We start from the raw sequence: 288,358 nt of genomic DNA, 5'->3' as shown, positions 1-288,358 counted from the left end.
AATGTATCACACTATCTGGGCTGTTATTAAGGAACTGTTTCTAGCTGATGGCAGTTACTAGGTGCTCTAAGTTGGAAGTCCCTGAGCATGAACTGATACTAGTCTTCTTAACTACAGTGGTGCAAAGAAAACCAGTATCTGCTCGACTGTCAGAGAGGATTTAATGCTGAACACAGTGCTAACTGATGAGCAGAAGGTGTATTTAATCTAATTCACTGTTACAGTCAGATCAAGTTTGGGATTCTGGGGAAGCCTACACAGGTCTTTCCTTTTCAGCGCCAGGCAAGGATCCAAGTGTCTTCCTAAGTGAACTATGTCTTCTGATGTTGCTTTCTGAACTGCTATACTGGATTAGCACTAGGGACTGCCAAAGTGTCCCGTGCTGCCCAAGCCCAGTCGAGCAGGCCATGGCAGGACTACTGCAGTCAGGTCCCGCTGGCCTTGCAGGGGAGGGCACCTCAACAGGGCTGCGCTGTAGCCAGCCTCTCAGTCAGACAGCAGATCATCCCGCTGATGTCTCACGGTTTCTTATATCCCACCCTAAAGTTCTTGCTTCACTTCCCTGACCTACCATATCTTCTTTCTGTTCCCTTCATCCCTAGCTATGCTTGGTATTTATAGAAGTTTTACTTCTCTGTTTTTCAGCTTTCTTTATTCTGTTTTCTTCTTGTTCTCAGTATTTCCACCTGAAGGTACATGCCTTGTTCTCTCCTTTCAACACGCACATTTGGAACAAGCAGCACAACTGTGTGAGCTCTGTACTTGTCCCTGTGCAACCAGCGAGGAGGGGGGCATGGCTCTGAGCATGGCTAGTCCTCCCACGTGAGCCTAGAACCACCAACCCACTTCATACTAAAAGCAACAACTTTAGCAGCCCGAATGTCTCCTTCCTGACATTCAGATAGTGGAGGACATGTACGAAAGAACTCACCTATTAAAATAACACCTTCAGTGGATCTCTCCTGGCCCTGCTGAAATGCCAAGCAGCTGCAGCATCTCCAAGAGTTCAGCGCAGAAAAATATGTGGCTCCCTTGGATAAAACCGCCTTTGTTCCCAGCTCTTCTTTTTCTGAAGTGTCATGAGTCCCGGTGGCCTTCACATTGCATCTGTTCCAGAGGGCAATTCCAGCTGGCTCTCTCCTGCTGTGCTGCTGCACTGGGACCTGCAGGGAAGGCTCCCGCATAAGGTCCCAGTTCCTCCACCATGCTGGTGTGGGAAATGGGTTACTGTCTTTGGCCAGTGGCCTCCAAGTGCTTCTCAAAAACCCCAAGGAGATGAATGGGCCTTGTGAGTTCTTGCATGCACCTACCTTCATATGATTATGGGGCTGCAGACTTCAGGGGAAGAAACAGACCAATTCCTCCCTTCTACCCTTTCCATCAAAGTAGTCTTAGAAATTCCTTTTAATAATAGCAAGCAATTTTTAAGTAGCTGGCACCTTTCAAATACTAAGCAGCATCATGTATTCAGGGAGTCACAGCTTGGTTTTTGTCTTGAAAAAGCTTAATTTCCTGAAGCACATATCAAAATCCCACCCTAAGAATCCCTTCTGTGCAACTGAGCTCTCCTCGTTATAATTCTGCACAAACATATTTCCTTCCTGCTCCCTCAGGTACCATTCTCTCTATGTACACTACCATAACAACTGTGCCTTTACTAAGACTGAACACAATAACCAGCTCTTTGTAGAGGATAATTAACAGTCAACAGTGAATCTTAGCATTTATTCAATGGAGTATGAATGAGTTATGAAAATTCTTTTTTACTGAAGAGGTAATGGGATATTGTTACCTTTGCATATGCTTTGCGTCTTGCATGATAGTGTATTTATGGTCTTCATAGTTTAAAGTCAGAAATATGTACACAGATATTATGTGTTTGTATTCAGGCAGTTATGCCTCAACATGTTTGCCTCTCTTTCTGTCATTAACAAAATCCCTACTCCATCTGTATCTAATCCAAATTCCTCGTGTCCATTCTGTGCAGGATGAGTAGACCTGAACCTCTCCAGCTGTTCCTAAAGATGTGAAGGCTCATTTCAGGAAATGAATTTCCACAGTCTTATGTAAACTATCTAGATTAGTGCCCTCACACAGGATACTTCACAGAGTACTTGGAGGTAAACACAATGGTATTACACTGTTCTGAAGTATAAGGAGCCCCAAATTTGTGTGTGCTTTTCATTTCATGACAGAAAATGGTCATGTTTTTCTTTACTATAGAATAGCTAAGTATGTGTGAAAAGCAACAACTCCCACTTGCAGCAGTGTATATATAGAGTATATGTGTGTGCCTACATACATAATATATAAAATACAGAAATATGTCTCAATTCTATACTAAAAAACAGTTGTAGCATAATTTAAATGAGAACATCTTTTTAAAGTAGAAATACTAATCACTATTGGTAAAAAAGCAAAAGGAAGAAAAAAATGTCCAGGTGCCTTAAAAGTAATAAATAAAGCAAACTTTTACTAGGACTATTCCCAAAGCCACCATTTTCAGTTCTTGTTCAAGCTACCAGAGATGACGAAGAGAAGAGGGGACTTGGGCTGAAGGAACACATACTTTTGCTGCTATCTCACAGCACGCCTTTTCCCCACTTTTTTGCAACCCAATAAATGTTGGTGTTCCAGAAACTACTGCAGAAAGTGCCCAACTCTTACCTGGCTGCGCATCGCAGGTGCGCCCCTGCATCTTCAGGGCAGATCAAGAAGCGACTGCTTGGATGCAACAGCCGGACCGGGATGCGTCAGGATTTGTCGCTGCTGCTACTTGGTTTTGCATTGCTAAGCACACACGAAAACTTGGGAATGCTGCCAGAAAAGGAGCATTTTGATCTGACCTTGGGCCTGTGAAACATCTGGAAAAGCAGTAACGTGATTGCTGGCATGGCAAGGAGTGTGCCAGCAGTGCGGGCTGGTGTGGGAGTCCTGGAAACACGGCTGGATGTGGGCACTTCACACCAGGGCTCCTGACAATGGACTTCACACTATTTCTGCAATTGTTACTAAACAGGTGGTTTTTTTCTTCTCCCCTGCAACCTAAAAATCTCCTTTCAGTCCCTGGCTTGGTTCACACTGAAGGTGTGTTTCCAAAGCAGCAATCTTGAGAGAGGACAGGGAATCAAAACATTGCAGCCCTTGGCTGCAGCGCAGCAGCCCTCAAAGGTGACCTCCAAAGGCAGCCATGAGCCCCTGACCTCCCCTGCCCTTTCATCAGATTTTAAAGGCGTCTTGAATTTTTCTTTTTCAACCAGCAGGGGCAGATGAGAGGTTCTGCACACTGGTTTATTTGTTTGTTTTCCTTTCAAAATGTAGGTCTCTCCTGGAAGGAGCTCTAGATAGCTGGACAACTCATGAAAAAATAATATTGCCTGAGATGAGGGAGTGAGAGTCTAGAGGCGAAAATGCTTTTTTTTTTTTTAATTTAATTTCTGTTTTTAATCTGACTGATCAGCATTCCTTCTTCCTAGTTAATGCCCACTGGAGTTCAGTCATCAACTGACATTTTATAAAACACCTAAGAGCTCCACTCCTCCTCCTAGCAAAGCCTCTGTACTAAACACACAGCTGCCAGCCCACGCAACAGCCTTCCAGGCAAGACCAACACTTAGTACTGTGCACATTTTAGGGGTTAAAGAAAACTCAAAAGGGGATTTGTCTTTTAAGTGCCTGTCCACTGCCTTTTTAACCATCATGTAAAGAAAACAAAAAAAAAGAAAATAAGGAATGCTCTGTAAATCACCTGTGGACAGCAGACGTGATGAGTTGGAGACATTTATTCCGTTTGAAGGAATTTCTTCTATGCATCATAAAAAGTGCTCTGTAGTCCTTAGCTAACATATCCCACCCTGTGCTATAAATGAATGTGTAACATTTTGAATTGCTGGCCAGAGGGCCACTCAACAAGTACTGCACTTGAAGTTATTCATTGCAAAGATAAGTTAAAAATGAGTCCACTTCTGCACAGGTGCAAAAAAGCCAGTCTTTGTACAGGAGGGTTTTTCTGACATTAACTTCAGTTCAGGAGATGATGCTGCAGAGGCATGTAATGAATTTGTAAATGGGGAAGCAAAGCATCGTTTCTGACCCAGAAAAAACTCGAAGTTGCTGTGCTGGCCGGAGGGCAGGAACAGCGCTGCCCACCTGCAGCCCCCAGCCCCTCCCTGCCCGGGGCCGGCAGCGCTCTGGCACCTGCCCCAGCGCCCACAGCCGCATCACGGCCGCAAACACAAGCACCGATTGCTACACTAAACACGTCAAGCTAAGTCAATAGTTTAATAACCACTATTAAGGCTTTTCCAAATCCATTTAACAACTGTAAATTATTCTAAAATAAAATAGCCTCAGCCAATCAGCTGTGTAGTCACTGACCCACAACTATGTGCTTATTTCTCAATTAAGCAAATCTCTGCACCCCGGTTGGCTTTAGCTGTTTTTGTGGTTTTGTACATTGCAAGATCCATTATATAAATGCCTGTCCAAGAGCCCCAGCTGGCTGTTCCTGACACCAGGTAGTGCAGGTTCGCCCTCACTGGTGGCAATGCTGGTACTGGGATAAATCTCACCCCTCTGCTCGCCCCCTGCCAACTCCTCCTGTCACATCCCCCAGCTACAGCCACGCTGCTCAGCCATCCCCACCCTGCCAGGGTGAGGGATCACCCTGGAGACCTGTGCTTGTGTCTGCAAGGAGAAGGGTCACTCACCAGCTGCTGCCATCCCTGAGCTCCCCTGACCAAGCCAGGGCGGCCACTCTTGCCTCTTGGAGCAGCATCTGAGATCACATCGGGCTCCAGGGCTCGCTGGGTCCCAGGCGCTTCGGACACCAGGGACACAGACCAGCCACAGCACTGCTGGCACCAACAGGGAGGTGCCGGGGTGTGGAGCGCAGCGAGGCAGCACATTAATGAGCCCGTGGCACCGCTCAGTCGTTTAGAGCCAGAGAGTCTATAGTCGCCAATCAGCCCGTCAGGGGGAGCGGGGAGAGCCTGTCAGGCACAGCAGGAATAATTGGAGGGAGCTCCTAATTAATTTGATAATAACCCTATCCTGTACTAACACACTCCACATGCAAAAATGGCTAAAAAGTGCCAATTAGCAGTGGAAGTGAAAGGAAATGTGTGATGGGGTTTCAAGGAACTTCGCCGCCTTGGCCTGGTGGCATACTGGTGTGCTGGGTCTCAGTGGCACTGTCCCCTCTCAGGCACTGGGGTGACCTGCTCCGATCTTCTGTAGCCTTGTGTCTGCCACAGCCCGTGTCACCCATGGAACGAGTTAGCTTTCTGCTCAGTACTAGCATCCATCAACCAGCTGTAGATGGGCTCATGATACATTTCAGGGATGCTCTAAATTGTTTTCCTGGTAATTTTTGCAGGACCTGAGATCCTATCCTCCTCTAACATGTGGGAGTCCGTGGGACCTGCCTGCAAGCCGTCGAAGGGTGGTGGACCCAGTGGAGCAGGACCTTGACTCTTTCAGAAGCAGGGCTGTAGCTGCACGGCCAAGGTGGCATCAAACAGCATCTTAATCCTCCCAGAGCAGTGTTGAGAGTTTTCTTATTTTTCTTGCCAATCCACGGGGAGGTTTGGGGGGAAGGGGTCAGAGCAACCCTCCTCGAGCCCTGCCTGGCTCGCACCGCACAGGGCTGGTGCCAGCCCAGTCAGCAGGAGGGTGGCACCTGCAAAACTCACGCAGAGCTGGGACCCCGCAGGGACCCCGGAGCTGCCCTTCACCCCCCACAGGACTCATCACAAGCTGCTGCTAGTCCACAAATCAGATTTACGACGTAATTTGTAAGCACTGAAGCTGGACTGCCACCAGCGTTAAGACAGCCTTTTTTTTTTTCCCCCTGTTAGTCAAGCTGGTTTGTATTTTCACTTCAGAATTCTCTCAAAATTCTCAGTATTCTGTATTACAACGTAATCCCAGGGCCAAAACTGGTGAATCATTCAATATATTTTTCAGAAAATAGGCAACTCAGATCTAATTATATGTTGTTAGAGTTTTACCAGGTATCTCATACCCATCACTTTTAAAGCTCCCATAGAGCATGGAGCTATAATGAGCTCCAGCTTGCTTTCTGGGCAAATATGAAAGAGGGGGTTTTTTTATTAATATTTGTGAACATGGACAAAAGTCCAAGCTCTGTGGACACTATTGTGATTGTTGGAACAGGCAGGTGGTGATTTACTTACCTCCTAATTTGTGCCTTGCAAAGCAGAGGGCACGTGCAGGAGCTTGTGTATCCCAGAATTCGTGTAGCCGAGCAGTTTGGAAAGCCGGCAAGGAAGGAGCTTCAGAGAACAGCCAGGCAGCAGCTGCCAGCTCCTCTCAGGGGCAGGAGCAGAGGAAGGGGACGCAGGGAACCCGAGTCCCAGGGCCTGTCCTCACAGCAGCTCCACACTCACAGAGCAAGGAGCGACTTCCAGTCACTTGCTGTCCAGCTCGTGCCTTAAGGCATGGGATAAAGAGTGTTGGGAAGAAGTGGGTGCCCCAAACACAGTGGCACCCCGAACCCCAGAGCCACCAACCCTTGGAGAACTCAGACAGGGGATAAATGGTGGGAGGGTAATTGCAGGTGACTCCCACCTGGGTGGGCGGCCTGTGCTTGGCGTGTCGGCAGGGTGAGCTGCCCCCCAGGACCTTGGAACCGCTATGTGTCCTCAGCTGGGCTGAAATCAGGTTGAGCAAAGCCTCATCTGCAGTCCCAGAGGAACCCCTGCCCCTGATGAACCCCTCCGGCTGCCATGAGCCGAGGGCTAGCGGGGGGACCCCGAAGCCACAGCATGGGGCAGTGGTGGAAGATGGGGTGTGCAACCCTGCAGCAAAGCCAGGCAAGATTTCCCTCCTCATGGGGCAACACCTTTATTATTGGGGCCAAATCCTGGGTTTAAAACAAAGCCAAAAAAAGAAAACCTTCCCCCAACATTCATGAACCTCTTTAAAAAGCTTCATTTTAAAAAGAAACACAAACCTGGCACCTTGCCATGGGACTGCACAGCTTTTAACTGACCCCATATGTAAAGTCAACCTGAGTGAGCTGTTAAATACTTTAATCCAGCCCTCCGGCCCCCTAGAGGCACCTTCCTCCTGGGAACTCTGGAGCCAGATCTCTGCAACAGCAAGCCTTAAATCTGGAAACATTAACCGCTCTCCCATCTCATTAGAGAATGAAAGTATTTGCCAGGACATAAGGAACAGTAAACCCAAGTTAGGAATAAAGCCAACTCAGTCCTCCTGCAAGGAACAGCTGTGCGACATGATCTCAAACCCACTCAGCTTTTCTGCGTGATTGTACATCTCTCCATCTCAGGTAAAACAGGACCCACCTCAGGCTGCCCACAAGCAACCTATTCCCTTCTCCCTAAAGCACTCACGTTTGGAAAGTGTTGTTAACTGTTCGTGGTAGCACTTGGTCACAGCAGAGCCTGCCTTTTAATTAGATGATGATAGGAACTGTCTCTCCTTCATACCACATACAACAGAGGTGGCTTTGGTTGCAGAAGACATCCCTGCCACTGCTGCCAGTGCCCATCCATGCGCTGTGCCCTGGAATACATTGATTTTGAACTGCATTGCAGTAGGGCAGACTCACCCCCCAGCAGAAATAAAACACATTCATTCTCACACTCTTTCCTTAGACCAAAGAGATCAAAACAGAAGCGTAGGACATACTTGGTTAAAAAAACCCAACACACACAACTTTGATGTATTTGATGCAGGAAATGACACGGTTTCTCTAGCTACATTGCTATGAAATCTTAAGTGAAAGATTGCTTCCAGCAGAACATTCTGATTAAATCTGGAGAGATTTAAGGAAAAATAAGATTCCAAGGCCCAATTAATTTTCTGATTAAGAAGTCAAGATGGGTAAGGAACTGGGAGCGTCAGCTGAGATGCAAGTCTTCCTGCTTGATTATGCTTCTGTTTATTAATGAAGTTTTAAAAACCAAGGGACAGTAGAATAAAAGGCAGACTTTTGATGTATGTGATATGCCATAAACTAGAACCACTCCTCTAGACTTTTGCCTGTCAGCTTTGCATTTACTAAACAGAAGTTGCCTTTAAAGATAATTTAACTTGATTACAGGTCTCTCTCTAAGACTGAAGTTGTCTCTTAAAAGTGGCCTATGTACATTGCCCCTTCTCCCTTTACTGTATTAGAAAAAAAAAAAAGCAGGCCCCAAAGGTTTGAGAACCAATGCTTCCTGACTGTCTCTTTTTCTTGGTATCCCAAAGTCATGCAAAATATTGCCCGTCCTTTTTTTTGCTAGAGAAATTTGCAGATGATCTTGGGCTTCCCCACAAGTGGAGAGGGGCTTCCTTGCTCCTATGAAAAAGTAGTGAAAGGCAGTTCCTCAGAGAAAAAAGCTTTTCTTATAAATGCATTAGTAATGGTTACAAAAATGAAAACAATCTAAATAGGAAACATTTCTGTGTGCTGAAGGAGGATATCACACACTCGGCAGAAAGGAGCCTGTACCAGCCGCGGCCCAGCCAGCCTCGGAGCCTCGCGGAGCAGAGATGCCCTGTCAGGGTTGAAAAACATACAATGGGAAACCAAAACCCCTTCCAAGGTCTTCTTTACACACTTATAATCAAACAGCACATTCTTTTCAAGGAATAATGACAAGATATAATTTCTGCAGAACCACATTCCTAACAAAATGTAAACCTCCGACTTAAAAATTTGGCTAAAAAGAAGGAAAACAGCCAAACTTTCCCCTGTGTCAGGGAATTTGAGAGACTTCCCTGTGCCCAAATCAGCCACATACAAATACTAAAACAAAGGGTTACCTGAAAAAGTGAGGAGGGGAGAAATCAGCCAGAAGTAAAGTCAACTATACTGAGATTGCAAGGTACTGCAGGCAGTGAAAACTGTCTAACCCCCTGAAGTTTGCAATCCTTGTCTAAAGTACTGTATACTCCGTAAGTAAAACCTCCTGCCCCAGAAATCCAAGGGAGGGTGAAAGAACTCACTTGAAGGCTTGCCTCTTTGAAAAAGACCTGAGGAAAGGAAAAAAAGGTCCATTTCAGGGTTCACAGAATAAGTGTATTTAGATACTCCTCCTTAAGAAAGGACCTAGATGCAAGCGAGATTTGTGCCATAGTTTAAATCCAGGTTCCCAGGAAAACTTGCTTACAGAAAGATCAGAAGATCTGAGGATCATTACTGCAGAGGATTCAGAGAAATTATCTCCTAATACACAGTTGAAGACAGAACTAGTCTTGGTCTCTCTTTGGCTTGAACCTCTACTGAAATTTAATGCTGACAAATCAAAAAGGGATATATCCAGAATCCGTAACCCTGATAAAAATGGGAAATCTGTATCATCTTAATCAAAGGATATGCCACCCTGAGCTGGATCTGTGTCTTGTCCCTTGGCCTCATATGACTCCTGTGTGCCAGGGGTTAAGGGTTTGTTAAAGAATATCGGTTTTGATTAAGTGTCACATACGGTGTAAAACATCCTCTTTATCATTGGAAGTGAAGGTTGGGGGCCAGACAGTGCCTTTTAGTGAGCTTCTAATATAAATTAGGTGTCTTAGGTAATGGGTGGTTTTCAGACAGGATTGATCTTTCTATGGTCCAGTGAAAGTAGGTGTGCTTGGCGAGATGTCACAAAAGCGAGCTTCCTGGCACCTATACTAATGGGCTGGTTACCCCTTTTGGAGTAGGACTTGAAAAATGTAGCACAGGAATTCCCCCTCCCCTTTCCTAACTTTTTCATTTTCTTGATGTAATGGGCAAAGGTCTATATATCCTTTACTCCTTTGGTATTTCAGTCCTTGTATTTGCAGTATCACTTAGTGAATCTTAAGCCACTCATCCTTTTAGTCACTTACAGCTACCTAAACTTGCATGAACTTAAAGATGAAGCGGTTGTGAGTAGACTAGGTTACTTACTATTTTTATCAGTGTACAACCTTTAAAGAAAAATGTATCAAGCACAGCATCACCACCACAACCAAATGATTTCTCTTTCCCATTAAGTCCTCCTTGGAAACTTTGATTGCACAGAGACCTAGGAAGAACTGTAGAGATGTTAAACCTTAAGTTCCCCTGCCTCAAAAATAAGAGCAAACATGCATTTCTATAGACATCAAAACGTGTCTGTATTTTCCTCTTTATGAAGCAGAAATTCTCTCAGCTTTGTGCAAAGAGTGGCATGATCAAAAGCACAAGCTGAGCACATGAGAGCCAGAAGCTCTAATGCAGACTCTAACCATGGACCTCAGGTAAAGAGGGTATATACAAAATAAACCTTTCTTTTAGAGTTCATTGACATGTTGTAGTTAAAACTTTCCTGAAAACTTTCCATGGATTTATGAGCAAGTGAAAGCACAAATGCACAGCTGGTATTGCAGGCTCATAAATCCAGCCAATGAGCAAAATCCTTGAGTCTTCATATATGCAAGAAGATGTCACAAACATTTCAATATTCTACTGTTTCCCACATACCCATTCATCATTTGAGCACTGGTAAATATCAATTTAAAAAAAAAAAATTAGATAATTAAGATACATATGTCCATTCTGATTCTCACCCAGAAAAGCTTCCCTGGTGCCCAACTTAACAAAACAGGATAACCAAGACCTAGAGCATGAATACCCTTAATTTACTTATTAAAATGTATTTATCTTTAGGCAAAACCTTAGGTGCATCTCTGCCTTTTAATGCCCCAAAGCCCCTGCGCGGGATCATGACGAGCACAAGACTGGACTCAGCAACTGGCAGTTCGTTTTCTCTGTGCCACAGCAAAATTACTGCAATGACAGAAACCGGAGATATATCACTGCTGCAAAGAAACATTATAGAACTTGTAGTGACTCTCTGCCTTATTCCACATACAGAGATTTTAGGCCTTCCTTGTATTGTTCCATTTGGCAGAGATATGAAGTGCTAGAGGGTAACAATGAACAGAAGCTACCTGAAGGATCAGTTCTATAGTTACTACTCTCTTTTTTGTGCCAATCGGAATACAAATTAACAAAAGTTGTGACAAAAACGTGAATGGATTCTGGAATTTTCCCCTTTTATCCTGTGGCCATCAAACGGGTGGGCGCTTGCTGCCCTGCCTGAGGTGCGAGGAAGGGACGACTGTTCTGTTTGGGGATGGAGCAGAGGGGAGGATTTAAGGCCCATTGCCACAAGGAGTTCATGAGGCCTGGCTGTGGGTCCTAATTAAATGTACAATGGCACCTCCTACTTGAAAGGCAGGTGATGGATGTGAGCAAACATTGCTGCAGGACATGTAAGAGGCAAACAAAGGCCTTTGGAAATGCAGGTCTACTATCAGAGCAATCTACTTAAAGGGGTTACATTGAAATCAAGATAGAATTGTTTCTCTTCTTCCTTACTCTTTAATGCCAACACAGCCCAGAAAATAACATGTATTAAATGCAGTTTGATACCCCATCTCTTCTATGTACCCCTCTGAAGGAGCTCTCCTGCAGACCTTCCCAGTGCAAAATTTCTCTCTACAGAAGTGAGCTCTCAAGGGTTTGACAGTTTTCCATGTATGAGTGGAGAAGGGGAAAAATAAGACCAAAAACCTTGACCTTTAGAGAACAGGCTTGTCAAATTCAAGGGACAATTTTCATGAAATTGAGTATTACATTGTTCAGCACTCTCCCTAAGTGCAAGGTCCCCAATTGCTATCCTGGACCCGCTTTGGTTCTGTTAATTTCTAATTCATATTAGTCTTTCTTCATTAGCTGGGGGAAGACCGGGTTTCACGTGCCGCTGTGCAGAACTGTCTCTGCCATGGAGACAAACCGGAGGCCCCGGCTGCCCAGGGACGGATCCCACAGCATCACTGCAGCCCCGGCTCTCTCCGAGCTGCCTTCTCAGCATCTCTGCTCCCTCGGCACTGCGGTGCTCTGTGCCAGCCCAGGGTGCGGGGCTGTGCCCCAGGCTCCTGTGGCGGCGGGTGACAGACGAGTTTGACAGCCTGTGCCACAACCAGGTGACTGAGCATCAGCTCTCCCGCGAGTGCAGCCGCTAAGTAAATCTCATTCCTAATCCATGCGCTTTTGATAAGAACAAAAGCTGTGTGCAAATGAATATTTCCATCTTATTTCAAATTCTAGGTTTCAACTGCAATATTAATGCTATTTTACAGTGTAATTTACTTGTAATAATATGTCATTATTGCCATTTTACAGTTTTCTCTTAAAGTAGTAAAGAAAATGTTTTAAAAAGCATAAATAGCTGCAGCACAAATCTCCATTCAGCCTAAGAATCTGTGCTCTCCCATCAGAATGGCGCGTAATTGAAAACAATGACATCCCCAATGCATTAAACACTCCAGTCATTAATGCATTTTTATTTTGGAATAGAAGAGCACTCTTACAGCTTTTTTCCCAAATAGTAAACATAAATTAAACATTTCTCTTCCATTCCCAGAATGGCATCTGCCAGTGAAGCCAGGGCTGACCTCAAACACTTTCCAGAAGTGAATCTCAAACCAACATGCTGGTTTTATCCACAAACCTCCCCAAAGGGAAGGGTTTTCCTGCAACACAGCATGCAAAAGGCAGTGTCCTTACCTGGTGACAAGTTCCTGCACGACAGGTGACCATACCACTGGGTTGGCAGGAACTGCAGAAAACTCAGGCAAGCCTTCAAGAGCCAGGCTGTGTGTGCAGGGAGGGAGATGTCGCCGGGAGGAAAGCGTCACTCAGTGGAGAAGACATACTTCATACACCATATATGTAATTTGACACCAGTTGCGTATCCATCGCTCCTACATACCTTTGGATGAAAGTTGATGCAACATTAGTCCTCCTGATGAGTGCGGGAACCCACCCTGGTGAAGGGCTGACAGTCAATGTCTTTGCTCTGTGGAAGGCTCCACTAACTCTAAGGGCAGGATCCCACTGTTATCTATGAAAAATATAAAAATGTCAGGAGTTGGACTTAAACAGCAGCCACCCCTAGATAGGAACTTGAAAAACCTGTTTATATCTTGCACAGACTTCCAGCACCTTTCCATGTAAGAAATGTCCTTGCAGCTCTGTCCCGTCCTTCTCCAAAAGGATTTCCATCCCTCTTCCTCCATCACAACACTCCACAGACAGATGGGTGAAGGCTATTTGAGATCCAAGGGGCCAGGAGGGTTGCAGGTTACACATCAAGTTGTCTCCTGAAGGCTGGGAGTTTATGCCAGCAATGACTGTGAGATTTACACCACATTTCCAAAAAGTGTGATTTCTCAGTGTGATCTCTATCTGAACTTGGCAGAAAAAATATTTAATGGCTGGCAAAACATTAGTAAATAAAAGCAGATCAAGATGATGTTGCTACAATAACAGATTACATTACTATTCTCTGTCCTTAGGAAAACCCTGATTAGACTGAGATGCTCACGAGGTCTTATGAATAAGTCAGGAAGGGGCTCTAATGACCCCGCGTGAGAGCGCAGGAGCGGCAGCGCAGCCAGCGAGGCTCACAGAGCCGCTCGGGAACAGGCACCAGCCTGGATGATAACAGCAATTATCACAGGGGGCTTGTTGATTTTCTTTAATAATTTGGGCCGGATTTTCTGCTAGTATAAACCAGTACTGTCCTACTGAAGCCGAGAGAGTGCCGCCAATTTATATTAACAAAAACTGACCCTCACTTTATTTTTAATTCTTTTTTTAGGCAAGTTTTCATTATCTTATTGAAGAATTGTACCTCAGTCAGTATATCCCTCACTACAGGGACAAGCCATGGACTTTTCCTGTTAATTGAGGTATGGGAAACTCCGATAGCTGAAGTACTCTTCCACCTTTGCAAGCACACCTAGCATTGATTGCTGATCTTAGATCTTGAATTGCATAATTTCTAAACTAAGAGAAAATTACTTTTTGCTTGCAAGTGTCAGGACAGCTCTGAATCCATGAATGACTCAACCTCAGGCACTGGTGTTTAATTTATGAGCTATTTATCTCCTTGTGCACACCCCAGCACAAACAATTATACTTAGTAATTTGTTGATGTTATCAAGGCTGTTTGATGTTACTCCTGCTACCTCCAATAATGCTGTGCTTTGAAACTTAAACAGGATTTATAACCAAATTTGGATACTTCACACAATATTCAGATTCCAGGGAAGTTTAACTCTTTGGTAACTAAAAGGTTTTGTGTGCAATTTTCCAAGGGGACTAAATGTTGTATCTTTTGCTGACAAATTTGGCAAGGTGGCCCTTCGGCAGCATCAGAGCCCCTGGTGAGAGCCAGTGCTGCCCTCGCACAGCACGGGTGAGGTTTCCTAGCAGAGGACAAGAGAGGGGAGCAGGTCCCCGTCCTGGGCCAGGGCACCCACATCTGCTCCATCCTGGCTGCACTTTGGGCAGGCTGCAGCGGCTCGTGCGGTTAAACCGTGTGCCGAGCTGCCGTGTCCTCCCTCCGAGCCCGCCCTGCTGCTCTGCTCGCTCCTTGGGAACACTTTCATGTGGGCAGCAGCCTTCCTCATTACAGAGCAAGGACTATATTAACCTTTAAATTATTACATGTTTACCATAAATCTAACTTTATGAACCCCTTTGCACGATCTAACTTTTTTTGTTGTCAGGGGTAGGTACCAAACTGGAGCCACACGCACTTACCTCAGGCTGTGCTTGGGGTGCAGGCAGCTCCTCTGTGTGTCTGTGGCTGTGAGGTGGTGCAGGTCCTCACAAACGGGTTTCCCAGATCCCCCTCCAAACCTTTCCACCTCCTTGCATGCTGCCACAATTATCAAGCTCATTGAAATATGGCAGATGAGGTCGGTGTAAGAGGTACAAGCAGTGCAGGGCTTTAACTCTGCACTTTCAAGTCCAGGCTTAAATTAGCTGTACTGTCAGACCTGGAGGTGCTGCTGTGGGCAAGGCAGGGGATCGCTGCACGGGGTCTGTGGGCAGCGAGGGGCCCATGGGCAGTGCAGAGCACAGCACAGCACAGCCTGCACCTGGCTCTGCCAGAGCTGCAGGGTCAGGATCACTGGGGATAAACATCATCACCTCCTCTTCCATACCTACCCTCACTGAAACAGCCCTTGCTGCATTATTTATCTGCGTATGATCTCAGCTGGTTGTGCAGAGGTCCTGCCCGCAGTGCCCAGCAGCGCTGCAGCCAGAGACCTTCCCCTCCCACAGCAGCCCCAGAGCCACCAAAGGCAGGAAAACCCCGTGTCCCTGCTCAACCAGCCCAGATCTGCCAGCCCGCTTACTTTGAGAGACTCAGGTGAATGTATTTTGTTAACTTACACATCACATGTACTCTTGTAACAGCCGCAAATTTTAGTTTCTGTATGGTTTATAAAGCTTTTCTGTGCTGAGCACATACATTTTGCATGTAGAAAATAACACGCTACAGGCACTCTGTAACTGCTCAGAGCCGTAACGAGCTCTGATGAGCAGGCACCTACCAAATCATCGGTTTATGACGGCAGGCACACACATGTAACTTATTTCCCAATATGCAACACGCTGCCATATGTGTCTATTCCCATGGATCAGGAATGGGCACTACCTGTAGACAGAAGCCAAGAAATAACTGCTTCAAAGACAGCCTTGAAATGCAGAATTCACTTTAAAGCTTTCAAAGCCCAATCAGCACAATGCTGGGATACTGTGATGAATACCACTACTTTGGTTATTATTATTATTTTTTCAAAGCCTCTGATGGTTTTCCTGGCTTAATTGAAGTGAAATGGTGGATTAGCATAGTCAAACATATGGAATTAGTATGGGGGAAGTAAAAATTATAAGAAATTATTATTAGTTTTCAACAGTTACTAACTTCTGTGATTTCCCTCTCTTCATCTTCTGTGACCTGAGTTCATGAGTGGAGAGAAATGTTAAAACTTATCTAAATGTTTTTAAACTGAAAACCTTACCACACACATTACTCTTTCAAAATGCAATTTTATAGTCCTACCCTGCACCCGGCAGAAGAAACTCTCAGTGTTTAAACCACCAGTGCTCAGTGTTTAAACAGGGCATGCAGCTTCTCTGCTGACCACCACAGTAAGGACAGACATCTTAATCAAAATGCGGTACTGGGAAGGACATTAAAGCGATCACGCTCTTCACGGGTGTTTGGGGAAAGCCTTTGAAGAAAAGTTGCTTTGGAGAGAAGGCAAGAACAGTGGTACTGGGTCACATCAGAGGCCCATCCAGTCCGGCACCCTGGTTTTTGACAGTGGTTGACAGTTGCCTGGCAGAGACAAGGTAAACATACCAGTTTTTCTTCCAGCATCCAGCAACTTGTGACTTCAGGACACCACAAGTGCAGAACAGGGTTTGGGTTTTTTTCCTACTAATCAACTCCTTTTTTCTTCTTCCCTGCCGTTATCCAAGCATTTTTGAACCCTCGCCAAGCTTCAGCATCCACATCGTCTTGTGGCAAGAAGCGCACAGCTGAAACCATGTAAAAGAAATATTTGTGTTAGCCTGTGACCCACACTCACCTGAGCACTGAGTTTATGAAGACATGGAAATCCTTCAGTTCCTCCGTGGAATATTCTGAGCCCAAAGATGCTCAGATGGCAGCCAAGAGATGGCCAGTGACATCTTGGTGGCTCTTATCCTACTAAAATGTTTACTTCCACTTTCAAATAGCTGGACAAACACACCTGAGTTTCAGGCAGTTAAGTGGCTACTTGTAGTTCATCACTGAGCACACCCACTGTTTAGGTAACATATTATGGAAACAGAGCCAGCACTGTGCACTTGTGGCCGGGAAGGCCAATGGCATCCTGGGGTGTGTTAGAAGGGGGGTGGTCAGTACGTTGAGAGAGGTCCTCCTTCCCCTCTACTCTGCCCTGGTGAGACCACACCTGGAATATTGTGTCCAGTTCTGGGCCCCTCAGTTCCAGAAGGACAGGGAACTGCTGGAGAGAGTCCAGTGCAGGGCAACAAAGATGATGGAGTGGAGCATCTCCCTTATGAGGAAAGGCTGAGGGAGCTGGGGCTCTTTAGCTTGGAGAAGACTGAGGGGTGACCTCATTAACGTTTATAAATATGTAAAGGGTGAGTTTCACGAGGATGGAGCCAGGCTCTTCTCAGTGAGAACCAATGGTAAGACAAGGGGTAACAGGTGCAAACTGGAACACAAGAGGTTCCACTTAAATATGAAAAGAAACTTCTTCTCAGTGAGGGTGACAGACACTGGAACAGGCTGCCCAGGGGGGCTGTGGAGTCTCCTACTCCGGAGACATTCAAAACCCGCCCAGACACATTCCTGTGTAACCTCATCTGGGTGTTCCTGCTCCAGCAGGGGGATTGGACTAGATGATCTTTGATGTCCCTTCCAACCCCTAACATTCTGTGATTCTGTGAAACAGTACTGTGTCTAATCTGATAGATTAATCCACATAGAAAGCCCAACCCTGCTTCCCTTGTGCTGTTCTGGGAAACACTGATTAGGAGAGAAAACCACATCCTACATGACAGGTATCAGTATCCACGGGTACAAATAGTCTTCAAATTTCCATACCTTTTTGAGCTTCTTAATGGTCTGAAATGTCACATATTGGGGTGTTCAAGCACATCACACAGATATTGCTACTGATGCTGCCAATAAAAGAGACCAGTAAGCCCTATCTTGTCTACTGCAATTTGACCAGGACCGTGCTTTTAAAAGAGAACGTCCTGATCACACCTCTGCACACACACACCCTCCCCCCGGCTTCGCTCTGCACGGCACACAAGCCTCGCAGCAGGCAAACTGGTTGTCCCGTGGGTATCCCATGGCAAACTGGTTCTCTCTTGAGACCTATGTGAAAACCGCACCCTAACTCTTCACGGGACCAGCCTGCAACTAGTCCGAGGTTGCGCCTCGAACACGTGCTGTGGGAACAGCAGGTCCTTGTGCCAACTGCTTCGCTCTCCAGAACCCTCCTGGAGTGACCCCACGTGCCAGTGCAGGTGCCGCTGCTGTCACCGACATCTCCACATCACTTTCAGACGCTCTCTTTTGGTCTGTTTGGAGGCAGGTGACAGTGATTTCCCTGTTCTATGACATCTGTTTAATCCCAGACACATGCCAGCAACACCATGGCTATTAGACCATGAGAAGTGCAAGGTGAGAGGAAGGCTCAGCATTCCTCCTCCTTTGCAGAACTCCCTGCTTTCTGTATTTTGGAACAGCGGTGCCTACAACGTTTTCTTACCCTTCTCCAGCTAAAGAAACAAAGTGTCGCCTTCTGCTCAGCCCCATCATCTCCAGCAAGTACGGATCATCCTTAGTGAAGAGAATGCAAGCAGATTTCACCTTTTTCCTTAAACAGCAAATGTGTGTAGCATGCATATATTGCTCCTGGAGTCACCTGTGCAGGTTGAAATGCATAAATAATGTGTGCTTGGCTTAAATTATATCACAATTCTGTTTAAAACAGAGTGCTTGAAACTTGCCACATTTATCCTCAAGTTTTTAGGAGCTGCATATCCTAAATGCATAGACCCACTGAGGAGAAACACAGTCTGCACATATTTAATGTGGCAGTTGCCACAAGTCACCAGTGATAAGAGTAACAGAGCTTATCAGATTATTCTTTCTTTTACTAAAACTTGTTTTTATTCTGGAATAACTGATTAGCTTCAGTACTTAAAAGAATATTAGTTAGAACGGCTGAAGAGAGAAACTATTCAGGCAAGTGAATAAGCTGAAACATAAAATGTTATAGAATACGTATTTTTAAAGAAAACATGCCAAATATTTTGTTTTCTATTTTCAGAATGATGTAATAACTTCAAAATCCCCTGTCTATCAAGAACAACTTAGTTCAATTTGTAATTATATTTTTAGAACAGGGAGGTATCGAGAAGTACACACATTCAAATCTAAGCAAATACGGCTTATTATATGTAAATAAGAGATGGAAAAATACAAAACAATCCATTAATTGTGCCGTCCTTGCTAATAGCTTCACTGATGTGTAATAATTGGGGAACATGGTGATATTTTTGAAATCAGAATGCATTTCAGACAGGACAAGAGAACATGTTTCAGCGGGTATTGGTGCAGTGAAGAGGTCACCAACACAGACTCCACTTCTCATGCACCTTTGATTGTGTGTAAAACCCAGCACGAGCCCTTCTCTGCCAGCAGCACCCCAACAACTTTCCAGAGAAACAGGTACGCTCCCTTTTCTTTTGGATTTGGCTTTTAACACAAGATTTCATGGTTTTAATCTTTTCTCAATTCTGTAGCATCAAAATAACACCAAGAACAAACATGAGCTGCAGCAGGGAGATGATACAATAGGGAATTTCAGGGGTTCCAAAACATCTGAAGTCTTAATTTCCCTGCTTTGCAACACTCTCCCCCCGCTCCTGCCACCACAAAAAAAAAGGAGATGCTCTTTAAAGCAAAATCAACAACTACGTATTGGAGTCATCTGCCCTCCCTCTTTCTCCTTGGTGCAATTGGAGGCATGATGCCAAATTTCCAACAATGAGCCTCGTGGCTCTGCCTGACCCGTGTCTCACTCTTTCAGAAATGAGCCATCAGGCTCAAAGGTGGCATCTCACGGGCAGTCCCCAAGCAGGACTTGTCCAGTGCTCCCAGTATCTCAAACACAGCGGGGAGGCTGGCCGGTGGGGAGCTGTCTTTTCCAAGCTGATAGCAAGCAGAGCGGCCTGGCACCCCAACACGTCACAGGGAACACCAGCGCCTCTCCCAGCCCTGACCCGGCTGAATCTGCAGAGGAAGCCACAGGCACTTCAGGAGAAGTCAGGCTGTTTTAAATACATTAAACACACCGCAAGTAAGGATAATGCTACAGTTTGCATTAAAAGTGCAAACTTGGGTTGGTTTATTTTTGCCAACAACTTATTTTTCTGTATTACCCAAAGAGACCAGCTCTCCCTTACAGTTAAAGGGGTAAAAAAAGCACTCACGCTGCAGCCTCACTTGAGCAGAACGACTTACCCACCCAGCACAGCGTGACCTCTTCCTTCACAGCACTATCGGTGTCACCCTCCGCTGGCCTGGAAACCAGACCTGAGATGTCAACACACGACAGGCACTGCTGCCCCAGCCTCCACAATTTAATAATTTCAAGGCCAGAAATAAATACTTTTTCAAAATGATTTGAACAAAAAAGCTTCAGTCTCAACATGATTTTTCTACATATGTTTCCTCTCCCCAGTTAAAATCATTTATGCTGCATTGTTCTTATTATCCTCACTATCATCTTTCAGTGAATGTCCATCTACAAATTCATTAACTTTTTTGAGGCAAATCATTGGCATCCTAATCTTCTGATTCCCATGAAAGACTCACTTTTGAGATACAATTGCAGCTGCCCCACACTGCCAGTTACTGTATCATACACGTCTTAAAATTCTGTAATCAGCATCCACCAGGTGCCGTATCGCATTCAGCACACCACAGTCAGTCAATACAGACATCCCCAAACACACCAAGGCTGGTTTTGTCAAATGTTTTATTGAGTGTAGACATCTGGAGTACTGTAAAACATGCATTATCTGTAGATTCAAAAAGGAGCAAGCCACATTGTCCTCACTGTCAAACGTGTCAGGCTTGGCATACATGATGGAGATTAATGAAGTATCATGAGAGTAATATGGTTCCTGAAAAGCTTCTACAATTTGGAGTAGGGTCTTAATCGTTTGAAATGCAAAGCTGTTCACATTTAGTGAACTTGCATGTTCACTGGAGGTGCCATATTTTAATTCAAAACAAACAAGAATCATTTCACTGGGGGGAGGGGAAGTTCCCTAGGTAAAAACTGTATGCTTTTTGTTTCCAGATATCCCATCCTAAATAAAAATTCATTTGCCTTTTGGAGCAGCACAGTTTGTTTCTGAGCAACGAACAACATCTGATATTCATTTCTTCTTGGGCTGTTGAGGTGTATTAAATTTAAAGAAGATAATATCTCCATCCTCCACTATGTAATTTCTGCCTTGCTGTCTGTATTTGCCAGCAGCCTGCAAATCAAAAACAAAGGCAAAAGGAAAATGGGTTATTTCATTAGACATCTTATTGCATTTTCAAATTGTAATCATTTAAATACATTTTGGTGAAAAAATGGTACTACTTCAGCTTTAGAGTTTGACAGTCACAATACTTCTCAGTTTGACATAATTTGGTTTTACATACACAGAAAACATATACAAAAATAATTTAACCTCCACTGAATCGGTGGTGCTTAAATGCCATCTGTATTATATAGTGGAAAATCTGTAAACCCTGGCAAGTCTTAAGATAAAGGACACTAAAACAGCTCAATTTTTTTTTTCTGGCTTTCAGGCTTTCTTTTTCTTCATCTAAAAAACCTGCAGATGGCAAACACTGGCGGCCGGAATCTAAACCAGTACTGCTGGAAAGGGCGATCGGCAACAGTTTGCACCACGGCAGCACCGCTGTTAAACCGGGGTATGAGCGACTTCTGGGCGGCTCCAGCAAAGGACACGCGAGTGCCGTCACAACGCAAGATGGGAACACTATGCCAGAGTCACAGCCGCACACGCCTCGTGCTTCAAGCGGAGCTCTCTTGTCTGCTTGTGCCCAGATAATGAAGGACTGAGCAGCACAAAATACAGGCTCGGTTTTTCTATCAGAAATTTCCTTTAGAAGAAATTTGCTTCAGAAGGACAGATATAAGAGGAGATAGGCTGTGAAACCAGGATACAGGAGAAAGCATACAGACCAAAGACATGAAAATGAAATTCGTTACGAAAATGCTGTACTTGAGGAGAGAGGAAAATAGGCAAGGAATCCATTAAATATCTGTACTCTCCGCATCAGAATTTATTATTATATTTTTCTGTCTTTATCTAGTCGTAATTAAACCTGGTATTGTAGAGCCTACAGAGAAGCTGTGGCATTAGGACTGACAGACTGGGCGGGAGGTGGTCTGCTGAAGCATTTATCTTGAAAAGTGATCTACAATATGGAAAAGTTGAGAGCTTCTGCTTTAGATCAATAACCATTCCTGTTTTGAAGTTTTCTCTTGCAGGAGAAAGTGCTTCCATGCAAGACCTCACTGTGCCATTATTCTCAATGACACTGTCACAGTGGTGGCATGCTAAGATCCCGTTACAGGAAAGCTGTTAACTAATGACCTTAGTTGCGGCAGAACAGATCAGATTAATGGTACACAGTTAACTTAGACACCTTTCTTTCACAAAACCTGTTCTGTGAAGCAACGCATTTCCCCCTATTGCTGTCTAGGAATTCAGAGGCTGGATAACCTTGTTGCTCTCGTTCCTTATTTAAATGTTGTCACCAGTGATGCAAGCCTACGGAAAGTCGCAAGTAAAATAGCCTTGACAATAAATATATACTACAGCAGTAATTGACCTTATCCCATATGACTCTATCAATAAATAATAAATAGGACTTTGCAAATGTTTTTATATTTCCCTCCCCTGGAAATTTGTTTAGACTATAAAAGGTTTACTTTCAAGTAGACTCAGTAGTTCTTTCCTTTGAAGATCCTAATAATGCTCAAAGTCAAGAGTAATTAGACTAATTGATGGCATAAACACTAATAAAACAGCGTTGTAAAAATCAGCAGCAAGCGTAAGCTGCAGAAACAGGTACAGAGACATTTTCCAGTTGAATACATTTATTACTCACAAATATTTGTAGAATAAACTGACCTCCACAAAGTAACAATGAGGATTTTTTTGCACGCTATTGCACAGTGTTCAAGTGGCATAGACTTCTTTAATTAAATACATTTTGACAAACTAATTCAAGTTTATGTATTTTTGTTACCAGTTTACAGTTAATTAAAAGTGACAGTGTTCCTTTAAATTCCCTAGAGACCATTTAATCCATTTCCATTGCTATCAGAAACACTGGTTGAAAAAATCAATACCCATTTGTGAATCTTGAGTATGTATTAAACAAGACACGTCTAACCAGTTCATTTGCACTTGAAAGCAGCCATCTGTAGAAGCCAGCTTTGCCTAAGCAGATATGATTGCTAATAATGTGATATCCCTGTAGACTACAAAGCCCACACAGAGCTATTCAGTGTATAGTTCACAGCACTGGCATTAAATTAGTTATGCTGTACTGGTGTTAGACACACACAAAATCAAACTTAAAAATCGATCAACTTGATAACATACAAAGCAAGCAACTCCCATTATCACTGTTATTTCAGTTGACTCCTGAAAGCTCACAAATTTGATTTTGAAATTTACCAGCAATATAAAAGTAATTAGTACTGTGTGTGGCAAGAAGCATTGTATTAAATGCAAATTAGCAGAGACTAGAGTAACAGAACACATTTTTCTAAAAGCAAGTGGGTTTTTCTAACCTTGATTTAAAAATGGAGTAACCAATGCAAATATGCTTGCTTTACAGACACTTCATAACAATAAAAAATTAATCATTAAATATAATTTGAACATGGAAGCTTGATGTCTAGAATCTTACCTTGTGAAATGAAAAAATATATAAGCAAAATACTTATAGATTAATATTTATTATTATTATTATTAAAAACTGATGCAGCTTCTCAGGGAAAACACTTAGATTTGAGGTTCAAAAACTGTTGCTGGCAAAATTTGGATCTTGGTTAAATAAAGTGGTTTCTGACTGCAGAATATTAGATTTATTTATAGCCGAGGTTTCACTTTACAACTACAACTCTACTTCCCTTTTCATAAGGTAGTTCACATGCTGCAACGAACCAATTATACCGGGATATTTTTCCCTCACTTCCTGGGGTTCAAACAAACCTATTAAAGTCCCGCTGCTCAGTATGATCTTCCTTAGTGATACCACTGAGAATAAGCTGAATCTGAAATCATAGTTTTGCATACCTTTCATGCTATCAAATAGCAAACAATAAAGCTCAACCTTTTAAATTCTTTAACACGTTAGAGTGTGTAGGAACCTTCAAGTACTGAGGCTGATTAAATCCAACTAATATTCTTTGTAATTGCAATTTTTTAAAATACAAATCTTAATAAAACAAAAAATGCCAAACGAGAAATCAGACCTGTATAAAATAAAAGGAAGTTTCTCTGCTTAAAGAAGGTGCAAATAATGCAATGGCAACCCAGGGAAGAACAGCTTTTCTTATATGACATTTATTTGCCATGGACAAGTTCAATTCATATTTAGTAACTTCAAATCAGATATAATTTGTCAGCTATAAGAAGGGCACAACTTTGGGCAGCCAATCAGTCTCTGCCCTCTAGTGTTGAGAAAGTGGATGAAACTCTTCTTAATAGAAGTGTCACTACAAAGAAACGTGAGCTCAAGAGAAAAAGTTTTTTATTAAATATCTTCACTGTCTATTCAGTAGACAGTAGCTAGGAGGCTTCACCTATTATATTTTCATGGACTACATACAACTGTTACTGGCACCCCGAACAATCCAAGTAAGGCACGGCATTTCTGACTAAGACATCAAAGGGTGATTGAATTAAATACTGAAATGGTACACGTTAAGATTCTAATTATGTTTATCGGAGTCTAGGAGTGGAATCCACTAATCCTAAAAAAAAGGTATCTTTTTATAATACAATATTTTCTTAACCATCTGCATCCAACATTTGTAATACCTTCACTGCAACCTCAAAACAAGATGACACATTATTAGAAGAAACAGATTTTCTGTATTTCTTGCATTTCATTTTAGAGGCAATTCAAAAGCCTGCTATCTCATCTTAAAAATTTCATTATTCAAAACCAAGTTCATTTTAAAGCTTATTAAATTCCAAACACTAACATGTAAATAGAGAAAAAAAATAATTATCATAGCATTTGGTCTTAGTGTTTACGTTTAGTCCATAAACTGTCCTATCTTGGATACTGAAATAGATGCATTCCAGTAAGTTGGTGCATCTGAATTCTTTCCTAAGTAAAAGATGAAAATAGATCTTGGTCTACTGGTAGAGGTAGCTGTTAAGATTTGCTTAGCACCAGGAACTTCTTCCCAGTGAAAAACAGACTTGGATAAATGGCACGTATAGAGAAAGGGATGAGCAAAAGATGGGGAGCTCACCTTGACTGCAGCTTCTGAACCCTCTTCTTTAAAATCTTCATATTTCATTACTTCAGCCATAATGAATCCCTTTTCAAAATCTGTGTGAATCTTCCCTGCTGCCTGAGGAGCTTTCGTCCCTTTCTGTCAAAGGAAAGACCGGAAGAAAATTAATTGCACTTAAGAAGATTGATTGCAGGAAAGAGGGTTTCTCCTTTTGGTTCGCTTTCAAGATCTGCTGAAACTTTGCTTCCTATCGGTTAAAATGCCACGCATTCAGCTGGGCAATTCTCAGTATTGGGACATATAGATAGATGCCTTCACCACAGATAAACCACCTGATATTAAAGAAGGGCAGCTTTGTTTTTCCTAATGGGTCTCAAAAGCAGTATTGATTTCAGAAGCTACGATTGTGTTTTGTTGTGGGATTCACTTCGATCCTTAGTTTTCCATACAGAAAGTGAGGAAAATAAAGATTTTTAAATAACTTTAAAATCTGAATTACTCATCAAGACTTTTACTTGCGTCCAAATAATTTCAATTAAATGATAACATTCATTGGCAAACCACATCGAAAATGATTTATGGATCTCAAGCCCTACATAGTAGTTTATTTTTATTTCACAATAAATTTAATAAGTCTAATACAGAATAAAATGAGTATTCTTACCAAAATGTCAACAACTGAATCGCTAAAAAATAAAAAATCACAGGCAACTATTATAAGATAATTTAAGTTTGTGCAATAGAGGAGAATGCATTATAACTGTGTGCCTTAAATTACAAGGGCATACATTCTGTGCACATACAACCATGGAGAGAAATTTGAGAAATAATGGTGACCTAAAGGCTGCTTAATAAAGCATGTTAAAGTGCTAAGGAGTCTGACAGTGTAAAGCACAGTTTTTACAATAAAAGATGTATTGGGTTAATATGGCTACTCACTGATGCTTACCTGACTAAATATCTTTGCACATTAAATCAAAGATACTTACAATCAGTCTTAAGATAAACCAGCTTTCAAATTTCCTAATAAAAAGCAAGCATTTCTCCTACTGAAAACAGTGGACTTTCAGCATGTGCTTTTAAAAACTATTGCAAAAATCACAACAATAAAACTCCTGCTTTTATATTATTTTGATAGCTATTTCAGGGACATTAGCTAGCAGTTATCATTTAAAAGGAGAGGAGATGAAAAGGCTAAAAAAATAAACGTGCTTTTAGGAAAATAAGTTTAATGTGCTAAAACATATGCACAAACATCCGTAGCAGTATTAATAAAAATATACATTTACTGGAAATTATGTTGATTAATGAAAACAAATTAATTCCATTGAATGAAATTAAATATAGCACTGATATTCACTGCACAGCACTATAAACACTGATGCAAAAAATAAAAGCTCGGTGACAGACTTACACCTCCAAAAGTTGACATTTTTGTAATTTTTAAGATAAAGTTTGTAACTACATGCATTTCAAAATATTTTTAAATACTAATCGTTATATTTTAAGATATTTACATTCAAAGGCAAACCACTACAGCTCAGCTCTTACTGTCCTCTGGGAATAAATTAGTCAATCTCTATGGCTATAATCATTCTACATCAATCTTTCAAATACGTAATACAATTTTAGGCATTACATAAGCTCCCGGATAAACACACAAACTACCAAATTAAACTAGGTCTAAATATTAAAGTCAGTAAAAGACCTGAATTACTGCACACTGATTTTAGGTTTTGGAGCCTAACTGTGTATCCATGAGGAATATAATGACGTTATATTGCTTTTATTGCTGAAAATGTAATCCGAGCAAAGCAAAGGAGGAATGAACCACCCGCAACCCAAACAAACTTAGTGAATACAAAATGAAAAGCAACATCAATTTCACTGCAGACAAACCCAGTCACACAGATTAAGCAAGCACAATACTGGTACGTCTTATCTCTGACCACAGGAGGAGGGTAGACAGATTCTACAGGATGAAGAAATTCAGACTATGTAATAGGCAGAATCAATTGTTACCTGCCTCAATCAATGCAGCTCCACTTTCACTGTTCAGCAGCTCACAAATAATTAAAGTTATCCTGGACAAAAACCTCATCTGTAATGACTAGCTAACCGCCACCATGACAAACTTCAAAGTCAGTGATATCAATCTGAATTCAATAGTGTGGAACTGGATATAGCTGATGAATAAGTATGAATCTTACCCTGATGGTCCATGCACGCACTTCATCTGGGCCTGCAGTGAAAAAGTATTCTAGTTGGAGTGCTGCATATCCAGCCTTAATGATCTTTGCTAAAGCACTGAAAAAAAAAATGAATCCAACTCATTCAACATATACACATGAAATAGCTAAGTGCCCCAAGTAATCAATTTACATGGAAAGCCATCGTGTATTTGGAAGACAGTGGGTCTACTTTTAAACACAGCAATAATCGCAGAAGCCTTTTTCTTTGAACTCTCTGCAGAAGAATTACTCTTTTACTGCTGCATCACAAAGACAGTATTTTGAGTTGTTTATTTGGCAGGCTACAGAAATATGGGATAAATTTAAATCACCCTACCAGGCAGCACTTTTGGTTTCATGCAATTTTCAGGACTCCAGGTCATGAAAGCATAACTGTTTGACTGAAATCCAATATTGAAACAATTTATTATAGTTCCTCAGAAAAATTATGGCAAAATTTTCTTCACTGTCCTTATTCCCCATGGATGACGAAACAGTTTTGGTGATCATTCCTTCTCAAAAATATACATAACTAATACCTATGTTATAATTAAAACACTGTACAGAGATGACAGATGACAGTTAAAAACTTAATTTAAAATAAATCTTTTCACTCTGTCTCATGGTAAAGAAAGGAGAAGATTCTCTCTTTATAATGGTAATTACTCTGTCATTTATTATTCTATCAGCGCAAGCAATTAAATTACTGCAAGGAAATAGTTGATAATAAAGTGTAGGGAAAATGAATGCTAATTAACCTTTGTGTCATGTTCTCTTCCAGATACTTCTGTTTCTCCTCAGCACTCATATCTTGCAACTTGAGTTCCAAGGCCCCACTAAAAGGAATGACCAAAGCACCCGGGTCGTGCTTGTCCACCCACTCTTTAATTTTTATCAACCTGTAGACAACAAAGGGCACAACATTATCTTGTAGTGCATGCATGGCTGTACCACATTCATTATTATCAAGTAGCACATACATATTCATAAGAATTGCACGGTTTTATGATGCCATCTTTTTGTGTATTGCTTTCCAAGGTCAAGGCATTAACAGGCAGCAATTGCTTCAGGTGTACTCCATTAACATTTCACTGTTTCTTGGTTTCTGTTTGGCATTTCATCTATCAGAAACAGGCATAATTTGAGGCAACAACTAGGTTTTTGGTAGAGCTTAAATACTTGCAATCTAAAATGCTAACTGAATAAAACTTTGTAGGTCTGTGGATGAACATTTTTCTGAGACTTCCAAGGGTGATATTTATCAAACGCAGTGAAACTGGGGGTCTTCAGTTTTTCCTCTGACTTTTTTTTTTTTTTAGAAGCACTGCAGTGGGTAGGGCAGCTGATAATAGCAGACAGAAAATAACACTACACTCCAACTCCTGGATAGCACGCAGCACCCTGCTTTTCCTGGCTACTGATCTCTGAGTTTGCCATAGATAATGAATACAAGGCTGTCTTTCTACTGGTTTCTCCCACCTTCTTAATATCTCCCCAGAACAAGGCTTCTAGATACTGTACGACTATTCTTTTTAAATAAAGAATCCAATTTCCTATTTATAATCTTCTTCAATAACTGGCAGCATCAGTAACAGTTTGCTGTACATCTAATATATTTTTTTCAGTTGAACCAAACTTCAAATATAGAACTACAGATTTACGGTGCTAGTTTTTGAATGTTCAATATCTTATTAAAATTAAGAAAATGTTTGCAGCAATAGCTCATGCTTAAACAACCTTTAAACGCAGGCATCACATTCATGACCGCAAATACTATTCATTTAAATTTAAGGGAGACATTCAGAAATTCCCTGAGAGGAGTTCCGTGTTATTTACAAGGTGCTACTTCTGAACAGGTGTGAACGGTAAGAATGACAACTCCGTATGCTCAGCAAGACAACTCCAGCGGCACAGGACATCAGGAACATTTCCAGTGCACTAAGACATGAAGCACGAAACACACTATTTTGGGTGCCATAGATGTTTCAGACCTGAAGCACCTAGCATCCAGCACAGGGTTATATGCTTGCTGAGTTCTTTTTCTCAGTCCTGCTAATCTCCAAGATTTAGACTAAAGTTTTAACTGCTATTGTACTAAAGTGCTTTGAAACTGTGGCCTGCAAACCTTTAAATAATCAATGCAAATGTCACTTCAGAAAAAAATGAACTGAACCACAAGTTCATCAACACACATTTGTCAAAGAAAATAGCAGGGGATCAGAGCTATTATAAGATTAAGTGCATGGCCCACTGAGTAGGGTTTTAGATGGGACAAAGAATATAAAAGTTTGCTCAACAGTTTTCACACGTTTGTTACATAAGGCTGGTCTTCTATCATTTACTTATGTAAATACCCCATCGGTGGTTTTCAATCCTCATTATACTAATCTTTTTTTCCTCCAGTTATCCAATGAAAATGCAGTCTGCTATCCAGGACTGATACTGCAACACTATTGCCTTCAGAAACATCTGAACTGAAAATCACAATTAAGGTGCTTTTCTGAATGTGGCATGTGACATTTAACAGCACTTCTAAAACTGACATTTGTAGTTAACCAATTCATTTTGGCTAACAAACTGGATATCAAAGTTCAGAACTTAAAAATGCCAAGCTTTTACAGAAAATGTATCTAGAAATGGATCTGCTCTTCAGTGTACTTCAACCTCTGTGCATACGTTACTTTTTTTCTTTAAGAAAGTCCCTAGCACTGGTCTATAGACAAATTAAATAACGTAGCAAGTGAAAGAATAAAACATGCAAACTTGAAAAAGTGAAGTAAGCATAAAGTAATGTCAAAAATTGGATTCAAATTCTGTTTGGTAAATATGGTCATCATAACTAATAAACTAAGAACTATTGTGGAACAACAAGATAAGAAATAATTACTTTGGCTAAAACATCAATTCAGAATAATCATAGTCCTAGACTGTCATTTTAACAGCTTTTCTATTGAGTCCTTAGAGGGATTATTTGCATTCCTCAGGTATTCTATTGTACAATTCAGATGAATAAAGACTTACAAATCATTCGTCTACCGCCAGTGTAAGACTTTGATCCAGTGAATACACCATTGTACCTTAACTATAATTGGCAAAAAACCTGACAGTGTAGAGCATCACAAGCTTAATAACAAAGGAGAATATCTCAAAGTGTTGACAGATGATCTTCATAATGCAGGAGCAGAGCTGGTACATTTTAGCAATAAATGAGCACTGAGGTCTAAAGGTCTCTGAAGTGACTGACATCAGACCTGCTACAGCCTCACTAGAAGAATAAGGTTCCGCGTCCCACTCCGTACAGACAGTCGGGTTCTCTGCCCGAGTCTTTCACTTTTATGACTTTCAATGTCACAGGAATTACTAAAAACTACCAAGGAATTCCCTCAATGGTGATTAAAACAAAGAAAACAACAAAAAAGTAGATCCTCAAATATAAATACTGGTATATTTCTAAATGAAATTTCCCCAAAGCAAAAATGCTTGACTAACAATCAATGAAGTAATAGCGCAAGTTTGCTTCCCTCTTAGGGATAACCAAGTGTGCTAAACAGAATAAAATGCTCTTAACAAACGGTAACAATTAATGTCACAGTCTGTTTTATGTGAGCACGTATTTTTTCCGTGGACGTGCTGTATGTCTGTAAAAGGACAGCATTAGTACACTAATTTGGGCCTTTGTTAAAATAAGCAAATCCTGAAGCATGTCTCCATTATTTCATGTTACACTTCATAATAAATGATGACGGGTATGGGATTTTAGGCTGACATAAAAGACTATCAACACTTAGGAAAATCTCAATTAAAAAAAAAAAAAAAAAAGAAAAGAAACCCAAACCAAACCCACAAGCAACACAACAATGTGGCAAAATGAAAGTAAAAAAAAAAAAAAAAAAAGGAAAACAGTAAAATGGCAGAACCAATGACCATAAATGACCATAATCAACTGCTGAAACTACTTTAAGAAACAAGAAAGCGCTCAAGATGAAAATCCTTCTTGACAAAGTAAACTGAAAACTATGTGAAAACAGTGGACATACTGAAAGAAATTTAAAATATCCTATTTCCTAATTAGGTTTCTAAAAATGCCATTATTAGTAGAGTTGAAACTAATTTCAGATTCCAAAACGTAGCGTAGAAAGAAGAAGGGCTGATCCTGGTGCTGCTCAGTAATACCAGCAAAGGGTCTTGGAGCATCTCTGGCCACCCAAGAGCCGTCCCCGTCCCCTGGCTTGGTGCTTCCCTCCCAGCGGTTCTGAGTAGAGGAGGGGGAGCCAACAGCACCTACAGAGTGCTCCTGAACTGAGATTTGATTCTAGCCACCACAAATGAACAAAATATCCTTTCTGAAAAAAACACACTCAAGAGACAGTAAGACAACCATTCATTCTGGGACAGCAAAAAGAAAATCTTAAAATGAATTTTCAATTCAGCTTTTAAAAGACAGCTGTGTAAAAACCTGACTCAAGAACAAAACCAGATCTGAATAACTTGTAAGGGAACGCAACACTTAAAATTCTGACCAGGGCATGTCAGCATATCTACTACCTGTGAGGACCAAGGTGTTTTCTTGCCACTTCTAGATTCCAAAATTTGATAAAGGCATCAATTAAGGGCATTCTAGTTTTTAACTTCACATCTGCCTGAAAAGGAAAAAGTAAATGAAAGAAGCCAGTGACTTCAAGGGCAGAAGGATCAGGACAAGTACCAGAGTTAACTCCTAATATTAAATCGGGATGCAGAGCAGACCTTGGAGCAAGGTTTGAAAATGAGGCCACTCACTGGGAACGCCGGTAAGCAAAGAGCACTGGAAAGGGGAGCGTGCAGAAGGGAATGCCTTGGCTTTAAAATGGTGATGGATGCTGAGACAGGAGAAACCAAAACCTGCAGACAACCAAAATAAAGAGGTATAAAAGTTACAGAATGTACATTAACTACAAATCGATATTTGACAGAGTTTCACATGAGAGATCCAGCTGGGAAGAGAGACAGAGTTCAGATGGAAATCACAAGTAGCAACGGAAGAGAGAAGCTGCAGAGAGAACTTAAGCTTAGTGGACACCTTCAAGACAAGATGATCTGAAAAACTGACCCCTGAGAAGAAAGGTGATTTGTGAAAGTATGCTTTTGTACAAGCAAGACCAAAAAAAAACCAACCCAACTAACCCATGGAAGAGAAACAATTGTTTTTCTGTTCTACACCTGAACTACAAGTAGAAATCGGCAGAAAGAAAACAGCATGGCAGGGAAGAAGAAAATACCAGGCAGCACCACAAGAAGAAAAGAAACAAATGTGGATAACATCCAACTAAGTGGTCAAAACTTACAAAAGACTGAAAAATAAATATCTACAGATAGGAGGGAGAACAAGAGAACGCAGCAATTACAACAGGCTCTTCTTGGCAGTTCTAGCAACTCCAAATTTTTAAAACCTTCCAACCTCAATCTGTTTGGTGCTTTGTTCCCCATTGTTGAGAAGTTTTCCCTATGTGTAGCCTAAGCCACCTTTATTTCAATTTAAATACAACAGTATAACTGAGCCTATAGACTATGGGCTGGCAATAGACTCTCTACTTCTTTACAGCAGTGTTCTACATACTTAAAAACAGAGGTCCTTCTTTTTTGAGTTTTCCTTGTAAGCCACCTATTGCTTCTAATTTCAAACCTTTTTCTTGACTCTTTCCAATTCGTCTAAAGTTGGAAGCACACAGTACCTAATGCACTCCTCAAAGCTCTCAATAATAATGCCTAATAAGCACTAAAAATAGCTAGAGGATTAATTCACACATTTTTCAGGTGATTCTCCTGTTTATAAAACCCAGTGTGACATTTGCTTTTTGTGACAGCACTGCAACATTATCTCATGCTCAGCTTATAACTTATTGTATGACCCTGCTTGACTAGCTATTCTTAATATTATATTTGCATGGTTGATTATTTCTGCATAAAATCATTCTCAGAAGTTGCACCCTAGACTCTTTTTTTTTATAATGATATCTTCCATTTCTTGAAATGCTCCTAAATTCTAATTTTGTTCTATATATACTTGGACATCTCCTAGTTTGGGGTCACCTACAGATTTAACAAGAATGCTCATCATCCAGCTCATTAATGGGAATACATAACAGTATTCAACTAGCAGCTGCTTCTGCAGATCTCATAATGAGATATTCTTCCATTTGGAAAGTGAACCACTGATAACTATGCTCTGTTTATTATCTTCCAACCAGCCTTGCACACTCAACTTCCCGTAGTTTCCATCTAGTTTCACACCTTGCTTATGAGACTGTTGTAAGGCATTGAAACCTTTAAAGGTTTAATAAAAATCCCAACATGTAGTAAAACATATTTTTCACTACATGCAAGACCATTAAATTTATCACAAACAAAGTATTACGAGTCATCTGACAATTTAGAAAAGTAATAGCCAACATGAATTGTGAAGACAATTGGGTTGCTTCTACGTGATTAAAACCAGTTTAATTGTTCCAACATTTTTCTTGACATTAAAGGAAAATTCATTGACTTTAAAATGTCTTGTTTCTTTTTTCCTCTTTGTAGCTTTTTTTTGTCTTTTGAAACCTCACCCATTATCCACAAATTATCTAAAATGATGATAAATTAGGCAATTATTAATTTTTTTGCTAGGTCCCAAAATGTTCTACTACAAGTACCACTAGGTTTAGTTGATTTGGTGGGATGGGAGAGGAAGACCTAATTTACCCAAGCACTAGTACTGTGTGACACAGCTGATAAGTGACGTCCTTCCCCCCTGTTCTGTCAGCATGCACACACACAAAGATCAGGTCCCACTGTTCTCGGTGCTGTAGGTATGTATAGATTTATATGTATTCTTATGTAAATAAACATTCACAGCCTCAGTAATCTTTCATTGCAAATTTATATAATCAACAATGGTGAAAATAATGAAACTAATATAATATAATATAATATAATATAATATAATATAATATAATATAATATAATATAATATAATATAATATAATATAATATAATATAATATAATATAATATAATATAATATAATATAATAATTTTGTATCACAGAATAGGTCAGTGGCAGAAGTTCAGAACAGGAAGCAGAAAGCACAGGCTGTGACAGGTGACCATGCTGTAACTCTCACTCCTACCTGCCTTTGTCAGGGCATCCCTCATTCTTGCACTACATGAAGATAAAGGAAGACTAAACAGGGAAAACATTAAAGAGTAAAAAGGTACTTTCTTCTCCAACAGGATAGCTTGTTTTTTATGAAGACAACAAATCTACAGAAGGTTTGGGAGTACCTGCTACTGACCTAGGCAGTTTCAAATAATCAGTGACGCTTACAAATTTATTTTTTTATTCCCCGTTCCCTGATGGGCAGGAGGAACACAGCAATCCTTAGTTTGCAAAAGGCCCTTTCCCACCCCCACCTCTTCCCTGCAAATACTTTATAGTAACACCTGAGAACAAAATCACAGCCTTCACACACTGGGCTGCTCCTTCAGCCCCTCAGGGCAAGAGCTTCAGGAACTCAGAACATCATGTGCATCCTGAATGCTTTAAGTTTCTCGATACCTTCCGAGAGTTCGATACCCGTATCCCCTCCAGTATTAGTCATTGCATCCAGATTAACCTTACAAGAGACCAACATGGAGAACATATCTCATGTTAGATGTCACTCATCCCCAACACAGATTGACTTGAGCCTTGAAACATGCAGTATAATGGTCCTTGAAATTCTTTACCACAACACTTCCAGGGACTTGCAACACATCCCATGATCTCAGGAATCTCATGACAGAATACAAATATAAAGTATTTCATTCTACCAGATCCGGATTTCATACTTTCTACCTTCATTGTAATTTCAACTGATACTGTATCACGAAAAGAAAAACAGAAGTTCCTGATCAACACTGTCATTTGCCATTTATTATAGATTGGTTTATAACTTTCCTTAACGTTCTCTTTTGAAATGTAAGTAATCCCAGGCTCTCTGCCTCATGTATGTCAAAGTAAGCTTTTCCACGGCCTTGATCTCTATCACAGCCATTATCTTAAATCCCCTATAACTCTGCAAAATCATTTGCTGGATGGGGTGACCAGTATTGCACCTACTATTTTAATTCATGTTTCATCCCAGATTCTGAAGAAACATTTTCATAAACTGGACATGAGCTTCCCATCCCATTCCTTACCCATCCAGATGTTCCCCTTTCTTTTCTGCTACCAGTTGCACATGGAGCAAGGACCCCACCAGCAGTCCCTGCAGGTATATTCAAGCTGTCAACATCACAAATTATCTGTAAAAATCAGTTTTGGGTGGAAGGGAGAATTTCTTTCTTTCATACCTCTCTTCCCCATCCCTTTTCTTTTAAACTGGACCGATTCACTTCCCCACATATCCTTCAACTGATTGGGCCAATATAAGTGAAGGGTGTTGCAGGAACAGGTGAAGACTGTCAAGGATGGGAGTGCCCCAAGCCTACCAACCAAAAAAGAGCAATGCCATGAAACCAAGTTCGATCCAGCATTTTGGTGTTCATTATTGGAGAATGCTTGTATATGGCATGACACCTGAATAAAAATTATCTCATATAAGATCACTTAAAATAGATTATTCAAGGCAGAAAACAATAATGGTCGACAAGGGGGAAAAAAAAAAAAAATCAAGATACTCTGGAAATGCTCTGGAAATTCACATGAAAGCCCTTTATGCCCTCAAGATATAATTCTGTTAACAAATTGTCTACCATAATCTGGTAGTAGTATACAGTTCTCAGTTCATCTGGTCCAGAAAGCTGCCCAGAGATATTAGCTGTTTGTATGTTAAAAACACATAAAGACATAACACTTCACTTACAACTTTATACTACTGACCACATATTAAGCATATTTCATATAAACATTTGGCTTAACTGAAATGAAATTTGTTTAGCTGGTTTTGCGTTTGAAAGATGTTGGAACTGTGAAAGAAATAATACCAGAGAACATGAGATTACCCATAAATCAAGTACAGACAGTAGTTAATGGACAAAATACTTTCATAACGAGGAGAAACTAAGCATGCATAATTAAAAAAAAAAAAAAAAAAATCATCAAACTGATGACCTACAGCCAAGTTTGAATTAGAAAATATCAAGACAGTAGAAAGACAGAAAGAATAAAATAATTCAGAATTACTTTTTTTTCTGCTAATCTATACAGAGCTCCCGGTAAGAAAAGATTTTTCAATGCCTTATATAGAAAATACCATCTAACAAAACATCCGTCAAGGTAAGCCTATATTAAGCATTTGTAAGAAGCATCATTCATGAAGAATGAAGATCTTGAAATTCATTTTTAAAGCATTCATTTCTGATCTAATTTTCAAGACTTCAGTAACATCTCTTCATCCATATTATGGTCCCCATTAACGATTAAAGTGTTCAAAACCAATTATGTTTTAAACAATACTGAGAATGGTACTACACTGCTTACAGTCTCTAGTTCTCCTTGGTCTGCCAATTCCAAAACTGAATTTTGCTTTAACCCAAAAAAACCCAAACAAATGCAGAAAAAACCCCACAAAAAACCAAGGAAAACGTATGGCTGTTGCTGCCAGCAAGGATCAAGTACAGTCAGGACTGAACTACTGATGCAGCTGCATAACAATGCAAACTGTGACAAATGATGCACGTTATGTTTCACAGTTATAGGTGTAACAGGCTCCACTTGCAGCACACATAATTTAGACAGAAAATATGCCTTTGGAGAGTCACATCTTCTTGTTCTTTGTGCCATCATTTATAAAATGCAGAGCTTTGAAAAGTTATATTGAAAACTATAACAAAGTAATTTAACAAATGCTCATCCACAAATTATAGCAGAAGGAGCAAATCTCAATGACAAGACTTATGTGCAAAATGATGATGACTGAGATCCTACTACAGGTCAGTAGAAAGAATCCTTATTCCATAGCCAGGTTTACATTATGGCACGATAATTTTGTCTCTTGATGGGGCTTCTTATGTCACATGGAAAACTGTATTCTTAAGGGTCCTGCACAAAAATGTAGGACATTTCATATCAACACTACTATAACAAAGTCTCAAATATGTAATCCCATAAAAAATTATAAGCCATGCATAAACAGAATATTGAATTTAAAAATGCCTTAACAAGAGAAACTTCACATGAAATGCACAATGGACAACACCATTTAAAATTTCCATTCTTCCATTCTTTCACGCAAAGTGTGCACACAAGCAAATACAAAACCATACTCCCAAATGGAAAATACAATCTACATTAAACTCCTGTGTAATGAAATAAATACATACTAAAAACACTTGAAATAATAACACTATAAAGAGTAATTGGGAATATATTTCACTAGTGCTACTTAAAAATCCCTGCAACGAGTAACACAAATGCAGACTACAAAATGTGTTAGTGTTGGCTTTCGCTAATGTCACACAACAATTTAATGAAACCTAAACAAACTGGGTCAGAATATTCCTCCCTAGATCTCTTAATGAAATATCCTCTCCTGCTCACACACGATAGAGGGAGACGCCTTCCCCGCTTCTCCAGAATTAGCCTGTGTGATCTTAATTGCAGAGCCTCTCCAGACCACAGTGTTCACACGAATGCTCTCTTCCTCCCTCCATCAGTTGTTAAAAACTATGTAAGTATTAAAATTGCAAGAGTCCAATATTAACACAATAAGAGCATTAGATCTAAAATAATAAACCCTGCTTATTCCTCTTGTCCCCTCGGACAATTACCAAGTACAACCATTTTGTGGTAACATGACACTATGAATGACATTTTAAGAAACAATTTTAACAAGACCAGTAATAAGAATCATAGAAGCTGGTGACACTGGACTAAGTTGGGGCTAGGGGACTGACAGAGAAAGGAGCAAACTTTCTATTAGGCTGGAATATGCTACTCAATAAATCAGAAATTAACTTTGGTATTTATCCAGAGAAAGGACATTATCTAAGCTCTCAGTATAGCAACAAAAGTTATTTAGTTGAATGGTTAGTACTCAAACTACAGCAACTCAAAGAATACAAGGCTTAATTTCAGACACCTGATTTTGATACCTAATCTCGCTCCACAGTTAATGAAGCAGGAGGCTCTTCTGAGGGCAAGTCAGAGCACTGAAATTAGGGCTCCTGTTCTCACTTTCTTCTTGAAGCACCTTCCCTCTCCCTTTTCAGAGGCTGCTTTAGAAACCAACCTTGACCTTAGGGGCCTAAGATGCTTACGAAAAATTATGTGGTGTCCCCAGTCTTACCTTCTGCTGATACATTTCCTCAAAATACTGTCTAATAAATACAACAGCATATATGGGACTGTCATACGAACATGTCCATGTCCAAGTAAAACACTAAATTAATTAGGCATTTTCACAGTGTGCAGAGATGCCTTGTAAGAAATGCACCTCACTAATTTGAAAAACTGTCATAAAAATGTTCAATTCTGCAGACACAGTCTGTTTACCTGTTTAAAATACAGTGAAATGAAAAAAAATTAACCATATCCGAATGATCTAACTAAAACATACTTGTCCTAGGGGAACACTAACTTGGATTTTTTTCAGAAGCAGGAATAAGTCTCTGGATTGGTGTCTGAAATTATGCTCCATTTATCTGATGGACTGTAAAGGATCTGTTAGACATAAAGATTTTTATGGCTAAAAACGGAATGACAAAGTAAATTTCTGTCAGAAATAAATACTCTTATTCTGTGGGTGGCTGTGTACAAATATTTTTATTGGCAAACACAAAACTAAAATTTGATTCATTATAATACTACTAGTTTACCCATCTTCATTTTCTTATCCATTATGGAATTAGGATGCATTAAACGCTCCCCGTAATTTTAAGAACAAAAAATTATTTGACTGAAAAGAAGTTCCATCTTGAAGTTACGGTGCTCTGTGGTATGTTTTACCATTACAAACACTGGCACTCACAACAATAGGATCAGAAAGCCAAAGCTAAAATGCGAGAGACTTTAATCTTTATGACTTGGCCCAGAAAACATTTTTCAACAGAAAGTCAGTACATAAGCCCCAAAACATACAAATTTGCGTTCAGTCTCTTCTAAGCAATGACTCCATGTGCGGCAGCATACATGATAGTTGTCAACATAAATGAAAATGTTCATGAATAAAAAACAGGCTGTATAAAGAGCTAATTATAATATTACTATCAATTGCTAGCTCGCGCTTGCAAATCTTTCCTATCATATAAATGCATTGTTTTTGACATTTCTCTGTAGCTAAACATCACATCATTTCACTTTTTCAAAGTAGTTCAAATAAGCACAGGATAGACTCTAAGGAATCTGGTCTGATCTACAATTACTTCAAAAAAGAAAAAACCTATGACATAAATGTGCACTGTCATGACAAATTACTTTAAAACATTAATCAGCTCCCAAGTAAAAAAAATCTGAACTTATAACAACCTTTGTAAAATTATTTCTACCTTCCATATATTCATCCTTTCTATCCAAAACAGCAGTTGAGAACACCTCACCAAAATCATGCACTTGATGACTAAAACAAGACATACACCCAAAGCAATAGTGAAGCTGTGAATAATTCAACTTGCATCCAGATGTTTTCTTAACATTAGAAATAGTGTTTATCAGCCTAAGGCAATCACACTCTTTTAGCACATGAGTTGTAAAAAAAGTTTCAGTAACCAATGAAAAGCGCCATTCCTATTCTAATGCTCACATGGATTCTTCCCTCTATTTTAGCTGTGCCACAGAATTTAAGTTTGGAAAAGACCCGCTCAACGGGCAAGAGCCCTAATAAGTAATATATGTGTAAAAGAAGACCTGGCCCAAAGGAAAAATACTAAAAAAAATCACAGTGGTAGTTATTCTGGAACATGATAGCCTATCAGTTTTTCCACCAAAGAGGCATTTAATCAACAGACACAACGCTATTTTAGACTTAGTTTGGTTGAGCAATGACACCATCAAAGAAGAAATGATCACAGAAAATAAGCTTGGTAAACACAAGTAATTTGGTTTAAAGGAAAAAATAAAGCATGTCCTGATAAATGTATTTTCTCATTGACATGACATATGATTTTCTATGCAGGAGAAATAGTGTGCTGAGTGTGAAACTACTCATTCAGTGGAGAAGATGGGTAGGTAATGAGTAATGCACTAGATCTGTGAACAGGCAAACACACTGGTGTTCAAGGATATCGTTAATCCAGTTTCACAAGGATCAAACTTAGGACCAATATTGTTTAAATACATTAACAACCCTGACACAAATATTAGCTGTGTGTAAAGTTTACATTCGATACAAGAGCAGAAGACATTTTCCTCAAGGAAAGTCATCGTGGTCATCATCAACTGGAAGTAAGGAAAAAGCAAATGCAATCTACAGATCCTCCTGGAAATACTTCCATTCGTTTAGCAGGATGCATTACATCTGTGTATAAGTTATTCATGAAAGCAAATACTACATGCAGCTATGGTCAGCTAAACTCAGAACAGGTCTAAGATTATCAGAGCAATGGCAACCTCATGTAAGTGACAGGGAGAAAATTGATAATGGCTGCTTTAAACAAGTATTGGAGGTAAATACCAATTAGATAAGACACTGTTTAATCTACAGGACAAAGCTGCAAGAACCACCAATGAAATAAGGCAGCCATGGAAAATGTAGGCTGGAAATAAGCTGAACATTTTCAACCCGAGGCAGCAGCAAGGTTCTGTGAACAGCCTCCCAATACTAAGTGCACAATCATCAGCTACCGTTAAAAAACACCTTAATTAATTTATGAAAGTCATTATAGTGTGTAGCTACCAACAATAACTGGTTCTGTACTGAATGCAGAGGAGGGATTACAGTAATTTAGGGATTACCATATAGTTACAAGGAAGCCCTACACTTTGTGCATTCAGAAATACATAAAGGCAATGCAGAAATGCAAAAGGCGGACAAAGAGGTCTCAATCTCACACAAATCAAGTTCCTACGTGTTTTGTAAAAACCAATGCCTCCACTGGGGAACAGGTACTAAGAACTCAACCATCACATATTTGATTTGGCTGGAGCCAGCCAGCTGACCAGCAGGCTGGCAGGCTGATCACCAAGCAAAAAGTCCTCCTGAGCCACAGAATATGACGCTTCCTGCTGTTCAGAGCACCGTGTCACAGCTTTTTAAAGAATTAGTATAAATTAGGAATCACTGTTGTATAGAAACAAGACTCAAACTCCTAGAAAACTAGACTTCAGAAATCAAACTCTTGGAAAACCAGACTTAAGTCTGCTCTTCCAAAATAAAGTGTAATAAATGTCAGAAATTGTCCATAATACTATGTATAATTACCAGTACCACTCATGAGGAGAGCATGGGCAAGGCAGAGGAGGTGGCTGCAGTACTCGTATCACGGCTTGGTAGTATGTCCTTTCAACATTTGGGCAAGGTACATGATTTTAAAACAGCGCTAATGAGAACACTGGATTTCATTATCCTATCTCTTGTTCTCCAGTTCCACATCAGTATAAAGTTTTGCTCCAGAGGAAGGGAATCCTATTACCAGAAATCTCCTATCAGACCCAACCCTACTGCATCCTCTAGAGTAAGCTTGTCCTTTGCACATTGAAAGACATGGTTGGCTGCAAAGGAACAGAGCCGTTTGGTACCCCCATGAGCAGACAGCCCTTTGGGGCAGGACACGGATTCTGAAATGCATCCCAACCTTCATTGTGACATTTTCTGACTTCAAAGTGTTTCCCATTACAACATTAAGACACTTAACATAGCAGTAGGTAATTTCCAATTTCTAAAAAAGCAACCAATAACCATATTAAGTTCTAAAATGAAGGTACTCATTACATACCCCTTACACAAACCCACATTTGAGCTAATGGAGCTACAGTGAGTATTTACCCCTCAATGGACTAGAGGCTAGGAAGAGGTAGGGCGTTCTGCTATAACATGTTACAGGTACTTGCTAAGAGCAGAAAAACAAAACTACACGATACCTCTGAATTTCATGCTGTGTTTTGTAAGGAGAAAAATCTAGTGAGTACAGCCCCAGCCAACCCTTCTTCCTAAAATACAGCCACTTTCCCATCCCATCCAACAGTTCTTCACATTGGGTTGCTCACTCTGGTTTCTTTTCCCAGGGTCATTCTCCAATCTTCAAAGCTTTCCATCCTGGTCCAACAGTGTTTTAGCAAGATGCTTCCAAATACAACCCCCAAAACTTACACCTCTCCATTCAACTTGCACCTCCCTACAGCCCTGAAGCTTTCAGTGGCTCCTACACTCCTACTGTCTTTTACCTCCTTTGTGGGGTTTACAAGTCTGGTCCTGGCCAGGGACCCACCTCCTCCACAGTTTCCTTCATTCCTCAACAGACAGAGGTGCAGTTGGATCAGAGGTGCTTCCAAACTCCTGTTAGGTTTGCTCAATTCTTAAGTTTAGCAACAGCTGCTTCAAATAAAAATTCCTTAGCCACTGTGTATCTCACAGCATTCAGCACTACATTAAATATTTACCACTGCACTTTCTTATATTTTGTTTAAAAATAAAACATACAAATACTGAAATTTTAAATTCTGTGTTCTGTACAAATCCTATGCATTGTAATTATTTTTACCACCATAAAGAGGAAAAAATAATTATGTAATAGGCTGAAATGAACTAGGCTCAGGAACAAAATACCAATTAAAAAAAAACTAACAAAAAAAAAATCACAGTACCAGAGACACAAAAACAATTCAGTGGAAATATTATATCATACACATACAGTAACACTTGTTTCTAAAAAAATGTTCAATACGAGTCCTGTGGTGGAGTCTAGAAAAGCACAGAATGTACAGTTGTACTCCTACTATCTGCACTTAGCAGATTAAATCTTCTCTTTACACAGGGAAAGGAGAAAAAACAGGAACTCAGCTAGAGCAGACTGAAACATGGTAAAGCTAACAAACATTGCATTGTTCCTAGAAAGAGAAATTTCTCTCAGAAAAAGATGCAGTTGATAGCTTCTGCAGCCCGTTCATACAGTTACTGGGCTCTGTACTTTGGTACATACTTGTGGAGCACCCAACAGGAAACGCCAGGAGTACAGGAGACTTGATAGGACTTGATATTCTAGTTGTAGCTGCACGTGTCCTTGTTTTGCTATTTGCCACATAGGAACCACAACTATACATTCCACATCAATCAGAAAAATTATACTACATTTGCAATTGTTTTAATGAAAATAGGGCAAAGTATGGAACTTTGCAGTGATGAGATGCCTAAAACAAAAGTATTTCCCTGGCTCTAGAGCAGTTATAAAATACAATGTAATAATCCTTTATGGAGAAAGCACTTACTGAATTTATGCAAAACTTCTATGCAATTTTCAGAAAAGCAGCACACTACAAATGCATTCCATTCATTCAGAAGCAACCCAGATTCAGTACTACAGAAGCTGAAGGTTCTGCTCAATGCAATGATTCATAGTTTCCCTAATAGAAAGATTCAGCAGTTCTCAGTCGAGACCTTTATTCTCTCTCTGAATAAATGATGCCTGAAATTTTTATTCTTGTTCTAATGGAATTTCAATGGCCTTCACTGCAAATCTACTGGAAATTTTCGCATATTAAGTGGAAAAAATTAAATGATGTTAACCACATTTTAATGTGATTAAGACTGACAGGGTCATTATTTCTGCTAATCACTCAGTCTAAAAAGCTCAAACAAAACTTTTTAACAGCCAACGTTTTTTCTATTTTTCCGTATGTCTACTGCAGTTGAGAGTTAAAGCCACAACAGAATATGAAACACAGCATATATAATAAAAAGGATATATCAAGTGTTTTCTTGCAATTTGCACATAGATTTCATTACAGTTCATGTTAAGATTTAAAAAATAAGGAGGTGGAAATCAATCTTACAATATGCATATCCCTTTACTTCTTTTGTCTTCCTCACTCAAAAGACAAAATAGGACAAAAGATTATATGTATTTTTTTCCCTGTAGCTCCTATTTCACACAGTATCACAGTATGTTTGGGATTGGAAGGGACATCAGAAGATCATCTAGCCCAATTCCCCTGCTGGAGCAGGAACGCGTAGGTGAGGTCACACAGGCCAGTGAAAAAGAGAAAATACACCTGCATGTCTTTACCGTCAACCAAAAAGTATGTGTAATCACTGAAAATAATTTCTTAGAAAGTGTTTGTTTGGCTCTGCAATATAGACTTCTGCTTGTTACCATTTAGGTCGGCTTAAACTGGAAAATGGACATTAAACAAGTGGAACAGAGGCAAGTGGCAACAATGAAGAGCAAACAGTGCGTAGTTTTCACAATGTCTCGTAGCTTCCTCTCATGGAGGAAAATTAAGGAGACGGCTGCTATGGTCCTGGGCTCAGCTTGAGAGCCCCAGCCTTAGAGCCAGCCCGGAGCCCTGCGCCCTGCCTGCTCCTGCTCCTGCCCCGGCACGGGCAGCAGCGCTGACCCCACGGAGCTCCCAACAGCAGCAACGGGACACCCGACAGTGCTCCACGAGGCTGGAAGGATAGAAATCAAAAACCAGCCATAAGTCTGTCTCATTAGCTCTACTAGAGGAGCAGGGGGATGTGGTTTGTGGGATTTAGTTTTTGTGTCTGGGTGGGAGGGGGATGTTCTGAGTTTTTGTGTGACTTGGGTTTAAGGCTTTTTGCAGGATTAACATTTTCTGTGAAGACAAGCACTGTAAAGCTTGTTTCCTTAATAATTAATGCCACCCTCTGTGGATCCTCATTTTTGGAGGCCATGTTGTCTTTCTCCTTACAAAGCCAAAACTTACAGATTATTAAAAAAGTGGGGAAAAAAGGCATTTCAGCATCCAAATTCATTTTTCTACATAAGTAACTCTGTTTATACTTAAGTTACTTCAGAAAAGAATGAAAGTGCAGACAGACAGATTCACATTGATCATTCCCATCTGGTTTAATAGATCCATTTCAGCCTTACTGAATCATTAAAAATAAAAACTGTATTACAGCAGCTTCTTCAATTACAAAAACCACTTAAAAACAGTAAACAAGATCATTAGCTTCTTAACCTTAAGGTATGTGAAATGAAAAATATTTTATTTCCTTCCCATTCCTTGGAAAAGTATCCAACCACGCACACAGATTTTTTTTAGATCTACTTCATGACTACAGAAAAAAATGCTGATAAAAAAATAAGGTAATTAATCACACACAAATCTTTTTTTGTAAGACTTTACTTCTACCTCCATATCTAGCAGGCACTGCTAACTTTGCATTCCAACAGCCAGCAGCTTTCTTTCCTAAACAGTATTTCCTTCCTGCCTGAATATTTTCCATAAGAAAAAAAAAGACCAACAACATTAGATCATTTGCAATCAAGGAACAAACGACAACAACATCAATATCATATTGCAACTGTAGTTTGTGATGTTCCCAAAAGGAAACATTACTGGTATTGCTGGACTTTCTAGTTTTAGTGTGAAGCCATGCACTAGCGCATCCACTAACAACCTGACTGAATTCTTGTGCTCATCTAAGAAGAGACCCTGCTGAATGTCCTAATGCATCTTATTGTGAATCTTCAGCAAATAAAACTTCATGTATGAGCTCATGATGTGCTTTGCTGCTGGAAAGTCACAGGCTCTGTGGGAAGCTTTTTATCTTCCCAGCAGTCAGTTCTCTGAGAACATCAGTGCAGCTACTGTAGTTACCTGTAGATTACTTGTATTTTCTCACATCTGTGTCCAGCAATCTAAACCATGATGATAAAGGGTCATTAGGTTTAGAGTGAGGAAGGGGATGGACTAGACAATTTGCTCTGATAAGCTCCTTGTTGTGAGTGCCGGTTTAGAATGTGAAATGTGGGGTTATGCACATTCTCAACTCAAAAACCAGCGCTCTCAGAGCACCAATTAAAAATCATAACTCAGCCCACATTAAGCTACATGAACACATCTTACCTGAAATTTTTACAATTAATAATATCGCAATAAAATAATTCCATCATGGTAAGAAGAACATCAACTGTCTATTAGCCACAAAAGAATTCAGGTACGATTACTAAGATAACTGCTGTTTGGAGCACAGCAAAGCAATTTCCCACAGTGGGACTTACAGTTCAATTTACCAGTTGGGCAAATATTTTGTGCTCTGTAGTGGTCTACAGAGTTAACAGTTACCTGTAACATTTAAGCAGTGTTATACTTGGAGAAAACTTTCTTCAATCCAAACAGGTGTTTCAGCTTTAACTGTTCCCACAAATACACATTTTTTTCCAACCCTGTTCTAAGAACTATTTTAAAGCTTTTCAATTAACATTAAATGCAAATTTATGAAAGAGCCAATGGCCCTACTTTCACATTCTAAACTACTCACAACGAGGTCTTGTAAATTATAGGCCACTTGGAAGAGGAATGAGACTAAGCACAATGTCACCTATAAAATTATGTTAGTCCTCAAGTAACTTGATGAGGTGATTACAGTCTATTTTTACTTACAGGGTATTCTTAATTCACTAAAATAATATAAAAAGATCACCTGAGTCAGACAATACTGTCACAAATGGAGAGACGCACCCACCAGTGGAAGAAGGCTGCGTTTTCTTATGCAGAAACCAAGACTATACCATGAATACGGTGAGAATGTTCCACTGACATGGTCAGTGACAGAGCTGTAAGAATCCTTTAAAATATTTGTAGTGAAATTTTGTGTCAGACTCCATAGAGTATCAAGGTATTACGTTATGCAACAGACAAATACATGAAAAGATGAAGGAGCCATTGAAAATTTCTTGGTCAACATATACCTTGTCACAAGAAATTCAGAGACTTAAGAGTATGAAGAATGTAACTACTGCACTTCCATCTTCTCAAAATTAAATAAAACAATTAGCATTCAAAGAGTAACTCATCAGCTTACATTGTTAAAAAAAGGTTTTCTCCATTGCCCTTGCAGAGATGACGATATCCGCTATGATGCTTTTGATTCTTAATTTCAAGTTAGTGAAGAAAAATAGAAGACTGACATTTTACACAAAACGTAGTAATAATGTATGCTCATAATGGATCTTCCAACAAGATTCTAAGACAGCATTTGGAAAAGAGCTTTTCAATTTTATCAGTTACTTTTATTTTCTACATATACATCTGCTGGTTCTGACATCGCAAGAGGACTGGCTGCATACACAACACTTGTATTCTTTCTTTTTTTATTACTACATGACCTTTAATGGAACTGCAACATTTTGAGAACTAACATTAAGTCTGCATCATCAGAGAAAATGAATCCCAAATAATTATTCATACACCAAGTAACTGTAAACCCAAATCATTTCAGAAGACCTGAATGTGTCAAGAACTTTGACAATTATGACTGGAGCCAGGAAACTGTAGCACTGTAGAATTTCTTATGAATTTTTCTAGTTACTTTTTATAAATGCTGTCCTAGATGACAGCTTAATGTGTACCACATGCAATATTTATTCTTCTTCAGTGTCAGACTGTCTAGCCATCCAAGGGAATACAAAGAATGTCACTTATTAGGATAAAAGCACAAGGAAGGTAATCAAGGACATATGTAACATCAGCCAATCATGCCCTATTTCAACATCCTATTCCATTCATAACAGTTCAACAATTATTTGCTTACTGATAACTTGCTTTCAGGCTGTTTGTGTTCCCCATAATGGTGGTTTGCATTTATTTTGCTCTTTAGAATTGGACACTTGCTGTGCCATGCATGTTTGTCAAAACTTTATATCTTCTGTCAGAAATAGCTTTAGCATATCAAATCATTTCTGTTTGTCAGAAATCACTAATAGAACAATCTAGTTACCTTCTGTGTCAATAGGGCACTAACATAACTAGAAGTCGGAAACAAAAGGCTGTAACACAACCACACACTGCTGCAAGACAGGCAACTAAAACCATGTTTCTGCTTAATATACTTTGACCCTATAGCTGTATCTTTATGGAAAACCTAATACAAAAATTAGACTTTAACCAAAATAGAAAAATATTTCAGAAATATACTGTCTAAGCACAAAGTCATGAACCTTGTTAAGCTTGAATAATTAAATTCCTTACTAGTTCTCCATGTCTCTTTACCATACATTTTTATTTATTTTACCGAACACCTATACAGAATACTTGCAGACGTCTTTTCTGCTGATTCTAATCTATCTGATGGATGGAGTTATGAAAAAGCATTAATTCACAAAGACAAGTAGTGACAGGCAGATAGAGGGAGCCAAAGACAAACATTTACCCTCCTTAAAGGTATTTTTTAGTATTAATAATAATTATTATTATTATTATTTTTAAAATCATATAGGAAACAATACACACATGCCTATGCACACAGACTTCATTAATCTGAGTATCCTGGGACATAAAGATTTTATTAAATAAAAACAGATATGGATTTAATAAGTCTCTGAAATAAAACAAACTGGAAGAATCATCACATGTTTTAGATTGACAACATTGTGTATATTTCAATTTTTTAAGTGTAAGATGATTTTTTTTTTAAAGAAAAGCGGTTTGTTTGGATTTGAATACATTTGAACTTCAGAAGTGTAACATTGTGCCAGTGCATAAGAACAAGAGTGAGATTTGATAGACAGTGAATACGATTAATGCGTTTTCGTTGTTCAACTCAATGAAGTACAAAACCAGCGTATGCATTTACTCTCTTTCAAATATTTTTCTTTTAAACATCTCTTCAGGTTTTAGAAACTATTGCCAGAGCACAGTAAATCCTAAACATTTTGTTATTTAACTTCTCTCCAAATTAACAATAATTAAGGTCAAGCACTGGTAATAAAGTATTGTAAGATACCCATACCAAATATCTCATTTGGCAGTTCTTCCATTAAACCTACTTAACTTAAAAAACTTTCCTCTCCAATTTAAACAAGAAGAAGCACCTATTCCTGGATTCAAACCAAGGATGCATAGTTCTATTCATTGTAAAACTAGTGACTAATCAACATTTGAACGTTAGTCATTAGAAGAAACTCAAGCTTTGAAACTAAAGTACTCTGCCAAAACTTCAGAAGGTAAGTATTCTTTCTTGGGAAAAACAAGCAGTTAAATGAAAACATATTTCCATATACCTAATACCTAAAATTGAGCTGTAAATAAACCTAAGATTAAAAGGAAAACTATTCTTTAAAATTTAAAAAAACCCCACACAAATAAAATGCATCAGATTTTCAAAATAATAAATGAAAAATGTGTCTGTGAAACAAAGAATTTACTTTAGAGCAAAAGTAAACTCGAAAATGGGTGTCAAAGCCACAGCAGCCTATAGTTCCATTGCATAAGAGAACTTTCCTTCTCAAACATTATTTTTCTGTTGTAACAAGTGATTTTTGATTGACTGGTGTTCCCATTTAGCCCCTAGTTGTATGAAAACTGAACAATAAGCCATAAAGTATTCCCCCAGAGAATGGAGATGTTGCAGAACGTTCATGAAGAACAATTTCAAGATGAGTATTATCGCCAGATTCCATAAATGTCTCAAATTTCAATAGCAGTGACATAAAGAATGGTATGTGAAATAAAATTAACTTCAACTATAAGAACTTAAAGAGATTAACAGAACTCTGTAGCATGTGATGGCAAAAAATGTTTCAAGACATGATCCAGACAGGCATATTCAATAAGCAGAATTTTAGAGGTACATACATGTACTTGTTTGCAAACCAGATACAACAATACTGAGTGACAGATTATGAAAGGGAAGTTACTTACCGATTTGGACATTGTTTAAGAGATATTATTGTAGTGATAGTGATTGCAATGTCCAAATTCCTCTATAAAAATGTTTTTGCAAAAGCAATACAAGTAAGTCTGTTATTTCAGAATAAGTGACAATATTATCAGAGGGTTCTTTGCTTAAAAAAGCTCTAAAATGAAAGCTCAGCTACCAGTCGTTACAACTGTTGATGCGCCTACCATGAGCATGAAAGACCATCTTCCCTCTCGAAACACAGGGGTTACAAGCAGCGCGGAGGTGGCAGACCCCAGGGCAGGAGCCACTGGCGCTGCTCCCAGCGCAGCCCCTCGCCGTGCTGCAGGCACCAGCAGCCGCCTCTCCACCTGCAGCATTCGCAGGGGGACACGCACAAAAATAACTGGAGGGTTTTAAATGCCATGTCAGATACAATGGTAAAGACTCGACAGATGTTAAAAGCTAGGGACACATGCCCATAGTATCCTTCTCTGGATTTGAAATAGTAATGTATTTCCTTTGTGGACTATGTGCAATTTTCTATGTTGTCAGTTGACAAAGGCCAATAATTCTCATTCATTCTGAAAGGCACAGGGCTCAATAAATTAATAATAGTAAGTAATAATAAATAACTTCATGCACAATAACTTAAGAATAAACAACTACTGTCAAGAATAATAAGCTCTCCCTGCTATTTTTAAAGTGATCTCGCACAATTCTCTATTAACTGATTTGTATAGTAAAAAAGGGAAAACCAAAAACCTTTATTTTTTTAAAAAAATACAACTTTCTAGGATAAGACCTGTTCATTAATACAACAAATTCAAGCTATTCTTTCAGCTCATAAACCAAACCAGGGCATAGAGAGATCAGTTCCCCTCCTCTTTCCCTATCAAAATTCTTCTGAGGTTCAGATATCCAGAAAAATGTAACTTGGTTCAGCTACAGCATATTAGCAGCTGGCATTTTAACTGCAATGACAGAAGTGTGACTGGACCTTTGCAACTTGTGTCACAAAGGAGATATAAAATATTTCTAGAAATCAACAATAAATGGAAAAATGCAGCAGAACAGAACTTCTCCAAGTAGATTTAGACACTAATTTTCAATCAAAGAATAATCTTTATCCCTGGGAAATACAATTGAGTAGACTATTTCACCTTACTTCCTTCTCTTTCTCTCATCAATACTATTTCATCCAAAAATCACTGCAGCAAAGGTGGCTGCGCATGTAATATGCACAACACAAAAGAGTAAGGAAACAAAAAGTGCTCTGCTTCTTTATTAGTAATCATGCTTCTCATCAGGAACCTGAAATGGGGAAGGGATTTTCACACAAACATCAACAGGTTTACATTCAGTTTCAAACTGCTCTACTCTAAAACGAGTAAGAGTGAAATCACTACTGAACTCTTGGAAGGAGGATTTGAAATCTGCATCTGAGGTAATGGTATTGTAGAGAGACGACGGCACTGATATGATGGTTAGTGCCCCAGTCTCCTCCAAAATCCCTGAGGACCTGTTGAGTTGATGGAGTTGCACTGATGATGCTCAGGACTAACGACCCTGGAGTGGAACATCATGGAAATTACAGAATCTGGTCCTCAACATAAAAGTTGGGTTCTTAAGTTGCTTACCCTTTCCCTTTCTTCCATTCTGTAACAAAGACAAGCAAGAAAAACATTGTTTCTCCTTCACTTTTTCCATTTCAGTGTTTAAGACTTCACTGGCTCAGAGTACTATGGAAGAGAGATGCATGCTCTCCTAAATAGTGGAAGCTAGTCTGAACGTAAAAACATAAGCCATAAAAAGCAAAATGAGACAGGCTGAAGCTAAAAATCTCAATTTAGAGTATCAAAAAAGATATCAAGCAACTGAAAATTCCCAAATGCATTTAGTTGCCAGTAAAACTAACATAGGCTGCTTGACTATACATTGTCAAAAGCTATGTTCTAACCTACAATAAACAAGAGGGAGGCATTCTAAAGAATTGATTCAAAGAGCTAGAAATCTGCATTCAGGCGAGCAAGCAGCACATTGCTTAGCCAGCTAAGTCTGCCACAGCAGTGTGCAGTGCCGGACCACAGCTACCTACAACATACGCTGCCATCCCTCCAAGCACATTTGGAAAGCCTTTGAGAAACAGTAGTGACAGGACACAGTTTATTTGCAGACATCATTCAGGAGACAAATAATTGATATAAGTCCAGAAAAAAATATGCAATTACTAGACAGTATCAATACTTTCATTGAGTAACTTGATTTTAAAGCCCACGCTATACTGAGAGGAAAGAAGAGCAGAGATTTATCAGTCTGTGCTTTTTCCATATCCACTACACAGTAACATAATCTCTACTCAGACACATCTCCGCATCTCAGGTTTGTTTCTGAGCAGGTTAAGCACTCTTCCACTTTAAACAGGCTGAAGTTTGAAAAGAATGTTATACCTTGTGATGCATCCAGATTCAGGAATGTGTCAAGTTTCAATGATTTTGCAATAAAGTTTGTCATTGTCTTTGACAATGTCATCACACCCCATTTTTCTGTGGAAGTCCCTTTCTTCACTGCTCATGTTATCTATACACCGAAGGATGCCAAGTTGTGTAACTGATATGGAATGTAGTGATACATTATTCTCTCCCCTACTACTTCATATCTTAAGTAGCATGTGTTTATATAAGTGTCAAAAATATTTATTGAAAAGCCCCAATTCCAGTGAAGATCAGGAAGAAACAGTTTCTAAAGGGTTCAGACATTATATACAAATAAAGATGCTGCTTCTGATCCTGCACAGGTTTGGATAACTTTATAAGTAGTTAGGGGTTTGCATGTTGAAAGCTAGTATCTATTGCTTTAGATTTTGCCTATGAAAATCCAAGCGTTTAAATAAAATGTAACACAAATTACCTGATTCTCTGAACTGCCATGGCAGATTAAAAAAGTATCGTTAGAAGGTAGCAATTTATAGGACTACAGGAGCAGACCATAAAAGTGGTGGAGCATCCAAACTCAAAACTGTGTATAATCATTATGGTGATGACAGACAAAAAAAACCCCACAACAACACAGCAAAGAGCCTCTGGAGAGAGAAGGAGAAAAGGAGGAAAAGATGGGAGGCCAAGCTGAGTTGTTCAAAAGGATGTTAGGTATAACATGCAGCTGGTAAGACAGGGATCATACAGGCAGTAACAAAGTTGAAAAATTACTTTTACTCAGCACAGCCTTACTGATATGGAGTGCTAATACACAGCTCTTTTGCGTTACTCTGATAGTACAATCAGCCTGACGCACAGGATGCCCTGTGGAGAAGAAGAGGAGCGGCTGGCTGGGGCACGGCTGTGCTGGGCTGGCAGGGATCACTCACAACATCGCACAAACTGTTCCTCGTTACTCTGGTCATCCTGCTTTTCACAGTCTGCAGCCTTTGATGAGTTGTAACAGGCTGAAGCTAACTTTATCTGCCTAGGACAGGCCGTCCCAAAAACCAGGAGGTTTCCCCCTCCACCACTAGAACCCTTTTTACCAGCTTCAAGACTCAATACATCCTAAATAAATTACTGAGGCTTTATTTCCTGACTTCACAACCTACGCTTTAGCTATTTATAACTGCCATGTTGTGACCAGGTGAACTGAAATTTTTGAAAACAGCTTCACCATACAGCATAGCCCATTTTTAAAACGTCCCAGAAACCTTACATTTGAAAAAAATTTACTGTCCTAACGCTTAGGAGCCAAGAATTTACATTTGGTATAGAGCAAACTCAGTATCAGCGATAAACCATTGCATTTGTGCGGAAGTCCATCCAAATCAGAAATTCATGTCCTCAAGTAGCAAAACCGCTCGAGTTTAACACTGAAGAGCCTCAGCGATTTAATCTCTTTCTATAATGCACAGCACCTGCATGCAAGTGGAGCACTGGATTTAAGCTAGACTGCTCCTGGAAGGTGTTTTTGTGTCTGGAGTGAGGCTACACACCAGAGCTGGGAGCAGGGACCCATCTTCCCCATACTTAGAGACATGTCCCCAACACCTGCTGTCACCCAAACAATGTGCATTCACATTCAAATGGATGGGGGGATTCCAGAGGGGCAAAGGAAAGCAAAGCAAAGCAGGAAGTCTGGTGAAAGAAATCATCCAGACCAAAGGACTAGACTGGAACTAAGCCAGCAAGAATGGGATGAAACCAGAGAACAGGGAGACACAATCTGGCAAAAAGACCCATGAAGAATACTTCAGCTAGGAAAAGAATGTGAGATAGACAGAACATCGGAATGAAAAGTCACTGGAACTGGTAAGACAGAGGACTACAAGAAGTCAACTGGCAATGTCAGGCAAAGGTGCTGGAAAGAAAAGAGACTGCCATTAGTCTGACAGATGATAAATTAATTTATATTAATTAATTAATTTGTATAAGACATTATAAAGAATAACAGTTTATTAAGCAAACAGCACACCCTATTCCCTACTAAAGTAGGTAAGTCTCTATGGAAAGTATATGCCATCTTCTAGTTAAAACGACGTGAACTGTACGGTACACACTCTCCACCAGGCAGCAAAGGTGCAACAAGAAGCCTCAATTCTGGATCTTGCTAACTTTGAGTACCTGACTTCACAGCCTGTATGTGCAAAACACCATTTATACACAGACAACATAAATCACCTTTTAATATTTTTTAAAGACATTTCAGTTGTAAGGTAGGGACAAGAAGTACAACATATTTAAAAATCATAATTTTCCAAATCTTTCAGCATAGAGGACAGCCTTAAAATTATTAAGCAGCTATGTCAAGAAGACAAGTCAATACCATGATAGCATTACAGCTTATAATTATGATTTAAAGAATTCTACAAATACATTCTCAAATATATAAGAATAAAATTTATCTGCCTAAATATCCATGACTCTACGACCTATAGCATATTTAAATATACACTTAATATAATTCAGAAAATAAATGTAACTCAGAAGCTGAAAGTAGTGAAAACTGCATTCTGCCCTCATGGGTATCTCGTGACATGACACCAGTATTTGCAAATAGCTGTTTGCTCTAAGTGAAGTAATTCTGTTTGCCTCTGCACTGCAGAGCTTCATTAACAGTAGCATCCTTCTTTTTAGAAGAGGAACAACTTTTAGGTATTTGGTCTAAATGGGACATTTTTTTTTGGCTTCTTTTTGTTGTTGCTGTTGTTGTTGTTGTTTTTCCAAATTTGCAAGGTTCATCTATTTCAGAAAGCATTTGAAATGGGTTAAAACCTGGACAGTGAAAGGAGACCGTGTTTCAGTGGGACTAAGATGGAGATGTTTCACACTTTTATTAAGTCATCATATTTCTATAGCTGTAAAAGAGATGGAGCTGGCCTGTAGTTGTTCTTTCCTTTAATTCTATTCCCCCTGAATTTATTTACCAAGATTCTTAAATATACATATCCTTATACTGCTTGTTAAATCATGTTTTGTTTCAAGGTATGTCATGTTACTATTACCCTTACCCATTAATTTTTGTTTCTTTTGTTTTTTAAAATGTCTTTTTTGAAAGGTCTCAAATGAAAATGCAGGTTAAACGCTAAGGAAGAACTTTCACTATATTTTTTTACATAGAAATCGAATATTTATTGCTAACCAATTTAAGAAGAGCCTGCACAAAAATAGTATCTCCAGGACTTCTCTAAAATCAGACATTATTCAAGGGTGGAAGGGGAGGTTCGCACAGGGGCTATTTGTTGCTGAGTTTGGTGGGGTTTGTTTTCCTTTCTTGTTTTTAACAGGCACACTGGCACCATGAAAACCTTTGGGATAGTATTTCTTCTCCTGCCACCATCCTCTGGCTGTACCAGCACATGACATTGCCCGGCTCTTTGGCTAAGACAGTGAACACACAACTATTAGGTCTATTCTACCACTGGGCATGTACCTACAGAAATACAACCAAGAACATCAAGTCTCCATTTACCAACAGATTATCACTTTCCTAACTAGTTTAAAAGCGAATGACTAACTGAAGCAGATTAATTCATACTCAAACCTACTGAGTCTTCCTTGGTCTTTACCCTTAATATTTCTTTCTTCATGTCAGATTTCCCTCCCCACACCCCCCTTTTTTAATATTTGGAACATCTGAAGCAATATGGAATAGATGAATAGAAAAGAATTACTCACTCTCATACTACAAGATCTAAGGAGCATCAAATGAAATTACGATGTGGCAGATCCAAAACAAGCATAAGGAAGTACTTCTCCATATAGCACATAGTTAAAACTATGGAAAGTCCCTGCTCCAGGATATTGGGATGCCAAAAGTATACTTGGGTTCAAAAGGTCAATAGCTAAATTCATGGAATAAAAAAAGTCAAAAATTATTAACCACAAGTATATCATATCTGTCTTAGTCAGTTCTACAATAATAGATTGCATGAAGCTGGGCACATACATTCTGTTTGCGTAATCTGCTCCTAAACTCTTCCCTGGACATCTGTTAGTGGCCTGTCAGAAACATGATACCAGAAAAGACAGACCTTTTAATCTGACCTAATTATGCTTCTTCCAGCTTAAGAACATAAAAAATGCTGTAAAAATTTACAGGGAAAAGGTCATTTATTATGACATATACACCACCCTTCTAAATACACAGGAGTAAGATACTTCAAGAGAGGTACCCTATCCCATCAACACTCAACTTACTGTTGTGAACAGAACATCCACCATAACATTGTGAGAAACATCTCCTTGAAAATAATGTTAACACACATTTGCATACGCAACATGTCTGAATTATATTAAACAATGCTCCAAAATCTGTATCAAGTCTCGGATGACTTAATTATGATGCTACAGATATTAGAAAACCTTTAACAGCATAATCAGCTCTTTAAGTTACAGTCTATGCATAGAATGAAAAAATTCACTTGTTTAGACCTGAGAAGTGGAGTCAAAAGATCAGCCTACGCGCTTGGACACATACAGTATTCCAGGTGTACACTGCGAAGAATCAGTCCAAAACACTGAACCAAACAGTATGCTAAGCATGGTCCCACACTGACCTGCTGAAAGCACCCTCTTCAGCAAGACTAAAATGTAAACCTTTAATTACGTGAAGGGCTGATCAATTTCATGTCCTGGATTTATGTGACATCCTGTGACTCAAAAAGCAGTTTTAACTAAAAATTAAGAGGCTTATTTAGAATACTTCCATAGTAAAACTCAAACACATGTATACCATGTTAAGGTACTAGATCCATATAAAAACTATTAGGAACTCTTAAAAAGAAGGGCTTAAGTATTTATTTAGAGCACAGCAATATGTAGTAAGAACGGTTTCAGTGGATTCCCCTGTACAACATCATGATTACTGTCATCTGATCATAACACAAGTGCGACTAACACAGCTGCCATATCAGCTTCTCTTCAGGGGCTTGGTCTTAATCATAAATCAACTGAATGACTAATTCAACATTGTTAAAACCAGCAAGTAGCTGCCTGGAGCCATTCCAGTTTTTACATCTTTCAAAAGGTCAATACACCTACTCAGACACACAATTGTCCTATCTTTCACAGTGTTTTCTTCTTTTCTCGGGTTGAAAAATAACATGTTAGTACTTAAATGTAAGTGTGTTTTTAACTAACAATTAAACCGTTCATTAATTCTGAAAGAGTGACCCAGTAAAACAAAGAATTTCAGTTTTCCTCTCTACCCACAGTCAAAAAGCATCTCCTTTCCTTTGCGCTTTTGAAACACTTCTATAGTTGTAGAATTTTACTGCTGAGTGTTTCCTGGACTAACCTTACTTTTGTTATAGTAAGATGATGAATTAAGCCCAGAAATAAACTTTTTTGAGTTGAACAACTGGTCTAAATGTGGCTTGCATTTCAAATATGAACCTCTATCCCTCAAAATATTAATAAAAATAACAAATTAAGTGGCATCTAACAGTAAAATATATGCTAATAATTTACATCTGCTTGCACCACACAAATGACAAAAGCCTACCCTTAGCGTCCTTCATAGAAAACATTCATTCTGCTCTTAAATATAACAGCTATGTTGCATAAACAGAGGATTTAAAGCTGTGGCAGAGTGGCTGAATGAAAGAAAATGGCAATCTTTCTGGTTCTAGTAGATGCCTTTCCCTATCACACAATGTTTCCCACTCATAAATACATGACAAATACTTCCTCAATCATTTTTTACGAGCAGGGATGCACAGGGGGTAGTCAATGGCTAGCTTGAGGGAAAATAGGAACAGCAGGAGGCAGAAACTGTACTGAAAATGGCTATGTGGTAAATTCTCTTCTGGAACATCACTCAGCTACCCAGGCTTTGATCTTTCAGCTACAATTACACTCACATCCATGAGATCTGGGTATACTTTTTAAAAACTAAATCATTAATTGTAATAGAAACAGTCAAACCGTTTCATTATATGACTTCTCAACTCAAACATCTGATTTCTTACAAATTAAAAATTGCAATTTATACCAAGATTTGCTTTCAATTGGGTTTAACTATGTCATCATCACAACTAGTCTCACAAAAAACATGGGGTGACTGGCGACAGCTAAATCACAGACTGGCGTCTCCTAAGTAGGCTGTCTACCATTAGGGTCTGGGAAATGGTATTTACTGTACAATTAGAGCCAGTGAGCTCTACCTGTAATCATCCAAATACAGGTGCGAGGATCCTTTTTCGGACAGGGAAACCTACTCATCCATTTTCACATAAACTTCCGTGTCTGTACTGCTATAGAGAACCTTAGGAAACCTCAACATTTGTACTTAGAAAAAAATATCGCCTGACAGCAACAAAGTAAATACTACAATCCTGATTTTAAAGACTTCCTTGGGTAGAACCATTTTGACGTTTAAATCATCACATCTAAAAAAACTTTCAAAGAAAGAACAAATTAATATAGAATTATAACATTTGTCCAAACATGAAAAGCTTGAATTATTACACTGCTTATCAAGTTTATTCCAAAGTCTGTGTTTTGGGCTGAGAGGGTATTGCTATAAAATAGGTTAAATTTTGTTCTTTAATACTAACACAAAATGTCTTGGAGTATCAAAAGGACAGTTTCAGTTGCAGTAATTTCACAGAATTTATTCTAATGATTTATTGCAGTTAACCATCTGACATTAATTATTGTTTTGGCTTCCAGTCTATGAATGTTTATTTTTCAGTTTAAAGCCTTCTCACTCTTTGATATCATATGGAAATGAGAATTTTTAATGGAAAATTGAAACCATGTGCATCTAAGTACTTAATGAAGTACAGGGAGAAACAGAGGGTGTACTTTAGGGGAATTCAGATATTCCGCTTTAGATACTTTTGATTTGTTTGGATGAGTTACACGCATAAATCTGTTCACAAACATACATTTATACATCTTCAAAATACACTCAAAGTACATCTCACAAGTACACTGTTTAAAGATCCAGATAATAAAAAAAGGTTTGTTGTTCCATTGGGGTTTTTTTTAAACTAAATATACTGCTGTAGATTTTTCTTCATCATATACTACTTAATCTGTTCTCTTCTCCACAAAGCAAACATTTACCCATCTAGAGCTTCAGTGCCATGCTAAATGCTGTGCTTCTCAACAGCAGGTTCCCACCACACCTACCATGTTAGGACTGGATCTTCATCCAGTTCACTGAATGTCTGATAGATTGATTTCATAACCAGCATATACTTAAGTCACAATATTGATGTCAGGAATACTTGGCTAAAACCTGTGCTGTTCAAGGCACTGAAGCCCATCAAAACAGGCCTGCAAACCACAAGAGAAGTGCAAGCAGTGGCAAGGAAGCCAGGCACCCAACTGCACACACAAGAGTCCTGTTGAAATGGGCAATTTTGACACAGTTTAAAAGATTTCTCTGCAACTCCTGTAACGTTAGCCCTCTGGCATTCAGTTCCACTCCTTTGGAATGAAAAGGATGTTGTTCAGACAATCAGCATTATATAACATGATAAAAGCATATGTTTATTTAAATCAGTACTTCTAAATCAAATCTATTTTCTTCACAGTTAATGGATTCATGTAAAAACCTAAGTAAGGAATGCATATTCTTTTCTATTATGCACTTTCATTCAGGGTTTTGCCATATGCATTGTAGTCAAGCAGCACGTCAATAGGAGCATAACAAGTAACAAAAGTGCAATATTAGGTTTTTTTCCTATTTTAATTAATATTTTTGGTGATCTAAATGCACAAGGAATTATTCACCATTGAAAACTGTGAAATAGAAATGGAAATTTAGATATTTAACCTGAACACACTCACCACTTGTTTTTCTTTCTAATGTAGTCTTTTTCTGAGAGGTTAACCAAGTAGATCATTGGTTTTGAAGTAAAAAACAAGTATTTGTTCAAAACATCAATCTAGAAGTGAAAACATAGGAGGAGAATTTTAAAAATAAGTTATACCAACTTGAGTTAATTTTATTACCATTTTCCTCAAGGCATGTCTGAGAAGGCAACAGAATTAAAGCAGAACATATAGATCAGTGACTAAAACAGAATCAGATGATAATTTTAACATTCAATACACTAAGAAAATGAAATCTAAAAAAAAACCTTTTAAAAAAAAGACAGTAACAGGTAGCAAAATCACAAGTCAATTCACGGGATGATATTTATAGCCTACCTCTTTGTCATTCCAATCATGACAGAAGCGGACAGCTTTCTTTTCATCTATTACCCAGGTCCTGATTTTGCACATTACATCCTATGCAAGATCATGAAAAAAAAAAGTCAAAAACTCAGCTGGATATCAGACCATTCTCTTCCATAAACAAGACGTGTATATATTAAGATTCAAAATGTACATACACATTAAAAATTGGATAATACCTTTTGAAACCAAATTTTTACCCTACCAGAAAAAAACAGAAGTTGCTGCCCCAAAAGTCACTACAGAGCAATATCGATTATTAAGTGACATAAATTCCATAATTAGGAAGTTAAATCCACAATACTCAAGTATCATCTCTCACCACCATGAAAATTAGCAGAGCTCACAAAATATATGTAAAAATCAGTACATTTTAGACTGCTTTGCAAACTCAGTAAGACGTGACATTTCAGAATCCAGCGGGAGAGACCACGTACAATATAAACATGCCATTAAGAAAAGAGAATGGGTGGGGAAAAACACAGCAAATATCTTCTTTTTTTTTTTTTTTTTTAAATGTGAGCAAAAGAAATTGAGCCTATTATTGATGATCCACCCTTCAAGAAATTAATTCAAATGGCCAAAGCCCTTTTTATTCTGCATTAATTTTTTGCCAACACCTTCTCCCTCCCCCCCAAAATGAAACCTGCCAAAGCCTCCATTACACAATGGCAAGAGCTTTGCACTGGTGACCTCCAACCAGCTGCATTCACTTTCAGAACATCTCTCTCGGCAGGAAATCTAAAGGCCTTTTAGTTAGCAAGCTAGTGTGCATTCAGAAGGAGTAACTGCAGGAAGAGCCCAATGTGCTTTGTTTCTCTGGCCTTTCTTCACAGAAAGATTAATCATCTGTGAAATGGAAACGGCAAACAGCAAGTGACACAAACTGAACCCTTCAAGCCTTTCCTCATCAGTTTTGTGGTCGTGAATCCGAAAGCTGCGTGTGGCACGGTTCTCCTTACAGGCAGGTGTTAATAAAAGGCTCTTGGGTCTGAAAGGTCAAACTCGGCTCTTCGAGGAGTAGTACATTTTAGAGTCGCCTATTTTTTGTTGTAGATAATTTATGATCATGCTTTAAATAATGTATTTTCTAGGTTATAATCGACGCAACCGAGAATTAAGATCTTTAAAATACAAGGAAACATTCCCTAAACTGTTGAGTGTGTGACATTTTTTGCGCTTAGTGCTATGCAGCTGAAGTGCATTTATAAACAACCACAAATAACATCGGTATTTACTACAGTCTTTTCTAGTTGTGCAGTTGCTTTAGTAAAAAAAAACAAAGAAAAAGCTCCTCTAAATCTTCAGATCCTGATTTGAAACCCTCCAGGAACAGGACTCCCCACAGATTTTAACAAGGAAGGGGCAAGCTAAAACTTTTAATGAAATCTAACACGTTCTGCCTAAGAATAATCACTTTTACTCTCCTATAACTGAATTTCACTCATAAATGTTTAAAAGTGGCTAATATAACACCATTTCCTACAAGGAGAAGATCAAAGTGCTATATTACAAATGCATTATGATTAAAAAAGCACTGTGCAGCTTTGCTATTAACTGTTCTTTAAACCCTAAAAGGCTTCCCATAGATCTCACTTGGCACTGCATATACAACCTTTGACAAGTAATGTAGACCATTTTTATTCATTGCCTAAAATTGTAGGCAATTATGTGCGTCACACTGGCCACCTGCAAATTCTGAATGCCTGCTCCAGTTGTCAGAGCAAAAAACTAATGTCGGAGGGGATTAATCTAGGGGGAGAGAGTCCTCTTTAATGGCTCCAGCAGGTGAAATGGCCCAGCTGGTTACTACGATGAGTGGCCAGAACAGCTTATGTAGAGACATGCAACAAGATTACACGGAAAGAAGAAAACAGTGGTGCCATCTTATCTTTAACCCTATGTGCTTTTATTTTTTAATTAATCAGTATAAATAAGGGAAGCAATTCTACCAATAGGTACTTTTCATTTAAGATCTTTATCCTCAGCTTTTGTTTAAATAGATACATAAAAATCACGCAATCTCCAAGATTCCTGTTCAGCAGTGAAGGAATTCTAATGACACACTATTTCAGGTTTTAAACTAATTCTGTAGGCACCTACCATGTAGCTTTCAGCACTACAGTTCCCCTCTAAAAGCAACATATAATTGTGTATAAATTGGAATTGATAAAAAATTGTCAGAAAAACATTATAGCACAAGTTATCAAAACCCAACCTTTTAGGCTTAAGCAGCAATGAAGTGTTTTAATCACACTGTAACGGTGGCTATGTAACGTGCGAGCTCCAGAAAATGTCAAGCATCAGCACAGCAAATAAAGTTTGCCCTTTCTAAAGCCTATCTAAGCATATAGTTGCTGAACAGAACTTCTCTTCCACATTCACCTGCTACCTACAGTGACACATTTCAACCCATTTTGGCACAGACCTCATTTTTCAGAGTTCTCTCTTAGGTACTTGACTTGATGCTGTTTGGAACTGTTGTTCTAAAGGAGGAACTCCATGGCTAACTCCCACAGGGTAGGGCTGACCAACAGCTCAATATGCTGAGGAGAACCCACAGATCTATACTTGCAGTTTTATTTTGGTTTTACAGAGAAGGTGGCAAAGTACCGGAAAACTTTCTTTAGATAAAGGATGGAAACTTGTAAGCAAAAACAGCATTTATGTCTGAAACTGGTGAGACAGTAAGGCATAAAAAAAAAAATGGAAATAATTATTCAGTCATAGCCAAATTTACTCTGATGATCTGGGCAGTCACAACACACAAAATATAAGGCAGACAATCCAGAAACAAACAAAAAATAAAGGGACAGATGAACTCAGATTCCCCTGCATCAACGGTGGCATCCCATTTAAATAAGTTTTAATATGATGCCTTAACAAGAAAACATTAAATACTAATGACATTATGAAGAAAGGCAACCACTTCCACACAGTTCTTTTTCACTCAGCTGCCCCGATACACTAAACAAACACACAAAAAGCACATTTTCAGGTAACATCTCATGTAGTACAATTTTTAGTTTTATTAATTGCTTCTGTTTAGGCCTGGTGAAAGAGTATGAACTGACCTTTTTATCTTCACTATCATTGTAACAGTCATTTAAGCACATTTAATCATTACTCTAGTTAACTCCGAGATGCTTAATAACAGAATACAGAGCAATGATCCACTTTGTTTCATTAGAACTGGCCTCCCCGGTTGCACACTTTGAGGTCAATCTGTCACCAGCAGAATGATCCACTTCTCCTTGGTTGACGAGAGGCACATTCTTGTTCTGTTTTTCAGCTAGAAATGTTGCAGCAAGCACCATTCAAAAAGCCACTAAAACCCTCTCCAAAATCCAATTTACTTACAGTGGTCAAGGCATATGAAACACAGCAAACTTCATGAATATAAAATACCACTGTTCTAAGTATCAGTTAATTTCTGACTATATCCTTGGCAATATAATTAGCACATGTGAATACTTAGTATATTTAGCCATATGCAATTCAGTGATTTTAATTTATGTCCTGCTCTAATTTTCAAAGGTCGCAAGTAGTCAACCCACAAATGCTAGGCAGGACCTTAACAATAAGTCCCAGCAGTAAAAAATACTATAAAGAAATACATTTTAATTGCATTTAGAAGATTTATCGAGACATGCTCATGAGACACTACTGTGTAGAAAAATGTGCATACATTAATAAACTCTCTGGATGGATGATAGTAATAATGTGTGCCAATGCCAAATTCTTCTTACAGCATGAGGGACTAAACTGAACCTTGGAAAACTCACTTGCCTACTTGGCATCAGAGAATTGTGAGGTTTTTGTTGTAAATTAGCAGGGCATGTAATTAACTTCCGCAAATTTAATAAAGAAGTAAGCAGTTGTGAGGATTATCACTTCACACTTCAAAGTGCCAGTGAATTCCCCATGATCCTGCAGGCAGTGCAAAAGTCTCTGCTACTACAGAGAGTAACTGTGAGTACAGTAGGTGTCTTTCCCCAAAGATGTTTCTGGGAAGTATGGAGTGTTTCTCAGCACCTTATTCATTCCCTTCAAAACTTCCAAGACATAATAACTGACCAGCTCCCTTCAAATACTTCAACAGCGGTTAAATACATTTATTAAAATGTTTCAGTTGTCAAAAATTCTATCATTTTCACTGCTCTGCTCCTCAGAAAAGCTATAAGGAGTACCTGAAACGTTACCTGCAGCTCTTAGTTCCTCTAATTTCATACAGGAGTCCAACGGCATAGTATATCAATAATGAAGGTAGTAGTGTATAATTAATATTTGCAGACTTCCCTAAGGAATCTGCCTCAGTGATGTAAGGTATTTAATTCAAAAAACACTGCATACACTAAACTGAGTCAACACCACCTAACCAGTAGGTCTCAGAATTTAACTGTAAATAGAAAATCCAATCACTGTGTTTCTGGTGGCACACCAAACAAATTATTTGCATTTCACTAGTTATTGTCTTTCATCAGCAGCCTATACAAGACCACAGTAATGACACAGATTCTGTGAACAGTAAATTACTAAAAACACAAATCACGGGTAGTGACCAGAACTGCTGGACAGATTTAGTGAAAGCAAACAGTGGTTTTCAGTACAATAAATTCAAGCTCATACACTTGCTGGGTGGGGGGACAGGGGAGGGTGGATACAGCATTTACCAGGCAGAGGACTAAGCCTTAGACAGAGTGACTGAGAAGACTGAGGGTCACAAGCAAATGAACTGTACTGTAACTGAAAGACTAACACAATCTTTGAGTATTTAAATAGGCTAATGTCCAATGTGAATAATTCTACACTTATCTCTGTTGAAATACTGAAAACCTGGAGAAAAAGAAGCTTTGAAAAAGTGCATATACATGAAGACTCACAGTGTGCTTGAATCTTACGCTTTTATTCGTATTGCATTTCATATATATATATATAATTAACAAAAAACTCACATAGTACAGGCTTTTTCCCACTAGCATACAGAAATGAAATGGCTGAAAGTTGAAGCTTGACAAATACAGACTAAAGCTGTGTCTTATTTCTAAAGAGTAAAAATAATTAATCACTGCCACAGTTTATGGAAGTTACAGTAATTTTTCTCTAGCTAGAAAACATTTAAATAAAGGTTGATTTTTCCCCTATTTTAACCATAATTGTGAGAATTCATCTGGGATATGCAAGATATCAAACTAGATAATAATTAGTATTCTATCTGGCCTTCAAAATAGCTATGGTGGTTTTTCAGATACAGATAGAGAACTATGCTACTTGAGGTAAAGAATATTCATAACTAGTTAAACTGTGCTGCCCCCAAACCAGTTTATCGGGCACACACCAATCTCCTTGTTAACACAAGGTGTTCAGTATGCACTGTGCCCACAGTCCTTCCTTTCATGTCTTTCCTTGGAAATCTTATTCAGTTGTATTTAGCATAGCACAGTTCTCTACTTTTCCTGGAGGTTTTTTTCTGGTGTTTTAAAAGAGTGAGGCTGAAATTACAAAGTAATAATTTATTGTAAAAACAATGTTTAGAAACAGTGGTATTTTTAAGGGACAATTAAAACAAATTTTGCAGTTAAAAAAAAAAAAAAGGCTAGATCTTGTTTTTGAATTAAGTGCTTAAATAAGCTGTAGCAGCTGGGTGCAAGAAAGAGAACAAGTCAGGTACCGCATCAACTGGAGTAACAATGAGCTCCTCTGTACTACAAAACAATGTCTAATCTCTTATAGTTCCCTTGCTCACTGACTTTAATAAAAATACAATGGGGGAAGTAATGGATTTAGGACAAGTGTATTATCCTTTCTTCTATTCAACACCTTCTAACAGAGCCAGTACGAGCTCTATGTGATTTAAGATTTGCTCAGTGCTAGATGCCAACAAAATGTTTATGAACCACAACAAGTCCTTTTACCCAAAACATCCTACAAGCATTCAAGGCAATGTAATTCATGTCAATAATCCCCAAATTCTCCTGTGTCAGTCATCCTTGTGGGTTCTAAGACATTATACATAAAATTATATAGTTACTTGTAATTTCTCAAAGAAAAAAAAAAACAACACAAAAACAAAACCAAAAAAAACACACACACACAAAAAAAAAAACAAACCCACAAAAAAAAAAAAAAAAAAAAAACACCAAACAGACAAGAATATGGAAAGCAGTTTATATGTAAGCGATTATTTCTAGTACTTCAGAAATTCAGAACAGGGAAATTGCACTGAAAAGTATGAAACATCTTCCATAGAGTTCCACTAATTTTTTTTTACTGCACTAGTCTTCAACCACTTATTTCCAAATAAAGCCACATGTGAATGCATTTGCTCTAGGTGAGAATTAAGCCAACTGAAAAAGGTCTTTCTCAGAATACGATTATTCATATATGGAGTTATTTTGGCATATGTATACAATATTTTAAAATTACATCATGGCTTGGATCTAGACATGCCCAGACACACATTATTTACAATAGTAATTACTTTAAGCCACTGTTCAAATCTACACGGGAAAGATCAGCCTTGACAGAAAGTATTTAAGCACTGACTTCTCTTTGTCTACTGATAACACCAAAAGAAATCCAAACGTGTATTTACACATTATGTACTTTTAAGTCAGGCTTTACTACCGATTAATTCACAAACATCTGCCATGAATATTTTCCTGTTACATTCAAAATGTACTCTAGAATGAACTTTAATTTTCTCTAAATACCACATTAAGCACAGTAAATGGTCCACTAAAGATTTTAAGCATAATTATATGCATTAAGAATATAAATATTTTCTCGATTCCCTATGATTTAACATTTAAGTTACTAATTGAAACAGCCATCAGCAGAAAGTATGTCAACATTGTATGCATACACTGCTCCTTTCTTTCCATCTCCAGTGGAACAAACTGGCCTCTCAAACTCTCCTTACAGAAGGAGATCAAGGAAACTGGCAAAAAAGAAAAAATACAATTCATCGCTGTATTTATCTTCAACTTGGAATGAAAGAAAGGTGAAAATTCCCAACTGACATCATCAGTCAGAGGAAATAAGAGTTCATCCATCCGTGAGAACTCTGACAAGCGCTTGCAGCACGAGGTCAGTGAATTCCGTTTGGCGCCATCCCATTCATCAGAACATTACAGGAAGGAAAGATTTTCACCCTGTTTTCACCTAGTATATATTGATAATGAGAAGAACTGAATCTACCAGCTCTCTGCTGTTTGTGAACTATCTTGCATACGGTATCAGTAATTTTAAATGAATAAAAAAAAATCCTTCAAACTGACACTATTATGAGGACAGGACCAAGATGTTAAAGTGGAAGGGAGGAGGAAGGAAGGGATTAAAGCTACTAAAAACATCATTAGGAAGATTTTGCTTTACTCCTTGCAGTACATATATGCCAACAGATACTTACACTCTATGCCTGTAGTCATTGTATGAATTATTAGTTCATCGCTCATCACAGTAAAAAAACAAAGCTTGACGCCTTTCTTGTAAGTTAAATATGCACTAGATGGTCCTGGTACCATTACATTAAAAAGGAGTCTCTAACTTTTTTTCAGAACTGCAATTACTTTTGCTCTTACAAAATGTGCTTGATTTGAAAAACTAATCAGTTAAAAAAATTGACACAGACTTTAACAATGGAATTTAGATACCTTGCAGGACTTGTAAAAGGACCCCTTTCAGCTGAAAACTGGAAGTTCAAATGGAGTAAACATCAATCCTGACCTATTGTAAAAGTCATCTTTCAACTGAAAGTTGGAAGCTCAAACACTGTGGACACTGATACTGACCTAAAGATTTTGCCGTCTTAACTCCAACATCAATACATTCTTGTGGTCAAATATATAAATTGCAAGGCCATTACCATTCAGAATTATTCTGTGGTGGAATTCAAGATTCAGTGCACTAAGGACTGAAGGAATCTACTGCAGAGGGTCAACCTCTGAGGTCTATAATTGAATCACATAAGAAGGGTAATGGAAGAGAATCTTCCAATAATGTTCACTTAACTATATTATATTGTATAAACCTGAAGACTTCTGTCTCCAGGACTGAAAATCCCATAAATTAAAAAAAATATATATATTTTTAAAACAAGTTTTAAAATGTGTGTATTCTGATATATTTGTACATATTTTAATTTTACTTTGAAATCTCCTGCTACCCAAAATGACAGAGGAATAATAAACTAATAAGAAACTAATAAGAACTGATAAGAAAGCGTTACTTATCCATGTCTCGGCAGATAACAGCACCAGACAAATTTATAGTATAAATCAAAATTACTCTGATTACTTTCTGAAATTATATCTGCACTGTTTTAATACATGCAAATAACAGGAGTATTTTTGTTCTATAATATATATTTAGAAGGTTATAGCCAAAATAATATTTAAAGGTACACTGAGTCTGAAAGAATAGTACTCTTAGTAAAAGCAGATGGTCATTTCTAAGGCAGCAGTGAGAACATTTGCAAAACAGACAAAAGTGTAAAGGAAGCTATTCCAAGCCTACGTCAACATTACATGTTACTGGTCTTGAACCATATTGTGTCATTGATTTTTAAGTAGAACTTGAAAATTATTTCATTGATGGCTCCTTAACAGCAGTTGACTATTTTATTTCTGGTGACAGGGGATTGAAAAATCAATTCTCTGAAAGACAGCACGAACCGTTAACACTGCACTCAACTGCCAAGTCAGGTCACTGCACAAAGGTGAACTTACCAACTATATGCAATGTGGGCTTACAGGAAGGAAAAATTATAATTAACAAGTTAGAACACAGGTACAAAACGGTGGGCAAATACAAATCTTAGATTTAAGAACTAATGACTGATACAAACTGACAATTTTCTTTTTTTTCTTCTCCTAAACCTTTTGGGGCTTTCAGACTATGAAGTTACAGTTGTGGAGGCTTCTGATAAAGAAAATCCACTAAAGCCGACAATTCATATTTATGAAGTAAGAACGACTTCTACTTTCAACTAGGTTCCATGAAACACACAGTGAAATCCCCTTTGATACCAATAATAAGAAGTTTACACAGGTCACACAGAGATTATAGCCTGTCTGTAATCAGTAACTTTTCTTTAGCTTTCATATTAATGTTATTTGTTATATTCAGCAAACTACCAAAGGAAAAATGTACTTGACCAAGATCAGTATTATTTCTTTTCTTTCCTCATCTTCTTCTTTCCCTAACTTTATACAGCATTCTTCCTCAATAGATCTCAAAGTGCTCTCCAAAAAGTGGAAAGAAATGAAAAATGCAATTTAAGGGCTAGATGTTTTTGTTCAGCAGGGGAAAGCGAGTCAGTGAGAGGTCTGAAAGCGATACAGGTAAGAAAGCTCGCAATATCTTCATCTGAATGATCCACAGATCTTTCACAACTCTCGACCAGTTAAAACTCTTAAGAAACTCTCAAGTGTCTTTACCTTAAATTACTCCCAAAATGATGGGAAAAGGAAAACAATGAAAGACAAAGACTAAAATGTTAACATTGTGCCTTAAAAACAAAACAACAAAACAAAAACAAGCTACAAATATCACGTTTTTCCCCTTGTAAACTCCTAGTTTTCCTGAAAGAGAAAATGACGGAGAACACTCGGGAAAAAGTGCCACTTCTTGCGCACCTCTGCTATGGCAAGAACACAGTATTAGCAATGGCCATGTATTATACTGGTAAATAACTTTTAAAAGCATATCCTGAGAAGTTCTCTACCAGACAATCCCTTCCCACCCCCCTTTTTGAGGACAACCTGTTTGGAAAAAAAGTATAAATTCCAGTCTGTACTGTCTCTTAATGAATTTACTACAAATTGTGCTGGATGGGGAACTCCATGCCCAACAAGCTCACTGCAAAATGCTGCAGATTTGGGAAGTGCAGAATCAAGCAGCCAAAATACACTCCCAACATTTGGCTACTGTGTTAGGGAGGCATAATGTTTGTGGTGTTTGTGGTTGTTTGGTTTGTTTTTGTTTTTTTTTTTACAAATCCCATATGGTTTCTCTCCTAGACCCATAAGTTTTGCCAGATAGCTAATCACACAGTATGCTATATAAATGCAACCATAGGCCTTCTCTGCAACACAAAATGTTAAATGTTAAAGCAAACTGTACAGGAGCGCCTCACAACCCAGTGGCTGGACATCTAAATAAACCCATGGTGGCTGGAAAAACCACTGTTATTGCTGTTACAATCATACAACCACACAAATCTATCTGTAGAAGCTGTGTAACTAGGGTAGATTTACCAGGAAAAGAAAAGTAACCAGGCAGAGCTTCCATAGGCCTTTTCCATTAAAAAAGTCCGTTTTGCTAAGGTCTACTGTCTACCTTACAATTGAAGCATACAAGTCACAAAAGAAAACAAGAAGGTCCAAGATCAGCAGGAATCACAGATGTGATGCCCCACAGCATCTCCCTGAAGAGATTTCCTAGCGACTGTAGTTCCTACATGCAGCCTTTGTCTCAAGGGGAGCATTAATTTGTGCCCCTCCACTCTGTTCAGCCACCCTTTTCCATGAAACAAAGGAATTTAATACCTTTGAAACCCCTATTGTTGTTGACAAACTCAGCTGAGACTGGTCAAGCGTAACAGCTGTTACTGAGAACAGAACCAGCGGAGCAACGCAACTTCAAGAACCTGGTGTTTTCTGTGCATGTGTTCATAAAGAAAGGGTGAAAAAACCCAACGAATGATGAGAAGCCTAAGTTGCAACAACAAGATGACAAAGTAATTTTGACAGGTGAGCTACAAATGAAGTAATAATTAAAAGACTGAAGGAAGAGGCAAAGAGAAGTATGAGAAACTGAAGTTGGGTAAAGACAGATCAATACTGCAGATTTTAAAGTTTTCTTTAATGAATTTAAGTTGCATTTCTATATTTGAGGTTTTTATTTACTGTCTCCCTCGATTTGAGAATAATCTGACATTTTCTGTTTTCAAACACATACCAACTTCCTGTAGTTAAGAAATGAGTAATAGCAGCTCTGTCATACAACAGTAACTGTACCTACCACCCATTACACTTAAATGATGACTATCAGAATTTTATTCAAAACACACTTCAGTTATGTCTCTTTGCAATCACAAAAAAGTGCTGATTTCTTCCTTAGCACAGAACGAACATACAGTATGATATGAAACGTCGAAGAAATCCAGAGAGGTACACTCTGGTGTACTGGTCAAGAGCATCTCCATCAGGAGGAGCCAAGCAAAGCTGCTTCCAAAGACGGCCACACAAAAAGTGAGAAGAGCTCGAGATTGGTGCAGAACAGCATCACAGTACTCTGCATTTTCATCATCTCATACCAAGGCAAAGTTTAGCCGTAGGCCGAACTTTGAATTTTCTACAGACAGGATTTTTGCTTGCCCATTTCTTTAAGATTAATTAAAAGGTGAAAGACTGTATGGACGCTATTTGAAGCTGCAGGCACAGGCTGCACCGTTCCTCCAAGCACGTGCAACCTTCTGTAAAAGATAAAAATCACTGCCCACATGTACTTGAGGCTGGGTTGATACATGTCAGGTAAGACCTTAAATGAAGCATACCTGCTTCTCTCTCTTTGGACTTACGTGAAAGCCTAAATCATCAACAGTAGCTGTTTTTTCTGGCTTAGACCAATCAAGGAATAAAAGACTTTTAAATCCATATGAAGACTAGTTCTTCACCAACAGAAGCTACCAAAGAAGTGCTTTTTAACTCTGCATCAGAAAGATTAACATTTTGGAGAGAGATGCTCAGTTTCAGCTCAGCTTCCAAACGCTAGGTAGGGCCAACAAATTTCATTACACTTCAATGCTGATAAACTAAAACACCAGCACTGATGTGACAATGTTTTTCTTATTACTTGCTATCTAAAAAGCGATGGAAGAAAACAGTATTTTTTACTACTTAACTGTTAAGCATAAATAGTCTGCTTCCACACCAATACACTGCTGTAATAATTAGAGAATATGCTTTATATATCACCTGAAATATTTACAGAAGATTAATGAAATAAAGAAAAATTAATAACTAGACTACTGGCAAAGTATAGCAGACTCAAAAGTCAACTGGTAGTGTGGCAGTTGCACTTCCGCCCTTCCCCTGAGAACTGATGTGGCAGTTGCACCCACATCCCCCTCTCCTTCAATGGGGCAGTTAATGGCTTCTTTTGTGAGACCCCCAAGTCAGTTAGCCAGGGTCGTTAGGACAGGAAGGGGGGTGCAGAGAAGCCAAGAAGCTTCTGGGGCGCCCACAGCCAGAGTAGGGGGGTGCAGAGAAGCCGAGAAGCTTCTGGAATGCCCACAGCCAGATCTGATCAGACTATAAAACGGGGTGCCCACTGAGGATCCCCTTTGTGTGGTCTTCTTGGAGCCGCAGGTCTGCTGACACCAAAGAGCCCTCCCCTTAGACGAGAACAACATCTAAGGTAACTTCCTGGGACTGGACACTCACCTCCTCATTTGGGTGAGTGATAACTTTACTAGATATATCCTTGAATAATTCCTTGCCAGAGAGGCAAATGTATTCCTTGCTGAATAAGCAAGTGTAAGTCCTTGCTGCTCAAGTGAGTGTAATTCCTTGCCTAATTCAGGCGAGTGTAGTAACCTGAAGTCAGAGAGCTCTGACTTTGTTTCTCGTGAGCACGTGCATGCACATTGTGGATCATCATTCTCATTTGCTGCAGCCCAATAATTTCCTCAACTGATATCCGAACCTGTATCTTATGTTATCAGAGTGCTAATTAATTGTATAAGCCCTGTTTTTAGTCGGTTGTTTTGCCGGACTCTTCTGGCCAAAATAAAGTCTGTTTTGCCTCCCTAAAACTGACTTTGGCGTCCCTCTGTGACAGGCAGTAAAATAATCATTTACAAAAATACACTTTAAAGTTGATAATTATTATACGTTTCTAACTTACAAAGAAACATCACTGCTACCCTGTGACAACTGAGCTCATTTAAGCAGTCTTTATTTAACATGCATTAAAAGATACAAAGTGCAACCACACCAAGAAAATATATTCACTTGGTGGCTACAGGAATACTAGTATCAACATCACACTAGAATTTAGCAGCAAGAATAATTGAGAAGCGACTGCCAGACTTTGAATTACAGGTACACACTGATGGAAGTCTGATGAAGCATTGGCAATTCTGTGTCAGCAAGAAAATAAAATTTAAATTTAAAAAATTACAATTAGCTTTATCAGTGAAATCTTACACTGTCAACACGGCAAATAATCCATTCTAATATATTTTTCAACTCAGAATAATAATTACTTTAAAATACACAAAAATAGCAGTAGTGTTTCAGATTATACATGTGGCAGATCAATAACAAAAATTTCAATCCAATACAGAGAGTACTTAACAACCTACTTTTATAGGTCATACACTTATACTTACATATTCAGGTTTTAATTTCTTGTCTCCTCCTCTTACAGCTACTTTTTCAAGCTTCTCTATACTCTGCATGATCAGCTCCTCATCTTTAAGTCTAAGTTCCTCATGTATTATTTCAATGTCACGAACAGGATCTACACTTCCTTCAACATGAGTGATATCATCGTCTTCGAATGCTCCTAGAACAAAATAACACTTAAATTACATATTAAGCTATAAAGACAAGAAATATATATTTGCAACATACTATTAAGAGTCACAAGCATTTGAGATGAAAACGTCAGTAGGTCTGCCATACTGCCTGTATACAAGTGTCACCCGCAGTATTTTATATCATACTTGTTTAGTCTGTTAATTTACATATCAACTCGGAATCCAAAGCTTTATACAGATTCACACAAAGAGCAGCACTTGGACATTTCAGAAGAGCACTTAACACATCTTCAAGAGTTTCTTCTAAACAGGAGCAGGCTATAGCACTTGTCTGAAAATAGGTACCACTGTATTTAACAGTATCTAACCTAGCAGTAGCAAACAGTAGCTAAATTGAGCATTGTAGAACATTTTAATACATGCAGTAACAACTAAAAGACTCATGGAAAGAAAACCTTACGAATCACCCTGGCAGCCCTCGCTGGCTGACCAATTTTATGCATTAAGAATAAAACAAGTTCTAGACAAAGAATTCTGAAGTTCTGAACAACTCTTAGTGTTTCCAAGGGAAACGGGGCTTAGAAAAAAAGGCCTGAAATCATCTGGCAGACCTCGTCCCTGTTTCAATCTACTTTATCACTGTGGTTCTGACGGTGATTAGATAATGAACCACTCAGACACACAATTTACACAGCAGCTAATTTCATCGGCCTGATTTGAGGGTATGGTTTTTAGGGGGCCATCAAAGAAGCAGATGAAGGTGCATTTGTCATCTATGAGTGACAACCATTCACACTATCCGAACAAAATGGTGCTGGCCCTTATTAGAAACACATGCTATTATCACATATTTAAAGTGCAGTTGAAGCCATAATTTCAAATTGCCAACTGGAAACATAAGGGTAAAACAACCAGATATTACTGAAGCATGTGTGCTGACTTCATGCCCTTCTGAAGACAATCTGGCAACATAATTCAACTAGGATTTAAATTATCAGATACCAGCATCACAAAAAAAAAAACCCCACAACACACAACCAGCCCCCCCCCCCCTAATACTTATTTTTAAAATAAAAATATTAACAAGTTATTAACAAGTTTATTACTTTTTCCTGGATCAATTTTCAGAGTATTTGCATGCTTATAATTTAACATTAAGGATATGCCTAAGAAATGAACCACAAAAATAATTTTATTTTCATATTACCGAATTAAAATCAACTGGCTTTTGTTTTGTGTTTTTGTTTTGTTTTAACACAGGAAAAAAAAAACAAAAAACAAAAAACAAGGCATGTCTTGTACTAAATATAAGACAGGAAACAGGGTAAACTACAAACAATTGCTTAACTGATAGAAAGCTGGGGTTCTTGTCATGCACATCTTAAACTTCACCTTGTCTTTTAACTTACTGAAAGCCGTGGTTTTAGCAGTAAGGATTTTACATCAAAACACAGGGTACATAGATTTAAAGTGTTGTTGACAGTCAAATGTCAAAATCATTTTCACATAAACTTAGGAAAAGTCTTCAGTACAGTGGTTACCAGAAGCTCCCTCCTCTCCCATCAACTGTCTTTCTCCAAAGATCAGTGAGATCTCTTGGCACAAGGAAAATCACCTCAGCAACAGATCAAGCTCTGGCCATGCCGGGAGAACCGGCTGCTCTGCCAGACGGAATCGCACTCCACTAACCCACAGCAATGTCAGTGGATGAAGGAAGAGATAGTGGCCTTTGCCTCCCATCAACCTGTATCTGCTCACCCAACTCAATGGGACATGGACTGTCTGAATAATAGAAAACATAATTCAACAGCTCTGTTCTGATTTACAGGGAAAATACTGAAAAGGAATGGGAAAAAGTAGGAGGTAAGATGTCACCATACCAGTCAAAGAAAAGTCTACCTGCCCAGCCCTCTCAACAGATGAGCAATATTTATGCAGCTAAACACATAAGAAGTTTATCTTTCTTCCTTGTATTAAGAAAAAAGTGTCCATTACCATCTAAATAAAACAATCTCAAGCTATTTACACCTTCCTTCTGCTTTTGGTGTCCACAGATTTAAAAAACAACAAAACTTCCCACACTGTTAAGCCAGGAGAAAAGCTCCATGACTACAAAGTTCTTGAAGTTACAAGATAAAAAGTGAAATGCACAGCTTGTTTTTGTATTAAGGAAGAATTTATTTTTTTTTCCTCAAAAAGCAAGTGGAAGGTTAATTAGTCCGTAGTAACAAAACACAGCTTATATATCAGGTATAGTTTTCCATTTTTTTGAACAGCAAAATACGTTAGCAATTTTCTTCATTTTCTTCACATCTTCCCATTCCTTTTCCCCCCAGAAAAATTTAAAAAAAAAAAAAAAAAAAGAGTTCTTTGTTCAACCAAAACTAATTAATTCAGTGCAATTCCACCCCTATAAAAACTGAATCTATATATTTAACCTTTGCTCCCCCTTCTCAGTCTACAAAATGCTTTCATCCAGGGACACTTCAATGTTCTGCCAGAGTTTTCCTCCATCCTGGTCATCCTGTCCGGCAGCCTCCTGCCCATGTCAGGCAACATTGATGACAAGAGACCCATGTCTGGCAACAGGCAGCTGCTTCATCCCATAAGGAGCCCCTCTACTAAGCTGATGATTTCCCACTCAAGGCAACAAATTAAGCCTTCTCTCTTCTTCACTGGGTTGCTTGATTATTCTGATGGAGGAAATGAACACTAGTGACATATTCCATTAAAATGCTGGATTTTGAGCTTAAATTTTCAATTCTACATTTAGAAGAAAAGTACATTTTCCTAACCTGGGAAGGCGAAAACCTATCAACAGGTGTGCTGACAAAGGTCACACAATCCCCTTCTAAATAGACAAGAAATCAATTACATTCATTGTGGCTCTTTTTTTTTTTTTTCCCCAAAGTTATCAGGAACGCTTAGGAGAGAAATTTGAATCTCTTCCCACTGTGACAGATACAGTCCATAAGGAAGTGGTAGATACAAGATTTTGTATACTCAAAATGCCAAACTGGCATTAATGGCCAGATTTTGGAATAAACTGAAAGACCCTTCTTGATAAGCAACGGGAATTCAGTTTTATTTGTGAATCTCTTGGTCAGGGTTTGTCAATGCCAACTTCAGTCATCAACCCAAACCAGATCAGCCTCTGACTGACAGTCCAGCCAGAAGTGAGACACTGGGATACAGGAGGAACAAGGACAGGAAAAGGGAGAGAGAAACTGCTATGATGGAAGAGCTTTAATTATAACTTGGTCTCAATATCTGCCTGGGATGTATTTGGGGCAATCTGTTCTGCCAGCCTCACACCCGCTTTGTAACAACAGTCCAGCACAAATCACAGCGGGCATTGTAGGGAATTCAGTTCTGGTCTGCAGAGCTTAACGCGGACATAGCAAGCAAGACATGATATTCTGGAATTTCATCAAGCAATAAACTGATCAAACTATGCCACTTTATTTGAATGCTTACTACAACCAGGAAAAAGAACATAATAATATTAATTTCTTCAAAACTAGCCATACTACTGCATTCTCAAGACAGTGTGACTTGTGGACAATTACCTTCTCCAATGAATATAATGAAATATCTGTTGTTCTTCCCATGTCTTCATCAACTGCATTTGCTTTTAAAACAGAGAGACTCAGCATTTCTCAAACATTATCCCAAACCACAGCACCTTCCTTTTGCCTACTTCCTGAAGTTTTACTGTCTGTCCTCCAAAACTCACCCCTCTACTACCAGAAACTGTAACATACTACTATACGAGAAAAAAATTAATCAGTTTACCAAATGTGGAAGAAAAAAAATATATACATAAAATACATTTACTCAAGAAACTCCCCAAAGAAGCATCTGTTTGTCAACAACCAAGCTAAGCATACAGCAATACAGGAGGTCAGCTGAGGAACCCCAACCAGTCATTTCATTATTTAAAGAACTGATTACAGCTTCACCGGCGTCTGGCATGTCCCACCAGAGGTGAAGTATATTTTTATAAGAAGTTAGTCAACCTTTCACAAGGAAGTTGGATGGAGTCTACCTCTTTCTTTGGTATTTTAAGTATCCTAGTTATAAGCCTTTTTTCAAACAATCTCCCAGGAAATGCCGATGGCTTTGGGCTCTAGCTGGAAAGACACAGCCCAGCCACTTCCTTTGGTGTACAAGAACAAAGGCTACAGAGTTAGAAACATACGTCTTGCTGTAATGAAACAAATCTGCTGTGGTAAATTCCCATTATGTTTTAGTGCCATGCAGATATTGCTACTTAAATAAGGCAAGTATTTAGATGGGAAAATAGTAAAGGATAACACAGCAGCGGAATTCGTTTTACCCTTTAACAGCCCTGAAAGTAGTGACTTAATCTGAAGCTACTAGAAATTAGAAGCTTGGAAACTGTCACTGCCACGTCCCTCTTCTGTTGCCTGAGGGCCCAAACCTAAAGGATTCTTCAGTTTTGGGGAAGGTTTTATCTTCAGCTGAGCACTTCATCTGGACTACTGCAGTCCAAGTGTGGTGAGCCTGGTCAGATCTTTTCTCTACAGCCACCAGCATCACAGGAGCTCTGCACTGGGTCCTACTCTTCATTGCTGCCACCTGGCAATGACACTTTTTTAAAAGATGTTCATATATAATACCAGGGCAAAAAAATATTTTTAAAGCAGCATTAAAGAAGTAATGCAGTGATAGCTGGTTCTCTTCCACTTGGCTTTCAAGTGATACTAGACAAAGAAGATCCAGAAAACCAACAACTGGCTGGAGAAGATGCAAAACCTGACTCAGGTTTTTCCCTGAAGAAAGGCAGGAACTGTCTATTTGGCAGGTCTTGATGGCAGCCAGGACACACATACTACACCACCTCTTCTTCACATGCAAAAGTAATAGCAGATAAATATGTATACAAATGCCACATTTTAAACAGTATCATCTAATGGCATGCATGTTTCTTTCCATTTCTTTCAAGAATCAGCTTCAAAATTCTTTGACAAAATTTACCTCTCAGCCTCCAGAGATTTTTGCATTGCTTATGTTATACCTGTCAAGATCTGATGACTGTATGTTATGTATTCATCTGAACAGAACCACTACACTTAGTTACAGGCTATCATCAACCAATTCATTCTCTTGCTAAAATCAAGTCATCCAATTACTCCTTGACTAATCAAGGCTGTTTTGGCTTTTTCTTTTTTCAAAAGGTACTCAACAGCATAAACAGTTCACTTACAAGAAATGGAAAGGGGCTAATCAGCAGAATTATTGTTTTGCTGCCACAATTTGCAGTATTTAAATGTAGTTGCTGATTGGACTGAAAGTTTTATGATATAGCATATAAAACTAGTTTGACACAAAAATGAAGCTGCCTATAGCCCAAACTTCATTGTTTCTGGCTGCTCCAAGCTGCCACCAAGATGCTAAAAAACAAATCAAAATAATAATACTAGACTTATCTTATTCTGCTCCTAATTGCAATTATGGAAATTAATATCTTCAAGATTCATTTATATTTGATATACCAGTCGGTTCATTTCTTTAATTATCCTTATCCTTAAAGTAAAACGGAACAAAATATTTGGCTAACATTAAGCTGCACATAACAGCATTTTGGCATCTTGTATTCTTTTCACAAAAGGTAAGCAACCACGCTGGTACACTTAGGCTATAATTAAGAGGGATATTTACAACTTTATCAGAATCTGAACTGCATCACAAGCTGAAACTTCCATCGGTATTTAGGGTAATGACCAGCCTTTTTTGTCAATAAGCCATAAGAGAATGTTTAATAACACCACCAAAATCCAGACCTAGAGAATAATTGATACTCGCAGTTCCTCTCCAGCATACATTCAATGACTATTATAAAAAAGAGCTGCTCATCACAGACTGATAGGGCACATCACAATACAAATACCTACCCTGTTATAAGCCCTGAAATTAATGAGCAATAATATCTAGCTGGCCACTTACTGGGGTGGGAATGGGGGAAGAGAACAAAAAGAAATAAAACACGCTAACCTGGGTGGGGGGCTAGAAGCAGGGTATTTCTTTGAGCTATCAAAAGAAACAAGACTACAAGTGTCAAAAAACATTACATTATAAATAATATCTGTACTTAGACTGGCTTGACATGCTGTCATCAGCATTACAAAGATTTAAACGGTAAAAGATACCGCTATTTCTGACTGAGGTACGTTTAACATTACAGAGAATGTATTAAACCTTGATCATTGTACATTTTGCTATACATACTCATGATTAGAAGGGCAAAAGAATACTGTCAGAGTCAACATTTTACAGCTTCTTAAACATAGCACACATTAACAAAGAAACAACAAATAAGGTAGGTTTAGCGTGTTTTCCCTTGCAAGCTAATTTCAAGTGAAATTAATCACCTGTAACACAAACCTAATATTCTTTAAGCAGAGTAATTTTCAGTTGAAAAAGGTGCACCTGCCTACATCTTCAACATAAGCAAAATCAAGTACAAAAAACATTAAATAAAATGCTGTAGTAAACCTTGACTTCTGAAGAAAGAATTTTTTCAGACATCTTTTGTGGCTTTGTTTTGTGCTACAGCCCTTTAAGTTTTGTCTTGATAAAGCCCTAACTAGTTGTAATCACTCGCAGTCTAATTGTGGACATTTATCTGCTTTTCTTATGCATAGAACATAGCTATTAAAGCTGAATGGTGATGGTGTGAAGTATAGGTTAAATTGGGTGAAATTAAAGCAAATTACTCTGGGATGTGGAACTCTGAAAATAGAAACCGCCAATGATTTGCAACCCTCTTGATGATCAGCTTCACAGAACCCTAAATGACAAGAAAACTTACATATTTTAAAGTTAACTAGATTTTTTTTAAATAATATGTATAAATTTATTTAAAATGCGAGCAGTCACTGTGGCAATAATTATTTTATTTTACCTGCACTGTAGAAATATAAGAAAAGGTTTTAATTCCCATTAAAAACACTTGTTTTTATTCTCAAGTTTAGCTGATTTTTAGCAACAGAAAAAGAGTTCCAAATATTAGTTGCAGCATTAATTACTTTGAACACAACATTACAGTTTACATGGACCATACGGCTACGCAGACACAGGATGGTAAAAGCAGCTGCTTTAGGCTCTCTTGACGGGTGTGGTATTAGGACTCAAATTCATTACTTCCCTATATAAAAGACAAGCAGCTACACTTAACCTGCTGAGCCCTAACACCGCACCCGTCAAGAAAGCGCAAATCAAACACCCTCCCCAAAAGTCTGAACCAGCGGCTGAATGGCAATCCTTTCAATATCAAAGCTGTTGGGAGTATTTGACAAAAAAAGGGCAAGTATTTCTGCACTGGCAAACACACAATGAGAGCATGTAGCAGCAATACAGGATTTTAAATGACTGTAGTATCAACTTCTTGAGCATACAAAGAATTTACATTTGCATAAAAGTACTTGTCAAGCGAGTACTGCACAAGGTCAGAGATGAGAATTCTAACCTCCGCGGGAAACGCCGAGGCAAAGCAATTCGCTTCAGGACACGTAAGTCAGCAGGAGCAACCGTGATTCTGTTCCTGGCTGAAGCAGTTTTTCAGAGAAAAGTTGTTACCAAGACAGTCACTCCAATGAGCTTATCTGTAAAATCCTGTTCCAGAGCCCTTACCATTGAGTCTGCCTGACAAATATTAGCGATTTATTTCAGATGTAAAATGTGTTTACTTGCCATTGCTCTTTCATCCTTGCACCACCGGGATGTAGTCAACACTCTGCAGGCAAAACCTCCTGCCTGCTGAGATTTGCTATCAAGTTGGTCACACTGGGTAAAGGACATTATTTGACAGCTGAAGGAATAAATCTTTGAGCCCTTCATGCCTCCGTTTGCAGAGGGCTCACTCTGACCACCCTTGATCATAGATTTGAAACACTATCACTGTACTGCCCACGAACTCCTTGGTTACTCTTCTTGCAACGCATCTTACCCAGGATCACAGCACATGGTAATTCACATGGTCTATCAGAAGACACTAAGAAGGGCAGCACTCGATGGAAAACTTTTTGAGATGGCTGACATACCACATACATTGTTTAAAATAAGAATTCCCAAGGAAAAAATAGCCTCTCTGTTCAGATTTTCCAAAATACAAGTGTGCTAATTGGAACAAGAAGGGGTATTTGGAACTTAGCCTGAAGCACTACAAAAACGTCCAGAAGCCAAAAAGGCTGAAGAATGCGAACACTTGCTTCAGAGACAAGTGCTGTCAACCTGAGCTCAGCCATGCTGCTCTGCTTTCCATTCTAAAGACCGAAAATCTTCCTTTGGGAGCTTATGTCATGACAAGCGAAGTAAGCAGGAACAAGGGAGAGTCTCCACAGTGTCACCCTCCGGGGTGAGCGCTCCCATGGCAGCACCACCTGCATGGAGCACAGCGCACTCTGGAAGGCCTGGCCACAACCATCAGTGGACAACTTCTAACACCTCTGCGTGCCACATAGCCAGACTGTTCACACATGACAATGTTCCTACTTGAAAGTAGACTGGAGCTCATGTACTTGCAACCTGATGGTGTCTACACTGTACAAAGCATGGTTCCTAAGCAGAAACTGATATGCCCATATGCATAACTGTGTATTCACGTTATTTCCACCATCACCAACTCCATGGTGCATTTCATCCTTCTGTCTCAAGACCAGTCACCAAGGTCTTCTCTTCATGAATATGCAGTACCAAGCTCTATGGTGTTAATCTTAACCAGAACCTCTGAGAGTCACCAAACAAAGCACAATTGCTAATAACACCATGTTCTTAAGACACCATGTTTACACAGATCATGAATAGCGACTAGCAATCATCAGCAGAAACCCACAGGACAGTTCTATCCAGCCCTGAATGACCAGATATACAGGAAACATTTTAATTATTCACAGGCAATTTATCAGTGTCACAGCCTGACTACACCAAAGATGCAGAAACATCAAATACCCCCACTTGAGCCCTGAAGTTTTTATTGGGTCTGGCACAACCCTGCATAGTGGTTACCACAACTGTACTCCTACGGAACTGCTTTGGATCCTTAATGTTGCAACAAAGTCCAAGCCGTTAAATTTTGCAGAGCCCACCTGGGCTCCTGTGCAGAGCCAGCTCAACTCTCTGTCCCGCATTCGTCAACACCATGGAGAGCTATTAGTGTTTGTAAAATAATGAACAGAGAACAAACACTTTGGTTCAGCACAGACTGCAAAATTACAGGACATCCCCCCCCGAGACCCTGCAACAAACAATGTAGAGTAGTTTCAAAGAGGAAACTTCTCTTTAAAAACATTTAAAGCAATGTCTTAAGCTATATAAATACCTAGACAAAACTCAGCAATTACAAGTTTTCAGCTTCAAGAGGTTAGTTATCTAAGCAGTTCCAAAATAATCTGAAACTTAAAATTATATCATTGTTACGATAAAACAAGAGCACTACAAAATGCCAAACTTCCTGCAGTGCCTTACAAAAATGCTATAAAAATGGATTATGGACTTTGGCAGAGTGGGGAAAAAAATAAGTTAGGTTTACAAATCAACCATCATTTACAAAAAGAGAAAGTTTTTTAGAAGAAGGGTATTTATAGGAGTTGAAAACTCAGCTTCTTAGGTATTAACAAAGAACCTTGTTCTCCACATTGATATGTTTCTCCTTTAAGAACGTATTCTGTTGCACAATGGAAGTGAGATGGAGTGAACATACTTGAGAGAAGACCAGCAAATGTATAAAATAAATGAGAGTTGATGAAGACTTAAGCAAAAATTGTTCCATCAGTGTCACCACGTATGTATATGGCTTACATAAGTTTGTAATGAAATGTGGTGTTGGTAAGTGAATAAAACACCTTCTAAAACAAAAGAAAAAATCCTCTCAAGTAAATTTACCTTATAAAAATGTGCCTCATCATACAACCTTCCCTAGGGACACACTGATCCACATTCATAACAAAATATATAACGCAAAAGTAGCAATGAAGTTCCTCCAGATATAGCCTTTGCAAATCAACTCAAATTTTACGAGAGTGTTGCCTACTTGGTTTCTATGCATAAAAATCCTCTTAATAATAATAATAATAAGAAAAATTAAATCAGTTTATTATTCATACATGACTTTTCATATGCAATGATCACTTTTTAACAAATTAAAGATGATGTCACAGTTCTTGGGACATCACATAACAGTACAGGCTTGGAATCACAAGAAATATCAAATTATCTTTTTAGAACAGCACCTGAAATACTGAAAACAAAAGGTAATAGATAATTTGCATCTTATTAGAGATGCTACACCTGATAAAGAGTGTTTGCAACATTTCCTGTTCAATGTTCAAATCTTAATGGAACAGTTGAACAGATAAAACTCAATATTTTACTTTCAATGCTAGTCCCTTCCTCTCCCTTATAAAACTCAAACCAGCATCCCAAGAGAAAAGTAAGTATATTTCCTGCTATAGATTGGCTGAACAGCTATTGGGGAGGCAAAGAAGTCACTAATCTGTACATTATTTCAGTGAAGGAATGCCTAACACTCAGCAACTTGCTTTTCTTTCCAGTAACATTTTACTTCAATGACAACTACACTGTGAAACACCAGTTGTGTTCTGTAACTATCTGGCACCATCTAGTAGCCAGTGGCATCTTCTTTACTAAAACCCATTAACAAAGGCGATACTGAACAGACATGCAAGAAATAATAACACGAACTTCTTTCTCTATAATTCATATGGTCAAACAAACGTTTTATGTTGAATTAGGTATGGACAGCTGTAGTCAGTAGCTACTTGCATGCTAAGCAAATACCTGCCTTCCTTGAAAAGCACATTCAATACTTCTGCATACATTGATGTTTTCAAGTAATTTAAGAATCTGCTGGCAGATTTTAGCAATAGTTGAAAAAATGCATTGCTTAATGCATGTATGCAAACAGCTTCCATTTATTCCCTTTCACTATTCTGAAAACACACAAGTAAGTTAGCAACTATGAAAACATATGCTTTGATTAACTTGAATTCTGGACATACAGGGTGTTTTTTTTCAATCATTGCTAAAGCACAGTGTTTGACAGGCCCTACAATTGAGAAGGGGAGTGGGGGTGCAGCAATAAGAGCATATCGAGGCTACTTCATTATGTTCCCGAGGTGTGAATGCTTAGAAATTGTCTTTTCCAACAGTTCTACTCCTTCAGTCTGCGAGCAAACACAAATACCCACCATTCTGGTCCTTGCAAAATAAATATATAAATGTGACACTTTTGCAACATCTAACCACAGCTTTTTAAGCTGAAACAGTTCTTCTCCTTTTACTTTAGATGTCAAATCCATCACAGAAAAGAATTTTGTTTTTAAAAGACTTCCTCAATGAAGCAGTTCATTTCTCTGCCATTTAGCTCACTGTATTTTTACAAGCACCAGGCTGAGCAAACTATGATTGAGAGAAGCCATCTTATGCACATTGCTGTTGTCCCACATCATTCAGAACAAACCTTTTTAGATCGTTAACTACCACAGGAGTGCTGATTACACAGGCACCAGCAATTTCCTAACCAATGACCACCTGAACAATGATGTGTTCAGCTTCTCAGACCCTGAAGCCTTTCAGAGGTGAATCATTTCACAGTTTGGAACTAGATCTCCATAGCAACTTCCCTTTGAGGGTTTTAGAATCACCATCCCGTAATTCTATGATCATCAAGCTCAACCATTCCCAATGGTTCTTTTCACAGCAGATGGAAAAGGAAGCCTTGAAATTTTACAGTCTATTTCAAGCAATTCATCTGGCAGCCTATTAGAATTCAAAATATTTCGACCTTCAATCACAAAGCATGTTATCTGAAGCTGTGGTGATCTCAAGTCAAGACAAGCAGACGTTTTAGTCTAATCATCCATGATGAGAAGAGACTGACAAAAACTCTTAATTCAACCACCATCAAAATGCTTATTTTAACTGCATGAAAGTCTTTCAACAGGCAATGAAAACACACCATGTACCATTTTATCACAACCTTCCATTCAAGGGAGATATGAATTCTGAATATTGGCATGGATCTTTGCACTCCCAGACTGCTTTTGAACAAATATCTGCTTCCTAAAAGTCAGTATAAATCAAACTCTACCACATTATTTTCAACAGCTGTCAAGAAAAATGAGGGAAGCAAACTGCAATTAAACTTCTCACAAGTGAGCACAATAATGCTGTAAATGAGTTATTTATTGATGGACCGAGTTTGTTATGGGCATCTTCTAAGAAACCCAAATCAGTTATGTCTGAGAAAATAAATACCAATTAAATTATGAAAACATAGGATTGGTTAAAAACTTGAAGCAAAGCTCAGTTTTATGATAATTGTACTCAGAGGGGGGTTTGAAGTTTTTTTTTTCCCCTCTGCTCCCAATTCCCAACTAAATTCCTTCTGTTTAGAGTTAAAGAAACACTTTCCGTCTCTTAAATGTTTCAGTCAACCATCGAAAAAACCTCTTCAGGGCAAAAAAGCTTCAAATCTGAAAACCTTCTCACCTAAAGACCAGGTTGATTCATTCAAATCTTTATCAACCTTAAATACAAGTTAAATTGCAATGTTTTAAAAATCTCAGTTATATACGGTCTGCTATATCAATAATACTGGTTAATCAAATTCCCACCAAAAAAACAAGATACTCTTCCCCACCTGACACAACTCTGTAAGGTTAACTCTAGAAATCTGTTTTTCATGTTACAACATTTTCATCAAAACACAGCAGTGAATAATCACTAACTACATAAACTGACGTTTATCTGGTGACTAAAGAATCCAGAAACTCACAACTTTCCACACAAAAATGCCCCAAATAGTATTTAACAGGATCAGCAGTAACTTTAAGTGACTTGACAGTGAGACTTTGATACTTAAAACAACTGCTGTAAAATGTATCAAACTTAAAAGAAACAACAGAAGGACCCACCTGTACCAAAGCCCCAGTGTCCACTAGGAAGAGTGAAATAAGGGAAATTCACAGGTATGTTACATTTTATAACATTTGTAGATGCAGGAACACTTAATTGTTTTATTTTTTTTAATGAAAAAATGCATCTTAGTGTCCCTATGCAGTTACTTAACTGTGAGAGCAGCCACAATTGAGATCCTCTCTACAGCACTTAAAATGCCACATGTTATTAGGCCACAGGGACAAAACAACCAGCCAGTCCCACAGCTGACCTTATCCTCAGCATCGACACTGTTTTTACTCAACTTCAAAGAAAAACTCTTTAAAAAGAGAAACTTGTTTTAAAACACCACAAAAGATCTTGAATACAATTATCTACTGACTGGTGGTTTACTGAGAGTTAATATTTTTTTGTGATGTCATTTTGAATACATTTCTATAAAAGAAATGACAACAAAAATCGCTGGGGGAATAAACTGGCACAACACAGGATTTACCTTCATATATTTTGCATCATTTGCAAAGTTAGCTCATGATCAGGGCTACACAGCTGCTTACAATGAACTTCTTGAAGATCTGAGGGGAGGTATGTGAGCATAACCACAAAATTTAACCAGGGATGAAGCTAGAATTTAAGATACAGTAAAGCAAATAAATCAACTGAAAATGTAAACTGCTTATTTCTATGTACAATCAACAGAAATAAATACAGACTTTATTCTAGCAATCTGAGAAAGAAACACCCTGGAAAAAACCTCTTGAGTATTGAAAGCACCACCTCCTGCAAAGACCAGAGATGAAGACAATTATACATGAAGAATATTAAAATTCTTAGTGGTTTCCAGTGTTAGATCAGTTATGTCAATAGCTCATATAAAAACTACCACAAATATCTTCCTAAAGGAGACAAAGAAGTTCCAGGATACATTTTACAATACTCAAAAATTGTGCTCAAAAAAAATATTTTCAACCTTTTTATTTTAATATGGAAGGCGATCAAATATATTTGTTATCAGAAGTTTTAACTCAACTATAAAGCTTAGCTTACTTTTGTCTGTTGACCAAACATACAAATTTAGTGCGACCTTTCATTTAGCATTGTTCTGAAATTGAATATAAAACTACCCATGAGCACCAAGTTATTTAAACATTTGGCTAATTAAAAAGTACAACTGTCACTGCAACAATAGTTACAGGCACAGTCAGAATTACATACATGTAATTTATCTACTAGTAATGTAGCTATTACTAAATGTAAGTTGAACAGAAGCATTTTAAAAAAATTCTTAAGTGATAGTAAATGATAAGTACCTTGCATTGTACAATTAGACTGTCAGCAAAGGATGCCTATTAGTAACACATACACAAATCATCCGAGAGTTACTTCTTTACAATCTATTCTACGATTATTCATAGTTACGATTCAAAGTATTTTCATGCTACTTTACCACATATTTTTTGTAAATAGTAATTTTAAAATCTAGGAGGCAATTCTTAAAACCGTCTTCATACACTAAGAATGAGACTGCATTTTTAGCTTTTCCTCCTCCTAATATGCCCACCACTCTATCTGAAAAACCGCATCTTAAGCACAGTAGTTATATATTAGCTCACCGTAACAATCTAGAATAACCTTAAGTTTATTTCATAACATATAATCAAGCAACATACGGTAATTAAAGCACACTGAAAACAGCAGTTACTAGCTAATTAACATTACAGAAACACTTTTCTTAATGATAGAAAAAGACAAAGATGTTATAAAGTACAGTAGCATAAGGAACAGTTTGTTATAAACCTTTTGTTTAAAACATTAAAACCTTCAACTTAGGAATTTGAAATTACAGTACTATATTAATTTAAAACGTCAATGTAAATTACGCAGGATTAGGCAAGTGGTTTAGGGACCACCCTGTCACCACACAGTTCATGTAGGGCAAACACTATTAATATAAATTGTTGCACTCCTTCGGACAGCTCAGCATCTGCAAACACACCCAGACTGCTGGAACCCTAATTCATGCAGAGTTAAGGAACTAATACAGTCTCACTCTTTTCATGGCAGGAAGATGTATTTTGCCATCACCACAGCACCCAAACTGTAGCGAGGGACAAGCAGCAAAGAACAAGTCGAGCTGTGACAATGGCACCTGGGGCTGGAGTTGGGGGATGGCTGCCAGGACAGTGCTGTGTTCTTTTAAATGCACTGGTTTGCAACGTCAGTTCAGCAGCGTACTTCGTTAGATAATTGTTTTATGTTTTGCAATTAAATTACCACTTTAAAACAATACTTTACCTTCGCATGCCATTTTTAAACTCGCCTATTTATTACATCATATTTTATATTTCATATTTGTCTGTATTAACAATAACACCTAAGAATGCTTGCTACATAAAACTGTGCACGCACAGCCCGAGCAAGTAGTCTCTTTGGAGACCAACCCTTTCCTATGAAAATATCTTCTGATTTTTTTTTTTTCCCACCAGTATTCAACAGCTTCTATATATGCTTATCTCTTTATTATTATTATTATTTAATAATTTTTCAACATCAGGAATTACTTTGTCTCATTCACGTTCTTGCTAAGTTTTCCAAACACGGTGCATATAAAGGTGTATTAACTTTCCCTAAAGTTTCAGTATTGCTAGATGGGCAAACAAGGATTACAGCTGCAAATTAGTTGTTGGTTAGTAATAAACAAGATCAGACTTTCCATAAAGTTCAGCACACAACCACAATTATTTTTTTGCTTACATATAGGCACAGGACTGTGCACACACAAAAACATGTGGCCACCACCAAATGGACAGCAGACTGCCCAGCCCAGCAGTATTACTTTGGTTTTCTAGTCACTATAAGCTGGCAATAGCATGTACCATGCACCAGAAATTGTCTCTTTGCATAAGGAAATGTGTAGCTCAAAAAATTCCCTCTCTTATTAAAAATATTTTTTTTAAAATATGTATTTGAAATTCAAACTTTTCAGAATGAAATATAATTAATACTAATGTTGTCATCCTTCATTTGACCACTGCCTTTTAAAATATCACCACTATCACAACTTTTTTAATAGGTTGTGATATCAACTGTCAAACTCACAGGCAGTCAAAAAGCACTATGGAAATAACTATCGTGGTTGCTAAAGCTAGCGTGCAGCATTGTCTGTTCAAGGTCTAGTTTGACATTGGTCTTATTTTCCTGATGAACAAGCCTAAAAATCATTCTTAGACAGAATGAAGATCCTCTCCATCTCACTGGCTTTCAAATAAACTCTCCAGAAGAAAAGGCTCATACTGGCCATCATGCTTCTGGCAATTCTGGAAGTCCCTGAAAAAAGTCTTTGTTCATCAGCACTTAAATCTATAAAAAAAAAATCTTCATCCAATTATTGTCACAAGATTCCTTGCATAGCCATCATATAGCATTTGTATTGGACTTTGTCTATCCTGTAGAGGCTGCCATTTTTATAAAAATATAAGGAATTATTTTAGGGTTTCTAAAGCTAGTAGACTCTGAGTAGATGCTGAACCACACTACTTATACTTTTTCACGTTAGATGAAAGATAGATGACCAAGGAAAAAAAAAAACAAAAACAAAAAACAACCACAAATGACATGAGAGAGGCACATTTAATCATTTAGGTAGAGACCTCTAACACTGCTGCTATGGATGGCTGCCCAGAACAGCAGGTCAAGCACCAATCACTTCAGGAAGTTTCACTCAACTTGCAGCCAGTGCTCACTGTCTGCACACAGGTCAGGGGCAGGAGAACTGTCCTACCAGACCTCACATCACCTGCTAGTCCAAAGGGGAGAATCTGACAGAAGAGATGATGTCTTAAGACTCGCATCCTATTTTTCAGTAACCTTGCAATTTCAAACCAGTTTAACTTTCTAATGAAGACACAGTTCACTGTCCAAATTTTCCCTTTTTGCAACAACCCTGATGTGCCTTTTTACATAATGAAATGTTCTGACCTAAATTGGATCAGGGATGAAAAAAAATTCATATCACGTAACACAGAAAGATAATGTTACTCATCTAAGATTCTTTCCCTTTCATTTGGCAGGAAAACCCTGATGTTCAGAGCCTACGAAAATATCAGGCAGAAACTTCAAAAAGGTTAGAAACGCACCACAAATCAACAAGAGAATTTTCTGCTACAAAAAAAAAAATTGAAGAAACCATAGCTGCTGCAATAGCACGAACATGGGCCACATATTACTATCTAGTGTTTACTCCGTGCTGATTTTTCAAACAATTTGTTTCTATGAAATAATTTTCTGAAGTTTTATGAGATGTTATTGCAGAAGAGAGGGACTTCCAAAAAGCTAAAAAGCTGTTAAGTTTTTGTTCCACCATTTATTTAATAGTACATACATATAAATAAATTGGTAGGTAGTATAGCTAAGAAAAAACGTTAAGTGAACAGAAGATGTATTACCTTTGACTAGACTCTTGGTCTTGGTGAAAAATCAGAACTCTGATCACAAGATAATTTTCTTTGTGGTTTGCTGATTACTAACCTTAAAAATGTTCTAAAATTATCTGTTTCTTTACAATGTGCTTTCAGTTACTGGTTTTCAATTTTCAACACAACATTGCTGATAATATTACAATACCCCCTCCTCCTGAGAGAGGCCTTTAGAGCCCGTTTGTACCCCCAGGAAGACGCTGCCTTGCCCTGGGATGTGGCTCCAGCTGCCTTCCCCCCACACACCGCCAGCCGCAGGCCCAGCTTACCCATCCAGTCACTCCATCAAGACATTAAAACTAGTGGCATACTGTACATATGAGACTGATTTATGCATTCAAACTGCATCACACAAGTAATCTGTTCCCTTACCCAGGATTTCTCAAAGGCTCTTCTTCAACATGCTGAATATTTCATTCTAGTTATGTGGAAATATTTCTATGCAGCGTTTGCATAATACAAAAACAATGCACTTGCCCATAATTATGCTTGGTCTGAAACAAAGAACAGCTATTTGTCCTCCAAGGCAAGGTTTAAAACACAAGAAAAACAATGTAACCTCACACTGGTTTTATGGGTGAGATTTGAAGTTTCTTTGTTGTTAAACTGGGGCTTAACCTATCAAATTCCACCAAATTTAGCATTTCAATTTAAAACAAATTTGTCGCAAAGATATCTTTCTAGTCAAGAAGTTTTCAGCTCTCTGAGACTGGAAACAAATTACTGTTTCTCATATTTTCCCTGTTCCAGTACAATAAATTAACTACATTCTAGTAAACGGCACTACTGACGTGCTGTTTACAATTCTGTTAACCAACATCACCCTGCATGGCAAGAAAACAAAAAGCAGGAAGGCAAAAAACCCCAAACCAGCAACTACTACCACATGCAAAGGAATTCTGGAGCAAAAAGGAGAAAAACAAAAACAAACCACAAAACACCAAACAACAACAACAAAAAACCACCTTAAACAGAATGAGATGAGAGAAAAGCGTAACTTGAGGTTTTTAGCTGACAAAGGCAGCGTTTCTCTCCAGCCGGGAGGGGTTCTGGATGTTGCTAATGAGAACCAGATGAAGGGCCATGAAGAAGTAAGCAGCCCTTATGTGACGGTGACACACAAGCTGGCAAGGATGGCAATCTGCAACAAACCGCTGGTGTGCAGACGGCGTGGGCAGCCCGATGGCAGTGCCCAGGCAGGCAGCGCCTGCTGCCCCAGCTGGCTCCCGGCATCACCCTTCCTGGGAATCCCACACTCCCTCTCCCAAACACGGCCTGGTGTGCCCCTGACACACCACAACAGAGCAGAAACTGAGTAAGCCGTCCAGCCTGCAACAGCGAGGACCAAGAGCAGGGCAGATAAGAAGAGGCTTGTACGCCATCAGCTAATCATCCTTATAGGGGCTGCAGAGACATCTGTGTTGCACAAGAACGAGAACCACAGCTTACCTATCCAGACCCTACTGGTTCACACTGTGCCTCTGGACTTTATTGGTTCCCTCAGTTCATCAAACAGCAAGCTGTACATTCCCACATATAGCAAGACTAGAAAAGCTGTGAAATATTTGTCTGAAATGGCAGCTGATTAGGAAGAAAAGAATTAGGATATATTTACCTTTTGAAGCATCTAGTCCCTCATATTATTCAACAACAATGTTCAAATGAGGTAGTCACAATACCTTAGTATGATAATACCACACTGACCACACAGGAGGAAAACAAAAACTTAATAAAATCTAAGACATTAAAAAAAAAAAAGTATAGGGCTTCATTAAAAACAAATTATTAAATAATTCCAAATGTTCTGTTAATAACTGAAACTCTGTTGAGGTTAGTGAGCAAGACACTTGACGAGTTGAGTAGCCAGTTCAGCTGGCAGGTACCTTTGCTCTGCTGGGTGCACTTACGCTGCTCTCTAACAACAGCTACAGCAAGTCCCACAGTGACACTGTAACACTTCTGCATGAAGGAAAATACACACATGGCAAAACTCCTCAATTACCTACTCAAAGAGTGCAACTGCATCCATGAATACTCAAAACAACTTACAGTGAAAACATACAGAGGGAAAATATTACTTAAACAAGCATACAAACATCATTATTTTATTTCAGTATGAGACAAATCAACTACAAGGAAACACTCCCTCTCTTTCCATAGAACAAGAATGCGTATTTGTAAATGACCAATTAAATCATACACTAAATTATTCATTCTATGTAGCACAGACACATTAATGTCAGTCTGCAAATGTAATCAATACAGGAGAAGGGAGGGAAATTATTATTGTTTTTTATAAATATATACTGATTAGTTTAGGTTCAGCCCAAGCCATCTTTATTCACACTGAGCAGAACTTGACTGCACTTCATGGAATTGAAATCACAAACACAGTATGACCAATTTAAGAATTGTGCCCTTGGAAGGGATATATGAGTACTTTTAAAAGTCTTTTTTTTTTTTCCTCTCTCTCTTCTTACTTGCTTTCATACACAATCCAAGAAAAAAGAACAGAAAAACATGTGAAATGGTAAGTGCAAGAGCCAGTAATTTACCAGTTAGCAGCTTAGAATGATGTTGGAATTAAAAAAAAAAAAAATAATAAAAAATCTTGGTAAAGTGATTGTTCTTAATGGTTTAGTGGTTTAAACATAAATGTGAAATGTGAACATTAAAATAATCATATTCTTATCAAAGCCACTGCATGGGAAAAGAGACTGTATGGGTGCAGCTACATTCTATAATACTGTTCTCCATGGCTTTTAGCTTGCAATTTTATCCTTTCCATATCCAAACACTACAGGATTATTGTTGGACCAGTACTGTAATTAATTATTCAACCGTAAGCTACTTTTATTTATGGATTGGAAGATTACCTTGAAATTGCATATTTGCATATTTTTCCCCACCCTTGTAAAAGGGAAGTGGTAAACAAGAAAAACTTGTAAACTTGTTCTACTAAAAGCTAGTAAAACAAGAAACCTGGCAAAATCATGGTATCTGGTTTTAAGAAATTCAGTATCAAGCTTCAGTAATATTTGTCCCAGCTGTAACCAGTACGAACAGACTCCTCGCTCCACTGGGGCCATACAAGTGGTTGGAACACATCAGCAAATGGAGTTGGATTTATTTCACTTCACCATCAGCACAAGGCGGAGGAGGCTCGAGAAGAAGTGGAGTTGCTAGGACAAGTAGTCCCTAATTTGCAGTATTCCTCAGATGGGTGAGTTACTAGACTAACGTCATGTGAAAGAATAAAGAATAGCAAAGCTGAGCTTGTATGCTCCTGTCTGGCTCTCCTGGCCCGAGGAGGAGGGGTGACCACCCAAGGCAGCCTCTAATGCTCAGGACTTATTTGCAGCCACAGAGATTTTATCAGAGATTCAGCAGAGCCTGCATGCAAATTACTGTAAAATTATACAGTTGTCATGCACTCCCTACAAAAATAAAGCAATTTAATATAAAAATCAGTAATTATGTACCTTCATTATAGCCTAATGGGAACAATGCCTCAGATAATTTGAAGTATATGGGAAGTCTGAAGAGATGTTACGTATTTACAAAGGTTGTGTGGAACACAACAGGCCTATTGCATACTTAACACAACCAACACGCAAAAAAACTGTACTAGTTTTACCTACTTTATTGAACTTTCCACAAAAAATCATCCTTTACTCAAGGCTACAAAAATCTGAGGAGGACACGTCAGTATTTTCCACTAATTTCTATAGCACTGAATATCTGTTTTAACACAAGGAAAACAACTTAATATTGAAAAAAATCAGAACCCAGTCATACACAAATTCTTCCCATTCACTTTGAAGTGAAAAGACATATAAATAGAAGAAAAATACAGCAATAACAGAGGAACAGAACACCATAGATGAGGTATTTCCAACAGAGATAGCCATTCCGGAGGTATCTGTGCAGCCATTAGTACAGCAGGGTCAGAATTAGAAAACCTTGTGTGTGTGTTATCAAAACCAGGGTTTGCTTTTGGGTTTTATTTTAAACTGGGCAAACTAAAACTATTCCTTTTATGTTAAAATGTGTTCATATGGAACAAAACATCTCCTGCAGTCCAGACCACTCTACTGCAAGGCTTTTTTCTCTGTTGCAATATCATCATGTGCCATTAATTTGCTAGTTAAAGAAAAAAACTGAAGCCTAACATGTATTTATATCTACTTGTTAAAAAAAGTATGAGAAAAGCCTTCCATAATGGAGAAGGGAGGAGGAATAGAGGGGGTGGCAGACAAGAACAGGACACAAAAAATACCTTTTCCACAGATTGTTCAAGGCAAAAGGGACATGTCATGTTAAACAGTAGTCACTAGCTGTATACAACCAGTAAACAAATTCAGCTGTATGAAAAAAGAACTACATCACATTTAGTGGTTGCAATTTAGATTATTCTAGCGTGTAATACTTTAATTGTATAAAACAAAGCTGATGTCACAAACACAAAAGAACTTCTTGCAAAGCAAGCACCACAAGTAATTTTTATGCTGCCACTGATGGCTGACAAGTGATGAGCACTTTGTTCAAATTTATATACTTACACATCGAAGGCAACAGGTGGCTTATAAAAAGAAACCACTGAGCGCTTTTTAACTCTTCATTATCAAAAATTTTATACTATGTTTTATCATAACGACTAAACAACCTCTACAAACAAAAGTTCACGATACTAGCTACAAAGAAGAACTATGGCTCAGGGAAAATTATCCATTATTTTGATAAAGGCAGAAACTGAGGTTCTGGATGTCGTTGACTTGAGCTCTGCCTACACTCAGCGTTCTGTAATATGTGCACAAAGCACTCAATATTTTTAACAGTACCTTGTGTTATACAAATTAAATCTATTTAAGAAAAGGAATTTATATTTTCTTGCTGAATGTCTTTTCTATATCCATCTCAAACAATACCTAATTATTGTAGCACAGTAGAAAGGAAATTTTTACTTTCAAGTCTGAATCAGCTGAGTAATATGTTTAAGCTGTTGCTTGATGTAATTTTGGGCCAAGAGTGGCACGACATATGTGTTGGGTTTTGTTTTTTTTTCTAAATACTGCACAGTCCAATGAACAGTTTTGGTTTTAGTCACACAGAGTTATAAAAAAGAAAACTGAAACGTCTACAATACACAAAATGCAGGATAATATTTCACACTTACATTTAAGTGCAAAGGACTTCCAGGCAAAATAAAATACACCATAAACACACAGATTAAAAACAAACAAACAAATAAACAAAACTCCAAACCTTAGAGTGGTATTGACGGATTTAGTTACATTAAAAAAAAAAAAAAAGGAAGATAACTTGAAGGCAAAAATGCAATAAGCATAACAAAACAATCTTTATATTCTGCCTTGTAATTAAACTATGGAATAACCATCAGCTTATGATTAAAACATGTTAGTGTTTCCTGTTTTGGACAGATTAAATACACATACCAAGATATTAGACTTTTTCCTCTGCATGGCAATTTTGCCGTATCATCCCTAACAATTAAAAAATATGACACACAAATAGTTTTGGTCTTGTACACTATATTTATACACACACACACACACACACAATTTCTATGGTGATGTTCACTGCATTAATCTTTCTGCTTTATGGCACTTCAGAGCAGTGCAGAGCAGCTCACTCCAGAGTCTCAGATTGCCTGTCTTTCAAAGTCCCTCTGCTTCTTTCCGTATTTTCTCTGAAAGCAAGCAATCCCTCTCAGGTAGCCTGCATTCTTGTAGCTACACATTCCCCCCCTTTGCAACTCTTTCACACACTTGACTTCCCATTCCTACTGCTATTTAGGTTTGAGACATCAATTTTCACATCAAATTACCAAAGCTTGGTGCATAAAAATATTCAATAAGCCTCAAGGAACTGTTATCTCAGTAACAGCTACTTTCAGTACTGAAATGCAAACCTATGCTCAGCCATATTTTAAAAGTTTAACTAGTAAAGTGGGCTTGAGGTACGGAAGCTTATCTGCCATCACTGTTATTGGAAGAAAAACCTGTATGATGGGTGGAGGTGGGGGAGAGAAGGAAGAAGGTAGAGAGAAGGAAGGAAGAGGGGTGTTGTTTGATTTTAAAAGAAAGCCCTCTAAATTAACTTTAACATAAAAGAAATTAGCCATGTAATGGCTAAGGTTCTGAAGAATCTTGTTGCTCTTTTATCCAACAACAGATGAAGGCCCACTTCAGCTGCAAAGCTCAAAATAAGAACTGAAAATAGCATTTCTGAGCTACTCCACAAGAAAAAATGATTGGGTTGAAAATTAACGCATTTTGTTTATTGCCTCAGGATGTCATTTGAGGCTCGAGACCCTTGGCATCAATATTAAAACAACAGTTTTCAAAGCATCTCTAGCAACTACTGTGTCATAAGCATCCAGTACTTAAATCCAGCCTAATGCTAATTTTGTTCTTTCATGTAAGGATAAAAATGCACACTGGAATACACTAAAAAATAGCTGGGAGAAAGCTAGGAGTAGCATATGCAAGAGTGACAATGTCCAAAAAGGGGAAAGAAAAAAAAAGAGAAAGAGGAAAAAAAAGACCATCAGAATTTCTGCTGAGATGACATCGATAACTGATTAATAAAAGATCACCTGTAAACCCAAGAAGAAAAGTAAAACTTCACCCTTAGCCAATGTGAACCTGGGCTTCATCAGGATGGAAGAGAAGTTTTGGAAAGCACACTGAAAAAATACCAACTATCTTTGAAGGCTCACCAAAAGAAGTCAGCAGATTCCCACATCAATACTTCATCATTACAATAACAGCATAAAGGCACATCTGCAACCAAACACTGCATCTCACTAACATCTCCAGCATACATAACACTCAGTTTTCCTCAGACTGCAGTGGACAACATGCAAGGTTTGAAAGAAAACATCTCTAAGCCTTGCAGGCTTGGAAGGGGGGAAAAAAAAAAAAGGCAAAGGAAAGGATACCATTTGGATCACATATTTGCAATGGCTGACTTTTTACAAACATTTTTTAACTTACCTATCAGCTTAATAGTCCCTCAGCTAGAGCAGCACAAATGTTTGCTGGATTATATGTTAAATCTGATTAATGACCTATTTTTTAAATAAGGCAGCAAGAAGAATATGGTTATTTTTAAAACCCAAAAGCCCTTTTACTACATGGTTCTACAATCAGTTCCAAAAGCAGAGAAAGTAGCAGCATATAGATGAGAAGAAGTGTTGGAGTACAGAGATGCTTCAGGTACCAGAAGACATACTTATCCAGCATACAAGTTAGGCACAAAGTATGACCTGGGAAGGGGCAGACACCTCTTTTTCTTTAAGTGACATTTTGAACATTGGGGAAAGCAGGACTGCTCCAATAAACAGTAATTCTGGAAAAAAAAAAATAGAATCAAAGGCTTTTTCTGTCAATTTATTAAACAGTCTCATGGACTGAAAAAGGTTGCATCTGAACACTGAACAGAGCTTTTGCGTGGATGTGACTCCTACAGCAGTTCCTCTGGTACAGGCTGACACACTCTCTGGCTTTCTAATGTGCAGTAAACTGTCACCAGCAACTTTGAAGCACTTGTGGGACTACAGGCAAAGAAAAAGGGAGCACTTTAAACTGACACCCCAAGGATCTTGGACAGATTTGCTTGACACACACACAAAAAAAATTCTATTTTAATTAAGTCTTAAAATTACATATTATAACTAAGCTAGGAACCTTGTTTAGTTTGTCTAGGATAAGTAACTTATAGCCAGAATAAGATATCAAGAACCAGCTTCCTCCTGGCCTTCATTTGCAGTATTTACTCCATTGTTCAGTACACAGCAGAATCACATACATCAGGGAAATGCCAATACAAGAAATCCAGATGATTAGGAACTCATACATTTTGAGAGCCAGAAGACCCAACAGAGCATGACGCATATTCAAAATAACTTTCAAGTATTAAGCTAACTATAAATGTAAATACAATGAACACATGTCCAACGGTATGCGCACATTTGTTTTAGGAATATGAATTGAACACAAGCTCATGAGATGGCAAGGTTCTTTTTTTATAAAATAAAATAAGCCAGCACAAAAGAGCACTCAGTGCTCACTGCTGCTCTTCTTCACAAGCACTTCAAATATATTTTATCCCTTCTTCAACTAGATTACTGTCATTCCAGATTTTTCGCTTAAAATTCTTAGACTTTAGTTCCTATTTAAAGAGAGGAAGAGAAAAATCTTCAGAGTAACTTGTTCTCTTGCCTCAAGGCACTAAAAGAAATCCTACTTGCCACTCTAGCAGGAGCTGAAGAGCTGGTTCCTCTCAGCAGAGGACCAGCACCCCCACAGATGATGCACCACAATCACTTGTGCAAGTGTTCCTTGTCTATTTCAATACAAAGTCACTTCATTTCACATCAGCCTCAGCAATAGTTAAATCAGCTCATTTGATACTGATACAGTCACATACTCATTTGCCATACCCAGCCCTGAAGCAATGAGGGGCAGGGACACCAGCAGTCAACTCCTGCTGCTGTTTGCAAACCCAGCCCAGGCCTGTGCCCTCAGCTGTATCAGGCAGTGTGGCCATCTGTGTATACCTTAGGAAACAGAGAAGTGCTTCTAAGAGCCTATCTCAAAGTTTTCATTAAAACCAAACCCAACCCAACAAAAATCCTAACAACTCCCTGCCTCTTTTGAGGAATGTACTTTTGAGAAAGAAACTTTCTGAAAGAGAAGCTACAATATTCTCAGTCGCCAGACCACTCACCTTTCTTATGCAATCACTGCAGCTAATAAAAGTGATGATGAGAAACATCCTGCCACTTATGCTTTTCTGGTCCCAAATTTTTCTTTTTGATTTTACATTTTCTGAGGTGGCCTTCCTCCAACCAAAGCAAAATAGGCTTTCACATTTTTTATTACAACCAGAAAAAAAAAAAGAGGGGCAGTATTTTTCCCTTCAAGCTTTCCAGAAATCTTATAAATAAATTCTTCTTTGTTGTGCCATAAAGTATTGAACTATCACCATCTTAAATCCAGGATACCCTGCACCATCACTAAAGACACCCACTCAAGCAGGTAAACATGTTTCAAAAACAGTCACCTGAACACCCTCTAACACTATCACATATTGATAATTTCTTTAAAGCATTACAGAGAAAAACTTAAGCGTAATCTGTATTGCCTAAATAGCAATTATACACTCCCACATGACACACAGAACTATAATAAAAGTACTTGTAGGTCAAATAATAGCAATGACTCAGTAAAGATAACCTGCTCGGTCTTTATTCTCAGGGGAAGGGGGGTTTACTGGTCAAGTACTTTATGACTCACAGTACAGTATATTAGAAATTTTCTATGTATTCTTTAGAAATGAGAGATTGCCCTTGTAGCTCAGTAGGTAGCTCTCCTGTTTCTGGCCTACGAGGTCATAGCTTTAAGTCCCTGCTGAGGAAACTTAACAAGTTCCATCTATAAATAGAATGGCATCAGATGCTGCTACTCTAGCAAGGGTGGTGGCCTTTAGATAAGAAATTTTTATGTTTTCATCTGTTTGGATAAGAAAAAGAAATTCAACATAGTAAGGCATGGGATATTAGGCTAAAGATGAATGACAGTAGGCTCCAAAATCCATGGAAACTTCAGTTAGCATGAGACTTGCAATTCTACCATTATCAAACTGCAATAAAGGTTAGAGAAAAATGCAAGAGCATTTTCCTTCCCAATGAGCATAAGTAATTAACTAAAATTACAAACTTTATAATATTTCAGACTGAAAAGAAACCTCCTAGGTACTGTACAATCAAAATTCAACTTGTGACATCAAAAGGCAACCTCCATGTTGGGCAAACTCTGGAGTTTTTTATTAGTAACAAAAACATTTGGATATTCACAACTCACATCTTACTCTTTCTGAAGAAGTATATCCTTGAGAGACATTTATTTAATTATCAGGGATTAAAATGATACCACTCTGCAATGTATAAATTTTTGTTCCTCATACCCATATATTTGGTAGCTCTCAGAGCAACAATTACTTGTGACAAATCTAAGAATAAAGCCTATTTAAACCCTTACCTGAGTTTATTTGTGCTTTAAACTGTAGTTACCTGGCCATAGAGGAATATGGATTAAAGCTCAGGTATCCCTTTCACTCAGCCTGGCGATGTAATTTACTGTTCAATAAAGACAAAGGCTAACTCACTAGAGTGCTGACAATTTTCCAGCACCTCTTCCACAACCTGCACCCACGTGCCCAGGAAAACAAATTCACTCCTCTGTGGGAGACAAAGCTGCAAACAGCATACTGATCACAGTTCTGAGGTACAAACCCATGTTTTGTTCATATACACACATTAAAAGGAAAGAAACACCAGCAATAAAACAAGAGATGAGGGTGATTTTATAGTGTGACTACATCTAGAAGAAACCAATATTATGTGAGAACGACAGGTCTCTCAAAATTCTGCAATAGTTTAGCTTAAGAGGTTGTCCTTGCTATATTAATCATATCTGCCTAAGTGAAAATTCTGATTAGTTAAAAGTTTTCCACACCTGCCCAAATTAAGCTATAGTTGATCCTGCACGGGCACTGCTCTACTGAACAGGATGTGGGTGTAGAAAGTGTCTCCCTATTGCATGTTTAGGTTTAGTGGTAACACTAGTTGAAGTTGCACATCAGAAGATTCACGAGAATCCCATCCAGGTCCTTTAATGCCAGTACCAACACTTTGGTCAATAACGTATTACCATGCAAAACATATATGAGGTTCTTTTCCACTCTTCCGATGCTATTGGTTTACAGAATCAGCCTTCTCCTAGGGCTGCTTTCCACATCGTTGTATTGAAGAGCAGGCACGTGAGAAAGAGCCACACTACCACACAGTGGGATGCCTGGTCTCACCCCTAATCTACTTCCAATTTCACTTGTATCCATGTCTCTGCTACTGGATGCTGCACAAATGCTTACTCCAATTCTACCTGGTTATTTCTCAAGAAGCTTCATTGAGCAGATGTCTGTATGGAAGTTTCTTCTCTACCAACACTTTTTCTGAGGAAAACAACCGCTGTGCTTCCATTCTTGGAACCAGAGAGAAAAATTCAAAAGCTCAAGAGAGCACTAGTTCTCCAAGATGGCTGAAGGCTAGTACATGACACTAATGATGACTGCATGTGTTTCCCTGCAACAAACCTTTTGGCAAGGCAGTACTTCTTGAAAATTGGTCTTCCATGACTCATTGCCCCTTCCAAACCTTCTTTTATTGGGCATTTTGTGGGGTGTTTTTTTCCCTCAAACTGACTTCTCTGTCCAAAATAAAAAAGTTATTCAAATGTGCTTCCTTTTGCCTGCTTCACATTATTTAAAAGGGGGAGGAAGACCTGTATGCATAAAGAATTCCTCTATACAACATTGTTGTTTGCTTCAGAACTTCATCTGTTTTCAGAGGCACTCCCCCAGTTTTTTTCATTATCACACAGAATGTGGTACCATGTCAAGAGGGTTGCAAAGGCCTGATCAGATTCAGACAGTGGTTGTGCATTCTATTTCTGCTTGCAGGTACAAAATCGCTGTACGGAAGAGAGCAGAAATCTATCACTCTGCTGCTTCTGCTCATATCATCTACACAAAGAAATGGTCTGAAGTAAAATAAAGCTAAACAGCCTCTGAAAAATTCTGCTTCAGTTTTGGTGATGATTTTGCTAAATCAGGTAGAGGATCACAACTTTGTGATCCAAAAAAATCTCCTACACAAAGCCTTACCCAGAATCAAAACACTTTACCTAATTTTACAAATTATAAAAAAGCAGCTTTAGTTAATAAAATAAAATTTTCACATAGCTGCGACTGCCTCTTTAATTTGAAAACTTTAACAATTTTTGGTTTTAATATGGAGAAGCCAGTGAAAGCTAACTGAAAGGGTAGCTGAACTGTGAGTTACCCCAAATATTTATTAAACATTTAGTTACTCTAACAACAAATAAGAAGATTAAAATCTCAATGAGAACTATTATTTACTCAATAGCACACAGAAATACATCTTGATTGTGTAACATTAAGAAGTTCACTACGTGCAAACTACTTTTAAACTTTGGTAGCTTAGCAGTGAAAGGTTTGTATTTGTAAAAGAGGAACTCTAACTTTTCTCTCTTTTATCACATGGCAAATACATTTAGTAATATAAAACAAAACAAAAATATCTTCAAAAAATTGAATCAAAATATGTTGAAGATATAATTCTGTAAGACGATGAGGTTTACATAATTTCAAGGTGAATTTTGACACATTACATAGATGGAAAAATAGCTTCAGATATTAGCAGTGACACAGCCGAGCTACAGCTGTATAAACAGAGCCACTTTGATTCCCAATGCACAGAATGCACATGTTGAAGGGATGAGATGTGACCCATACTTTATTCACTGAAATGCTAGTGCCACGGAGCGCAGCTGAGCGATACCATCATATGCCACCTCTCTGTAGCAGTCAGCTTCCAGAAGCAGCAATCAACAGGTATGATTTCTTCTTAAACAACATGAAAAATAAAAAGCATCGTGCCTCAAGTATATAAAATCTACAGAATTATTAGCATCTTTATATAGAAAATACACACATTTTTATAGAAAGTAAAAAAATGAAGTCAGAACAGTCAGTCTTATTCAGTTAAATAACCTTTTTATCACTAGTTTGACTTTTACAGGCAAATCAAAACACTGGCACTATTAGTGCAAATACCTAAAAACTCTCATGAAGATAAAAAATAAAGGCAAGTCAACTTGATTTTAAATGCTGAGCAAAAATCAGTATGAGTATTGTCAAACTCAGTTTTCATTAGTCTTTATCTCAAGCAAGAAAAAACTACACTCGGCTCACATGATTCATATCTGTCCAATTTTTAAATGAAGGCAAATCGGTTTAGAAGTTACCTAAAACCCTGAGGGAGGCAGAACCAGGGCGTGTGCTGAACATTTCCAGTTATTACAGCCATAAAGCTGGAATAAAAGCAATTACAGCTTTTTAGGGACAAATGCACATTTGTCACACCAGTCACTTCTATACAACCGCAAGGGATGTTTACCTAGCTTCATGGTTCCTTCACTCTTGTCACAAAGAATGATATCTCACGGATTATCAGTGACCAAACTCCCTATCCTGCCCCCAAAAGGCAGCTACATCTCCTCTGCTGAGGGGTCTGGGCACTTCCAGGCAGAGGAGCAAAGCAGGAGCTCCGCAGCCCTGCCCGTGCCCCCCGCACCGTGTCACTGTGCGCAGCTCACACATTCCTCTGCCGGACTGGCAGACCAGGCCATGGAATGCAGGTGAGCTCTCCACTTCTTCCACAAAAGCCAATGTTGCCTGCCCTACTTCAAACATTGGGTATTGAACCCTAAGTTTTTCTATTTACTAATATTAAAAAGGCATATTTGATAGCAAATTACTTTTATAGACAAATTTCCTTCCAATTTCTGTAACTTTGAAGAGAATGACTGGATTTCATTAAAGAAACTAAAAATAAGAGAAAAACGTGGAACATATTTTCCAGAAAACTAGGACTGCAGGATATCAGTGGGAAGAGAAACTCAAAAACATAAAGAACTCTGGCTGCTTAACATCCAGTGCATTCAAAAACTCGACAGAGCTGTAGCAGGGACTAAATACTGACATCTACCATTTTCTTGACTGAAGCATTATTTAAGAGTAAATTTACACTTGTTACAACGTTGCCATTTTTAGTCCACCATACAAAGAAAGTCATTTTCTACAAGTACTTGTGACTGATCTGCCATAAAAGTTGAAAGGGTGGTTAAAGTCATGCAACTTGGGAAGAAACACTGTTACAACCTTCAAACAGCCTGCCTTCTGCCACCACAAAAACACTGCTGCCTCACTTAAAACCCTAATACACCCAAAACACAGAACTGTCAGAAATATTTTGAATTAAACAGTGAAACTTGGAAGATGAACAATACCGTAACTACTTTAAAGCATGTGTCAGGTTACTATAGTACTAATGCTGTAAACACCACTACCCAGGACAGAAAAGTTTAAAATTAAATTCCCCATTCACTGAGCCAGTAAGTAAGCAAGTATATCTGTTTCAGGTTTTCATAATTGGATTTGGCCAAAAATAAAATATACCTCTACCCCTAAGAAACTGGGATAACCTCTGATTTTTTTTTTTTTTTTTAGTAATAGTATATTCAGATCAAATAGTTTATTTTAAATATTAATAAATCCTTTTCAGTTTGTCCACTTTAATAGAAAAAACTCTATAGCAAGTATCAAAACCCAACAATGCATTGCTTTGTTCTCTACAGGAAAACTTATTCACCTTGTTTGTTGAGCTCAGAGAATCTACTTCTTACAGTTACTAATCATGTCTAAAAATACCCCTCTTTTACTTATTACCCTACCACATGCTGTTGTCACACATGTTGCTGTTTCTTTAGATATATTAAAATATACCTCAGACATTAAAAAAAAAAAAATGTTTTCATTGATTTAATGAACACCGTGTCTCCCAGGGAAAGTAACAGTGTATAAATGATATGGAAACTTGAGGGTTGGAAACCCATAACCATTTAAATGTGGGGGTACTCTCCTTTTTTAAATGAAGTAGAGAATTAGCCAGACAGAAATAAATCTTGTTTCTCCTCAGCTTTATACCATGCAAGAAATAGTCCAGATAAACACCACACAGAACTTCCACAGTTACAAAAGAAATGTAATTATAACTGCTTTGAGAGCGCTACAGCTGCAGCTCACCTGTGTGCCCTGCAGTGGATAAACTGATAGGCAACAACCTTCTTCAAAAATCATCCCATAACGCAAAGAGGTAACAACAGGGAGTTCTGTTATGGCAACTAAAAAAACCCCACAGACAAACCTTTCGTCCTAAAGGAAACACAGTTCAACACACTCTCAATGAATGAAGAGAACAGGATCAAAACCTTTAGCCTAGGACTACAAAATACCTTCAGTTAGACTCCCAAAGCTTAGCTTACCCTTGTCAACAAAAGCTCTCCATTCCTAGCTAGCCACTTCCTTGCCTATCATTACTGAGTGACTTAATTCTCGAACTGCTTTTTGCAAAAATACCAACTGAACCAAGCTAAATCAAAGCCTAACAAGCCTTTCTTCAACATACTCAGGCACACAGACCTTGAAGTCTCCCACATAAACCCCACAGTGACCTGTTGCTGACGTTCTGCCTGGCATCCTGAGATAAGAAAAGGCCACTTCTCCGACCGGCTCTGCTTCACCCTCCAGCCATTAGCGTGGGCAGCAGCAGTGCACACAAGAGCAAAGACAAAGAGCAGCAGTTTCAGTGCTCAAAGGTGCAAATTTGTTCCAGATCAACTCAAAACCTGAGTGAAAACAAACGCTAATGTTTTCATGCTTTGAAAAAGTATGGTCCCCAGATCACTTCCTATCATATCTCTTCTCAAGAACATTTTATCACTCTCATCTTCTCAATCTTCAGCAACACCTTCTCTCCAGCCTGCTGGTATGCAAAGCTCCATCTTCCAGTGCACTCCCTCTTCCCCTTCCATGGGAGAAAACTGGGTTATCTTCCAGCTTCTGTGCGAGCGCAGGGATGCAGCGCCCGCCCACCAGGCTGAGTGCCCATGGCCAGCCACAGGGCGCTGCTTCCTAAAGACACACAGCTCATTGAGAACTTGGACCAAGCCCTGGTGAAGGGCAACAAAGCAGCTTCCTTCCCTCAGGATTTGGAAAGCTTAAGGATTTACAAAAACAGTTTAGGTACTTCCTATAATCTGACAGAAACCATGCAAACGCAGGTATGCCACAGGCTCATAAAAAGGGATTTTTTGATTGGAAATAATTTTGACAGGTGGGTGGGTATAAAAACATTACTGCATATTAAAAAGGTTTATACATTTTTATAACATTAGTTGGCATGGTATGTTGAAAAGTTCAGTGGATAGTTTTAACTACAGTTTGTACTGTGTAAGCAATTTTTTTTTTTTAATTTACTAGAGGGCTATTGCCTGCTTTTAGTGCCAAATCTTCATTTTTACAGTACTGTGGGGAAAAGAAAGTAGAACTACTATGCACTTTGCAGGGCAAAAGAAAAGTAGTTTTACATCTCTCAACCACAAAATTTTGCATTAGGTTTCTATTACTATTAGTCCTAAGTAATATTTTGAAAGATCTTTGTGTTTACAGGGCAATCAACACACAGAATTTCTACTTCGGTTCATCACTAGTTTGCATTCTAGCTAAAACATCTAGCAAGAACAGCATAAGAGGCAGGGTTAAGGATCTTGAAAAAGGAAAAAAGTGCATTTTAAAAAGTTATTCCATTATCTGTTTTTTGCTCCCAAAGAAGAAAAACAGCATTTCACAATCATTACATTTCAGAATCCTTGAAAGAAAAAGAAACATATAACAAGTAAATGCAAAACTAGACTAGAAGAAATAGATGTTAGTACAAAGTATAATAAATATCCAAATGGTGTAAATACACACAACAGTCCCATTCCACCTTCAACTCCCAAAGAAAAATATTAATACAAATGGTGCTAACCCTTATAATAGCTACCTGAAACAAATGTTTAAGATTATTCAACATATAGATTAAAAAGCTGCTTCTCCACTGGCTACTGTATCAATCTGTTCCTTAACAAGTATTTATGATACAAGTATCAAAACAGAGCAAGTACAAAGAATTTATCACTTGTTCTCAATTGACGCCAGGTAAAACCCTAATTACAATCCCAGGATAGCAATGGAGTTGGGAAAACTAATCCCCCTTTTTTTCCAGGGACACAGTAGCAATGGTTCTTGGGTAGTTACAAATACTTAAAATACACCTATGTATTAGCACAGCTTTCACACATTGAACTAGATCCTAAAATGATGCACAAGTTCAAAAGACTTACTTCACTCTAGCCAGCAAGGATCTGGCCTCTTCTTTTCAAAATGCATTCATTTTAAATACTATTTATTAACTTTTTAACTACAATCAATAGCCCATAGTTCTCTATTCTACTGAAAGCATGCGTCAAACATCATTAACAAAAAATAGTAGTACTAGATATAAAATATAAAGAAGGTCAAGTTTTCAAAGGAGAAGTAATGCTACACACACACACAGAGTTCTAAATGTCTTCCAGGTACTAGAATACCTTAAAAAAGGCCAATGTTCCCAAAAGCATGTCCTTTCTTTTCAACAGTATAAGCCTAAGAACACAATACCTTTCCCCACAAAGTCTGTTTCACTTGGTGCAGAGTGGAGGTACTCTGGTTTCAACCAAGTCAGGGTCCAAGTATTCTTGATGCATAATAAATTGCATTTGGCTGAGGTAGCACACTTACATATTCACCAAGCACACAGACTATAGAGGCACATCAGTTCTCTGGTCTGTATAAACATGCTTCAAAAAACAAGCTCATGGGAACAAGGGTTCTAAGCATCTAAATCAGTACTAAAAGATAGTAATTTTCTTTGCATTTGAGTTTTGTTTTAGAAACACCCTGTCCACAAAAAACTTTTTGCTCCAATCACCAAATAAAAAGTATTCATATTTTTTATTTTGTTCTATTGTTTCATCACTCACTGTATAATAATGGCCAGCCAAGAGGTGCCCAGTTTCCTCAAATCTACACAAACATTATTATGCTCAATCTTTTCAGACCAGAACCCTTTTTCAAGACTCAACGTGTATTGCAAACAACATACGCCTTCAACAAGCTTTTGAGTGGCAAGTTTGTAAGTGCTGTTCATGTGACTCTGAAGGCCAGTTCTGTATTGCGTTAACAGGTGATGAAAGAAGAATCAAAGCTCTTGATCTGAGAAATGTTCAGAATTCACAGAGGTGGGGGGCGAGGGGTGTGTTCAAGATTCAGTACAAGTCATACAGAAATCAGGAAAAGGAAAGAAGTGCAGCTTGCCCTGTGAGGAACAGAATCCCACAGTCTGCTACTAATTCCGTATTTTCATTTTCTACTTCAATTTCAGCCTTTTATTATCACATTTCATTCACTCTATAAAACCAAACACATCAACTGCCATGCACTGCTGGCAAGAGAATACAACAAACCATTACCACAGACTTCCAAAATCCCAGTTCCCTTTTAAGTCTTCAGCACAATGAAGACAGACATACCTGTTACGTAACAGAGGATGGGGATTTTCTTGATTGGAAAAACTCAAAACCTGATGACTTTGAATTGAATAGTAAAAGTTAAAATTGTAATGGATATTTGTTCCACAGTTCTTAATTAGAGTAAAACAATGCAGTCTTCAAGCTATAGAGAGAACATATAAATAAGTTTACATACGCATCAGATGAAAGATCCCATCACAGGCGTTAATATGAGACAAGAAGGAATTTCCTAAGCCTTGGCCAGTGTGGGCTCCTTTTACAAGGCCAGCAATATCCACCACATTCAGAAAGGCTGGAATTTTGCTGAAATATAAAAGTTAAAAGTTTCATTACTGAAGCATATTAGCCAAAACTTTTGGCACAGAATTAAATTCAGAACATGAAAATTCCAATATTTCTTTGTTCTAGAACAAGTTATACATGACAGTAGCTTTCTTCATTATTTAATGTGTAATGTACAAAAGAAAATATTTCCCCCACTCATGTAAAACATAAACCACCTTTAATTTCTCTGTCATTATTAATGTAAAATGAAGTAAACTAGTTTCTATGTGTGGAATCATACTGACGACTACTATCAACCGGTTCTGGAACACTGAGTCATGAAGTCAGGTACCTGTAAGTGAGCAGTTTTCATGGTACCAAAGGGAGAAGACACACAAATGGCCATTGCACTCTGCTGGCACACACCTCTAAGGTTACTGCTTAGTTCATTAAGTGGCTTTCTCAGAAGACAAGTGCATTTTTTAATACAGTGGTGATTAAAACTAGCAGTGATCAGAGTTATGCAAACAATTTGAAGGTAAGCAGAAGTTAAGGTGAAGGCGGCATTATAATGTAAACAACTATGATCTTTTCCACCATAGTTAACAGCAATGGGTTAGCAAACCTGTCTACTTGACATTTTATATAGCAACAACAGAATTGCCGTGAAGTTCTAATTAGCTTTCAAAAAAATGGAAAAAAGCTTTTAGAGCTATGAGAAATACATATGGTAATTTATAAACTGCAAGTCTTTTTTATCTTCTGCAGATTCTCAAGATGGTTTAAAATGAGCAAATAACTTCACGGGCATTAATCTTTCCAGGTATATTCTAAACCAAATTACTTCTCAAAATCCAGCTGAGTCAGGGAAAAAACAACTAAAACTTTGTGACAGGTGTTGACTAAAAGCACTTTCATATGGTCTATGCAAATGACAACACCATGATGAACAGTGGCAGAGACAGAACCACAATGAAATGCTGCAAATTCCTCACTTGCAAGACCACAAACTGCGTATCAGTCATCAAGATCTCCAACGTGATGGCTTCAAAATAAACTGGAACACTACTTAATTTCCAAACACTTTAAATTATCACCATTCAATTTCATTAGCAGTATGCTAAGAGTAATACAACAGTTGACTATTTTACTGACAGTAGCATAATGGAAAACAATCAAATCCCTAGTTTTAACAACAAGGATGAGAAGGGTATGACTTATGCTACAAAGTCTGCATGACCATACAGTGGCAATTTGTGAAGTGATGAAGTTTTCTTTTATGATGAGTATTCTTCAATATGAGATTCAAATCTAAAGATACAAATTCTGCGGTCTACCTTAAGATGTCTTCTTCAAAGACCTACCATTGCAGTGCTGCTCACAGACAGAAGCAAGCACATAGGTGTGAATGAGTGCTAGGGATGACCCAGCCAGTGACCTCCTAGCCAGCCCTATACAGAAACCTTCTCTAAATAGCATAATATTTCCAGAGTCTTTATCATTCACAGCCCAAACTGAGCTTTACTGTTATTAGTGTGACAGCTCAATGATAAACATATTTGGGTTTTTGAGTATTGAAACATTTGACAGCATGACTGTTATCAAATCTGTAACAGCAGAAAACTCCACTAGCACCAGAAAACCACCCTTCTCTTCCTTTCCTGATGCCTGGGGTGGCAGCCATGGCACAGACAGAAAACACTGTAGTTATAGAAATATAGGGATCACTGTGTCTACTCAGGGCAATGGGCTGAGGTAGAACAAAACGAGTTTCCAACTTTTTTAGTGCTATCCCACTTACATTTGACTAAAAATAACACAACACATAATTTAATATTAGCAGATGCCCTGCCTCACTTGAAATGAACTAGCTAATTTGGGAAGTTAAGATCTGTTAGAGGCTGTCCTAGTACGCAACATCAATATTTCTGGAAGTGTGGTGACCTAAAAGCAAAATATTTTATCCTGCTTTTGGTTTGATCTTCCTCTAACACTTCCCAAGAAAAACAATTTCTTTCAAGTAACCTAATTTCACAAGATAAGATCTGGACAAAATGTTTTCTTTACTAAGGTGAAGTTCAAAGTATCACCAAACCTGTCAGGTGTAATGAACTAGGAATGTAATGATGCATTTCATGTCATTAGTACCTTGGTGACGCAGTTAGAAACAAGCACAAATACAACACAGTACCCGAAAGTGAGAGTTTAAAAAAATATGCAAGCAAATATTTACAACATAGCATGAGTTACTTAAATTCAAGTGCACAATGTGTTGACTTTTAGCTTTAAACTTCATTAGGCCCATGAAAAGAAGGGCCCACCCTTGGAAAGACAGGTGCTGTGTACTGCAAGTTAATGCTGTTGAATGCAAAAGAAAGAACACGAATTTAAATACATTCTGAAGTAAGTAAACTTTGAAAATGTCGCATTTTTGTCCCACTTTAGTTTTCTTAGCAAACTCTGTTTTGTTTTGTTTTCCTTCACTACAACGAACTCAAACAGTATACAAACTGAGACAAACAGCAAACCCTTAAGTTTAACACAATACCAAGAGTAATGCACATTCTGAAAACAGAAACCAGTAACTCCATTAACGCATTAACACAAAAACTCCTTTTGCCTGACAGAAGCACAGAGCTAATATATACCTCAGAAGAAATAGCAGAAACTTCCTAGTCAGAATTGTTATGATTCCTTGCTTTTTGACACATAACTAAGTCAACAGCAAGGTAGAAAAAGCCACTCTCTAAAGCACTCTCCATTGTCATTTTAAACTGTGTTTTAACAAAAACAAAGGTGGTGTTAGAAATGTTCTCCTTCTGTGCTCCCCTATCATCATTCTGGTAGGATTAACTTCCTGGCCAGCCATCTGAAGAACTCATGCTTTCACTACAAAGATGCCACATTAGAGCAAGACAGAGACCTTCATATGCAGATGGACCACTATCACCAGAATCAACCTCATTTGCCAGACAATGGAAAGAAAACCCCAGCACAGTTATTTCACAATAGACGCAAGAGGCCTTTGAAGATGAGTATCCAGGATGTTTTCTCACCTTCACCCGGGGTACCACCAAGCTAACGTTCCAAGCAAAATAAAACCATCTCCATTCTTGACAGCTCCTTTCCTAAGCCTATCTCTCTATTTCATCATAGAAAGATGAATACAGAGAAAAGCAGGAAAAAAGCACAAACTAGTCACCCTTGTCTATGCTCTCAAGAACAAAGAATAAATATTATTAAACTAAACAGAAAACACTGCAAAGAATGAGGGAAAAGTACCATTTATCTCGAGTGCATTTTAGTTCTTTTAAATGTAGAAGACTTTACTGGATTGTTCCTCCCCCCCTCCCCACCCAAAAAAGAGATTAATTTCCATTTCTTAAGATTCGTTAGTCAGCATTAGCATAATGTCACTGAGCTTCAAATGATCATCAGGAACAGGTGGCATCAACTGATCATTTGTACAAATCAGTGCAACACCAATCTACCATAAAGCATGTCACAGGAATTTGTAATATGAAACAGACTACCAAATCCAGAAGTATCTCTACATTTTAAGTGTAGGTATAATCCTTGAGCAAGGACTTTTTACCTCACTTAGAAATACAGCACAGTGTTTTTCTGTTAGCATACTACCTTTGCTGTGTGAGCTACTGTGCAACAAAGAACACGAGACTCACCAGGCCAAAGAAACTACAGTTTTGTAACCCAGTGGTTAGGGTATGTACTCAGGAACAAGAGATTTATGCATCCACAGGGCTATACGTTTTGCAGGTGAGGAGGCCTATTTCCCACCAATTTTGTTTCAAACTTCTGCCCATAACAGCTATTTAAACAGGCAAGAGGAGTTTCTTCACCTGGCCTGTTTGTTTAGCACAGTAGTACTGAACAGTACAATGCAACCAGTTACCTTTATTCTTTTAAAATGCACACACATGGGTACCTGCCATTTGTTGTGCATATATTTTTTCCCCAAAATCTGAGGGGAAGAGGAATATTTCTCTAATTTCCACAAGTAATTGTTTAGTTGAGAACCTCACAGGCAGCACACACCTGACACTCTGACTTAGATTGAAACATCATAACAAAAATGCTGTTTCTCTCCCTGGGTTTTTGTTCTTCCAGGGTCCCACAATCTCTCTTCTCCAATGGAAACAACACCCCGATAATTTCTCTGCAGCATTTACTATGGTTTACTGAAATCTCACACCCACCAGGAGACCTGGAAAGCCACATGACAGCTTCAACAAAGTTCAAAATGCAGCAATTTTCCAGTACCCTAGTTGATGATTCTCATAACACACTCACTTCTTATTCATTTCTTGTATAGTTTAAGACATTCTGTCAACTTAAACTCTGATTCCAGCCCCACATACCAAACAGACCAGATCTTCAGTATTAGGGTAAAATGTTCAGCACCCCTTTTCAGTACAGCCAAACATCCTACTAATCTCCTGGTTCCAGCACAGGCTCTTCTGCCTTTAAAGGCTATTATCTGAAATCTATTAGAAAAGGAAAACTCTTCTTCCTTCCCAAAAGTTCACATAACTTAAGTAGGAATCATCCATTAAGAGTTCACAAATGACCTGAAGTATAAGTAGCAACGTACATGGAGAACATGTATATTGTGACAAGTTCTTAGAGAGCCATTCAACTCTGTCTTCACAGCTATTTTTGGCTCATGTTCCGAAAAGAACAGTTCACAGTCCCTCCCTCTTCCAGGAGACTGTACTCCCTATTACAGCTTCTGCAGTCAATCTTGCAAGCAGTTTTGACCAACATAAGCAAAATACCTCACAGGGTAATTAAAGGAATCTGCTTCTGAAGAACTAGGTACTGCAGATGAACCTGGGTCATTTCTATGCAAGAACAATTTAATTAATAGCATTTTATACACGGTACTGAGAAACAAGACTTGAACCTAATAGCATAGGAACCAGAAGTGAAAAATCTACTGATTAAATTTTACTTACATGTATTCTAAGAAGGTAAAAAATTCAATGTGGATTAAGACACATACTCAGTGTCCCATGTATATCGAATGGCAGTGATCTCAAACTATTCAGTAAGTTATTACACCAACAAAATACAACTAATTAAATTTTGCTTTTTCCCACCAGGCAAAAAGATGGCTCAAGTCACCACTACTTAATGTCTTTCGTTCACTCCTGGCAAATTATTAATTTGCAATTCTAGAGCAAGCATCACACCCAAGCTGATTTACACAGGCTTAGAATCAACCAGAAAGCAGTAACACCAAAGAAGCACATTAACAACAGGATAGACTTGCCAATTATCAGGTTTTTTTCTGTAAAAAAATGGGATTCTCTCACAGATGCTGATATGCCAGAGTTACATCCAGGTAAGTTATTTGTGTTTCACGCTGGAATTACAAGTGGTTTTCATTTACATAAATGCTCTTTCTAAATTTAGCTGAAGTCCCACATGATGTCATTCAAAAAGTCCCACTGCTGATATGGATTCTAAGTAGTACTCTCTACCAATGGATTACACAATTTTGATGTCAAAACTTTATCAAGTATCTGAGTATGCTATCCTACAATAAGTTCAAGAATTAATATTCCACAGGACTTTCACAACCTAAACAACAATGGAAGTTACTCAGATTCAGTTTGGTAACTACCACTTTAGCACTAAAGATCTGAATGAATGAATCTGAATAATCTACAATGCAACAGAACAAACCAAAGCAATTTGCTGACAAAAAGGACTGAGTTCCCAAAGTACACTGGACAGTGTTAGAGCTGAAGAGGAGTAGTTGCACTTCACATATAAACCTCCTGCAAGATAACCAGGATTGCTTCAAAATTTGAAAAGGACATTCAAGATAGATTAAAATCAGTTCAAATTAAACAGAAATGTTTGCGGTTGCAATAAGAATTATGTTTTGTGAACACACATGTGCAGGGCAACACACCTGCTTATAGGTGCAAACAAACAAGGAATTAAATGAATACTGATAACTTAAGAAAGGATGAACCAAACTACTTACATTTTACTCATTCCTGCTTATCATCTCTTTTGATTTTAACCAGAGGAGGAAGCAGAAACACAGACTTTAAAATCACCTTTTTAATTAATGTTTTCACAAGCCTTGATTACTATCAGCCAATACAGTCCTTAGGTTCTAACTATTTACAGTTAAAACATATCTTAGGCTTACATTGCTTCTACCTGAGAATTTTTTCTAGTTAATCACATAGCTTAAAGTAAAAAAGAAAGAATGCAAAGAACTGCAGCCAGGAGATTATTTGGGGCACAAAATTAAAAAAAGGAAATAGCAGTTTCCTCCACCCCTCACCCAAAAATCATTCTGAGGCTTGAATCCTATGTCACCAACTGAGATCCACCTCCTGATCAAGCTGAGTACACTACAGCTGTGGCAGTGGGCAGGACCATACAGGCTAAACCTGGGGGATATATAAACACTCAGATGCTTTCAAGACATTTGTGAGTTACAACACAAATCACTTGTCCAAATGACATCAGTTTGACATACTTACACTAAAAAATATTTTTAGGCTTAAGGTGATTAAGCAGCATCTTAAAGAAATTTAGAAAAAAAAATGCATGATAATAGCTTTATTAAAGCTTTTATTAAGCTACTAAAATGTCTTTAGATGTGCTACACACAGAGTTCTTTTCTTGTGTAAGAAACCCATCACTTCTAATCACAAAATTTCCCTTTAAAATATTAACTGCAGTTAACAGATCAACTGTTTCTGGCTTCCAAGTCCCAATTTTTCAAGGCAGAAGCTACCTGCTGAGATGAAGAACATCTCTTTTCCATTTTATAATTAGCAGATCTCATCCTCTGCTACCTGCTTAAGATTCATAGATTGGGGGGGGGTGGGGAAGACACCCCTCTGCTTTAGTTCCTGCTGAAGTGAATTGGTCCAAAGAAAATATTCTCTTTCCAATTACTAAACTGGAACTAATTCAATCATTAGTCTGTCAAACCTTGCCTGAAAGTACCCATATTGAGGGAACAGGGGTAGGAGGACAACAAAATAAAAAGCCAACAACCTTTCCTTTCTGAAAAAGCTGCATGTTGGCTCAGTGTGACAAATATGAGTTTTCACTGTGCACTGTATAAAATTTAAAACAAATAAGTAGTTTAGATATGTAAGTTAGTAACAGAATATAAACTAAGGCCTTAAAATAACAAGAATTCAGAATTAGTTTTAATATACTAAGGTCTTTTCCTTTTTAAATATCCACAATTCCATTCACACCAGAAAGTGAGCAACAGGTAACATTAAAGCTCAAGAAAGTTTGCTCATCTAATTCTTTTGGCAGCAACACGGCAGTTTTTACTGGAAGCTCTTGGAGCCCACCTTCTGCATACAGTCTCTATCACTGAACTTAATTATTGTGAACAGTCATATACATCATCCACTGCAGCAGAAAGAAGAAAAGCACAGGTCATAAGTTCTGGCAGCATACCTTAATCTATTATGTACATATTTAGCTTTACATTATAGTGCCTAAATTATTTCAATTACATTTACATATCCAGTTAAGTAATACCAGTAATACCAGTCAGTTTTCAGCATGGGCTACTAAATAACTGCATACCAGTCCCATCCAAGCTGACTCTTTCCTCTTTTGGCAATAGGAACGGCTCTTCAAGCAACAGACGGTACCTGAAGAGCCCAGGGTACTCTTCCTCCCAGGGCAGAACGGCCACACACCCACACTAGCAAGACTCCTGGCAATAGAGTCTGTCTCTCTGTAGCAGCAGGAACCTCAGCTCAGTGTGATACAGGGTGAGGGTCAGCCCGGCTCAGTCCCCCTCTTCCCATCCCAGTCCCACTCTTCCCATCCCAACAGCAGGCATGAAGACAAGATCCCTTTGGCCTGTCCTATGTTATTTTAAGACAGAGTCCCCTTTTCTTTTCCCCACCTCCCAACAATGACTGCAGCTATATCATGACTAAGTATAACACATGGGAAATAAAAACCTGAATGCTTTAGATTTTGAAAGACAAAATCTTGGGGCTACACAAGAGTCTTAATTTAAAGAGAACTCAATGTTTACAAAACATTGTGTGTACACAGATTGATTATGCCTCCTAATCCAAACAAGCAAAAAATTAACACAGAACATATTACATAAAGATGAAGAACAAAATCAAGACTATACAAGAGAAATTAAGGAATTTAAATTACAATTCAGTTGTGTATCTTCATGACCACAGCCTCTTTTTCCTGAGTTAGTCTCAGACAGACTAGCACACACAGTCCAAGAAGAGTTACCTCAGTTTACTGTGCTACTGAACTATCACTGATTATCACTGCTTTATTACTGTTATAGTGACATATTAAAATCTTAAAAGCAGCATAAGTGAACTCAGGAGCTATAACTACCCACTAATCCCACATGCATTGATTTCAAGTAACAAATACTCTCTTAAAAAAAGTTTAAAAAAAATTCAAATGAAAACTGATTTACTATTTATATCCAGCTTATTATCCAATTCAGTATATTTACTGCATACAGATTCAGTAAATATACTATTTTCATTCATATTTAAGATTGATTTTTTTTTTTCCAGAGAAAGTTTGCAAGTCAAAGAACATGCACACAGGTATTTACAATCTGAGCACTCCTTGTAAGGATAGATGGCCAAAGGTGGGATGAAGGGTGAGGTAATAATCTCTCTGTCACTTTGACTATTAATTTAGAAGTAGCCACTCACAGCTAAGTGAGGAGAAAAAAAAAATATTGATGTGGCCAAAACAACAATAACACTACAATTTAGAACCAATTTGTTGACAAAACTTAAAAGCCACACCATTATGTCTGAAAAATCAACAGCCAGAATATTTTGTCTCAAATTCAGCAAGTTTTGGTTTATGATCCATACAGTAATAAGTATGCTTGATACTCATTTGAGAAGGAAAAACAAGACAACCTGTTATAACAATCCACCTAAACAAATAGCTCTATATTAATGTATTTTTCAGTATCCAAAAAGTATACAGGAATTACAGACAGAAGCAACTTGTTCGGACCTGAAAATTAAGTTAAGCAATGAACTTTTGAGCAGTGACTAATCAACCTTTTTAAACTGCGTGATCCGGCTCTAAAACTGAGGCCCAAGTGTTGAACATATGAGAAATGCGTGCTAATTTGTCCTATGGTTTATGTACACTCACTTTACTCAACATCTCTGCAAGTAACTGCAAACTGAAATTAACAAGTCACAAGCATCTATTTACATTTCCATTTTCCGAAAGCACCTTTTGTTGTTCAAGCAAAAATCCAGTTCCCACACTGAACATATAGAGCAGGTTATAGAAACAGTCAATAGCAAAAAACGTTGATGTGACAAAATTAACAAAGAAACAATTAGAAGAGACACATTGTAGGAAGATCCCTGAATATACCAGGTAAAAAGTAGCAAGGCCCATAAAAAGGAAAGAAAGAGTCAGGGTAAAAAGGCTGCCCATAAGCTTATTGTCAAAAGACTGAGGACACAGGTACGTTGATAGAAATTTGTTTGGCTACCTACAGCAGACATGATATTCTGCATGATAGAAAAAACGGGATGGAAATTTTACAAATGAGCAGCCTCATGACGTTAAGTATGTCCACTACTGTTCATTTTCTAAATCTCTTCAGAAGATCCTCCAAGTCACTTGAGAGACACTACCTTCAGAGACAGAAACACTGAGCACCAAACGGTGCTGAGCAATGACTAGCAGCTCCTAGATTTCTCATACCACAAAGGTCGTACTGGGGGGCTAAAAAAAAGTATAATGCAGGTACATATAAGATTTCACGTTCCAAAACAGATGTCAGTAAAAACTTAAAGATATTACACTCGCATTAAACCTCTATGAAAACTTTGGGCTCAGTAACACTATTTCAGCTGCTTAACTGAAGAAAAATATTAAGGAGTTACCTTGGAGGCTTGTGGTACTGGCATAGGAAGTCAAATCTGTCATCTGGCACAGGTACTCGACTCTCATTTGGATCAATAGTACAGAAAGGAAAGTTTTCTGCTGCCGCTTGACTCTTTGTTAACACATTGAAAAATGTGGACTTCCTATAAATGAAATACAGATGTTTTTAAAGAAGTTCAAATTAGAAGCATTTAAAAAGGCCGAATAGAAACACATCTCATTCCAACCCAAGGCAATACTGAACTTTCCCTCTGCTTCAAGAACAGCGATCACTGCCCTGATTCTAGTACAAGATACTTTGAAATACGCATACAGAGTGACCCAGTGATGTTTACCTCTCTTCTCTGCCCTTGAATTTTCCCTAAGTGACTATATTGCACATGTCAGTTAGCAAAGAAATTTTAAGTCAAAAGCAAAGCGCAGCTCTACTGGCCACTACTCATTTTCTTCAAGCACAAAGTGAGAAACCATTGAGGATGCTTGAAACTTATTCTGAGTGAACTAGTTTTGCCAAGACTCACCTGCTCTTTCCACAACTGTATTATTTCTTCAGATTTATTTACGTATAAACACTATTTCAGTATCTAAGCAATAGAAGTCAACAATCAAAAGAGAGAAAAAAAAAAGGTCACAGAAAGGAGATCACGTAGTCAATCAATTATAAGTAATCCTTTGGGGATATGAAGATACAGTTCTACCTTAGCAAACATTTTTCATCCTTGTTAAATATCACTGGGAAAAAACCTGCAAGTGATATCAGGGGGAAAAAAAAAAAAAAAAAAAAAAATTACTTAAAACAAGTAGTGGATGATTTCATTAGTTGGCATTTATTAAACAAGAAGAGAGCAATTCTTGAGTTATTGCTAAGAGAAAGCTCTTAACCAACTCCTTAAACACCTACCATAAATACTCTGTATTGGGATTTTTTATTTTTTTTAGTTTCACGTATCTTCTCAGACACTGGGAAAAAAAAAAACAACTGAAAGCTGTTCTGCATACAGTCAATGTTCTCAGAGGTCAGCCACAATTTTCTTTGAATGTTACATTATAACAACTGCAATTTTTTCCCCACTGACATGTTATACAATGTTACTGCTAATTAGTTCCTTTCTGGTGTGCAAGTTACCTACACCCTAATATATATATATATATATATATATATAAAATACAAGAAAGCCATACTTACAGCTCAAAGATGTGCTCAAAGTATTTTCACCTATTTTTTTTTAAAGATTTACAGTTTGAGAATGCTAAGAACTTATTTTAGTAAACATGATACACACAAACTAATACCAAGTTTCACAGAGGTAATTAATTGTCCTTTGTAAGTTGCTTAAGCACAGCTCCTTTGAGAAGCCATAAGAACTACATATGAGAGATGTGACAGAAAAACAATTCATCTTCCATCATCTCTCCCAAACTGTAACTTACACAACTTTTTTCATTACAAACTCTGAAGAAGTTTCAAGAATGAAAGTCCTCTTCAGTGCTAATGAGACTTATGGTACCATTAACCTCTTCCTGTGCACATCATCCTCTCTCTCAGAAAAAAAAAAAAAAAGTAATTTGTGTGCATATGCATTTGCATAAAACGTGCATTACACACGCACAAGACTGGAAGCAAGGAAATGCAAAAGGAGCGGTATTTTACAAAACTCAGCAATTCCTAAGATTTTTTATCTTTTAATTCTTCACCATTACCTTGTCCAGACTTGTACGTACGAGCCTCATGCCACCTGAGTGTTTCACATCGCTTCACGTATAAGTAGTACAAGCTAAAGACGTAAGTCTATCACTGAGCAAAAGGACTTGGACTGTATCTCTCGGCTCTACACTCATCTACAGGCACCTGTCTTCACCCAGAAACTGTGTCGGGTCACTGTGCCGGGAGCAGAAGCAAACTCCGGGAGAGCGGGGAGCCCCGGCCCGCCAGGCCGGCCCGCCCCGCTTCTCCGGCCCCAGCCCCGCGTTCCCTGGCCACATACCCAACGTTCGGCAGCCCGACGATCCCGATCTTCAGTGACGTCCCGAACCTGCCGATGATCGGGTGCGACTTCACGCCGTCGCCTCCCTTTTTCGGGGGCATCTGCAAGCACAGAAGCAGGGCACGCTCAAGGGCCCGCCGCTCACCCTCCGCCCCGTCTCCTCCCGGCAGAGCGCGGCGGCCGAGCCAGGGCCTCCGGCTCCAAACAGGCCGAGGAGAAACACCCGCCCCGCCGGAGGCGCCGCGGCTCCCAGGCCCCGACGAGAGCGCTGGCAGCCCCTCAGCCCGGTTCTGGAGGCTGTCCCCCGGCCCGCCCCAGCCCGGCCCGGCGGAGCGGCGTGCGGCAGCGCGGCCCCGGCTCGGCTCGGCTCACCTCGGCTCAGCTCAGCGGGCGGAACGGGGCTGCGCGGCCCCGCGGAGAGCAGGAAGAAGCGCGAGCGGCCCCTCGCACGCGGGACACGCCGGCGGAACAGGCGGGGCCGAGCCCGCCCATTGGCCGGCAGCGTCGCGCGGGTGAAAGGTCGCCCCGGGAGGGCGGCGCGAACCCTCCGCGGCGCCACGTCCCGCCAGCGCCGCCCGTGCGGGGCGGGCCCGGCTCTCCCGACCCTGCAGCCCCGCACCGGGGCGGGAAGCACCGGGAAGGTGCGATACCCGGTGCCCAGAGCACCCGTGTGCTCCTTGGGCCCACCGGAGCGCCGCGGCGGGACACTCCGCTGGGTTGTTGTGCGTGCTTGTCTAGATCTGTGAAGATGGCGTGTGCTCAAGAGGAGCCCCTTGCAAACCCATCGGGATTTATTTATAACAAATCATACGGCGATTTTATAAATAACAAAGTAATCACCCTTTTGAGAGGGTAGGTGTGGGAATAAAATAGATAATTCAATAAGAGAAGATGAAAGATTTAGAATCTGTGAAAAATTAATCGTGGAATATTACAGAAGTCAGACCAGGACCCTTAAAAGAATTTAAAGACGTTTTCCACAATTCAGACTGTGCTTCTCTGAACCATTAAAGGCAGACACCATCAAGTGTTTGCCTGCTAAGAAAATTGAAGGAGAGAAGGCAGTAAAAACTGTTCTTATAGCATGTCCTATTTTAAGTCCATAAGATTAAATTCTCAGAACTTGAAAAACACCAGAGCGAAGGAATCAAGGTGAGAGTATTGTCATTATACATCATATCTGTCACAATAAAAGGAATACAACTTGAACATTAAAAAAAAAAAAAAAAATCTAAGAAAGGACACTTTTACCAAGCCTAATTTGGAATTGCACCAAAAAAATGGCTCTTAGAATTTTTTGTTGTTGTTCAGTGACATGATATTTTTGCAACAACATGGTTAAGGAAAAGAAGCCGTATCTGTTCAGAGCTTTTCTATTAGTATAGTGATAATAGTCAGTTCTTGCTGGTAACATGTTTATGTGGTCCTGCTGTCTTAAAATCTAACACTATACATTTAGGAGGAAAAAAATAATGTCAACCAGATAACTCATATTAAGTATAGTTACTTGGCTGTTGAATGAAGCTAATTGGTTACTACAACAAACATTCAGAAATATTGAAATTAACCAGAAATATTTATAAATAACTGTAAAGCAGCCCCCGCATCCTTCACATCCCCAAATGACAAACTTCAGTAAGCAAAATGAGTTTCCTTTTCAGGAGTAGAATAAACACATCTTAGTTTTCCACCCTTCTAAGTTCAAGAGAGCCCACTCTTATCCACTTATCCTGCAAGCAGGATTACACAAGACTATTTCACAGCAACAGTAAGCGATTAATTTGTTTAGCTCTATCAATAAGACCACAAACCTTCTAAAAGGCTGCATTTGGGGAGCTTCTTCATTTATTAAATTTTCTCACCATCGTAACATTTTGTCTGACAATTTTGTTGACCATGTTTTTAGTGTAGGCATGATAGCTCTCAGAAGATAAACATTTTGACTGTCATTGTAGAATATTTGTCTGTGACCAGAAAGTTGTTGTTTACCTAGCAACCAGTTAAATGTAACTTTTTTTTTTCTCACTAGTTCATAAGCATAATACAGGCATAAGGAGTTTGTTACGTTAAGTAAAAGTGTGTGTGTGCATATATAATAGCTAAAATCAGAAATGCATCTATTGTAGACTCTATCTGGCAAGAAAGCTAACTCTGGAAGAGAAAAATAAATTGTTAAGATCCTGACTACTTTTGTTGCTGTACTTCGGTGTGTCTACATATGGTACAAAAGTCAGTGCTGCGTGTGCAAAAATTTGTGAGTTTGAATATCTTTTAAAATTTATGCTCTTCATATAATGCACTGTAATAATGCCACCTCTTATTAGTCTCTATATCTAATTTACTGCTAGCATGGCCACGTCACTAATACATTACTTTAAAGCATTTGTTTCCTTCAGCTAGAAATCTTTTGACAATGTTAACACTTCATCTCATGTGCTTTTGATTTCAAGTTGCTTTTAGAGTCATGGTTTGCTTCACTTGGTTGAATGTTTCTCTCCAAATCTGTCATAATGGTGAAAACCTCATTTTAAACTGGCATACATAGTTTAAACCATAACAATCTTAACCATATTACATCCAAAATATGGTTTAAAAGTTTAGTGGAAAAAAACATCTAGAGAGCAGTCATCTCAATGTCAACTCTCCAACACAGAGGTGCTGCACAAATGCAGCTCATTGTGCAGCTGGAACACGTGCAGAACTCACACAGCCCTGGAGCAGCTCTGCCTGATTAAAAACAATGTTTAAGGGAGAGTAATAAAACAAACACCTTGTGTTTTGTGCCGCCAGCATGCTCTTTGCTTTTTGCTTCCCAGAACATATATTTACTGCAAAGTCACCGTTAACTGCAGAAATAAGTGGTTTTGCAGAACTGAAGGAATAAACACCAAGCCTCTGATCCTTGCTGTGACCAGGCAATGCCAGTGCGACCCACGGGGTGAGGAGCACAGGGCTGCCCTTGCACACCAGTGCTCCCCAGCTGCCCTGGGCTCTGCCCCTTGGGGAACCCCTGTCTCCCAGGAATAAACACACTCAGTGCTAAAAACAAGCACTACTCAAGGGCATGCTCCAAACTAAACAGTGTTCATTGAGTTCTGTGAAGTTTAAAGGTACTCATCACCCACCCGAACTGTGCTCTGTGCTGTAATACAGTATTTTTAAATGTTTTGTTTGGTAGGGTTTGGTTTGAGAAAGGAGCATGAGCGCAAAATACTTCTTGTGGCTTGAACGGTATCACTGAACATGGAAGGAGCTGCTGTAATCCACAAGTAGGGAGATTTCTGTCTCTAAGTTCAGGCTATACATGTGCATCTAGTAAAGAAGGAACCCTGCAAATTTTAACTTCATAATTCCACTCGGAAAAGCTTAGCAGCCCAGCAAAGCTTCACTCAACACCAATGTTTTCCCCAAAATTTACTTAAAGTTGTTTCTAACTTTCTATACCAAACTGCATGGTACGCTGATCTGTAAATGCAGGATTTGCCATGCTGTAACTTAGGAAACAACTTCTATATGCACACTATTGGTGGTGCCAGTATGAACTACAGCAATTTCAGCAATACTAACAGTCTTCATCTCTCCAGGTCAGGAACAACCACAGTTGGCTTGCAAGCATCATCTGGCAACAGTTGTTAAGATGCCAATGCAGTGGAGTACAAACCAACCTTTAGTAGTCATCTTCCCATGGTATCCCCATGCCCTGTTTTCCCAAAATGAGAATTACATTCACATCAGTAATAAGAAGCGCTCACTGTCCTGCCCTGCCCATTGCTGGGATGGAGGATGCAGACAGCAGGACAGAATGGGGTGCACCCAAAATTCTCACTGACCTACCAACAGCCTGAGAACCCCTCTGCAGAGGAGCGCTGGAAAGACAGCCAAATCCTGCTACCAAACACTGAGAAGTTGTTTATCGGGTGGTAAGGCTTACTGTCACCATGTTAAAAAGACAAAATGTGGTCACAAAAATCCTGTTCTCTCACAATCCTAATATTTTTGTGGGTATAACCAAGGTATGACTTAACAACATGGGCGCTTGGATACAGATTTCACTAATATGGATTTTAGAACCCAGATGAATTCTGCACAGGGATTTTCAGCCACAGTTTAACAATAGGCTGTCACTACATTATACCTGGCCCCCTGAAGAACCACAAGAATGTGGCCTCCCACAGATAACTACTCTTCTGCCAAATGTAATCTACGTCCTTGTATACATTTATGCCAATATTTTATGTCCCAGTCTCCTTTTTCAAACCAAAACTTCGGCTTACACAATATTTCTATTCCTCTCAATAGCTTTACTTAGATCTTTACTACAATGTAAAAGAAACGTTAACACATTTACAGCCAGCACAATGAGAACCTTGAGGTGGAAAAGAGAAGACCACTGCTGAGAAGCTGTGGGAAGGCACTGACAAAACACCAGGGACCTGCGATGAGAGGAAGGAAAAACATGCGGCTGGTCTTGTGTCTTGTTGATGCAAAACCTTTAATAGTTTAATTTGTTACATAAGTAAAACAGATTAATTGATTGTATCTCTGCAACACTGAAATTTTGCCTGTCACAAGGAATTTTCATAGGGAAGAGCGATCTTTATCGGGAAAGGTACTCACTCACTCTGCTTTTTCACTAAGGGAGATCTTGCAATGTTTGACACGCTAGTGCCAATTTACAGGACTCCTGACAACATCATCTGAGAAATTACACATTTGTGTTAGTCTTTTTTAGAAATCAGTTTTTTAAAGTGTGACCTCTTGTTTCTAACCATAGGCTATCTGACGAGAAGTGAATACAGTTGTCAGCTGGTGGGGCAGAAATTTTTAATGTCAAGAATCCGAGAATCTCTGAAAGCTCCATAACCTGTAGTCACAGCCATCTAATATGAGGGGGCAGCTTAAGTACTTTGGGAAGAAAGGTTTATTTCCTGCCTGCACAGAGCTCTGACTGCCAACCTGTATATAACGTGTGTTTATTCTTTTTGTATTTCAAGGCGGGCTATAATATTTCCTTCCACATTATAAGAACTTAAAGTGGAATATATTACTATGAATTTGAGGTGCCTAATTCTTTTAGACTGCTTTAAAAAAAAAAAAAAAAAAGGCAAAAAAGCTAAGACTGGTACCTGAATATATACAGGATCCCTTTAAGACATTTATAGATCATTGGAGAGCAGAAAATACTCTTCTCTTACTTTCCTGCATATCTCATCTATAAACCATTGATTTAAAATAAATGTATGTACTGGCAATTAATAATTCTATAGTTCTTTTTTTAAGATTTATGTTGCGATTGTTTATCCCATTTCCCATAATAACATCCCTTGTGAATTCTGTTCATTTTTGTGAAGGTCTCGTGATCCTATCTCCAGCCTATTTAAAAGAAAATGCTTTGTGTGCCATTTTGTACTCATGGTCATTTGGAGTTCTATTTCAGGTTCATTAATATTGATGCAACTTGTCTCTCCGCTCATTCTCAGCAGATTCTTCGAAATTAATCTTCAGCATTTGCTGTGATTTGTTTCTGGTTTGTGCTTCATTCCCGAGTCCAGCTCTTCTCTAGTTAATTTTGTTTTCTTTATTTTTACCCACTTGCTATGACTGTTCTACTACTTGTGCCAGTGTGGTGTGTCAGTCCTTTATGGGATCCCTGTTTCGTCTCTGCCTTTCACTGTGATTTTCCGTCATTATGGACCTCTTGAATAAAAATGTAGCCCTTGTTTCTGACAAAGTCCATGTTCCTTTTCTTTTCTTCCTGTGTGATTTTCCATCATTACAGTTCTTAAATTTCTTGAATAATGATATATACTATGAACAAATGGATGGAGCAGTAATGGCTTCATCAGTGTTTTCTAAAATATATCTGCAGCTTTTAGAGCATACAGTGCTACAGCAGAGTCTGTGCCATGTTTGTAGAAGCGTGATTTTAAAAGTATATTTTGTAGCCAATTGATGACTATGCCACTCTGCATTAATAATTTGTCTTCTTTCTAATATTATCTACTTCTCAGGATAGTGGTTCCAAAATGATATTGGAGTTGAGGAATATATATTAGCACTGTGCATCTTTGAAGAAAATGGTGAAAACATAATCACTTTGTGATGTTTACAGCAATAGCACCGTGTTTTGGAAATAACAAGATACTTGTTAGGCCTTTTACAGGCAGGATGTATTAATAGATTTCAGAATCCTTGTTAAAATAAGTCAAGGCTCTAATTTGAAGCAGTGTATCATAATAAACAAGTAATCAGAATAAATGCTTTAAAAATCTGCAAAAAATGTGATAAATGGAAAGCTGTACTTCAGTACTAATGAGTTACATTTGAGCTATATCAAATATGTGATGGAAACCAGAAGTATGAAAACATTTAGAGTTAAAATCTCAATGAATAATGTCAGTTCACTGATTTAAACAATGGAAATCTTTAATATGCTGCAATATAAATTGAGGTAAATATAGGAATAAGATTATAAAATAGTTCATACCTTATTCGATAGTAGTGACACAGTAACAGTCCACAAAGTCCTTTAGTGATTGCAAAGAGGGGAAAAAGTTAATTACAAAACACTAACCAAGTATGTCAATGACATTTGCATTTAGCACTAGCTTTTTTTTTTTTTTTTCATTCTCTGTTAGATGATATCCATTAATGTTTCATTTTTGAGGACAGATGGAAAGCTCAAATGACTGTCTCAAAGTTCTGGAGCGGCTTTCAGAAGTAAACCATTGTTTCAAAAAACATTGGTAATGGTATTTACAATTGGCTACAGTCTTTCCTACCAAAATAAATGACTCTCTTAGTTTTAATGAGAGAAAACGTGGCACCTATTTGCCCTGTTCTGTTCCATTTGAATTACAAGTCTCTACATTCCTTGGAGTTCTCCAAGGGAGTGAAATATGCCCATTGGTGGCTCTGGCTGACACCCAGGGGCTGGAGACACAGTCACTTCCCACCAGCCGTGCCAGGCTCAGCGTGCAGCAAGGCCAGTGCCACCAGCAGCCCCACAGCACCAGAGCAAGACGAGCAAAGCAGGTTTGGTACCAGTGACCAGGATCAGCCAAAAGTCCAGGAATTGCCAGAAAAGCCTACAGTGACAAAGCAGGTCTGTGGTCAAGCCAGGCAGCAGGTGACAGATCTGGGGAAGGCACATCTACAGCCTCACACCTGAGTGCGAAAATGGCTCTCCAGCACAGACAGACAGCCCCCAGAGAGACCTTCTCTCACAGCCCCATCCACAGCCCTGCAGAGGTGCCAGCAACCAGGCAGGGATCGTGGTGCCTTTGCGCATTGGTCAGGGCCCGATTCCAGCAGCTTCCAGTGACTGGTGCTGCTCACCTGGGTGCTTTGATATAGCCTGAAACAGCTGAGAACACTTATATATGCTAGCTAATTTATCTACCAAAGAATCAATGACTATTTAATAACATTTGTATGAATGATTTCTTCTCACTACATTCCCTTACAGTGTGAGCTTGGTGCCTCAATGACAGCTATGTAGCTGTGCTGCTGCTGCTCCAGTACAAAGCCTTGGGAAGATCACTAATTTATGATACATATCTGCCAAATGAGGATCCCACTCCAATTTTCTTCCCTCACAGTGTTTTGTAGGTTGGAATGTATAAGTAGGTGGCCAAGCTGGAATAACTGTGTTATGTTAGTTCAGTAACAATAAAGCGTTGTTATTTTTGGTTAATGCTGAGGTGTAACTGGTGTATGGCCTGACAGACACATCTGAAACACTTACAGCCTCTGGAAAATAAATCTACACAGTCACTTACAGGGCTGTGTCCAACCATTCTAACAAGAAGATGGAGATTGTTTTGCAGCATAAAGTGGCAGAAGGCTTAATAGAATCAGTCACAGTTTTAGCGGCACCTCTGCTTCAATAACCAACTTATATCAATTTGTACCCAATTTTCCTAAGTAGATGGTTGAGAATGATATTACTATTTTTTGTCTTCCAGGTAAGGGTATTTCTCTTTTCATTTTAACTGGAGAAAGTTATGAAGTCGCTTCTCAAATGCAAGTTTCAGTCCATCATTGAATAATTTGCATGACTGCCCCTCTTTTCTTAACCCTTAGATTGGAAACGTACTTGCACAGTCTGAATTTACAAGTTGCAGTCCTAATTATTCTTTGTTTCAGAGAAGCACTGGCAAAACTAGTATTTGTCCACTATCCCTATCAATTGCAATACGTATTTCAGCCAGAAAGTTATAAAAAGGTTTCAAGTGTATCTAATTTGTTTTCTCTAACTCAGCAGACTCAGGGACGAAACTTCACAGTGGAGGTCTTGGTTTTGTTACGCAAAGAGCCAAGCAAAGCCATGTCTTGTTTTCAAAGCAGAACAGTAATTAAAACACACAGAAAAGAAAAAGAATCACAGTATAAAAAAATGCAGTAAAAAATAAGAAAAATAACTTATTAAGAATTTTGCCTCAATAGCCTCTACACTTCAGAACAAAAACAGGAGCTCACACGTTCATTGCTTATTTCACTGGATGACGTCACAGGTGGATCTGAGATAAAGTTAACCATTTGCACAGCAATTATCCATGATACTTTTCACGTTGACTGATATTTTCTGCATGATCCCAACAGAAACCCGGGCTACTTTTAAAGGCACTAAACAATCAAGAAAGATTCTGAGTCACTGAAAGCCCACCCCAACATAAATCTCAATGCACTTATCAACTCACAACATTTTCTTGTAGGAAACTGATTGTTATATTCTGCCTACATCCTCTGCATATTTTTGAGCTGTGAGCATGTGGCAACACAGGAGATCTCCTGTCATCTCACTTTCAATCTCATGGGCCATATATTCAAGGGAATTAGCAAAAGCAGCAGCGACCCATCTATCTGCCAGGCAGAGTAAGAACTCTTGGTTCAGGCCAAAGGTGATCTCAAGCTTCTCCTGTTATTTCTGGGGTTCCTTGTTCAGCACTTGGTGTATCCTGGAATTAAATGAGACTGAAATGCCATTTGCCTCAGGATTCTTCTGAACTTAATACTCCCACTTCTCTGGAGAGGTGTACTATCGAGCACAAAATGCCCAAGAACAGCGTTCAGTCAGGAAAGTGATGATGGTCACTAGTGCCAGCATTCATCTCACTGCTGTGATAACATGAGGAGCTAGATGACCTCCACAGCACTGAAGCTGAAGTTATGTCTGCTGCCAGATCACCAGCTGTGCTAGCCAGATTTTATAAAGCACTTGGTAAAAAACCCACACTATTTGTATAAGTCGTATACAAACTCCAGCCACCTCCCCAGTCTGTACCTGGAAGTACGAACAGCAGAGCAGTCATGATGCAGCAGCTACCTCCCAACGCTAGGAGGGGAATAAGAGAATTAAACACCTGAACCGGCCTCTTAAGTAGCCTTGTTACCCTTATCACTTGCTGGAATGCCTTCTGCCCAGCTGAGAAACATCAAGCTGCTTTAGAAACACCCAAGCAAGGGCTTTTGGGGAAACAGCCAAAGCCCAAGGACCCTTTGGCATCCTTAGGGCTTAGAAAATAAAATCTAGAAAGCTTCTCTAATGTTTCAGAAAACTGCAAGATGAGTTAAAACCGTTAATTGCACAGTTACTCTTGATGCTGTACAGATGAACTTAGTTTTCCACCCATCTTTCACAGATTCCTTTAGAAATAATCCAAAGGTCCCAGCAGTCTGTGAATCACAAACACTGTCTGGGAGATGCTATGTTTAAGAGTAGGTCATGAACAAACATAATCATTACATTTACAAAGTAAATATTGTCTGGTTTGTTCGTTTTTCCTTCAGAGGTCAGTTTCATATCAATATTATCTACTACACAACACAGTATTGTAGGCTATGCAGTGGGATTTTTTGTAAAACAGTTTGAAGAGTTGCTTTACTTCTTTTAGTTTCTCTACTTAAGGTTGAATAAATATTTGTGTACTCAATGTTCAACCATCACAGACCTCAATAATTCCCCAAAGTTGTGACTTAGACTCAAAAATAAGAATGTGTAGCATTTTGAAGAAGGGGAGGAAGGTAAACCAATGACTTATTTATTTATTTTTGCATCTCAAAGGAGGGCTCATAACTCCTCTTTAAAAATGTCAGCCTTCATTAAATTTATAAATATGCCTGGCCACAGATACAAGTGGGATGCAGAAACTGGAGGATACTGAAGCCACTCCCATACATTTAAGTGAGTGTGTACATCAAACCAGGACATTTATAGTAATCCCCTGCTATTTGACACACTTTTTCCGAAAGTGTGAGTTCCCCTATTAGCTGCTCAGCATGGGATTCCATTTACCCTGCAAGCTTCTTGAAGTGGTCCGATGCATGCAAAATCTTTAAATATTGGGAGAACCACGAACAGCAATATCTCCAGAGTACAAAACATGACCTATTTTTTTTTTAATTGCTTGCAAACCAAGATGCATCCAAAGTGACATGGATACAAACAGCTCGAACTTGCCTAGAGCCAGCTCTGTAAATCACACACTGCAAGAAGGATTCGCTGTGAAGCCTCGTCAGTTAAGTCAACAATCCATCAGGTGAAAAACTGATGCTCTAGTATCTCAGAGACCAGCCTTCTTGTAAAGAAGAAATTATAACAACAACGAGGCTGCCTCAGGCTTTGATTAGCCTTCCTGTACCTGACAAAGAGCCACTAGTAAAAAGCATTTTGTCAGCAACTTCAGTACTGCAGTTTTATATTCCTGTAACTCCTGGAGACTGCAAGACTTAAGCATTTTCAAAATACTTGATATCTTAAGGCTCTAAGGTCTTTTTCTTTTTCACTATGTACCTTTCAGCATTATTGACTGGAGAAATACCAGCCTACTTAGTTTTGAAATGTGAAATTGCGATAGATTGTGAACTGCAGTAGGTATGTGGATCTACAGACTGGGAATCCACCCACGGGAAGCACCTAAAAAAACCTCATGATTTAAAAAGCCCTAAATACTGCTTCTTGGGGACACTCACTAAAATAAGTTTGCGATTAAGAAGCCTGAGAGATTCTCTTTTGTTTAGCTGAGATTAAAGATGGTAATCTAAAGTATCAAAACCGTGAATCACAAAAAAATTGTCACATTCCTGCTTATAAACATGTTTTAATAAAATCTTTATTATGTTATGTCTGTAATGGGGTGCATGAATGCTAAAAAAGCAGTTCTGAAATTGATTCTGAAGTTAGATTCCAGTCATTACAAAATAATTTGGATGGATATCAAGACATTTGATTATAAGGCTTTTATTTATTATTTACATTTTGTTTTCACAACATGTAGCCTCAACTCTTCTGAAAGAAATTAAATGGAAACTATTTATAATTTTGATACCAACAACTGCAAAATAATCTTTGAGATTTAGTAATACCAGCCCAGGAATGCTTACAATTAAACAATTTGCAGATGTGGGTTATATATAATTAGTATGGCTTGCTGAATGAGCCCTTCCCTTTGCATTTTTAACAGTTGAGTCTATGTTGATCTGAAGACAGAATCACTTTAGTGTCAATGTCCATTTTAGACAGTAGTGCACTGCTGAAAGGATATTCATATTGTAACCACTACCCATTTTCTTAGATCTCCTGTCACTGACAGAGAACTGCGTTTGGAAGGATTTTCTTCAAACTGATAGATCAAACGTGAAACTGCTCACAAATGCAGGTTATGACTACTTGCCGTTGTGCATATCTTGATGGCTACATATTACTTCCAGCCATTATAAATGGAAAAAGAAATGTTGAGGTCAGTAAGAATTACAGGTACACCTCATATTCTGACAGGGTTATGTTTGGACGGTTGCAGCATTGCATTGGCATGTTAAATGGCAACTTGCATAGTCACAATATTAATATATTCACAGCAAATAGCTAATTAGTTTGTATTTTGCTTCTATTACAGAAAAAATATATTTTAAAAAATCTTTTCGCTTTTTTTTTCCCCTTTGGCTTGTCAAAAAAATAGGAATTAAAAGTTTTTTCTGTTTTGCAAATTAAAAGTTATGTATACAAATGAGGTATAGGCATACAATGCCAGAATTGGGTAGGTGTTTTCTCCTTTTCATTCAATAAAATAAATACTTGTATGCAAACATCAGATCTCATACTAGAGCTAATATACAGCTAATATATAATTACTATGAGATTAGATGTGATCCTAATCTAGAAGTAATTAGGGTATAAATGAGGTAGGTTTTTTAAAATTAACCCTTCAGTGTAGACCAGTTTTGTGTCTCCTAATACCAGTTCAAGTTCTTTCATTGGAAAGAGGCTAAATACAGCAGTATTTTACTACCTTAGATAGAGTAAAACTTCCTTTGGCAGAGTAAAGCTTCTTTCATCAGTAAGGGTTCAACATTTGAGAAGATTGTGAAACTATATAGGAATTTAACTACATTCAAAGGTTCTGAGGCCCTGTGACTGATTTCAGTGTGAGCATTGCTCTTCAAGACAGTTGTACACAGCTAGGTTCCCTGAGCTACTCAATACTTTTTATATACTACTGTATTAAGAAATTTGGCTAATAGCCCCAAGCTCTTCTCTGCTGGGAAGTCAATGTTACCCAAATCCAGACTCATACATAAGGAGGACACTGGAAGAACAAAGCAACAGTAATAAGAACTCCTCACACTGCTGAAGGAGCATCCTTTCCAGCCACAAAGTCAGAGGAAAAGTTTTGGCACCAGTAGAGACAATAGTTTAATATATTCTCCAAAAATAGTTGAATTTGCTTTGTATAACTGTTTCCCTCCTGCTCAGATATTGGTACGCCCCCATTCCAATTCTCCTAACCATGTGGAACACATACTCTTCTGCCACATGTTAGATTTCATACTTTATATTATTTAAATACCATTGCACTGTGTGTTATTAATCAAAATATAAATATTTTGGAGCTGTTTGTTAAACAATTTTCTAGCATCAAAACCTTACAAAATCACAGTCTGAGACACTCAGCTGCCTTGAAGCTCTCTTCAGAGAACACTTCAAAGAGGAAGCCTTTTGTAGAGATCACTTCTTATATTCAACCCCATAAATGCAATTAAACTTTTTTTTTGTCTTAAAAGTTATCAAGAAAAAATGTTATGTAATTGTTTTAAATTGTTGGACTATTTAAAAAGTCATGTTAAAATAGTTAAGTTCTATAGCGAGACTTTTCTTATAACTTTTGACATGCATAAGCTATAAAACGTGCCTATTATTGATTTCAGAAATAGTTTTGAATACCTACACTGAATTAAACTGTCCCAGTTGATGTAATTATTAAGCAAGATTATAGACCATGCTCAGAAGTTCAAATAGTGCCCATTTCAAAAGTCCCCTACGTAGTTATGAGTCCTAGAACAACCTATAATGACTGGTCACACCGGAGCAGGGTATGAAAGCTCTTCTTGTTTAAAGCTTGTCTGCTCAATCCTAGCTACAGCAGAGTGGTGTGAATGCAAGAGATTGTAGTTGTTAATAAATTGCATACATCTCATTAACATTTTTCACACACACGCATAACCAATACGGGGCATAAAATAGGAGAATGTATTCTTGTCACTTGATTTCTAAACCACGGATTTGTTGCATGTATGAAATGATCTCAGATTGAGTAACCTCACTGCAGCAAAGACAATCTAGTGGACAGTCATGTGGATGAACATTCTTAACATTATCAATCAAATTGCAGGTGTCTGTATTACTATTTTCACCTTTTTACATCAAGTGATGTGTGATCAAGGAGTGTCAGATCAACACCGTTGTGGCTGCTGCTAATCCAGAAAGAGATACCCAGCAGCCAGCCTAATGCTGGTCCTGCTGCATTCTTAAACGTGGAATCGGCATTCTTAAAAGTGGAATTAGCATTCTTAGAAGTAGAAATACATCACTATGTGTATGCTTTTAAATACTCTGAAGAGTCGGGGGAAATTAATTTACTTACAAAAATATTTTCAGCTGCACATTAGAAAAAAAAGTCTGAACTAGACAGGAAAAAATTGCTATCCTGAATTTTAAAAAGAGCTACAGGATTTGTGATGCTGTTTTCAACACTGCTGTTTTCAGGGTCACTGAAATGTTTGATACCTTCACAAACTAAACAGAAGATTCAATCTTACGGCAGTAGTCTCACTGAAGCCTTATGACCAGATAACCATGTACCAATGTTGTTTACACTTGTGCAAATCTCAAATGACCTCTCTGGAATTAATTTAAAGTACTCTTGTGAATGCAGATTTACAGAAAGAGTATGGAAATTAAAGTGCATTGTTTACTTTTAAATATTTTAAAATATTCTTTTAAGATAGTACAAAGAAAACATGGGCACATATGCATACATATGGATGTACACATGGGCACACCTCCCCTAGACAAGAAGCATGCCAGTATTGGCTGGCTAGCTGCTAGTCATTTCAGTCCAGGTAATCAACATAGAAATAACACACAGTTACATTTTCTTCTCCTCTGAGAAATTTTAGATAACAACATGGATCCTTTTCTTATTCTGTATTTACTGCTTAAAAAAAAAAAAAAATCAAAAAACTTACACTAAAACATGGTTCTAGGTGATTATAAAATTATAGAAAGCTGAACATCAAATAAGCCTTGCAAAAGAAAAAAAAACAGTTTTGTTCCTGTTTCCAGAAACAGGATGGTTTTAGCAGACATATTATTAAATACAATAATCTGGACATGTTTGCCACTGTCAAGTGTGTGGAGGGCCTGGAAAAGTGATTGTTTCTTAGTCACGCAAATTATTGGAATCCAAAATAAAATTGCCAGTGTTTCTGGGGCAGCATCAATGTGTGAAAGGGGTTCCTCTTCTTTTGCTTTTTCCATTAGTTTTTATAGTAATGTTTGTTGATTGTGATAAACCACTTTAATCTATCTGTAGCGTTTACCTTAAAAGTTTAGCAAAATATGTATTATGGACTAGGGAAATAAAAATACTGGCCTCCTAAAGGATTTAACAATTTGAACCTCCTTTCTTCCTCCTTCTTTGTTGTTGTTGTTGTTGTTTTTATATGTATATCTCTTGGCATTTGGTACACTTTTGCTATGTTAAAGGAGAATCTTTATATTTTGGTCTGATCTAGTTTTTCAGGTGTGGGACAAATTCTGCTGACAGGTAACAAGCGCCTTGTCTCCTGGCAAATGATCAATTCTGAATCCCATCTTCACTGATATTTGCTCTTTGGGGATTGAAAAAAACCACATGTTTTATAAAGCTCAAATTTGCCTTATCAAACAAAACATCTGCTAGATTTGTGAATGACTCGTGTCAGCAGGAGACATAAGCACTGGCCTGCCCAATAGAAGTCACCGCAGTTAATGGAAGCTGTTATGGAAGAATTCTGGCAAGAATATTTTTTTTCCAAACAGCTAAAAGAATTAAAAGAAAAATATGTTGTTATGGTAACAGCTATTTGAAAAATACTGTAACAAAAGGCCATCGAATATCAAACTACCAAGCTGCTAGTTTGACTATTTGGTTTTCTTTTTAAGCAGTTTATTTATGGAGATTCCCTCCCTCTTCCTTATGCAGCCACAAATGTGAGTGTGCATGCTCAGGTAAGACACCATCTGCAAATAGTTTGTGTTTCTAGAATTTCAGTCTTGGAGCTGCAAAACTCCAGATACCTCAGATTTTTACACATCACTAGAACACCCAGAGTTATATGGGCTGAGTCCCTCCCATTCATGGCAATAAACCCACATTTTCTAGCATTTCCCGTCTGCACAAAGAGGTGTTCCTGCACTCCTCTTGCTTCACAGGACTTGGCCAGTCTCTCCACGGTACCACATCGACCCCCTGGGAAAGTGCAGTATTGCTTCTCTGCGGTCTGGGAACCAGCATCTTCCCAGCTGCTGGAAAAACAGGGCTCAAGAACAGCCTCAGCAGTTAAAGCAGGATACAGCAACATGCCTTTCCGAAGCCTGCAATTGTATTTTGCACGTTACAATTTTAGAGAAAATGTTCTCTGAGCGACCATGAGATTCTACATGCACTAACTTCAACATCTTGCTTTGAGTAGGAGCATATCGTCCTCACTCAGATAAAGCTTCTGTTGTAGTTAATGCTAACAACTTGGGTAATGACTGAAAGGTCTGGCTACTTGATTTTACATACTGCTGTACGTACAGTGATAATGTGAAAGAGGTGGAGGACACCGGCACTTCTTCCTCTTAGACCCGTGTTTTCAGCCATCATCCTTATAGAAAAACAGAAAAACAGCACATATTTTTGTGGTACTTGTCCCAGGCTGAACAAACCTGGAGCTTCGCTAAATTTCCTCCAAACTACCTAACGGAGGCTGAAGTTACACTGTATAGGTATCACACAGGAACTGTGAACATCATCTTCCATAATAGAGAGATGAGATTTTAGAAATATGAAACCTGCATTTTGTTTCACTGCTTTCAATCCCTCTAAAGCAGGGATGTCAAACTAATTTTCATTGGGGGCCACATCAGCCTTGCGGTCGCCTTCAAAGGGCCAAATGTAATCTTAGAACTGTATAAATGTAACTACTCTTACATCTACACAGTCCTAAAATTACATTTGGCCCTTTGAAGGCAACCACCAGGCTGATGTGGCCCCCAATGAAAATGAGTTTAACACCCCTGCTCTAAAGTGTTTAAAGGTCTGCATTTACAGACAGTCCCATTTTAACAAGACTAACTAAGATGGTTTATCTAACAGGATTACAAACAGAGTGGCAGGGCAATACAGATGTTGGCTTCTAGTTGTTTTGCTATAATATAACTGAGAACTTTGTAGTCATGTTGTTTTCTAAATAGACAACTGTTTGTTACTGTCAACACTGAAAATTAGTCATTTTCTTTTGCAACAAAAGTCATGAGAAATATTAGACAGAAAAAATCCACAACAGCTTATTTTGCATCACTTTGCCAAAGAGAAAGTGAGCTATCTGTTCTCTGCAACTGTCCACGTTCAGCAACAATGTGCTATACAGGTCCTACTGACACTCGTATGGATGTATATGAGACTGTGTTTGGAAACTGAATACAAATGGTGGTATTTTCTAACCCACCCAAAAATCCCTTGAGCATTTCAGACATTCCCGTCAAAGGGATTCTTTAATGTGGGACCTACTTACCACATTTGTTTTACATTAGAAAATGCTATATAGGTTGTTTACATTTGGAAAAGGCAGTGGAGAGAGATTTCTGTAAGTGTTCTGAAAGAAAGATTGCACTGTTACTGTAACAAGGACAATTACGGACAGACACAGGTAATAGCTGTTTAGAAAATGTTAGGAGCATTATTGTGGATAATAGACATTCTTTTCTTAGCATTGCCCTTGCCTGAGTTTCATTTTCCTTTGGTGTTGTCCACCTAGATTGCTTAAGACAGCTGTAGTCTTCTCATTTACATTAAGGTAACAAAAAGTTGACTGCTGGGTTGTCCCAGACAGAGTTCGTCTGTACAAAGGTCTGAAACTGTGAGGGAATACCTAAAATGTCAGACGTGTCCGGTATCTAGTGCTGCTGCAAATTATCGCCTCTTCCAGGTCAGAAAGGCCAAAATAATTTCCAGCTCTATTTTTCTAAAAGCCATTTTCATTTAATCTGTCCTTTACAAATGGTAAATTTAATGAGAACTTCAGGAATAATTCAAACTAAAATTAACACAAAACCTTGATATATACGTATTCAATTCAAATGTATTTTAGTAAGCAACAACCTGGCCACTATTGAAATAGTTCTCAAGTACTATCGAAATAATAGGTAGGTTCGCAAAGGGAACCTGCTTTCTTTTAAAGTGACTGTATGCATTATTTCAACTTCTTCTGATAATAGCACATTTAATACCAAGGCCAAGACGCAATCAATCTTCTTTGTTGGCAGAAGGTGTTATATTGTACCCGTATGCTTATATTCACCTGGCAGTTTCAATCCGCTGAGCAGCCTGAGGTTCAGCAGGGCTGCTGCTCGCTTGGCCTCTGCTGTTTGCCACTGCCTGCTTGGCAGGGTGCAGGGCACAAAGAGGTGAGAGGGGGACCGGGGAAAAGGACAAGATCTGTCTCTAAAGAGACACTGAATTAGAGTGGGGTGAATAGTCAGCATCCTCTGTAATTATACACATGCTGAACTCCTTACAGTTGACTTAAGTTACTTCAAACTGCATTGGTGTGGCCCTCCATATTGATTAAAAGCAGCGTCTATTTACCTTAACAATAAATGTAGAGATTAGTAAAAGTTCACTTGATCACAATAAGAAGACTCATAATTAAAGGGCAATGCAACCCAGATGGAATGTAAGTGCTTGAAGCACCGTGTTAGGAAGCACAGGCTGCTTTTGTACAAGAGAGAATACGTGTGTAGGCTAAGGCTTGCAGAAAGCCCTTCAAGTAGACGGTTTTTGTAGAGATACTTAAAGTAGAGGAAGGGCAGAACCTGTCCTGAGAAGGCTGGCCCAGCAATTCTCCTGGGCAAAGTGACAAATACAAAGCTTTGGAAAAGGAAAAAGACTTTAAAGCACAATGTGACTAAATGGACAATCTCTACAAAACCTTTGCAAGAGGCGTCCACGTGTTTTATTCTTCTTTCGCGTCTCCTCTATGAGAAAGAACAAGTTTAAGGTAAGCAGGACACACTGCTGATTCTATGGGTTAAGCTCTTGATGGTGTAGGCTCTATAAGAAAGGGAAGAACTGGATTTAGTATGTGACAGACTCAATAGAAACACTCTATCTCTCATTATGGGATCTCTCTCATTATGGGGGAGGACAGCTCTTATTCCTATTGCATCTATCGTTGAGTTTACAATTGCATTTTACTAATCCCTTTTTATTAAGAAAACAAGCAGCTGGTAACTAGAGAAGTAAGTGAAGTAAGTGAATAGTCTCAATTCCATACAGACAACTTGGAAAATCAGATTCTGAAGTGGCATTATCTGTGCTTTGTAACAAAAGCGTTGTATCTTTTGATAGGACTTGGCACCTATCCCTTGTTTCTTTTCTTTGTACCAGTATTGATGCACTGCGTGCTTACCTCCTTGCAGAAAATTACGTGATAAAATTGTGACTTTTGACAAGCAACGCAGCGATTTCCAGAGACCAGAATGTGGAAAACAGTAGACCAGATTGTTACTGAAACACAAATGGTAACTGCGATTTTAGATTAATAACATTCTCCCTTGTGTGACATCTCAAAACAGATTTCCAGCTGAACTAAGACCTACAAATGTTTGGGGGGATTTTCTAACAAACACTGTCACCAGTTACACTGGTCCAGTCCGATTCCCATTTTAAAGAATGGCTTAGTTAGTTCACGTGTGGGTTTTTTTCTCAGTAGTTCTAATTCGAAACATGTCAGAACTGTTTAACACCAAGCCAAAGATTCATTCAGTCACTTTGTAGCTATAGAGAAGACAGCAATTCTGCAGTGTTGAGTAGCAAGGTGAATAAGGTTAACAAAAAGGTAAGGAAAATGTGAGAAACAGAGAACATCCCATTGAATGAATGGCAAAGCATGGTCCTATTCCTTCTGACCTGCATCTCTGCACCCCTAACAAACCGTTGGCAAGCGCAAAGCCACCAGCCTCTCCCAGCCCATCGCTCTGGGGCTGCCAGGAGCTGGGAGGAATTTCCCAGGCGCGAGAAGTTCCCTGGCTCTTCTGAAAGGAGACAAATACAAACAGACCCAAGGCCTACAGGGCAGCTGCTTGGGCGTTTATAGCAGCTGATATTTTGTAATTCCTTCGTCACAGAACAGTTAGAATAATTATCCATGGTGAAGAAGGCTGTCCATACCCCTTTCCTCCATCACCTGGCGCGTCCCAGCCCACTCTTCACTCAGTAGCTGAGCTGGAACTTAGAGGGCTTGTGGTTCTGTGCTCCCGACGTCATTAAAAGGCTACAAAAAGCTACCCAAACACTCTGTTAAACACACGGCTAATCCACCTCTTTCCTCCTTGCTTGCATATGCACAGCAGATTAGGGGCTTGTTTAGGAAGCAGTCAGGAATCTCTTTGTTTCCTTCTTTCAGGTACAAGGTGAATTAATCCGTTTGGAAACCAGCAAATCCACCTCTCCCCTCCTCCCTCCATATGCCTGAATTCTTCCAGCCTACATTTCTTGACAATAAAGACAGATAAAGCTCGGATAGCCTTATAGACGAAGGAATTGAGGTTGTTTCTTTGCATGTAAGTTTTCTAAATAAATCGCTTTCGTTGTTTAAAGCCGTGATGAATGGAGACACAGGGCCAGGTTGGTGGCTGGAACAGTACAATAGATGTAAGAAGGTTTTTTTTCTTTGCCATATAAATCATTCACATTGTTTAAGGTACATTGATCAATCTAATGGCTTGTAATAGGCTCCTAATTGCCACTAGGAAAGTACTGCAAGCTTGCATTTGAACGTGAAATGGTTCATGATCTGAGCTGAAATTCACCTTAAGCCTGAGCTCCAGTAATTACAGAACACAGAAGGAGCACAATGAGCGGTTCCCCATCTTTCCTCACCCTAATCCCAGGACAGGGGGAGGGGAGAGAGGAACAGACGACTGGGGGTGTCCAGCGTATTTTCCTCTTCCAAACCAGCAATTCATTAACGGGCGAAAGCTGCAGGAGATTTATTGGTCATTGTGGACAGAAGAGAACTTCGTAATGTCAATCATCCTGCCTATTACGCTCCCACATATCTCTATCTGCAGATAGACAGCCTGCTTAATCACAACCAACATTCTGAGTCATGCCTGGCTAAAAATGCGATATAAAAAGCCAGGACGGTATCAGAAGCGGGATAGTGGGAGGAATGTGGGGACAGGACTCTAATGCTGTGAGAATGCTCTGGCGAGGCACCCGCCCCCCCGCCGCCGCTCCTCTGGCCCCGGCCCGTCCCGCCGGGGCTGGCGGAGGGACAGGAGACACCCCCGGGCGGGGGGACACGGGACACCCCCGGCCGGCGGCTGCTGCGGGAGCTGCCCGGCTGGGCGCTGAGGCCACTGTTCCTCCGCTTAAAGACAGACCTCGTTACCGAGTCATCGGAGCTTCTGTAATGGGCTTGTGTGAAAAGGTGGTTTTACGCTCCATAAACGCGGGTCCTTCCGTTTACTAATTAAACTCCTTCTATTTAGAAACACCTTCATTTTAAGAAAGCTTTATGAACGCTAGCACTGGCTGAAATTCAAACCGGCTGCCGTCTGAGCTCGTCAGGTCTAATCTATACATCGTAACAGCACCGTAACGCATGTGAACCAAGAGAGAAAATCCTCGCACAGTGTTCCTCAGACTTTCCTACCAAGGCAGAAAACAAATCTATGATGCTGTTGAATAATCTTCCAATAATTGTAGTAATTAAAATCATCATACAGTCTACAGTCGCCTTCCTTCCTTTGACACTAGTCTTCCCTTGAATTGTTAACGTGTCTTCGGCTGAGATAAACAGAACAAGAGATGTTTAAAACACACGCTACAAATAAATTTAGCGGAAGAGAATTAGTTCCACCGACACGTTTTTGACTGTGCTCAGTAGACGAGAGCATTTCTAAAACTATCGTGCAGATTTTTTAAAGGTAGGGTAATATGGGTCGCCCTGTTACTCCTAAATAGTGTCACCTTGAAGACCGAGGAGAAGATGAAAGTCCAGCCTGATGCTTCTCCTCGGGGCTCTGTGTGCAGGGGGTGAGGGGCAGAGGGAGGGGCGGGGGGCGCGCATAATGGAACAAATACCATACGAAAGCTCAAGCAGAAATTGTTGGAGAGTGCCATAATTTTAATTTAATATCCATGATCTGTTCGATCCCAGTGCTCATTCCCTTTTTATTAACTATGAAAGTTTCCTTCTAATCAAAAGATGCACTTCATCTTTGCCCACAAATGAAAAAGTCTACAGCAGAAAGAATTGAGTGGACTCAACAGGCAGCAAGGTCTGTATTTTAACACCATCTCTATATATCCTTCCCCCCTTTAATATCTACTCTTGGGTAGAATAGTGGGGAAGCCTTTTCTTAACTGAAGTTATTAATTTATCACCAGGTCCCCCTCTGCGTTGCTCTGATAGTCAATGGTAGTTTCTAAATCACGTAAATGAAAAGTGTAATTGAGAGAGGGAGAGGGATTCGCACAGGAGTCCAGTTGCTAAAAGAAAAAAAAAAAAATCTGGCAAGACGCTATTATTTGTCTCGACGATGAGCAGTTTGCCTGTTCCCTGCCCATGTTCTCTCTGTTTGGCAGAAAATAAGCCTGCTTCTCTTGAACTTGGAAGGCTTTGCCCCTTTCCCACCCATAACGTCCATGTGTAAAACTCTGTGCCCCTCCTAGGATTCGGGGGAAACTGTACAGCCACCTTACATTTAACTGCTCTTATATCGATTTATTTGGAAAATATTTGGCAGCTCTTTCCCAGAGCTCTGTTTGAACAGAAGAGCCATTTCATCTGACGCTCTTGAATATGAACCCAGGAGCCTCCCAATCAGCTGTAATGAACGAATTGTTTCCCAGCTTTACCTCCTAAAGACAGCAACTTTAGTAGTTGCACAGATCAAAAGACACGCGTAAAGGGAAGATGGGAAAAAATATTGTTCAAAGGAAGTGAACTGTTGCATTTAATTAGGCTATTCTTCTTTATTAGTATTCATATTGAGATTTTTAAAAAAAGATTTATGTTGATTTAACCGTAATGTATTTATGATGTAAATATATTCCAAGATGAAAACGTCACGGATCAATTGTAAAGGACCCGGATACATAATTTAAAAAAATCAGTTCCAGTTTATATGAGGTTCTCACCCCACTTTCGCTTCTTAGTCAGATTTGTTTATGCAGAATCGACATTTAATAGTGCTAATTGCACTCCAGTTAAATTGCCCTGATTGCAGAAAGGGAAGCAATTTTCGTGCTCTCTGTCTGGGTTTGGAAGAAATTGTTTTATATTCACCTCTTTATAAAGAAGTGGAGATAAGGCACCGAGCCTTTGCACAAATTGCACTTATGGGCTGACTGGCAGCATTCAGGCGCTATAATAGAGCATTATTTGGCCGTTTTGAATAATGTAAAGCATTTGCTGAAAGCTATTCTCCTGAAAATTGCTTTAACTTTTAAAAGGGTGATGATTCACTCCAAACCAGGCCTTTGTTACATTGTCATTATCCCCCCAAATGTTTTAACAGTCAGCTCAACACTTTAGCATAACACATTGATCTTTGTTTAAAAACTCGATTTTTTTGGAGTACGAAAAAATCTGCCAGAAAATACTTGACCCCCTAAAGATTTGAGCAGCGTTCCCCCTTCCGCCGCCATCCGCTTAGCCTTTCCACCGGCTGCCTAGTTCCTGCGGATTTTAGTGACTTTTCCGCTTACAAAGGGGGCGAGGAGGCAGCTGCGAGGCGGACAGAGCCGGCCGGCTGCCTCAGAGCCATGGCAGCCCGGCTGGGCTGCGGGAGCTGGCGGTGGATGGGTGGGTGGATGGGTGGATGGATGGATGCCTTCACTCGCGGAGGCAGAGGCAACATTTTAAACGTCACGCTCTCGATCTGCCTTCCAGCCTGATTTTATCGATGACTCTCCCCGAGGAGAGGCGACAGACCCTCTCCCCGCGCCGCCCCGGGGCTGGCCAGAAGCGACTCGCTGCCACTTGACGGCCACCTCGGCAGGCTCCTGGGAAGGAGCGGGTCCCCCCGGAGGAGGGGAGGAAGGAGGGGAGGAAGAAGGGAAGGAGTCACCTGTTGGGCGGTTGCTCCCGGGTGCCCCTGTCGGACTCCTCACCTGGCCCGCGGGGGTTATGTCGCTCCCCCCGCCACCGCCTTTCAGTCGCATCCACCCGTCGAGCGCTACAGCCCCCCTGGGTAAAGACGCCGCTTCTGATCTGCTCCAGGCAGAGCTTCCCGGGAAAGGCTCTGCCATGAGCTCCCCGGACCCCTGCGCTGGCTGCGAAGCAATGTGGAAAGAATTAAGGGCAGAAGAGTATTTCCTCCTAGTGCCCCGATTCTGTTTAATACGCGGCAACAAAAAGGCGAGCGCCCTTTGAAAATAGTCTTAGACGTTTAAATAAAAGCTAATCTCCGGGGACATCCTTCCCTAGTGTGGCAGGCGCCCTGCAGATTGCATAACGCACTGTATAACAAAACGCAACGCCCGCCTTATTTAAGCACGAAAACCAAACCAAACAAACAAACAAACAAAAAAAAGAAACCAAGTAAAGAAAAGCGAAATCCTCTCAAATTCGCGGCTTCTCCATCTTGCTCCTTAGCGATGCCTATTTTGCATCCGCTTGGAGGTTTTACACTGGATGGTTGAGGCGGCACCGAGGAGAAGGAAATACTGACTCAAATGCAGAGCAAGCACTAGGCTTTGCTCGAACGCACTCGTATTTCTGATTCAGAGCTGTACCCAGCTGCACTGAGGACGGCAGAAGCAGAGGGAAAAGCTGCTATTCCCCACCTTACAGAGGTGATCGCAATGATGCAAAGTTGCACACCTATTGATCTTCCAGGAACACAGTGCGGGCAAGTTCTAGCCAATTACTTAAGAAGCCTCCAATAATTATAAATCAAAGGGACTAGTTTGCAAGACATTGAGGAGCCGAGGTATGGACTTACATTTCGCACATGCAGAGAGCAGGTAAAGTCTCTGTCGCTCACTGGGCGTGTGGAGTGTACACACAGTGCAGAGGCCACAGGAAAGTGCTGGGGAGGCTTATTCCAGCAGCTCCCTAGCACTGCCAGGAGAGAGCAAGCCTTCTGCCATTTAGCAGCACTATTTCCACGGGGGGATATGAGGCTTGAAAAACGTGCCGCAGGCTGCGAATTTGACTTTCAAAGTATTTTGCCGGGGATTCCTCTGTTAAATAAAATCCTCTCTCTTAAGTGACAGGATGTCATATGCCCCTTGTCCCCCCTCCCGCTGCGGTACGAGAGCAAAGGGATGCCTGCCGGTTCCCTGCCTTTGGAAATGTTGGCGTTTTCTATAACAGTTCCTTTTGCAAAGAAAGTAAGAAATACGTTGTGCCCGGAATCACCTCTAGTATTTAGCAAAGCAAAACCAAAAAGACAAAGTGTTTTCATAAAATGTCATTAGGTGCTGTTAGGTTATTTGTATCCAACAGGGACAGCTGCCCAGCGGCCTGTAAAGGAAGCAAAGGGCCTGTTGAATAAAAGCAATGCAGGTATGGCTTACTGGACGCGAGGATCGCAGGTGACCGAACAAGCAGCGAGGGATCAAACACCTCCTGCACAGTTCGCAGGCAGCGGCGGAGCGGCAGCAAGCGTGACACCAGCCCTCCGCCGAGGCTGACCCCCGCTTCCGACTCCTGCCCTCTGCGGCTCTCCGCTCCCTCCTCCCGCAGCCGGCCGGTGCCGGGGCAGTGTCACCGCGGCCACCGGGAGTCACAACCCGGCGGGCAGCCGGGGTTTGTGGTTAATTGCAGCGCGATCGCCGCAGTCCGGAGCGGGGAGTTTTCTCCCCGCGCTCTGACTGGCACGCGCCCCGAGCCCCGGTGCCGGCACCTCCGCGCAGCCTGATTGGCTGCCGGGCCTCTCCGGCCCGCTCCGCCCGCGCCCTCATTGGGCGAGCGCCGCCGCCAGCGGTACTTCAAAGCGGGCGCTGCCCGCACTTAGGCAGAGTTTAGCCCCGCCGAGCCGGAGTGTCCTTAGTGCCGCCGGGCAGCGCGGGGCGCACACCGAGCGCCGTCCCCCTCCGCCCCACCGCCCAGCACAGGGACGTGCTATGGCTACGTCTATCCTCGGGGTAAGTCGGCACCGCGCTTTTCCTCGTGGCTTTACGCGGCGGCTTCGCTGCCCTCTGGGAAAACTGTTGCTGCCGCCTCGTCGCGGCTGCCCTGGTGCGAATCGCGGTGACCCGCGGGCGAGAGATAACCCCGACCCGCCTCGGTGGGCTGCACCGCGGGCTTCCCGTCGGGTCGTTCGCAGAGACGTTAGTCTGAAAACTCGCTTGGCCGCACAGAAGTCGGGCTGCTTGTGCTTTGTTTTGTTTTCTCTCTCTCTCTCCTTTTTTTTTTTTTTTTAAACTGGAAGCGCTACCCTAAATTTCCAAATATTTTTTTGCCTCCCTCGGCTCTGCCAGTGGTGTCGGTCGGAAGGTTCCGCACCCCCTTTGCCCCTCTGCCATCTCGATTTTCCACCGCTCCTGTACGGTGGTTCGAGGAGACGCCGCTTTTCGTTCCTACGGGATTTTCGGTTTAACGGCGGGAGGCTGGAGCAGCCCGGCGCTGCGCGGGGCGTCCCGAGCCACTCTCTCGGAACACGCGTGTCGCTCGTCCCCGCCGGGATCTGCTTCCGATGTAAATCCGTCGGGCGCCGAGACGGGTTCCTGGTGGCAAACGAGTTGTGCCGAGCGGGGCAGGGCTGGAGCCTTCTTCCAAAATAAGAGAAAACTTTTCCGCAGTGCCGCTCGTCGCGCCGCGGTTCCAACCGCGCCGCTGCGTCCCTGCGGTAGCCTGTCGAGGCGTCTGGGTGAGGCTGACGGGCCGGCTTTGTCTCTCCCGCAGGAAGAACCGAGATTTGGAACGACTCCCCTGGCCATGCTGGCCGCCACCTGCAACAAGATCGGCAACACCAGCCCCCTGACCACCCTGCCCGAGTCCAGCGCCTTCACCAAAGGGGGCTTCCACCCCTGGAAACGCTCCACCTCCAGCTGCAACCTGGGCTCCAGCCTCTCGGGCTTCACGGTGGCCACGAGCAGGGGCTCCAGCGGACTGGCCAGCGGCACGGGCACCGCCAACAGCGCTTTCTGCCTGGCCTCCACCTCGCCCACCTCGTCGGCCTTCAGTAGCGACTACGGCGGCCTCTTCTCCAATTCAGCGGCGGCGGCGGGCGTGTCTCCGCAGGAGCCCGGCGGGCAGTCGGCCTTCATCTCCAAAGTGCACACCTCAGCGGCCGAAAGCCTCTACCCGCGGGTGGGCATGGCGCACCCCTACGAGTCCTGGTACAAGTCGGGCTTCCACTCCACGCTCTCGGCGGGCGAGGTGGCTAACGGGGCGGCCTCCTCCTGGTGGGACGTGCACACCAACCCGGGCTCCTGGCTGGAGGTGCAGAACCCGGCGGGGGGGCTGCAGAGCTCGCTGCACTCGGGCGCCCCCCAGGCCTCGCTGCACTCCCAGCTGGGCACCTACAACCCCGACTTCAGCTCCCTCACCCACTCCGCCTTCAGCTCCACCGGCCTGGGCTCCACGGCCGCCTCGCACCTGCTCTCCACCAGCCAGCACCTGCTCACCCAGGAGGGCTTCAAGCCCGTGCTGCCCTCCTACACGGACTCCAGCGCAGCGGTGGCGGCGGCCAGCGCCATGATCTCGGGCGCCGCTGCCGCCGCCGCCGGGAGCGGCTCTGCCCGCTCCGCCCGCCGCTACTCGGGCCGCGCCACCTGCGACTGCCCCAACTGCCAGGAGGCCGAGCGGCTGGGGCCGGCGGGGGCCAGCCTGCGGCGCAAGGGGCTGCACAGCTGCCACATCCCCGGCTGCGGCAAGGTGTACGGCAAGACCTCGCACCTGAAGGCACACCTGCGCTGGCACACGGGCGAGCGGCCCTTCGTCTGCAACTGGCTGTTCTGTGGCAAGCGCTTCACGCGCTCCGACGAGCTGCAGCGGCACCTGCGGACTCACACGGGCGAGAAGCGCTTCGCCTGCCCCGTCTGCAACAAGCGCTTCATGCGCAGCGACCACCTGAGCAAACATATCAAAACGCACAACGGGGGCGGCGGGGGCAAAAAGGGCAGCGACAGCGACACAGACGCCAGCAACCTGGAGACGCCGCGCTCCGAGTCCCCCGACCTCATCCTGCACGAGGGGGTGGGCGCCGCCGCCCGCGGACCGGGCAAGGAACCTACCGCGGGGCCCGGCGACTCCTAGGGGCAGCGCTCCCTGCCCCCCCGGCGCCGGCGAGCCCCCGGCAGCCGCCCGGACCTTGCTCCGCGCCGGCCGGAGGGACGCGAGTCGCCCCGCCGCGGACGGCACCCGGCGGCCCGGGCCGCGGCGGGCAGGCCGGCCGGCGGATGGCGGGGCCGGAGAGGCGCGGCACCCGTCCCGCCCGCCCAGTAGGTACCGAATGACACTTTCTTCCGTTTCCTTTTTTCCTTCTGTTGGAAGGGAGGCATCCTAGGAGAGGCTTAAGGTGAGAAACGCAACTGCAAGTCCGAGACGGTTCCTCTGTATCTCATAAACATCTGTATAAATAGCGTTCAAAAAAAAAAAAAAAAGAAAAAAAAAGAAAACCAGATCGTGTTCGCTTATTTTTCTTGTAAATGTTGATCTGATAGGGGGTTTGGGATTTTTTTTTTTTTTAATTGGTGAATTCCTGAAATTCAGGGAGGTTTTGGGGTATTGGTTATTTTTTTTAATTATTTTAAATTTCTGATGCACTTTGTGGAAGTCAGTATATATGTAAAAGATATTTAAAATGTTGAGTTAACATTTCACTCGAACACACGTAAGTTAAGGTCTCTTAAAGAAATTAAATGCGTTTATCTGTATGGAAAAAATCTTGACATATTTTCATTTTGGTATTATTAAAGGACTCTGAACAATATACTCACGGGTTTGTTCTTATTCGTGCCCGCTCCCTCCCCCCGCCCAGCCTTCGTAGGGGTCAGATTTTTAGTAGGAGCACTCGCACCGCTCCCTGTCTTCCTTGCAGTGACTGGGATCAAAAATACAGCAGACAGTGAGAGCCGGGAGGGGAAGGACCAGCCCCCGGGCCAGGAGCGCTCAAGCGCTCCGGTCGCTCTTTTAGAGCCGCCTTAGTTTGGGTTTATTTTCTTTAAGACACATTTAAAGCGAGTTCGAGCCCCGCTACACCAGCCGGAACCATGCCGAGCCGTAAGCTCCTTTTGTGAAAGAGTCTCCAAAATCTAGTGAAACCGAACAGTGCTGAGGAACTATTTATTTAATTTAAAAAGCCTTCAGCGCCACAAGGCTGCCTAGGTTGGGAGGTGATCTCGGGGGAATAAATCGCTAGAGTCAATACTCCGGAAAAGACATTTCATGCCTAAATGAAAATCTTGTTAAATGTTATTAATTTTGACTTAGAGCACACAGCAGCCCCCTGTGCCTTGTATTCCCTTATTAGGGATTCATGTCTTATCAAATATCTAATTAATCTCCTAGACATCATTTGTTCTGGCCAACTTTATCTCAGCTGGTCCACGGGGAAAACTCCGAATATTCTCGGTGACAAAGCTCCCTTGAAGATCCTTTTAATTGTCCAAATTAACTGCACCAAATTTGCATGTCAAACGGTAAAGGGCAACCTGAGATAAAATGTAAACGTTTTAAAAGCCCCAAACTAAGCACTTGATTTGATAACTAGGCTTTTTAATGTTATGGAAGACAACTGCTCCTTTCCTTTTCAAAGACAGTTGATCTATGCAAATAGTGAATTGGAAATGCTTATGTCCCCATGCAGTCAAATGGTCCTTGCATGTTATTTGAATATCAGTGGCTCTGCTATTGAAAAGGTTCAAGGATGCTCTCTGACTTCTTTGTGATTACTCAGTGCAGCGTCTTATTCTGAAGAAAAAAACCTCAGGAATAATTAAAGGCTGGGCTAAGGCCTGGGAACACATTTGGGACAGGAATCTCATTTAGACAGGCTCTTTCAAAATAAGGCACAGTTAAATTGACCAGAAGGCAATTATTGAAATGAAAATTATTTTCACTCCCTTTGTCTCCTGACCACCAACCTAACAGCCACAGTATTTTTTAAAAAGGCAAATTGTTAAATGAGATAATTGTGTTATTAAAAAAAAAGGGGGGGAAAGAAAAAAAAAAAGTTAATTTTGTCTGCCCGGTACAGATTGGAGGAATACAAATATTTTAATCCTCCATAAAACAGGGAATGCAAATAACATCGGGAAACGGATTCTGCTGTCGGCCACCAACCGGAATAAAGATGTTGCGTTAAAGAAAATACATCTGCCGTGAATACTAATAACCGCGTCCCAGCTCCTCCGCGCCGCTCTCGCACAAAAGCTGCCGGGCAGCGCAGGCACCGCCTGCGCCCCGGGGCGGCGGCGGGAGCCCCGCGGGCCGTTCCGCGGGCAGAGGGAAGGAAAGCTCCCGGGAAACGCACCGCGCATCTGGCCGCCCACAGCATCCGCCCCGGAATTTTCCTGGCCGAAAGCATGCGGCAACGTCCCTGATCCGCCGCCCCCGCCCCGCCGGTGGCTGGTGCCGGCAGCTTTCCCGGCGGGCCCATGAGGGGGAGCGGAGAAGGGGAGCGGGCAGGGGCCGGGCTCAGGCAGCGGGAAAATAAGCAGCGGCGGGACACGGCTCCTCTCCCCGCCGGGGGTGCTGGGGTGCGGAGGAATGCACCCGCGCGGGGTGCTGGGCAGAAGTCAGCTTTGTTTTCGATTTATAATAAAACACATCAAAGGAAAGCATCCAGGTCCAGTTTCTGGCAGGCCGGGGTTACAATTCTCAGCTCAATGATCAAGGACCTTTTTGCATTGCCTTTGCCCCTTCGGGTCAGAAAACGTCCATCACTTACAGACTCCCCAGAAATGAAGAAGGGAGCAGCTCTGGGCCCCAGCGCCGGTTCGTTTAACCGGGAAAATAGAAAGCATGTCACCTTTTTAAAAATAAATGACACCATTCTTTCGTACATGTTGGTGATAATTATATGGTCTGGGGAACTTTTACACAAAGAAAACTAAAGAACAGACGGTGTGAGAACCGAAAAATAAATCTGATTGCACTGTTTGAATCCCCAGTTCAGCAGCACCTCTTCAGTGGGAAGACGCTAACCCGAGAGCAGGAAAGCACCGGGAGAGGGGTGCCCTCCCGGGCTGCCGGAGCGTAGAGCCGGGCTCCCCGCCGCCTGGCCCCGCTCGCCTCGGACTTGCCCAGGAGCTGAGCCCAGCTCCTACTTCCAGCTCGCCCCAGCTACCGCTTCCCACCCCCACACCTCGCGGTCCACAGCTTTAAGCCGGCTCCTCGAGCCCGTTAAAACACCGCTAAAAAACAGCCAGCGACAGCAACCACCGACCAACGGAAAAAGGTAAAATGCCAGGTAAAATGCCAGGACAAATTATTTAGTAAATGTCATTCGATCGCTGGGTCCCCGGTTCGCAGGAAGCGCGTCCCCTGCCCCCCGCGGCGAATTACAGCCCTAACGACATGTTTTACACTTAAAAGGTAACATTAATGTTTTTGTCCTAATGAGATAATATATAAACACCCGATCCAGTGCCCGGACAGTTTCTTAATTGCGTCTTTCGATTCAAATGGAAACTTTATCTGCGGGAGCTGTAATTTATTTGCAGCCATTATCTGTTCGCCAAGATCCTCTCCCACCCTTCCAAAACGCAGATGAAGGGAATCTAACAGAAAGCCCGCCCCTTTGGGTAATTGGTGCACTAAGTGTTTATTTTAAGTGAGAATAATTTAGCTACAAATTTTCTCCAGGAATAACATTCTTAACGCATTAAAAAAAGAAGCCTGAAACCCGGGATTCACGATCGCGCCTGGGCTGCCCCAGCCCGGGGCCCACGGCAGCTCCTGGGCGCCATCTAGAGACCGACACTTCCCCGCGCTCCGCCGCCCCCGCGGCGGGTCGGGGGGCGCGGCCGGGTCTCCGGCGGGGGCGGCGGCGCTGCGCGGGCCGGGACGCGGCGAGAAGCCGGCGACGGCTGGAGGGGGGCGGGAGCGGCGGGGCCGGGGCCCCCGGGAGAGTGGGCTGGCTGGGGTGAACGTCTGCGGGAGACGGCAGGGGCGGGACGGGCCCGCGGCGGCAGCGCACACCCACCTGAGGAGAGAGGTTTGCAGAGCGGGCGGCGGCCTCCGCAGCTCCTCCGGGGCCGTTACCGGACGGGGCGGGTGGGCCCTTAGCGATTAATGCCGGCCCCCCGCCGGGGGTGGGTCACCGCTCCCCGCCCACCCGCGGGTCTCCGGGCCGGCCCCGCACCTGCGGCCGGGGTACCGGGCGCGGCTCCCTGCGCGCACCGGGCAAGGCTCCGCCGCCTTCGCGCCGCTGTTTTACCACAAACCCGCGGCTGTGCCTATTTCCGAGATGTGCTAATTGCTACTTGGATGGCAGGGCGCGAAGTCCTTGTCCGTTTCCTAGTACAAAGTAGGTTGCTAGAAAATTTGAAATTGCCTTTCAGCCTAAAGCTGCCTTACCTGAATGTCATAATTACAGTAATTATGTACATCCAAATTACATGCTAATTAAATTAGAATCAAATCGTTCTAAATCGAAATCAAATGAGGTAGCGAGAATTAATCAATGACAACATAAATAGAGAGCTTCCTTCAGGGATATTTATTGTAACGATCCAAGCAGGAACCTGATCTGGAAGTCACCTGTTTATTTACTTTGCGAACGGTAATAATTTACGGTTCAGCATTAAACGATCGGTTCCGCGGGGCGGCAGAGCCCAAGGACGGCCCCGGGACGGCGGCTCTCCAGCGCCCGCCTCCCGGCCAAGCCCTGCCCGCCCCGAGGGCGCTTGACGGAGCCGGCCGGAGCGGGAGCCCGCCCTGCCCCTCCGCCGCCCTGGGCCCGCCGGGGCGGCCCGGCAGGAGAGCGGCCGTTAGAGCCGCCCGCCCGCGGGGAGCCCCGGCCCTCGCTCGGCTCCAACTTCTCCCGCTCCGCCCGGGGAGTCCCTCTCCCGGCTCCCGCGGCTGGCGGAGGGCTGCGCCGCCTCTCCCCCGCCAGGCTGAGGAGCCACCTCACGCTGCCACCGCCCCCGGCCGCGCAGCCCCGCCGTGCGGCAGCGGGTTAACCATATTCCGCGTTTTTTAATAAAAAAAAAAGGAAGCTGCTCTTACCGTCATCTGTGAACCGACAGCACCTCCTACAGGGCCCGGGCACCTCTGCCGAGCAGCTGCGCTGAGGGCCCGGCGCGGCGGCGGGCCCGGGCGGGCTGCCTCACCGCGCTGCCCGCCACCCCGCGCGGAGTCCCGCAGCTTGTGCGGGGAAAGCCTTGGAAACATCGCCCTAACGACCCTTCCCCTTCTTCTCTTAGGCCGGTTTTGAACACACCGTCTTTTCCCGGCGCAACGCTGTGAGGCCCCAGGGCGGTGAGAGGGGCCCAGCCCCGCCGCAGCCGCCCTGCCGGCGCGAAGGGCCGCTCCTCGTGCCGGTGAGATGGCACAAACCGCCCCAAGAAAAGCACCGAGCAGCGAGCCTCTTCCTCCAGAGCTGCACCGGCCCTGCCCAGGGCTGGCAGGGCTGCACCGAAAGCACCAAAGGTGTCGCAAGGATGAGAGTTTTGTTTCAAACCTCTTCAACAGGCAGTCCATGAGACAGTCGCACCCCAAATGTCGTTATTCTTCTGCTGTAACTTTCATTCACAACTGCGATCCGTCACAATAAACCCATGCCATTTGCCAGTCTTTTCCTATGTGAAAAGGCAAGATGTACACAGCATGCGCTTTACATACAAAGGAATAAAGTGCGGAGCCCACAGAAATGCCTGCAACCATAGATGTCAAGCTGTCCTTCCTTCTCCAGGTAGGCGTCAGTTGCATGGCAGCTGGCAAGATAGTGGTGAGCAGATTCCTGTGCCACACAAAACAACCAGACCTGTAAGCAAGAGACCTTTCTTCAGATACACCTTCCAGTACTTAACTGGCTACTCCTCATTATCTTTCATGCTGCATTTACCATGGAAGTGTTCTACCAGAAGATGCCTTTTCCCCTATCACATTACTCTGTCCTCTCTTACACAGAGGGATAATAAACTCTTCAGAAGAGGTTTTGTTTAAATTGTTCGTACAGGCGTTCTGGCCACCTCCTCCTGCTCATTCTAAATCGGAGCTTCCATGTGCACATTAATACAGGGCCCAGCTCCATGGAATTGTGCACGCCCTTCAACTTCCAGCTGCTTCAGCAGGAACCCAGGAGCAACTTAATCCACACACAGCTAAAAGAAGGTCACATCCCTTGATGGTTCACACTTCCAAGCTCATTCACCTGCACTTAGAGATAAGCCAGCTCACTTCCAGCATATATTATACTTCGTGTAATATTGAAAAACTTCTGAGTGACCATTTTAAGAAGCAGAAATGGACTGGTAATAAAAAAAAAAAATCCCATTTGTCCCATGGGTGAGGAAAGGAAGACAGTAGCTTGCTGGAACACTGGCTATGGTGATGACTTTTCACCTGTCCACTAATGTACTTCCATCTGCCACCCTGAAATGGCAGAGAAGCATTGCCTTTGAAATAAAATCCTTGTGAAGTGTTGCCTCGTGCATTTGCATTGATTCCGAACTTTGGAGAAGGCAATTCTTACTGTTTTTAAAGAATACAGTATTTTATTACGGAGGTTCACCTTCACAACAATGTGTGCAGAAAATGACAAACAAACTTAAAAAAAAAGGAAGTTTGCTCCATGAAAACAAAAGGATGACTATTTACATTAACTTTCTACTACAACAATACCTGAAACAGTTGAGGCAGTAAATATTCTTTTGATGTCTTGAGAGATTATTGAACAATAACTTGACATTGTAGCGACACATACCAACAGGAGTTCATGATGTTTAGATAGCCCTACCAAGTTGTACACTGCAGGAGGTCAAAAAATGTTGGCTACACACTTATGTGAACTATGTGTCTCTGTTGTTCTAACTCATGAAATTGATCTCTTACAGGGAACTTCAGGAGAAATGCCTCAGTATGAAAAAAAACAACCCTCTACAATACAATGTTTTGATATCTGAAGCAGTGATTTTATCCAGAACTATCTCAAACATTTGTTAGCGTTTAACATATCCCAGGACTCTTCCCAAATTACTCTGCTTCTCCTCACAGTTGCATCTAAACATAAATCTTCATCGACAAAACCAAGGATATCACATACTGCTCTGAAATATTTTAACCACTAAAATCAGGTAGATGAATTACTGCATGTATACAAGAGGTATTTGCCAACAAGTATATTTATACAGTAAGAAAAATATCATAACATTTATACCTAATTTACAAATATTCCAACATTATAGAAATTATGCTGTTGACTATATGCTAGTTACAGGGACTGGAAAATGAACAGCAACATGTAATTGAGCCCTTGTTAAAGGTATTCATCAAAAAATGGGAGATATTCTTGTTTGCACCTGTCCCCTACACTATCTGTTTTTTTTCCTCTCTCTGCTTCTGCTTCTACTGCGTCTGCTCCTGTCTCTGTGTTCCACTTTGCCGCACTTGTCCCCATACCTCTCTCTACATTTTTTCTTCTCTCTGTGCACATCTGTGCTGGGGCTTCTGGCTTCATTTTTCCTGTGCCGCTCTTCACCAGGGCTTTGACTTGGACTTTTTCGTATTTGCCTTTGCCTGGAACTGTTGTGACTTGTGCAAGGGCTTCTCCTGCTCCCCTCATCCATGCTTCGGCTTCTACCATCCCTCTCCTTTCTCTCAGTCTCTCTCTTGTTGCTGCTGTGGCATTTGCTTTTGGACTTACTTTCCCCCTCACAGGAGCTCCGTTGGTTGTTCTCTGCAGAACTATCTTGCTTTAAAAGTCTGTACTTCTCCCCCTCTCTGTCCTTGTTACCGTGACTACTGGAGAGATTTTCAGAAACTTCTTCCTTCCTGGTCTTTGCTTTTCCTTCTGAATCACTGCTGCTGCTGCTGCTGCTGCTGGCCTCTGAAATCTTGTCTTTTTTCCTTTTCTTAGAATACATCTTCTTTTGTGCTGCTTTATCTCTGCTGTCAGTCTCACTCTCACTGCTGCTTCCTGAAGTCTCGCTGGAGGATGAGGAAGAGGATCTCGTCTTATGTTTCTTGTGTTTACTTTTGCTTTTTTTCTTTTGCTGCTTTTTCTTCTTTCTGTCTTTCTTTTTATTTTTCTTCTCCAGACGGTCCAACTTCCTTTTATTTTCAAAATAGAAGAGTAGCGCAATCAGATGTGTTAAGATATTCTCAATTACAAAGTCACCGTCTTTTAAAAAGTTCACTACATCTGATGACCTACACAGTAAATACACTATTCGCCATAAAAACACATTGAATTGCTCTCCTCTTTCAGTAAAGTATTATTTTTAAACTTCTAACTGACATTGACCACAGTGAGAATCCTTGTGTAATCCACTGCTGCTCCCTCAAAACAGAAGGAATATGATTTATTTCATTTTTAAAAAGATAAGTAAGATATATCAATTTTGGCCTTGTAATTAGGAATAAATACATTCAGTAGTGTATTTTTTTCCTTGTCAGCCTGCTCTGGAGACTTTGGAAAACTGCTGCTTTTGTTTGTGCATTTTTATGAGATTTGGAAAATGAAAAAATTAGCATTTACTTCCTATTAATGATGGAAACTGAGACTATAAAGTATGTATCTCCGAGTTCTCCAGGCAAATAATATGGATATTTTCAATAACTTCTGTCACAACTAGAAATTTACATTTTCTAGTCATACACATGCATTCGCTGCTATTTGACTACTTTCACCTAGTTTTTATTTTGCTTTCTGTGGTTGTTCTTCTCAAAAAATCAGGGACTGAATAGTGAAACTACTTTCAGTGTATGAAAAAAAAATCCCTTCAGACTGGTAAAATCTAAAAGACCCAAGTATTTACTAAACTTCAGCTTTCAAAATATAAAGTATTATAATTTCATTGTGTCGGGCCAGCAGAAGTTCAAACAAAATACTGCTGTAAAGTACTCAAACTACATACGTATTCCTTACTTAAAAGGAACATAAAATACACCAACCATTTTCAGAGAATGCTTTATTATATATGCTAGTACCATATGTACGTACCTTACTTATGTGCTTGCTTAGCCCTTTACCTTTCTCCCCTCCTCCCACTCCCCCATATAGAGAACATGTTTTAACCTAAAAGGCTGTTTTAACTAGTGATACCTGTGTGGGACCTACCAGGCAGTTATTTCAAGACAGTATTGCAAATTAACAGAGCAAAAGCAAAAAAAAAAAAAAGTCACCTGACATATGAAATCAGTAGGACATAGGGAGAGACTGAAAACCTCCTTAACTGTTTATTAGAGCTCCAAAACCTTAGGGAGGTCCCTCTGTGGGGCAGGAAACTGCAATCCCTGCTCTGAGGGCAGTGTGGGGCTGGGCCGGCCTCGGCTCTGGGCTGCAACGTCACAGTCCGTTTAGCCCCATGGGAAAAGATAACAAACTTTGCCAAGTTGTAAACCAGTAAACAAGAGCATAGAATTTTTAATCCTGGAAGATGCTGTAAATGACAGAGGCAAAATAATATTTTGAAATAGCAACTGACAGCATCTTAAGTGAGGCAATTATTGTTATTTCAGCATCCCAGTTAAATTGGAAACGAGCCCCAGTGCGAAGGCATCACAACTAGATTAGAACAGCCAGATTAAAACAAAACCAGATGAAAAACCCATGCTGCATAATGCCATTTGTGGTCAAGTATATGTTAAACTAAGCTGATTTCCTTCTGTACCGATGGTGCTAAATTCTTCACTGGCATAAAAGCGTCAGAGGGACCACCATGGAGACAGAACTACTGGTGATACAGATCCCCTCCACTAGGTATCACACTTACCTTAGAAGTTTCTGTTTCTGTTTGGTTGACAGTGACTTTAAAAATTCAACTTCTGGATCATCATCTTCACTTGCAACAAATTCCTAGGAAGGTAAGACATTAAGTTCTTATATATAAAAATAATCTCTTAATTCAGATTTCTGTATTAAAAGCGATACCTCTATGTACCTTGTTTTTGCATAGGCACAAATGTATTTGTATTACTAAGTCAGCTTAAGACTCTTTGGAAAGAGTGCTAAACTTGCTACAAAGTGAACCCCCCCCCCGATTCTGTCTCAAAGCTGAGTAGGTGTTATAATATGGGGGTTATACAACAGGAGTTATTAGTAACATGAAAAAAATCACTGCTAGGGAAAGAAACATTTATGAAGTAGTTAATAAGAATGAGCCAATTTTGGAGCCCACATGATTCCCCAGGATAAGTCACTCCATTGTTATCATGCTTGGATGAATAGGTAAGACGCTAGTCCCGCTCGAACCCAGAGTAATTTAAGCAAATTACTTCTCTGTCTCGGTTTAGTCATTAGGAAAATGGGTATTAACACATCTACCTCACTGTTGTGTTATTAGTCTTTAAATGTTCATAAAGTGTTCTAGCAATGCAAAATACGGTAATCATATAATCTACATACAGTAACGCAATCAGCAAAGCCCAGCTACTTTGAAAACCCTGAATTCTTCAAATTACGTGCATCTGGTACACTACATTTCTCCATGATGTTTTTAATTTTAGCCACACTCAGGAGGGGAAAGATGAAATGAAGATTAAAAAGAGAAACCACACCACACCTGACATAAATCAAACATACTGATATCACTATGATTCATTTAACAGTGCCCATGTGCTACATTTTTCTGGGGTACACAGCTTTTTTAAATGCAAAGGTACATCCATCTGTGGAGAGACAATGAATTGTTGATTTACTCAAGATTTCAAGACCAGCTGAGGGCTGGTCTTGAAAAACCCTCTTTACTCATGGTTTGACTATCCTGCCACGTGAACAATGGTTGTTTTGTGGTGGCTCACTCCAGGAGTGCATATGAATTTTTCACTTTACATTTTTGTTAAAGCACCTCAATGGGAAATTTACCCTCTGCAGTCTAAGTAAAGACAATTAAGCATTTTCACTCCCAGAAATAATAAATGTAACAATAGTCAATCAAGTTAAAAAAATCTTCAGACAGCATTCCCGGCAGCAATTATTTGCGCATACTTCCTCAGACTTTATCAGAAATATGTGGCAAAACCCCTAACCACCCTCCTTCAGAAAAACTCAATTTCTAGTCACCCAGAGGAGAGATTTAATGTATTACAAGTGTTTTTAAAAGAAGCAATTTATGATTCACCATTCCGGTAAAACAAAGCTGGAAAACAGTAAGGTTTTGGACATTTTTGTACTGGTATAGCTATTCAGCTTTCCTATGGATATGCATATTTGAAAACATTAAGTAGCAATTCACAAGCAATCACATTTAGATTTACAGACATTTTCAGCTTACTGGTAAAAAGATCATTACCTGTGATGGATCATTTGCGGTCAAGTTTCTCCCCAGCACATTTTGTTTCAGTGCAAACCCACTGTTTCTCATCTCCGCTATTAGCTCCGAGGGGTGCATTGATGGCCCTGTTCACAAAAATCACAGTTTGAATGTATCATTTATATCCCTCTACCTTTTTTGGACTCCACAGTAGGAATTCAGTTGAAGCTTTGTTAAGTAAAATCATAGCTAAATCAACTCAATAATCTTCTGCTGAGCAAATAATCAGATATGATTTTCTAAAACAGCAGTCTGGAGATTCAGAATAGAAAATAATTGCATTTTTCTTTAAGTACAAGGGGATTCTCTTATGTAACTTTGTCATGTTGAAAACAATATATTTAGGTAAGTCTAGTAATATATTTTTATTATAGTAAAAAAGAAGAGGAAATCTAAAGAAAGGACATTAAATACAACTTTTAGGTGCCTGCTCTCCTCTACAACATGGGGGAAATGCACTTCTAATATGTCATTAATAAGGCATTTTTCATAGTGACAAAAATTTTTGAACTTAGAGGTAGAAAGTAGCCACTATTAGAAAGTCCGTATACATATGGAAAATAAATAAATGAATGAAAAATGTATATATATCCTTACTTATTCTAGCGACCCCCAAATATGCCAGGTCCCTAGGCTGCTATCTCCTTGGAGATTTCTGTTTTACCAGCTTAAATAATACAGCACATATTGCATTAGAGTAGGTGTTTGGGATTAGGCATGTGCTACCTCTCTTTGCAAATATCTAACAAGGAGGAAAATACACGGTGTTTTTTCAGTTATTCAGAGTTGGCTGCATAATTTATAAACCCTGTAACAACTTATTATTTTGCTTTAACTGAACACCTGTGCTCATCAAAACCTCATGTACTTGTCTGATGAGGTACTTTTTCTTCACCCTGAACATACACTCTTTTGTTAGGTCACTCGCAGTGAATTTCCTCACCAGTTCATTCACTCTGCTTACTGTCATGGATAAGGTAAATCTAAATGAGCAGCACTGCAAAACAGAGCATGGAGCATGCAAGTACTATTACTTCAGCAAACTAATTGTAAATTATAAGATTAACTAGTCTCATAAAACATACTGATCCTGTTTTGTGGATTTAATAGTTTCTTAGTTGTGGAGATGGACAAAATTCATACATTTTTACAACTGAAATGTATGGAAAGTAAAGGGAGAGTTTTACTATAGAAAATACATAGACAGTAAAATAGCACTTTCTCAAAAATATGTCAACTTTATCTTTTGTATAATACACTGCTTGCAGAAACAGGCCCATGTGTAAAACAGGAAGGAAGAACTTGTACTACTGACTTTCTTTCCACTAGCTCCTTATTTTTGCCAGGCAAAAGACTTTTCTAATGAGATACCTTTTCGTCTTTAGTTGAATTTAGATTTTTATTAGGTAGGAGGTTATTTCTCCCTGCCTATATTTTACCACAAGTGTTTTTTCTTTTTACATGTTACAGTGTAATTGTAAGCTCACTGACAGTTAATAAATGTATATAGGCTCCAGTGTCTATGTTTTTGCTTATTTCAAATTTAAAACCACGCCTTGCTTGCCCAAATCTACTCTGGCTGGAACAGAAACCAACACTAGACGGAAACCCAACAACAGAATTTGATACCAGCTCATGTCTTGATTTGAAAAGGCCACGTAAACCAGCCATACAATTCAGTCAAATACTAAACCAAAACCAAGCCCAGCACAAGGAAGCTGAATAGAGACAAAGTATAGAATCATGAAGGAAGATTTCACCATCCCAAAGAAACCAAACCATTTGCCCAGACTGAAACCTGAAATCCCCCTGTTATTCAAAGGCAGTAAGAACCACTGCCTAACAAAGTAACCTAACCAATGTGCCAGCTCTTACCCCTTTGGTGCCTCAGCATTGTACCATCTTGATGTGTACTGGATACCTCATTATTCTCATTAGCGCGATTAGATAAATAGAGGAATACAACCTGTCCAAATCTATACAGGATTTTCAAAAGAACTAAGACAGAAGCCCTCACTCTGTGGTTCTATGCAAGGATTGCTGGCAGAATGGAGACCAGAGAGGCATGAAGTCATATCAGCTTTCAAAAGCACAGTTCAAAATTATTTTATAGAAACAAACCTTTCAGACATTCTTTGTGCACAACACTGCAAACGGGTAAGCAAAATTATATTCTCTTTTACACAAAAAGTTTACAATGAATGCACAGTGCTATTGATTTTTGCGCATCTGTGCCCAGTGGCCGCCAGCTGTGCTGCAAGGCACAGATCCCCCCGAGTGAACAGGGCCTGTCGGAGCTGCTGTTCCCGCTGGGATCCAACAAGGGAAACTTCTGAGTTAGCTTCCATATGCTTTTTAGAGGTGAAATCAGCACTAAGTTTAAAAAATAAAAACACAGGTTAGAAGGAAAGCAAGCCAGGCTAAAAATAAACCTGAGTTCAGTTTCCTTGCTTATTAATCAACATTCACAGCTCCATCTTCAATATTTTAGCCACAACATGGTATTCTAATTACCATGACAAGGACAGTTAACAAATCACTGTTATTCCTATTTTGTGGATGTATACAAGTTACATCAAATGTACCTATAGAACCTTGAGACTAAATTGGTTTAGGAAACAAATTATTCCTGCTTTGGTTTTCCTTTAATTGTGGTGAGGGAAACAGTAGTTCAGGTTCAGCCTAGCTTGTGAGGAGATGCAAGAGTCTCCGTGAAGCTTTACTATGGACATTATTTTTATTGTAACTAAAGGCTTTAAAAAAGACTAGAAAATGAGATTCAGAAAATAAATCAACCCCATAAATGAAAGTATAAGCAAAACACAGTCCTATTTCACCCCCTCTCTGTGTGCAGACCCTAGCCAGGCAGGACACAAGCATGTTGTCACTAGGGTTGATTGCGAAGGGCTCTCTTGCAGCCTGGGATCTTTGCAGTTTAAAAACATTAACATTTTTGAGAGGCTGACACAGGTCAACCTCCTCACACTTTTTTATCTGAACTGCTGATGCCACTGAACTTCTCAGTTGTGCTGCCTGATGACAGCACGAGGGCACCACTACCTCTGCTTAAGTAGCAATGCTGGGCCACAGCAGGGAGAAAACAACACCTGACCTGGGAAGTCTAAAGAGACTCTATTCTACCTGGTTACAAGTACAGGCCAAGTTCAATTAAGACATTATATCTGACCATGGCTCAACAACTTAACAGCAAACCTCTATTACTATGTACTTTCTGCAACACAACAAGAATCAAGAAAAATAAATATTCTTGTAATTAAATTCCTTTGCTTGGAATCAAATGCTTGGTGACATTCTTTTCCCATCCATGCCTCAACATACTGCTTTCGATTTATACTTTAATGATTTTGACAGGCAGATCTGATTTTCTTTGAAATATCAGTGACAGCTTGAGGTCTTCCAGGATTCCTGGGCACAGCTATTTTGCATGACAGCACTGAGGGCTGTGACATGCTTCTTTTGGGGCTGTTTCTTCACAGAACCTTAAAAGATGTAGATGCCTAAATGTGTGAGCAAACCATCACATTCCCATTTCCACACTACAAAATTAAGTAGAGGATTTCTCCTGGCTCATACAAATGAGGAAGACAAAAACTGTAAAAGAAAGCCCCAAACAGTGAACCTCACTTAACAGAGGTTTGAAAAACTCAACTTCTCAGAAGCGTCCTTGGCTTCCTTATTTAGGGGCTAAAATTTAACTCTTGGCCTGGCCAGAACACCAGCTGGCAGAGGGGCCTCTGCCTCTGTTTGGTGTGAACCGACGGTGGAGTCCTGCTTGTTGGAGATGTGACTGTGCCCCGTGTGATCAAACTTGGTTTGCCTGGTAAGCCAAAGGGATTAATGTTTTCAACCTGTCTTTCGGTTACGACTACAGTTGGGTCATCACCTTTCAAGATCCTCAGACAAAAAGACAAAGTATCCCTGACAGCCATAGATCTTCATCTGGTTAAGTTCCAATTAAGTCATAAACTGCAAAATCGATGGTAAGATTGAGTTGAGAGGCTCTCAATTGGCTAAAATCTTGGTAACTAGCTAAGTATTCATCAACTTGCAAAAACTCACTCCTACATTAGGCATAGAAAAATACTTGTGTACTCCGAAAACAAATGTCCTCACATATGCATTTCTTCTGGACTTGTGAGACGGCCCATGAAGAAGGTTCCTGCGTGATCTCATGCAGGTGCAAACATCCAGAGATGGCATCATGCCGTGAGCTGACAGAACGTTAGATATAGGAATCCTGTAAAAATAGCTGATCGCTACGACTCCTAACAACTAGTCTCTGAGAATTCACCCATCAGCAAACTAAAAATAAGTTCAAAGTTACAATGTTGCATCATCTGCTTCTTATTCTTCCTGAAACAAGTCAAATACAGTACCTTGCTATTTTTGAATATGACTGTCAAGCCTTATTTTCTGGAATTTACATTTTGATAAGGAAAAAAAATAAAGAAAAAGCTTTAAAACTTTTCCAGATGACACTAGTTTTAAACTAAAACATTTATCTACTTTAAAATTAATTCATAGTCTCAGAAAATCTTTTTATCACATAGTGGAATTAATTGCATGCTGATATCATACTTATTTTTGTGCCTTAAGACAAATGACAAATTGTTAAGTTTTCTACAGCTAAAGGTACTTAAAATTATATTAAAGGCTTGCACAAAAGAGGCTCCATAGCTAAAGACCCACCAAAGGATTTATACAATATTTTTTAACGGTCTTTATAATTGTCAAGAAATAGTGCTGTCAAGCAAATAGACTACAGTTTCTTCCTGCTTCTTACTTCCCACAGAAGTTCTTGCTGCATTAATTTTCTCTGTTATCTTCTGTTTAAAATACTATTTAAGGAAAAAATCCAGATAGCTCAGTTGACTCAAAGAGCTGGGGCACAAAATCTGGAAACTCAAACACTTCAATGAAGTGTGAAAAGGAGGATTGTAGTCTTCACAAAGTATAACCCGAGTGCAACCTTAGCTTGACAGCTGTTGGTTCATCTTTATAACATTCCTACAATTAAATAAACAGAAAAGCTGTAAACAGAATTTTCCTGAAGCCTACATGAGCATCAGTTACACTGGGCTGCAGAAGGATATCATACTAGGATTTCTACAACATATTGTCAATTTGTTTTTTTTATAACAAAGAGCACACCGATTTCTTATCACACTTAACTGAGATCAATTTAACAGAATCAAGTCTGCTTCTATTAAACAACCAGGGGGGGAAATATAATTCTGGATTTCAATTACCTAAAACGCGCAGCTTTACAGAAAGCTCTCCTGCCCTGCATTACCACCCCCACTCCTGGCTCAGAAACAAGAGAAACCTATAGCTGCAATTCATTTTGATTCCATCTTCTGCATCTCTTGAAGCTCCAAATGCAGATTGTCTGTAAGGCTCTGCTGTTGCCAGATGTTTGCTCCAAGAGGCAGGGGCACAGGACTCCTCTCAGAACAACGCTGGCTGTAACGCACCATCCCGCGGGCATCCATTGAAACGCCTAAATCACTTTTTTCTAATTATCCCCTATTAGAGAACAGTATGCTAGAACCTCTTTTCATAATGACTGTGATTAAAGACCACTTTTTCTGCAACAGTTTCAGCGGCAGTGGGGACAAACCATAATGTTATGATTGCCACTATCACTAAAAATAGCAGTTTTACTTCTATCTACTCATGATGCATGGTCTTGACACTATCTGCTCAATTTATTGACAAAAGCTTTGACTCCAGTCACCAGTGCAGATGAGCAAACTGAATTATTCTCTGCAATCAGTTAAGTTTCAAATGGATTTTTATTGTGGAATACATATGGAAAGCAAAGAGATGAGAAGCAGTAACAGCATAACCACCATTCCCACCTGTGGCAGCGGAGATTACAGAAAACAGCTGCACTTAGACAGTGGCTGCAGTTATGTATTGTTATGCAATTAAACAGACCACTCAAAAGTTACCGAAGAAGGCAGTAGATACTTCACAGTGTCACTGTGATTACAACTTTTTTACCTTTAACAAATGCTCATTTTGTGCATCATTAAAACAGATTATTTAGAATAGGGCTTTTCTAGAGCTTCCCCTTACTGAGAACATGTACTCTTGTGGAAGATGCACTCATTTTAAACTAAAAATATCACCATAATCAGACTTCTCCTGACTTGCTAACAGGGAGATAATTTACATGACCGTAAATGTAAACGAAGTACACTGGCATATCTGCTACCAATTTGTCAGTATACATCACACTCAGTACATTCCACTCTACCAAGTTTAAAAATTTATTTACGAATTAAAGACAAGATACTTCCAAGGCTTATCCTTTATTACTACATATTTTTGTTAACAGAGTAGGCCTAAAGCATATTGTCTTCATTCTGTCTCATATGCATCTTGGACAACATGAAGCCATAACTCTTCCAACTTGAAACTCTATCTTCTATGTAACAGTGAAACTACAGCTATGCTGTGCTCTTGAAAAAGAAATAAATACTCCAGGGAGTATGCAAAGAGCTCTTTCACATTAAGTAGGTCTGAGAAAGGCGTTCTGCTGGTGGGCTTTAGTTTAGCACACAAGCACATGAAGGACAAATATACTCTGAATTCAGAATGCTGCCTTCTCTGGGTGGTAGCAAAGGCATAACATGATACACGGCTTCTTAGGTTTTGCTTTAAAAGAGAAATTAACTTTGAAATCAGCACAGACAGTTTTGCTAATACGTCCACATGCTTTTTTGGTGCTCTTCACAGAGTTTCATGTGGTTGGTTTTTAATTTGTTTTTCATATGGCTTAAAAGGAAATTGGATAAAAATGGAAAAAATTTACAGACTGAGCCTAACCACACTGTATTGTTTCTGCTCTTTCACTGCGATTGTGACACGGATAAGAGTAGACATGTATCTGAAGGGCAAAAAGCTACTATCAAAATTCCGTGATCATGATCCCGGTCATGAATAACGCAGCACATTCATGCTGCCTCCACTGATTCAGAATTGATCATTTTTTACTGATAATTTTTCCATCTATTTCAGAGATGACCGCATTCAGACCAGATTTGGACTTGAAAGCAACTGCTGCAATTGCTATTGAGAGAAATAAAGGAACAAAAAACCCCAAACCTCTGGCTTTTACTTAGCTCTTCTCCAGAGGGTCTGCAGTTTAACTGAACTGAACACTTTAGCACAAAATCCCAGCATAATTTGCCATGCTTTTGTCATAGGGCATTTCAGAAAATCCTGAGTTTCGTTTTTACTTTTCTATTTTTTGAGTAGTAAAACCCATTTTACGTTATCAAACTGCTATAGGAATACATATTTATTGCTCAAGTGCCAAGCAGAAGATTTCTAATAGAAATATGCATTTTATGCATTCACACCAAATGCAGAGGCTTCCAAAATGTAAATGGAGGATTATTCTAAAATGTGAATTCTTAAACTATGTGAAGATTTAGTTAAGGTTCCTACTGTTCCCAATCAAAGGTCTCAGCTGCAGATCACAAAGGAAGGTTTCATACACTGTATGTTTCTACAGATGACCGTTTATACAAATATTCATAGTTAACATAGTAAAATACCTCTTATTTGTTATTATAGTCAAGAGAGCACTTAAGTCAATTCCTGCATTCCTGATAAAATGCAGATTTTTATCTGTTGAGAAACAAAAAAGCACCATTTGTCACTGAAAAAATGCAGTGAGATATAGGCACAATATAACACAGATTTCCTTTTTTGCTGTCTCCATATGACTGATAATTTTAACGATTCCTATGGAAAGGAATTTCACCCAAAAGCTAAAATATCTGTTGAACACACTAAGTGACAGACTGATGGAAACCATGACCACAGTTAATTTAGGGGCAGTCAGGCTATGAAAGGAGAGCACACAAACTCTAGGAGCCGATAACGAGTTTGTAGAATGCTGCATCTGCATAGACACAACTAGAGTTTCTTTATCTTCGTAAACTAAAAGACACTAGAAACATACACATGTTGCTCAATTACATTTTTACCATTATTTGTCTGAGTTTTCCACAACATGCTTATCACTTTACGGTACTCTCTCTTCTTGGTTATCTCATTGGACAGATCACACATGGAGCCAGCTGGCTGTAAACATTCAGAGTATTCCATAGCTGAGAAGGATGCCCAGCACCCTCTGGGCTCATGTTTCATAGGCCAAGAGCATAAGAACCTTTTTTATTCTTAGCATCCCATTTCTCCTAACTACATCATTCATAAAATTACTACCCCATTTGACACACGAGTCTTATTTCATAAGATAGTAATACCCTCCTTCGCAAGAAAATAATAGATTCCTAGCAGGTTATTTGTTCTAAAAAAACATATGATAAAAGTTGCAAGTGTTTAAGCTTTCACAGCTTTATAGAAATTCTTCCCCCCGACTCCCACCCCTCATTGAACAACATAGATCACCTGCAGGAAGGAAAAGAAAAAAAAAGAAGTTGCAGGCAATTCTGAAGTGAAATAACAGTATTACTTCCAAACGTTTTGCACAGAAAACCTACCAGTCTCTGTTCTAATAGAGTCAAAGGCTTTTCAGGCTTCAAAAAAAAAAAGTACTGAAAACCACAAAAATCCACAGATGCTGCTGGTTAGTGATAAAAAATGGTTGTAAAAACAGGCAAACTTTTAGATGCTAGTGACCTGTTTTTTTGTTGGTATATATTACATATTTTATACATGCATATATACACAGTGGCACATAAAGTCAGAACCACAACTGTTATTTTCATCTTGTCTGGACTTTGAAAGTTAGGATTTTATCAGTAAAAAACCCTGTAAATCAGTTTAGCCCAAAGAACCATTTTGATTGCCTAATTTAGCTTGGTAAAGGAGAAGTAAATCTTATAAGTTGGTCTCTGTAAGCCTCACAGCTGGAACATTCTAACACTACTTTGCAGTTTCCAGTGATCAAAGTAAGTTACTTTCTATCTACAACTAAGAATTTCATAATGGAAATAATGCAACACCAGGGGGTGCAGTTATCATGAAATAATTACACTCCTGGGAGATTACAGACAAGGCTGTACCCCAGGGGTGTGATTATCCCATGATAACCACATCCACTGAAATTGCCTTATTGCAAAAATAATCTCTATTCACCGGTGAGATATTATTCAATAGGCGCTTTTTTAATGGTAAGATTATTATTTTTTTTTTGTATGAATTACCAGCTAGATTAGTAAAACAGTCCCAGAAGCAAAATAACCAAGCCACCGTGCCTAAGTTAAGGTACCGATCGTAATTATTTTTGTTTGCTGGAGCACTGCTGTGCATGTCAGATCCCGAAAGCCAGCAGCGTCACCTCACAGCACACAGCTCTGTGCCACAGACACGTGTTCGCCCCGCGGCAGCTCCACTGGCGTCAACTGAAGTCCGTGACTGGTCTTTGCACACAAGGTATTCAATACCGAACCCAAACCAGCAATTGCCAATCGGTTTATGAGCAAAGAGGAAGATTACAATGTAGTCTTATAATAAGATTCAAAGACAAGTATCCTTCTGCTGAAATAAGAGAATCACAGCTTATAGAATTTATGGGAAAGAAAAAGCCTATATTGGTGATTATTCTATGATGTGAAAAAACAGGTACATAGGTGATCTATAGCTCTTCTTTTTCCTCACAGAGAAACTGAGCAAGAACTTTAGATAATACAACTACATCAGACGTAAGAGTTTAATTTTAATTCATTTTAATTCAAACATTTCCTCTGAGGTTGAAAAAATAGTCTGAGCCCAAATAAGACATGTTGTTTTGCTCCCTTTCTGAAGAAGGAAAATATTAGAACAAAACACAAACTGAACTTCTATGAAGTGCTCTTGAATATTTTCTTTGTGTGTTGAGATACATGATTTATATAGTGTCAAAAGAAACAATAGTGACAACTAAAAATCGAGTGTGTAGTTCTCAAATATCCGAAGAATAAAGGATTCTTTTTACCACCTTCTAATAGCTGACTACTCTGGAAAACTTCTGTCAGCAAAATATCTCAAAATGCTGAAATGCAACACCTTTACTCTTTGGTGGAATACAATATAAAGCATTAATTCACTGTTCTGTTCATGTGCTATTTCTTTCCTTTTTGCATCACCTACTCCTTTGCATAAAACAGTTTCTGCATTACTTAAACTTTTTTATTCAAATAAGGAGTCTAAAGCCTACTGAAACTCACTGACCTGGGTATTTTATAAATATGTATATACACATCACTGCCTAGGCTTTTATTAAATGGAAGTCACCATTCAACTACAACATTTGTAGGCTTGGTTTTTTGAGGAAGAAAGGGAAGGGTGGGGAAAGGCTGTTCTTGCTGGTTTTAACTCAATAATGTGGTTATCCTAATACAACGATTTTTTTTACCCTAATTTTCTGTTGAAAGCTTCTGACCAAAGGGAAAGATAAAAACATCCCTCCAATTAGGTGAGCGCCCATCCTTTATACATGCATAAAAATTCATTAGTAATACTGTGGCTACCACTGTTTGTAGTTAATTTTCTTCACAGTAGCTTGTAGGATGCTATGTTTTGCATTTGTGACTGAAATGTGTTGATAACACAGGGACGTTTCAGTTACTGCTGAGCAGTGCTTACACAGAATCAAGACATTTTCTGCTTCTCACACTGTCCTGCCTGTGAGTAGCCTGGGCGTGCACAAGGAGCTGGGAGGGGACACAGCTGGACAGCTGACCCCAGGGACATCCCATACCATATGACGTCATGCTCAGTATGTAAAGCTGGAGGCAGCAGGAAGAAGTTTGACTTCCCAAGTAACCATTACGTGTGATAGAGCCCCAGTGTCCTGGGGATGGCTGAACACCTGTCTGCCAGTGGGAAGTACTGAATGAATCCCTTGCTTTGCTTTGCTTGCACGTGCAGCTTTTGCTTTACTTATTAAACCACCTTTATGTCGATCCATGAGTTTTCTCACTTTCACACTTCTGATTTGCTCTCACTGGCGGGGAGTGAGCAAGCGGCTGAGCTGCCTACCTGGGCTAAACCACCCTGTTCCCTTTCCAGGGGGCATTGATCAGAACATGATAGAATTTGCCTTTTTAGTGCTGCAGTGTCTTGTTGGGAAACATAAAAACACTGTTTTACCCTCGGCATAGGTTAATTTAACAGAGCTAACTGCAGATCTGTAGCACTGTAACAACTGGATAGAACTCTTAGTAATGCCACAGTAATTACTTACTCCCATCCCAGACAACACAGTGTTTAGTTTAAAAAAACATGAGTTTTATCAAAACACGTGGTGTAAGCTTTAACATGCCTCAGAATGAATAATGAGTCTTAAAAGAATCAGTGAATTCAATAACTCATGTTCTCATTTAGCTGTAATGTTTCATCTACATACATGGTATTTCCAGAAGTCACAGGAGAGTAATTTAGCTTGTTATTAAATCAGATGAAGTTTTAGAAAAGTTGATGAAAGGATTGTATTCCTGGGGTTAGGAAAAGCAGACAACCTTTTATCTGATGATCTAATTAATGATATTACCACTTCCTAAAAGCCCCATATCTGCTATTAAATCAAGAACTTAAAATTGTTTTAAACTTTACCTACAGCGTTTTTACACATAATTTCCCTGAAAGAGAAAGCAGCAGTATCATTACAGCTGACTATTCAAATTCAAGAACAGTGTCTTACAAATTATATATACAAACCCTGATCTGTCACCCACCTCTACTCCTTGAAATCCTTCCTCAGACTATAAAAAAGTCTCTGCTCAGCACAGCACACTGTCTTCTAAGTTCCACAGTTAAAAATGAGATGGCATTGGCACAGTCCGAGAACATTTAAGTAGTTTCGCAGCACTTCCCTTCACACAAAATTCACTGTATGTGCTAAATCCTTCTCTTTAGGCTTAGAATGACTGATTGGAAAGCAACCCAGAGAACCTCTCCCTGAGCACAAAACACCCACCAGAGTCAAATGCTGCCTACATGTAGACAGTCAGCTCAGCCAGGGTTGAAGCAAGCAGTTAGTCTTGTAGGGGCACTGCAAAGTGTCTGTATTGCACTGTTATGATAAACAAGGAGTTCATTTTCAAGTTTGTGCAAGCAGGTACAAATACTTTCCACTTTCCCCGCCAAACTCCCCACTCCTAAAATTTACCCTCAGCATTTGAACTCAGAAGTAGGGGGTGGGGAATTAAAAAATAAAAGTGAGTTCTGCAGCGCAAAAGCATATCTCATGTGTAAGAGCTGCACAATATAATTCTACCACCACCACACACTCCAAGCAAAGTTTCTAAGGTAAGAAGGAGGCAAGAAAATTATGTAGTGTTATAACCTACTGAAAATAAAGGCTGACAATGTCAAGTACAGGACGGCTAATGTAACGGTATAATCATCAGACAGTGCCTAAAAGCAGAGATGTGTAAGGGGCACTATTTCCTTTAACTTAAGCCTTCCAGGCCTCATCTCAAAGACATATCTAGGTGATCTCATTCCAAAAAGCAAGATTGTTGGTAGGCTAAATATGTAAAAAACCCTAAGAGCTACTGCATAAAATAAATAACCTGAGGAAAAACAGAAGAAAACCATATGTTCTCACGTGTGCCATTGTAATGGTATCCCCGCAAAACGGAATACACGACACAGCACAGGATCTTAAAGCGCAGCACAGCAAGTCTGAGTCTCACCCCACTTTTCTTTGAGGTATCACAATTTTAAGAATATTAGAAGTGTTATAAACTTAGGTCAACTTATAGAAAACAAAGTATTGTAGGAAAAATTATCCAATTTGAGTGCTTATATCAATTTCTTTAAACCTCATCTAACACTAAATGCCGTGTGACTCCAAGTAACAGGAAAGCTGATAGAGGAAAACAATTGTAGTTCAGGAAGCAACAAGAAACCAGCTGAAAAGAAACCAGGCATTTGGGAATCTAGGCTTCAGTTGCTTGTTCACTTATGCAATTACATATATCAGAAAACCTTTTTCCAAGTGATTAATGAAGATATACTGAAATATTCCAGCTCTTCCAAGCAGTTTGCCTGAAGCTGAACTGGGACAGGCTTTGACAACCCATTACTCTTTTTTGGGGGGGTGTGTGTGTGTGTGTGTGTGTGACACAAATATTGTCATTGTAATATAAACAGATTGTCATTCTGGTATTAAAAAAATCTCATTGCAGCTTCTTAATTTTTGCCACAGATAAAATCAAAGCAACAGTTATTTTGGACATTTTTTTAAAATGTGTTATTAATGAGAAAATTAGGTCCCCATAATTTGAAAAAAATTAATTTGAAATTGTGGAGTCTACATTTGGCATAACGAAGTGTTTTCCCTATTTTATCAGCTCTTTGAAATAAGATAAACTTAAACCTTCTAAAATTAAATCTGATTAGTTCCCCCAAGATTTCTAACCAGCACCATTAAAAGACAATCACTGCCTACCTGAACCATCACTGGAAACTGAACTTGCGTTAATTCCAGAAAGGCCAAATAAAGGACATTCTCGATCAGTGTTTACATGACCCCACTTGTGGCATTTAATACATCTCACATTCCGCACCTAAAAGGGGGAAAAAATTGACGTAACGTAGTTAACAATACAGCTTAGCATTTACAGAAATGTCTGTGTTATTTGGCACAAGAGAAGCTTTTAAACTCACTGAGAAACACGATAAGATTAAGAGAGTCTGTGTAAATGTTCTGCAGTTAGATAATATTTGAAATATACCCAAGATATCCACAGAGTGAAATTTATGTAACTTGCCTGGATACCAAAGGGCTGATCTCTGATGTTCATATCATCCTTAGCATATCTGTTACACAAAGAAAAAAATACTCAGTTAATTGTTTTTTTAAACTATCATATACAAAATTACCTTTTATTATTAAGTGTGTATCCATTTCAGAGATATACTTCTGACAAACACTAGTTTTAATGTGTTTTCAAATATGGATGCAAAATTCAAACAAAAACTAAGCTAATCAAAGAAATAGTTCCAGTTTTACAGGTTTTACTAATTAACTGCCAGGACATGATGAGATTACACAAGTGACCTGCTCAAAAATTAAACAAGGGAAGAAAAAAACAGGGGGGTACGTGGAGGGAAGGATATGAAAGATAAGTAACAAAAAAAAAAATTAACTCAGATAAAATCCAGACATCTTACTTTTCTCGAGGGGCGACTTTTTGCCATTCAAATTTGTATTCAGTTTCTCCTTCTTGCTATAAAACAGAAAACATGGGAAGTTTAATTTTTTCAAATACATTTTAAATAAAAAGAAAAAATAAAGAAATGATGTAATGAAATACCTCTTTAGTTTCCTCTTTGAATTTTCAGAAATCATGGAAAGAAAAGAAATGATACATTAATTATACATGTAAAATGTAGCTGGTGTCTAAGCTGAAGACAAAACATTTTACTATTTATACTAATACAATAGGGCTAATACTCAGAAAGTTACTTTATTTAAATAGATTTCAATTATAAATGATCAGCCTCTAGTATACGGTTACAAAACCTGCAAAACAGGAACCACCTTATAAAACTATATGTTTTGCATTTGTATATGAAATCAAACTTAAACTTTTTTTTTTTTTTTCCCCAAAGGTGGCAACAACGCTTCATTTAAAAAATAGATCTTTTAGCAAAAATCACTACTTTAAAATTGCATTTGGTCTAAGCTTAACTTTAAGAGCTTTTAAAGTTGAATAACTGCAAAATTTGCTCTACAAGAATGTGCCCATTTCCAGGGGTTTTTGTGCAAATGGGAAAGATGCACCTTAAAGGGAACACACTACAGTAAATTTTCTTGCACTTCTGCACTTGCATTCAGATTTTGCTAAAATTAAGTGACTAAGTATCCACCAGGTACTTATTAACTTCTGTTTATGAATGTACTAAATACACCCATAGATTGACCCACCAGAGTCAGGTCAGCCAGCACGTTTGACTACAGATTCTCAGTATTTACTATTTATAAAGCTTCAATTAATTAACTTGTTACTTTAGTATTTCCTATGCTTGACATGCATCAAGCTGAATTATGGGCAGAACTTTAAAGCAAAAGTGACCCTCTTATTTCTAAAAAGGAGAGTAGGCCAAAATACAGGTTAGTGTAGTCTGAGTCACTGCCTTGGTAGTGGCAGCCAACAGCTTTATAATTGGCTAAAGAAACATATTTGGTCACAGACAGAACTTCTACTGTTACCTAGAAGGATATTTTATCTGTTTCTTCCCTTCACATTGAAATGTTGCTTAAAAGAACACAACCACTTTCAGTTTGAAAGAAATCAAAGTATTGTGAGATCAAAGTTATTACATACTATGTACCTCTGCCAATTCCCACAGGAAGAACTAAGAATCATCCCTTCTAGTGTTACCTCACTGTGGACACGTTATTTTAAAAGAAAATAAACTGTGCTTATTTCTTCAGAGTCTTTTTAGCTTTGCAGTACTGTCTGCTCACAACCAGGAAACCGCAGTACCTTTCTTTGCTCCAGGTGGGGCCTCATACATGAAATTAAGACCATTCTTGACACGCTCATCACCCATAAGCAATCTAAATAAAAAGGACAGAGTTTGGGGTGTTACACACCGAAGAGTCACATTGGTATTACTTACACGCAAAAAAATAAACCTGCAGCAGGAAACTGTTATAGTAACTGGCAGGGTTTTTTTGTTAATTTGAATAACAAAAGTTGAATATCAAAAAAACCTGAGAGACCAGTCAACACTTTTGTATGCTCCATTGTGTACCAAAAATCACACATTTCAATCACAACAACTGAAATGTAATTCTGTGTCCACTGAATTATAAAAGACAGATGTCTGTGTGAACCACACATATTTTTACACAACGTTATCTGCTGTTCTGTGTCATGTAACGTATTTTGAAATCAATTAGAAGACACACTGAGGCTACTTTAAAGAGGTTCTTGTGAACTCTGCTTAATCAGATGCCAATTTATGAATTGCTGTCCTCTCCTTCTACTATGGTCAGTGGGAGACAGTATTTCAAGTCACAATGTTCTTCACTGCCGTGAAAACAAGAGACGGTAGGAAGAAGTGTGCAATATTATGCCAGTTCTCACCTGTTATCATAGGACTCCTGTTCTTTCAGATACTGTTGCATTAATTCTTCTTGTTTTTTCTTATCATATGATATTTTCTGCTCGGCCATCCATACCTAGTTAAAACAAGTAAGTTTCTACTTTAAACAAATCCAAAAACTACCGCAAAATGTATTAATGTATAAATGATTAACTGGCTTAATCTATTGAAAATATTCAACAAGGGGAAATTCCTATTCTAATCACATAAAATAAACTTATTTTTATTCAGTATTTCAACAAATGAACTTCACACAGGCGATGATTTTGATAAGCTACACCTCAACGACATTTAAGAACTGAAAAGACATGGAAAAGTTTAGTGATACGAAGGGAAGAGCAGGCTCAGGAAACACTCTGTGGTGCCGCTGTCTCCCCTGTACCGACACTGCCCCACCGGACCCCAAACCCCGGGCTCTCTTGGGAAGAGAGCGCAGGAACCGGGTCAAGGCAGCTGTCAAATACTGGGAAAACACGGGCACGTAGTGACAGGTGGGATCTTCTTGGACGCTGTGTGGTGTCTATTTATCCAGAGAGCCAGATGTTGAAAAGCTGGAGCCAGGAAAAGGTAAGAGTTCCACACACCTGTGAGCGAGTAACCCTGAAGCTCCAGGTATTTCTGAACTCCTTTTACCTGCCTCTTCTTTCCCCCGCGCCTCAGCCCCGAGGCCCCTCAGCCCGACCTGCGCCCGCCCGGGACACCGCACCGCCCGGCCCTGTCCCAGCTCCCCGGGCTCCCCCGGTGCGCGGCGGCGCGGCCTGACTGACCGGCCGCCCGAGGGGCCCCGGCGACTCGACTCAGCCCAGCCCAGCCACCCGGCAAGGGCCGCAACGGCCGCCACCGACCCAGCCCCCCTCACCTTCTTGATGTTGGACTTGGAGGCGGGGTGGAAATCCTTCTTGCACATGAAGTTAGCGAACGACTTCCCCATGGCGGCGGCGGGGAGCGGGCCAGTGGCAGCCCGCACCGACAAGGGCCCTCAGCCAGTCGCCTCCGCCCGGCCTTCCGGGTCACAGGGCGGCCCTTCCTGCGGGGCGCGGCAACACCGCCGCTCCGCTCCTCCCCGCCCCGCCCCGCCGCCGCCACCGGGCCCCGAGCAGCGCCCGGCGCCCCCGCGCCGCCAGCATGGCCCCGCAGCCTCCGCCCCGCTCCTGCGACACCTTCGTGGCGCTGCCGCCCGCCGCGGCGGGGGGTCGCGTCGTCTTCGGCAAGAACTCGGACCGGCCGGCGGACGAGGTGCAAGAGATCGTCTACTTTCCGGCCGCCGCGCACCCGCCCGGCGCCAGCCTGGAGGTGAGGGCCCCGCCGCGGGGCACGGCGGCAAAACGAACCCCTCTCGGCCTGTTTTCTGTGTAGCCCAGCCCGCCATCTGAGCGGTTAGTCCGGAGGTGCTCGCCGCAGCGGCGGCGCGGCAGGCGAGTTGCGATGATGCGTCTGGTGTTGGTGTTTCCAGCGCACGGACGCGGCGGTTCTGTGGCTTTGCAGTGCACGTTCGTGGCGGTGGAGCAGGCGGAGCGGACCCACGCCGTGGTGCTGAGCCGGCCCGCCTGGCTGTGGGGCGCCGAGATGGGCGCCAACGAGCACGGCGTGTGCATCGGGAACGAAGCGGTGTGGGGCAGAGAGGAGGTCGGCGACGAGGAGGCTCTGCTGGGCATGGACCTCGTCAGGTCTGCACAGGCTGTTTCGGTAACGGGTACTGGACTCGGAACTTAGCTGTAGAACATTTGGTTTGGGTGATACGGGGAAATACGCACTTTCACTTCTAAATGATACGTCTGTCTCTTCTGCTGTTCTAGCCACGGTTAAAAATAAGTATTTTTTGGCACAGGCATTAGATCTCTGCCAGGAGCTGGGAGCCTGTGAGAGATATCAGGTGCTAGAACAGAATCTGTCAAGGAAGTCGGCAAATGTTTTTCCTTCTACATAGTCTATGCTAAACTGAAACAAGACTCTTAACTGGAGTGCAGCCGGACTTCAGGAACTAGATTTTTTTTTTTTCCTAGGGTCTGTTCTTATTTCCCTTTTCCCTCATCTTTCACACACACATATTTTTAAGTTTCAGCCTTAGCTGCACATCTCCACATAAATAACGCCAGCTTCTTGTGCCTGCCCTACTGGGCGCCAGTGTAACTCACATTAACCCACGGAAGGCAGCCAGTTCTTCCTGGTGCTGTTTCCTGCCAGTCCAATACTCAGCCAGGACTTGCAGGCATTTCCTAGGAGCCCTCTCCTGGCCTTTCTGCATTTCCAGTGGGTTGTTTTTCCCCACGGTAAAGACACAGAGGACCCACTTCAAACAAGCCATGTAAGTGACTCGCTCCTTTCTCTCAACCAGATTGTATAAGCATCGAGTACATACAGAGATAGCATTCCAAGTCAGTATGAATACTCAGGCTGAACAGTTGTATATAAAGTTTATAGTACCAAAGATAACATCCTCCTTTTGTTTTAGGCTTGGACTGGAGAGAGCAGACACAGCTGAAATGGCTCTTACTGTCATAGTTGATTTGCTGGAAAAATATGGACAGGGAGGAAACTGTATGGAGAGCCAGATGGCATTTACATACCATAACAGCTTTCTGATCGCCGACAGAAAGGAAGCATGGGTGCTGGAGACATCAGGAAAATACTGGGCAGCAGAAAAAGTAGAAGGTATAGATGATGCTCTTAGTTTTAAACATTTCAAATGCAATGACGGTTAGCAATTCTCCACTTTTAATTTACCATTTCATTAAGGCATCAAACTAGCCTCTAGATATTTACCCCTGCCTGTAAATGACAGGAGTTGCATCCTGTGCGTCAGTGTGGAGAGGACAGCAGTTTCACAGGGGCTTTTTCAGGGTCAGAGATGGCCATTTCTGCGCTTGGAAGACAGAGGACAGCAAGGTGGTCAGCATGAGAATGACAGCAGTATGTATGGTCTTAAGGATGGTGGCAATCGGTGACAATACTATTGGGCGACAGGTAATACTGCCAGGATAGGTGCACGGGGCCCTGCAGTGGCTGCTTCTTCCAGTGGACTTAGAAGGACGAGCTGGGTCTTTGGAGCTCTAAGAGGAAGAATGGAAAGATGGGAATAACCAGGACAGAACCTGAAACATGATGTTGGCAATAGAAGTAAATGAGTCAGAACTGAGTGGCAGTGGCATTTCAATCAGAAGGATACACATAGCCCAAGCCAAAAATAAACCACAGGACTCACAGATCTTGTAGGAATCTCTTCAGTGCATAATTTGCTTTAGTAAGCTAATTGTAAACAAAATACCAAGAAAAAGCATTCCAGGTATTAAAATGGTTCTTTCCTCACTTTACAAACAGGAGGTGTACGGAATATTTCCAACCAGCTCTCTATCACAACCAAGATTGACAGAGAACACCCAGAACTGAGGGAATATGCCAAAAGCAAGGGCTGGTGGGATGGAGAAAAGGAATTTGATTTTGCTGCCACATACTCTTATGTAAATACTGCCAGAATGACCACATCCAGAGGACGATATTGTGAAGGCTATAAACTTCTGAACAAACACAAAGGTATCTTTTTTTTTTTTTTTTTTTTTTAAGATATGCAAAGCATTTTGTGAACTACATTAAGTCATAAATTATTAGACATCTGATACGGGCAATTGCTCACATGATTTGGTGAACCAGAACTTACAACTTTTTGCCTAAAGGAGGAATGCTGACCTTGAAGTCTTCTATCGATTTTTGCCAATTTGTTGGTGAGGAAAAATTAAAACAAGGGTCAGATATCAAACACACACAGAGCAACAGTAACAACACTGAGAATTCACATTATGACCAGAGCAATACTCTAGCACCTAGCTCTGAAACATTTTGACAAGCTCTATATTACTACTGTACCTCTACCAAAAAAAAAAAAAAATCAGAGGCTAAAATAGATTCCCAGGGGTTTGCAGCCACAAGTGGAACTTTGTGAACCACTTCAGTCTGGTACCATTCATGCAGGCCTAAGGCAATAGCGCAGTATTCAGATACATATCTTGCATTTGTTTTTTGAGATTGTTTTTTCATGTTTTGTAGTTTCATTATAACTGCTACTCTAGCCTTGTGTAGTCTAATAAAACACACTGAGAACAGAATAAAAATAATTTGCTGTACTCTAAGCAGGTGCTCCTAATCACTAACTTACTTATATCTCAGACCTCCACAGAAAGAAGCTATTACTTCTCTTCTAACTGCGTCCACCTGGCAGGTTTTTGCTGCATCTGTATTCACTTGCTTATTTGAAGTAATTAATCTGAACCAAAATTATACTGCACCCCTGCTTTTCTTATTTACTTGGCTGAGCTCTGCCAGACCAGGTTTAGCATTTAGTTAACACATCAGAATGAATTACCTTTTGGTATCCTGCTCTAGTGATCATGTAAATCCTGCATTCATTTTGGGAATTGCAGGTTCTGAATACTGGAAGCATTTTCATAATACCTGTATTTACTTGTATTATAACAATGCTGAGATTCTATCAGTGTTTTCATTCTAAATCCCCATTTTCAGGCATTTACCTGAGCCATTTTAAAAATCACACTAGGTGTTCAGGTTATCAGGTTTCAGTTTGTTTAGATTTATTTTAAATAGATGCCCTAACTAAAAGCTATTTGGTTTACAGTATCAGTAAAATCACTGTTTTCTTAATCTACCTTTCCCAGCTTTTTCACTCAGTGGCATTACAGTTTTTTTTCCAGGCTGCCTACCATGTGAAGACCATTTTTAGAAAAACATTATTTACATTTCAGAAATCAGGGAATGTGTTTCAGGAATACAAAATAACAAAAAAGTCTAGGGGAAAATATGCAATCTCTTCTTTCCTGCTGGACAAGTTGCCAGTTTTCAGTTGACAAACTGACTGTTGCTTCTTTTAATTTCTTTGGTTTATCTGATTTGCTGATTTTTTGAATTCTCTGACTTTCCCAGGCAACCGTGGGAATACTTAAGAGTGTTTCCTTGCTGAAATGTGGTGTTGCATGACTCACTCTCTCTAGGCAATTTAACCATGCATAAAAAATAATATTGGAGACATCTGAATTTGAAGGAGTAATTACATTAAGAGGAAGCAGCAAGGCAGATTAAAAAAATAATCTTTATGCAGCTAGAACTTCACTGAGGAAAACACCAAAAGATTAAATGGTAGGTGATACCTTCAAGTGAAAAAAACAGTGAATGAACTAATGTTTTTCTGCCATGAGCACATGCTCTACGGGTTCACCACCTTCAGAAGGAAAGCAACTGCAAGCGCTGCCTGTTAGAATACTGCGCTGCCCAGCAATACCATGCCAGCATTTAAGCTTCAGTGTACAGTACACAAACAGCAATGTTATTTGAACAATAGATGCAGAGGCAGATGTGGAAAGGGTTTTGTCTCACCTGAGAAGAAAGAATAATTTTCATGGAGACATTTGGCACTATACCTCACAAAGGCAGTTGATTAAGGCTTCTTTACAAATGGATGTACTATTGTAGTTTCTGTTGATTCTGAGTATAGAACATGATATTACTCCAGTGCATGCTTTCAATTGTCAGCTGGAAGCCGAAGTGCTTTGGAAGGTCAGATGATAAAAATTACAGAAAAAAAAAAAGAAGAAGTAACAGTCTTGGCATTTCATTTTCACACACAAACCCCATGCACAGTTATTATTTTTACATTTCCAAAGCAACCTAGTAGCATATTAACTATGCACAAATACCAATAACTATTATAGTGATTTATCTTGACTTCCACACAGTGCTCAGAAAGTTGAATCTTCAATCCAGGTATGCTGTTAGAATGATTTTTTTTTTTTCCTGCCAACACAGACAAACTAAAATTGGCATTGCTTATCAAAGGAAAAAGCACCAGTTGTAGAACATGCCATTTCGTTGGTGTTATAAGTAGCACTGTGTGTAAATAATTGTATTGTTTCTTAAATAGGATCTATCACTTCTGAAATAATGATGGAAATCCTTCGTGACAAAGAGAGTGGCATTAATATGGAAGGTGGATTTATGACAACTGGAAGCATGGTGTCTGTGTTGCCTCAGCAGCCTCATCTGCCCTGTATTCACTTCTTTACTGGAACTCCAGATCCTGCGAGGTGACGTAACAGCAAGTAGTTAGGATAAAAAGTTGCAAATATCTAAATGAAAAGTGTTGCAATTTGTCTAATTATATTCCTTTTTGCCCTTTTTTTTTTCCTTCCCTGAAAAAGCACAACCAGAAAAAGGAACATAATGTACATTATGTACATGAATGCTGTTTACCAATCTACTTAGTGAAACGCTGCTATGACATTGACTTAAACATCAATTAGAAGGATGGGTTGGTTTTTTGTTTTGTTTTGTTTTTTTTAAACTTTTCTTTGTTGAAAGAAGGAATTAGAAGAATGGGAAAAATACAGCAATCTACTGACTTGACAATTTTAACACAACTGTAAAGGGTATCTGTTCAATTTTCTCTTTCTAGGTCTGTATTCAAGCCTTTCATTTTTGTGCCCAATATTACTCAGCTATTAAAAACTAGCTCCCCTACATTTGGTCATGATGATCCAGTTAAGAAGCAACCACGTTTTCAGAATAAGCCAGATCGAAGACATGAGCTCTATAAAAAACATGAAAGTGCTGCTGTAGTTATGGAAACTATGAAGGTATGTTGATTAAATTAGATTTCAGTGCAAGCAGGTGGTTTATATAAGCTCCTTGCTCACATTTTGTTAATGTGGATAATATTTAATGCACTTCATAGCGCACCAGAAGCCCATCGTCTTGGCATCTGGCAGGCACATGTTTCGAACACTAAAAATTGCACCTAGTGCTGTGCTGTACCCCAGACAAGTACCTGCACTTCTCGTCTTGCAAAGCAGGATGCCACACATACCCTGTGCTAGTCAGATAATGGGGAAATGCTTTAGCAGCCACAGGCAGATACACAACTCCTGGTGCTCCAACCTCTCCAGGACACGAGGTGCGGGCAGGGAGGACCTGCCTTGTGCCATGGCTTGGGAGGGACTGGAAAGGAACCAAGACCACAAAGGTGAAGGACACAGGGTGAAGCAGGGAGGTAGTTGCTTACCTTTAACAGTAGCTTCTCTCCTGTTTACAGATACATGTTCTAAAAAAGAAGATGTGCCTGCTTAAGTTTTGGCAGCATAAATACCTAGAGCAGCTTTAATTTTATTCATTTCCAATCCATCAGACAAGGATGCAGGGAGATGAAGTGACTCCTAGATATTAGGGAAGATATCTAGGAATACCTGTTGCAGTGCTAACTTCTGCCAACAAAAACTTGTACCCTAGAAACCATTAAGAGGTTAAAATAAGGTTAAAAAAAGAAGGTTAAAATAAGAAGAGGATTTTGTTAGGGCGAATACTTTGTATAGTTTCAGTGAAATATGAAAGTTTCTTTTTGCAGGACAAAGGTAAAGAGATGCTGAAAGAGATACAGGAGCTGGAGAAACAGAAGATAAGTGAAATGGAATCAATCCTGCAAAATGGATGTCTTGATGTTACACAAGTGGTTAACCTTTTTCCACGGTGTGTAGAAGAAGAACTCAAAATATATAGTTAAAACTGCCATTTGGATGTGGTAAAATTCAGTTTTATGATTAACTATTCTAATTAAGTGGTTATATAGATTACATATTATTTTCAAATACCAGTTAGTATGGACAGTTTTAAAGATGTGGCTCCATATTCGGGACAAACAGCTTTTGGTTGTATGAAGTAATTCTGAAAAAGCTCTTAGGAACTAGGCAGTGATGTTGTATGTGGCATAAAGCTGTCAGCAGAGATTGATTTCCTCGACAAACAGATGCAATTAGAACATAATGGCTTGGCTATACTGCAGAACCACCCCATCTCTGGATGAAGAACATGAACCTAGATTTGGAGAACTCCCTTCTGGTGTACACACGTGCAACTTTTATAGTCAAGATAATCATAGCAGAATTTCACATTGCCTGAATTAAAATGGCCATGCTGAAGGATGTTCTAAAATGTAGAAGCTATTACTTTAACAGAATAAAAAGGATAGTGATATGCAAGTCAAGTAAGATTGATATTCAGCTGTTTGATAAAACCATTCTAAGGTAAGTTTCATATAGGAACGTTCTATTCCTTCAATGTAAAATGAGGCAAAGAATTCAAGGTATATTAAAACCAAATCACAGTTACAGTTTTACCATGATTTGTTGTGAAGTCAGATTACATGAAATAGAACAATGCAAGCATCCTGTAAGTTACTACACAATCTTCCCTACCCTGATGCAAAAAAAAATAAATTATTTACATACAAAATCATTATTGTCAAATTAATTCTGCAATATACTTTATAACATAGTGTGGGAGTTTTTTGAATATTCTTGAATTGTAACCTTTTTAAATTGCGCAACTAGAAAGGAAGAGGTTGGGGTACAAAACTATATACATGTACTCAGCAGGACACTTAAAAGGACTTTTAAAATTTTTACACTTTATATAAAGCCTCTTAACCATGACTTGTCTTGCCAAAATTACCAGACTACGGAGTTGATTTAATCAAGCTTTTTGCCCTGCCAGGAACTCTTCCTCCCTGATCCTGATTAGAAGTAATGATCACTTTTATTATATCTGTGTCAAGGGACAAACTGAGCAAACAACAAAGAAAGAAGATCCTGACTTTACTACATGACCAAGCAGGATAAAAAGTATGACTGGAAGGTAAAAAACAAAACAAAACAAAATGACCAAACAAAAAAACCCAGCACTTCTGCAAAGCTTCAGAAGAGAACATGTAAGATGAAATGGAGGATTAGAGCTGCAGTAGCAGTTTGCAACATGACACAACATCCCCACAGAAAGACCATTTGATGACTTTTCTATACTGGGTCAGTTGGGAGAATCATCTCAGATGCTAAAGATGGGCTGTACACATGCAGTTTTCTCATTTTGTAAACTGTTCTAACCCCTCATTGGCAAAAAAAAAAGCAAGTATAGGCAAACAAAAGACATGCGAGAAATAGTTTGCAGAGTGAATAAGAAAATTAAGAGCTTGGCAGAATTTGTTCTTCCTGACCTCACAATGAAAATAGAAGTTAATTTGAGATACTGTGTTCATATCCACAGCAAGAAACTCATGGGTCAGGAAAGGTTCTTGAATGTTCCAGTAATTCTGTGTACCAGCTGGCAGTGGGAAGTCAGACTGAGTAGCAGGTAAGACTGAAAGTGAGCTGGAGTTGACTGAACCTTTTGTGCCCGTGCTGCCAACAAAATTTCTTAGAAGTTAAATAGTACAGTAGATGTTCATGAACTGGAAGGCGTATTTAATTAAATTTTGCTGCATTTACCTGTTTTCTTCATGGATGTCTATATCTGACAATCGTGTCTATCTTTGTCCTATTTTGGATCATCGGCTGTTCCACACCAGCTCTTTGATAACTTTAAAGCAGGAATAAATGCCAGGTAAAACTGTGCTGAAAACCAAGGTGTGAATCTAGTTTAGAAGTGGCATAGCAAAACAAGAGAAACAATTTTATGCTACAATGCAAATACAGTGAAGGTACATAAAAATGAAAGTAGTGAAGGTGGTGGAGCGGCCTTTAACTGAACTTCTTGGTCACTTAATCATGGGGTGGTAAATAACCAGGTTAAGCATGTCGGTCCAGTTGTAATACAGGCAGATACAGACCAACTGTTCCTCTAGTTTCTGTGCTACAGGATACAAAGTAAAAATAATGTGATGTGTAGAGACAGATCAAGTGATGGCCAACATACTACAGGATATTTTCGTACCTTTTTCCCCCAGTATTTCATCCTCCTAGAACACATGCAGTGTAAAAACAGACAATTAAGATGAGATCCGGAGGAATAAATAACCCCCTGCTCACAACCGTACCTTAAAAAAGAAAATAAAAATCAGAATCTCCTCTAGAGGGCGATCTTTGCATGCATTTCATCTAAAAGCACATCTTACAGCTTATTTTAAAAGCTCTGGAGCTTTATCACGGATCGCTATTAAAAAACCTGTATTAAAATTGCTACCTAGAAAACTGAAAGTTTGATATCCACCCCTGTCCATTGTCACCATTATTTTGACGTTAGTACTAGAAAAAACATCCAGTGTTTCACTGGAGACTCCCCTGGACTTGTTCAGTGCATGTTTTCATGAAACTATAACTTCCAGGTTAACTGAGATTTATCCCAAACTCATCCACCTTAAAAATAAAAGAACTCATTGCACCACGGACCACATCTTTAAAGCAAAGCTATTTCTAACCACCAAAAATGCACACATCAGTAGATCAGCTGTTGACATACATCAGTTTGTCAACTATTTTAAATTTGTCCTTGCTCCTTGGTGGAAACAAATATTTATCAGATAAATGAGTTATTTAACTTTCTAAAGCTATTAAAAGTCCATTCTTAGCTTCCAGAAGTATCCAGTGATTTAGAAAAAGATCATATCCTGTATTTCATTCACGGTTTCTTTAGTCTATTTATTAACCATAATAAACTCTCATCAGAATAATGAGTATGATAACAGCAGTCAAAATGTTATAACAGTTAACCTAATAGAGTTTGGTGTCAGTTGTTAATTAAAGTTGTTTTCTTCACTAGATTTGTACCAGGGAGCCTTCTCTAAGCAGAAATTTTGAGCAACTTCTTACTTAAAACAAATATGTTGTGTTCAAATCTAGGGAATAGCAGAGCCAGTATGAAAAGGGAGGCAAGGGCGGGACTTCATGATGAAAATGAGAAAGACAAGAGTGCAAGAGCAACAGCTATGCACAGGACTGTAAAACTGACTCAAGATCAATTTCTTGAACATTTTAAGAATTAAAAAAAAAAAAAAAAAGTTGTGTCTGGTAAGTAGATGATAATGTGAAATGCTTCTAAAGATCTGTTTCGGCTTTTAGATGAAAACTGGTATCTTTGTGTGAACACCCATTAACAAGTCCTCTGCCTACTTAAAAAGCATCAAGGGTAGATTTAAGAAATACGAAATTTGAAACCCAAGAACCGCTTTAAAAAATCTCTCAGAAAAGTACAGTTGTCATAGATGTTGACATGCACACATAACCCTTCAACAATTCCCATCACATCAAAGCTCAGAACTCTGAAATCAATTAACAGATTTATTGACAAGTTTCAGTGTTTAGAAGCCAGACATAATCACGGCTTCTGCTCTTAAGTCAAGTAGATCTAATTATTCAAAAACATTTCATGTAGTCGTCCTCAGCAATTGTAACAGAAATACACTATTTTTTTCCATCGTGACCACCGCCTGATACAAACATCAATTACTTTGTTGCTGAAAAACATTAAAATATGTCAGTTTGTATAGCACACACATGCAGTACTATTCAGTTATGTTTCTGTGCAGACTGCAGATATTTTTCCAATATAAGTCTTGCATGGAGTTATAGCTATCATAAGACAATTGTCTTTTGAACAGTAGTTTATGCTGCTAAAAATCACTTAATTCTTAATACAATGTAGATGCATAAATAGCTATAATAAAAACCTGTGTACTAAAAAAAATGAAAAACAAAGGGAAAGACTTTTTCAAAAAAAAGAATGAGAAGAGTTACACATATGCTTGAGCAAATAATTTTTTTTTTTTTTTAAACTACCTGGGTTCCTCTCCCTCACCAGATAAAAATTTTATGTAGCCATATAAATGCCATTCTTGCAGTTTTTAAAGGGCAGCACAATGGCTATTGGATACTACAGTTTGTCTTTAACATTTTCAAAATACTGCAGAAAACACACAGATTCTCTGATTCTTCCTGCAGTTCACAGGAATCTGAATGACACTTAGAATAACTATTTAAACATTGTAAGGGGATACCTGAGGCTGATTAGAAACCTGTGTTAGGCAACCAATACTAAAATTTTAGGATCTTTAGCTATTCTAAACCCTAACTTGGATGTTCAGTTAATATTAATAGATTTAAAAGTCATTGTACTTCATTTGAAAGGTTTTATGATTTGATAAAATTTTTCATCTTGGCTTGCACAGGTATCCAAGGCTTCCATAACATTTTTAATTGAGGCCAGCACTTCTGAATGAAATAGAAAAAGCTGATTTCAGAAGATAAACATCTGCTCTTGACAAAGCTGTTACTACCATGATAAGGCAAAACTTCAAAACCAATTGTTTATATGAAATTCCAATATATCATTTCCTGACTTGGGGGACAGATGAGTATTTTTATATGTTTTTAAGATTTGTTAAGTTTGTACAAAACCGTTATTTATTTCACTCCATATTTCCTCAGCTTTAATCCTCCAATATTGGAATAATCTTCCAATGATCCTACTTTTATAAATGGAGTATTTTATCTTTAAGGGAGAAAAAAACCCACCTGATCTGAGGTGTAAACAGCTAGAAGTTGTTCCTGGTGTTAGACAAGAGTAGAGTAGTAAAATCTGGGGTATAATAGAAGAAATTGCTTCTATGACGTCAGGGAGAAGCCTGGCCATAAACTGGAATCAATATTTCATGACAGTAAAATATGGAAAAAATACAGCAACATTAAAAATACCTTTCATTCATGTTTTTTTTTTTGTCATTGTGGCACTGATCACTAAAGCTGCTGTTATAATGCCTCTATAATACGACACTGACCTATTGGTTTACAGTTTGTTTGTCTCAAAATGGAAAAAATGCTCTAAATCCAGAGCATCTTATTTTGTTCTAGGTGCATTCTGGTTGGAACGCTCACTAAATATCACTTGCTATCATTTTCTTCAGAACAGACATAAGTAGAACCACATCTCTTAAGTTTCTGAGAGAAAATAACACAATTCTCTGAGAGCCCTGAGAAAGAAATACGGCAGAGGAGAAGGTCACATTCGCCCCAACTGCCCGTCCTCTGCCCACACGCTCAGCTCAACGGCTCTCAACTGCAACTGATCTCTTGGGAATAAAGCGGTAATACAAATATTCATCCCGAAATTCAAATTCATTCGTAATATGCTGGATGACGCCTCCTTTCATCAGTCTGTCTCCGTACATCACAGCTTCACCACGGTCGGAGGCCAGGCCAACTTGCATGAGCCAGTTCACCAGGTCACAGCCAAAGAAGATGCCGGTGGAGATCTGAGCACCACACCTGTATGTCAAAGGAATGATTCACCCACATGTTCTGTAAATCTGGTATCACCACTGCACGGTGGGGAAAAGCAAGGAAAAACAGCAGGAAACAAGGAAAGACATCATGATAGTTAAGAGCACGTTAGAAAAGAACTTGAAAGTTTTGTGTATGAGGGACATGCCAGTGTTCACTACCTTTTCCTACTGACACTTCACTGAGAAGCAAAATGTACCTACAACGTTATTTAGGCTTGTGCAAATAAACTTCAGTGAACGTAAGTAGCAATTTTCCTAAAACCACACGAGATGTAATTTTATTTCTCGGATACTTACTTGCCATGTACTCATTAACATGACCATTTCTGCAACAAAATATCTGATTTGAGTGCCGCATGCCCTCAGCAACAGGAACTCAGTCTGCTCTTTAATTCGTTTTATAATTTCTTTACAGCTTTAAACAGACACTAACTGTTTACAAATATTGTAAACAAAAACCATTTAACTTGCATATCTGGTTAAATATTTACCACACAGGCAGTACTAAGAATAAACAAAACCTTTACAACATGACTAAACTAATTTTCTTTTACATATTTACGAGGCAAGTGCCACTAACATCTACCTATTTGCAGTAAAAACAACACTCAACATTTACCTGCAGCAATGAATGTTTCTGGTTATCTAAGATCTGCCCTATGGGACCCATGCACAGCATTTCTGAAGATGATTAACAGCTACACAACACAGCACAAACCAAACTTCTTTCTCTATGTTTTTTAAGTTAAAACCAGCAGTAACATATAGTGTTAACATCCACTAGCAGAGAAACAAAATTAAAATAGATAAAAGCCATGATTACAAGGTCTCAGTTACAATATGTTCAAATCAAACATGACAGGATCAAGTTAGATGAATGTCTAAAATAAGAAGATAAATGCTTACTTTTAACTCACAAGGAGAAAGAAATAAGACATGAAACTAGATCTGCACAAACACAATATTAAAACAATGAAGCAACAAATATCAGATTTTGATGTATTACTAAGGGGATATATGATTTAATAAAACACAAAACCAAAGCAAATGAACAGCCCAAAGCCTGAGAAACCACAATAGCAGCAGCAGCACAGGAAACACGGCTGTATTTCAAAACAAACACTTTCTGATACACCTGTTCTGTCTGGCATGAAAGAAGCAAGTCCTTCAACTGCCATAGTTCATTTTTCCTAAATGGATAACTTTATTATTTTATTTCTTATGGAACATTAGTGACTTCTGAGGAGACTGAACAGAATCATGATGCTGCCAAAAACCAGTTCTGAAATGTGGTTTTAGACTATCTGGCCATTAAAAGATCACCCCATCCTGCCAAAATATTCCTACTTAAAAGCTAACCTAACAGGAAAAGGAGTGTCCTGTTAGGACAATTCTCTGTGTCTCCATTTCATACAGTAAATATTTCAACAAAACAGAATTTTTTTCTTGCTCCTGCGGCTTTTGTCTGCATTTCTCTTCTCATCTACCTACAAATACCTGAATACATAATCCTTGGTTTGAGTATCATAATCTGCATTTGAAAGCTTTGCTGATCTCAAAATTGAGGCTTAGGCCTCACAAGAGGAATGAGCAAAAGAAATTGTATGAACTCAGCTGGAAAGGTCCTATAATCTCACATATTGAGTGGCCTCTGAGCACACACTGACATCAGTTGCAAAAGTTTTGCCCCCTGTAAAAGCCATTTATTAGTAAACATTCAGTCACATAAATACTGACACCTTCTTAATCTCAAAGCAAAACAAATGAAGTGTCTCAAGTTTGACAAAACTCATAGATATACATACACTCTATACAGGTATTATGACGTACATTTCTTAAAAAATATTTCCTCTCCTGCACTCCAGGTAAATGCAAAAACTGGGGCCATGGCTTTATGATATAAAATTTTTAATAATTTATATAAAATCTGGATGGGATAATCTGATAATTTGCACCTCAATGTTTCAGTTTGCGACTAAAAACATTTATCTGTTACTGCTGAATTCTTAATCCTCACCCACATTAAACTGCATTTCATTATTTCCAAGAGGTAGCTATGACTTTTGTAACATGTTATATGTGCAGGGAGGAACCTTACCTTCTGCCTTTGACAATGTTTTTGACACAGTGATCTCTATGATAATGGACAAACTGTTGACAGGTCATCCTGATTTCCTCAGGCACACAGGGATCTGTATGCACTGCTACTTCTCTTCCTCCCCAGAGAAATCCAAGCCTTAAGAAAGAAAAAAGAAAACTAATTAAAAACAGCAAATCAACCAGAAGCATTTTTAAGGACACAGCAAATAACAGAACAGAACTCATAGGAAGCTTATCACAACTGTTTCAGTGCCCAACACTTTATATGCAATCTTCCTAATAAACTTGTATGGCCTTTGAACACCGAGAGGTTTGCCTAAGCTCAGGCAAAACGAAAGACAGAGAGTAGTTGAGAGCCAGCTTTAGCTGTTGGGTTCACACTGCAGGCAGCCAGCCGAGTTAAAAATGGCTTTGTAAAACTTAGGCTTCCACAGTGAGGTACCAATGCAAGTGTCCATCCACACAAAGTACTTGCATGAGGTTATAAATCCAGGACTTTAGAACAGTGATGATGGAATCTGATTCAGCATTCACATATAAGTTTTACTTTACAGGTGAAATTATTTCTGAAGATCCATCATCTCACTGATCCAATCACATACTTCACCATCATTTGCCAAAGGTTTTGTCTATAGGGAGGCTGTGGGACTTTTGTCTTTGGGAATGTTGTTAGGACAGCAGTAAAAACTCATGCACAGTGAACTGCAATTAGCTCTCCATAACCGGGAGAAAAAAGAAATTTGGAAGATTGAACAAATAGGAAACGGAATGCAACGACACTGAACACTTAGTATCCTTTTAAAATTATTATTATTATTAAAAATAAAGTTTATAGGTGTAAGCATAAAGATTATATTTACCTTCGTTTAAATGGCAGAATGATTAAATGCTTATCTAAGCCAAAAATACCAAAACAAATGAAGCCCTGGAAGAAAAAAAAAAATACAGAAAAACAACATTAAGCAAAAACTTTCATTCCTAAAGAACAGAAATAAAATGTTAAAAACTCATTGCTAAAAAACTCATGAAAAGTATCCCTCTTCTCTAGATATCATTCAAAATGCATTTTGTTTCTGCTTTGATTTTTCATTTGGGCCTTAAAAAGATTAACGTATAACAGTCCATCAAAGAAACTCTTCAAGAAACAGTTCAGTAAACCCAGTGCTGTGACATGCCACCTGAGCCCTAAAACATCCTTACATAGCCAGTTACTTAAATCAGTCTTTGTTAATGTCAAGAACAGAACTGACTTATTGTAATTTGAATGCTAAAACGCTCTCTAGTTAATTCATTTTTCTGTGCTGCTTTTGTATCAAAACTACTACCATTACTTGACACTGCAGCACAGCTTGTAGGCACACGTGTCCACAAAACATTCCTCTAGTATGGATATTAACACTGCCTTGCTTTCACCTCCATAGGTAACCAAACCACCTTGTGTCAGTTGGCACTGACATGGGCTGTGTGCAGCTGGAACTATTACACATTTAATTATCAGCTGTTAGTTACTGGTGCAGTAACTGAAACTGAAGAGAGAATAACTTAAAGCCTTATAGCAAAAGTATCCATGTAGCCATGTTGCACCTATTGACATATACTGGTATAACTCCACAGAAGTGACACTGGTAAAGCTTTCTGGTACAAGTAAAGCTAAAATCCTACTCAATTTCCACAGGCTTTTGGCATTGTTTTGTCATTTGTACCTTTTAAAGTGTTCATACACATACAAGACATGCATTATGATGAGAAAGCTACAAAAGCAAAATGAATGACTGAGGAAAAAAGGCAAAAACGACATAAAGAGCTGGTGACTTCAGCATCATCTGAGGACTTCAATTTACAGTGCTTGTAACAGCATCTGAGGCAACAGCCACTAAAAAAGCCATTTTCAAAACAAACATTGATAAGTACCTGACCAAAATTAAACACAGCACAGAAGAACTGCAATTCCACATATAGTCTTCCAGGCTCTTGATTGAACAGCCACCACAAACAACTGGAGAGATTCTATTAAGAAAAAAAAAGTCAACACAAACAACCCACAAATGTAACCTGACTGTTAACAATCAAAAGCACTTTCTTACTCTTCACATGCTAATAGATTCTTACACAATTTTGACTGTCTTTATTTAACAAATGGTTCAGATAAAGACAAATAAGAGGGAAAAATCACCTTAAAATATCATTTTAGTTTGATTTAATAGCTGGGGGGGTAGGGGGGAGAGCTTGTTTGTTTTTAAACAAAATAATGTAAAATATACCAGTGTAGAGGTCCTGCCCCTTCAGATATTTACATAGGAACTTGCCTTAAGCATACTTAGGTATTCAACCTAACACAGCCAATATTAGCCCAGACAGATTGGCAGTATTTGTCTTTAGGCCTGTTAAGCTGAGACCAGTGCTTTCTACATATTTTCTGCATAGCTAAGATTGTGTTAAGCTGAAGCACATACCACTTCAGCTGTTTTAGCTGCCTGACAGAAGGAAAAACCTCCAAAGTTAGCCCCTTTGGGTGTAAAATCTAATTCTTTAATGTAACTGGTCACATTCCATATTGCCTGTGTAATCATTCAGATACGACTGAAATAGGGGCTAACATTTGGGACACCTCTTAAATGAAGAAGAGGTAAAAAATATATTAGCATGGAATGTTTGTCACAGGAAATTTGAGAGGGGGAAAACTTCCATTTGGTAATTTAACAAAACCTGAAAAGCAACAGTAGCAGCTATCACACTACATAGTTGTGCCACGCTGCTCTGCTTTGCAAAACTACATATTTGTGCCATAGGATTTTCCATTTCCAATAAAAATACTTTCCCCGCATTGTCATCCACAAGAAGCTCAACTTCCAAGCATTACATTCAAACAGAGAGAGTTGTTCCTCATCTTTGTCACAGTTAAACATTCAAATTATAATGTATCTCTAATACATTACATTGTGGTACTTCACACTTTTACACAGAGCAGCCACCTTCACAGCTGGGATCTGTTCTGTAGTGACGCTTGGCAACACCAAATCAGTTACCTTACCTCCAAGCACCACTAAAACCAACAAAGCCACATTTTCCCATTTCAATTAAAGTCTTACATTATTCTTCACTACTGAAGCACCTCAGAAAAATCCAAATTCCAAATATAAGCATAATCAGATGGAACAATTTTTGTACAGTCTCCTTCAGAAGTAGAATTCCCTTTGTATTTTTAATTACTCATTGTCTAGGGAAGAAGACTAGCTCGAGAAAAATGGGAAGATGGGCAGTAGCGATGAATTAGTTACCAAATGATATAATTCCTTTCTTTTTCCCTTTAGGGTTCTCTAGTGTCGCTTGCTCACTGACATCATCAATCTTAACTTGCCTTTATGATGTGGCACAGCAAAATTAATTTTATTATATCTCTCTTCCAGTAAGGGACCAAAATAAAGCCTCTAATTTATTTAATGAATGGTTACAAGAATAATTAGAAGATTTTTACTGGACTGTCTACATAGCTTTCCTAAAAATCATTCCAGCTCCATGAGTTAAACAACATGGGAAAAAAAAATATTTACAGCAAAGAGGCCAACAATCAGAAGTAAGCACAGCAGCACGTGTCTGGCCAGCTGTTTGTCTCCGGTCTGTAGCAGCTGTTCCTCCTGAGCCAACACGCAGGTTTGAGCACTGCAGTGACTCACACACTGATCAGCTGAAAAACAAACCAGAATTTTTTCATTAGTTCATTTTTTCATTATGAACTCCATGAGCAAACCTGTTAATGTAACTTGCTGAGTTAAATCACCTTGTCAGCATCTGTACTGAAGTCACATACACAAAATTTAATATTAGCTTTGACAATAATCTCTTCAGACACCTATTCTCAGATGAAACAGGAGTTTGTGCTCCTAAAATGAAGAAACTTTTTGCCCCAGAACTCTTCTTTCAAAGTTTTAATGCAAACTTAGCTTGTGGTTAACATTTAGAAAGCACTAGTAGAAATAATGAAAAAATAGCCATTTCTCAGAATAGTTTTAAAACTTAGAATTAATTTCTGGAATAACTATTTCAAATATACTATCAGCTCTAATGCTTTTACTCTGTATGTCAGTGTTGTTGAGCTCTAGATCAACCAACCAACCATATTTATTTCAGCTCTGTGACTGTATTTTTAACATGGTATATCAGAACACTGTCATAATTCTATCAATCAAAAGGCCCAAACACACAGAGATGGTTGTCTCCCAGCTAGAGAGTCCTAAGGAATTTTGAGTATTTTCCTCTGGATGGCAGTGAAAAACTTCCTGGCAAGGACATACCTAAGGATTTGCACCAGATACCTGTCATAGCAGTTCAATGGGATAGTAGAAGCACTAGAAATTATTGCACAAGTGTATCCATTACAATTTGCTTTTACTGATTTATACTGAGTGAATACTTCAAGCCTATATCAAAAAAATTTCCACTCAATCGTAAGATGTTTTCCATCTTATCTTTTAGGATAAGAAAATTAAACTGGCCTTCCTCTATCATTGGAAGGCATTCTTACAAAGCTTGTCTGAATTATTTAATAGATTAAATAGTTGGCAATAGGCAGAAAGCTATCATTTTGTGAGAGGAGACATAACTATGTTTCAGTGTGAAATATTTCGATCTGTAGAAAGTTATGTTGCATCCAAACAAAACATAAGGCTATAAACTTCCTTGTTAAGGATGAAAACACCACCACAAGAAAAAGAAAATAGAAAAAAAAGGTTGCACTGCAGCTAGCTTTGATTATTGACAGTGATGTGTGTTGAGAATGGGCTGAGCATGCAGTTTTCCATCGGGTGCTGAACAGTCACTTTGATCCATTTTTTCTATTTCAGTGACCCCCAGGGCCCCCGTGCTCAATTTTCTCCGTCTCTCTCCCCAGACATGAGCAGTACAGCAGCACACACACTTGATCTCATCTGCAGGAAGTGCTTGTTCCTCTAGACCTCATTCAGGTTTCTCATTCAAAACCTGTGCATGATTACAACAAAGGATTCAAAGGCCTTATTTTAAAATACACAAGATGTGAAGATGAGAATGTACAGTAGTATGTTTAAGTTGAAATCTTGAGCCAATGTAGAATTATGCGTTCAACTTCTCAGCATCCAAACAAGGCAATGATGGAGAGGCCTCAATGCTCAGAAGGATGTGTTAAAGCAGCTTAGCGGTAAAGAAAACAACTCAAAACAACTGTCTATCTTGAGCACTGAAAGATTACTAATCACTATTAAGCAGAAGAGAACAAACACGTAACATATTGTCTAATACTTGCATTTAGTATGAAAAATAAGTTGTCTGGGTAGAGTTGTGAGAACAACAGCCCAAACAGTTTCTTTCTGAGAACTACACACAAATGTTGTTGAAGAGTTTGTAATACTAAAACAAGGAGACACTACTGCTTTACCTGTCTCAATTGGAGGAACCTTGCTTTCAACAGCACTGTAAGCTGCTTTGCTCTCTCTAGCACCGCATAATTCACCATTTGTTGTCTGGCAAGAACAGCAACCTATTAAGCATATACAGAAACAGGATAGTTAGCTTCCTTCACTACCATAATTTATTTTCCAAGTAGAACAATATGTTGTATACAGCTTTAACTATTATGCTCAAAAGTAACCCAAAATGAGAAAGCATACTTAATTTTTCCAATTTGCTGAGAGGGTAAATGGGTTACACTACTGATACATAGATATAGTTAACACAGCACTACCACTGCAAAAGAAACACAAGTACTTCTAGCTAGAGAGAAAACACACATGAAGTGATCAAAAAGGCCACATACAAGCAAGAAGGATTAGAAACACATTGAATAGCAATGCTGCAGGCATACAATTGATGCTCAGAGACGGTTTAGCAGGTAAACAACCTAAGTGGACAGCACTTATCCTTATCAAGATACCACTACTTACATAAAAAACATACACATGCTTTTTTTTCCTGTCTACTTTCCCCACCCTTACAGTGATGATCATCAAACTTTCCTTAGAAACATAAACCTAAATCCTTGCGCAGGTAAATCTAGATTTTCTTCGGTTCTAGCACAACACTTGAAGGTGTAAACAACTGTCCTTCCCAGGTCAGAATTAACTTTGGAGCATTATTTTATTGTAGCCTAAGACATTTATGCTTTCACAAATTTACTTTATCTACCTCTTTCTGTAGATGGCTGTGGAGAAGATCCTGGAGAATGCTGTGCAGAAGATCCTGCAGAAAGCTGAGGCCCAGTGGCTGAAACTCTATTCCCTTCCCTCACTTCCACTTCAACCCCTTCTGCTTGGCTACGTGGTGAATATGGGTTCAATACCTCATAGCTTGACTCTTGCCTGTTTCTGTTCATGCACATAAGTGAGATACCTGACATCACTATACTGATGAACAGGATCACTGCTGTGGTAATTATCTGTTAAGAGAGCAAAGAAAATACACTTAAATACAAAATAAAGGAAAATAGTTGCATATATGTGTCTAATTTCTGTACTTTCCCAAATATACTAACAAATGCACCTGAATAAGACAGAGTTTTCTGTATTTGCTGTTCTTGCATCTTGTGGCAGTGAAAGAGCAATTAGTACAAGACTTAATTTCTCTTGCCTGAGTAACTCAGCTTTTTTATTTGTTAAGCAGGGACCCCTATTTCCTATGCAATCCAAAAACATCCCTTCAGCATCACCATCATCTTTCCCCTCAGGATCATTAGTGCTCCAGTTTAAGTTCTGTTCAGGTGCCTTTTAATTCCAAAGAGGAATGCGCTCTTGTCACCCTCTGGCACAGCTCTAATTTCCACACTTTTGCCAATGGGGAGCATGCTATTAATTAACCTTTCCTTTTAATCATTTACCATGATACCTAGAGTCCACTGTGAGGCTATTTAATACTTGTGAAAGCACCATATGAATAATCCTGAGAGACTCATATCCTTTCTATTCATAAGAAAGACAGAGGAAAAACATGACAAATATCTGTGCTAGTGCACTTTACATCCTCTGATAAAAGGAACTATTTAATGGTAAAAACAGTATTTCAGGCTCAGGGACTTTGAAGCCGTGATTGTGCAGAGAAGTCTCCACCGTGCAAGCAGTTATTGCTACACAGGTAATGTAGATCCTATCTATTACAGACCAAAAGCCATTAATTAGCTATTGGACGGTAACAATTTTAGATAATTATCAAGCGAGACTAGAAATTAGTCACCAAGAAAAGGGCTCTGCAATTCATTACCACTCCCAAGCCTTTTCTTTGGGAAGCCTACTCCCTCTTTTTCTTAGTCATAGCTGCCTAGACATGAAGGTCCTTCTTCACACAAGTTTTCCTAATGGTTCATTACAGAAGTACATTTTTGTATCAATCTATAAGCATTCTATAATGATATTGTTATTAGGGTAGCCTGCACTTTGACTGAAAGCTACTTACATAAAAAGCAAACAGAGAACACAATTTCTCACTAATGCATTGGACATGGCAGCAGCCTGAAGTGATGAGGACAGAACATGTTCATACCTGGTGTTTTCCATAGAAAAAGGCAGAGTCAATGCTAGTGTTGTTAGGTTTACCAACAATTAGTAAGATTCCCACCAGAACTGTTGGGACTCTGAAAGAGCAAAATAGGAAAAAAGTAACATATTTAGCATGCTGCCTCTATTTCTGCAGCGAAACATCTGAATTAACTTACCCCCATCCAGCTATGATAATAAACCCGATAGGAATCTTTACTGTTTCTCTCTTCCTCAACAGAAACAAAGAGAAAGATAGAAAACCTAGGGGGAAAAAAAGGCTTGTTTATTATTATTAAAAAAGGAACCGATAGTTACAGAAGCTACACACTTTATGATGTGACCTGCCCAATAACTAAGATGTTCTTCTCAGACCTTCAAATACTTGTTCAGGAATGGTTGTTGTTCAAATAGTTCCAAATCCTCTGCCTGCTTCGCGTAGTCCCTTAATTAGTCATCTTACACCTCCAGAACACACACGTTAGTTTTAGAAATTGCAATGGCCAAGGGAAAGAAATGTTAACACTACTTTGGTATTTCCCTTCATTTGGTATTTCCTACTTTTCTGAGGAACAAGGTGTTAAAATCTTCTTAATGCTGAATAATTTAAAATCTTAAATTCTATAATAACTAAAAACCGTCAACAAGCTTTTGACTGGCTGAAGGGCAACCCACCACATTCACTCTATTTGTAATTGCTCCTGTCCTGAGCACATGCTCTTGCCTTTTGTTACAAGCTGGCCAGGTTGCTGTACCTGGCAAAGACAAACCAGACCTACCCAGGTAAAAGCTTCCAAGAGCAGAAGCCATGCCTGACAGGTAGCCTGGTGTGCCAGCACTGCAGCTCCACAGAGTTTGCAGGTCTGCCTGTCTGTAGACTTATACTAGTGAAGGAACAATTACTCTGAACAACAGAATAAAACTTTTTCAGTACATCAAGCTCGTATTACAGTACCTAGGTTCTGCCTAGAAAAATCATACCTGTCCACAGGTAGGTGCTATAAAGCGAGCTGTAGAGGAATATAAACACTAGGATCTGCATGGTGATGTCTTCCTCTTTAACAACGAAATTCCATACCACCATTCCAATGCAAGCAATAAACTGGAAGGAAAGGTAAGATGCTGTCATTTAAATTGCAAAAGCAGGATGACAAGAAAAACTGAATACAGTGTAGTTCTACTACAACAAGGTTCAAAACTCCATCCCTGATTCACTGGAGTGTAATTTTATTAATTGGGTAGTTCTCTTTTGCAGTAAAACAGTGCTGCAGTAAGCTCAATATTACAGTTATGTCACTGACTAGGGTACCCTATTTTCAGTTTTGGGTGGGTTTTTTGACAGCATATATATAAATCAGATAAACTAGGAGTAGGAAAAGTCAGGAAAAATGATCTTAATCTTTATATATCATCATAAGTAAAATGTAAAACTTTTGTTAAGTACAAACCATTTATCTAAAAAGATTTGGACATGAAGTTGAGGTCAACAGATGTTTGTTCAGCCAGAAATTATACAAGTTTTCACCCAGAGATCCCTCATATATGATAGCTTTAGTACTGAAGCAATCTGAAAAAACAGGCTGAAATCTTACAGAAACAGTAATACAGTAGCTCAATTTATTTTTTTTAAATGAAAGCTAACTTTGCTCTTACAGACAAGAAGCACCTGCAGCTCTCATACACAACTTTTTTTCAAATGTGACTCCATGATTAAACCTCAAAGAGTTTTTTGTTTTGTTTTGTTTTTTTTAAAGATGCACTACCACATGGATGTAATACAAGCACAGGCTGCTCTCACTGAATTTAACACCAGTTGTGCAGTTGACTTCAAGGCAAGAAGGAACATGTACCCTATAGTTTTCTCTCAGTTTAAATAACTATTAAAATTAAAATTAATCCAGAGCTATTTGGCTTTGCCCTTCCCTAGCCACCAGCCATGCATTCCCAGCCCCTGTGCACCAGCACTGGCACCTGATGGATGCCTCAGCAAACCATCGCAGGAGCTCAGCCAGCCTGGGGATTAGTTTCCTATTTAGCACCTTGAATCAGGTCATGGCAGAGTCAAACACACACGGCTCCTAGTCCTGGCATTGCTGACTGCAGATGAGCACACATTGACACGGAAGTGCACTCAGCACTATTGGACAGTAACTTTTAGCACTAAAAACATATTTCAGAAGCCACTCTCCATTCTGAATTGCTTACGGTTCTGTTTGAGAACTGTACTACTAGCATCAACTCTCCTTTACTTCAAGGGTGTATTTTTAGGCACAGAAATTATTTAGACAAGATGTGCATTAGATTTCCACGCCCATTTTAGATGACTGGGAAGATACAACTACAGAAACTGAACTTGTGAAAATATTTAACATAAGACTTAAAAAAAACCCCACTACCATTCTTCTTACTACTGACCTGAGCAACAAGTAGATTTGTTGTAATCATATGAGGAAGCTGTTTGTATTTCTTACTCAGAAGAACAACAATAAGAGACCAGATCTGGAACATATAAGAAAAAATTGAATTTAAGACTAAAACAAAAACCAGAAGAACAAGATGAGTATTCTGGCAGACTACGGGGAAATTAATATACAACACATCTTCAAGACAAGTTTCTTAGCAACATGACTATGGTAGTCAGCTCCAAGTGATCTCCTGCCAGGCCCTATGCCTCAGAAAATATGCTCAGAAAAAGCACCTTTGTGTTTTCATGATGGTGAGACATTTCCAGGGAGTACTGAAAGCTTGCCTCTAGAGTGCAAAAGCCTGGTTTTTCCTCAGGACATAAATGATCACAGAATTGTCTGGCAATTTACAATTTAAAAGGTTTCCCCCCCACCCTGTCCTTACTGAATCTCCCAAGATTATGTATGACAGCAAGCAGCAGCATTCACTCATGGCTTCCCTTGAAGCACAGTTTCAAGACAACAGGATTTCAGTGAGACACCAACTTAAGAAAGTTCCAACTTCCTTCAACATGGATATTTTTATTTAAAAAAAAGCAAACAGAATAAAGACTGTAATGCCTATGAAGCCAAAACACAATTCACATCAGACTTCTGGGATATCAACCCCTTTTCAAGAACTGGGCACTCAGAATTTCTAAAAAATGAATCTGATAAAGCTAAATCAAAACTTCCAGGTTAAACATTTTCATTAATATTTAATTAAATAAATGTTCGCTGATGCTTCTGGAGCTAAGGTTTTTACATAGTCTTCATTACTGTGATATCCAAGCACCACACATGGTTTGGTGTAATTAATCCCTATGAAGTAAGCTAGCACTGTTATTCCTCCATATCCCATTAGTTTTTAAAAAACAAAGAGGGACTAAGGGCGAGTAGTTGATAGTTCACCCCCACATACATTTTATGTACCAGGCAGCCAAATCCCAAACTCTCAAGCCCTGCAACACTACTCCAATTCACCTACCCATCTTTCTCTACAGTTCAGCTTTTCAGCTGACCCATTGCTAAATCAAGATGATTTTTAACTTCTTCCTCATCCTTCTGCAACAGAATACAATGACAAAATGCAAATCTCATCTTACCATGACTGGATTTGCTGCGTGTATACTAACACTACCCTGACATGACCATGTGCTTTTGTATTTCACTTTGCCAGCACCTACCAGAGAAACGAGGCTGACGATACTTATGTCAAAGCTGACATTTTGGAGTGCAGATGCCAGTGGGTTGGGGTCCATGGACGGAATGGTCAACAGCCACGCAGAAACGTACATAATGGGAGCAGACACAAAAGTGCTTATCACCATGCCTGAGGTAATCTGCAAAAAGAGTCAAACAGAAACAAGAACAGAGTTAATCGCAGCTCAGGTTAAACAATCTGCTTGCAGGAATACAACCACTGGCAAAATCATACCTTTGACTTAAACATATATAGACCTTTAACAAATCACTGAGCTGATTCTATGACAAATTATTTAGAATTTGAGTCAGAAAGCATCCACTGTATACATACAGTTAAACTGAACATTTTAACAAGCTTCTGAAATTGTAGGAATAGAGAGTTCCCTACTGTAAATTCTTACAGAGCTTTCCATGGGTGTCAAATATACTAATGACTACAGTCTAAGGGTGGATTTACAATGTCACAGTTTACTTTTGGATGCAAAGATTCACACTGCAAATAAATAAGCAAACATGTAATTATGCATTACCAATATATGCCAATTCACGAGAAGAAGTCATAAATATTTACATTTAAGTGATTTCTATTTTGGCTTCTCATTGTCTTTCTGCTTTCTAGAATTTGCACAGTGATGGAAGTGTGAATTTTTGTTCACACTACAGATATTACAGATCTCTTTTAAAGAGATTTCTTGAGTTTGTTGAGCACAAAATTCTACCTTGTAAGGTTTCCTTTTAGTGTTCTTTTTTTCTCCTTTTCCTAAAAAAGCCCAAACAAACCCAAAATAGATAACATTCAAAATAATGGAAGTCAACAGGAATGTTTCAATGTCAATTGAAGTGGAAGAAAGGAAACGCTTGTAAAATTTGTACCCTAAGTTAAAAAGAAAACTGATAGCCTCTAGTATAAAAAAAAAATAAAATGCATTTCTATTACAAGATTTAACTGAAGGGCAACTCAACAGAATCAGTTAAAGCAGAAGTTCTTCCCTAAGTTTTTGGTGTTAATACTGTTCTTACTGAAGTCAGTAACATAATTTCTGGGTTTTTTTCCCTACAAAAACACTAGCTCAAAGATAAGGTCTTTGGAAAAACAAACACATACCACCAACAAATCCACCACAAAGATAGAAGTTCTTTATATTTAAAGTTATCCTTGTTCTTCCTACTGGAGTCATGAATAAGAAAAGTATAAGGATTTACTTATGAATGTGTACTATCAAGACACTTGAGACATCAGGAAAGAGTACTTTGCTTAATTAATAATCTGAAATGTAATTTATATTTGAGATCTAGGGAGTACAAGCAAATCTAAGGAGCCTATACCACGGAAAAGTAAATTCATCAAGCCTATTTAAGTATTTTGTTAACAAAGTTAAGCTCAAAGTTAGTACATGTTTGAGAAAAGCTAACTACATACAATTCCTACTTCCATATTAAATTGACTTGCAAATATTGCGACACCAGGTGCTGCTGGAAAAACTCCATAAAGAAATGCATAGTTTGATAAACTGGTGTGGTTGACTATGCTGTCACTCTTGTCCAAGAGTTCCACCATTTCTCTACAGAGAAACGGCATCATAAGTCTGAAAAGAGAGGGGGAAAAGTAATTACAAAAAAGCATTACTCAAGTTACAGCAATAGACTCTTCTTTACTCAGAAAATGAACCAAAATAAAATTTAAGGCTTGTTTGAATACTACTCATGAAAAGCAAAATACTGACATCACTTTGAATGATTGCCTTTACTTTTATCGTGACATTTACCAGCTGGTTAAAAATTTCATGTCACAAGTTAAACGAACAAAAAAAACCCCATACACACACACAAAAGGTAAAAATGACACCAGTCTCTGGGATAGAAGCACACTCTCTTGTTGGGCAGACATGTTCTTCGTCTGTAGAAACCTCAGATGTAGAAAGGTAAAATATAAAAAAAAAAAAAACCCTCATTTTTCAACTGTTAAAGTAATAGTAGCTATAAGCAGTCAGCAGATTTGATAATTAGACCACCTTTGTGGAAGCTGCCTGAAATACAGGAAGGGCTCCAGCTTCAGTGTTCCATTCTGAAAGTTTTGGCCAATAAAACAAAAAACCTGCATCCATGCTATTCTGTTCTCCTTTAGCAATACCCCACATTTCACATAGACATGCTATGTCAGCCTTACAAAGTCTCATTGCATAAACTCATTAGTAAAGCAAAGTGGTAACATTAAAAACAATTTTTTCTCATGTTCTTACAAAATTTATCATTGAGCTGGTTTACAAACTAGGTCTTTAAGTTTGCTGGTTAGTTGTACTGATATTCAAATGCACCTTCAAATTTTACAGTAAAAACTTAATCACCAAACAATTGTTCTATTATGTTAATTGTAACTCTGTGGCAAATAAAATATTTAGTTCACCAGTAACTGAGATATATTCAAAGACGGTATAGGTTCTAAATACAAATTGTCATTTATTCACGCTTAAAAGTCAGACAGTTTAAGAGTGTAAAGCGATGGTTTTTAAGCAGTTTCAAAGATTCATAGACAAAGCAGGTAAAATCATCTATTTAGAGAGGTATTGTTTAATCCAAAGAAAATGCAAATACTAATCAAATAATACTTAAATTCACTGTTGTCTGTTTAACTAGTAAATTTTAATTTAAGCCAGTAACTCCCCAAACACCCAATTCATGACAGATGGTCTGTGAGCAGTCCATTAAGCCACAGCATCCCTGATTTTTTTTCTCTGCAGAGCCTGACAAAGGTTTGTGGTCTGCTGCGTTTCCTTTAAAAGTTAACAGTTGTGTACTACAGAGTTTGAGAAGCACTCATCCAAAATACTGGAAGTGAAACATACTATCACTATAACGATTTTGAGAGAAAAGCCATCTGACCAGTATATTCAGAGCTTAAAACATCTAGATAACAAAATTATAGAAGAACATAAATCAAACTTACAGTTTGGCTGTGATGAGAAGGATCAGTGCAACAAACATACCCTTTGTCAGTTTTTTTGTTTGTCCCACCATAGTCAGTCCAAGGTAAAAAAGTGCAGAGCCAGAAAATGAACTGCCCAGTCCATCAAGGAAGTTTTCAAGGTATTCGGGAACTTTCTGGCCAAGAATAAAGTTTGAGGCGATTCCTATGAAGACCATGAACACAATTGGGTTCTGCAAAACTCGGAGGAGTGCTAGGCCCACTATTTTGATTTTGCTGTGTGACACAGTGCGATTATCCCTCCACTTCTGGATTTCACAGAAGATAAACCCCAGAGGGTTTAGCATCATAAGCGATATTGGAGCCACTAGGTAAATGTACTGCAGATACTCTGGATAAGTGGTTTGATATAAAGCTTCAACTAGAAGACACAAAATGAAAAGTGATGAGTTATAACATTTCAGTACAAAAATACATTAATATTGAAATTAAGTTTTGTTGCCCAAAAACTAGAGAAAAATTATTATCCTTCAAAGGCATTAGAACTGCATTTACAATCAGCATGACATAGTAAAAGACATATGCCCAACTACCATTAGGCCATAGTTGTCTAATGAACACATTAAAGACAAAAGATTAACTATCTAACACTATTAAATGATTCTAAGAATATTCAAAATTTACAGGAAAAAAATAAAATAATATAACAATCCCACAAGCCCTCTGAGTCATCCCAAATGCTGAAAAAAGTAGGTTTTTTGCTGAATGGCTTTTCCTCCCCAGAAACATGAGGGTTATGGAGAATTATATGCACCTTTGCAGGAGACAGGTTGCGTCTCATCTTAGGGGAGTCTCACATCTCTGGAATTTAATCAGTTTTCAGGGAGTAATTCAGGTGTAATCTTTCTACATTGATTCCGTACAATACAGCAAAGCAATAGCCAAATAAAAAATACATTAGCACATAATTATTAGTTCATTTTCTGGAACTACTCAGGACAAGAATTATCACTGTAGTTCTGGTCCCTCAAAGAACTTTAAATTATGAGCATTTGTTTCCATGGCTACTACTCAAGAGGAATAAATCTCAGGAGATGCAACTGAGGGAAACAGGGTGTTTTCATCTAGGTAAGAAAAAGTTTGCAATTACATTTGTCCATATTTTATACATATTGTTATTTCAAGTGTATTTGCGCTAACAGCACTTTGAAAAATCATGAAGAGACTCTGGAAAGATATACGAGATCCTATTCAGAATAAATTAAAACAAAAATAACAACAAAAATATTTTTAAAGTAGGATTTTTTTTTAGTTATAATATCCTACTTAAGGGCACTTGTAAACATGCGAAGTCTTGAATCCTGCAGAACGCAGATGTTTTGGTCTCCCTATCACAACTGCATGACTTCATATTGAAAAACAAAGGAGAAATCATGCATATAAAGCAGTTCTGTCAAATAAGCAGTAAAATAACGTTTAAATTCCCATCACTGCTTCAAGATTGCATTTTAAATGTGTGTTATAAACAAGAGTTCAAGTGAAATTGTTTTAAGACTTCAAGGCCTATACTGTTGTATTTCCTATATATGTATTAAAAGTTTAATTAAATCTACTAAAATTGCTGTTTATCTGGTTAACAATCCAGAGTTTAGCTGTGTAAAAATGCCATATTAATTATCCAGACTTCTTTGGAGAGATAAATGTTATCTTTTACCTGCCTTATAATGTTATTATTTCCAATAATTTCCAGAAATATGCAAAGCGATGCTTTCCATTTTAGTTTTTCCTACTCAAGTTAGAGACACGCACACTCTTTCTCAGGCAAAAGTATCTTAATATGCAGATGCAATTCTATTTATACTACAAAGAATATGTATAAAAAAAGGAAGCACTATTGCATAAATACAGCTGCTGGACCTCTCTATGGGATAACTTAGCACTCTTAAAGTACTAAATAAAGTTTAAGATCACTAAGCAGCCAACTGTTGCAGGTATTTTCATGTCCCAGTATATTCAACCTGTTCTTTTTCTGAAAAATGTTTTCCCCTGTAACTATGTTTTTCAAAATCCAAAAGATTTTTACCTTCACATTAGTTAAGCGTCTGGAATGTCAGGATCTAGTGCTAAATCAACATTTACTGTAAACTGCCTCCTCTTTAGACTGAACAAACTGACATTCTCAGTGAGTTGACTTCCAATATACAAGAAAAAGCACTAAAGGTGCTTTTCCTCTTACAAGCCATGATTAAAGTAGGTATACAAGAGCTACCTGTCCGAAAAACCTGAACAAACTGCTGAACACAACTTTAAAGTTTGTGCTTAGTTACTGCATTTAACAAGCCAGTTTTAAACACTAAATATATTCTGCTAAATAAAACCACTTTAAACATGTTGGACACTTACTATGTAAGTCAAAATTTTCTAAAGCCCCAACCTAAGAGCAATCCTTTCATGCTGCTTTATACAGAATGCCCATTTCAATCAAATGCAAATCAAGATAAGTCACATGTCTGAGTTAAAAAACATAATAAAACATTGTTTTTTGGCAGAGTGAAACCGTATACTTAATAAAACATATTAAGCCCTATAAGTAATTTCACTGGTGTATGAAATCACAATGCATTCTCCTGGGTGGCATAAAATGGAACCAATGTAGATTGCTGAGTCAGTAGGAAAAAAAATAAGAAATCACTCTTAGGGAATCATTAAGGCAGTGGAAATAACCCACAAATATCTTTGATGAAAAATGTTCTTTTTATTTAAATCAAGCTGTCCTCTTGCTGATCATGAAAAAAAAAAAAAAAAAGAAAAAAGAAAATAGATTTTAAAACTTTTTTAAAAAAATCCATTTTCCACATTCCAGTTGCTCAAAATTACATATAAATGACACACTAGTTGCTCACGCTGAATACAATTAGCACTATTAAAGTCATGGTAATTGAGCCATCATCCGCACCACACTTCTGCTCCACCTATGCTTTTACAATAAAGCACTGGAGAGTAGGTGAAACTGTTCTGTCAGAGTTGTATTATCTCACCTAGTAATTAAAACCAAGCAAACAAAGCTTTCTACCATAGTAATTCTACCTATACCGGGGTGGGGGGGGGGGGGTCTACTAGCAAATCTCTGTACCAGTTGTTTTTCACTCCAAAGCAACACCAGTTCATAGTATAGAACTGTCATAACAGTGATTAGAGAAAAAGAGTGGTGATCTTTGAAATTTTTATTTTCTATATGCCAACATTTGCTCAACAGCAAAAAAACAGCATAGTGGTTATTAAAGAAAAAAAAAATAGATGGAATGCAAACTCAAGATGTTATTTATCTATTTAAAAGTGCCTTTTAAAATAGCGTTATTATAATGCACAGATTTGCCAAGCCTGATTTTTTTCCCTTTACAAATTTCAACTGAAGCAGCCTGTCAAAATATACTTTGATTAAAAGATCAGGCTTTGCTCAAAGCACTACCTATCATCATACACAAAAATAACTAAGCAGGGCATTCGTTGTTGCCCAGTCCTGCACACACTTCAGAGAAGCCACTGACGGTAAAATGTTTGCACACCTGACAGCATGAACCAAACACTCGTGAAAGTTTAGGGATGGAAGAAGGTCAGGAAAGGAAATAAACAACCCTTAAACACCTACACTGTTACTGTTGCATTAAGTATTCCAGTAAAGCTCTTAAGGAGCCACATGTTGTGAATTTGGCCAGATTGTACATAGAAGAAGAAATATTAATCATATATAAATATTGAAATACTTGAAGAAAAATGTGATCTGACACAGAAGTCATTCAAAGTAGAATATTCTATCTAGAAAGATCCAATGGAAATATGTTCAGAGAACCTCAAAACAGAAAAAAAGAGAAACCCTAACTGGCATTTTAATCCAGTACCAAGGAACAAAGATGTAATCCTCCCAGCCCTGTTTGTGATGTACTTCCGATTCCTCTCAAGAAGAATAAATCTCGGTGGTTGCAAATGAGGAAAACAGCGTATTTGCATCTAAGTAAGAAAAAGTTTGCAATTGAATTTGTCTATATTCTATATATATCCACCGAACTTGAAAATAGTAAGAAAGATTTAAGATCCTCCTGAGCATGCTGCCCTGGAAAAGGGAGAAAAAGCCTGCCAGTTCCTCAGGTAACCTCAAATGCAGAGCTACTTGTCATTATGCATAACCTGGAACTGCATGTTTATGTTTCTCTTTTGTAACTGTATTTTCAATTCTGTAATCAAATATCTTTCATTTTGCTTTGCTAGAATGAACTTTCTTCCTTTTTTGTTCTTAGCCTTGTCTGGATGATAAGACTGATATCAAGAGAATCTGAGAGGCACAGAATACTTTCTCTTCATGGAGCAGCAAACAAATAAAATCTAATCCAGACACCCCCTCCAAATGCCTTCCACTCGAGGTGTGTTTTGAAGATCCTGCCATCTGCAGTGTGCTTTCCCACACCAGCCACATGGGTCAGGTGGGGAGAGGCAGCACTAAAATCTACACTGGCACAAAAGAGCCTCCCAAGGCAGGTAAAAAGCGCTGGAATTCTGACAGCAGGAGGTGGGAGAAGCCTGCTGCAACTCCAATCACTTCCAAAGTATCATACTATGTATGACCAAAAACATATTAACATACCATCAAGAAAACCTATAAAAAGGAAAAAGAAGAAAAATCTTGTTTATCAAAAGAGAAGAAAATAATAGTCTTACAGATTGGATAAGATTAAGTTTAATAACTGCTGTTCCTTGGAATTGAAAATATAGGCTGACAAGAACAAGCATATGCAGCTATAGGAGTTATACTCTGAATGCCTCTTTGTTTTTTGTTTGTTTTTATTCATTCCACCAGACTAGGGGTTTAGTTAAACATTCTGAAAACAGCACCAGAGCCACATAACATTATGATCTGAGATACACAAATGCAATTTACCACAAATCACACAGCAACCTTGCTTTTAAAAGACTGAATCCTTCCAAGACTATAACCCAAAGCATGTCTCCTGGCCACAACAGAATAAAGATTAAGGGATAAAGCATGATTAGCTACACAAATTATGTGAAGCAGCACAAAAATTAGAAGTTTTTTCTGAACACATTTAAAGTTTGTCAAACACACTCCACAATCAGTAGACACCAAAATTATGGCTAGATGTTTTCTATGAGCTAAACCAAGAAGTAATGCCAAACCCACTACAGCTGTTTCAGAGGCTACTGGTACAGGCTCATACTTTGTAAAGTAAGGAACTTTGGTCTTGAGGGAAAATCCGGCAATTTCCCATAAGGAAAACTGCCTACAGTAAGTGTAAGGTAATTCTTACCAATTTTGAAATTATATTTTAAATATTTTGTTGTTGTTGTTTAAAAATTATTTACTTTAACATTACAAGATCGCATAGACAACTGTAGCTGGATTGTTTTAAATTCTGCACTATTCACACCAGCTGACAGTTTTCTTCCCTTACTAAAAAGTACATGGCCTGAGGTCAAGAAATGTGACTTGAGAAATGACTTAGACAGCTCCTAGCTTCAGTTCAGAAGTCAATTCCAAATTATGGAAGATAAAAGCAAACATGTCTAGAACACTGAAAAACAGTTTTAAAGAAGAAAGCATAAGGAACTACTTACCTATTGGATATCCCAATGCAAAGTCATTGCTTTGCGTAGCAAAAATAGGGAACAAACCTGCTTTGCTAAATCTGTTCTCCGGACTGGCTACCAACAAAGTTAAAACGCAAACTAAGAAAAACACAGCAGCTTTGGCAACTAAAATACTGTACAGGAAGGACCAATTGACATTAGAAAAGTTAAGTACCACCATGTTTTTGAACAGTAGAGCTGGGAGTGCAAAACGGGACACAAAATTTCCCAGTCCTTTGGCCTGAGTTGTTGTGATAATGTTGGCTCTTCCAGCTATGTAGCCACAAAGAATTATTCCAAAGCATTCTAAGAGGGCTGGGAAAAGCCTGCTTATTGACATAGAAGGAGGACCGCTGGTGGTATTGAGCCCAACTTGTCCAGGCAAAGAAATAGACATATTAGCAGAAAATGAGAGGTTCTTCGTATTGAAGTCTGAATAGTTATCCATTTCCTTTGACCACGTCTTCCACAAAAAAAAGCTTGAAATGATCTCATCTGTAAAAGAAACAAAAGTATTTATTTATTAATTTCCAAAACCATGTTTGCAAACATTTATGGTATTAGGCTTGCTGACAGAAGAGTTTACACTTAGAAGTGCATTACAAATAAATAATAAGAAAAATAATAAGTAATCAAAGAAACTCTGAGAAAAAAGAATGCTGAAAAATCATCCCTTACACACCATTTTCACACATCTTCTCACAAGTCCACACAGTTCAATAAGACAATAGAGGCTAAAAATCCCCGAAGAAATCTAAGAGTAACACTGAGATATTAAAACTAAATGTAGATTGGGCAAAAAGTCTGTTGGAAGGAAAAGAGACTTAACAAGGATTTTTTTTTGTTATTATTTTAGGATCTAAACATCATTTGGAATAAACTACAACTCTTCAGCACTTTCCAGTCATTGTTTCAGAAAACAGTAATCGCTAAACTCTCAGTGTATACTCCTTGCTTTCCTGGACTACCATTACAAGTCTAGTTAAGTAACAGAAAAGTACAAGATTCTTCAGAGACACTTTTGTTAGCAGTTTGTAACCTCTCTTACCTCCTCAGCTCACTGCAAATCCCAACTACAATTCTTATATACTCTTTGCTTTCACCTATCAAATTGTTAGTTTTCTTTTCTAACTCTTTTTGTTTGCCGCAGGATGTCTTATCTCAAGTCTTCCCTAAACCATGTCCTACTTGGTTCTTTTTCTGTCACAATAAAAATACACTTTAAACTCCCAATATTGAAATTCAATCCTCGACCTCCCTTTGACTACTGCTGTTCACATCTGATTCCCTGCACTCAGCTTTACACATGGTCAGGAGTCCTCTTTCACCTCCACCTTTAGATTCTATTTAATCCAGGTTCTGCCCCTGAAACAGCTCTTACCAAAATCCTGATAGGCCAAAATCTTCTTAAACTCTCAAAACTGGTGTTCCATTTTCATCCTTTGTGACCATCATACACCGCTGTCATAATCATCCTCTTCTTGAAATTTTGCCCTTCCCCTCTCTTTTGTAACTACAGCTCCTCCTAATGCCCCTCCCATCTCTACTTGCTCCAACAAGAGGATCTCTCAAAATTTCTGTGGCTGCTGATAGGGCTCCTTCCTTGTTCCTCTTCTGTCTCCCTACAGCCTCTGCATGTGTAGTTTCATAAGGACTTATGAAACTATGAATACATGAGTCAAAGATCTCTCTTTCTAATCAAGATGTATCTTCTTCTGTCAAAACTATCATTTCAGCCTGTCTCCAAGATCCCTTTTGTGAATATCCTGCTGTCAGTTCAAGTCCAATGAGCCTGAAATTTTTCTCCTCCTATTCCCCCCCAAACGATGCTCCCTCAGTTACTCTGTGCCATGTATTTCTTTTGCTAGAGGTGGGTAACAAAGGTTACAAAATCATCTAATTTGAGAGAAATGCAAACTTACTGAACTCATTCATCCTGTTGCAAGGAAAATCTTAATATTCTATCAGTTTCAGTTCTTTTTTTGTACATCCTTCTACAGACTCATTCTCCACACATCTAAACACCCTTGCTTTCATATTCTTTTACAGTCTGAGCTTATGCCCTCTTAATCTATCACGGAATAACAAGAGGAATAGCCCTTACAAGAACATGAGTGCCAGGCAAGGAAGAGAAATTTGCTCAAGAATTGTAGCTTCCTCACTGCAGTACTAAAAAACATTTGGCAAGGTCCTCTCCACCTTGGAGAAAGATTTAGAGATTAAATAAATCATCATATCACTCTTCAAGCTTGTACCTTGCTTTATGCAACTTTGACCTCTCCCAATGTTTCAGTATCATGTGCTAATGATACACTTTCCACTTGGCAAGGGATCCATATTTGACACAGTAGCCAATTATCTAATCCATTATGCTATTGCTTATCCATACTCCTACATGCAATTCTTCTAGAACTGTAACAGTGACATTTAAGTATGCATTAAATTAAGTATTATGTACAACAAATACTTCAGGTGACTCCTGATTGTCACTTGCTACCAGCCACCACCTTTGAAAGGGCTGACCATAACGCAGCAGGTTCTGTATGCAAATAGACATGTAAAGTCTGCAAATTGAATGGCGAGAGGCCACCAAACACTAGTATTCCATGGTCAATAGCAAGGTCTTGCCAGAAACAGATATAGCTTTGGTGATACAGCTGTGAAACGTGTAGTCCCCCGGCTAACTACATACAACATTTTGACATGACTAAATCCTAAGGCACTCTGGAAAGGAAGCAAATATTATTTCCCCCCTTTTGTAGAGGCAGAAACTAATGCAAAGGCAGACTGATCTGCCATAAGCCATTTAACATACCAGTGGCAAAGCTGAGATTCCCAATTCCCAAACCAGTGATTTGTACAGCACAACGGCTAGATCTGTGCAAATTAGCTACTGGTTTAAGAGTATTCACAACCTCTTTGTATCCTGTCCTCAGGGAACAGAGAACTCTTAATAGTCAGGTAAATAAGCAAGAAAATCAAGTCAGAGCAAAGATGAGATCTTGTGTGTTCTGTTTCACACCTTGGCATCCAGTATACACATATTCACATGTAGCATAAACTCTTTGACTCATGACTTCCATTTATGTCTGAGGGTTTTAGTAAACAATCCTGCAAAGCTGTTACAATTTATTTGGACTGAGCAGCTGCATCATCTAAATCTGTCCTTGGCTACCTCTTCTCCCAAGGAAAACAAGTCTCACTCCAAGTAAGGCTTATTTTAAAGGTTGTATTTTTCATATGTTATAGATGACACATTTGTCTAGATGTATTTGGACCAGGAGCCCAAAGCATTATCTGCTATAGAACAACAGAAAAACTTGCAGTAAATAAAGCAGACAACAAACCATTTCCTCTACTAGCAAAACTTAGGGAAGTTGTTGGGATTTGCAAAATGTCCAAAAGAGGATCAGAGATGGGTTTGCAACACTGAATTCTTGAAAGAAGCCAGCCACATTCTATACTAGTTTCAAGGTGAAAAGCAGGTTTTTGGTGCAGCCCCATCTCAAATTCTTCAAGGTTGCAGCACTGCACAGAGGTAACACTCCTGGCAATGCAACATGTCTAACCTGCTCTCTGCTGAGGTATTTTTTCAGCGATGAGATAAATGTGAAACTTTCTTAACCAAATGCAACATTTGATTTGTAGAGGAAGTGTATTGCGGCTGTATCTGTCCTTAAGTTCTGCCATTCCTTTTCATCCCCTGTGGCTTCCTATCCAAAGCTGTATGCTTTACCACCATGTCAATACGAACAACAACATTTATTTTATGACAGCCTTACTCAGGAAAGCCACAGTCTACATACAATTACATAGCGGAAGGACTTTTACCACTATGGCATCTCCTTCCTCTATTTCTCTCCTGAAAAGTGGCTTGAGCTATCCAGGCTTTTTGCTGACACAGACTAGGCCTTCACAGGTGAGTCTATCAATATAGCTACAGGAGCCCATAATGTTAAACCAAAATTGTGCCTACATTAATTAAACACCTGTCTTCCCTCTGTATTAAAATTACTATTTCTCCTCATAAAAAAATCACTACAAAGTACAGAAGTGTCCTTGTCCCCATTTTATAATTCAGGACTGACATAAACATGCAGAAGAGTGACTCTGCTTGTATCTGTCAGTAGCACGTGCCAAATCCTGTATCTTCCCTGCTACCTCAAAACTGACAAGGATACACACCCACACATCCACCTTCTGTAAAGTGCCACAACTATTCCTGCAGCCTTCCTTCAGGCTATCCTCACCTTGAACTTCATTACAAAGGCCTTTGTAAAGTCAGGGCCAATTTTTGGTGAATCACATGCGTTTCAAAGAAAGAAACTGCATCACAGTAAAGCTGCTACTGGCACTCTTCAGAGGTCTTTGAGTGTGAATCATCTCTTCAGCTCCAGAGATGCCCACATCCCAAAATATTCACATTTAACATAGATTATCCATTGCAGAGCAGTGGGTATTTTCCAGAAATGAAAGCTCTTGCATGCTGTGCTGCTCAACACACTGAATACCTCTCTCAGTCCCTTTAGCTCTACAGGATAACTGCATTCATATAACTGTCATGAGATTATGCCATGATTAATCACAGATTTAATGTATAGCCTTATCACACCTGGGGCTTAACTCAAACTAGAATCTCATGTGAGCAAAAATGTTTTCAATTCACAGTTCTTAATGAAACCAAAGATACCGATCTGATGCAAAACCAAAACCTTACATATTCTACACGGACACGCATCTGCTCTTACACTAGATGTAAATTAATTAGTCAAATGATACTAAACACAGTTACAAAGGAAAGCACTTAGCTTGACTCCGTAAGGCATATGATTTGTGGTTATCCCTTCAGGAATTGAGATTCGAATCCTTGAAAACCCAGCCACAACTGTGTTGTTGGGAACTGCAGGCCAGTGAAGATGAAGCTTTTAGGAACAGCACTGCCTACTCTGCTGTGAAGAAGTCATCTCCTTTTCCATCAGAAAAATCCCTTTCACCTTCTTTTTTAATGAAAGTCAAAAATGGTAGGAGAGAATAGAAGAGACATCTCAATGCATATCTTCTCTCTGGTCTCTAACTCTCAAGCTTTCAGCTGATAATCACTCTCAGGATAATTCTGGTGACACTGGCAAGGCTGTGCACATTGTTCATAAATTATACCCCACAATGTGACCTCATTTCCTACTTCAATGCAATGCAGAAACATCCAAGGATGACACATTATTTTATTCAAGAGGCTGAAAGTGGAGTGGGGGCAGAAGGAGCTACTGTTCATGGCAGCTCTAGCACCTCATCCTCAGCTCAGATAAGGACATACCACATGCGTGTTCCCATAAGAGTTTGTAAAGTCAGTCAAAGAGGAAGCAACTTCAAAGATATACAATGATAAAAGTGGAAAGAAGTGATTACTGCAGTTCCTATTCTTGCAAGGTAACCACGATTTTTACTTTTCTCTCTATTTGGCTAAGAAAGCAGATACAGGATACTATTGTCGCAGCAATTAACCCAAGAAGTGGGCCACCACCAATGCAACAAGTGATACGAGACCTTTAATTTCCCCAAGCAGTTGCTCTTCAAGCTTATGTTTCCTTTTTCAGTTTTGCCTGTGCTGTCATTACCAGCAAGCCCTGGGCCCGCGGGGACGGCGTGTGCGCAGGTAGCCCGGGAGGCCCAGATCCGCCCTGGGCACGCGACTGGCGGAGCTCACGGCACCGCGGCACCACAGCCTGCGCCAGAGTGTGCCAGCACGGGCCCGGACAGCGCCAAATGAAGCAACAGTTGCCAACGGCACGAAATACCAAGCCAAAATGGAAAACATACCTCCCCCTAATTTTCAGTTAGGCTCATCTTGGGGTTTGTCAACAGATAGATACATGCTTTTGAAGCAAATAGCAAAATATACTTCAAAATACAGATTATATTTTATTGTTGGCAGCCCTTAAGAAGTGTCTCACTCACCGCACTTGCCCAATAGAGGTGAAACATCCTCTGAGTTACAGTGAGAATGCCACAGCAAAAACAAACGCCTCGTGTCTGCCCCTTCCTCGCCCATCACTGCTCTCCTTCCCATGGTCACCACAGCATTTTCACTCGGAAACACCCCAGATACCAAAAAAATACCAGCGCTATCCTGTGTGACAGCTGTCTCATTAGAAAATAAAGCTAGAAGTCGGGGGAAGGGGTGCACAGCTTACCTACTTAGCTTCTGGCAGGCGCCCTCGCACAAGGGTACGTATAGAGGACTCGTACTCTGCCAAGGTGAGAACCTCTTCAAGGCCGAGGCTGCCGGTACCGAGGCCCAGGAGGGGAGGGCTGGCCCGCCCCACGCTGCCGGCTCAGGCCCCGGCCAGGCCCGGGGGGCGAGCGCCGCAGCCGCACACCGCCCCCGCCCCGGAGGCCCGGCCCGGCCCGCCGGGCGCCCAGCCGCGCTGTGCGGGGCGGGCAGGGGCGCGGGGCTGCGCGGCGGCCGCCGGCGGGTGGGAGGGATCAGCCGCAAGATGGCGGCGGCGCGGAGCCGGGACCCGGGCTGCCGGCGGAACCCTCAGCGCCGGTGGGTGGGAAGGCGGCTGCGGGGCGGCTTGTCCGCACCGCGTCCTTACCCCGAAGGCTTCTCCCACTCTCGGGAGCCGCATTCCCTGTTGGGAGCGGAACAAGCCCCCGCCGCCTTCGGCTTTTACCCGCGGCAGCCCGAGCTGCCGGCTGCCACCTGCCTCAGCCGGGCCCGCCGAGGCGCTGCCTCCCCGCGGGGCGCAGGAGGGCTGGGCAGAGCCTCCGCTCGCACGCGTGGGCAAAACACGGGCCCGCGGCTGCAGCAGCGGCCAGAGCGAGGCTCAGGGACGTTTATCTGCGGGAGGCAGGGCCGCCGCGCCAGCCCGGCACGGGCCGATAGCGGCACCTCTGCCGCCCCTGCCCGGTCCCGGCTGCCTGCGCTGGGCTCGGCTTTTAAACCGCTGGAACGGTTAGAAACGAACGGCCCTGCTTGCCACATGGCATCGCTTCCCCCAGGCCGGTCAGACTGTCAGTGGTTTCTCCAGTAAAAGCTAAAAGCTGGTAATAGTCAAAGCATTTCTTGCTGAAAAGAACATCCAGGTTGTTCATGGCCTCCTGGTTTCAGTGCAGTTCGAGCCACCTGTTTTCTAGGAACTAAGCCAGATAACTGCTGCCACAAAGACAGCAAGTGTGGAGTTCTGCCTATTGTACACTTTCTTCCGCAGCTCATTTGATGCAAACCAGCTTGTCTTACCTAAGTGGAGCAGACATATAGCAGTAAGTGTCCTAACTGGAGCAAGTGGACTTTTCTGGCTGGTGTGGTGCCATCCAGCTCTTGTATGCTCCCTAGTTTCCCACTCCAGCCCAGGAACTTCAACCACAACAAGAATGTTCCTCTTCCCTTTCATGTAATGTCCACAGGAGACAAAACCAGAGAGGCTCAACCGAAAGATCAGAGAGGGGTGTACAAAAGCCATGCCAACATACATTTATCATTGGAAGGCAGTATGGCTGGTTAGGTAACGCTGCCCTGCTGTAACACTGGCTTGAGATTTTCTTTGGTGCAAACACTAATAAAGAAGACTCTTGTTAATTTACTCAATGTTAAAGTTTCTCTGTTTGGCACCTGACAAAGACTACTTTGAAACTGATTTGGATTAATTCTTGAAAGTACAGTATAATAGGATCTTTCAGATTTTTTTGGCTTTCTGCCTTGCACCCTTCCCTACAGAAATGGCATGCCTTAGGGGCACATGTGCTGGGGTGTAGCAAGGGAGGCATGCCAGGCTGTTCTAAGAAATCTTGGGAACATGCCTTCCCCTCTCTTGAACTCATTTGTTCCTCTTAACATGATCACTAGTGATTCAGCATTTAATAAAGTACTTTAAAATATTATCATCCTTCAGTGCGTTATTTTACAAGAGCTTACATTTAGCCGGATAGGCTGCTTATTGATTGCTATTGATACACACCAGCCGACAGCATGGTTTTGCAGGGGATAAGCAGTTACAGGAAACAGGGCTGTATTTCCATCTCAGCTCTAGCACGTACACATGCCTTGATCAGGAAAGTGCACTTAACCTGGGTCTTGTGTTTTCTTTTGGGCAGCACCAAGGAATGGTAATACTCAAAAGTATGAAACTGTGGTACAAAAATCACATGATGAGACAAAACAATAGGAAAAAATACAAGAAAATTATATTTAGATTTTAGATTAATTACTTAAAGCAAGTTTTGTGAATTGTAGCTGCTAAGAAAAAATAAGGGAAAATTATTTCAAATAAATAAATAAATAAGTAGGACTTAATAGAGCATATTTCCTCTTCAAGAGTTTAATTTTTTAAAGCATATTATAATCAGCCTAGCAACAACTGTCATTGACATGTAGCCATTTCTGTGACGAACAGAGAAGAGCACCAGGGTTTGACCCCTACGCTGCTAAGAAACATGAAATCTTTATTAACTAGACTATGCCACCAGAACAGCTCCATGAGTAACTGAAACACTGGATTACAGGACCAGTTCTCCACTTGATTGGGAACTGTTAGGAACACAGTTTGTTAGCATGTTTTGACCTGGAGAATTAGCAATGATAACTTAATGCTGGAGTCAATAATTCTTTCTAATGCAGTACTGAATACCCAGGATACTCCTGAATATTCCCTAAGACTGTACCAAGCCCTGCTTCCTAGAACAGCAAAGGACAGTACCCACTCACACAGTACTTGATCAAAGCTCCATAAGCTTTTTCTTTGAGCCACATGTTCTTCTCTGGCCTTGAATTTGGCCTTTGTTTTGGGTGGAGCCTCTTTGTGTTCTAGCACTCTGGGTTTATAATAGAGTTTACTTTCCTTTTGCTTGTAAGATGTTTGTAAATTAAGGGGCACAGACAGGGACCCCAGTCCCTTGGAGTTTCTCCCACCCCATATCAAAAAGCCCTCCCTGCACTAACAAAAAACCCCAACATCGGGACTAGCAATGACCATAGCTATGTTAGTGTGAATAATGTAGGGGAGAGGCAAGTGTTTTGTTTTTGTTTGTATTTTTGTTTGGTTTTTTTTTTTTACAAAGTACTGAGAGGACAGATTGACACAGTCCATCAGCTCTGAATCACAGCTGTCCTCCACCACTTGCAACGCAATTTTGACAGTAGAAATGTAGATCACAGAAAACACCACTACTGGTGTTGCAAAGCTAAGCTTTCCAAGAGCTACTAAATAAACATAAAACTGAAAGTTGTCCCCAAAGTCTTAATTTGATCCTCTTGAGCATTCCCATGCCACCCATTACATAGGCATGAACTGCTTCCCACTTTGATTTTTGTTCTGTTTTCACTCAAATTGGATGCTTCCATCCATTTATGTTCCATCAGAGTAGTGAACCAAGCTTACAGGAGAGACAGCTCCTGCTTTTTGATTTGTGCAACCTCTCAACTATTACATGAGTTGTCCTGCTGACCTGTGGCTTTCGTCATACTCATTTACCTGCAACAATTACACATACACAGGAGCTGCAAGAAGCTTAACCCTCGCAATGACAACAGGCTTCAGCTAATTTAGCTTTCAAGATTGAACAGTAAGCACATGCAAACGTATTTCTTGAAGGCATACAACTGAGCCAATTTGGACAGATTTTCAGGAGATCACAAATGTGTCTTTGTCCCTGATGCAAAGGCTACCTTACTAGTAAACTGCAAGTGGTTGTTGCAAAGCCTGAAGCATTGGCGCATTCTGAAGAAAAGATCTCAAGCATTTACTGTAAGCAAGTACATTGTTCCAGTTTGTTTCTGAAAATACTAAAAGTAAGGGTACTTTTTCCTAGAAGGGTTCAGAGAGCTGGCATGGAAGTTGCAGCCAAATTGTTACGGTGGTAACTGAAAGACACCACCTTATGACAGAAGTGTCAAGTGACCTTCAAAGCAGTTCTATTGACTGATTATTTACTACTAATATATCTCTAAACCTCTCAGTAGGAGATGTTACAAGAAAGTAGCTTTTCCAAGAATAGATAGAAATAAGAATACAGAGGATGAGCAGACAGCAAGAATGTTGGGAAATGCATCAGGATGATATCTGTCTGGAAATCTACAGGTGTAATCTCAGTGTGATTTCTAGACAGCTGTGCACCTAGTTTTAACAACATGGAAAAATCCAAAGATCTTACTAACACAATAATTACAACAATGGGTGGAGAGACTAGCACTTCTTAGGTAATCTCCTTATATTCAATTACAGGAAAATGCTTACTCAATGCTCCTTGGTTCTTGACAACAAGCCAAATTTTATATGAAATTTGGAATTATGCCTATAGACAACATGACCTTGTAACTCCAGTACTGGAAGAACTACTGCTCTCATACTGTTTATTGCTTACCAGATAAATGGACTATGTAACACACAAGGCAGGGACCTGTGCCCAACTTCTGTTAAATTTTCTTAGCTGACTCCATCTGAAAATGCATACTTAACTTGGTTAATCTAAAAGTGTAGTTCAAGATCAGGAAAGTTCGTTGTTTTCTAATGTCTGTTCTCTTGCAGTTGTGCGTAGGATGTTCAGGAAGAACATGAAGTGCTTATCTGGATCTAGATGTGTCTGATCACTTATGCTGACTCACATGGTTACTGGAAAATAAACTATAGCTTACCATATACCTATGTTTGATGAGACAGTTAAGCAACAAGAGAAATCTGAGGAAAATTAATCTGTAGACAGGCAACAGGCCCCTGGATTTCTTTTCCGGAGCGCGGTATCAAAGGGAAAGCACTTAACAATCCCATGAAGAAATTTCCCAGATTTTTGAGCCTTAAACATCACGAAAAATCCAACATCTGTGTCCCTGAGAGCAGCCTAACCCAGAGGCTGGGAGAACACCTACCCAGATACTGTCACGCACAAGCCCAAAGCTTGTTAACGCAGAAAGGGTGACGGATGCACTGGATGTTTACATTCACTTGGGTTACCTTGAAACACTTTCATAAAACATCTTCCTTCTCAAGAAAGCTATTTATCTGCTCATCTACATTTCACAGTAGTACCCCTCATTATCTCCACTGGTTACAAGAACTTAATCTGTATTTTTGGTATAGTATCCTTTGTAAGACAGCGTGTACGTTCAAGCTGTTTTTGCAAAGTCCATGTTTATTATGTCTACTCACTTACACTTTATGCTGTGGCTGAGACAAAGGCGTGTGCTGTTGGTCACAGACCTGGAGATGCAATTATAGTCTTCAAAATATTGTATCTGCCAAAAGAAAATAAGTGAAGTGAATACAGTCAGCTTGCAGAAAGTCAAACTAAAACTTCAGCAATAATTATGGGCATCCAGATGTATTGAAACGGACTGTTATTGTAAGCAAAAGCCGTAAATGTTGTGCATAGTGAGATTCAACTCTCTAATGCAAAAGTAAATAAAAAAGTTCAAATTAGATTGCACTGAATTCAGTAATGTTCAGAATAGCTCTGTATTATTTCAATGCTATGAGATTTTTTTCTGAAATTGCTTTCAGGGGAGACAAAATAATGTTACAGAGACCTCCTAACTACACAAATTCATCATTGGAGCTACGGTATCAATCTGTTACTTAGCTCAGCAAGAAGGTAACTTTCCTAAAGTCAAATGCAAGTACTCAAAGATGAGTACTCAAAGATGACTGGGTGGGAGGGGGGTAAGAAAAAAGTATGCAAGAGTCATGCAAATAAATCAATATTTTAACATAGTGATTTTGAAAGCTTTATCTGGAAAATGATTATCAAGTCTCGTCCATTTACCTTTGATTAGAGCTGTATCTACCATATGTAGGCACTTAAGTTTTTTTTTTTTTTCAATATGTTTAAACATACCCATATGACTTACAGTATGTGGCAAAAAATATTAAGAACAAGACATAAGAGTTATAGCTCTTTCTTGACCTAAGAAAACCCATTCATTCATTTAGACATAGGCAGCTTGTTACTTACATGTTCTCAGTACTCTTAACTACTCAGTCACTGTAAGACTGCTTAAATTCAGCCCAATTCCTCCAAAACAAAACTGGAAGCATTATCAGCATTACACACGAGCTACCAAGTGCTGCTTCACTTGGGAAACCTCTGTTAAAGCAAGCTGCACTGATTAAATAAGCTGTTTCTGTTGTGTGATCTGCTGCACCTGTTGCTTATTCAGCAGGCACTTGTTTAGTAAAGAAACCCAAACAAACAAGGTCCCCAGAACAAACAAACAAAACTGCAAAACCAATTTTGGCACCACAAATGGAAAGCTTTGGAAATATTTTCGGGATACGACCAAAATCTCTGTAAACTCTTTCTGCTTACTAAGTTTCCATTTGTGATCACATCATATCCCACCATTTTTTAAGCCACTATTTGTTACTTACACAAACACAGTTTAAACGTTATCCAACAATGTGTGGATTGCAGTGTATTGTCTAATTTGGCAGAAATCCAGTCGTTTTTTGTTCATTTATTTCTTCTTCAATTCACCACTGCTACTTTGTCACAAGAGAGTATTAATACACCCTCTTCCTGAATTCTTCTGCATAAAGCTCCTGTACCTATACTTTTTCTTATACTTCTCCCTCTGTAACCTACAGATTCTTCCTTGATGTTCCTTCCTCCTACCTGTTTCTGATTATGTTCAGCAATTTGGCAGTTCATTTAAATTCATGGCCAATATTTTAAACTCACATGGATTGCCAGACTGACTGTGGTTTTGACTCACAAGACAAAGGAGTTTCTTTCCTCTGTTAAATATTGAGTAAATATTTGTTTTAATATTGCAATATTGTCAGCATGGCTTTCTTAAAACTATCTCTTATTTCCACACTTCCACTTGACATTTTCTATAAAAAAAGGTATTTTAATTCTTACCTTCTCCTCCAGCTGCAGTTAAACTTCATTTTTTAAATACTTTTTTTGTTTAGGTTTAAGAGTCCTCTACTTTTGGTTGAACTGAAACAGAGTAGCGTCAGACGTGTTAATCTGTTGCATCATTTTTATGCCATTACTGGAATTTTACTTGCCTAAGAGTTGTGCAACTGCGTGGAGGTTCAGGCCGTGTACATCTGGAGTGAGCTCGCTGCCATTCCAACCGTCAAACAGCGAGCAGTGTTCTGAAATGATGCACTAGACATTGCCACATGCTCATAGCCAAAGCCACTCAATCAAAATGGTCAATAGTTAAATACTAGGACCACAGCTTATTAATTGCTTATCATACAAGCGATGTATAGTAGTGAAACATATCTATTAAGTGCCATAATCCTCAAGTGCTGACGGTGACATTAAAGAGATCCTCCTGGCTGGGAAGCACAAAATTAAGGAAAGCGGCCAAAAGTGCCCCCTAGTGCCCCGCTCCCCGCACACCAGCGCTGCCCCGCCTGGAAGGAGCTCGGCAGAGCCGGGAGACCCGGGGCCGGCGGGAGCGGGAGCGGGGGGCTCACACGGAGCCCCCGTCCTGCTGCCGGGGGAGAGAGCGAAGCTGCTTTTGAAAGGAGCTGCTGGAGCCGGGTGAGCGCGGGCAGCCCGGTGCCCCCAGTGCTGCTGCGGGCGGTGGGCGACGCCCCGGCTACAGGAGCCTCACATCACCCATTTGCATCTGCAGGGCTTGGCAAACTGTGCTTTTTGGGCTCATAACTGTCATCTGCTGTGGAAACTAGAGCATTTCGTAGCAATAAATAATTTTCTGTATGAAAATGTTTAAAAAAATGCTAAAACAAGAGACCTCTAGAAATAAGTGCTTAGAATAAAATTCTCTGATGATGATTGCAGAGAATGTTCTTGCTGTTAATTGACCATCTAACATGCTCTTCCATAATGTATTGAGACTCTGATTGCTTAGAATTAAAAGTTTAGGTAACTTACAGGATACAAAGCTTCTCTTGGAAAAAGAGACCCGCTTGAGGGTTTCTTCCAACAAAAAATGATTCTATGATTCTTGCATCAGAGGCAGAGTATTTCGCAGCACAAGCAGGAATTCCTAGCTTGGAGGTGCATCGCACCTGTTCTCACACCTGCTTAGTTGAAAACAAATACAAACACACAAGCTTTCTCATTTTATGATGCATGCTTCTGCTTGGACTTACATTAGAAACGTTCACAGCTAAAAATGGATGTGTAGTCTCCTTACCTGTTACACAAGTGACCAGTTTGTGTCTGAGGGAGAAGAATGAAGCTCCTGACATAGAGGGCTTGTGGTAATTCTCTGAAAGCACACAGCAGGATTTTTGTTTAAAATCAGCAATAATCTGGAGCAAACACACCAACCCCACAGTTGTCAGCCATTTGGATGGAAGAGCAGCAGCAGTCCTGCAGATACAGTTGAGAAGAATAAACTATAGAGGAAATGAACAGGATATCTGTATATTTGCAAACAAAGGTCCCCATGTTTTGTAAGTAACCCATGCTACTGGCCAAATAGAAGAAGTGAAAGTTTCTGTTTTAAATAGGGAGGAAAAACAAAAGCCTGAACAGAAGAATTTCAGCAGTCTGCAGCAAGGGCAGCACAGAAAGAACCAACAGTCTCTGACAAGCAGTGCAAGGGACATTATATACAAGGTACGCTGGTTCCAGTATCAACACACACATGACAGGGGCTGGGTTTTAAGGCTAGACTCTCACCTGTAGCCTTTACATTGTTCTCTTCACAAGTGCTCCAAGTGCTTCGGCCACCTTGTGCTCTCAGGGCTTGGGGGGGCTCAGCCTTCAGCCACGCTTCCCTGTGCCCGCTGCTCGACGGGGCACACGAGGGCTCGCCCCAGCTCTGAATTTACTAAAAATTCTGCCAGAATGTAGGACAGGATAGACTCATTTCACATGCTTACTTCAAGTCGGGTAGGATGTGAGATAAAGAACTACCTAAACACCCATCCTGGCATGAACACAAAAACGTTTTCAGAAGGAAATCAGGTATTGTGTTCACACAAGCTTGGAGCCAAACAATTGTGCACACAGGTAAATGCCAAAGGTAGCCGAAGTGTTCCTCTTTGGGCAGGGGATGGTTTTGAAAAGGGAATTGCACAGTGATGAAGCCCTGCCCTGGCTGCAGGGAGGGATCAGCAGTTCCTGTTTTGGTGAGAGGAAGATGAACAGCAACGACAGCCCCTTTGTCCTCAGCCCCTCTGCCCGCCTTTACCTCAGAGGTGCTTAGGCAGAGATTTCTGCTGTATTCTAGCAAAAAAATATATAAAAAGCACAATTTCATGTTCAAAATGACAAAGGTATTTTTATAGGCTAAACTCCAGCATTCTTGAAGAAATAACTTATTTGAGGAAGAAAAAAAGAATGGTAAAAGCAGGGAGAAAATATTACGAAAATGAAAAAGTGCCCTATTGTAGTGGAGTAGAAGCTTGGCACTATCGCATAGATAGCATTCATGTTAGAGTTCTGTTTTACAATTTGAATGTAGCTTCTGCAGAAGCCATATATCTTAAGCCATAAACATGTGTTTTGAGACTGAAGAAGTGATTATCTGATCTGCTATTTTTATTCAATAAAGAGATTAACATTGAATACAAGTAGTGTTAGCAGCAGCCACTCAATTTATTCTCTGTGTTTTAATCAAAGTATTTTTGTGTCAGTTATCCTTTCCTCGGGTTTATTTATGTACCTGGGCAGCTGTTGAAATTTGTAGACAGGTTAAGAGCCTCATTGCCAATGCAGCAAGTAACAAAAGTGTGCCAGATCATTTCTGTGTCCCAATTCTGTTGAAATAAAGATGCTTAGGTATCAAATTTTTAAATGTTTAAATATCTGTTTCCATCAGCTGTGAGAGAACAGAATAAACTAGTACCTTTTTTTTTTTTTTTTTTGATTTAACAATTGAAAAATCCAGGTGTATTTTTCCATCCATTATGGAACGAATCCATCACACCATCTTTCCCAGAGAGTTGTGACCATTTAAACTGGAAGTTTAACACAACTGAGACATTTTCTTTTCCATTAAGCTGCCACCTCACAGCTTTTAGGGGCTGTAAGATAAACAACAAGCAGCTTAGCCTCATTTTAGGAAGTGAGAGCAGAGCTGCTCACCACAGGTCTGATACACAAGCAGAGTGCACTTACATTGCTAGGATGCAAATGGCTGGACTAGTGAAGCCCGTATTAGGAGATTTGCCAGGCACAAGGGAGGCAATTGGAGGGAATCACCAGATGAGCATCTTCTGAGACTTAGAGCAGCACTGACACATTTTTAGAGGAATGCCTTCAAGAGTTACAGAAAAGGCAAGTTATTCTTGATGAAGTTGACTGCATCACCCTGCAACATGAAACAATCATTCTGCTCAGAATTGTTTTTATAACACCTACAGATTAGCCAGTGGATGTAATCTGTGTGTTTGGAGGCTTTTAGTAGCTCACACTGGTAGAAGAAACTATTCTTACTTCAGCACTGCTGCAATATCTGCAGAGTGGAGATGAAGTGCCATTCTGTTTACTTCTATGCTTCACCAAGGCTTTTGATTAGCAGTCTGTGTTTGTGTAAACACACGTACACCAAGGAGCACAGACACACCAAAGTCACAACAACCAGCAGGGTACAGAACAGGTTACCGAGGCCCTCATGTGCTCTGCAAAATTGTTATTGTCATATATTTGAAAGGGGGAGTGGAGCCCAGGCACAGCTCTGTTTGTAGGTAGAAGTTAATGTTATGGAAACATTTTTGCTTATGAAATAACATTTATTTGATTTTAGAGTTGGCATGCCACTGTATGCACCAGACCCTCACAACTTGGAAGAGTAAGTATGAACTTTTTAGGATTACAGAGAGTCCTACTCAACAAATGAAAATTATGAGCTCTTTTAAAAGTGTAAATCTTACAGTTTAATTTTGTATAAAAGAAAACATATAGGACCTCTACAAGTATAACAGAAAATGAAACTTGGAAGCAAGCTTACATCATGTTACATATTTGGGTAATTTTCAGAGAGCTATAAGATAGCAGAAACAGCTGTTAAGAATTGCTCATCATACTTACTGTTAGCTTGGGAAAAACAAATCCTGAAGGCTCTTATCTATTTTGTTAGTTACCCTAAATAATACATGATTTTTTGTACAAGGACATATGGGCCGATATTTAGCCCCCAAAGCAACAACAGGCCAGGACCAATCTACTATTTTCAATGTGAAATAGAGTCAGGCTGGGTGAGAGGGCAGACGGGAGCAGCCTGTGCACACAAGGCAGGAAGGTCATTGGAAATTGTTGAACCATGATCAAAGGAGTTGGATGTTTTTGTGCGTGCAACACGTGAACCTTCCTGCAACTGCACGGAACAGTCAGAACTGTTGTACATTGTAGTCTGTGGGTTTATTTTAAAGCAACAGCATTTCTGAGTCAAATGGAGGAAGGACTATGTTGTGGTTATGACTAGGTCACAGCACGCTCGGTTCAGTTCCCTCTTCCCGAAGTCAATCAAGTCATTTAATTTATTGAAAACCAGAAAAAAACATGTCTCCTGTGGTAAAACATGAGATAGAGAGTCCTGGTAGCTGATCCCTTAGGTCGATACCTTCGATTCCTCATTCAAGGCTACTGGCATTGAGATCTGCAAACAAAGGTCCCTCAGCCTGCTGAGCCAGCTCCTTTACAGCCTCCACCCTCCGTCACAGCTGTTCTGTTTGTATAGCCCAGGCACTGGGACCAGTGCGCTTCTGGGCTACATCTGAGCTGTGGGCGTCTGTGGCCTTGTAAGGAAGTTGAGGTCTCTGTCCCAGTCTGTAAAATGAAAGTATTGACAAGTAGTCCCTATAGATGTCAAAGGATCCACCATCTGTACAAGAGTAAACCTGCTGCTTAAGGCTTTTAAAGACAGATGAGTTACAGCATAGAGCTTTTTAACTCAGGGTTTTAAATGCCCTTTGTAATTTCTGAAGAGACGCTGGAAGTGCAGCCTGAATTTGAGCCTCCTTTGGACTTTTATCAAAGGGCCTTTCTGTGATAAACTTGGTCCAAATTATCTGAAAAGGTTCACATCCAAGATCCAAGAACAGGGCTCCGAAGTCATAAGGATGGTTTAATTTGTCTGATATTCTCTGGAAGCTGTCTGCCTAGTCAGTGGGGACAAGACGCACAAAAATCTGGGCTTAAGTAGAGGGATTTTTCATGTCATCTCCCCACACCAAGCACCCAGCTTGCATTGCCCAGAGCCAGTGCCCACAGCTCACACAGCAGCCACCTACAAGTACAGCATCGCCGACCACAGACTTTCAAATATTCTTTATCGTAAACCAAACAAATTATTTCTCCTTATCTGCAGCTGTCTAATCCTCACTGTACGGAGGCTCAAAGTCCTCTGAGCGTTATCGCTGCGCTGCTGCACAATGGCACGCAGGAGGGGCGGAGAACCTGCCCCAGCCCCCGCCAGGCTAACCCTCAGCTCCTGCTAATGCTGACATGTGCTTCTGTCATGGAAACAATCCTGATTGTTCTCAAGGTAACAGTCTGCACCACCAGTTAAATAAAAGTAAAATTTATTTGGCATAGGACAGAAAAAATAAGGAGAACAAAATCACTTACAAAATAAATGTTAAGCAGAAAAATATTCACAGAACTAGATTAATATTTTATAAAAAGCTCAAACTTTAAGCATCTGATAAAAACATGTTACTTTCTGCTTGGCCTACGTTTCTCTCTCTTCCATTGTCTTGTGTGGCTTTGGAAGTCCCAATTTAGAGGTCTTCGTTTGCATGTATTAGTTTGCATTAAAACATTTATCACAGACAAACTGTATTTCAAAATGGCAACGTTCTGAAGGGTTACTCCCTTTTTTAAGACATGCACTTTCCATTTTTTTCTTTTAGTCTGTCTACCTACCTGCTGCATACTCACTGAGAACATTTACACGTGCCCTGCTTCTGCTGGGTAACGCCAACAGCCCTTTCGCCAGCACTTCAGGTTTACCTTTCAACTGAATGGAACAGACTCGTCCACGTTGCAGGCTACGAGATCCCCATTTTCTTCCCGTGTACACAAAGAACCAATCCATGAATGAGCTACACTTTATGTGCTACCAGGTATCTTAGGTAAGAGATTCTCCTTATTTTCTGGTAAATACAGTTTGGAAGATTAAAGTTCATACGATATAAGTTACAGAGAGTCAATGTACCGCCATAACAGGTTCTTCGCACCTGCCTGTGAGACAACGGTGTTCACGCTGTTGTGATGTGGCATTACGCACATGTACATTTTATATCGTGATTTGTACTCTAGTACTGATTGCAACATTTAGCCAATTGAATGAGTGATCTTCTCCTTTCCAGTGTCCTGTGGCTGAGGGACCCTCTCTAGGTCTCTTGACATTTGACATTCTGCTTAAAATAATCCCAGTTTGATCATTCAATTATATTCTTTGCTTCCAAGGCAAAAAGTGCCCTTTCTATTTGCATACATTTACACAGAAAATTGTTATGTTGCAATATATGTGAAGGACTATAGCAATTTAGTCCCCTCATCCTCTGCTCCAACAGAGACCTGCTTCTACAGGTGACATGTAAACAGTTGTTGCTGCAAGGAGAAACTACTGTCCAGCTTTTTAAGCAACAATGTAAGGATCTTCTTTAATAGCTCAGTCTTGAAGGAAAAAAAATGTTGTTCTTACAATCATTTTAATGTTGGAAATGCTGGCTTCTAAGCAAGAACTTTGTGACCTTATTTAAGAAGTAGTTCATTTACAGAAATACATGCTTCCTGAATCACAAGCTGCATTTCCTTAAACTATTCTGAACATTAAACACTGTGACCTCTTCTCCCAATGGCTGGCGCAGAAAGTCATAACAGACATAACATGTGCTTTTTCTCCAAAATTATTGAGTAGAAATTATTGTAACATGGTACAAAAGTTATTCCCATTTTATTTACTGACTTGAATTAACAAAAAATGAACATCCATGGCCGTTGTCATGTAATGTGAGTCTTAGTGATGAGATAAAAAGATAGTTTGAGGTGTGAAGGTTTATAATACAATGCCATTGAAACAAACCCACTAGATCTTATATGCAAGCAGTAAATCAAATGTAGTCCTCTAATAACATATGCAACCACACTGAAGGCAGCTGTGCTGTATGGACAGCAGCGTGAGACACTGGTTTGGGAAAGGCTTGAATTGCCAGAGCAATACCAACAACTAACACAGAGGTTAACCAGTGCCCACCTACATCTCACCTGCAGACCGATCCCATCATCTCTGCATACACTGAGCTCAACACGAGGTTGGCAGAGTGAGCGCACCGCAGCAGCAGGACTTGGCTCGAACGCTGCGTGACGCTACTGTCGGCACTGTCTGCGTTAGGGCTCGGAAGAGCAACACCTATTAATTTTTCTAGTGAGAGACAGAAAAGTTGACTGAAAAAGTCATAAGGCACCACTGATTCAGTATGTCTTGCATTCTTTTTAACACTTCATAGTGAAATAAATACTTCAATACTGATCATATTGTCATTAGCTACTGATATATGAAGCAATATATTGAATGACAAAATGCTGCGTTGTTCTGGAATGTATTTAGGGACTTTTACAGCAAAAAATATAAACAGTAAAGTTGTTGTTAGGTGAAAAAAATATCTCTTTCTGCATTGTTCAGCTATTTTAAACATATGCAAAACATCCATTCTGAAGAAGTTTCTATAGTACAAAGAAGTGCTAAAACCCAAGCAGCTCAGGTTTCTTGGCTTGTTGACTGAGGCCCTTTTACAAAACAAATTATAAAGTGAGATTGAGGCCCGTTTGTCAAGTCTTTGGTAGTGGTCCAGAATTTCTAGTCAGAAAACCTTGCTCAAAAGATCAAGTATAGGATATTTTGAATGACGCTGGGAGATGGCAGAACAGTGTGCAGCATTTTCATTGACTTAGTCAAAGTAAAACAGTCATGCTGGAAGCAGGTAAGTTACAAGAAAGGTATCATTTCTGGAGGGTTTTTTTTTTTTTGGCTGTGTAGCTATTTGGGTATTAATAAGGATTTGGCTGGTCAAGGTACTGAAATATTGTATTCTTAAACTCAAAATGTTGTTCCTTAGAAAGTTATAAGTGCTTCAGTTGAATAACACGAATACAATAATTTATCCCTTAAGTTATTATCCTAAAAATCTTATTTGGACTTCTATTCACATAATATCCCAAAGAGACAGGCACTTTGTATAGTGCATATGTTGACATGACATCCATAAAATACATACACAAATTCAGTATTGCTATGTTTGATCCCAAGGTGCACCTGTCACATGGAGGTCCCACTAGTATCTGTTTAAGAAACTCTTACAGCCACGATCCTGCAATTAGATGTAGATACATCCCTGCGCCTGCGCATTTAATTGCAAGTTCAAGACCATAAATAGTAACTTAAAATAGTTCATTAGATAGAAAAATGTAAAAAAAACAGGTACATAATCAAATGCTATCACAGCTAACACGAATTTGTAAACAAACACTGAAAAGGCTATACTGAATTTGATCAGGCCAAATCCAAATCCAACTCTGTGTCATCCTCTTCATGGCGACTGCCCAGGCTGTGGGGCAGAACGGGGATCTGCCCCTCCACACCCCCTGCCAGAACACAGACACTCCAGTGGGGTCCAGACTCTCTTCGGCTAAACTCCCTGGATTTTCAAGGACTGACCTCATTCTAGCTGCACAGTGTACTCAGGATCATGTCTCCCATGCTAGAGAAACATTTTCTTAACCTACATGACTACTAAGCATGGCTGCTGCTACAGGCTTGGTAACAATCCAAGGAGTACACTGAAGAAACAGAAACTGTTGAGGAGACAGTGGAGAAATTCTTCAGAACTAATCTTCAGAAGCCCAGTTAACAAAGACCTATCATTCAGCAATATTTCAAATCCAGAATTATAATCTTGCTCTAATTTCCAAAGGCATTTTATATGTTTAGTTGCATTTGTAAAATGCACTCATACAATAAACTCTTTTCTCGTATACAAAATTCAAAAGCCATTAAACATATTAACCAGTTGTCGCAATGTGAGAACACTTTACTCTCTCTTCTGTTAACGTAAGCCTGCAGCCTGCAGCTCTCCGTGGAGACCCCTTTCAGCAGAGGTTGAAAGGAGAGGCTTCATGGTAAACTCAGAAGGCCAGATCTTCCCATTTCTCTTGAACCAGTGCAGACAGCAAATTTTGGAGCTGATGCTTTCACTTGAATGCACAAGCCCCAAACCTCCTTCCCTACATCAAAGGGCTTTCACTTATGCACATTTTTTACCTCAGCTGCTCTACTGTAATGCAAGTCAAATACAACCTCTCTGAGACTTGTGACCTAAGCCCCAGGAAGCTTTTTAAGTCAAGCCCCATCATTTAATTGTACCAAAGAAACAACTGGAAGGCAGTCTGTGGAGCACTGGTGTTAGCAATGCTTTACAGAAGGAGCCTGCAACTACAAATAATTGCTGCTTTTGCACCAAGACTGCTTTCTGGGGCCTCTTCAATTGTAGTTTCAGGTAGAGTGCATTACAATAATCCAGGACATGGATGACTGTGGGTTGGTCCACATCAGAGTAGGAAAGAATCAGGTGAACTAAAGCATAATATTATTAAAAAGCAGGAAAGAGGGATTAAAAACATATATATTTTTATGCTGCTGAATTCTTCACTTGTGCTTTTCTTTGGAAGACTCTCTCCAGATAAAATCAAGGCCAGACACACTTTGTCCTCAAGGCAGGATGTACAAGCTCTTGTTTGAAATAAGAGTTGCTTGGCTAAGCTGAAGTGAAAAGGTTCAGGATGAACTCTTGGTCACCATATAGTAGGCCTATGGCCTGCAGAAGCAGATGGGCCAAGTCAGGCATGCAAAGAAGGATCTAGGGGACTCTTGGCTACATGGTTTTCCCCACAAACTGTTTTTTAAACAGAAAATAGATTGTACTTTATCATTCAAATAATACAGCTACTGTACCCAGAGTGAATGAAACAGCTTTGTTCCAGCTCTCATTAAATTAAAAGCCACAACTCTGTGGAGCTCTCAAAGGGCACAGGGCTGGACACGGTAAGCGTGATGCATGTATGTTGCGTATGGTCCACAAAATGCCTTTTATGACAGCCTGTGGTACAAGCAAATAAAATTTATAGCTGTGAGCAACTACAGTTCATAAGCTGCATCTATTACTTCTGTAATAGAGACTGAAGTTTGTTCCAGCTGACAAGCCAAAAGTGGAAATAAAGCAAAACAGACAACTTTCCAATGATGTGGGCAGAAGAGCCGACTTGAAGGAAACTTGAAAACAGATGTCGCCCAAAGATGGGCCAGAACCCATTTCACCTTGGTATAGGTGGAAGCGGGGGGGCACCTCTTTCTTTTCGTCCAGAGCCACCTAAAAGAGAAAGAAAGTTTTTTGTGTTACTCCCCCTAGTTTCTTTTGAAGTTGGACTTTACATCCAAGACATTAACTCAGTAACTGGTGAAGATCTACTCATTTTACAAAACCATTTTACAAAAACAAAATCTTTGTAGAGTTTTGAGTTTATTAAACATCAGAACTTCAAACGGTGTAAAAGAAAGTTTTAAACTAACTCTATTCCCAAATGTCTGGAAAGCATATGCATTTTAGTCTTTTGTCCCTTTCTCAAAACAAATTGATAGTTCTTGTAAGCCTTACTATTTTATGCAAACACATACCTTCTCGGTGCTACCTGCAACACCTGCAAATTTCAGTGAAAATGGAAAGCTCTAAATGCAGCACCATTTCAGAGCTCTTAATGTTTTCCCCCATAGGAATATTTTCATTGCAAACTCATTAAATGAAATATAAAAAAAAATACTTTGTCTTTCTTTGTGGAGTAATCTGAATGGGGTGAAAGCTAACAGGGCAAATGAAGGGTCAGAGACTAACAGGAATTTCTGCTCCAAACCAAAACCTCATCATTTGGAAACAGGAGAGGGAGGGGAAACATCTGAGTGTACAGATGATTACAGGATAACTATGAGCTACCGATGTCACTGATTGTGAAAGAAGTAAATTGATCCTTGGGTGTATCAGGCAAAATACCACTAATGAAGACAGGAAACGTTTATCCTGCTGTAGAAGACGTGGTTGAGACCTGAACTGGAACAGTATGTAACACTGGAAAAGAAAAAATCAAACTGAAATGTATACAGAAGCAACCCTGAGGATCAGAGAACATGGCTTGGAAGCAGACTGTAGCACATCCTGATTTAAGCAGCCCAGCGAAACAAAAGCTGAGAGGAGGATATGACTGTTGTCGTTAAAAAATATTAGGGGTTTAACAAACCAAGGAGGGAGGATAACTAAACTCTAGGATGAAGTTGGCACAAAAATAAATGAGTTGAGCACGAATTTAGATGGGAAACGAGGAGGAAGTCCCAGGAGATTTTGTGGTTCTGACTGCCTGTAGCAGAAGGGGGCTGACTATACTGGCAGAGGTGGTCTCTTACAATACATGTTCCAACTTAAAAAGCAAACAATTTCCCCCTCAAACGCAAGTTTAAGAGGGCTTGTGCCTGCAAAGCTACATTTAGCTTTTGCTGTGTGGTAGGTAAGGGTGACCAGGCTGTTAGTCTCAGAAGTTCTGAAACCTCAGTATTCAGTCTCTTCCCCATCCCCACTGTTTTTAGGATGATAGCTGAAATTCCAACAGCAGAGGTGAAACAAACTTACCTCTACTTTCATTTCTTGCTAGTTTACTGGGATAACTTCTGTTCACGGGTACATATGGCTCTGGAGGTGGTAAATCAGATATAGGATGAAAAGAAAATCTGCTTTCCCATTCATCTGAAAAAAACCCCACGCAATTCACTCATTAGTTTTGTGACACAGCTTCAGGAAAATCAATTGACATTAACATCATGTTTAACACATTTTATATTGCAAAATGCTTACATAGCTGAGTACTGAACCAGCAGCCTACTGCGAAGTCAGGAAAGAAGATGCTTTAGGTCAGTCTGAGAATGAAAATTCTCACTAACTTCAACCGATCACTTGCCAATTTAATGCAAAATCACCAATAGGAAAATTGCCATAATTCTGAAATAAGTGCTATGTTCTCTTCCGTAACAGATCTGCTTTTTTATCCACACACACATACATATATACTCGATACTGGAAATGTATAGTATCTCCTACTTCCCAACAGTACTTTGTTCCTGGGTATAGAATTTTCTGACATTCATACTTTGTTGACATACAGAGCTCAAAAGCATAATTTAAAGCACAGTGACTTATAAGTGGTGTTTTTTCTTTCTTAATTTTTACACAAGAAAATTTGGGGCTATTACAATAAAATTTATGATGACAGAGAAACTTGTATGCAACTAGTGTCAAAACCAGAGAAATACACCAGTCGACACTACATCTCTTGAGACTAGAGGGACCCTATTGATGTATTTAATGAGTGTACAGAATTCTGAAGAACACAGCAAGCTGATCAGTTTCTTCACTGAAATACTAGGAAATGTTTACAGAGCTCCGCACTGCACTTGAATTTGGAAGTACAAGGAAAAAAGCGTGGGCTATCTTAGACTTTTTCATTTCTTCACTTGGTTGCTTCAGGACTTTGCAACCATAACTTTCTTGCGATATTGCTATATTTTGTTGCATAATGTAATGAACAGCTAAGTAAGTTTTGCCCAGCACTTGTACATGTGGTTATTTACTGGCATCCAGTTTTTCTATGTTTACTCCCAACAGCTGCAATTAGAAACCAGTGTGGAAAGGAGCTGCAGGTACTGAACCCTGCAAATGGCATGTGCATGAAGAAATTGTGTTTGTGACCCACCTGCCTTACCTGACATGTGAAGATGCTTGAAAAGCATGAATTACAGTTTTATTTTCTGCTTGCTTCTTCTAAACTTACAGATGTCAAAAATACCAACTTTGATTTCCCATAACTAGCTGAAAGATTTATCTGTCCTTTGCAAACAGAAAACAACTAAAAAGAAAAGCACAGTGAATCTTTACAACACAGCAATCTTGTACCTCTCCTTTTCAATAAACACTAGCAAATAGAGAGATTCTTGACATTTTCAACAGCATTCTGACAATCTCTTCCCTCATCTGTTTTTCAGCTTTCAGCTTTTGAGTCATCATCTAACTTGTTTTCACTTCCAAAGAGTCTTGGTGTAGCTATGGTTTGAATTCATATTAGAGTCAGAACAATCCTGTTGGGCCATATTTCTGTATTGCAGCAAAGCAAAGCACAGTGAATAAATTTCTTTTTTTTCAGGCTATTTTTCAAAGGGTTATTTTGGAGATTGTATGGACAGCTTTGCAGTTCTGCTCTACATATGGCATATTTACTCTTACTTGGCAGGGTTGAGACCCGAATGATACCCCTGTTGGTCAGAAATCAAAGCTATGCATTAGAAACAAAGCCTCTAGGCCAAAAGCTGCTAGACAGTCTCTATCCAAGGCAAACAACTAGGAAGATAGCTTACCATCACCTGGGTCCTGGAAGCCATTTCTGACAGCTGATGATGGCGGCGGTGGTGGCGGCGGTGCTGCCGAGCCCGGTCGGTCGGGAGGAAGCGGCGGTCGGGGTCCACCTCTCTGGCTGTCCAGCCCTGCCCGGGAGGGCAGCTGGGGAGCAGCAGGCAAAGCCCTGGAAATGCTGCCGTTCCTGCTCACGGGAGGGGGCGGTGGGAGGGGGCCTGGAGCAAGACAAGAGGCAAGCACAAAAACACTGTTTGCACCAGAGGTTATTTGCTGGTGGTAAGAGGCTGCCTACTTCCCACAGCCCCCTCTAACAAACTGGAGAGGGTGGGCTGCTCTGGGACCCTTAGCCCCAAGGAAGCATCACCCTCAGCATCCACTTCCCTGCTCTCCAGAACTCTGTAGGGAGTTGGTGCCAATTTGAAGAGTACAGATCAGGGAAGCAGGATATATCTAAACATAAATACACCTCAGTGCTCATATTTTCTTGTCCCTCAGCTACAGAAGCCTCTGTAGAAGTGCTGGTCCTTGAAGCCACTTTTAAACTCCTCTAAGCTACATTTGCCACAATGAGAAGAAGTTACATCTGGAATTCAGGGTACTGTGGAGATGCAAACCATAGCCCATTTCCTTTCCATGTACTTTCACAAGGCAAGAGGACATGTAGCAGGAGAGCTGTGCTACCCTCAGAGGCTCTTTGTCTGCAGGGGTGGTCCCCTCCAGGTGTCACAGCCAGGTGGCACACAGGGGAATTCAGCCCAGGAGCAGCAGTGTTAAGCAGCACAGCATTGGTTCACTCATTTATCAACATATGTGCTGCTGTGTGCCAGGTTTTTGGTGGCTTGGAGCATATCCACCTCCCACTGAACTAGAAACAGACCTCACACATAGACTGGCATTTCCAGACTCTGTGTATCTGAGTAACTGGTGTGGTGACATGACAGGTCAAATACGAAAGCACAATCCACGTAACACGGGAGTGGGGCTGTCCTGAGGGCAGGGGAAGGGCACTTCTCTTTAGGACATAAAGAGATGAAAACAGAGGGTGTGGAGGGCTATGTGTGTTTAAAGGTCTCACTACCCCTGTTTGGCATGGTTGGGCAACTGACAATTACATTCATTCTAATGAAATGCTTCCTTGTCCTGATGAAATCTGGCTACAGAAGTGCATTTTGAAAAAGAGAGCAGCAGATTTTGTCTCTCCAGCAAGAAGCAGTGAAACGTGCTTCAAGAAACATGCTGTACTTTGTGGATATTTTTCTTTTTTTTCCCTCCCCCTTCTTTTTTTTTTTTTTTTTTTTACAGATTACTAAAGCTTGCCTTCAGGGAATGGTTTCTAAGAATGAGAAGCATTTAGTAACTTTCAGAACAGTTTTGCACACCCTAAATCTACCTAAACCCCATCGCCCATGTTAAATTGCAGCAGAATAGGAGTACTTATGTTTATAATTATTGCTACAACATCCTTCTACTTATTAAGCCAGCAGAAAGGTGGTGCAGATTTGCTAAAATCATCTGCCTCAGAAAAAAGCCAACCAGGAGAGCACCAATGGAAGCAGAGGCCATAATGGAAGAAGCTCTTGGAAGCATCTGAATAATTGCAGACACTCTCTGCAACTTTGATCCATGCTCTCAGTCAAATGTGACGTTTCTCTGATTCATTTACTGCAGGCTGCACTAGCATCATGCCATCCTTTGGACTGGCAACCAGCTCCACAAAGCATGGTTTTGGGGCCAGTATTTTCTGTAGCTGCAGGCTGCTGCAGGTGCTGGGCTATAGGGGATCCAAGCTGGTTCAAGGAGCTGGGAAGCAACACAGACGGCTGTAGCCTGTGGGAGCTCCCAGGACATTAATCTCTGTTGTCCGGACTAGACAGGTTTTAGATGATTCCAGATCGTTATTCCAAAGGATGAAATGAAAGGCAACTCTATGGAGCTTTCCAGAATTGCCTTCTGTGAAATGCTTCCCCCTTCCTGACATTACAGGACCTGGCTGTCTGTGCTTAACTTCTCTCACCTCCAAAGGGAGAACCATCAGGTATTAAGAGAGTTTTGTTATGATGTGCAATTCTAAAGGTTACAAACAATAGCTGTCACAGAGGACAAAGTATATTATGAAATAACAATTTTGTTTTCAATCTCGTTCGAAATCTGCATATGGTTAAGTAACAAGAGTTAGTCATGCTGTAACAACTACCGTTATATTTAACAACTGTTAGCTAGGTCTTTTATTAAAATAATTTGTATTTGGCTCTAAGTGCTTCTGCCTCCCAACATGGGTTCTGCAAACCTCCATTCATGAGATTGCTACCATTAACTCACGCTGGTTGACTCAGGAAGGCAAATGCTGTCACCTGTCAGAAGCTAGAAAAAAACAGCTTCTTTGCATCAAAGACCGTAATAGGGAAACCCCCGTGTTTTAATTACAGTACTTGTAATGAAAGTTGACAAGATCTGCAAAAGTACATGTGAGCAGGCTTGTGACGCACAGTGACTCTCCTTAAGCCACTGTGATGCTCATAAATGCTCATTTCCAACTGCCGAATCCCTTGTGCCTAAGAGCATGGTTTGTCAGCAATGCAAAGCAGATGCGTGCATGGCAGCAGGCTGGCAGGGAAGGCACAGCCCCACACCGCATCCTGCTCCTCCAGCACTCCTGTGCAATGCACATGGCAAAAATGCAACACCCCAGCCAAAGCCATTGGATGTTGCTCCTTCTGGGTCACGATGGGTGAAGCACCTGCAGGGCCATATCAGGGCAGCAGGGCTGAAGATTCTGGGTTACCCTCCAAGTGGCACAGCCAACGTTTGGTGAAATGAAAATTTAGCATTTCCACAAAAATCATCACTTTATCCCACTGTGTTCAATCTCCACCAAACTCGGGACCCTCAGCTCCCCGTTCCCCCCCTGCTTCCAGCGCCGCCCCAGCTCCCTACCTGATCGGCTGGGGGGGTCTCTGACGGGCGGCGGGGGCCTCTCGCTGGGCGGGGGGGGCAGGGGTCCGGAACGGCCGCCCCCGCCGCCGGCCGCCGAGGAGGAGCCCAGCGAGATGTTCCTCTGGGGCAGCCGCGGCATCTCGTCGGTGGCGCCGGGGACGGGCGGGACGGGGGGCGGTCCGGGCCGGCTGGGGGGCGGCGGGGGCGCCGGGGTGCCCAGGGCCGGCCGGGGGGCGGCGGGCACGGGTGGCTTGCTGTTCTGCGGCGGCGGCGGGGGCAGAGCCGCCTCCCGGGCGGCGGGGGGCCTGTGCCCAGCGGGGGGCGGCGGGGGCGGTGGCTTGTCCTCCCCCGGCCGGCCCGGCGTGGGCGGCAGCGGCGGCCGGCCGGAGAAGGGGGACGCCGCGCTGGGACCGGGCTGCCGGAGGGACCCCGCCGGGCCCGCGCTCCGGCTGCCCGGGAACGGCGGGGGCGAGGGCCCCAGGCTGGGCTGCCGGCTCACGCCTGGCACCGGCGGCGACCCCCTGTTGTACAGGCTGGAGGCGATGGGCCGGGGGGTGCTGGGCACCGGGGGCGGCACGGGCTCGGGTTTGGAGCCGACGTCGGGCCTCGGCGGTGGCAGGCGGCTCCTCTGCGGCTCGGGAGCGGAGTTCCGCGGCCCCGAGGGCGGCCCCGGGAAGCGCGGCGGGCCGCTCGGCGGAGAGAAGGGCTTGGCGGCTGCGGAGCGTCCTCCGGGCGGCAGGGCAGGCGGGCGGGCTCCGCCGGCATCTGCGGACACAGGAGCGGGCATCAGCCTCCGGCGGGCGGGGGCTTCGCCCAGCGCATTCCGAACGGGTCGCGACCTAAGGCACTGCAAAGGCTGCGGGGGTCAGCGCCGGCGCGGGCACACAGGGCTTGGCACCCAGCCAGCAGTTATCGGCAGTTCTGGTAGCCCTGCGGAACCGCGCCAGAGTGCCAGGTGACAACCTGACCGTGCTTACGAGGGACCACTGGGGAGAAACCAAAGCGACAACGAAGTGTCACCACTGATGCAGTCCTCGCCTACCAAGCAATAGCACGGAAAGGGAAGAAATGAAGAACAATTATTTGAGACCACCAACCCGAAAGCAAAGAAATCTTAGCTTTTACATAATATTTAACAACAACAGTCCTATAAAAGGCTCTTCTCAGCCCTTTCTAGTAACTGATATCTAAGGATGTCCTTGGGCCTGTCAGGAAGAAGGCAAGCCAGCCTTACAGTTGAAGCAGCACCACTCTGTGATGCCAGGAACTTTTGTACTAATACAAGTTCCCAAAATAGACCATGACACAATAGAAAATAACAGCTCCAACAGACTGTTTTGTACACATGTGCTGAAAAATTACATTAGTCTATAAAATATGTAAGGTTTGTAACACCCTGCAACCCCTCTTGGCCAGTCCTCCTTCAGCAAGTGTAAAATCCTACTTCCTTAACCTTACAAAACTCGGTGGCCCCAGGTCTCCTGTGTTTCAAAAGGCTTTGGGCAGCTGTTTTGCCAGCCAGATGAACAGAGTGCATGCCCCAGAGAAGCCTCCAGCTGCAGTGTGCGTACCAGCCAGCTGGGATGCCTCACGCACTCCCTAAGTGGTAAATCATGCTGCTGACGCAGATGTACTTTCCATTTGGAAAGTAGATCCTTTTTCCTGGTGCAAAAGGGAGAACTGACCTGGAATCCTCTTATGCTCCCTCCGATCCTGCATGCCCTCAACTAAGGCAGGACCCACTCTGCCTGACTGTACTTTGCAGGCAGCATCTCAACACTGCTGAGATCCTTACGTTTCATCAATTACTAGGAGGGTGAGCGGAAGTCTCACTTCTCCCTGTGAGGGAGTATTAAGAATAAAACAAGATTTAAGCTGAAAATTACATTTCTCTAAGATCCTAAGCTCTTTGAAGACTTTTTCAATCCCAGCAGGTAATTTATGGCAGTGCTATGAAGGTTTTAAGCAATGTCATTTACTTTTTCACACTGGAACTGCAAGGTCTTTCTTACCAGCATCTCGACTCGCAGCAGATCTGAGCTTTGGCATTCCTGCTTGGAAAAGGCCTCCGAGGCCAGGCGGTCCACCACTACCAAAGCTGCCACCACCGCCACCACCAAACCCACCACTGCTGACACTGCCACCTCCTCCAAAGCCACCGCTGCCACCTCCACCAGGTCCTTTGGGTTCTGTTGGGAAAAAAAAATCCCCCACATTAGGCAGAGAAGTGAGACTGATCCTGCAAAGTCATCTTTCATTAGAGCAACACTTGTATAATACAAAGCACACAAGTCGTTGTTCAGGCTGGATCATTACAGCTATCATCAGCACTCCTATTGCACCATTAAAGAAGTGGTGCAATAAACACAGCCACTGTGTTTCATTAAGCCATCACTTTCCTTTAGCCTATTCTGGACTGGAGAGAAACAGCCACTATGGAAAATTTGGAAATGAGCATGGATGAGCATCTGAGAATATCATGTTGTCTTTGTTAGCATCTTTGTAGCTGCTTCCCATTTTTTCATACCTTTCCTCTCCACTTCTCCACATGCAAACCAAGAAACAGGGCAATTTCATGGGAAATGAGGAAGGAAGGAGGAAAACCTTCCACTTGGAGATGTCTCTGGTGATCACTTCTGGGAACGAACAGAACTTTGTCACTATTGATGATGTTGCAACATAACTACTTATTTAAACAAAGCCTAGTGGGAAAAAATATTTCATTTCTGATTACTTTCCTGTAGGTTGAGAAATGCAGTGACAGGATCATTAGCAGCTAAATTTTCCAATAGGCAGGAATTATTTTATCAGCCACCCCACTTCCTCTCCCATTTCTCTCTAATGTCAATATTTCTGCTCTGACAACACTCCTGGAGCAGCAAAAAGTAAAATGCAAGTGTTTCCACAACTACAAATACAGCAAAGAGCCCCATTCAGAGCATCACTGCAAAATGAGCAGGCTCACAGGTTGGTATATCTGTGGAGATCAGCTCCCAGGTGACAGGCTACATGGCTGAGGATTAATTGCTTAATTTCTTGGCATCTCAATTTCCATCATTTTGGGTGGGTAAAAATTTCACTGACTTTAAAATAATTAAAACCTGTGGACGAAAAGCACTTCTAATAATCCCACACAAAAAAAAATGAGGAAGAATATGTTCATGGGAGAATGTTTCACATCATGCTTCTCTTTTCTTAAGCATGTTAGCTCAGTTCAGGTCTGACTCACACAGGGTGTGAACCTCTGGGGAAATACTGCTACTATGGTTTAGTCTTTCATCATGAGTTGTTAATTAATGTAAACAAGATAATAGGTCATATCATTTTAATCTTACTGTTTACTCCTTCTTTAATCCTCTTAATGCTTTTCTACAGCTTATTACAATAACTAGAACATGTAACTTTGCTTTCAGAGATAATACTCAAATGTTTAAAAACTAAGTACCTGGCTGACTGCAGGGCAGTATCTTTTTTTTTTTTTTTTTTAATTAGATCTCATTCCTCTGGGCATTTCCTTCTTTCCTCATCGTCTTCCTGTCACAGCCTAGCCTTTAATTGCATGGCCAGACCTGGACTGAGTTGTATCACATTTGCCAAGCAGTCTGAAGTGTCTCCTCTCCCCAGGCAATAAACGCTGTTCCTCTGATGTAGCAGGCTCTTGTTCCTCACCCTTCTCCTGTTTCTGTCCTGTCTTCCCAACACTTGTGCTACACAGGCTTTTCCAGCCTCTCCCCAGCACCTGCCGAGACGCACAGCGAGACACAGCAGCAGCACAGCTGGATGGAGACTTTGTCAGGTAAGTGGAGCTGCTGCCTTGTGCCAGGGCACCACCGGGCAGGCTGAGCAACAGGGCTCAGCCAAAAAGATAACACCCCTGCGTCACTCCTGGAGCAGCAACACTGTGTGCAGCAGAGTGACACCTGGGTGGGGTGCAGCTCCTGGCTCAGGTTTTGCTTTCGGTGGTACTGGGGCCATAAACAAGCCAGGGTTGCCTTTATTTTTATACTGCCTACACGAAACTAGAGTCTGAAATTCCACTTTATTCTCTGTGCTCTCAGTCCTGACAGGGGTTTTGACTGCCTGGCCTGCTGCAGATCCTCAGCACAGCTCCAAGTAGGGTTTGCATAGTTTTCTGATTAAGCAAACAAGAAAATAAACTGCTTTATGAGAGTAAGCAAACAAATTAACACTCGCATTTCATAAGCAGTACTTGTTTTCTCAGCTGACTTAATCCATGATGAACAGAATTTATTTTTATGTATGCCAACTTCTGGCATTTTATTTTACCTGCTTCTCTCATGGCAGTTTGTCTGATGTTATTTAAATAATATTCTGCATTCAGATATGTAGAACCATTAATGCATATAGAAAGGGTTGTTGAGCATCAGTACAGGCTGCCCAGGGAAGTGGTGGAGTCACCATCCCTGGATGTGTTTCAAAGGCATTTAGACGAGGTTCTTAGGGACATGGTTTAGTACTAGCGTTAGCTTATGGTTGGACTCCATGATCCTTACGGTCTCTTCCAAGCAAAATGATTCTATGATTCTATGCAGAATTGTACTTACTGTCTAGAATTGGAGCACTTCTGTCGTTAGTAACAGTCTTCTTGAGCTTTTTTCCTTTGGTAATATCAGATAACAGAGCACTTCTCCCTGCTTGTTCTGCCCTGCTTAGGGATGGCTTTTCAGTATTTGCCTACAAAATAAAATTAAAAATGAGAAGGCAAAATAAACCTCAAATTCTAGCTACAAGTTTCTGCTCAAATACGGTAGTTCCTTGAGGCCTCAATTTCTGTTTTAACCACACTGGAGTGGGCAGCACGCCATGTCTGGTTTTGTGAATGATGTTATAGGTGACCAGCCTTGTTACTGACTCGAGGCCCCAAACACTGCTGCTGTTCTAACCCACACTATTTGCTGCAAACAGAATGCTTTTATGTGAATTGACATTTTTTGAAGATTTAGAGTTTCTGATTTTTTTAAAGGCAAGACACACCTGTGGCAAATTGCCATTTTGGAGACTGAACAAGGACAGACTACACAAATAATTTGATTACACAAAAAGGTGGACATTCTTGAAAATTGTAGTGAAAACTACTAATATACAAATTCTGGATAAAACAGAAGAAAAATGGAGCTTTAGCTGATAGAAGTACTTTAAAATGTCAATCATCACTTTGACAATATAGACCTCTTCAAACAGACCAAACAAAACCTTTAGATGCATGAGGTTTGTCTCAATGGTCCTCTCTTTTCAGTTTATGCTTTTGTGACACAGTTTTTCAAGTTTTTCAAAAAAAAAAAAAAAAAGCCCCACCAAACATACACATATATGCACACATACAAGCACGTATATATGGTTATTTCTTCCAGGTAATGGTGGTTCCCGAAAAGCTTTCTAACATCAGATCAGCGTTATGAAAATTTCCTGAAAGGTGGCAAGAGTTGCCATGGACGGACCAAGCACAGAGTCTGTCTCTTGCTTGTGGTAGAAAATGAGGGAAAGGCTCTTCAGCAGCACAGCCCAACCTGTGTAACCAGCTCGGCTTTTGCTCTGAAAATAACTGGCATTTTAAGAAGCTTTCTCTTTCCTGTCAATGAGGTGGCTGCCTGTTGGAGGGAAAGAACAGCACAAGCTCTATTCCAGCTTAGGCTGATCTAAGTCAGGTTGGAGGCAGTCTCACCCACCATGCCATGCCAGCAGTGGCTCCTGCACTCTGGTGCCACAGCCTGATTACGGAAGCTATGCTGGCTAAGAGCTATCCTTGCCAAATTATAAAAATAGAATTCGTTTTTGCCAGTTTGGTTCATGTACGTAGTAGAGTAGAACAAGGGAGAAGGTGGGCATACATGGCTGGAGAAAGGCCATGGGACAGCAAGACTTCAGTTCCCCTGATTTAAGACAAGCTGTTGGGGAGCTGTACCTCTCCTCTCAGATCAAACCACCTCCTGTGGGAAGAAGAGGAGGATGGAGAGTGAATGTGGCTAGTGATATCCATTATGGTCACTAGGAGTGCAAGTGATGGTCCCTCTTGTAGGATCAATCATCAACCATAAACATAATGTAGGAGAGTTTTCCCCAAATACCATACATGCTTTCGTCCACCCCTCAATGCCTCTGTGTGTCCCTTTCAATATGACAAGCAGCAACAGAGAACAGTGTATATGGTACCTTTACCTCCTGCAAAACTTACCAAGGCCAACGTTGGGGGTGGAGGGGGAGCTGGAGGGGGAGGCACAGGCATGGTGGAAGGCTGAGCTCTGTCTGGTCTTGCTAAAACACCTGCACAGCAAAACACAGAGACACACATGGACCAGAGATTAAGAAAACTGTCACCTTTGGGAGTATTTTCTGCTAGGCTAAAAAACATCCTTGCGGCTAACACGTTTATCTGCTACATTTTCCAAGTCTAAGTAATCTTAGAAACTTCATGTTTCATTGTATGGAAACCAGCTGCATCCTTAAACGTTGCCATACTAACTCACAGACATAGATACCTAACTTTGCACACAAACACAACCCATGCATGGCCATAGCAATTCACAAAAATGCAATAACAAAATTGAATTCTGTTTAATCCAATGATCTTGTTCCTGTGGAAGTATTTCAGGATAATCCCATAGCGATACCATTAACCCTTAATTAAAGAAGGCATCATCTCTTTAAGATCAGATTCAGAAAGAGATGCAGACCTTTTAAAGACCTAAAATTGCTGGAAGATCTGCCACCCTCTACACACACTATTATGGGCAGGGTGGAACAGCAGAGCTCTAGGGAAGACTCATGCTTCTTTCTCCCTGCTTGCTCTGAAGACACCAAGCTCCATCATCATCTCTGAATGCACCTTCTGCCCTCTCAGGAACAACAAACACAGTGTCAGTCTCTGTCCCATGCTCTGATCGCTTGTCCAAAGGAGGAAGCAGCCGCAGCTCGGCCTCCCCACCGCAGGCTGCTGCAGAGGGAAAAGCCCGGCTGCCAAAACTCAGCCTTCCCCCAGCTTCCCTGCCCGAGACCAGGCTCCCACTTCTCCCCAGCCCACGCAGAACTTCCAACCTAGGGCAACCCCAGGAACGTCACACCTGAAATGTAAAACTTCGTTGCAGCTAAAATATTAAATGAAAAAAAAAAGAAAGGAAAAGCATAGAAGAATTTATTTCAAGTCACGAGGGCTTTTTGTGGCGCTGCCACACTGCTGCTGGAACTGCACCTATCGGAGGCTCCAGGGCTTTGCCAACAGTGCTACAGTGTTTCAGCTTGTGCTTTGCTCTTGCCCATTCACCTGAGCCAGCTCTAGTAACAGTGATTTTCCACCTTTTATATCATGTTTGCACAAGAAAAGTAAACAGTGGGAACAGGAATAAGGGCTGTTCTCCAGACAACCCCAGGCTGACCGCTGAGGACCACTGGGCAATTTATTTTACAAGCATATGCAGCTCTTATTTTCTGAAGGCACTTCATTGTTTTTGATAAAACCAGGGAGAACTGCAATAGCACAGTATCTGCTGAATCAACTACATGCAAGGTACAGTACCCTTTACAGTTTAAATGAGCATTAGGAAAATATTCTGAATGGAACAAAATGGCATTTTCAGTGAGGGTTTGAGGTGAGTCACCACCTACAAAGTCTGTAATTGCTCTGAGATGATCTATGATATGTGTGTAAGAAAAAAAAACGGTTAGAAGTACAGATTTATCTTGTTAGATGCTCATGCTTCAAAAGAATTGGAATACAACTATAAAACCTTACAAAAAAAAAATGCCAAGCTACCTTTCGTCAGAAGAAAACTTTTCTGAAATAAGACTTTAACGGATTTTGTCAAAAATCTTTAGGGAGGAAAGGGCTTGGAAAGCAGTCTGACACATCAGCCCTATCTCTGGCAGACTATCTGGAAAAAAACATGGAGGTCAAAGAGGTGTGAGGCACTACTGCTGGCTCCAGCATCTGCAGGTTTTCTCCTCCCGTACTGCAGAAACCGTTTCTCTTTCCGGAGCAGAGGGGAAGCTGGCGGATGGACAGACTGACTGACAAAGAGGAAACTGTGCGAAGCCAAGCCCACGCAGTGCTGTGCAAACACATGCGCTCACAAAGCCCTGCAGACGGAGCAGTGCGCTCCCATTAGTCCTCTGGCACATTACTGCCCATGTTACGGCCTCTCCAGGGAGGCACATGCTCCACATTCAGAGGATCTGCTTGGATTCAGCTCTGTTCCCATCTTCTGTATTTCTAGCTCTCAGTCATTACATAAAACTCTGCACCAAGCCCTATCCCTTTCCCGATCTGCTGATCCTAAATGCAATATTTGAAATCTGAAGCCTATTAAAAGCACCAAGACCAATGCTGCTTTGTTCTTCAGCTTCCTGTTTAAAAAAACAGTCAACAGGAAAATTATTTCTTACAGCAGACCACAACCATCCTGTTTCTTAACACAGTCTTTTCACAGCTGCAGTTGTCTCCGGCGTAACTGTGCCATCAGGCTGTTTCACCCAGCTTTTAACTCCTTCAACTGATTAAAAAGAGAAAGATATTACAAATTCTGCTCTCCATACTGCTTTGATAAGAGGCCAAAGCTCTCTGGATAATGTGCCCTGAGTCTCCTCGGTGCTCCATGTGCCACAGGAAAGTTCCTGAAGCAGGCAGAATAAAGTTTGGTTCAATATCAGACCTTTAAATGAATTCCTTAAGGCAGCTCAGACCTGAATGCAGCAAGTGAGCCAGCTGGTTTATAAAGCTCTTTCTCTAAAAAGCAGTATTTTTGTAAATACCATAACTTGTCTACCTCCCTGTCAGTTATATGATTGCTTTCTGCATGTTTGTGCTGGTCTGTTTTCCTTTTATTTTTTTCTTTTAACTGGGTTGCTGTACATCAGCTTCTTAAGGAATTGGTGGGGACCGAGGGGAAGCAAGGTAACGCTCAAAGCCTAAGCTCTCTAAGGGGAAGCCACTACCCATAGACACATCCAGCTTCTCCAAAACCCACCCTGCACACTTCTGAGAAAGAGAATTTCAGAAACTCGAGCAGCAGAAACTTTGCAGCAAGAAGTGGCACCTCTGTCTTTGAAGCTCTAACTCACTCTTTGGTTGTTAGATTTTGTACAATCTATTTCTTTGTCTGACTTTCGGTAAGAAAAAAAGAGGCACGCTCTAGATTTTTAAATTTGACGACTGTAAGCCTGTGGGAAGAATAATAATGTGGTGAAGAGAGGCAGTGACTCGGGGCCTGCCTGCACAGCACAGCCTGACCCTGGGCATGAGCAGCACCTCTTGGGCTGCAGAAGCAAAGCAGCTGAGTCAGCACGTTGCTGAACTTGAGTTCTGCAGCTGATTCGTTCGTCGCTAATTTGCAGGATCACTGTTTTGTGTAGAGCATGGAGATATCCTAAGATATTTAGTGTAACTCTGCAATTAGAGGAAAGCTTTGGTTACTGTCCTACTCTTCAGCAATGGACTCAGTTAATTATTTGGTGTTGGTCAGTGGGAAAGAGTTGGATTTAAGCAGCGGACATTATGTACAATTGCTAACAGCTGACACTATAAAATAACCAAAACAGCAACTGATCCACTCAGCAATAAATTTTACCTACAAAATCTGTTAAAAAGCAAGTTGCTTATAATACTCGGTGCTGCGGGGTGTTGAAAAGGAACCATTTGCAAAAGACCAAGGCCAAAGGCATATCTGTACTTTGAAACCAAAGACACGCATCCTCACATATTTTCTAGGCAGTAGTATAAATTATCATGGCTTTTAAAAAGCTATGTGGAAACGTTATACCCAGGTGAGCATTGATGGTGCAGGATTAGGGTCACTAACCCACAGACGCACACCACAGCACCGGCGCCTGAGCCCCAAACACCAAGGTCTGTCCTGTTGGCGAGAGGGAAGGATTGCCATCGTGGGCAGCAGCAGCAGCTGCCGTCCCACTGTGAGGCAGGTGCCAGCAGCCTTGTTCCTCTGCCGATGCCTCCGGAGACCCAGCCCTGAGCGGGGCTGCCATCGCCGTGAGCCGGCACCATCCTCATCTTCACTCCACACTGCTGCAGCTACGGCCCGGAGCCGCCTCTTGCAGATCATGTGCAACCAGAGGGGTATGCACACAGCCTGCGCCTGCTGCCTTCTGAGAAAGCCACCCTAGTCATCAGCAGGCGAGGTGCCCCAAAGCTGCCTGCCTAATCCCAGGTAAATCACACGATCAGAGCTCCATAAAGCAGCTCTGATTTTTGAAAGCTACCAGGCACACCCAGCAGCCTATATTGGAAATAGTATTAAAAATACTATGATTTGCAACACATCATGATAAAAACTAATTTCATTTAAAAAGCAAAATAGAGGAGAGAGAATGTATATGTTGTATTCTGCAAAGAGCCCCTTACTCTGCAAAGTAACCCATAAAAAGCAACAAGCAAAAGTGGCACAAACCTGAATTCCGTGAAACACAAATGCTGGGTGTTTCAGATTTAATTTGGTACTTCAGAAATCATTTCAGGAGCATGACAAACGCTAAAAAGAAACGTGACACTTAACACGGGATGGACAGAGCAAACAGCTGGACTGCAAGTGCAGTATTTGCATCTAGCCAGCCATTTTGAGCTGCTCCGAGGCACCCTCTCTTCAACACATTGAGTCAGAGGCAGACAGACAGCGAGCTGTGGTTAATCATTTCCTGTGTGATTAATTTCCAAGCAAAAAAAGAGGAAGGAACAAACAACTGTAGAAATAAAATAGAATTGATAGAACTTAAGGGGAAACAAACACAAAGCTGTCAATTGGCCCTCTATGCAAAAGGACCTAACTTCCAAACCAGTATTGATTTGGTTCTTTCAAAATGCATTATTTCCTGCTAATGAAAGAAGGGAAAAAGAAAAAAAGAAATCTGAATTTGAATAAATTGGACTAGGTTACCAAGTATTTTAGTAAGGTAGCTTTCAAAACAAAAAGGACAACTAACTGTAAACACATTACAAAGTAGATGGAAAATAATTTAAAATCAGTTTCACACAGGCCACAACATTTTTTCAAGAGCTGTTTTTTAACAAAGTACAGAACTATTAAACCATTTTGAGTAAAAATGTTACTGTGATGTCATGAAATTGGTTGGAGTCCCCCTACTCCCACTCTCCTTGGTGGAGCAGTCATTAGTAGGTCTGCATGTCCCACATCCCACCACCATATCCTCCGAAGGCCAGTGGTGCTGTCTGCATTGGGGGTTGGTAAAAGTGTGTGGCAAGGTGTGAACGAGAGCTTCAGAGGATGCTGAAGACCACGCAACACCATGCCAGTAAATCCTATCTGAAAAAAATCAGTTTTGTTTTGTTTCTTTATCTTTTTCTTAAAGTTTCTAAATACGTAGAATTCCGTAACTAAATATACAGACAGACGGCTTTAATCCCCTAAGGAATTCAACAAGGGCACCAAACCAAAGCCAGGACAGCATGAAGCTACCTGAATATACTGAAGATAAATTTTCCTACAGGGTGAAGAAAGAGTATTCAGGAGACTCTTTGGCCTCAGTTACCCACACATAGAGAAGTGAAAAGCCTGACAGGTGCTAATGTACCCTGATACAAGTTTTAGCTGAGACACAGGGAGACTGCTGTATAACTACCCTACACTCAGGAGGAACGCCTGGATTTTCCTTCTCCTAACTGGGATAAACCTTTTGAAGTTGAGGAGCTCTGGAGGAAGAAACTGACATCTAAAATGTTACTCTCAGTATTTTGAGGTCCTTTAGAATAGAATCGAATCATTTAAGTTGGAAGAGACCCTCAAGATCATTGAGTCCAACCCTAACCTAACCTAGCTCTAGCATTAAACTATGTCCCTAAGAACCTCATCTTTAACATCAGTGATTGGTCTTTTAAAGATGGTTTCTGGCTAAAACAACACTCCTTTTGGTGCAGGGATTACATGACTTTGTGGCCTGAGAAAGGACATTACAAGGGTATGAAATGCAAATTGTCCTGTCCTGTCCAGAGGAAGCTGTGGTAGCAAAAGGAGGCACTAACATCTCACCCTTAAAACCAGTTGCAGAGAACTGGACAGCCAAAAGGGAGGTCAACAGAGAAGTTACATTGGACACATGAGACCCAGGGAAATTTTGGGGAGCTGCCACTGCCAGAGAGAGGAAGCCAACTTTATTTGGGACTTTTTACATTTCAAAGAAGCACTCCATAGTCCCTGAAATGAGTGGTATAATTTTCCACTCAGACCAAAAAATGTCAACCCCTACACAAAATACCACAGTGGAGAAAGCAGCCAGTACAGTGATGCTGGAGACCTCTTGCCCAGATGCCCAGTCAGAGCTTCCATTCCCTTCCCACGAACGGCCATCTGAGGGGTGATAGATCACAGACGTCACTCACAGGCACACGTGTAAAGCGGATGAAGTGTATGTGGCCCCAAAATAGGACTTAGCCCAACCCAAATGTCACACAGAAGCTGGCAGTTACAGGAAGATCTGCCACAAGGAACCGCACCTTTACAAACGCAGCAGTGACCGACTTGGGGGACACAACGCCATCCTGCTGCGGTCAGGGGCCAAAAGGGAGAGAAGAGGGAAGCATGAGCCTCGAGGTCTCTGGCAGGAGCACACAGGGCAGTTCTTGGGGAAGAAACACATCAAGCCAGTATCACAGTGAACATTATTTCTGCCCTACATAGGCTGCAGAGAGATTACATATTTTTTTGTCAATAAATTGCAGAGTTTTAATCTTTTACCTCTTACAACAGCGTAACTGAGCTACGTGAAAGGTGCAGGTGCTGGAGGGCCAGTAAGGAGCAGTAAGATAAATAACCACAACAGCAAACAAAGCACAAGACTAGTTAGAAAAAAAAAAAAAAGTAAAAAAAGAAAAGAGGTATGATGATGCAGTGAGATACTTTCACGTCTCTGTGTGAGTTATCCAGGCACATGTGTCCTGCCAACCCTACAGCATCTCCCTCTTCCTCCAGCCCTCATGCTCACCTCCCCATCCCCAAGCACCCAGCCAAGCGCAGGGACTCTGTGGGCAGCACTGACTGCAGCTCATACCAGGCAATTCCCCAGAGTTTTTAAACCTCCTGAACACTTTAGAGCTACTTGTCACCATCACAGGAAGGAGGTTACTGTGGGGTGTCAGTGACAAGCGAGCTATCAGGCCACTGAGCGCCAAGAGCGATAACAGCCAGATGCACTCATGGTCCACAACAAGTTGCATCCAGCAAACCTCATCTGTCAAAGGCGACCAGGAGTTACATGGCAAAAATCCAGCAGTGCAGCATCCATGGAAAATTACAGCTAAAAAATAGACTGTTATGGTGTCAGAATGTTGTTTTAATCCAAGTATTTTAAAAAGTTTTTTCCTTTTCAGTGACATGTTTTTCAAGATATGCAGAGGATCATAGGCAATGGCTAGTGTTGGAGGACTGCCCCCAGTCACCAATATAGTCACTACTTGGAAGAAGCAGCAAAACTTTTAGTCAGTCTAAGTGTTTGGATGTTGACTTGAGAAAAGCTGATAATGTAAGAGAAAATACACTATACCAGAAAGTATCTCTCTGACTTACTGAAACCAGAAATTGCTTCCATCCAATCCACACTCCTATAATTTACTTAAGCCAGTGTTTTCAGAAGAGATGTAAAGAAATATTCCGGTTTGCTCAGACTCCTAGAGTTGGCTCACACCTCTGCCACAGTGACCCTGCCCCAGGGAGTGGGACCTCAGCCCTGCGAACGGCGCCTGGAGCAGAGCCCCAGCACCCGGCACCATGGGGAGCCTCGCCGGTGCCTTGAAACAAGCATGTGCACGTCATTCCTCAGCAGGAGGTTGGGGCCAAACACAGCAGATAAATTTACAGTTACTGGGCTGTATCCCAGCCCACGGGACAGGAGGACACAACTTGAGGCATTGCAACCCCCTACAGCTCCCTCCCCAGCCCTGCCTCCCTGCCAAAAACTAAAAAGCCCTTCCCTGAACCCCTCCACAAAAAAGCCCCACAGCAAACAGCTTCACCCTCTCTCCAAGGCAGAAGTGATGGTTAAGGAGCAAGCTGTTTGTGCCTGAGCTCTGACTTCAGCCATCCAGAGCACAGCTGCCTGCAGCATTTCATCACCAACCATCCAAGGCAGCCTTTAGTCAACCCGAATGTTTGAAATGACACACAAGCTGTGTTATCCCTGGCATGCTGCCCAATGCAGCTAGCCAGGGATTCACCCAGACCGGAGACGACCTCAGCACACAGCCCTGTGTGAGAGAGACCCTTGTTGCAGCCCTCCGGTGAGGCTGCAGGGAACACTTCTCCATACAGGGACAGCATACCTGGGGGAACAAGGACCAGATGTCTCTCTCCACCTTATTCCCTTGCCTGTTCCTCCTTGTGAACATTTCGTGTTCACTAAATACTGTTCCTAATACAAAGCCCAAGAGCTTCTCTCTGATGAGGCGGATTTTTCCAGTGCCTCATTACTACAGAGGTGATCACTCAGCGTCATGTGGCTGTTCAGCAGCACGCATTTTGCTGCACAGCTTTCTCCACAAAACTTGAGCTGTCTTAAGCTCTAGAAGCTGTTGGTAGGGTGAACAGGCTAGTTCAGAAATTAAGGATTTCTGCATATTGCCTCCAGCTTACCCAGCCCTAAATCAGGAGAAAAAAAAAAAAGTGCACTGCATTAAGTTGGAAAAAGCCCTGAAGATCCTGAAGAGCAGGACACTTCCCACCAGCTTGTCCTAACACCGTGGCACCCCTCAGCTCCCCGGTGGGACAGGGTGATTCCTGGCCTGCAGCTGGCAATTCTGCCATTCTAATCAAATGGATAGAAGTCTACAGGGTTTTTTTTCCCTTCTCTCCACTGTTTTATAGCATAGCCGGCCAAAAAGTATCAGAAATTAGTCTGAATGTTTTTCTTGGACACTTTAGCTGTTACAACTTTCAGCCAGCATGAAAAGAAGTCATAGGATCCAAACTTGGTGAGTGAGCCCTGGGATTTTGCTGGTGGACTTCTGCTGCCCGCCAGCGAGCCGTGGGTCTGTGTCACAGCAGTGGTGGTAAGGTGAGGGGCTTCTCTCTGCAGATCCTGATGCCAGGATGAAAAGAGCCTGTTTGGAGCCACAGGTTACACTGTGGAAACTCTGAGACACCTCACATCCTCTCGATGCCCAGGGCGCCAAATCAATAATGTTGTGACCTGTGTAACGCCACTGCTGAAGCTGTCTTCGTTCACTTTTGTCTTCTGACCAACAGGATGACATGATGCTGCAGTCAAAAGCACTTTACTGTTATGAAGGCATACAAAAAAGGACCAAGGATCTCGCACAGTCAGATTATTTTACTACTTAATTGATGTAGGATTAAAATTCAATCAGCTTCAGCATTCAAATAGGCTTTTTTAACATAAATTGTTTTCTTCATCACAATCAACTACGTCTTACTAAACCTGCAGTGAACTGTGTCTGTTCTACTAAAACTAGCATCTATAAAATAATATTAAAATAGCGACTACCTCTACAGAGGAAATCTGAGGCACATAACAGCCAGGCATGTGGAATTAATTTAAAGCACCATTTTCCAATTCCTTTCTCTTGTAAATATTGCAATATTCCTACAAGAATTTTGAAAAACTACAGTTCACAAAGATTAGTTCAGATTTCACATCAAAAGCCCAAACAAAAAGTTAAGTGGCCTGTGCAGTCAGCAGGGAAAGAGTAACTACATGAGCAAGAGTGCATTAGAGTTTTTACAGCCCAGGTGTTGACATGAATTAGAGAGTAACTTGAATACCTGTCATTAGAGGAGCAATCAAAGAGTGATCTGCACAGAGTGTGGGAAAAACAAAACAAAACCCAGCCCCAGATCTGCAAAATGTAATGTAGCCTGCTCCTCCAAAGACAGTTCAGAAAATCAAATACCACCAGGTTACCGTCAATAAAAGCCTCTGTTCAGTGTGGCAAGCCTCATAAATCAGTTTCGTGACAGACAGGCAACCAGGTCTGGTAGAGATTTTAATTAAAAAGAAAAAAAAATATTCTTATTTTCCATTCCAAAAGTTAATACTGGAGTATTTGAGGCTGTAAAGTGATCAGACTTCAAACCTCCACTAATATGGCGGGAGATGGAGAGTCTGATTTTACTCTCATTAGAGTTCCCAAAAAGGCTCAGGCCAGTTTTCTGAGCGGGCTAGATGAGACCCTTATGACTTTGCTGAAAGTGCTTGAATTATCTGGGATCATCAGACTTTAAGATTAAGATGAGTGCATCCCACAAAGTCCCTTGATGTTCTCCACTGTGCACGCATTTGTGCTGTAGCTTGAGGTTAGTCATTATACCAGAACATTCGTGAGGCAATGAATCATATTTGCACATAAGTAACAAACTTGAGGAATGTCAGAGTCAGCAATCAAGGTTGGCGTTGGCTCCCACAACACTGTCTTGTGGATGCAGAAGGCTGGTGGAGCACGGACAGCAGCCACGGTCGGCACAGAGATGCCATCGGTTGTGTTCAGCACTGCTGGCATCTCGCTTCATGAGCTCGGGGAGAGCAACCAGTGAGATATGTTGTCATCTGTCTCAAAAGACCATGACCTACTGAAAAACTCCCCCTAACTTTCCCTCTGTGCCCTGCTCACAGACCACAAACTGAACAGAAACTCACGTCAGACCTTACAAACTGAGTAGACACTAAACGAGGACTCACTCCGCATATGACTTGTATTCCCTGTGTTCACAAACCTTTGCTGGCCTCTGATGCAAAAAGTTCTACAATAGCATTTGATCTGCCATTTATTTCAACATCACGGCCAGGGAAAGTTAAGGTCTTTGTAGACTCCGCTGGGATGTTATAAAACAATTCTTTTTTTTATAATTCATATACCAAAAGGAATTAATGCAAATTTGCAAATAAAGCAATGGAAAATTTTCAGCTTGCTGAGGTGTAAATGAATATACATAAAATATACAATTACTTTGCACACTTAAGAGTTTTTGGTAGTTACTATGATTGGCATTTTATCATAGATCCTCCTCTGAGAATAGCTACAGAAAGAAACTCTCTTTTACATAATTTACATGATAACTAGCTTACGGTAATTAAAAATGAATATCAAAGCCTGAAAGCCCTGATGTATGTGAAGCTGGGCAACGTGTGCTGGACAGCTGCACACACGGGGAGCTGGACGACAAAGTGTCCATTTGCACAAGGAACCGAAGCACCGTGCAGCGCCTGCCCTCGCTGGCCCAGCAGTGAACCTCTGCCCGCCACGCTGCTCCCTCTGCCTCTCAAAGCTTTCACGCAGCCTGCTACGGTTTCAGTAATTATTTTTAAAGGTTCTTGGCAATATAAAACCAAATCTGTGGAAGAGATTTTAAAATCAGGATGGAAATAATGAAGAGGTTGGAAAAGTGGAGGCAAAAAGTGATCTGAAACAAACAGAAGGTGTGCTTTAGCAAACACCCCCCTTCCCAAAAACACACGACTTCAATCACCCCCTCTTCATGCTGGAGCCAACCTTAGCTCACCCCAAACTACTGAGATACTGTGGCCAAAAGGTGATCATCTTTTCAAAAGGGTTTACAAAACTATGGAAACTGTGTCCAAAGCAATTAAAAAAACCCAAACCCAAGCTGAATTAAGGATAAGAGATTCATTGTAACCTTAAATACCCTACTGTACATATTTGGGGTTGAAACTGATTAATTCAAAAACAGAGAAAAACAACAGTGTTACTGAAAACAGTTATTTCACATGGGAGTTTACACGATCACCTAATACCCTTACAGTACTGGCAAATGATGTCTCATTCTAATCCATATACAAGCAAGTCCAAAATGTTATGTTCCTGCACCACAAGATTATTTGCACAGTTGCAATCCAGGACACTTCTCCTGCAACTTCAGAAAAATAGAGGAAGCAATACATTATTGCTATTAAAAATTGTCTGAAAATACAACCCAAAAACTATCTTTAGATGGGTTGTACAAAACTAACAGATCAGATAACCATTAAATAAACCAGACTGAAGGCTGCCATTGTCACTATATTGTTTGGTTCTTTATATCATATATAAAATATTCTAAACCAGACTTTTTTTTTTCCTGGTTTAAAAACCATTGATTTTATAACATACCCATATTAGCTCTCTTAATTCACTGCCTTTATTACTACAGCAAGAAAAGCTTTGTTTTAAAAGTCTGACTTTTAATACAAGTAAAAAAATGTATCAGCTGTCCTTAGCTGATAGGAACTGCTATAGTTTTACATCAGAGGAAGATCTGGTCCCAAAGGAGTAATGTGAATCCTAAGTGATGAGGGCTGCCCATTGAAGCTCCGGGGCTGAAGCAGACCACCAGCAGGGAAGATGCAGAATTGCCTTTTCCTCTTGCAATGCTGAAGCCCTGAATGCACCACATGGCTCATTCTGAGCTGGCCAGCACTTCCTGTCTCCAGACCAGTTACTGGTCAAAACTGCCTGCTACCAAATGGGAATACATATAGAAACCTGCAGAGGATCTGCTCCAGGTTTGCTTCTTGGGAAGAGCAGCTCCAGAGCAAATTAGTGGTTTGGTGGCCACCCTGCAGAAGGTCCCTTCAAGCCACGGGCCAACCAGAGGGATGGCCCGTGGGAGGCCATCCTTCAGAGGGAGAAGCAAGGCAGGAGGGTGCTTGGAGGCACTCTCACGCTTTGGCCAACACAGAGATGAGCTCCAGATCAGCCCTGTGAATTGAAACCATGTGAGGGAGGCGGGACTGGTGGACTAGTGTTTAGAGAGGCCCCCAGGCAAGGAGCCCAACGTCCTGGTGGCTGCTACCTCAGACTTCCACTCAGGGGTGGAAGGACAGACCTGAAATTCTCCCTTTTCTGTTTGGATTTAGTTGGCTCTTTGTGAAGCAGTAAAAATCTAACCCATCACGCACCAAATACCTCTCCACGTGTAACAGGACAGACCTCAGCCTTCAGCATCTGAGTTTGCATGTGTGCAAGGCACCCGCAGTGTCCACGGACTGTTCCTATCACTGACAATTTCCATCTGGGACAATCTGGAAAACATCCGCAGTAACACAAGGATGAATTTTTATGTTAAGTATTTCCAATGCTGCATTTTGGCAAGAAAAAAATGTCAAAAGCCACTTGGAAAAGAAAGGTACAGCTAAGAGCCTTCTCAATTATTTCATAAATAAGCTGCCAAAATGCAAAGAATAAAATTCAGGCAATACTAATAGTCTTTGTACCCATACTACTATAAGCTAAACAAAGATCAGAGTATTGACCAGCCACAATCGCATTTTATTTTATTTTCTAGAGTATTACGAAATACAGATGAGATAACATTGAAACAGAGGGTGCAGATTTTACATCTGGCACTTCAACTGAAAACTCAGCCTTGATGTTGGGATTATGAAATTTGCACATATACATCTGAGTGCACAGTACACATCTGTGGCAGATGATGTTGATTTAAACATCCAGAGTGAGGGCACACACTTAAACTGTCCATACTTAATATAAGGTTTTCGTTGTCCAGTTGAAAGCCATATAATTAAATATATTTTTTTAAGATTTACTATATGAAATATCCTTCATTATTTATCTTGGCAATAATCTAATAGACGGCAAGGCAAAAGTTCTGTTTTGCATCAGTTTGTGGTTCTTTTAGGCTCAAAGCAATTCTAATGTTATATTAAAGACTAACTCACTCTAGGAATTAAGATACCAGTTCTGCCTGGAGAGGCATTAAAACCTCTGTGTAGGTTGGTATGCTACCAGATTTAATAATGTGGTTTTGAGGAAAAAACAAACACAAACTAGAGAGAAGTGGGAAACTAATTTAATGTCCTGTCAAAATTTAAGACAAGAAGATATTTCTATCTCAATCATGAATGTTTTTTAAACTTGATTTTAAAAGATTCAAGTTTATAAAATTTGAAATTTTATGGTTTTTGTTCTTAGAAGCCCAAAGTTCAGCAGCGCCTACATTTGCTTTAAGTATTTTAAATTTATTTTAAAATATTATTTTAGAACTTCCTAATTTCTGAAATTTAAATCCTGTACCCAATTTACCTTCCATCTCAGGAAAGGAAAATAAGGGTTTTGATAAACTGATGGGTTTAATTAGAAAAGCTTTTCAACAAAAATGTCTTGCAAAGCTATAACTACAATCATTAACTTTGATATCCAAACAGAATTCTATTTTCCAACTCAGGCATCAAACCCCACTGCTAGAGGCTCACGTTTCCACAGTTTCACTGCTGTGTGGACATGGCGCTGCTGAGCCAGCACAGGCTCTCTGAGTCCCGACTGCCCGAGCTGATCGTCACCCCATCCCAGGAGGGATCCAGGGTGAGCTGGTGGCACCAGAGCCAACACCGGGAGGACACAGATGCGGACAAGGGGGCCCAAAGCCCTGTAGTGGGGACTAGTTTAAAGCATGGCACGAATAAAACCAAAAGCAACCAAGGACAACAAAGCAAAAACACTCCCCTGCTTTCCTCCACGTCTCCAATTACAAAAGTCTTTGCTCCAGTTTATTTCTCTTTGGAAAGAACTTTTTACAGCTGCACATGGCAAGTACGTAGCTAGCAAGTGAAGAAGAGAAGCTGGAAAGAATGTTTATTCATGGATTCTGCCAAAAAAATGGGCAGGGCAAAGTCTAACGTGGTTTAGCAGCAAGAACTGCGGATCTTTCCCTGCACAAAGAGGCGGCACGTCCTGCACTGCGCTCCTGACCAGGGAAACCACAGCTGCACCACCCAGGCCAGCTGCCCAGGCTGGACCCTCCCAAAATCTGCAGCACCCCCCTGCTTTCTATTTGTGGAGCTGGTCAAGTCTACACACACAGAAAAAGAGCATTTTCCCAAGTCACTGTTAACTAAAAGACATTCCATTCAGACATCTGCATTTTAATTATTTATCTCTCCAACCACTTTCCATGACCTTTGAAAACCAAGTGTTGCTGTGTAGCGAGTGTAGTCAAAGGCCACGTGTCATGTGCGTGGCTGCCCTGGAGGACACAGGTTTACCAGGGTGCTCAGGGGACTGTAGTGACATCACACATAAGGTCATATCTAGCTGACTGCATAGGTCATCTCCATCCTCAGTCAGACTTGGCAGACACACCACGCGTGTGAACGCGCTAGCGGACAAGCCAACATCTTGCCTGAACTGGGTGCGAGCTGCAAGCCATAGGTCGAGGAGAGACAAGGTCCCCTGGGGAGCTGCCCTGGGACTGGCAGCAGCTTCTGGTTCCTGCCAGGTTTTTGGAAGGGGTGCCCAGCCAGCATGGCACCTCCCTGTTAGCTGGCAGCTCCAAGACAGCCTGCTCCACAGGGAGCTGCTGAGTTTGGAGGTAATTCGCCTCCATGCAACACAGAAGGTCTAGCGAAGGTCCCGCTGGTATTGTGAATGCAGCTTTTTGCATAAAAAGTAGTAGTTTGGTGCTGTTTAACATTAAAAAAAAAAAAAAAAAAAAAGGAGGAGAGTATGTATGGAATACCACTGCCATGAAAAAAATATACCCACAAAACCAAAAGCAGCCACATACCATCATTCAACACTTGCATTTCCTCTTTAGAACATACTTCATCAGACAGTCCTCTTACTCCACAGGACTGCTAAAATTCATCCTCACTAATGCCAATCTACCAAAAGCTCAGAGAAGAAAACAAATCAGTCACTGCAGGCTGGAATGCTCAGTGCAGGTGCCCTGGAACAGCAGGTATTGGAGGGTGGCAGCCAATGTCTCCTTGAATTTCTTTGTAATAAGAGTGGTTGTGACAGTTGTTAAGCCCTAGCTAAAGTCAGCATCACCATCTGAATCTGGTAAATACGGCTGAAACCCTGATCAAACTGGCTGAACGGTCTGGCCAGCTTACACGGGCAAAACCAAACTGGGTTTATTTTAAGGAAGTTTGAAGACTAAGTTTAGCATACCCCAGACTGAAATACGACTACTGATGTCTCTGCTTTCAAAATCAGAACTGGTAATTAAACAGAGAGATAAGAACAACTTCAAATCTGAGGCCACAAGCTTCCAGAGAAAAAGACACCTTTTTCTGATTCTGGAAAGCTGTTGTATCTGGATCAAACCCACAGCTGAAAGGAATCTTTGCATTGCTTTTATTAGGTCATAAGACATTATTACGCTCACAATGCCAACCTTCTCTCTCAAACTGCAGTCCTGCCGACTGGCAGCCTTCAAACAAGTGCTACTGCAAGGACGGCTGTTTCCTCCTGTACCTGTGCGTGCCCCCAGCAGCGGGCTGGCTCCGAGCGCTGGGATGCAGGTGGGGTGGTCCAGGCACCACCGTGCAGAGAACCAGCTGCCACGCAGGCAGGGCACGGCAGCGCCTGGGCTGCTGTGTGAGCAAACCCTGAGCTCTGCAGGCAGACGCTGCTCCAGGCGAGCCCTGATCCATCCGAACTGGCTATTAGTTCAGTGCAGACTGAACTGGTTTTGCACGGCCTGTGGGAATCTGCAGTTTGCCATTAGTACCAGAGTTTTGAGGTCCATGATAAAAAAATGAGCTGTTTTCTGTCTTCCCACAACTGTTCGCCTAAGACGGCAGCACCGCCTGCCTTTTCAGGTCTCCCTCTCATGCTGGGAGCAGACCTGGTAGTTACCCTGCCAGCTGCTAGTCATAACAACTCAGTACTTTCCCACAGTGCACAGTATAATGCACTCAATTTTATCTGTTGACTCCCAAATAGAAGAGCAAAATCTCCTCAGGAAACTCAGGAACAGCATGTCAACTATGTGATATACTGTACCATACATATGGAAGTGTTTATTGTTTTAAAAATAACTATTCAGCTTTCATCAATAACCAGAAAAATTTAAAGTCACTGTTTACAAGGAGAATGAAATACAGAATGACAGACAGCAGGGCTGGAAGAGGGCACTTACCCTTCCCCTGAGTCACTATCAATGATATCATTCCTAGCAGGTATTTATCTCTTCTCTCTCTAAAAATCTCCAGTGATGGAAATTCTGCAATATCCCTCAGTCATCTGCTTCATTAGCTTCACAGCTAATGAAGTTTTTCCCAGTACCTAATCTAAACCTCCTTAGCTGTGATTTCATTAGCTATTTCTCACCCTCTTTACAACTGATGCACAGAATAATTTATTCCTTTCCTCTTCGTGGCTATTTGAAAACCGCTTACATGCCTCTGATCTTCTCATCTTTAGTCTAAGCAATCATATTTCCTCCAGTCTTTCCTCACAGGCTGTATTCGTTCCATCTCTCATCATTACTGCTGTTCCTGGGACATTTCATAATCCCACGTCATATTTGAAATGGGTGAGGGTGACACAATTCACCATCTTTATATCTCAGTATTGCATTCCGTATTCTTTTGCAGCATTCAAAATACTAATTTGAATTAAAACATAAATGTCAATTTAAAAATACTCGTATTTACCCTGTATGTGAGTCTCCTTCCTTCAAACAGCCACCCTTTCTAACCCAGACTGCCCAAATAGGTGTAACTAGCTGCTGATCACACAGTGATCTTTTTTTGTCCTCTGATGTGCAGTAACTCTCCAAATATTAGGCTTTGCACCACTCCCCATCCTGGCAGCAGTTTCTCATGCTTGATATAAGTTGTGGAGCCACGAATGAAGCAAGATGTTTGTCTGCTCCTAGGAGTAACTCTTCCCTCTCATATTTCCCATGCCTGGTACCCAGATTTCTCCAGCTCCGGTTTCTAAAGCAAGTGCACTGCTGAAACTACACCAAAGCATCAACCCACATGGACTAGCGACAGATCCTATCAAGAAGAAGCCCAGAATGGTTTTGTGCTTGTGTCTCCAGAGAACCAAAATCCCAAGTGTCTCTGAGAGCCTCCCAGCATCGGTTTCTACCTGGCCCACTAATCACAAAGAAACCATAGTGAGGTCTTACAACACAGCGCATTTACAATAGGAAATAATATCTGATCTGCTGGACTGCACCAGCTCTAGGTCAGCATATTGCAGCCTATCTACAGCACCTGCTGTCTGCTTAACCCTCTGCTGCAACAATTAAAAAAAAAAAAAAAAAGTAAACTTGCTGTTACTTCTTTCTGTCTGATTCGCTAGATGTCTCCGTGGACCTTTTCATACCATTACTGCTCATTAGCATCCAACTCTGAACATTGCAACCTTCACTGTGTAGTTTTCAAGTGTAATGTAATTTGCTCTAAGCCAGGACAACCATGAATTCACAGTACCTGGTCAAATCATATCTCAGGTCTCCTCACTGTCATGTGAAGTCTTAAATCTCTCCACTGTTAGTGGTGTGCTACTAGAATGAAAAAACAAACAAACAAACCACCCAACACTGCATGTGTTAAACACTTGTGGATTTGGCAGAAAATTTGCCATAAGCCAAGGCACCTAAATCTGACATCAGAAAAGGTGTGCTACATCAGAGCATGTCAGTAACATGGCATTGCCATTAACCCTGCCCTGGAGAAGAACGACTCTTATATTGCCACACTGCACATCAGGACATGAGACGGCTCTGTGACTCCTGGCTGTGACAGGCCAGGGGTGGCAGATGCCGGAGATGTGTCCCTGCACTGCTGCTCACACAGTGAGTCCCCCCACTCCCATCCCTCTCTGGGCATCAACCCCACAGGCTCTGTACCTCCTCACCAGCAGGAGAAACGATTGCACAGAATAGGAGGCCTGGCAAATCCAGTCCAGAAAATACTTGCTGAAGTCAATTAGATCTCAGTAACATTTTCCAGGTTGCACATTCCTGCAAGGAAGAAAAAAAAAGAATTAATTGTGAAACCAAAATGTTGAGGACCACAGAGCCTGGGTACATATAATGCACCTCCTTGCACATGTAGAATTTCTGCATGAGAAACTGGCAGCATGTAAAGAGGGGCCCGCCTTCACCTAAACAAGAATTAGAACAGGAAGATACACTGACTATGCTCTCCATATCAATCCCTGTGGCCAAAAGGCCCAATTTGTAATCAAACAAATCTAAGATAATTCCCCCTGACTACAGCATAGCATAATAAAAGCCAATATAAATGGTGGAATGAAAGCAGAAAAGCCTAAAGCCACGTGTGGCTGGACCTGGCAGTAAGACTGAACTGAATTATCCACTGCAACAGTTGCTCATCTTGAAAGAGCCACAGTTCACCAAAGAACTTTGTAACAGAAGGTTTCTATAGTTCAGGCTAGAGAAAAATGCATGTAAAAACTGAAACAAATCAACTAAACAAAATAAAACTGACCTCCTTCAACCTCTAGAAGCTTTAAACAGCCAATTATAGAAATTATTTGCAGAACTTGCATTTGGAGGGGGAGTGGAGGGGCAGGAGGAAGGGGGAAGGAATGACCAGCAAGCTGTGACAGAGACATGCTGCAAATAACATCCCAGCAAAAGATACCCTTGTCCATTTGATGGTGGATTAATATTAAAAGAACAAAATATCTTTAATAATCAAGTCAATTTAAAATAAAATATAAGAACAGTAACCATTTGGCATTTTATGGTTTTATTTCTACTTGGAGATCAAAGTCTCGAGACTCCAGTCCCTGCCTAGTATGAAACCTTCACACACACTATGTGGCGAAATGGGACCCACGAGGGATCCTGCTGCAACAGCTCTGGAGCTGGCCCGTGCACTTCAGGTTTGCATGAGTTGGTGTTGCACATCTTTGCTCCTGGTTATTCCCTTGCAGAGCATAGGACAACCCTGTGCCCTGGATCCAAGTGCACGGTGGATACAGAGTCAGAACACTGCAGCTGAGTAACTTCTGGGGACCAAAACTGGTCAGTGATTAAAGCGGCATTCTGAGTGATTTTTTCCATTTATTTGCAGAATTAAAGATACCTTACAGTTGCTTTCACCTAACTTTTAAGTTCTCTCAAACTTACAAATTTTTATACTAATACTACCCAAGGGACAGAAAACAAAATAAATAATTTTAAAAAAGTATACAGAAAAATTATTTTTTGTTCTATAGATGCTACAAATATGTGCAAACACATACACGCGTTCTCCCTTCCTTCCAAAGTTCAGTAAACCAGATTTTTTTCTTTTTTCCTGAGTACAGGATTTGTCTCCATCTGGTTCCATTTTCTACTAATTTCTTTTTTTTTTGTTTCCTTCTCTCTCATTCCAATTCATATTTATTTCCCTTTGTTTAGTCTGTACTCTTCATTCCCTTTCCTCTTTTTGCAGATTTCCTTTTTAATTTGCTAGGGAAAGAAACATTCTTTCCCTGGTTTTCATAATGCAAGCTGGTGGAACAGGCCCATTCAGAAACTCCTCCTCTCCTACACCCTCTCGTGCTCTTGCCCTCCTCTTTCAGTCCTGGCTGGCTGTGCTCGCTCCTAGTAGCAAAGTGTTAGGCTTTATTTATTTAGGAAAGTGTGTCAGTTTATTTTTTAATTCAATTTCAAATACCTAGCACAAACCACTGTGTGGAAGCTCAAATGTATTATTTACGAGCCACTATATTTATCTTAAAACAACTCCTAATCTATTTGAGATGAGCCACTATAAGGCAGGATTAAGCTGAAATGAAAATGTCTGCAGTGGGATTTTACTAAATTGCTTTTAAATCACATTCTTAGTTAAACAGAGTTGAGTTTCCCAGTGTTCTGGTGAAGGCTATAAACCCCAATAAAGCAGAAAGGCTCTCTTTGCAAAACTTGCTAGTTTTACAGCAGAGGATCCCAGCTAAGGCCAGAGCCTTCTGCGTGTGAAACTCCAAAGAACAACGTCTGAGAGCAAGCTTTGCAAGGCTGCAGACAATGAGAGCTGCAGAGCTGTAAACTGACAAAATGAGGGCCCTGGTATTTCCAAATTGCTGAGACCCCCAGTGCCCACGGCAGCGGCAGAGCCAGCATCTGCTTCCCTGGCCGGAGGAGGTGAGGATTCGTCTGCTCACGCAGCCTGGTCCTTCCTAAGCCACTGCGTTCATTTTATGCACATCTTATTAAGCTGAGATCAGGATGAATGCACTGGGTGACATGAGGAAGGCAAAATAGCAGTGCAACTTGGTCTGTTTTTCTATACATTCAGGGAAATGTTTTTAAAAGATTTGTGAAGTATAGGCAGTTTTAGGAATACTTGCCTGACACTCAAATCTCTGATTCTAATCTCTGGCATGCCCTTAGTACAGCATCTGTCACATCCAACAGCTGCATTTCATGCTGGATCACTCCTGCTGTCCAAGCCCTGCGCTGCGTGAGCTGTGGCCTTGCCGGTGAGCCAGGGAGTCCCTGCATGCAGGGAGCATGTCTGCCACCCCCTGCACACGCTCAGCACCACGTGCGCCCCGGGAGGGCATTCAGTTTTGTTTCAGGTTCTGTAAAGCACTGCTACTATAGTCTACATTTTATCATCCTGAAGTTTATTTTCTTTTTAACTTTGACTTTTCATTCAAAGTTCTTAATTAACGTCTGGTAATATTTAAAAATAATGTGTGGGTTTTTTTTTTGTGTAGGACTACAAAACATACATCCCATTGAACAGCCTCCATCTGAGAGCTCCAAGATCTCAAGCACCAAACTGGTGCCACTTTACTTCTGATATGGCACATTCCCAAGGCAAAACCCTCCAGCGCAGAAAAGCTGGGATAGAATTCCTCAACAGAAATCACCAGGAATAAGAGAAAACCTTAACAAGAGACTATACCAACAAAATCAAACAGAACAGCTATATATTCGGTTCAGCCAAAGCAAACAAAGTGAAGTTCCCACTACGGTCAGTAGGTTTAACCTAAGCTTGGAAAAGCACTTTCTGGTATTTATTAACACCAAACGTTTCTATTAAAAAGCCAGACCTTTTGCTTGTTATACAAAAGTCTTAACAAGACGGAGATTTCATTCACACTTCGAAGGTGGCTCAGGTCCATGCTGCTGCTGTACAGCAAGGCAGGCTCCAGGCTTCTCACAAACCAGGCTAACTCACACAACAGCTTCCTATTTTTGCCCCACAAGGTCCTGCTCTGCTCTGAAAGACCATGTTGCTTGCTCCCTGCTAACACTCGTGCCATACAGACCACTTCTTATCCACCTCCATCCAAAATGCATGAAAATTTGTACACAGAACTGCTGAAGTACAGTTAAAGAGACATTTTAAGAGGACTAACCTGTGCTATTTGAATTTGTCGGAGGTCACCCGGTTCTGAACTTCCCCAGCAGCTTCAATCTCGTTTCCTGTAGAGTGGCATGTGACACCAGACTTCCTCACCGCACCTTGCAAGACTCGCTTCGCTCACTTTTAAAAACAATTAAGAAACTCACTATCCCTTACAGCATGTTTAAGAGCTTTCTGCTCTCATGTTGAGCCACTGACATTTCTGCATAGCCAAGGAGTCCTCCTCTATTGCCTCCTGAGTCACCCCAGGATTCAATGGACCTTTTTGTACTATTTCTTTGTATTAATACCAAACGCTGAATATGAGTCTGTTGCAGTATGCTCAGTCCCCCCCGCCCCGCTTCTTTTAAAGAAGAAACAATGCAACAGTGGAGAATGCAATTATGCTGCAGGAGTAGGAAATTTCAGTTCAAGAATATTTATCAGATTTTCAGAGTGATAACGAATGGATTTATTCAAATAGATGCAGCTATCTAAAATTTTCAGAAATATTTTTCATTTGAACATGGCAAACAGCTTTCATAGGAGTTTGAGTCCTATGAAAAATAGGTTATAACTCCAGAACAGTAGAGGTTCTCTTCTCAGTTGTATTATAGCAGCGTGCATCCATATATTGCCGTTCAGTGACTGGACAAACAGGCTTGAACATATGTCTCAAAAGGAAGGACAGTCAATTCCTGCATTAGAGGAGTATGATTACAGGATTAGTCAAAAGGTGGAGCTTTAGCGGATTTTTTTTTTTTTAAAGGTACATGCATTTTGGAAAGGCAATCTAATCCTAAGTGCTACCAACACCAGAAGTGCTGACACAGCCTAGACAAAGTTTTAAGACCTGCCTAGTCAGAGGAGAAGCAGAATGGTCTTACCAACAAGGAGATACTGCTCTGCTGAATGATGCTCCTTGTTGAGCATGTTAAAGACCCTTCAATTAGGCTAATGGACAAGGGGATGGAGATCAATTAAATGTCTCTTTATTTAGTGAGAGCTAAAATAACAAAAGCCAATGCCTGTGGCACTGATCAGCCTGGCAAGGGCTGAGTGAGGGCAGAGGGGTTACACAGCCTGAGGGGTTCCCTTGGAGACTGATTGCAAACACATGTGCTAGGGCACTGATTGGACTTAGCTGCACTTAAGTGTGGGTGTGAAGAACCTGAAAGCAGGAAAAGATTGAACAAACAGACAGTGATGCTGCACAATTGGGGTGCAAAGCTTTCAACAGCAACACTCCTTTATGGCTGTCCTCCCATGGCTATTCATTGCTCCCACCATGTCTCACAGCTCTCTCAGGTGTGTTGGCACAGTGGTTCCACATCCCATGCCATGGACTTTATTGAGGAACTGATCTAGTGTTCAAAAGTTGATCAGTGGTGGTTTCTTTTGTTAATTTGTTTGGGGTTTTTTTTGGTTTTTTTGGTGTGCTTTTTTGTTTGGTTGGTTTTGGTTTGTTTGTTGTTTTTTTTTTTTTGGGGGGGGGGGGGGGGGGGAGAAGGAGGGAGTGTTTGGTTTTTTTTCCTGCTCACTCTCAGACAGCAGTGGACAACTCCTGGCACAAAGCTTGCTGTGTGTGCTGCTACCCAGGCTGTAACACAAAAACACAGCTTACAGCAAGAGGCCCAGAGCAAACCACCAGGACCTTACTCTTTGGCCATTGCTTGATGCATTCTATGAAATTTCTATATAAACTAAGAGGTTTCCACTAAAAAGATAATACTTTAAATTAAACTGTGCCAAATGAAGACATCAGTATTGTGAGCAGCCTCCCAGTGACCACCAGTCAGGGGTGACCTCCCTGTCTGCTGCCTCAGGGCTTCCTCCACCACACACTAGATAACTACTATCAAATGAGCCAAATTAGCTCTGTATTGGGTTTGCATGGCCAGGTTTTGGGAGCAGGGGAGCTACAGGGGTGGCTTCTGTGAGAAGCTGCTAGAAGCTTCCCAGTAGAGCCACTGCCAGCCAGCTCCAAGATGCACCTACTGCTGGCCAAGGCTGAGCCCATCAGCGATGGTGGTAGCACCTCTGGGATAACACTGAAGAAGGGGGGAAAAGAGAGAATGTGTTCAACAGCAGTTGCAGCTGGAGAGAGGAGTGAGAATATGTGAGAGAAACAACCCTGCAGACACCAAGGGCAGTGAAGAAGAAGGGTAAGGAGATGCACCAGAGCAGAGGTTCCCCTGCAGTCCGTGGTGCAGCCCATGGTGAGACTGGCTGTGCCCCTGAAGCCCATGGAGGTCCACAGTGGAACAGATACCCACCTGCAGCCCATGGAGGACCCCACACCAAAGCAGGTGGATGCCCAATGGCTGTGACCCCATGGGAAGCCCATGTTGGATCAGGCTCCCGGCAGGAGCTGTGGCCCCTGCAGAGGGGAGCCCAGGCTGGAGCAGGTTTTCTGGCAGGACTTGTGACCCTGTGGGGGACCCAGGCTGAAGGACTGCACCCCATGGAAGTGACCCATGCTGGAGCAGTTCATGAAGAACTGCAGCCCATGGGAAGGACTCACATTGGAGAAGTTTGTGGAGGATGGTCTTCCATGTGAGGAACCCCAGGCTGGAGCAGAAGAGTATGAGTCTTCCCCTTGAGCAGGAAGGAGCAGTGGAAACAATGTGTGATGAACAGGCCAAGGTCAATCCACCACAAGCTCCAACAATTTTTATTGGTGGGTTAAAGTAATCTGACTGATCCTGCTGGAAATGAAGTGGAAATGGTTTTGAGGATCCCTCCTGCCCACAGAGATGCAGAAGTAGTGATCCCTAGCAAAGAGGCAGTGACAAACAACAGGATTTCACAGAGCAGCACGTGCCTGCTGCCAGGGCTGCCAGCTGCCAAGTTCTGTGCTTATGTAAGAGTAACTGCACAAAGATAATCCTACCTCCTCTGGAAGTTGGCAGACACAACATAAAAAGTTGCTGGATAATGGGACAAGCTCAGGAAAGGACAGGATCTGTTCAGGCTGACAAGGCCAGACCAGCACAAATCTTTCTAATTCAAAGAACTTCAGCAGATAAGCATGGAACAAATCACCATCTAATAAAAGATACGAGTATTTTAAGTGTAAAAATAGAGGATACACATACAAAAGGAAATACATGCATGACTGAATAAAGACTAGTCCATAAAATGGATGCTTTTGCATCAGACTCTTTGGGCGCACAGACGCCTACTTGTGCACACACATCTGCGGTTGTCGCAGGGGTGCCTGTGCAAACACATGTCCGCAGATGCACCTGCTCTGGTTTCGTTTAAAGCTTCGGGCCAAATGGCCAAGATATTATTTACACTGGAAGCCACACTGGAAGACACTTGAGAGCACTGTGAGACACACACAGCTGAGGGCTTTTCCCCTCGGCAAGCGTGCAGAGATGCGACACGCCGGACCCCGAGGCGCAGGGGCGCTGAGGGGAAGCGGCAGGGTTCAGGAAGCGGCCATGTTTGCTCTCTACACACTGCCTCTTTGTCCTCCCACAGCTGCTCACCCTGGGGGCCTTCAGGCAGCCTGAATCCCTCACAAAAGACAGGTTATTTCTCTCCATTTTAAGAAGGGACTACACTTACAAAATCACTTTTAATGTGTCAACCCCCACGTGAAGATCTAGCTGCATATACTAGACCCATGCCACAGCTGTGCTTGGAGCCACTGATGGGGTAAATGTAGTTTTAATCCCCCCCAGATACTCTGGGTTGTTCAAGATGAGAGGAATTTGTTTGCCCAGCAGGTAACTCACAGCAGTCTCCAAGCTGCTTTTAAGCTGTGCCCAAGAATAACAGCCTCCCAGGGTGCTGCTCCAGCCAAGTCCGGAGCGAGGCAGCACCTCGGCATGCCCTTCAGCTGTGTGACACCGGAGGACTCACCATGTCCACAGAACCCTCATGCAGCAAGGTTTGCCGAGCCACCATGGACACCACAGGTCCTGTCAGCTCTGACCACGGACTATTAAGATGTGAAGAGAAACATCTGAAGCCTGATAAATTCTGTCTTCTGTAAACAAACCACTTATTTCCGCATCCTTGTCACAGATGAGGAATCTGTTGACTGGTACCTTCCAGAGGCCTGATGCCTCAACAGGACTTTTGGCAGTAATCTGCTTTTAACTAATGCTCTATCTCACCTTGTATATACACAAGACCAAATCATGTCTCTATCTTTTGAGCGGAAAGTGTATCTGGAGCTCTTCCATATGTACACCTGGGTACCTTGTGGAGACGTGCTAGTAATGCTGCAGATGGCACAAGTTGTTTCTGAGACCATAAATTGACTTCCCTTCACTTGCCACGAGATCAAACAGCATTTGATTTATGGATAAAAGACCACCCCGGCAGCAATACTAAGTTGCACAGTGGTCTGACAGATAAGCTACACAGGGATGTTAACAGACACAGCTGCAAAGCCATTTACACAAATAATTTGCTGTCCTGTGCTATGGGGATAAGAAGGCAATTATGGACTGACGTTTTTGGTTTAGATTGGAAATGTGCACAACCCTGCATCCGCACATTTGAGTATACTGGACACAATGATCCAGGCTAACAGACCATGCCGAATCCCAGCATTCAAGCCCATACATACCGCTTGACTTGTAAAAATAGGCCCTGTTTATTCATTATATGGAAACTCAACCCTTCCACTGATACGGCTGAGACTACACACACACAGAGACTAGTGGATATGGCAGGGACTGTTTTCTGTCTGGTATCTGTCACCAACAAAAATGAAAAATTAACATCTCAGTGACCAGGCAAAACAACCTGTACTGCTCCTGACCTCAAGCAGGCACACCACTTGCGAGTGCAGGAGTGAGCAATTGCATGGAGCTGCTAATATGCAACTACAAAAAAACCCTGAAATCTGTTTGCCAAATCACCAGATCCAAGCACTAATATAGAGGTGTTCAAACCGCAAAGCAGGAGCACAGTCAGCAAGAGTTTGTTGAAAGAATTACAACCAGGCATGGAAACTGGGACTTCTCAGTAGCATATAATCCCTGCTGTTTCCATTTCCTCTTGCTCATTATCGGCACAGACGGGGGCTGAAGATTAGCAAACAGTGGGTGTTTGGGGTGAATTAGAGCATGTGTGATATAGAGCTAGGTATCCTGGTGGCATCCATGCAACTTCATAGAGAGATGTAAATATTTAATGTTGCCCACTACATTTCTTCAGAACAATGAAATATTAACACATTCCCTGGGGGTGGGCTATTAATATAGATAAAACAGAGTTCATCTTGACCTTCATCCAGGATGTGAACAAAACCTGATGGTCAAAAATTTTTTGGCAAATTCCCCCTTTATAGCCACGTGTGTTTGGAAGATGAGTTTCCACACTGCTCCAGTCCTGTCTGAAACAGGAAAAAACACAAACTCTGCGACAAAAACCTTCACACAGCTACACGCATATGAGCCAGGAGATTTTCAGCTGTCACCTTTAGTTTCAGCCACAAGTCACCCCTTCAGAGGAGAGCTACGTAAATAAAAGCCATTACTAAGAAAATGTAATATACCTAGAAATGCCTGCAGATTTCTTTACTGGAGTGGAAACTGCTGAACTGACAAACCTTGCTCTCCGAAAGTTACTTGTCCTCCCTGCCCCAATAATATAGATATTAACAGACTCCTAAAGAAAAGTCCTTTACTGCACATGTATTATGAAATATATCATAAGATATATTTCTAAAAGGGGAAGTCTATATTTGTATCTCTTGAAGTCTCTTCACATTGTTATACATATTTCAAATAACCCTAATTTGTTCTCATGAACCAAAAAAGAACTTCTATTAGCAGGAATGGCACTGGTCATTGCCTGCAATACTTAATTTCACATAAAGCCCCATTTCTTAGTTTGCAGCTTTTTCACACAATAAGCTTCAGACATAGTTTCTCTTTGACCTGATCAAAGAACATGGGATTACTTAACAGGTCCACCAATAATAAACAATGCATGCTGTCTTCCCAAAGGGTGTTTTCAACAATTTATGCTCAGTAAAAATTGCCTAGCTGTTTTTCCAGAGCAGTATTTGTTATACCTTGCCAATGGCATATCTAGTCTTCAAGTACCTTTTCAATATATAAGCGTTGTTATGATAGTGATATTAAAAGATAGCTATTATTGAGCAATTTGTCTTCAACTATCAGCATAAGTCTTAAAGTTTACAAAGCTTCGGGTATGGACAATACAATGAAGAGTGTTTATATACTTGCTTATTTCAGTAGAAAGCATCAACTGTTTTGAAAGATCACACTTAAATCTGAGTAATATTTTATATTAAAAATTCCCATCAGCATTTGTGTATACATACACATACACATATGTACAAGTGAAAAAATAAAATCTGCACCATAGAAATCATGACCTACTACAACATCCACACATTTTAAAGTCACAAAACCAATACTCATTGACAAGAGCAATTCTTCAGCTGACACATGCCATACAGTTTCAAGCTATTTCTTTTGCTTAGTTTATTTCCCTTTTACACTATCTTCTTACTGAAAACACTGAAAACTTTTGATTAGGTAGAAAATAGAAAGGAAGCTAGCTAGAAGCAGGATAATACAGGCATATATATATTGGTATGATTTCACCAGAGACAAGAGCTGTGCACCACTTCGTAGTAGGGACATCCTGTCCAAAGCTCATTCCCTTTTACTTATTTATCCTGAAAAAAAAGTCCCAGTCAGTGGGAACTTTAGTCCATTTCTTGCATTCTTCCCTTGGGTGGTATATTCCACATCAGGAATATCTAGATGCCAAATATAGTCACAGATCGGAGTCTGTGTGTATTTGCTGAGTGACTATAATAGAAGCAGCTTCTCTACTGTATAATGGACAAGATCTTTTATTCCTTGCTTAGGTACAAGTGCCAGCAATCCCATACTGACTGGAACTACAACTGAGTAAGGTCAGCAAGATCAGATCATGTGTTTTTCATTAGTATTTATTGAAAACAATATTCTCCCAACAATAAATAGAAGGAAGGCTTAGTATATTAATATGTATATCAACTGCATGACACATCTCATTTAGTTATCTATGCAATTACTATGAATTCAGAGAGTTTATTACTATGAATTAGGAGAGCAGTAGTTAAAAAAAGTTACAGTAACAGGGAATTGCAGGGTCCATGAAAACCATCCAGATAACAGCCTTGGAGACTAAAGGCCTCTGTTTCGTTAGACAGCAAAACATTCAGCCCCATTGAGAGATCCTACACCTCACTCGCATGTAAGGGGCAGCTCCATGGGAGACATGCAAGTGACACTGTTCACCCCACTATGCCCAGTGTTGGCCCTGGTCCAAACAGATCACTCATTAGCTACCAGGGAACAGTTTCAACCCCTGTTCACAATCCAACTGCTTCATGATGGCTTTCAGTGTGGAAGCCATCCAATGCCATCTTGAGCAGGAACTTCTGTCTTGCGGACCTGGGATTACCAACTCATTGCACTTAGACAACACTAAACCTGACAGAAAACAATGTTTAGTCACAGCTCACCTTGCTTACAGATGAACTGCTGATCTAGAAACAGAATGTCCCATATTGCCAGTCATCAAAACCTGGTTTCATCAGCTGCTGAAGCCAAGCAGCTATCAGGAGACTGTACTCACAGTACATAAAGCAACACCTCTAACTCAGAAGGGTCTGGGGACACCCTGTTGTCCCCACAGCTAGAGAAATACAAGGAGCTGGGCTTCTGATGCCTTGGCTATGCAAGTTCCCATAAGACAGTTAGGAACCGGCACTCAGGATAAGCCCTCGAATGCTCAGGTTAAGATTGAGTGGAGGCAGCAGTATGATATTCTAGCTCAGACCAACTTGGCACCAGGCCTCCCTTGTTAACAGAAGTCCCAAACAAGAATATAACTGAACTTATGATCATCTCTCTGTATCCCACATTGCATGTGTTTTGTCTCTTCTTTCCCAATACCAAAAAGCCAAGTATTCAGCAGAGAACAGATTAAATTTATAGCTAAGTATATGGTTTATGGCTCTGAGGGTGTTACCTATGCACAACAGAAAACCTTGGCTCTATGTATTTCGAAGCATGGTTGTCTGAAACGTTGCTGCTAACAGAGCTACAGCAGTGACCTAAGAGAACAACGCGGAGGAAGCAGCAGGGGCCTCCTAAAACACTCCTGCTCAACCTGAAGAATTACAGCTGCCCCACTGTAAGGATAACAGGGTGGGGGGACAACCACAGTATGGACACCTTAGGGGGGGCAATAAGATTAGTCATGGGCATTCCAGTAGAGCCTATAGTTCCAGTTGGTCTGTCGGCCACATCCCAGCAGAGCCAGCTCATCCCAGCATGGTCCCTCATGGAGGATGAATTGTGAGGAGATGCTCCCCAGCTCCCATCAGCAGTGCATTCGTCCCCACACACTGCGGGAGTTTAAAGGTGTTTCTTCACCTGCTTCCCTGTTGCTATGTGCTACCAGCAGGGGCTCAGCAACACCAGCTGTGATACAGGCTGTTTATTCCTGCTTGAGGTGTCATGATGTTGATAGTTTGGATTTAAGTAAACTTTGTGACATACTTAACTTTGGGCTTTTTGCTGCTAAATGGGACAACGACTGTTCTAACTTTAAATGCCAAAGTCAGTACCTCACGTCACTATTGGGAACTCCAGTTTTGAAGACCTTTGATGGTCCATTATTGTACCCCTAAGAACTATTTTTAAAAATCCCTTATTTTATACTTGCCTTTATACCAGACAGGATTCCTTAACAGCAGGGTCCAAGATCCTGCGCTGATGCACATTACAGAAAATGACAGTGGCACCAGGGGTCACATGCTCCGTTGAGAAGTGAAGAAACCAGGACCTGAACATGCCAGAGTTATATACAGAGAAGTGACAATTTCACTGGACAGAACTGAGGTTTATTGCATCAAATACACCTCCAGATACTCTGGGTTTTTTCCTCCCCGGTACAGTCACATCACATCAACCCTCCAAAACTTTAGAAGGAGGATGTTAAGCACTCTGGAACTCTAAAGCAGAAGAAAGAGGGATCCTACCTTCAGGATGTGATTTCCAAAAATAACCAGCAGTCTCCAGAGACCAGCAGGAGGACCTCCAGAAGCCTAATGGAAAACATGGTTTTTCCATTGTATTTTCATTTGCTTCTGTCCATACCTCACAGCAGATGGCCTAGAACAAAGGCCTTGAAACCTGTAAATGCTGTGGTATATACTATATACCATGTGGTATGATTACCATAGTTTCTTTAATGCTTCATCAGTCTCGCCCACCAGTGACCGGATGGTGATCAAACATATTTGTGAGAAGAATAAAAGCTTTCAGTCTAAGCAAAAAAGAGCAGTCATATACCACTCTAAACTACTATAAACTTCATTATTCCTCCTAAGAGGAAACTTTGTTAAGGAACTTTTAAAGTAACACAAACCAAAAGACAACAATGACAGTTCTTTCCCTTGGAAGTAAAAAAAATCCCTCAGTGTTCTCATTTAAGTACTACACATGATGACATCCAACTGGGTTTTACCCTGCAATTCACTCACATTATCAGGGATGTTCTGCTAAACAACTGGCACATTTTAGACGAATAAAGAGGGAACTTGTCCAGTCATCTCAAGCTGTTTGTCAGTTATGGAACACTTCATTTTCTACTTCCCTGTAGCAGCTCAAGTTAATTTGTCTTCCTCTTGACTCCAGTCAGCATGCACACTTTTTTTAAAGACACACAAATGAAAATAAGAAAAAGCTATAATAAAACTTGGAGACGCTCATCCTGCAGAGCGCTGCTAAGAGGAGGATAACCAATAAAGAGGAAATAAATAGTGCTCTGGTTCCACTTAAGGGGACAAATCAGTATAAGTATGCAGCAACCCTTCAGAGTAAGATGCTTCACTTCAAAAAGCATCACCTTATTTGAAATTAAAACTAAACAAGACAAGAACACAAGTTGTTCATTTACACCTAAGGACCACTAGTCAATTAAATTAAGAATAATCAATTTAAAATAAGTTGTGCCATGAAAAAAGTTTTCTGTGCCTCCCTAAACCATCTATTCAGATCAAATGCAGAACTTGTATTTGAAAATAAAGTAGGAAGGTCCAAGGGAGAATGATTTCCTTATGATTTGTTGCTGCCTAGCATTAAAATAAAGGCTTAGGGCTGTCTGCCACCATTTGAGAGTTTCAGGTTTCAAAATCCCACTGGAGCTATTGATTAGAAAAGTTGTACATTTAATGAATATGTTTCTTTCAGTATCAGAGTAGTATTAGTCTGGGGGTGGTTTAAAAATGCAACCTGCAGACAGGAACAATGATCTACTGGTAGGTGTTGCCTCTGTGGCCTCAAACAAATTTAGACAGAATTTCTAAAACTGAAATAGTCCTACTTGCATACCTTCCTCCACTTTGCTATAATTTGATTTTTCATTTCATCCCATTGGAATAGAAAATGCATTCTACTGGGCATTGGTCAAATGCATTCCCTGTCTCAGAGGTCTCAAAAATCAAAGACAAGATGTATGACCATATGAAAAACAAGGAGGAGCAACTGACCAAATAGAGATACATATAAAGAGATCAAAATATTGAGTCATGCAATCTCATTTATGTGCATGAGCACATGGTTTGTTTTCTTACAACATACACAATACACAGCACCCTTCATGATTTACATTAAATACTTCCTTTAAAAACTGGTTTCTGTAGATCAAAGGTAAGAGTGAAAACTCTATTTTGTATTTACACCAGAGAAAAGCCTTTTGGAAATGTTAGACAAAGAAGGTCAGTCAGTTTTGGGTAAATCAAGACATGAGGAGAGCAGTGACTGACCCACTGGCCACAGGAGGACTGCTGAGTTGGGGTAAACTGAAGGACAGTAGAGCTTAATACTGCATGACTGATGCTGGCCATGTTTGCCAAACCGCAATCCAAAATGATCCAAAAAGAGTGACAAGTAGTATCCTTGAATTACTAGCAGAGACACATTTCCTCAGGTAGGAAACTAGGATCAGGCTGATGCTAATTACAAAACCAGTTACCATGCTGTTTAGACTACCCATAAAAAGAAGGTTCCTGATTCATGCCACCCTCTTATAGCTCTGGAGTGCTACCCCAGCAGCTGGAGCTTGCAAGCGGCCTCTAAGCACCTACATCTTTCCTCAGGGACAAGGGTAATTTGAGGGCAGCTATAAGGTCCCACCATTTTCAGAGCCTGCAGGTGAGGTGAGCTAATGAGGCACTGTCTGCTGTTCCCAGCAGAAATAGCAAAGACACCACTGATTTAGGGCAGCAGCTCTCAAACTTAACTGTTCACATCACAACTTTAAGAGGAAAGAAAAAAAAAAAAAGACAAGATAAAGGGTTTGGGAAGGGGTGGGAGTCGGGGAAGGAAGCTCAAGCAAACTCCTCTTTGACTTCTTGAAAAAGGGGCCAGGGCACTGGGCCACTGGGCACACAGACTGGTCTGGAGGGACACTGTATCTGCTGGAAATCATTTCACCTTCTTAATTCCCAAGAACAAGTATTTTAAGGATTGTATTTTACACATTGGGTAACACTGCAGTCACCTTTTCACCATCCAGCAAAAGAGAAGACAAAAAAAAAGCCCCACATCTGAAAACAAAAACAGAGCATGGATCAGAAGATTAATTACATAATCTTCTTTAGTTCTGAGTATTAAATCATAGACTAAGTTTTACATACCCTCAGGGTTCAGTGGGGAGAAACTCATGCTGCTAAGCAAACCCTGCAGTGTTGTGCTGAGCCTGTTACAAGCCTGGGGCAGAGTCAAGCCACCAGCTGTCTACACCAGCACATGCTCACATGCACCACAGGTGCTGCCCTTGCTAACAAATCCCAAATTCTCAGCTCTACACGCACCCCATTGGAAAGATGCCCTTTCTAATGTAGAAGATAGTTTGTTGTATTCAGCCACATCACTGAGTATGGCAAATCTGGGATCCATTCACAAGCACTCACACTTGTCCTGCCTCCACCACAGCCAGGTGCAGCACCCATACCCATCTACCACGCAAAGCTGCCCAGACAATTCAGCTTTATGTAGCTGGCAGGCTCAGCTGTTCCAGGGTATTACTCCGATACACAGCTCTCTTCATGAAACAGCAGTGCACATGTATAATCCAACAACAGGTTATGGCAACAATAAAATAACACATTATTATATCCGATTTCTATGACTTAAAGGATTTCCCAACTTTCCGTGCCTGCTGATGCCTTAGTATTTAGAAACCAGTGTCAAGTGAGTTATAAAACTGATCTGTTATTGTGGTGATTAAGTGATGGACAGATCTGCTGAATGATGCAAGGCTCCACTGACTTTTAGTTATGCTTATGTAACTCCACAGCTTCACAGCTGCTAATAATTAGCAGATGACCTGCATAAGTGCTAGACAAAAAGAAAAACAAGGAAAGGAAAATCCTGCTTTATCATTTCAGAAACAAGCTACCAAAACAAGAGTAATGATTTTTTTTTTTAAACCTGCCATTTTATTTTTCTCCTCTCAACAGAATTCAAACAAACACAGCATAACAAATTCAGCACAACTTATAACTGAAGATCTGAATGGTGCCTTGTTCGTAGCATTTGGATTTGAAATACAGATGCAGTTAACTCACAGCTTAACTGCTTCCATGGTACTCTTCAAAATGCTGATCTGTGTTTTTCTCAGCTTCCAGATTTTAAAGTTTTCTTCAATTTTTTTTTTAAACAAAGAGAGATTCAAACTTGGATTCAGTGTACAGCTTCCTCTGCTCTTTTCCTCTCTTAAAAATAAGAGATTAATTGTTATGCAGCAAACTGGGAATAACATCACTTTCTAAAAATTTCCTTTGCAGCTCTTGTCTTTATTTCACCAAATTCTTTTCCAGATCTGATGTTCTCAGTGTTTCCTGAATAAGTCAATGCAATAAACTGTTTTTCAGTTCTAAAAAACCCTATGAATATGACAGAGTAAATTAAAAAAAACATCTTTTGGAGGGAAAAAGTATAGTCTCTGCTGAGTGATCTGAAAGTAGAGTAGGGAAAGGAGATGGTTTTATGTTTAAAGACAACATCTTCTAGCTACTAAGGCACTAGTCTGCCAGTCAGGAGATTTATGATCCTTTCCCAGCACTATTACTGACCTGCTGCTATGAGCCTTTGGGCTAAGTCACTTCCCTACACTACGCCTCCCTGTACACTCCCCTTTTCGAATCTTTATTCAGACTATGAGGCCATTTTTGGATGCCTCGAGACCACTTTTATTCCCAGATGTTCTGGGGACAAACAAAAGCAGCCATGCTTATCCGGTAATGCAGAAACAGCATACAGCCAGCTGGAAGGAACTGCTGGATCTCATCTAGCTCAGAGCAGGGCTAGCCTGGCTGAAAGCAGATTGCTTGGGCCACATCTGGTCCAGTTTTTAGACCATCTCCAAGGACAGAAACTCCACAATATCTGGACAACCAGTTTCAGTGTTTGGCCATTCTCACCATGAAAGACCTTACTGGCAATGATTGTAGCAAGCAGTACAACAGGCTGAGGAATGCAGATTCTCCTTAGGGTCACTGCTGGTGCCCTTAAGTCAAGGTCTGGAAAAATTCAGAGAGAAGCCTGCTCCACACTGCCTGCTCTTCATGGCAAGAGGATTTTGGCATTCAAACACAGCATTCACCAAAAATATTAGAGGGAGGAAGAGGGAATCACCCCACTTCCTTAAGTTATCACAAGAGCAACATGCACAAGCTATTTGGGGCTTGCTGAAGCTGCCAAGAGCATTTATTTTAACCTCTATATTACTTCCCATTAAATAATATCTTGTCGTTTCTGTAGCCGGAGAGAGATCCTCAACTTTAGCTCAAATGATAAGAAGGTGAGCCCTCTCATGAAAACATACACTGGGGGACAGGAGGGCCCTTCACATGGACTTGGGCACAGGAAGGAAATGCAGGAGCTACACACATACTGAAGAGATTAAAGATAACAGGTGCAACATAAACAGCTTAAGTATTAAGAACTTTTGCTTCTGCAACATTAGTAGCTTGAGGACATACAAAATTAAACATTTTCACTCCAAAGTGTACTTGTGTGTAATTGGAACCAAATGTAGAAGAACCCTAAAAAGGTTACAGCAGAGTTAAGTGTTACAAAACAGACTCATACACTACTCCTTGTGCTTCCCGTTTATCTCCTTCCAGGAATAAGGAAAATCTTTCTATTCTGAACTCCTTTGATCTCTCAGATTTAGATGAAACTGCTCCCTTGCCACTTGCGCCTCCATCCTTAGAGACGCTCTTCACTGATCTTTGTGAACCGTGTTGGATGAGGCCCAAGGACAGCTGCTCTGTCAGACCTGTGTGCCTGCAAGGCTGAACAGCGGTCACAGTATCTTTCAGAGCCCTGATGTTCAGGGTTATTTCCACTGAAAAAATGAGTCTTTTCACAATTCAGGTTTCACAACTTGGCAGCAGTGGCGCACTGCTTGCAGAGAATGGTAATAAGAGTACTAACGTAGTAAACAGTTCATTGATTTCCTTCCCCTTCCTCCTCTTCAGATATCCAGATATATGCACATACGTAGTTGCTGCTACACGAGAGCGCTACAGTGCTATCATACTGCTCACCAGAAGAGTCCAAAGTATTTTATATGAAACCTTCTACTAAAGCACAATTCTAGACATCTTTATTAAATTTAGTTTTGTAATAATCACTTTTCTGGGCTATTTGCCAACTAACAGTTCAGCAGTTATTATCCAATAACAGATAGATTTTCACATATGTTTAGCTTCTTACTTCAAAGACAAGCAGGTGTTAACCGCACACCCAACAGCACATAGAACTAATAGCAGCCTTGAAGATTTGTGACCACTTCCAGTACCCTCATCTTTGGTACTACCAAGACCTATTCTACCAACCCAAAACTTATTTTCTCCCCATTTAAAGAATGTTCCCCCAACTCAAATACTATGGATGCTGAACCAAGCTATCCAACAGGCCCTTTTTTATAACAGATCCAATAGACCAAACTCTAGAGTGCACTACTCAAAAGAACAGCAGAAAGTGCCTGCATTAGAGCAAAGAGTAAGAGAAGTTAGTAGAAAGAAGACAAAAACATTTAATTAGACTTGAATTTTTGTAACACTTCATTGTGGTGAAGTAGCCACAATTAAGATATGTTTACCTGGGCAAAAGCATAGACTTAAAAGAAACCCTTCCCTTGCTGTTGTATCTCTGTTTTTCATGGTTTCCGTGCAAAAGTCCATTATCCAGATGAAGATTCAATGTAGTTAGCACAGAACATTTCTGATGGCTGTTGCATAAAGACATTATAGTAAAATGCATATACCAAGTACAATATATGTGCCTCTAAAGGAAACCTAAGAGTTCCTGTCCTGGTGTCACATTTATCACAAAACACAAACACACTCTTTTCTTTCTTCAAAAAAGCTCGGTGTTTATACAAGTGAGGCAGAAAGCTACTAGCCATTAGAACTTTATGCACTATAGGAAATGGAGAGCAATACTGCAGTGTGTTCCCTTCAGAAAGGGATTAGCATTGCTCCTGCTCTTCAGGGGCTTCTCCACTGAAGAGTATCTGGAGGTCTCCAATATAAAATTCATATCTATTGTCACAGGTGGAAATCGCTCCTTTGTAGCTAATGTGTTTTTCTAGACGCACGCTTTCAATTCTGGCTCTACTGTTTGAGTAAAAGCACCAAAGCCCCCATGCAATTTTGTGATAAGTCTGACAGTCTCCTAAAACAAACAAACCAACCCCACAACAACACAAAACACCATACAAACAAAAACCTATACCAAAACCCCAAACAAACAAAAAAAAGTAGAAAAAAAAGAAAGGTTTAAGAGTCACATAGCAATGCAGCTCCCAAATACAGTACTTTGCTACCTGATGCCATTCAGAGAGTAATGTAAAGTGTAATTTCAGTAGAAATACTAAAGCAACAGCAGAAGTTAGGACACATCTACAGAGCTTAAACTGTTTTAATTCCCATTTCCTGGGCTGAGTGATCTCAAAGCAGGAAGCAGGGGAAAGGCAGCAGAGGGCTGATGGGGACATTTCTACAGACAAGAGAGCAGCTGCTGCTGCTTCTACTCACCTCTCTCCTTTCCCAGAGGTTTTTAACCCAGATTGTTGAACCTTTCAGCAATTCAGTTTATTGCAGAACCCCACAGATAAGTGGGAGGCTGAATGAGCTGCAGCACAGGGGGAGGTATAAGTGACCAGCAATATGAGATAAGAGAGGGTGGGAGGAACAGGAGCCAAACAGAAATCCCTAAGCTGCCAAGGGCAATGTGTAGAGTAACTGCAGCCTCCAGGGCACAGCCCCTGCCCCAAAGAGCTTGCATTCCAGTCAAGGCCAACCACAGCAACTGGCATGCCTCTCACTTCACATTCCTCAGAAACTTGCCTTAACCAACTATGGAAATAGTCATTTCATGTACAACATGGAGAACTACACATTTGACAGGCAGATGCTAAGGGCAACATCCTGCTCAGCTGGAGGTCAGAGGATGCTGAAGAGCCACAGAAGAGGGAGGCAGAAATACACACATAATACTTGAGGAATGAAAAGCAGCACTTTCTCAAGGAACCATAAGAAAGACTCCAGAGATACAATCTCATATTTTTTGGATACTTGCTCTCGTCCCAGCTAAACAGATATTTAAATAACATTTATTCACATATAAAAAGCTTTTCCTTTCCATTCGTAGCTTTCCTCTGTCCCCCCGATTCTCTCATACTCTCTTCCTGAAACTCCCTTTCTGTGTCTGCCCTCCCCTCACGTGCTCCCACCACACAGAGGGCAGAAGTGCTCCAGAGCAGCTGTATTTCCTCCTCACATGCTCCTTCCTCTGGCCTGCTCCAGCAGAGGGGAAAGTCCACGCCAGCTCAGTCCGCCTCGTGCTTCACAGCGCCTGGGAAGGTGGGCTGCCGAGCTGGCCCATCCTGCCGTTATGGAAGGCATGGCTCCCAAGTGAGGCACACTGCGGGTAATGTGCAGAGGACCAACACTCTGAGAGAACCTCTTCTTTTTCACATGGCCTCTTGGGCCTCTGTGCTGTGCTCACAAATTGGGCTTGGAGGAGCTAACAGACAGAAGAAACGGAGGGAAAAGAAGAAAGAGAGTGAAAACAGGTGTGAACAAGGAGCAAAACACATTGCCCATCCTCTGGAGGTCAAGTGAGAACAGCTGCTTACTACAAGCCTCCCTTTAAGGAAGCACTACAGGAATAAAAGAACAATTTAAAGTACCTCACTGTAGGTTCCTGAACAAGCACACCCTACTACGTGGTAGAGACGATGTCTGTATCACTTTTAACTCAGAAGCCTGAGCAGTGGACATGGTAGCAGCTGAAGAACACATGCCTTCAGCAAAGGGATCCAGTCCTGCACTGCAGAAGGTGTTTATTAAGAGATGAAGCATAGCCATTAGAGTAGCAGGGGCAAGGAAAGGGAGAGACAAGCTAAAACTTTAAGAGTGCTTACTTGAGGCTCCCAAACTGGACTCCTTGAAAAAGCCCCCAAGAGCCAGCTTGTGGAGCAAAGACCTGCTTAGGTTGCCTCCACCATACAGCCTAACTGCAAGGTTCACCTCAACATTTGCTACAGATGAAAGCACTTGCAGGAGGAAGGCTGCAACACAGACACCTGCATAAGCTAGCAACCATAATGGTGCCCTGCTTGGGTGCCACACAGTGAGAAAGAGGCATGTACCCCAGTGTGGCTCTCTCCACTCTGACACAGCAGCAGGATTGCATGCCTTTGGCTGCACCACAGCAGGGATGGACGTGGATGCCACCAGCCGCTTCCCTGGAGATCAGGGCAGAGGCACAGTCCGAACTGCCAAGAGGGACTAAGGGCCGTGTCCAGAGGCCAACGCCATCCTCCATCCCGGGCACGCACCCAACCCCGGGGGAAGCGAGGGGGAAGCAGAGAGGGCTCCCAGCCCCGCGAGCGCGGCTTCGGAAGGCAGGAGGAGCGCGTCCCAGCCCGAGACAGCGCAGTCTGGAAGAAAAGAGAGAAAAAGGAAACAGGCACGAAGCGAGACTCGGCTCCCGGGGCAGAACCAGCCGCGGACGCTGCCCCGCCGGCCGCCCCGACCCCAGCTCCCGCAGAGCGCTCACCCCGCGGGGCCGTGGGGGAGCCGAGCCATTCCAGGGCTGCCACCGGGGCCCTACCCGTCCCGCCGGGAGCAGGAAGCGAATCCCCGTCCGCCTCCCCCCGGGCGCCGGCAGCCCCGCGCCCCCTTACCGCGCTCCGGGCGGGCCAGGCGGCGGGAGGGGACGGCAGCTCCCGCCGGCGCTCCAGCCGCTGCGGCGGCCGGGACATGTTGGGCCGGGCAGCTATTTATAGCGGCAGGAAGCGGCGCGGCGCGGCTCAGGGGCGCCGCTCCCCCGCCGCCCGCGCCGCCGCACATGCCCCGGGCCCGCAGCGCAGGGGGCGGGCGGGGGCGCTGAGCGCTGTCCCGGCTCACCCGCGCCCGGGGTCCCTGCCGCCGGCTGGCAGCGTCGGCCCGGCCAGCGGAGAGAGGTTTTCCGGGGGATTGGCCCTTCCCGGGCGGCGAGGGGCTGCTGGTGAAGGCCGTGCCCCCCTCCCGTACCTGCGGTTCTGCTGTCCCAGGTGTTCAATGGACGTTAAAACCAGTCAGAGTTAGCAAGATAACCACGTTACAGAGAAAGGTTTTCAGGTTCCCAAGTACGAACGACCTGAACTGTGAATATTGGTACAATTTCCAGGGGCTTGCCCTGTTCAGTCCCTCATCGGTTCCCTGGCTATACCCATCACTTGCATCATCAGCTCTGCTTTCAGTAACCTCTTGGCCTACGTTGCATCCACTGGCGGGGAGTGCCAGAGGGAAGGGGTGTGCTGGACACTCCTGCTCAGCACTGCCCCAGCTTTCTGGGATGACCACAAGCCCCAGAGGCCATTACACAGGGTCTCCCTCTCACCCCAGCTCCTGATGCTCTATTTGTCTGCAGAGTTCTCAACACGCTTAATTTTCCTTACCTGCCTCCGATGGCCTTGATGGCAGCCAGCAGGGGAGGGGAAGTGGAGCTTGGGGAATAGCAAGGCAGCAAGCAGAGACACACACAGTGGAGTAAAAACATA

At 40.5% G+C, this 288,358-nt stretch overlaps 6 protein-coding genes across 13 annotated transcripts; 2 read left to right on the top strand and 4 right to left on the bottom strand.

Moving 5' to 3' along the window:
- Positions 1–20,407: 20,407 nt before the first annotated feature.
- OLA1 (Obg like ATPase 1) lies at positions 20,408–122,368 on the bottom strand. The gene is made up of 11 exons (XM_082056642.1): positions 122,251–122,368; positions 121,879–121,979; positions 119,893–120,036; positions 109,869–109,996; positions 74,005–74,180; positions 60,579–60,659; positions 60,216–60,313; positions 27,950–28,090; positions 27,171–27,267; positions 24,976–25,098; positions 20,408–20,932 (listed from the first exon to the last, which is right to left on the bottom strand). Exons 2-11 carry the CDS (start codon positions 121,977–121,979, stop codon positions 20,831–20,833), a joined length of 1,191 nt encoding a protein of 396 aa, XP_081912768.1. The 5' UTR covers positions 122,251–122,368; the 3' UTR covers positions 20,408–20,830.
- Positions 122,369–147,548: 25,180 nt separating this feature from the next.
- Positions 147,549–149,685, top strand: SP9 (Sp9 transcription factor; the record flags this gene model as incomplete). Its single annotated transcript, XM_082055984.1, has 3 exons — positions 147,549–147,712; positions 148,144–148,225; positions 148,330–149,685. The coding sequence occupies 3 exons, from the start codon at positions 147,549–147,551 to the stop codon at positions 149,683–149,685; spliced, it is 1,602 nt and encodes a 533-aa protein (XP_081912110.1).
- Positions 149,686–156,701: 7,016 nt separating this feature from the next.
- On the bottom strand, positions 156,702–177,978 carry CIRSR (corepressor of RBPJ and splicing regulator). Its single transcript, XM_082056865.1, has 10 exons — positions 177,817–177,978; positions 176,939–177,033; positions 176,333–176,406; positions 175,157–175,170; positions 175,014–175,069; positions 174,611–174,659; positions 174,289–174,406; positions 160,830–160,936; positions 159,312–159,394; positions 156,702–157,647 (listed from the first exon to the last, which is right to left on the bottom strand). Exons 1-10 carry the CDS (start codon positions 177,886–177,888, stop codon positions 156,909–156,911), a joined length of 1,407 nt encoding a protein of 468 aa, XP_081912991.1. The 5' UTR covers positions 177,889–177,978; the 3' UTR covers positions 156,702–156,908.
- Positions 177,979–177,999: 21 nt separating this feature from the next.
- On the top strand, positions 178,000–185,263 carry SCRN3 (secernin 3). Its single transcript, XM_082056866.1, has 7 exons — positions 178,000–178,250; positions 178,443–178,624; positions 179,410–179,609; positions 180,276–180,488; positions 182,884–183,046; positions 183,415–183,595; positions 184,360–185,263. The coding sequence occupies exons 1-7, from the start codon at positions 178,083–178,085 to the stop codon at positions 184,513–184,515; spliced, it is 1,263 nt and encodes a 420-aa protein (XP_081912992.1). The 5' UTR covers positions 178,000–178,082; the 3' UTR covers positions 184,516–185,263.
- A 2,783-nt stretch (positions 185,264–188,046) lies between these two features.
- On the bottom strand, positions 188,047–224,833 carry GPR155 (G protein-coupled receptor 155). Of its 4 annotated transcripts, XM_082056862.1 has the most exons (17): positions 224,721–224,833; positions 223,010–223,095; positions 211,857–212,363; positions 206,250–206,649; positions 204,726–204,891; positions 203,287–203,442; positions 202,071–202,154; positions 200,637–200,757; positions 199,835–199,919; positions 199,663–199,753; positions 198,316–198,565; positions 197,570–197,671; positions 195,711–195,844; positions 194,071–194,166; positions 193,020–193,084; positions 192,158–192,295; positions 188,047–190,042 (listed from the first exon to the last, which is right to left on the bottom strand). In XM_082056862.1, exons 3-17 carry the CDS (start codon positions 212,314–212,316, stop codon positions 189,820–189,822), a joined length of 2,571 nt encoding a protein of 856 aa, XP_081912988.1. In that variant the 5' UTR covers positions 212,317–212,363; positions 223,010–223,095; positions 224,721–224,833; the 3' UTR covers positions 188,047–189,819. The 4 variants fall into 4 exon arrangements, with proteins under 4 accessions (XP_081912988.1, XP_081912987.1, XP_081912989.1 ...); XM_082056861.1 differs by lacking the exons at positions 223,010–223,095; positions 224,721–224,833 and adding an exon at positions 218,060–218,677; XM_082056863.1 differs by lacking the exons at positions 223,010–223,095; positions 224,721–224,833 and adding an exon at positions 213,250–213,332.
- A 5,467-nt stretch (positions 224,834–230,300) lies between these two features.
- Positions 230,301–287,597, bottom strand: WIPF1 (WAS/WASL interacting protein family member 1). Of its 5 annotated transcripts, none has more exons than XM_082056792.1 (10): positions 271,758–271,800; positions 269,247–269,374; positions 265,771–265,884; positions 247,371–247,459; positions 245,743–245,872; positions 243,190–243,366; positions 241,178–241,942; positions 238,246–238,458; positions 236,471–236,584; positions 230,301–235,165 (listed from the first exon to the last, which is right to left on the bottom strand). In XM_082056792.1, exons 4-10 carry the CDS (start codon positions 247,419–247,421, stop codon positions 235,110–235,112), a joined length of 1,506 nt encoding a protein of 501 aa, XP_081912918.1. In that variant the 5' UTR covers positions 247,422–247,459; positions 265,771–265,884; positions 269,247–269,374; positions 271,758–271,800; the 3' UTR covers positions 230,301–235,109. The 5 variants fall into 5 exon arrangements, with proteins under 5 accessions (XP_081912918.1, XP_081912920.1, XP_081912919.1 ...); XM_082056794.1 differs by having other exon boundaries at positions 265,779–265,884; XM_082056793.1 differs by lacking the exons at positions 269,247–269,374; positions 271,758–271,800 and adding an exon at positions 287,501–287,597.
- Positions 287,598–288,358: the final 761 nt, after the last annotated feature.

Source organism: Streptopelia decaocto, assembly GCF_964273445.1.
Source record: "Streptopelia decaocto genome assembly, chromosome: 6".
Taxonomy (NCBI): Eukaryota; Metazoa; Chordata; class Aves; order Columbiformes; family Columbidae; genus Streptopelia; species Streptopelia decaocto.
This window is presented reverse-complemented; position numbering and strand designations above follow the sequence as displayed.

Bases quoted from the DNA above. Each gene is read 5' to 3' on its own strand.
- OLA1 (XM_082056642.1), bottom strand. From the start codon at position 121,979: ATGCCCCCGAAAAAGGGAGGCGACGGCGTGAAGTCGCACCCGATCATC. The intron at 25,099-27,170 runs GTAAGATTCATA...TTCCTTTGACAG, and splicing joins TGCGTGCATGGACCATCAGG to AAAGGGACGAAAGCTCCTCA. The intron at 20,933-24,975 runs GTGAGCTCCCCA...TTTGATTTGCAG, and splicing joins GTTCAGAAGCTGCAGTCAAG to GCTGCTGGCAAATACAGACA.
- CIRSR (XM_082056865.1), bottom strand. From the start codon at position 177,888: ATGGGGAAGTCGTTCGCTAACTTCATGTGCAAGAAGGATTTCCACCCC. The intron at 174,407-174,610 runs GCAAGTTACATA...TCCCCCTTTTAG, and splicing joins ATCAGCCCTTTGGTATCCAG to GTGCGGAATGTGAGATGTAT. The intron at 159,395-160,829 runs GTAATGATCTTT...TTACCTTCCTAG, and splicing joins CCGCAAATGATCCATCACAG to GAATTTGTTGCAAGTGAAGA.
- SCRN3 (XM_082056866.1), top strand. From the start codon at position 178,083: ATGGCCCCGCAGCCTCCGCCCCGCTCCTGCGACACCTTCGTGGCGCTG. The intron at 179,610-180,275 runs GTATAGATGATG...CTTTACAAACAG, and splicing joins GGCAGCAGAAAAAGTAGAAG to GAGGTGTACGGAATATTTCC. The intron at 183,596-184,359 runs GTATGTTGATTA...TTCTTTTTGCAG, and splicing joins TAGTTATGGAAACTATGAAG to GACAAAGGTAAAGAGATGCT.
- GPR155 (XM_082056862.1), bottom strand. From the start codon at position 212,316: ATGGATAACTATTCAGACTTCAATACGAAGAACCTCTCATTTTCTGCT. The intron at 204,892-206,249 runs GTAAGTTTGATT...CTCTCTTTTCAG, and splicing joins CTTCTCATCACAGCCAAACT to ACTTATGATGCCGTTTCTCT. The intron at 202,155-203,286 runs GTAGGTGCTGGC...TATATGTTCCAG, and splicing joins TCGTCAGCCTCGTTTCTCTG to ATCTGGTCTCTTATTGTTGT.
- WIPF1 (XM_082056793.1), bottom strand. From the start codon at position 247,421: ATGCCTGTGCCTCCCCCTCCAGCTCCCCCTCCACCCCCAACGTTGGCC. The intron at 241,943-243,189 runs GTAAGAAAGACC...CTGTGTCCGCAG, and splicing joins TGCTGCGAGTCGAGATGCTG to ATGCCGGCGGAGCCCGCCCG. The intron at 235,166-236,470 runs GTAAGTTTGTTT...TTTCTCTTTTAG, and splicing joins AGCAAGAAATGAAAGTAGAG to GTGGCTCTGGACGAAAAGAA.